Source organism: Vanessa atalanta, chromosome Z, assembly GCF_905147765.1.
Source record: "Vanessa atalanta chromosome Z, ilVanAtal1.2, whole genome shotgun sequence".
In the NCBI taxonomy this organism is placed as follows: Eukaryota; Metazoa; Arthropoda; class Insecta; order Lepidoptera; family Nymphalidae; genus Vanessa; species Vanessa atalanta.
Genome location: NC_061902.1, coordinates 14,989,188 through 15,238,334, shown reverse-complemented (window position 1 = coordinate 15,238,334; position 249,147 = coordinate 14,989,188). Strand labels below are relative to the sequence as shown.

General features: G+C 32.5%; 8 protein-coding genes across 14 annotated transcripts; 3 read left to right on the top strand and 5 right to left on the bottom strand.

Annotated features, from left to right (window-relative positions):
* Window positions 1-3,827: 3,827 nt before the first annotated feature.
* Window positions 3,828-54,393, top strand: LOC125076060 (LIM/homeobox protein Awh). Its single transcript, XM_047687998.1, has 6 exons — window positions 3,828-3,931; window positions 40,540-40,721; window positions 53,267-53,484; window positions 53,607-53,849; window positions 54,035-54,130; window positions 54,256-54,393. The coding sequence occupies exons 1-6, from the start codon at window positions 3,926-3,928 to the stop codon at window positions 54,333-54,335; spliced, it is 825 nt and encodes a 274-aa protein (XP_047543954.1). The 5' UTR covers window positions 3,828-3,925; the 3' UTR covers window positions 54,336-54,393.
* Window positions 54,394-57,267: 2,874 nt separating this feature from the next.
* LOC125075760 (protein henna) lies at window positions 57,268-63,645 on the bottom strand. The gene is made up of 6 exons (XM_047687483.1): window positions 63,469-63,645; window positions 59,885-60,188; window positions 59,106-59,465; window positions 58,250-58,512; window positions 57,713-57,942; window positions 57,268-57,506 (listed from the first exon to the last, which is right to left on the bottom strand). Exons 1-6 carry the CDS (start codon window positions 63,520-63,522, stop codon window positions 57,350-57,352), a joined length of 1,368 nt encoding a protein of 455 aa, XP_047543439.1. The 5' UTR covers window positions 63,523-63,645; the 3' UTR covers window positions 57,268-57,349.
* A 2,622-nt stretch (window positions 63,646-66,267) lies between these two features.
* LOC125076029 (ATP synthase subunit gamma, mitochondrial-like) lies at window positions 66,268-73,464 on the top strand. The gene is made up of 5 exons (XM_047687963.1): window positions 66,268-66,414; window positions 67,876-68,087; window positions 71,809-71,972; window positions 72,331-72,495; window positions 73,197-73,464. Exons 1-5 carry the CDS (start codon window positions 66,323-66,325, stop codon window positions 73,458-73,460), a joined length of 897 nt encoding a protein of 298 aa, XP_047543919.1. The 5' UTR covers window positions 66,268-66,322; the 3' UTR covers window positions 73,461-73,464.
* A 279-nt stretch (window positions 73,465-73,743) lies between these two features.
* LOC125075891 (glycine cleavage system H protein-like) lies at window positions 73,744-80,369 on the bottom strand. The gene is made up of 5 exons (XM_047687731.1): window positions 80,227-80,369; window positions 78,558-78,669; window positions 76,759-76,838; window positions 75,657-75,785; window positions 73,744-74,323 (listed from the first exon to the last, which is right to left on the bottom strand). The coding sequence occupies exons 2-5, from the start codon at window positions 78,652-78,654 to the stop codon at window positions 74,162-74,164; spliced, it is 468 nt and encodes a 155-aa protein (XP_047543687.1). The 5' UTR covers window positions 78,655-78,669; window positions 80,227-80,369; the 3' UTR covers window positions 73,744-74,161.
* Window positions 80,370-83,690: 3,321 nt separating this feature from the next.
* Window positions 83,691-96,475, bottom strand: LOC125075805 (amino acid transporter AVT1D-like). The gene is made up of 9 exons (XM_047687575.1): window positions 96,355-96,475; window positions 96,014-96,097; window positions 91,976-92,117; window positions 87,279-87,447; window positions 86,323-86,511; window positions 85,854-86,095; window positions 85,472-85,678; window positions 85,116-85,311; window positions 83,691-83,958 (listed from the first exon to the last, which is right to left on the bottom strand). The coding sequence occupies exons 2-9, from the start codon at window positions 96,089-96,091 to the stop codon at window positions 83,823-83,825; spliced, it is 1,359 nt and encodes a 452-aa protein (XP_047543531.1). The 5' UTR covers window positions 96,092-96,097; window positions 96,355-96,475; the 3' UTR covers window positions 83,691-83,822.
* A 3,795-nt stretch (window positions 96,476-100,270) lies between these two features.
* Window positions 100,271-212,838, top strand: LOC125075804 (protein furry). Of its 3 annotated transcripts, XM_047687572.1 has the most exons (58): window positions 100,271-100,457; window positions 102,582-102,626; window positions 103,007-103,137; window positions 103,388-103,612; window positions 104,040-104,191; window positions 104,344-104,543; window positions 104,800-105,015; window positions 105,303-105,426; window positions 105,926-106,147; window positions 106,336-106,570; window positions 107,053-107,674; window positions 107,844-108,027; window positions 108,289-108,488; window positions 108,916-109,115; window positions 109,746-109,819; window positions 109,986-110,107; window positions 110,430-110,609; window positions 112,226-112,348; window positions 114,932-115,099; window positions 115,889-116,038; window positions 116,287-116,450; window positions 116,558-116,715; window positions 117,043-117,153; window positions 117,631-117,785; window positions 127,865-128,025; window positions 169,244-169,366; window positions 174,455-174,588; window positions 175,729-175,830; window positions 180,089-180,223; window positions 182,625-182,816; window positions 183,002-183,093; window positions 188,275-188,389; window positions 190,814-190,986; window positions 191,429-191,545; window positions 192,661-192,830; window positions 194,498-194,593; window positions 194,825-195,013; window positions 195,168-195,334; window positions 195,576-195,834; window positions 196,267-196,389; window positions 196,745-196,848; window positions 197,135-197,347; window positions 197,539-197,736; window positions 197,898-198,077; window positions 198,498-198,626; window positions 199,299-199,430; window positions 200,112-200,256; window positions 200,893-201,050; window positions 201,625-201,699; window positions 203,298-203,471; window positions 203,607-203,753; window positions 204,167-204,314; window positions 205,430-205,623; window positions 208,558-208,812; window positions 209,889-210,020; window positions 211,746-211,876; window positions 212,022-212,152; window positions 212,258-212,838. In XM_047687572.1, exons 3-58 carry the CDS (start codon window positions 103,068-103,070, stop codon window positions 212,365-212,367), a joined length of 9,159 nt encoding a protein of 3,052 aa, XP_047543528.1. In that variant the 5' UTR covers window positions 100,271-100,457; window positions 102,582-102,626; window positions 103,007-103,067; the 3' UTR covers window positions 212,368-212,838. The 3 variants fall into 3 exon arrangements, with proteins under 3 accessions (XP_047543528.1, XP_047543529.1, XP_047543530.1); XM_047687573.1 differs by lacking the exon at window positions 103,007-103,137; XM_047687574.1 differs by lacking the exon at window positions 112,226-112,348.
* Window positions 147,116-167,499, bottom strand: LOC125075806 (neuromedin-U receptor 1-like). Of its 2 annotated transcripts, none has more exons than XM_047687576.1 (3): window positions 166,616-167,499; window positions 155,372-155,591; window positions 147,116-147,496 (listed from the first exon to the last, which is right to left on the bottom strand). In XM_047687576.1, exons 1-3 carry the CDS (start codon window positions 167,486-167,488, stop codon window positions 147,249-147,251), a joined length of 1,341 nt encoding a protein of 446 aa, XP_047543532.1. In that variant the 5' UTR covers window positions 167,489-167,499; the 3' UTR covers window positions 147,116-147,248. The 2 variants fall into 2 exon arrangements, with proteins under 2 accessions (XP_047543532.1, XP_047543533.1); XM_047687577.1 differs by having other exon boundaries at window positions 147,116-147,484.
* Window positions 212,839-217,719: 4,881 nt separating the features above from the next.
* Window positions 217,720-245,846, bottom strand: LOC125075767 (H(+)/Cl(-) exchange transporter 5). 4 transcript variants are annotated; one of them, XM_047687497.1, is made up of 18 exons: window positions 245,664-245,846; window positions 244,934-245,008; window positions 233,405-233,573; window positions 232,875-232,907; window positions 231,555-231,584; window positions 229,238-229,377; window positions 228,541-228,744; window positions 227,873-228,023; window positions 226,774-226,932; window positions 226,354-226,493; window positions 225,516-225,698; window positions 225,097-225,311; window positions 224,210-224,418; window positions 223,758-223,898; window positions 223,310-223,520; window positions 222,000-222,163; window positions 221,274-221,484; window positions 217,720-221,100 (listed from the first exon to the last, which is right to left on the bottom strand). In XM_047687497.1, exons 2-18 carry the CDS (start codon window positions 245,000-245,002, stop codon window positions 221,010-221,012), a joined length of 2,520 nt encoding a protein of 839 aa, XP_047543453.1. In that variant the 5' UTR covers window positions 245,003-245,008; window positions 245,664-245,846; the 3' UTR covers window positions 217,720-221,009. The 4 variants fall into 4 exon arrangements, with proteins under 4 accessions (XP_047543453.1, XP_047543454.1, XP_047543455.1 ...); XM_047687498.1 differs by lacking the exon at window positions 232,875-232,907; XM_047687499.1 differs by lacking the exons at window positions 244,934-245,008; window positions 245,664-245,846 and adding an exon at window positions 236,840-236,996.
* Window positions 245,847-249,147: the final 3,301 nt, after the last annotated feature.

Below are 249,147 nucleotides of genomic sequence, written 5' to 3'. Positions count from 1 at the left end.
TTAATTAAGAGTGGAAACCAAAATTCAGGGCGCATTAAATGACTTTCGAAGATTCAGATCCGGACTTTTTTTATTCGGACTTTGAGACAGGCAGATATGTCACCATCTCGATTTGCATTGCAATTATTAATGGTACTGCTGTAATTATGTTATTATATCCGAGATGGTAGTGACGTGAATTTCAACCATAGATAGCAATTTCAAACTTCAACAAGTAGGTACCATTTAATTTTTACGAGCCTAATATATCTTCAGCTTGACGGAGAAGAAAAACAGTGATGAAATTGTGTCTGATAAAAATGTGACCAAACTATTTTTTTAAATAAAAAAAACTCAAACTCAAACTATTAGAGCACTGTGGAATTGACTCCAAATTATCCTCAGAATGTCTGAGACGAGCATTAGAATATTCACAGGTTGTTTTTCCTACTGGTGAGCTTATGTACCACCCAAACAGTTGCTCTACCTCTAAACGTCAATATTTTGTATGAGGGCGTTTGTTTAGTCTTGAAGGGTAAGTTAGCCAGTGTTTATAAAGCCACAAGCGCAGCATCTTATACCGGTATATAGGGATTCCTATACGGTATAAAGCCGACGGTAACCTAATCGTTTTACAATAAAAGATTACACTTGAATATTTAACTCATTATTAAACTTTGTAGATTATATAAGATGAATATTTATTTATTTATTTATGTTATAAATTTTGCTCAGGAACCTTATGGTACGTTAGTGAGCACTGAAAATTCATCTTCGAATGGGGTTGTATGAGATATAGGAAAGTTAAAGGTTTTTCAAAAATTCATCAACCGATCGAGTGAAATTTTAGATAAAATTTTGATTTTTTTTATGGGTTATATTAAATTATATTTACGCTTCCGTTCACAAGTAAAATATAGCACTTAAGACGTTTCTAAAAATTCATCATCTAAGGAAGTGAATTTGTTGATGAAAATTTGTATGGATGTTCGTTAATTTTAAAATTAAAAAGATGGGAGTCGGTGTTTCGGCTTCTGTTTAAAAGTAAAAGACCAGTGGTGCAGTGTTTTCGGACAGGATACCCCATCGTGGGTGCGAGACTAGTGTTACAATTTATTTGAACGAATTATGTAACTATAAATTTCACAATGATTCACTTCGCGTGGATATTCAGTAAGATCCACTTCGAGTACTCATTTTTATTGTTTAATTCAATCAAGAGCGTTCAAGGATAATGTTTCTTCCACATACAAACGTGTGTTTAAATCATTATCAACATAATTTGTTTGCTCTTGTCCTGTTTAAGTGTGTTTTTTAATTTAACCTAAGTCTTATCCACTATTTACTTTAAATCCGTCCTATTTCTTCTATTCGAAAACGATATAATAAAATCGAATACGTTTTTATACAACTCATTAATCGATCTATCATGGAACATCCATAGTCGTAAACTCTTAAAAAATTGAAAGGTATCTTTTAATCTCAGATCTTTAAACAAAATTATTTAGTTTCGTTATTGAAAATTGGGACCATAATTTATTTATTATGAAAATGATTTCAATGAAGAAATTGAAGTGAGAGATATAATTTATGTATTTTTATATACTTACTTGGGAGTTATTATAAACACTACCCATGTCGATACATCGTTATTTACCTGACATTCTATTTTAAAAATGCATTTATAAAGAAATAGTGGTTTCACGCGGATTTGACCTTGTTAAACGGTACCTACTGCTCCGATCTCGTGGATCGAAGCTTGAGTCTGAGGGGACAGATACAGGGGGATATTATAAAAACCGACTAGGTAATTGCGAGTCGGACTAGCGCACTTTGCGTTCTGTACAAATCGACCTATCGTTAAAATTAGTGTATTGTTGTTTATGATTATAAAATGATATGATTTAAGTGTAACTATAGATAGCGTTCAGTGAAAAGAAGAAATTTGTAACAGTTGCCAGACATAATTAACTAACTAGCTGAACCTGTGCTTTACTCGGGTAAAATTTACCTAGTTACTTTCGCATTTATATTATTAGTAGATATAAGTAGTTATAATCTAAATTTGTGTCTCCCAAATTTTAATCCCTACTAAGATATTGGAATGTACGAAGTAGGTAAGTTATCAATCAAAAAAGAAGTCAATAATAAAATGTATCTATGTATGTTTTGCTGATTATAGAACGCTCGATAATGTGTCATACATATGTCACACACACACGTCCGGTATTATTACATGTGAAATAGATTCTAAGAGTTTTCAATCATTCTTAATAATTTAATTTTCATATAATAAACATATCAAATAAGTTTAAAATCGAGATAAAACTAAAGCTCAGCTTCACTAACTGAATAATCAGACCAGTTAATATTGTAAAAAAACATTTAATAGGCAATATAAATAACGTAATATAACATATTCTAAGGGAACTTGTACTAGGGATTATGTTCTATCAGAAGAAAGACTTGGCGGTCTATTGATAAAAAATAATTGCACATCTCGAACGTGGAGGACCGAAGCCATTGCCGTTATTATCGGTATGAAATAAAAATCAAAATCCGCTCTGTTTTATTTAGAAACTTCTATGATTTTTGGATGTCAGCAGGACCGGACCGTAAGTTTAGGGGGCTTTGGGCTAACACTACTTAGAGGCCCACCTAAGCCATATCTGACTTGAAACCATACGATCTGTTTAACTTAATAAAGTTATGGATTATTTCGCATTATAGTCTATTTTTGACTTTGACTTGACTTAGCTGGGCCCCCTTGAATCCACGGGGCTCTGGACTGAAGCCTATAAAGCCATATGATAGATCCGGCCCTGAATGTCAGGTACAATAATTCAATGAACAATTCTGACTAATATGTTATGTTAGACTAATTATATGGAGGGTTAGGTTAGGAGAACCGTCCTACATGGGGACTTTTAGAAGAGTGTCCAGCTCTCAGCAGGAGATAACAGTTCAAAAATATGATGATACGAATGTATGTTGAATTATTTTTTAAATATTTTCCGTGACTAGAGTACGTACCTAATTATGTAATTAACAGTGCGATATACAAAAAACTAAACTATTTACGTAGTTGTAAATAATTTAGTAAATATGACATAACATCATATAGGTAAAATAACAGCCGTGAAATTTACCCTGCTGCTAATGTAACGCCACCCTAAGCTGTTGCATTATGATGAACATTTTTCATATAAAGAGACGGTTCTCCTTACCTCTAGTGTCGTTCCATAAATAATAATAAGAAAAGGTTAATGATTTTAAAAAACAAAACACGGGTAGGTACCTACCTATAATGGTATATCTATATAAAATGCAATGCGAGATTATTATCTTCTTGGTATTTTTTTTAAACGGCTTCGGATTTAAATGTAGAACCCTATTAAAACTCACCATTTTATAAATAACTTTTTCGCTTTCTTGTGTTATATTATAAAGAAATAAATAGTAAATATGTGTTTTAATTTTTTCCCTATTAACTTTTATCTTAATTTACGTAGACACGTATCAATAAAATCAGTTATTCCGAATAAGTACATCTGCTCTGCATATGACCGGTCTTCATACAAACATTAAGTAATTCAGTGTCACGAATCGAAATCCGATATAGGAAACGGATCGCTTTAAACGTACAAGTAGTTATAATACAAGTTACTTTTAGTACAATTTCCATAGGCGAGGTCCACAAGACCACGCCTTGTATACTCGGACCAATGGGACGGTTGTAAATTGAGGGTTTCGTACTTGGCACCGCCTCGTCTACTGTTAAACTAAACTTAGTTGATTCGTACCAAGTGAGGTGAACGGTCGTTAATGTACCGTTGTGTCGTACGCGTTGTGTTTCCAATGGTCGGGTTTTGACAGTTGAATGACGGGATTACGTATATGTTTGGTAATAAGTTTTATTTTGTGAATACAGAGGATTCGCCACAACATGAAGGTAAGGTGTTCTCTTAATGCGCTTTTAGGGATTTAAGTTTATGTAAGTATTTATTGGATCAAAAATAATAATATATTTTTAATATGGTTGAGACCCAGTGGTTAAAGAAATACTACATTATATCATTTATAAGGTGACGAAGCGATGTCGAAATAATATAATGTCACAATTTGTTAATTAGTTCTTAAATAATTATCGTTCAGTATTGTTGTAGTATTATACAATAGTAGGTATATCTTAGAGTTAGAAACTAGATCTTAATCTTAATTTAAAAGTCTACTAATAAACATACTCTTTTATTAAAGATTAAAATCAATTAAGTACCCATGATTTTATTAGTCGTAAAAATATAAATTAAATAAAAGACCAGTAATTTCGTAAATAAATTACCATTTATTTTGAACGTGGAAGTCCTGGTTGGTACATTTGATACTTATAAAAAAATAAATCGCTATCATTAAATTAGAAATATTTAAATGATCTTTATGACATTGACTTACATAAACTTTAAGCGGCTTGTAATTTCTTAAAAATTCAATAAAACCTTTTTTGTATTTAAATTGTGTAATTACGACGAATAATCACGCCTGTTACGATAAAGTCTAGGCCTATTTAATTAAAAAAATAATAATGGATTTGAAGAAACAATAAAATCAATACATATATCAATTAAGGATATTGAAACTGTTTTTTCTGTGAAACGTTACGTTAAGATTATTCAGTTCGTCGTGTTAATCTATTTAAATGTTTTATATCACGTGTCTTATCTGTACCATAGAATGTTTAATGGAAACAACGTTATTAGTTATACTAGAAAGAAAGACCGACGGTAAAACGATTTAAGCTCACCTCAGATACATATTTAACTTCGAGTTAAGTCACAAATGTTTTTAAGAAGTAAATTGCTATTAAATTAATATACATATATAAGTATATATGAGCGTATAATAACAAATATATGTATTTAAAAGCAATCATGCAAATATGCAATCAATGAAACTGGTTGTGAATAAAATAGCAATTTTAAAATAATTTCGCATTGTTTTTTTTGTTTACCTACTGTCTACTTATTATAATAAATAAAAATATTTATTATATAGAAACTAACGTTATGTGATTTGAATTAATTTATTTTGTTTTAACTAATTTATTTCTGAAGTATTACCTTATTGAAGTGAATTTAATTTTGATCCGGATGGTACGTAGTCACTTTCGTCATTTATAAAGCAGAGTTTTGTAAACGTATGTTCTTCGTGACTGTAACTACAAGAGCTCTTCCTTGAAACCGAAATACAGATTGAGTAATTTTGAATAGCTGATGAATGGGCGGTACTACGTGACATGAAGAATCCTACCGCGGGTACAAAGTTGTGAAATGACTACTTAGCATAATACACTTTTATAAAACGTACTAGGTGTGTATGTTTTCCGCGGAAAACTATTTGAAAACATACGTTACAAATTTAACAGCAACAATCTAATAATAACAGAATTTTATCGATTCACTGATTCGCGTCGAAGATATTACGTAATAGATACCTTTAGAAAAAATCTAGTACCGACTATTATTGACCGCCGAAAATTGAAGTGGTTAGTTAATATTACTCATATTAAAGTAACGTAAATCCAACTCAATGTCATTTTTATTAAATATAACCGTCTAAATGAAATCGTACAGTGTTTCTATATATTTTAGTTAAAAAATGTGAGCCGTTAAACTGGTGCCAATAAACGAGGTATTACTTACTGTCTTGAGATATAACCCTCATGCATACCGAGAAGTTTTATATCGAGACATCGGTATATATAAGCTAAATATATACCTATATAACACTTATTTCATACGATCAAGGTTACGCTAAAATGAATTTAAACAAATTGATAATATTTTTATGGTGATGAAGACGAAGGTGTCCTAACCTTCATCGGATCATCAGCCATGGCGGCAATTTTGGTGATATTTTAATGAACGTGTACGCACACAAGTGAATTCTCTTTTGCCCTACTCTCCGATAGTATGGCGATTACTATAGTAGGTACTAAAATTGATTCAAGCAAACAAAGAGTTTTAGTTGATTTCCAAAGCTCACTGAGAAATTCGTGACTTGGGGCCGCTGAAGAGATTTTCTCGACTAAAAATCCCTTTCATGGAAAATTCCTATAAACGATTGAAATGCGCTTTAAACGCGATCAATATCGTCGACAATGGTCGTATTTTTATTAAACAAATACATATATATTTCATACACACGATAAGAACGTATCTCATGAACTGAACATTAGTGTAGCTGTACCTGTATAGCTGTATAGCATACCAGATTATTTCGAACTATTTATAAACTTAGGACATCAAAGCCTAGATGAAAATTTAAAGTGAATAATAGTTAGTTACGGCTACGTCACAGTATGTGTATGATAATATCATATTTGTACTTATATATTTAGTTTAATGCACATTTCATAAAAGCTGATGCATATAATAATAATACTAGAAATAAAAACAAATATGTAATCCCTGCTTTCCGCTAAATATATATAACTTAATTTAACTAACTTTTAGTTTTCTATGTTGTCTTGGGTCTGGGTGTTTGTGGTACCGTCGTTACTTCTGATCTTCCATAACACAAGTGTTTTAGCTACTTACGTTGGGATCGGAGTAATGTATGTGATGTTGTCCAATATTTATTTATTTAGCTAAATTAGTAAGACAATATTAATCAATAATATTAGTCATTAAAATAATAAATTTTGTATAAAATTGCAAGGCTAATAAAGAATAATTATTGTCTGAATCTCAATGTAAACCTAATCTGTTTAAATTAGCAACTGTGCATTTTTTTTTATATTCTCTTGAGTTAAAATATTGACCAAACAAGAATGTTCTATTGTAAAGTTTACTTGAATATACGTACGTTATATATACGTTTTATTTGATTAATTTACGTTTACGACTACTGATTTGGTCCTATGATCCATGACTTTTAATCTGTAATAAACACAATGAAAAATATTCTTTCAAATCGATCTGGTAACATCTAAGATTGTTTGCATTAGAATATTAGTATAAAACAAATATGGGAACACCAATGAACATACGGTTCTAATACACAGATTAACATAAATCATACAATAAATTTTTTGATACAAATATATATAAATCGTAATCTTTGTCTTAGGTACTTATGTTATAAAGTAGCTTATGCGCACGGCCTCCCTGTGTAGCTTATTATAGAGTCCTAATTTTATGTACCATATTCAAGTAGGCTCTTAAGACCCTTTTTTATTGTCGTTTTACAAGATAATTTAATTTCCAAACATTCTTTATACAGAGAAGAACCACTGAGGAACTCAGTAATTAAGTAATCTTTTTAATTAATCACACACTGAAATAATAATTATCTATATTGTGATACAATATATATCGATTCTTTACTCTACTCTTCAGCTTAACCACAAGTTTCATGAAAAACGGTTTAATTGTTTATGCGTGGGGTTGAACAAAAAAATTCATAGTAGTTGTTTTGATATCTACCTTGGAACTCAAGTCGTAACTTGTGTTAATATAGTCAACATCGCATATCAATCGCTTTCTGATTTTTCATAATCGTGTTCTACGATGAGTATCGAGTTTGTTCTTCTAGAACATTACCGTACTCTAATCTATAAGACCGTAGAACATATACTGCATTTTAATTTACCTTAAACATAATTAAAATTATTTTTTATAGTTCGAGTCACAACTATCAAAGCCGGCGGGTGTCACTCATCATCGAATCAGACATTGAACTGGACATGTTAAGAGCTTTATTCGGTGACCTTAGTTGAATGCACACACTGGGAATGAGATGATCGCCTCCAGGCTGTTTCAAATAACCGAAACATATTTATTGTTATTGTATGAAAACAATAATTGTAAAATACTTTCGTCTTTCGCCGGTTCTTCTCAGATTCGAGGTGTTTGTTTCCGAACCGGTGGTAGATTTTTGACTATCAATAAGCAACTGTAACATTTCTATATTGAATAAAGATTTTGGAGTTTAACTTTGATTTTAAGAAATTCATTTTATATATGTAAATTCGCAGGCAATCCAAATATTTTTCTTGCAACGTTTGTTGGTTGTTTTCAAATCTTAAATTAAAATAGACAATACTAGATCAGAAAAAAGTCATTGAATTTAGATTTAAGAATTTTTTTCATATTGTTACTTATAAAATGAAAATATATTGATATACTCTATGTACATATATATCTCTTAATATATCATAGCGATAATCAGATGTTGACAAATTAGTCATATTAAATTCTAATAAATTGTATTTAATAAATGCCGCCATATTTCAAAATAATTACATTAGGTATGTCAGATGTTTTAACAAAACGTATAAAAAACGATTGACTGATATAAAAAATATTTACCTTATATTTTTATAAAAAATCGTATAAACATACATACAATGATTCTTATCATTTCGATACTATATAAAATGATAAAAATCCCCCTTTAAATATAAAAACGATGTTTATACGTATTTCTATTAATACCACTTATATTTCTAAGAATCCACGTGACAGAACTATTTTATTACCTATAAAATATTAAATTTTTTAAGTAATTTTCGTAATTCAATTTGATTTATTTTCACCAGTCGAATTTGAAAAACAAATTTACGTTCATATTCTGTTCTCGTCAATCGTTCTCTCGTTCAATCATAATTTGAGAAATGATTCATTAAAATAATTGTACAAGTCATACAGGTGACATTACACTAAGTTTATATAGTGCATATTAGAACACATAAAAGGTTTGTTAAATAAAACCCTAAAATGTAATGTCAGTTAAGTAAGATTGTTAAGTCAAGGTGGCGATCGATCGCTATTATCCTCTAAATATTTCTTTATCAATGCATTTAATTCTAATAGGCATAAACGTTGGTTGTGTTTTTGTGGTTAAAATAATCAGAATAGTCGGTAAAAAATATTTTCTTAAAAATATCTCAACACAAGATTATAAAGATGATTAAAAGCGACTAGCGTACTTGTTGACTATCAGGCAGATAATATTATATACATTTAATTGTATTTAATTGATATAACTTTGTATTTTGAATTTTGGAAAGTACATACTACATACGATTGATCTCGGAAGAATCTACAATCCGAATCGGTGGTAGCTTTACATTATCACAATTCTGCTAAATTTCGATTCAAAAGTGTTTCCAAAAGCCTACTTGAATATAGTATGTTTTGATTATGATTTTTGAATAAGAATATATTCTTGTTTCGTACTTTTCTAAGTACGATTGTTCCGTAGTCGAATATAAGCTATTAAACTTATTTTTTATTTGTTACAGTTTCGCTAGTATGATTAAATGGATATTATAATATACTCTAGACAAGTTTATACTTATCCGCAGAGCTCATCTGTTTCTTAAATTAATTATTCATTAAGAGCGAAAAATTTATCATAATTTTTTCAGTTCTTTTATGTTCTATAGAAAATATAGAATAATTGTTAATATTGCCAATTTTGTATAAATGAAACTTAAATAAATCTGTCCTTTTATGAACGATTTAGATTTATACAACGTGTTTACTGTATCTTTACGAATGACCTTTTTTTCTGCCCTAATATCAAAATTATCTTTGAATATTACCTACGTGATTTATTCGAAAATAATCCAGTTCACTGACCTCTGTGTCAACTATGTATCCAATTTATAGGTATTATCTATAATTTAGGCATTTTGGGATGGGGTGGTATTATAGGTTCGACAGGATAATTTAACTCTATGGTAGGGCTTTATGCAAGCTCGTCTCTGTTGGTACCTCATATTCATCATTTATTCGTCTAGCAATACTTAGTATAACTTATTAGCGAACACCAGAGTCTTTGAGCGGTGGTGACCACTTACCGTCAAGTGGGGCGTTTGCTCGTACCTATATTATATAACAAATATAAATAATAAGTGGAATATTATTGAAGCTTCAATTACCAATAAGATTGAACTAAAAATTTTTTAAAGAACTTTTTATTCACATTCTGTAACTCAGTGATATTAGAGCTCTTTCCACCGACACAATTTATTAATTATTACTTATTAATCTTAAGTCTATTGTTTTTATTCGATGTCCATAAACAATTTATTTTAATAATAAATGGCTTATTATAAATTGTTAATAGCTCAGGTACGTGAAAGAAAAAATTGCTTAAGTCTTGTTTAAACAAATTTATTTTGTTTAAATACACAATACAAATTATTTTATCATTTTCTGTTTATAACAATTTTTTTTAATTCAGTTATTGCCCAGTTGTCAAAAAGAAAAACTCAGAACGTGCTTATAAACGTATTATCAATAGATACCTACATAAATTTTAGGTGTAATGCGCATCATATAATACTTATTATTTATATAAGTATATTCAAAACCAATGTCTCGATATAGAACCTTCTTCGTATCAACGAGGGTCAGATCGCAAGTCATTAATGAGCCGTTTATTGACACCAATTTAATGAATCACCTTTTTTACTAAAGTTTACTGAATTAACATACTTTTTTTTATTTCAACGGTTACTTTCAACAAAGATGATATCAAAAATTATACAACGATGTTTTTCTTTACTGCATACATGATAAGGACTATTTATAGGCGGACGAGCAAATAGTGGCCCATTTGGTAAGTGGTCACAACCGCCCATAGACAATGGCGCTATAAGAAATATTAACCATTCCTTACATCACCAATGCGCCACTAACTTTGGGAACTGAGATGCTATGTCCCTTGTACCTGTAGTCCTACTGGCTCACTCACCTTTCAAACCGGAACACAACTGCTGTTTGGCGGTAGAATTTCTGATGAGTGGGTGTTACCTATCCAGACGGGCTTGCACAAAGCCCTACTACCGAGTACTAAATCTGTATTAATTCATCGTGACAATTTTGTAAATAAGTATCAAACTAACTCTGTGTATCTTATTAGTTGGAGCTAGAAAGAGCGAGAAAAGAGGTAGAAAGAAGAAATATTTAAAAAATAATACTAAAATTATCTTCCATTATTAAAATGTCAAATGACAATTATTAAGAAAACACACACATATACCCAAAATATCATAATTTCAAAATTTTATTTCTTTATAATCGCAAAACTTGATAAATATTACGTAAAAAAAATTAATCTTTTTATTTCAGACATAGACTAAGAAATCACGCGACCAAGTCTCGAACGATGCTCAAACATTTGTGAGACAGACACTTTAATGTAATTCCAGAGGACCGATATGTAAATCACAACCAGTAAGGGACTGTGATTAAAATAAACTACTTAATATTCTTTTCAAACGATTATAGAACCTAAGCACTTTTGCAAGGAATATATGTAGGTGATAATGTTTAACGATTTTAATGTAGTATCTCACGCCTCGGTACGCCTCGGTCTACTACCTAGCTCCGCATAGCCTATCCGATTTCGGACACTTCAGCCTCAGGACACGAAGCCTATAATATATCGTAGTGTTTTAGTATCTGAGCTTCGTTGTAAGTAGTGCCATCTTCCAGCACCGTACTGCTACTAAGAATGCCTTGGCAAAACAGCCCAGTAACATATTCGCCCGATATAGGATGTGAACAATATGCCTATTACTCGTGCTAATTTGGATGGATAGCTACATTAATAGAATACCTAATATTTTATTGTAGTGCAGTTCATTTAGATAAATAGTATAGTCAATCCTATTTTGGTCGTATATATGATATCCTTGGCTGATATTGTATTGAAGTTTAAAAGTAGTATCACCAAATAAACAAATAAATAATAATAAATTATAATAGTATCTGAAAATACTAAGGCAGTCTATTTGTGTTGTTACATCTTCCGTACAATAAATAGTAGTCGATATGATCCGCGTTACATCAAATCCGATTAAATTTGAATCGGGTGCGTGCGATAAATCGTCGCCCGAGTCGGCTGTCGTCGGCGGCAATTCGTTACGTTCCGTTTTACCGAAAAACTTATTCGATGCATCGAGAAATATGGCGGCGGCCGCTTTATAGGCTAATATGTTATTTAAAGCGGGCGAGCGGAGCCCTGTGGCGCTGCCACCGGCTCAATGCGGATATTAATGGTAGGAATGTATCACGTATCTTCAAAGCCCGTGCGAATGTCTCGTTCGTTTGACGGGTCAGACGCTGTAAGTGCCAGGATGACCTCAGCCCACCCGGTTCTGTGAGGAATGTTTCATATAGACAAGGAATTTAAAACAAGCAGAAGGCATACCTTAATACCTATAACCTCACGTTATAGAGCCTACTAAACATACCCTTTGCACAAAATTAGATATTACGATGTTCTTTAATTAAATATCGTGCAAGAACATTGTCCAAAAAATAATTGATATATTAAAAACTTATAGGTATATTAATTCATGAAAAGGATATAAATTAAATCAAATCTCGTTAGTTGTGAGTCGTTGCAATAATCAATTTAATCACCGAGGAGCAAGGGCATTAACAGTAAAATTTGGTTATAGCCACAGTCGATAAATGAGATACAGCGTGTTGTCTTTGCAACTTAAAGAAATAAAAACAAAAACGATTAGATAACAAGCCCTCGAAATAACTTTAATGAAACAAACGTCTTAAGCAAATCACCGCCATTACTTCACTACTTATATATATCACCAAATTAGTTTTTGCACTTTATAAATGATATTATTTAATATACAAATTAACTGATTATCAAATCCATACGGCGTTGCGTCTCGAAAAAAGGAAACCCGTCAAGATTATAAAATCACATCTACTATGTTAGTAAAGATAATGCAGATTACATCTCTTTTACAAGCACTATTTAGATACTAAAGTACCTATGTGGTAAAAGGCGTGGACCAGCGTAAATATAACATATAGATGTCTTAAACTAAGCCTTTAAACATAGACCAATAATAATATCTTATAATTTCAGATCTAAATTCAAAAATAATTCCTTATTTTTATTCGTACACTAATTGAAATATTTACATTTTGACTTGAAAACAAATGAATTTTAAATAAACTTCATAATAAATATAACTTTTTATAATATTTGCATGTAAACACGAAACTCCTCGTAGAATATATATTTATGTGAACCAACAGCTTTTGCTCAAAATGTTTAATTGAAATATAAAAAACTCGAGACATATTCTGCTTAAAAACATATTCACACAAACGTTGTATGCTTTCTAGAACTGCGTCGTACTATATTAATAATAGAAACCCTAGCGGTAAAAACGTATATTGTAAATAACACATTAACATATAAAAGTAATTAACAACAAATTACGTGCGCAGGCGCTGGTTCGTGCCTTGTAGCGATTAATTTAAATTATTAAATGAGATCAACTTTTTAATATAAATTCGAGTAATACATAAATATGAGAAGCGAAGTAAGACAGCGATATTTCCGTTGTTTAAATATCGGCGCCGCGCTAGACTTATGTCAATTAGTTTTACTGTATTCATCGGCATAGTTCGCATCGGTGACGTCGATCGTTGTATATTTTAGGCAAAATTTCAAGAAGAAGCCCTGTTGACAAGTGATGACCGTCGCCCATGCGATGTCGTCCGGCCAATTTATGTCACGGCGTCCATTCTCAAAGGAGGCCAAGTAACTACGTAGGACATATTATAGGGTAAACTATACACGGAATGCCATGAAAAACACTTGGGCTGACAATTCCGATACGACCGGAAGGTTTCAGGCGCAGGACCTTACTTTACGTGCTTTCCAAGGCACGGAGTGTACACATTTCCAACTTCCAGTCTTCGGGCTGTCACTGAGAATTTTTCGTCAAAAAACCCAATAACTTTTCCCGGTTTCAAACCCATAACCTCGGGATCTGTGGCCTTATATCAAGTCACTAGATCGACGAAGTTGGAGGCTCATAGAATAGTAGTGTCAATTACAATTATTTCTAACCTCTTTAATGCGCCGCCAACCATGGTTAATGAGAAGACGTTCTGTCCCTTGTGTCTGTAATATATGTATACTGACTCACTCTAACTCATTCCAACGCAACAAGATTAAATATTGATGATTGGTGGTTGATGCGAGGGTGGTATACCGGGGTAAGCCTAACCACCAGTACCTTTGATAGCTTAGATAGCCAACTAACAACGGTTCGGTGTGAATTCTACTAATAAGGACCGCTTTATTTGTGACAATTTGGAAAATTACTATTCAAAAGCCGTGTAAAGAGGCTACTTGAATAGAGTACCTACTTGAGTAAGTAAATAAACCAATATTTAAATATCTGTGTACCCTTTTATAGGGGTTAAGGGTCTCAATACTTATACTCTGCCCTAGGCTTAAATTATATAAAAGTACTACGGTGTCGGATTTCTCCGCGAAAAATAAAATAATATTTTGTGCGTTTTTGAAGATAGAATTGCCTTAATTCCAGAAACCTGTAATACTACAAATGTATATTGGGCTGGGTTTGGATCAAACTTAAGATTAATGGACTGCAGCGCTCTTAAAATGAAAATATCTTTTTGCGGTGGCTTATCTAAAGCAAACGAAGTTATCCTAGTTTCAAGTATTTGTATGTTATAAGTTTAAGCTGTGCGTTGATAGTCATTTAGGTTTTTATGTATAAATAATATACGAGCTGATCCATGAGGTTTTACCCGTATCACACGATACTACCTACTTCGACCCCGTTGGTCGTACCATTTTAATAGTCTATAAGCATTCTGAATAAACATATCGAAATCTCACTAATATATGATGCATCAAATTTAAATAGGACTGGTAGATCCTGCAATTTGGTTTAACTAACAAACGTATCTTATTTGTATAGATTATAGATAAAAAATACAACTACAAATACAAATTTATTGTAAACACACGCACAGTTCCAAATGCGTTCAAATTGAATGCGTAACTGACTAAAGGTTTACCGACACGATGAAAATGTATTGTGTTTTTATTTTCAACTGACCATCGACATCTGACATCAACTGTCAGAATAAAGGCTAGCTTGATAATTTTAAAAGGTTAATGGTTTTTACAAAGATACCAGCCGTTTGTCATCTTTTTAACCGACTTAATACCGAAGTGTACTTGTTTTTAAGCGAATTTATTAGTGACTAAGTTACCGATTTTTAAGATTTACGCGATAAAAACTCATTTAATTCGATAGCGATAGGTCTAGTGCTAATTATAAGGCGGTCGATGATGATGGTAATGATTACTTGAACTGGTTGTAAATAAATATCTACGAATTTCCTTTATCCCGTATCAAGTATAGTGAATTAATTTACATATCGATCTAGATTTGTAAATTAAATGACCGATGTAAAAGTTTTACGCACACCTATCTAGATTAATCTTCCACGACATATTTACATAGACATATCGAATATTTTGTCTTTACGCGTGTAAATGATTGAATTATTCATATACTCAGCCAATATCAAATAATTTTATACTAATAAAACAAGAAAAACGAACAACAATTGTAATGCCAATTTAAACAATAAGGTATTAACCTAAGTAATAAATTTTCTTATATTGTTATTGGCCTCAATGCTGTTATAAGTGTAGAGTATCGTGTCTCATATGTAATCTATAATTCATTGAGATGAGATCAAACACCGTTACGATTAAATTGAAAATATAAATCGAATCGAATGATTTTAGAAAAACGAGTTCAATAGGAAAAGATTACTTAAAAAACGACATTTTATTGCGGTAATTTATTTCAATTGCAAAATATATTGAGTTGGTACTTAGAATAATTTATTAATTATGTTTATTTCCTCTCTCTCTCTATATATACATACATACATACATACATACATACATACATACATATATATACGACTTGTGAACGTTTCTAAACTAAATGCCGTGAGCCTTTTAATTATAAAATTAAAGCTGTTACTAGTCACAAGACGATATTGAAGTTCACTTTGAACATTCAGAGAGCGTTTATAGCTTAAACAAATAGAGATGTCATATCCAATATATATTTAATTTAAGGTTAAAATACCAACCTTTTTTATTCCGACCCAGAGCTACCGGAGTGCTTTGAAAATGTTATAGAAAGAGTTGACAAGGGACGTTCGGACGGACAGACGGGAGGATCGCTGTTTATTGAATAAACAAAGAAGGCTGAGCGGCATTGTGCAACGATGACGCGGATGTTCCGTGTTAGAGATCCTTAGGGAATTATCATTTTGTTGTCATTTTTTAATCGATTACGATGCAGTTACGAAAGCGTTTAACATTTAAGTATGCGATTGAGTAAGTTAAGTTCATATGACTTTATTATCTTGAAACATTTAGTTAGAATTCTACAGTTAAACTTGTACCAGATAGGTACTTTATGTTTTCGCCAGGTATTAGAGAGAGCAATAATAGCTAAAATGTTTAACCGCGGTAAGAGTTCGTTATCTGCTCAAAACACATTATCTCACAAATATTTCAAAGTGAGCTTGCTTCAAATGTTTATACAACATTTTAATGACCACGATATTACAAATATTATAATTTCAATCCGACGACGAGGGTGGTGTTCAACTAACATCAAAACACTCAAACGCATCAGTAGTGTTAGAAATATTGTAACAATTAAATTGTCGATATAAACATCGGCTGGGTCTGTAGTGTTTTTGGATCTTATTTACATGATGTTGTCTAATTATGGTCTATGTAGCTATTAACAAAGTCACTTATAGTAATCAATGCCTCGTTAGTGTACTGACTAGCTTACAAAGCTGTAGATCACGAGGTTATATGTTCAATTTCCGAATCGGGCTGATAAATAATTATTCATTTCGTCTGTCATTAAGTATCTCTATAATTGGTGGTGGGGCGTTTTTAAACACCAAGTGGTTAGCACCCATATATTGTACCGCAATCGGCAATACTTAGTATTATTGTGTTTCGGCTTAAAGGGCAAGTGAGCCAGTGTAAATACAGTCACAAGGGATATAACGTCTCAGTTCCCAAGATAGTTAAATTATTAACGGATTCAATGTCTAAGAGCAGTGGTGACTACTTACCATAATGTGTATGTATTTGTTTGCCTAACCGTGTTATAATAAAAGTTTATACACCCCATGAAAAACATCCCGTGCAGGTTAGTCTCGCTTGAGGCCGCCGTGACCCGAATTGGACATGCTAGAATATAGTTTATAGTTTGCATATAATTGCAACAAAAGAAAATATCTTTAATTAAAATTTCCAGGTCCTTAATTCCAACTAGTATGACAATCATTTTGTATTGCACGCAATGGTACTTTGTCGTTTTCATAAACGTAACTATCGGATACTTTTAAGTAAAATCGAAATGTCCGAATACGAAATGTGACATGGTTGTAATTATTACGAAACACTAACGAGACTAGCATTTCCATCTGAGTCGTTTATATTTCCGTATTCATTAGAACTTGTAGTTTTAGTTTTAGTTTAGTGTTTACTAAATTAACTTAGACTTAGTCATGACTACAATTATAAATGGTAGGAATTATTTTGAGTAAACATTTTATTGGTACAACCTAGTTATGTATAGGTCGAGCGCCTTGTTTATTTAAAAAGTTGCAATGTATTTGTGACAAACTCCAATAATTCAGTTGTTCGAGTAAGCGAACGATAAGTTTGAATCGTGAATTGAAAGGTTAATTTTACGTTTGGAAAGCATTGGTGAGAATCGAATTGAAGAGACGCGCATTGTTAGAAAAATAATAGTCAGATATATATATGTGTATAATTTTATTTAAGTACTATACGTAATTTTGTACCGTAGCGTGTTACACACACATACACACACACACTCACGCGTACGACACACTGCATGATTAAGTTTTTGGCAGACAATTTTGTGGTCACCACTGCATTTTATTATTAACCATTCCTTCTATCGCCAATGAGCTACCAACCTTGGTAACAAAGGTAGATTATTTGATGAGTGAGTAGTACCAGACGGGTTTGCCAATTGCCTACACCAAGTGTAACACTCTAACACAGACAGACAGAAGTGCCCAATATTTGAACCCAAGGTGTCAGAATTTACAGCCAAGATGCATAAGCTAATATTTTAATAAAGTTTAAAAGAACACAAGATGCTATCGGAGACATACGCAGTGTTCGTCAAATTACAACTTAAAAAATACTAAACTATACATGTGAAACCAGACATTGGAATTTATTTACCTAGTTTAGTTATAAGTATAGTGAAGTATTATATTATTTAAAAAAATAATATTAATTATTACGGCAAAATTAATCCTTCGATTTGACAACCGTTGACTGTACTCATTAATCAATAGTTTTATCATCGAATTAACAAAATTAATGGATATTAATTTATTACTTTAGACATATTACAAAATCTCTTACAATAAACGAGATGATATGTGATATTATTTTATTTGTACAGATCTCCATTTTGCCTATAGATAATATATAAGTCAAAGTGTAAATAAGTCATACTGGAACCAGCGCATAAATCTATACATAAAAATTAAACCCGATAATATAACTACTTATATAAATATACGAATTGTACTAATTTCCTATTTTAGATATGGTTCAACATATAAAGGTCAGAGCAAAAATAGTACCTAATAAACTATATTAATATCTATAATTAATTTTGTTTTAGGGCGCGTTTTGTCCAATATGTTTCAAAGATTGCTTTTAATACGGAACCACGCTCTCCTACGGCCTCTCGTTGCAATTTAAGATAAGAATAAGAGTTCTAATCAATTGTTGCTGAGCTCGATACAACAATGAAAACGCTTTTGATAGTAACACGTATTTATTTAGAACTACATATGTATTTATACGTTTTTTGTGTAATACATACAATAGCCTAAACAAATACTTGCTATATATTATTTGTAAAGAGTGATATTTGAATATCAAACTGCAAGTATTTTTTACCACCACAGCCTAACCACAGTCAACTAAATATAACGTACTTACACTGGTCAGTGTTCTATTTATTTATTCACGCAGTTTTCTTTCACTATTGTGCACAAGATATTTTGTAAAATAAACTTCTGTAAAATTTTATACTTGCCCGATTTTGAAACCGCGATGTTCAAGTAAGGACCACGTATATTATCCACGGTACCAATTCGACATATCGCTAAATAACTATTTATAAAATACTAGCCGCGTGGGTTCCGGGTCCGGCACCGTGGGCTGTGTCATCAATGCAAAAAGGTTTTTCAAATCTGACTGTATAGTTTAGTCGATTTCTCTTGATATTGTACAATATATAACAAACATAGAATACGAAACATTTTTATAAAATTATCTTATTAAATAATTTTATTAGTCTACAGACTTGGCTCCGTTACATTTTTATGATATGCCATATTATTGCTATCATTTGAATAATTACATAATATAACTAAGATATATTTTTATAACGCCATCATAGACGTAATTATTATTTTATAGGAACAAAAAATATATACACTTTATCACACAAATGATCTTTCTATGTCTTCATATACAATGTGTAGTTGAGTTACGAGCAATTCAGGCTCATTGCAGTATATTTTAACGAGCTTATATTTATCTTCGTCTGTTAATGTGTGTGGGTCAATTGTTTCATATTAATTGTAAGGCACAACCACGAAAAAGTATGATCTAAAGTTTAGCACACCCTGGGTATCGATGACGATACAATATAGTGTCTACTAAATATTGTTTATTAATTCAAAATGGCCGCCGAAAAAAGCTTATTTGAAAAATAGTTTTATTAATTTATTTAAACAGTGAACATTTAACGCCTCCGACGTTACGGATAAAATGATAAATCGCTTTGCGGTGCAACGAGCATTATACGCTAGTTCTGGAATCTTGCCCCATTAATATTTCATCAAACAGATGTCTAATATTAATAGTGCTCGATAGAGTGATGGAGAACGATACAAAGCGTTTGTTCGAGTTCACAAAAAAAACCCTCCGTCGATGGTAAAGGGCTGAAAATATCACATATTTCACTGCGCGTCAAGATACTTTGAATGACCGCGACCTCTGATGTTTCATTATTCCTCTCGGTTTTTTATTTGCTTCTAATAATAATATTTTTAATATAATGTTTTTATTACAATAGACACTTGTCATTCATCTTAGTCAACACGATGAGGTGATCCGGGGATATTTATATCGCTCGAGAATGTTTCCGATAGTCGATCGTATATCGTGAGGCTGAGCTAGTTTTGAAGAACCGATGGGAACGAAACTGGTCGTCGCTTCGATTGTAATTATTGAAATTGACTCTAATAAAATATAAACCTATGTCCATAAATATAATTATTACATCAAATAGTTTCTTTCGGACAAATTATTTAGCATATACGTACTTACGTATTACCAAGATGGCTGTGACTATTTCATGTATTCAAAAATAATTTTCATCTTTAATATTTGTTAATCTTTATATTGATTTGTTAACAAAAAAACTTTATGTTATATTCAGATGTTTTTATGCGCGTAAGGCTCATTTCATTATAAAAATTTATTTATCTTGTAATATTTGTTTAAGTTTATTTGAGTCAAATTTTGCGAGCTGTTGTGTGTGTTGTGTTATTTGAACTACTTCCTATTTTAAAAATTGATATTGTGCTAATTATTTATCTTTAGATTTGAGCATTGATACTGTTACAATATGATGCATTTTTTTTTAAATTATACTTTCGTGTGTATCAAAACAGCATCACTATTAGGCGTTATATTAATATTAGGCGTAGCTGGCCAGCTATACTTGTAAACTTCATATATGAACTAGCTCATTCTCCACTAGTGATCGCTTATCACAACATTGTAACACAAATCTTTGTAGTTTTGGTAATAAGCGGTGGTAGCAACAACAAACAAATTAAGCAAATGAAAAACAGAACGTCACTTGATTTGTTTTGAACCCGCGATATGTATGTTTAAAGCCACGTGTTCTTTCCACTGAGCCACCTCGGTTCAATGTACTATCAATTATTAAATTTTTAAGTGTGCATGTATTATTATAGTGATGGTATTCGTATTAAGTTGATCGTAAATCTGGAGGGATTCGATATGAAGCGACAAAAACGGAGCGCTTTGTGAAGGATGATTAAGTGTTGTATGAAGTATAATTTATACGCGGTAGCGGGATTTTATATAGAAAATAATGAACGCGGTTTTAGAATATCAAGCAAATAAAAAAATTCAACGATTGATCGAGTGGATCGTGTGACGGATAGGATTTTCCTTATTGTTTCATATCTCGTTTTAGCCGTTATTATTACCATACTTACTTCAATTTCAAACAGCAATAAAATTATATTTAATTTTAATATTTAACAATGTGCTTTCAATTTATAAAAAATAAAAAAATCTTTTCATATAAAACTTCAGTATTGTTTCCTCGATAACACGTTTTCAAAGTACATCTCTTAAATTATATACTGTATCTATTATTTATTTTGATACGCTTATTGTTGTTAATACATCAAATAATGCATAGTGCTCGGTTAAATATATAGTTGACAAAACTAATCACCATAATAACATCTTCAATAAAATTTAAAACAAGGTTTTCTATACATTTTAGTCTACGTCCGTTGAGGAGTAACATTGGTAACAAACCTTGGTGTAGAAGCGGATCATTGTTACCATAAATATACACTGTGTATTTGAATTAAACCAACATCTAAAATTACAACACCGTAGGATAAGAGCAAGTGATTACAGTTCTACTTGCAAGATTCGATCTGAACAAACAAATGTTGCAAGTTGAATAAATGCTTGGAAAATTATCGAATCTCGTTAGCGCTTGTAACAATATATTTTTATATATTTAAAGTTACTAAAACTTCAAAGTCACTTTATGTACTCTTTATTTGATTTTATTCTTTATCTCAGCGATGTTATTTATATTTATTTAGTATTTTAGTATAACTTTGTAAGTATGCCCTAAATAAGATATTACTCGCAAGCTTTGAAAAAAATAATATCGAAATACCTTCGTCAAAACACTTAAATTTCATAATAAAACATAATCATACATTACAAATTTCCGTCCGCGCGTATCGCGTACACACAAATTGAATAATTTTATTTAACAAATTAGTAAATATTAAGTGCATTATACCATCACGGCTGGATAAATCGCTCCAAAAACGATCAAATATTCGGCTATTTGGTTAGAGATTTTTCCAAATAATCGCTAATCGATTCTGTGTGAATATTGCAATTTTATACAGGCGACTAACTTTTAGTGGAGATTTGATCAAACTATACATGGTTCACATCCCAGATCAAATTTCTGTAGAGGTAAAACTATAAAACAATTGAATGGTAAAAAAAGATACGAACGGATCGAATAGTATATATATAATAATTGGCGGTAGATATTCTACCGCCAAATAACAGTACACTGTATTGTTGTGTTCCGGTTAGAAGGGTGAGTGAGCCAGTGTAATCAAAGGCACAAGGGACATAACATCTTAGTTCCCAAGGTTGGTGGCGCATAGGTGATGTAAGGAATGGTTAATATTTCTTACAGCGGCTTTGTCTATGGGCGGTGGTGACAACTTACCATCAGGTGGCCCATATGCTCGTCCGGCAACCAATGCCATAAAAAAAAAAGTATATTTTATTAAAAGCTTTTAACTTCAGTGTGCAATTTATCGTATTCATTTACAAACACACGATTATTTTTAACTTCAAAGATAATTTTTCGTGGTGTATAAATAATTTATTTTTAATTGATTAAATAATTTTAATAAATTAGAATTAATTAAATAAATAAATAATTTATCATAATAAATTGAATCGCGTCCAACTTCAGGTGATATCTCGACCAGGCCCGTTTATTAAGACTAATTTTAAACGAACGAAACACACATGAGATATTTAAAATTCAATAACATAAACACTTTTATATTTAAACAGTTATTTTTTTGTTCTTCTTTGCTTTCAAATACAATAATAGTAGATATAAATAATTGTAATCTATAAGTTTAAAGCTTTAAGAATCCAGGGAGAATACATATGAGAATGTCATCACCGATGCGCGGGACTTATGACCGGCGAGTTAACAAAATCGTAATGCATTTTCTCCCATTAACTATCGACGATTTAAAACATTTTTCATTATAAAATTACTATTAGACTCTCATACAAGCATACGAGTACAAATGCGTTCGGAAATGCTGACAATGAGCGAACATACGTCATAAACGGCCGCATCGGTTTCGGTGAAAGAAACCAATACTTTGGCTCAGTAATCCTTATGTAAGAACTTATTCCGTGGGGATTAAACGTGTCCTGGCTGTAATTTATCAATTTGGTACCTTCACAGGTATTTTTTAAGTTATAAATCCAATATTATTTTTAGTAACGCCGCGCGCCGTGGGACGTAACGGTGCTTTTGTTAAATGAGATTTCGTTCAGCTATAATGTCTTTAAAGAATACCGAAGGCACGACAAACATACATTTATAACTAATAGAATAAAAAACTATTTGTAAATAGTAATAAACAAAACCGAATGTAATTTTATTTCTATTAGTTTAAGTGAAAACTATTTTTGGGTGCAAGGAGAATAAAATTACAATGTTGTGCAGTGCAGCAATTCTGTGCGTAATGTTTAATGAATCAAAAGATGAAGAGTTTTCGTTTTTCATTCAAACGTGATATTTTCCTAAATTATGTAGGTGCTTATAGCTATATATCGTACGTGATTTATAATGATTTCAATAGATTAGCAATCTATTGATGGGTGAAAGTTATTCAAGACTTAGCTGAACGCATTTTATAACATCTGATTTTTTTAGTATATATTTAACACGTTTATAAAATTAACGTGCCGAATCACTTTGAAAGAAAGCACGCAATATTAAGCAAATGTTTAATTCATATATAATTAAATCGCCAGATGTAAACGAACACCGGACTTCGATGCGTGCAGCAGGTAAGCTAACCACTGCGCCAGACGGACGTTAGTTTATTAACTATAAATACAAAAACAATATTGGCTGTCCAATTTCGTTCGCGAGTTAATTTATTGAAGCAGCCATTAAACATTTGAAACGGGGTATAAATTTCGACGTCAGCCAATAAAAACTTGAACAATAATACATTGTATGCCGTAATAAGTGTAACATTTACTTGTATTAGTTTATCTTAAAATACATATGAATATTACGATGTAGTTTTGTGGAACGATAATAATTTAAAGGCAGTGATCGGCCTGCGGCTGGATAAGACATAGCTACTATGCTGCAGAATAAATTAACTCACTTCTAAGAATGATTTAAAACTCTTAAGCGTGTATTAAACACCTTTGGTCGTATTGAAAATAGTTGTAATTATTATGGACAAAATAGATAACACTGATTTATAGGAGCAATGATCGACAGTCGATCATTTTTTTATATAAATTAAATAGTTTTATTACTGTAAAAGAATGTAGGTCGGTCCAGTCGTAGAAAATACGCGTGTGAAAGACAAACTTACGGCACCGGCCTTCTGACATCTTTATTACAAACTTGACACTTTAATTTCAATAACGATATAATAACCAACACCTATCAATCAATTTGCTGCTTAAGTACTTAAGGAATAGATATTAAAATCACATGAGTTTGAAATTGTATACACAGTTTGCGCGAGAGTCACTTGTGTCAATTGTTTCAGAGCGTACGGGCCCAACATGATAACATTAGATATTCGTTACATTAATTTGAACCTTATTTCGTTTGAGTAAAAGTTAAAACGTAAATTGAAACAAGATTGAATGTTAGCATGAAAAGGTATTTGTGGAGAACAAACATGTTCAATAAAATTATTTAGAAAATTCGATTAAGCACGAATCAATAGCGGCTGTACTGAGCCGTCGGTTACTTGAAAGCATTTTTATGTCTTTTATTTCATGTATATTGGAGCAGTGGTTCCTTACAATTAAAGATCATAGAATACGCAAAGAATATTATGTGTCCACGGAACCCTGAACCGTAGGATAATAAATCATATTTCTGCATTTTTGAATAAAAGTAAACATGATTTTAAAGAATTCAAAAAATATTTTAGAATCCGTGAAGATATAATCCGACAATGTTTCGCGTTTCATTTGATAAACCAATTCGCGGAACCATTTGATTATCCCATGGAAACCACTACAAATACGTCGTATTAATACATACAGAACAATATAACATTGTATGCGGTAATAATTGTAACACTATAAACAAGATTTAAGCACCAAACATTTTAGGATTTTTAGGTGGTTCATTAGTTATTAAAACCAAATTGCACACAATTTAAGGATGTCATACTTGCTTTATCTGCTCACAAACCTTAATAGTTGAGTGTACCACGAAATTAGTAAGTAGGTGTTCAAAATACGTACATAGTTAATAATTCACACATATATACTTTAATACATATACATACTAACATATACGTATTTAATAATTATTTAACACACTTATGGAATTTAATTGGCGTTATCTACTGATTTTCTTGTCTGTTCTCTCTAGAATATGTGTATATTTTGAAAGTATGACTTTTCATATAATGTTGTATATGACTATTAAATAGCGCTTAAAATACTATATTACTTCAATTCAGTATTTTTTGGTTTCGATACTACAAACAAAATTAATGGATACAATTACTAGCAAAACTGTTTTTATAAAAAAGTTTAAGAAAGGAATTTTTAAGATATTTTTGATAGCAAAATAACTTTTTTTAACACTAAATATAATTAAAACATATATAATTAAGTTAAGTATACTTCGTGTAAGATCCTCATTATAATATTATGGAACAAATAAATACCGTCATTGTTAATAAAAAATAATTTACTGTAAATTTCAAATTGGAGTTCAATACTTTAGTTGATAGTCCGGCGTCCCATCCAAACATGTTGTATTATAAGGCACAGAGCGTGCTCGGACTCTACGAGGAAGCAAAATGTAATGATTATTGTATCATTTTAAAACAAAAGTTTTTTTTTTTTAAACAAGCCATTGTTTTAATAAGCCAGTCCAGTGGTTCAAACCCAGGCAAACACCACTGAAATAAGTTTTGCTTAATGAGGAAACCTGCATAGTGTATTGGATGAAAATCTGTCTCAATCTACATTGGCGTAGCGTGAGGGATTAAGCTCCAAGCGCTCTCCTTAAAATCAATATTTATGAAACGTATTAAATATAATTCTGAGTCTATATTTCAGCTCTTATTAATGTATATACTACATACATAACTTAAAATGTCGGACACAACTTGATACGCCTGACATTTCCATAAATATCTCATAATTAGAACCAAACATACTTCTATGTGAATGTAATCACATCGTAGTAGTGACGTAGCCATAGTAACATCGATAAAAATCTAAAATTTACACTTCATCTTAGTCATCATAATCAACAATAACGTTACTGATAGCTTGATGCGTATGATCATCAATGTTATAGCGTTGACCATCGACCACCGACCACCGGGCCGGGATTGCCTTGTTCTCAGAACCAGCAGGACGTTGTATCGTCGATTGTGTGTGTTTGTGTAGACAATGGGAGGTATTTACGCACAAATAGCCGTCCCGAGGCGCGAGCAGGTGGGGCGGGCACGAGCGGCACCCTGGGGCTTGACACCACGAGAGACGCCAGCTGACTGTCGATATGTCGATATTTGCCAGAAATGTTGTATTAGTTTTCCTTTACTAGTTCATTAGATGCGATTGGCTAAACGTGGACTTGGATTTTCTAATGTACGTTTGTGAATTTAATTTTATTTATACTAGTGGGCAAGTTGATATCTATATATCATGATAAGTATTTTTTTATTGAATTAATTAATTAAAAAGTAATGGAATATTATTTTTGAATATTCTAATAATAAAGATTTTTAAAAGACAAATCGTTCAACAAAATAAAATCATATAATAACTTATTTGTGCTATCGATAGCCTGCAACCTCATCCCTACTGATCTTTTTGGTACGAGCAATTCACACCTGCCGTCGACTTATGCGCATCTTTTTTGTAAAGTCAAATTTGGAATTAGCAATAATCTTAAATAAGAATAATATCATATGGTACGAACATGTTTATAAATACGTTGAGATCTTTCGAGCTTATTAATTACTATCTGATGACTTTATATTGTTTGGGAATTTTGTTTAAACAAATGGCTCTATTTAAGCTTCTCACCGGTTAATTGGGTTACCTACACTGTGCTCTAGTTAAGTACGTTTTATTTGAATCGATTCCGATCTTTGTAACAGTTTATTTGAGGAAATAAAAAGCGTCTTGTGATGATTGATATTATGGATTAACTTCGTATTCAAAATAAAATAATGAAATAATATTTTGTTTGAGTTACAATTGACATTACAATTGTTATTTTATAATATTACTTAACGCACTTATAAAAAAAAAAATCTTTTTAATAAAACAATCCACCACATGTTACAAGAAATTAGAACATTTAAAAACAGTCACGTACATATAAAAAAGGTGAAGGAGAGAGTTTTCTAAATAAATATGAATGTAGAGTCTAGTAGATCCGATCTCCGCTACGACAGAACCATCCGTGGCATCAACAAATGCAAATAATCAGGACGGCGAGCCTCTGCCCGCAGACTTGAACAAGTTTTAATTAGTTTAGAATTTTGTTTGAAAACGCTATGAATATTAAAAGGCCAGCCGACCGTTTAATTTACTACACTCGAGAACGAGACCGGCCGAGGCAATTAAAGCCGAAAAACAGAACTAGCATCGCATTATTAATACTGGCGCCTTCGGCTGTTAAGAAAAAAGAAATTTGGAATTTATACGTCAATAAGATTTTGTCGGGCATTATCGTAAAATGTGTATAGTATTTAATAGTTGGCACAAGGCCCGCCGCTCCTATTAGAATATAAGTTATATGACAGTTGTAACGATCGACCGCGCCCCGCGGACGCTCTGGCCTACTACTCCCGCTGAACCTCTGGAAGGATCCTATTTATTTAAAAAACATATTGGCGGCACTTAACTTGGCGGCGGCTAGTTACGAATGTTACCCGAGTACGCAGGGTTAATAATTCTTTTGTTGGCAATATACGCGCTTTTACGGCAGGGTCTCAGAAAACGTACGAAATTATTCATCTGTAAGATTAAAAAAAATCATTCAGAAACGTTTGTTTGTTGAAGGATATAAAACTAATGACTTCTTAAATAAAATTCGCCTTGGGAATGTACCTTATTGCAAGCAATCGTTACACTCATTAGCATTCAACTGTAAGGAAAAATACGTTTACTTAAATACCGCAAATAAGGCTATCCTTAATCTAAAGTCGAAAACTTAAAAGATCAATTATTATTATCTATTGGCTTGTGATGGAGGTTGGAAGGCATAAACAATTTTCTACATTAACCTGTCGAACTATTAGACTTCAACGATATCCGATGTCTATTTTATAAAAACATTTGCGTTATATAACCATATTGTGATATGCTAACTTTTATGAATACAATTTACAAGGTTTTTATTATCAGGTAATTGTAAACAAAAAAGTTTAAACAATCAATTATTGCCGGTAAAATGTTTTTGATTGACCGTACCGCGTCAGCAACTTCAAATATTTTTGCATTCGAAGATTATATAAAAAATTCTGGAACCATTAAAACATTCGTCGCGTCTTTCTTTTTGTTTCCAATATGCAATAAATAGGATAATAACGACGCGGCGCGCCGGGGGGCGGCATCTAGCGTCTAATTGTCAGTAATTAGTCGACCTCTTCACCGGCCGCTGCGTGTTTATTGACTGTTTATTACTTAATACCTTCTCTCGATGTTTTCGAATCTATTCCGAAGAAATATAATGATCGAAGTCGAAGCCGACAGAGAAATTTGGACGATTTAATGCATGCTTGTCATTTTATGTCGATAGCTCGATCTTGGCTTGGCGCCCTGACGCGCTATCATCGTAGTCATCTTGTAATCGTGTTATGGAAGAAATGTAATTGGTTTTGTTTATTGGTAACATATAAAAACACGGTTTTTATGTTAGGTTATGGTTTTAACGGAATTGAGTCGATTCATAGTTTATTTTCTAGGCAGGTACCTATACTAGGTAGGTTTAGTTAGATATATACTTAGGCGAAATAAACTTATTCCACGACGCTTGCTTTATTTTATTGACAAGTAAATTACTAAAGTAAGTAGTAAAGTACATGTGACAGAATTTCATCCGTTCCAAGCAGATTTTCTCACGATTTATTTCACCGCTGAGGATGAGACTATTTCTAACCTACATACCTACGTATACTTAAGGCATATGGATATTTGTTTGGTTTTTAATCGAGCTTTAGTTATGTACCCGGTTAATGGTACTCCTGACCACCTTCGCATTTGTAAACTATTTTTTGCATTGTAAGCAAATTCTTATATTGTTGTATGAACTACAACTACTCCTCGTGTGAATACTGCTTAAGTATTCTTCTGAAATGTATTTTGTAGGTAACATTTTTAATTATTATTGACAGTCATTTGACTTAAATTTATTTGACCTTAAAATTTTGTTACGGCAGATGAATTTAAAATCTTATAAATAATTTGTTAAGCTATCTTATAAAATTTTTATAGACTATTCATTTCATCGAAGTTCATCTAAGCAAATATTTTGTGCAAGTGTTTGATATTTTTTTAAGTAAGATTTTAGCTTTTTTTATACCTCATCGCTAAACGAAAGCCGATCGGTTGAAGTAAGAATTAATATTAATTTTATACATGTTCCTACTTACATTTTATATATAAACGTTAATATCCGTTCTCGAGCTGTATATTATCTTTTATTTAGTTCTACTCTATATAAATATAAGAGTACTTTTCAGTAGATACGCACATAGTTCACTTACAAAAAACGTCATTTCAAAAAAATAAGTAAAATATAACTAAGTACCTATAATAAAATTGTAGGTTTCTTATGAAATAAACTTATCTTTTTTCTATTCAAATATTGTTCAGATGCCTAATGTTGTAAATTGTAAGTTTCTCGAACTCCATACAAACTGTTTGATCGCCCAACGCTCTTACATGACGTGTGCAAACACTGACGTCAGCACGACACGCCCAGCCCCGCCCGCTGTACGCTCTAATACATATTACGCAAAAATGTACCTTATTATGATATAATAAAGCTTAGTTTTTAACGATAATCCTATTTTACTTACATTTGCTATTCCTGTCTTTTGCTCAAGACATAAAAAATGCACTTTATCGAAATGGAGTAAGGTTCTATTTTAATATTTCTATAATTAACAAGAAGACTATTATTATAGTTATTCGTATCTTGTAGATTTCAATTCTGCGCTCTGTTTAAATTGAATAAAGTTAAATTTAAAGCGTAGAAAAACGTACGTAGCGTACACAAGATATTATTATTATAATGATTATTTCTGAAAAAAAAAAAAAAATTATTTAAATGTAAAGCAAATGTATGTAAAACTATATATTTTTAATTCTCTTAAACTACTTAATACCAACTTCTAAAACGATGATTAAAGTCAGATTAACTACTTTTTCTTGAATTCGAATCGTCATTGGTCGATAGCAGCCAATCACGCAATAGCCGACCAATAAGCGTTCAGTATTTTGTTACTACTTTATTCATCGTTTCAGAAACCGGAAGACAGTTTTTTTTAAATTGTTCAATCTTTAGTCCTGAATTAAATGAAATTCAATTCACCCGCCATAAACAATACAGCCATTATTTCATTTGTTGTATGACTTAACTATCGTCTAGACATGTTATTAATTTACATAACTCGTCATTCAAACGCTGAGAACAATTATGAGCGGCGAGAAAAAAAGAATTTTTGTATAATTTGATAATAAAAACTTGAATGATTATGTATATTTATGTATTTATATTATGTATTTTATTTCATCTTGGCCTTAATATAAGCAAAACCAAAATATTATGTACCTACATATACATATATTGTTTGCAATTATTCATATAAAAGTAATGTACTTAGTTAGGTACTTTGTGGATTTATCTTACACAAAAATTTGGAAGCGATGCTAAGAAGAGATTTGTATTATGGGTCTCCCAGCCTACTTTACCGTATTAACAACTAAGAGTTCAATCACTTTGTTTTAGTTTACTTGGTGGTAGCCCGTCTGGGTAGGTACCACCCACTCACACAACAGTACTCATTATTTTTGTATTCCGGGTTGAAGTGTGATTGAGACAGTGTATTTACAGGAACAAGGGCCGTAACATCTTAGTTCTCAAGGTTGTTTATGCAAAATTTCATACGCCCTAATGTTTATGTAGTGTTGATCACTTACCATCAGGTGATACATTTGGGCGTCCGCCTACCGATGCCATAAAAAAAATCTCACTGAAATGATTTATCTCTTAAAAACTCCTTGTAGATATCTGTGGAACTGTTCATAAAAACTAAATTGTCAAAGGAATGTCAAAAGGTGATATGTGATATCTTCTTCTTTATATATAAAAATAACCGAGTTTTTTTAATGCAAACGCAATATAAAATAACCTATCTATTATATTAAGCGTATTCCAGAGAAGATTTTTGGCTAAACATTTTCATAGAAAATAATTCAACGTATAATGTTACCATATCAACTATTGGCTGGGTCTGCTAGTTAACTGTAATAATTATGACATGTGATCGATACACGTACCAAAAAAGTGTATCACAGTTAGTCGGCTATGAACAGTTCAGAAGTGAGATACGTAATGAGCTCTTACAGAATAACACTGCAGATACGAGACAAGTTACATATGTTGTTGAAATAATGTCGCAGATCAATTACTTCTCTTTATTTATTTGATGTTATTATACAAAATCATAATACGCAAAAGGTAGAAAGTGGCGCATGTTCAGATGCACAGGAATTTGGGTTCAGTTACGCCCACTCTCCGAATATTCACGTGCTTAATTGGTATATAGTATGATCAATTTCGTAAATGAATCCTGCTTGTGGCGGATGAAAAGCCGGTAAATCTGATCAATTGCATTGCAGCAGCCTTGTGGAATATATAAAAAGCGGACGCCCAGCACTAAAAAATAACAAGCAATTTAAATAAAAAAATATGCTCATGATGACTTCAAAACTAATGTTAGGTATAATTGCCGAAGCATAGACATGTGATCTGTGAATCTGCTTTATGATTCAACAAATGTTAAGATTAAAACATCATACCAAAGAACGGTTGTTATGAAAATTCAAATAATTTCACTTCTCAATTCAATCATTACAAAAATCACTTCTATGTATTACTCGACAGCAAGTAACGCGATTGAGAATCGGGACCATTTCCAGGTGACATGCATGCTTAGATACGTACTAAATATTTATCTTCTATTTTATATGCCTATCTCCAGTCGGCTTACATAATATAATTTTTTATGCTTTTTAGGATTGATAAATATCCTTTTAATTTTAATAACGTTAATTGTTAATCAAGAAAATAATAATGCACTTATCTTATAATCTAAGTTTTGTCGCGTGACTTCTTATATTGCAATACCGTGACAAAAAACTAGCTAGCTATGTCCTTTCCCAAGATTTAAATTATCTCCTAATCAAATCTCAACTAAATTAGTTCAGCAATTTAAGCGTAAACAGGACACAGACAGAGCTACTTTCGTATTTATAATATTAGTAAAGATAGAGCCTATGCCCTTTCTTAAAGTACAAAATAACAATAAAAACAACGTACCCCCTCAAACCCTCAAGCTACGAATCATAAAATATATCTTAGTAGATATATACAATTTTGTAATTTGATTCTGTATGCATAAATATAATAATAAAAATTAATGTGAGCAATGACTTTAGAGGTATAAATTAATTACATATTTAAGAATTTGTAACGTATAAAAATATAATGTTTTATAAGTGCCTTTGGCTGAGAACGCGAGATGGTAGCCCTACGGTGACGGATGGTCGCTATGACCCCCGTCACCGTGAAAAAACTCCAAAGCGATGCGTGAATGGTGTGAACCTCTCTCTATTATCCTGCGCGAACCCCGCTGCGCCACTTCGCAGCGCTTTGTGCCCGCCGTGCTCTCCTCGCTGACACACACATAATTCATTTCCGATCCTTTGTTGCCCACTTGGTTTTTACACTTTGATAAACGAAAAACACAAACCCAAATCGACTGCGAAAGCGCGAAAACAAACTTTCTTATTCGTAAATGTATTTCAATCATCTGTCCCGATCCCGGGCGCCTCTCTGAATACAAAACGGTCTGGAGCACGAATTTCCGAGATTGACTACTGTTATGGAAATTCTTGGAGAAAACCGTTTCTCGTTTGTGTTGTATTGTTTGCGTAATATATTCCGTGTTACGTGCGTTCTGATAAAAAAACGCCTTAAAAAATAGTTGTTCAATGTTCTTGAAATTAAAACTCACAATCGTTTATGTTAATAGTAAATCAGAATTTAAAACAGAATTCCTTGAACGCATTGAATGCGACCGCGCGCCCACTACGTTTAATCTTCGAAATACATTTATCATGTTGAACCGATAAAAATGCCATTGAGATCAGGCTCACACAATGAGATACAAGCTCTTCGTACCTGATATGAGACCGAAAGTCAATTATATTCAAATATAAATCGGATTTGCAAACGTAAGCCCGTGACAATGGCGTAGGGCTAGCGGCGCCGTGCCACCTTTGCGTCGATGCGTTGTAATGGCACGCTGACAATGCTCCTCGGCCGCAGCCTGCCGTCACGCCCGACAACGCCAGACAACCCCCGCGTTATGTGCCGATTTGCGGATTATAAAGTCACCTTTGTTGTCAACTATCATAATTTAGTGTCTGACGATCGCGAAACGATTGACCGATACTTCCAATTTAAACTAAATCACATCACAATAATTTATTATGGCAGCTGATGAAATCAAAAATGATCAGAACTAGTTTCCTCGATACTGTCAGCTTATGAATAGATTTAGAAACATAAATTTTAAATCTAGAATTAATTTGCATACTCAATATATTTTTTTCGGTTCGGTCTCATTTAGTTGTCACATTGTTATAAATAAAGATAGATTGCTGAATAATACTGATTTAAATAATTCATAAATATAAAATACGAGTTGTAGAGATTTGCCGTTATCTATAAATTAGGAAATATTTAATCAAAAATCATTTAACGTGACTTCAACAACTTGATCTTAAAAATCCATTTTAGATATCGAGTTAGGAGAGAAACGCTTTTTTGCAATGACTTTTGTTTTCAGCCGTATTGGGATTAATTTTCTTTACGTGTATGGAGTTGTAATAGTTCATAATTGAGCTCTGGATCGAGTGTTCACGTCACGCCCGCCAAATCATCCAACAAAGGGTCTTTCGTGACGCTACTCGTCCCGGGCACGACCGTTACCTTGCCCATTGTAAACCGTCATTAAATATCAATGACGGCACAGAAGTGACGCTGTGACTGAGCAATCATTTCATACACCATTGCAAACGGCAAACGATCGTGTGAGTTAACTTTTAGAAAAAAATGGCGGCTTCAAAAAATTTTACTACAGATATTTGTAATTATACCAAATAATGTGTTCATTGATATATATAAACATACATATATATATAGTTATTCAAATCATATATGTATTCATTACAAGCCCTCTTAGTTTCCTCAGAAGTCTAAACACACAATATAAGTATTTAAACAAAGATGGTAGATTCACAATCCTTCGACAAACACCTTTTTAGAGGCATAAAATCGTTTGCGTCGCACACTTGTGTGAAAAAAGATAACATTTGCATAATTTAAAATGAGAAAACAGAACAAATAAACCCTTCTAAATGACGCGTTAAATACATTCAAACAACATCATTATATGCGAGTAGCTGGCTCGCTTCGGGTGCGCCAGAAAAACTGTCATAAAAAGCATATCAGTCAGCTGTAGAGGACAATGCGGCCACCGGGGCGCCATTCCCAATGAATGGGCCCTCAAGAAATTTGTTACGAAGATTTTGATGGGTGACAAGTCGCTTTGTCCCATTCGCGTCACGATACATATGTGCGGTGTATATTGTGGTTCCACTGGCGTTTATTGCTATGAATTTGCTCTGGGGTGCTGGGGGAGACCGAGCGGTAGTACTCAGTTTATTGTTTGTCATTATTCGATAGGCCGGGTGCTCCGGTGTCGCTGTTATGCGTGTAAGTTAGAACTGAGTGGAAATTTATTGAGTCGAGGGCTGTTGACTCTTATGAAGTGATACCCCTGTCTTCTATTTAAAGTTATGTGCGTATTTTGGTAGTCACGCACCAACAATAAACACGTATTATGTAAAAAATTGAAACTGATTTTAACGTTTTACAGTTTTTTTTATGAATATCTTGCCGTAACATACATACAACATGTGTTGTTATTAAACGATTAGAGTTCCAACTGTGACGATTTTCTTTCCTATTTATAAATTGGAGTGAACGACCTCACAAGTGGCGCTGCAGGAGTTCTGAAATACTCATGATAAGGCTGTAAACATTATTATCTCGGGTTATGTCAACGGTTATAGGATTTAATTGAATAATATGGTTTATTTATCTCTTTGCCTTTGTTTACCGCGGAAGTAAACTTGCGTTTATTTCTATTTATGATATTATTAGTGTTCCTTTTGGAATAAGATATCATATTAAAAGACTTATTTTTTATGTTTATTATGTATCGCGGCTCGTTTAAACTCCGGCCTTAGGCAGTTTTTCAATTTTTTACTGGTATTCATTCAATTTTTATTAGAATAACAGCATAAATTAAACATTTCCAAACATTTATTTTAGTTCGCGAGCGATAAAGGCTTTGATGGGTGATTCATTTAAAATTTATATTCTTAGTAACCTAACCCGAATATGATGATGAATGATGAATATGTCAACCTGGTTGATTACGGCCACGGAGTCCATTCTCAAGGGGCTCGACATCTGCGCAAAACATATTGTAATGTACATGTATGTGTGCAAACATTAGTGCTCTCTCTTTTCCCACACTGACATGATCCGACGGGACGGTTAATTTGATACGGTCGGAAAAATATATTAGAATATATAAGGAAAATTTTAAAACCCGGCCCTTGAATTCAGTACCTCGGAACCAGCTTTAAAAGCCAGCAAGCCAGCTAGACCAAAAAGTTGTAACACAAATCTCATGTGCTGACAGAATAACCTAACATTTTTGTAATTATGTGTATCCCATCAAAAACATAAATGTAAAAATGAGAGCCAAGTTAAATATTATGATATATACCTTGGTTGTTGACTTCAACGACAAAAGAAGTGAGATCTAAATTTTTGCCAAGTTAAATAGCCCTTCTGAAATTTATTTATAACTACATAAAATAGCATTTCTTCTTATAACTTGGGATAATATATTGTTGCCTAAGGTCTGACTTGGCTAGTTCTCATATAAGAATTATATTATAGCCTTCGTAAGTTCTAAGCCTTTACAAATGAATTATAAACACAAATTAAGCACGCAAATATTCAATGGTACTTGTCTAGATATGAACTCGCAATATCTGGTTAAGATTCATGTTTTCTAGTGACTGGACCATCGCAGCTCTTAATGTACGTATATACTAACTAAGCAATACTGAGCTGTCCTCCATTCTTCTTAGATGTTCTGAGTTATAATTTGTTATTTTAAACACAAACTACAAGTTGTGTTTATAAACATATAAGAACTAGCCAAGTCAGACCTTAGGCAACAATATATTATCCCAAGTTATAAGAAGAAATGCTATTTTATGTAGTTATAAATAAATTTCAGAAGGGCTATTTAACTTGGCAAAAATTTAGATCTCACTTCTTTTGTCGTTGAAGTCAACAACCAAGGTATATATCATAATATTTAACTTGGCTCTCATTTTTACATTTATGTTTTTGATGGGATATCACTACTTTTTGTATATAAATTATTAATAGGTACTTATTAATAACAAAATTACTACCAAATGGTATTTGTTAAGCTATTCTATTTTCCTACGTTTACGGGGTATAATTGTCTTTTTTTTTATACGTTCTTATTTTTCTTGTAGGTACCTCTGAAATGTTCGAGTGAATTGTCCATTCAGTGTCCGGATTTTTTTTACGCGTTTTCTGTTTATACTTAATTTGGTCAAGTAGGAGTGGTATAACGTGCGCAGACGGTTGTACTCTACAATAGAGCTCTCTTGTGTCTTGATTTGAATTGGACCTAAATTGATAAGATGTACTCCATCTAAGGTTTTAACTCTAGAGAGGCCAACGTAAGCCTGCTCTTTACTTAATATAGAGGAGCCTATGTCGAAAAGAGCACCGTCAAGGCGAAGGCCTTCTGATTTGTGTATAATAGTAGAATACGCTAAGCAAATAGAGAATTATTTCCTTTGAACATATATGTACATTACTTAATATCTGTAACTTGGTTTTGACTTCTAGTTCGCAAATTAAATTATGTTTAAATTGAATTGTTATTTTACGTGCGCTATTGCTGTTATCGACGTCCCCAATGTACCTTCTCTATTTTTCCATTGGACCCATTCATCAGTCCTTTGCTGACATCAGCATGCTTGCTCGATACTGTTCTTCCAAGCAATAAGGATCCCCGTTTGTAGCGCTAGAGTACAAACTTAAATCATTCCAGTTACGATATACATACTCTACTACAATCTCACGAAACCTATTTTATTGTTGTATACTAGTATACTCAAACAAAAAATATGCAGTCGAATAGACTAGGCAGTTTCCATCGGAAGGTATTGAAATAATTCTTATGAGCGCGGTTGCCACTCGTTCAGACACGTCCGCGGTAAGGTTTAATCGCAACGCTCCTAACCCGCTGCTCCGGCGTCGCGTCGCGCGCCGTGTACCGAAATGCCTATTATTATTATTTTTTTAAGTATAATTATTTGGCACCATTGATGTGCGCTAAATGCTAGTAATAACGTAATAAATACGAAAGTCGGCTATACTCATAAGTACTAAAACGGAAATATTTGGATTTAAAAACTTAAGGGTGGTATTCAACTTGTTATATATTCACGTGAAGACCTTAAAATCCACATGAAGAAAGCCTGTCATAAGTTTTGATTGCTGGTTCTTACATAAGTTTTTTATTATTACAGTTATTACAGGAACTAAGTATATAAGTGTTCCTATAGACCCAATAAAATGAAAAATTATAATAAAATGATAAAAAATTACCAGTTTCAGATTTTTTCCTTTATATTGGCCTAATTATCTACCTGCATGCCAAATTTGAACTTTCTAGGTCACCTGGAAGTAGGATATAGTTTTGATCTATAGGTCAGTCAGTGATAAAAATGACGATTTTTAGACGTTAATATCTAAATAACCATTTGAGATGCGTTTATGAAATTTGGAAAACATATGTATCTCGCGAGTCTCAATATATGAGCCAAATTTGACACATCTATGTCAAATAGTTTTTGAGTTATGAGGAGGTCAAAAGTGGCTCCAAATGGTTCGTGTAATATTACACACGGTGCTACTAGCCAGTTCTGTTACTAGAACTTGGCTGACACGCTACCGCGTGTCTAGATAATATAATTGTTTAAAGCCAGCGCGGTTAATAAGGCGACAATATCTTGAAAGTATTCCAGAAACTACTCATTGGTAGCTAGGCTAGGCTAGGCTAGTCTGAACAGATAACATCCGCTAATTTCGGCTACTGGCTATAAGACACATATTTTTCTAACTAACGGTATATGACTTAGGAACAGTTAATATAGCTATGTTTGCTCGTTTAACTATTAATTAAAGTATTTAGCTACAAATTTGAAGTATGCTGTTTACTATTTTATACACACAAGTAACACGGAAAGTCATATTTACACATTACCAGGAGTAAATTACGATGTTATTCGTGGTAGCTGTAACGGAAATTTAATAAGACGTAACGCGTAATCAAGCCATGGTCTAAAATATAAAATAAAATTTATGAAAACAATCCAAATTCATTCAAGCAATAAATCGCATTGTCCCGCGAATGTTTTATTTGAGTCACGTCGCAAATATTTGACTAAATCAATTTGACCAACGTTTGATTATCCCCAAGCGGAGTAGGGTGTACTATTTATGCAACGCCTCTATTAGATTATGATCGCAACACCCCCTATAATCGAATAAACACCGCGCGCCTTCGTACACATGTCGTATTTATAATTATTGTATTATAAATGTTTTGCGTTGTTACTTCACTAACAACTCCCCTGACTCCAATCGTAGCATTTATGAAATGACATATTTTATATTTGACGTACATAAAAATTAGGATCTTGACTGCGTTTGCGCAGTTAAATGTTGACTGTAATTTAGTTAAAAACATCGCTGACGAATTATATAATTCTACTGAAATACCAAACAGACGGTGCCCTGTCTAGAGTTTATTCCTATAAAATGAGTAAAGCCAAATAAATAAATATGGCGTCGAATTAACTAGACTCTATGGTTTGAAATTTTGAATAATTTATGTAAATAAAAAAAATAAGATATTCGTACGTGGATACGCGAAAATTTGGCGTTTTGGGTATCGAAATAGATATTACAGGATGCCTTGAAGTAAAATCAAAAGCCTACTCGAAAGTAAATCTACATATCGATCCGAAGATAACTGTATTATTATCACTAATAATTCTTGTTTATTTATTTATTGACTATAAACGCAATTATTATAGCTGAGCTATTCAGCATATACTTATCTACCCTACTCTTACTGATCAAAGACAACGAGATTGAGACATACATAATTTAACTACTAATTAATAATTTCATATATTCCTAGCAAGAAAATTAAATTTGATTTTATCTTTTGATCTGAAATATTAGAAAAATTAAAAAAGCATTTTTCGATTTTTTTAGGCTAGCTAAATAATTTATCATCTACTAGGGCTTAAGATTCTTGTCTAATATATAAATTAGTAGAGTATTATTGTACTTGTATCTAATTAGTTACATATGAAGTCGATTTTAGTAACTTAATCTCCAGATTGAAAATCCGTTCACTTCACACACATGAGATCGCGCATTTGAAATTCGTTTTGTAGTCTCGTTTCTCCACAAAACGTCTTTATATTTTCAAACAGAGGTGCTAAGTAGGTACTACTTAGTGGACTTAGTCACTTCGAAGATTAACTTCTACACTTCGAAGAAAGTCGAAAAAAAGAAACAAAACTAAATTATTATTAGTGATTACATTTAAAAATATATATATACATATATATAATACTAGTAGTTCTATCAACGGACTGCGTTTTGCTGTTATATTTACAATTAAAACTATTATAGATAGGTAACTTAATAATATAATTATAATATCATATATGAAATATACGTCGCTAACAACCTTAGTTCTCTACCTCGCATAACTTACCTGACTAACTGAAGGTTCAACCTTATGGTCCGACATTTTTACAGCAGATATCTATATCGCCATTAAATCATAGATGTAAATTCAGGATTCCCAAACACATAAAACAAAAGACAGTTCTAAAACACTTTACTCGAAAAAAAATTAAATAATATAAGTTTTTTATGAATAGGACAATTCTTCGATTAGATATTCATTATCATCTAATTTTCAGACGGAGCACCGCACTTGCTGCGCGTGCGGCGAGCCTATAGCGGACCGCTTCCTTCTAGAAGTGGGCGGCGGTGCGTGGCACACGGGTTGTCTGCGCTGCTGCGTGTGCGCTGTGCAGCTCGACAGACATCCCTCCTGCTTTCTGCGGGACAGACAGGTCTACTGCAAACAGGACTATGCCAAGTGAGTATTAATACACACATAAAGACGTTGCTGAGCTTATTTGATTCCACAAAATGTACTTATCTGTATAAGATATCGAACATCGAACAAACAAAATTGTTAATTATGTTGTACGCATTCAATTATGATACAATCAACTATATAGAAATATTTTTAACGATTTAATTGAAACCGATGATCTACTAAATCAAATTTCTTCAAATTACAATTTCATATAAAAATATCAGAGTGCTTGAGAATTGATAGTATGTTATGTAAACGATTGTTTAACCGTAGATATTTATTTTACGATTAGACGATTGGTTATTTCGATTAAGCAACAACTTGTTTATATAAATATGTAGGTACCCAAACGAATTAATATTACATCGTAATAAACCTGTCTCAAATAAATATCAAATAGATTTACCCAAGAAGCTATTAACAAAAATTGCACTCAAGATAATGGCAAATAAAAATCGAATCGTCTTAATAACTCAATCGTGTTCGCGTGAAGGCCGGCACGACACGCGAAACCGATATGCGTGAACTCTCATAGCCAGAAATAGTTTCACCACATCGATTCCTTCACAATGCTCTGCCTGCGTCCAATTAACCTTCGCTGTATTAGAAGTATTCAGTCAGCAAATTCCCGAGTCATCCACGCTTACGGTGTCATGTCGAGATGGTCATTGTTGCGACGTGGTTTGTTTTGTGTCGGCCGGGTTGCTCATGGTATGTGGTGGACCGCGGGGTGGGATGACCCCTGACCCTCGCTGTGTGGCCGTGATGATGCACTATGAGCCATCAGCGATCGTGTATTATCGGTATTTATTGGTACAATCGGTATGCGAATACGAATATACCCATCCGATAAGGTAAGTTACACTATGGTGGGAAGATATACGATGTTATCTCTTAATGATGATCAACGTGATTGAATTAGGAGTCAAAATATTTAAACAAAATCGATTGATTTATAATGATTTTATTTAAAAGTTTTTGATTTAACGAATATAACTTCATTTCTCACATTTGTGACGAAGATCCCGTAGAAACGCTTGACTGAAATAAAAGTCACAATATGGACGAGAGGGAGATATTGTATAAAGCAACAGGTGCGTGAGAATTCACTATCATGTTAAAAAAAACAAGGCCGATGTCCTGAGAGTGGTTTTATTGAAAATCTCCGCTCGAGTGTGGCACAACAAAGCGACGACGGGGAATGTTGCCAGCGTAAAAAAATACCCTGAGTGCGTCGTGACTTGCAACACTGACGTTTTCATTTGTCATTTATTTTGATTGTGATAAGTTGATGCGACGTCGGACGATATATTTTAATCGGAACGGGGTCGAATATGCGAGGTTCCAGCATCGGTGCTTGGTAGGTGACTCGACCACCCCGCACGCTATATTTTAGGAAGAATTTCTTCGACTTATATTAAACAGGCTTATTGATTTCATATAAAGAAATGATTCTTTTTTTAAATCGGTAGTTTAATTGGTTGGTATTTCAATAAAATGCCTTTTGCTTGGATAGAAAAATCCAAAACAAGATTATTTTATAACGATAATGATAATAAAAATATTGTCCTTTCATCTCTTTAGGTATATTTTTTCTTTATGTAGGTATATTTTCCAAGAGTAGATTGGTTTATTAGATCAAACATTGTGTTTAACAATTATATTTTCTGACTATTCATTCTTTGTGCATATCAAATGTCATATTTAAAAATCTATTGAATTTCTCTCATAAGCGATAGCATGACTCGTTGTGGGTATCACAATCACAATGATAGGTCACCGCATGTCAAACTGTACTTCTTCATAACCCGGTACTCCGAGTATCACCGTGCAACCTTGACATTAAGTACGATGATGCCACGCTTGAGTAACTATTTATATTTTATTTACCACACTGTAATTATGGTCTTTGTTGATTCGAAGGCTTACTCGACCAATTCAAATGTTTCACGTCATTTTAATCGAACGTCTCAACTATCCTGAGATATTATATACTTTTTTCGCCGTCAAAATCACATTCTCGCCGTCGACGTACAAAGCGCTCTCTGTCAAAACAACAAAGAATTATTTATGACAAAGTTTATTAGCAGTATACAACTATTTTAACCGAATTAGTAAAACGGCAGAAGCCGGCCGCTCGTGTATAATGAATGTTTATTCATTAGTAACTAGAGAGTGTAAGGTTCTGTTAATTTTGACAAATGAGTTTCCCAATAATAAGCTTGGGAACATAAATATTTGAGCAAATAAGCCATAAATAAGAGGTCCACTTTATTGATGGTAATACGTACCCGTTGAAAGTTGGGTTGATTGGGCCAATATTTTATATTTTACTCGAGTGTAATTTGGATCGTTATATCTCCTATAGCAACGGAAATTGTTTCTAATCATTGCCATAGAATTTTGAAATCTTAACTAATAGGATATTCCAAATAGTCTTTTATTGATGGTTTTCTAAAAATGTATAATTCCTAAACAACAAATATTACTTTAGCAGCCTATTAATAACAATATGATTTTGAGTGCTATTTTGTCTCGGCATCATATTTCCTCATAAACATAACCTCAAACTAATTTATAACAACTTGTATCAATAGTTCAGTATACGTTTGTCTTCTGCTTGTAAACCGATTTTCCATTATTTGTTGCTTAGCTTTATTGTAATCGTTATTAAAACAAAATTGAAAAAAGAATATGTTCGAATTTCAAACATAAGTATTACAGAACGCTGACTTTGTTAACGAACTTCTAACGATCTGGTAGATACAACTCAGATAAGGGAACCTTGTATGTCCAAGATGGAAACGCGCCTCATGTCGTAGCATTCGTTTACTTGCTCCCACATAGAACATGTCCGTGTTTACACACGGCCAATCTGCCGCAAATCGAACGAGAAGAAATGAATATACGCAATCGAACAAACAACCTATGATTTTAAAACTTTATCACATAGAAGTCATCCTACTGACTCAAATGTGAATCTCATTTTTAAAATCGTTAAAAACACATCGACACGACGATCGTTAGTCGCTCAGAGCCGATGTATAAATAACACCACGTCCCGAGCGCGCATAACGAGTGGTGTTGGCAGTAAATCCGACGTCGCCGGCGGCTACTGCTGTAATTGCTTTCTGATATATCATATGTTTATTGTTTATTTAGCGCGCCTTTTTGTCAGGTAGCGCCCGCGCCTTTGTCTCGGCATCCTGTCCGCCCAAAATGTGTACAAGTGTGTAATTGTCTTTATAATGACACCGCTTCTCTATTTCGATAGTAAACACAGCTTTGTATTTTACTAAATCATTAGACTACACCTTTATAATTTCCAACAATACAAAAACAAAATACGGCTAGAACAATTTTTATTTACATTCGTTTCTTAATTGCAGTACATTCGCACGTTAGGGTCGATATTGAGAAAAACAGAGTATTCCAATAAGGATAAGGTTCTATTATAAAAGAGGCTATGAAGGCAAGAGACTCACGCGATGTTGCGCCCACACCGCACTCGGACCAAATGCAAGCACCATGTCTTATGTAAATGGGCCATGTCGCCCCTGAGTTTAATTAATCTCTAGTCGCATAAATAAACCCGCGTAATCGATTCCCCCTGAATATTAAACAATGCGCGGCGCCGGCGCAGTCATATTGGAAGTACGCGAATGTCCCTTGGAAGATTGGATCTTGTTCGAATTGTATTCTTATAGGTTTATTTGAATTGTGTTACATAAATATTAATTGTTTTTAGTAAACATTTTTTTAATAGATATTTAAATTAGCAATTTCAAGCAAGTAATTTTCGCGCACGTACACTATGTTACATAAGTATTAGTAAGTAATAGTAAGAATTATATTTGAAAAAGATACATTCAATATAGATAGAAGAACTTTTACGAAGTTAATAAAACTTAAATAACTAGTGGAACAAAGTGATACATAAAATGTATTGTTTGCGATTATTTAAATGCTAAAAACGTAGAGTCAAATGATTTTTTTTAGATTTAAAAAAAAAAAAAACTAATATTCAATCGTTCCAATTTTAAAACATTAATGCTAAAAACTCGAATAAAGCTACTCATAAATGCGATAACAATTATAGTAAGAATGTAGATTAAACCGAGTAATATGAAAGCTATTGTTATATATTTATAGTCGTTAATTAAAATTCTTGGACTATTACGCCCGAACTCGCCTGAACCGTTGACAAAATCCGGGGCAACGGAGCCTCGGGCACGTTGTAAATCCTCACTCGTTGATTGCTTAACCCTCCCCCCTCGTCATGCCATCCCCACCCTACGTTTAAATAGCCAGTGCGACCTTTACTGGACGACATGATTTAAGTTATTTGTTTTAGAAACACCAACAAAAGATTCATTGGAATATTATGCATGTTGTTTTAACAGTTCCGAAGGCACTTTATGGTGATCGTCCAGTGGTTTAATGCATACAGCGCGATAATATACCGACACCCCGTTCTTCGACCTTAACTCATATTGTAGATGGGAACGAGCGAGCCATGTTCGACTGTTAAATTGGTCAGCGATATTTATTATGTATCTATTGGTTTTGCTTCAAGGCGATATATATCAAGGAATCGAGTGGACAGTTGGACTTACCAAAGTCACTGTTATATGCCGCGGGCTACGAACAGACGCACAAAGCACGCTAACAACTCGCTATGTGACTGATAGCTTTATATACGTTGCTTAATTGCTTTTCTGTTATTGAGTTATTACAGGCGAGCTTGCGTTTTTATTAATTGTTTTCTTACCACATTACGTTATCTTTATTTATTTAAATGTCAGTTGATAAATTGCTCAAAGAAAGAGTACAAGGCTCTTGTCGTGATCTTCAGACAAATTTTTAATTATCTTTTTCAGATGCTACTAAAAGGGCTCTGTAATTTAAACACATATTTCTCCTAAATTGTACTTCTTTGTTGTTTGATCTGATTAAGAATTAAGGCATCTTGTTTAATTAGTAATAAGGTTTAAAGTAAGTTCCAACATGCACAGATGCTCAAAAAAACTTATTGGGCTGTATTTTTTGAATTTGGAACACCAATAATATTGAGTGAGGACAAATAAACAGCTCTGTTATATCTGCTATATAAAGAATAACACATGTCAGAATAATAAAATGTTTTCTAAATTATATATACAAATAATATAAATCATATAACTTACCTATTGTATACACATATAATATGTTGATACAGCGAATACGTAGCAAATCTAATGTTTGAACAATGGCACGACTCTTTTTAGGAATCCACAAATAAGAAACACTTGAATAATAACCGGTACAGATCTGTTCATACATAAAGGCGCGCCTCTATGTTAAATTTTATCGGTGTTCATTAACAAATCGCACAATTAAAAAAATCGTAAAACAAACTGGACTATGGTACATTGTTAGTTAGACCAGTTTAGAAATTTAGAAAAATGTAAAAGACATTAAATTCTATAATGGTATTTATTATGTTGGTTCGGTGCAAAATATAGTCCTTTTATTGTCTTAATTCTTACAATAGTTATCTCACGCACTCTATGACATCGTGTCAACACGAGCGTTACTCACTAATGCACATCGGTAACTTTCCGTGGAGGGGCGCACCTTCGTGTTTTCATAATCTTCTTTTCTTGTAAGAATAGTCGAATCCATAGAGTATGTGGGTAATGATTAACCCTAAAAGTCTTTAAAAAAATAACTAGACGAAATTTATGAAATGTTTATTCTTGATAATTTGTAAAATACAATTGATTTAGTTCTGTCTACAAATCAAGAGTTTAGAAATATACGTACGTGTAATGCATTTGAAATACAAAATACTCGATTAATCAATAGAAAACGTTTCATATCTTCTATAATTTAAACAAATATAACGTTCCTTCCAATGTGAACTTGCGCTTTCTTATTATTGTTTTTATGTAATTTATTATAAAGCTAAGCTAAGCCCTACACAGAGGGGCTTGCAAAAAGCAAATATATAACATTATATAATCTTACTCTCAATAAATAACGCCAAAGTTTTTTTTAAGCTCATAGTAAAATAAGTCCGTCCAAATAAACTCTTCACCATTATAATATTACACATACAATTAAAAACGCTCGGCAATGCAAAATATTTTTTATTCTTTAGAAATAACATCCTATATAATTGTAGTGCCACCTACACGACATGCCAGAGGTGCCAGAGGTGCCAGAAACTATCATCTCATTGGACAAACGATGCGAACGCATACCAACAAAAACAAATCATTCATTATTATATATATTATAAATAAATTGTCATTGGTAACATAGGCTAAAGCGTTTGGGATCATATTTGTTTCTCTAACACTATGGGTCAGTCGTGTATTAGCAAATGACGAAAATTGCTTAGATTCTTAATAAAGTCTCAACACGTTAGTTATTGCTAAAAAAGAATAATGATGAGATGCCGCTGTTATCTGTTAACCTATCTACATTGGATTTAAATCATTAATTCTGCTTCCTTAAAAATATTAATTAAAACATATTATTGATAAAAACCCTTAGATCTAATCTCATCACATTTTTATGAGCAAATTTGCGAAAAACGTTATAATGTAATTAGGTATGTAATATCGTCATGTTTTCGTTTTTAAAAAAGTAACAAAATTAATAAATTTTTGTACACTTTTTATCATGCACATTTATGGTATTTTAAATTTGATTAAATACAAACACTTAAATTGATTACGAACTACAAACTGACGCGCGTCTTAGTATTAAATTCATAATTGCTTTTTATCTTCCTCCGAGTGGCTGAAATGATGCAAACGTGCAACAACAAAATTTATTTATTGCGAGTTCGATAAGTATAAAATTTACACAGTCTTTAGGCCAGTACTTACTTCGCAATGCAGACGAACCGAGTTCCAGAGCACTCGCTCCCGAAGAGCATTCCCTATCTCTAGATTAAAAAGCGCCTGGACCACCCTAGGCATGCATGCATAGTCAACGTCCACTGTTTATCGGCTCGCTACGAGACATCTTCATTACCGGCGAGTGTTAAAACTTGTTAATCTGTCACTTCGTTAATTACTATGCGAGGGCCGCCTTTAATTGATTCAGCCGGCGACAAAATGTTAATAAGACGTGATAACGGTAGCGAGGAAATGCTCTCTGTCCGCCAACAGCGTTTTGAAATGCAAATCGCCTTTGAAACATTGCAGCGGATAAGTGATACGTATGGGAGCAATTAATATGTTACACGCGATTTTGCACTCTATAGAAACATTTGTGTCCCGTAATAAGATTGCACTGTTCGCTCGTTTGCGTTTCTGTTTTGGTAATGAATGGTGTCCTCCATTGTACGTTTACCCGATTTCTGCCTGCGAAGATATTTCACGATCACGTCCGATTCAAATTTCGAGTTCGAATGCCAAATATGATAACGTCTAAAGTGTAGTATTTTGTGTTATTCGTCATTTGAATTGTCGATTCACGTGCGATAGAAATAAAAATAATTACGTCGTAGATACCTAAGTATTATAATGTGTGTAAGATAATTTTGTACAATAAATTTTAATCAAACAAAATCATTCGATCTTATCAAAACGTGTGATGTGACTTTTAAATAAACATCTCTCAGATACTCCGCCATAAATCCTTCAATTGGAAAGCTGTAATAAAACTATAAAAAGATTGTTAAAGCCGGTCCGCGTCTTACATTCATTTAGAGATTGTGCAAAACGTAATTTATCAACATTAAGTGTTTTTATATTAAAATTTTATTTATGCTTTTGTTACAATTATTCTTTTCTCCTACACTACACGCGCTAATACATTTTTAAATTAGTATTGAACGAATGGTACTTATTTTTAATTTTTTTTTTTAACTTTTTCATTATTTTAAACTCGTTTCAAAAGTAGCATGAAACTATACTAATACAATAAATCTAACCTAACTATTTCTGTCTGTTTTAAACAATTAAATTGAGTTTGATATTGATATTATTGACGGATACAAACTCTTATTGTTATTAAATTGTACATTAAAGCTACAACTGGTTGAGAATGTAGATTCGAACGATAGGAACCGGTGGCAAATTCAGTAGTTACTCTATTTCACCAATCATAGTTATATCAATTCAATAATTACGTTTAATACCTACAATTGAATTGATACAATATCCCGTATGAAAAACTCAACAAATAATAATTACACGATTTTTATCTTTATATAAAAAACTTCTTTAATTGTCTGTGTAACTGAAATCCTCCTAAACGGCTTCAATATTTCAGTATAATATATTGGAGCCCGTGTCGTTGTGATCGGTGAGTCAATATATTTCTTAAATGAGCCGATAGAAGTCAGGCCGGGCAGCTCGTAATATTAAAATGTTTGCATTGTATATAAGTTTTAAAACATTTACATTACATTCAAAGATAGTAAGAAATATCGCTAAAATTTTATAGTCAAGTATTACAAGTATTATTTTTCGAAGCTTAAATAGCTTGTATTAAGCATTAATACGTACCACATCAATGAAGTCAAATCCGTCTCAACCCAGGGTGTAAGAACTCGGGTGAAGCCCATTGGACGGCGCTTCGACAACGATGGGTATGACTGGGTCCATCGGAATTGGACTATTGAGATCTTTTATCTGGAGGAAGGAAGATCGCCCAAACACTACTTACACCCGGGCACTTGTTGTGCTTAAGATGGAGCTGCAAATCATAATAAACTTTATTAACAAAAGCTCTTGCTAACCTTTGACTCGTCATACAGAATTAAATTAAATTTAAAACTACCATCGGTTCTGAATGTAGATTCTACCGAGAAGAACTAGCATAAAACTCAGTAGTTACTCTCTTCCGATAATCAGCTACATATATTAAATAAAACTGAATTGTCTTATAAACTAATCTTAATTAGTTAATTTTTTAGTATGATTTTGTTATTAACATTTAATTGCAATCCAAGTTCGCATCATGATGATATAGATAAGTAGGTGTAACTCAGTATGGTCAAATAAAAACATTCGACTATGTCGTTACATTAATAAAAACATTCAGGTGAAGCTGGAGTAGATCGCTAGTGACAATTCACGGATACAATATCGATATTTTCAGTGCAATTATGTATTTTGAACCTCAGGGTAATAATAATTCATTAATATATACTTACATGTGATTTTTGATACAAATATTTCCTCTACTATCCCAACGTAGTATACGTTATACGTAGATGCATATTTACTATCAATTCCTAAGCTACCTTCTCGATTCTTCGATGAAACATCAAACAGTAGCTCAACCTTGCCGAGTTTATAAAATAAAAAAAATAACCTTTAAGATATCGTACACCAAAAATGCATATTAAAAAGAAAAAAAAAATAGAACAAACTTTTTAATTCACTCCGCTGTTATTTATTAGAATCGGTAAAATTATCTTCGTTCCGAATACTAAGCATTGATCGAAAGCAGGCAGATAACACTGATTCATAACCAACGATCCCGCAAAGCGACTTCTGGATACGAGAACGAACCAAGTGGAAAAAAAAGTGACAAAAAGTAAAAAAAACAAAAGTGTTTTAATGTTCCGAATCGAGTGATATGATAGCGTGTTAATGGTGTTTCACGTATACTTAATTAATTAAATATTAAGGCTCTGCGAAATGGTAATCAGCTGCCGTCGATAAGCGGCCGGGGGACAATCACAGGGGCCGCAAGATATATGACACACCGAGCGGCGTTTGAGAGCCACAACTTTATCGTCATTTCGCTTTTGAGTCGATTTCATAATTAAAAATCTTAATAAACATACGGATTATGCTTTGATCATAACATTTTATCAGTTTCGACGTAACACGAGAACTGATTTATTGTCGTGAGATGGATCGGATACGGAACTACGCGAAGTTAACGATGCACGGAATTTGCGAAGCTATTGCTATAAGCTACACTTTTGTAGATAAATAACGATAATTTTAACAATTCCGCAGTTATTGTATTATAGAAGACAAATTAGATTTATTTTTTATTAGCACAGGTAAAAACATTACAAGAAAACGACATTGACAAAAAGTTCGTAAGTTAATTCTACCGGCATTAAGAATTAAGAAAAGACGAAGCTATTACATCGTATACGTATATCGAAATTGATTATAATTCAATTAAGTCACGCATTGAGACCCTTGATAACAAAGATACACGCATTCAATTCAAATTTTGAAACATTTAAATAATCCTCTGATAATTTTTACGATTAGTACGCCACTATTTTAGTTTTATCACAGAACGATTTACTACTACGATACTTGGAAATACGCATCTCATTTCGATATATCTATTTGAGAAGTTATAAATGGGTTTCAACCTGCATATTTATAGTGCCCGACAATTAAAAATTTTAACTAAACTAAGTATAAAGTACCGAGGTAGTTTTGTAATGTAATAAAATATTTAATTAAAACAAAAAGCCTCAAACATTATAGAAATCAAACTTAAAGTATCCCCTATACTTTTAGATATTAAAATTATATTAAGTGCTCTGTCCTTGAAGGAAAAAATTAACGTCTTATAGAAAACTTGATGTTGCCTACGGCTTTGCTCGCGTGGAAATTGATTATATTATCTACAGAATAATTTAAAATACTATGTTAATTTAAGACCCCTTTGTATAACATAATACCACATATGTGGTTCGACTTTCGTGGGCTAGATCCACCAGACTGCTCGTAGAGCTCAATCTCGAACAGGCTATTTAAAAGTGTCCATGCGAAAAAAGTTTACTCCGGCCATTTTACAGATTTGACATTTTGGTTTATTAATTGTCATGACGAACCAGAGTTTAAGCGCGAACTGCACTCTTGAACTTAAAGGGATATTCTGGTGGCATCAAAGATATTTTTCTAGGTCTTAAATTACTCAGCAACATTATTGGTACGCCAATCTTCTAACTTAAAAAGTGACAGACCTGAAGACTAACCTGCAAAGATTAATTCTTTTATTTCACCACCTTAGGGGTAGAATGTCCAAAATTCCTGTCTTAGTGGGCGTCTACTCAATAAACGAACACAACAAATTCTTTTTTGCTATTTAAACATTTTTGTTTGACTGTACTGAGTTACACCTACTTATCTATATCATGATGCGATGATGCGAACTTGGATTGCAATGAACTGTTAATAACAAAATTATACTAAAAAAAATAACATTATAATGAATTATTAGCTTACAAAATTGCAGAAAATCATTAAAACTTAATCAAAGATTGGTGCCATATTAGAACTAGCTGATAAATAAAATTTAAGAACAATTATTTTTCTTCTAAAATCTTTTTTTTTTGAATAATTGAATGATAACAATAGCAATTTTCAATTTAAAACCAAGTCATAATTATTTACGTAATAATTATACATAAATATATGTACATAAAAATATTTAACTTTGTTTTTAAATATCACTAACATATATAGAGACCTACAGCTTGTTATATTCGTATGAGTATAACGAGAAGAATTTAGAATCACTTTTACGTAGGCTTTTACGAGCAGTGAATCCTCATTTTACGGGATTAAATTATTTAAGATTAAATTATTTAATTTGTAAAGTATTCCGACTCGAAGGTAGTCGAGGTTAATGTTTATTTTCTAGGAGACGTAGTCTGTTTATAGTTTTAGTTATTTTACTTTACGTAAATATTTAGTTGATTGAATATTGTGATTCCACTAAATGCTGTAAGTACAATAAAGAGTCTTATCTTTTTATTAATAATTCAAACTAAACAATAAAATATGAAATTATGATATTAATGATGCAACTAAAGTTTTATGTATGTTATTCAATTCAAGTGCAAACGGCTGAGAGTGCTGCATTACTGTCAAATTCTCAATTGGAGTAAATTGTACCGTATTTTATTTATTAATATTTTTCGACTATCAGCTATTCGATTTTCTGCTAAATCGTATTAAAATCGTTTGTCTGTACAAATTGCTTAAGACCAACGTTTCAGTATCACAGTAATTGGATGTATTTCTTATAGTTTAATCACTATACGCCTAATTAACTCCTTCAGAGTCCTTGAAGGCTCTTAAGGAGCTAATCTAAACTTGACGTCATACGACTTCATTAATAAACATCAAAATACCCTTATTATTGACCTATTGTCAAAAGCTATAAAAACTCTTGGAGAAATTATCTAAACAATGTAGAACCGTCGTGAAATTTAGAAAAAAATTCTGATTAACAGACGACAAAGACGCGAAGTGCGACTTCGTTTTATACTAATTAAAGATAATTGCTGTTCATTTTTTATTTCCTTTTCTTGTCGAATGTTGTAAAATTTATAACTGCTTAGCGAAAGTTCTTAATGTATCGTTGCGAATAAATAATAGCCACTGCGAATGTAAAAATGTCTTATTATCTCAAGAGAACATCTACTATGTTGCGTAAATATGAACAATTTGTATTCGGCGCTCATCTTGTAAGCTGTGAATGTTTTCTGTTTTACTCTTTCAATTACATCTACTTTTTAATGTGTCCATCAAGAAAAAATTACGATTGTGCAGGAGTTTTGGCGCCAAGTGCTCCAAATGTTGCCGTGGAATATCCTCATCTGACTGGGTGCGCAAGGCCCGGGAACAAGTGTACCACTTGGCTTGCTTCGCCTGCGACGCTTGTGGCCGGCAGCTCTCTACTGGAGAACAGTTTGCCCTTCACGAAGACCGAGTGCTGTGCAAACCACATTATCTAGAGACACTAGACGGAGGATCTATTTCGTCTGATGGTAATCAAAATTTAATATTTTCATGTTATTAATATTTGCCAAAAGTAATAAGTTATTTTTCCCGCAAATTCGTCATTATATACGAATATGTAGACCTGATAAAGTTCTGATCTCTACTTCAGATGGTTGCGACTCAGAAGGTTATCACAAGAGTAAGGCGAAACGGGTTAGAACGACATTCACAGAAGAACAGCTGCAAGTATTACAAGCAAACTTCCAGCTGGATTCCAACCCAGACGGCCAAGACCTTGAAAGGATAGCACAAGTTACTGGGTTAAGTAAAAGAGTCACGCAAGTGTGGTTCCAGAATAGTCGTGCGCGTCAGAAGAAGCACCAACATACGGGAAAAGGCAAACAAAGTCAAGGTAAGGAATGTTCCGATTTTACATTCAAAACAACCTTTGGCTTAGAATAGAAACATCTTACGTTTTTTGCTAGCAAATGCGCAATGCGAATTTTTTCTGCGAATTTTATATGATCTTCTGTAATGTATAGGTATATATTGAAAGAGTATGTTTCACCTAACTTTATAAGTATCTGTTGTTCACAGCGATGTCAAGAGACACAGATCCGGTGGGGTTTGGCCGGCCTATCAACCTCCACCTTACTTATTCCTTTCAGAACAAGCCGCCTTTTGTTCCAATAGGTCAGTACATACATGGAGTCACACTCTTGATCCTAGGATCTTATTTTTAGTAAATAACATGACGCGATATTTAATATAATGATATGATTCAGAGATATTAAAATGTTCCTCTTTATCGATTTCAGATGGAACTTCTTTCACGGACTCTTCAATGGATGAACTCTCAGAAGATTCATCGATCCACTGTATGCAGAGTGAAGTCTAGGAAACATGTACTGCCCCTAAAACTTCTTGCCTAGTTTGAGCTGTATCTTGTATACCTCTTGTAGATATTATTTAAATTACTTTTAATTTATGTGTAGATTTTGTTCATATAAAAGATTATATTAACTATTTTTTATCAGTTTTTATAGATTTCATTTAAATATTGCATTTATAACTTATAGAACATAAACAATGTATATTTATTAAACCTGCAATAAGTGAAGTAAGTGTGAACGATTTTTATAAAAGGTTAAACAAAAAAATTCTGCTTACAAGTCTACACGTCACATGGTTTAATAAAACTAATGTCTATTCAAGCTTAGGGGGATAAAAAGTTCAATTTGTTTTGAATATAAATTTCTAGCATTAACAACAAATATCAATTGCCCTTTTCATACTTTGTGATTAGAAGAAGCTAATATATTTTATCACGACTATAAGACATATTTACGATTATACTTTTTAAACGATGTCGATTACGACATAATACCTACCTTGTTTATAACCTGCCTTTTTTATTTATTATAGATTAATAAACTCATTAATGGAATATACGACACACGAAACACACTCACTTAATATTGCAATCCAGTTTTTTTAATTGTAACATAATACTATCTAAAATATATTCCAATTTGTAAAATATATTTATAATCATAATTAATATAATAAATTTATTTAAGGCATAAATTAATATCTTATATTGTAAAAAGTTGTATTTATTTATTTATTTTAAAACTGTGATACGTTCGTTCAAATTAATATTTTGTCTATGGTCGAGCGGCATTGCTCCGAACTGGCAACACTGAACTCTGATGTCACTATAGAAATATATTGTAGTGCCAAAATATTATATTTCAATAAATAACATTTAATGTTTAATGTCAATACGTATAAATGAAAAAAAAAACTATAGATTTAAATCGATATAATCAATATAATATTATGTAGAGATTTCCGTATGTAAAAGTTTCGTTATTAGTCTAAGAATGTTTTCATATTAAGATAATATAAGTTCGTTTGTACATATTTTTCTTAATTTAATTACATCACAGTGAAAAAAGTGAATTTGAAGCACTGTTTTAAATGGTTACAATAAAGATTTATAAATAAGGAATAATTTGCAATTCAACAAACATTATTTTAAAATATGAATAAATTATTATTTTGATAAAAAAAATGAGTACCTAATACAATTGTAATTACTGATATTACGTATCTCTGATCAACATTAATGGCAAAATATCGTGCGGCTAGTAGAAAAAATATTGTCTTAAAATATAATTTATTACAATTATATTCGGCCGCCGAGAGAATTCGTACCTATTAGTCCCGTCGGCGTCCAAAAAATACAAATATAATGTAATTTGTAATTTTTTCGGTGTATTCATTTTAACATTAGTCATCTCACCGCACACTAAGACGTATTGTATGCACGGGCGTCACTATTACTAATGCACGCTGATAATTTAATAGTGAGTGTATAGATCTTTGTGCCACTTGTCATGACAACTTATCCATTTGATAGTAACAGTAACAGTCGTAAGAAATGCTTTATTTCAGCGCTGGGATTTAATAAAATCATGCGAATTTAATATTTTATGAATGTGTAAAATTTAGCTAGAGAAGAAACTTACGAATTGTATGTATTTAGATATTCGGTATTTTTAATGAGTCTTATATCATTCCTATAATAGTTAGTGCTATCCTACGGGTTTCAAAAATACATCGACTTACATTTTTTCCACTGTAAATAGCAAATGAATTGTTCTATAGCACATTATATTATTATTCCAGAAAAATCACAGATTTTTTTATTTCATTTGTATTGATGTATAATCCAATCTTTCTACGCATAATATTTTTTTATAAAGGTATTCCCAAAAATATTGTTTTTTGTAGAATATTACGTCTATTAATAAATTCGCCATTATCATCAATTGTTAGTAAAATTTTGTCAATTAATTACATACCTAACTCATTAGTTCTGTAATTGTAGTAAAATAAATTTGACTCGTTTTATGTAAATAAATCTCACTTTAGTATAAGGATTCGTACACACTTACGCGACGAAGCGAAGCGGGTACGATGCGGATTCATCTATAAAGACATGATACACAGGTGTGACTAAAGCTTTAAAGATGATTCCGTGATTGCTTTTGATTCGCTTGCACGTAAATGTTTTTTACGAAAGAATAATTACCTATATTAATAATGGAAATTTAAAATCTCGTATGTATATGGTCGTACATCCGACCGTTCTCTTCTCATCTTGTCATTTAATAGAAATAATAATTATGTTTAAGACGAGTACTAGGTACTTTATTATGTACAAACTATTATATTATGTTGGTTATAAAGTTGTTTTATTTAAACAAAAATAAATACTTGTGTATATACTTACAATTAATTTTATTAGGTACCTAATGATAAATCATACGCTCTTTCAATTTATATGTCTTAAAATATATTTATATTATAAATAGTTTACATTATTATTTACATTAATAAAGCTATTAAGATTCAACACATAAACCAAACAAGCCACTTTCTTAGTTCGTAAAAAATTACGATCTGTTTATTAATGACGATCGGATTATTTTTGTCAAAAATAATAGCAGAATAAATTCCTTATCATACTAAACGTCTAAATTAGCTTTACTTAGCGATACATAATCTGTTTCACTCAAAATACGTCTTTTAATATTTATATTGTACTCATGAAATAAATATACGTTAAAAAATATATCATGTCAAAATTACAATATAAAAACAAACTGAAATGTAAATTAATAAAAAAACAAGTCAATTATAAATGGTTCATAAATTTGATCGTCGCCAGCAAATATCAAAGCAATAAAAAAAGTCGCGAAAAGTAATATCGGGATATCCGCTGTTGTAAATATTACATTAATTTTTTGTATATTTGAAAAGTGAAGTTATAATAATTTCACAGTAGTTATTTTTACACACTAATTACTATTATACAATATTAATATAATATATATAAATGTTCTACAATTTGTCAATTGCACCAACTAGTAGCTCCATCTCCTGGTGTATATTCTTGAAGAGGTCTCTCATCTGCCTGGGCGAGTCGAGTATGTCAATACTTTGAGTATACGGGTTGTACCTGACGCCGAAATCACGGGGAATCGTCTGAGCGAATTTTCTAAAAAAGACAAATAAGTGAATCTGTTAGAAAACTTATAAATGAATGAAAAGAAAATATGGGCATATTTAAATCTTCATAATTATGTTAACTAATAGACTGTTAATTTTCTCGACGAAATAGCAATAATTGCAAGTAATATTGTCCTATCTTTAGAAAATAAAAAGATGTTAAATATTAGAAAAAGATAAATTAAATGTACTTACATCATTTTCTCTTTAGCGTTTTCGAAGCTGTTGGCCACAAAGTATACGGGTTGATACTCAGTGATTGGATATTTTTGGGTGCCGGTGATTTGTGGCTCAAAATCCTTCAGCTCCGGCTTGTCAGAAAGGCAGTACTGCAGCTCACCAAATGAAGACAATAGTCCAGCACCATAAGCTTTAAGTTGCCCTTCTTGGCGGCATAAACCGAATTCCACAGTAAACCAAAAGCACTGAGAACAAAGTATTACATAGAATTATAGAATAAGCTATTATAGTACACACTCTTGGTTATAGTGACAGTGATTTTTCTCATCAATTATCTCTTTCTGTCATCATTTATTTGTCATTGAAAAGACAAAGACAGAGTATTGTCTAATATCTAAGTAAAGTTAGGTACAGCCGACTCGTTTTAATAAATATTTTTTAAAAAGAATCACAAAGACATGGATTATGTTAAGAAGAATATAATTTTATTTGTATTTGAGTGTGAAAAATATTCGAATAACAATATATTTTATTAAAATGTTAGCTTCCTACCGTTGCAAGTTTTTCAATATAATCGTCTGGAGCTCCTAGAGAAGCGAGACCAATTTCCTGGGAAAACTGTGCAAATGCTGGATCGGCAAACAATGGAGCATGTCCCAGCAATTCGTGGCAAACGTCTGGCTCCGGAGTGTAGAGGGGACGTGAATGGTGCCTAATGTACTGAGTGCTGTGGAACACTCGGAACGCCAGACCGGCAAGAAAATCTCTCGACGACAGTAGGCCTGCTACTGGACGTAGTGTAAATCCTGTGCAATCTGTAATTAATTCAGTAAATTATTTATATGCTTTTGCAAGTGAGACTTCCGACCAATGCATACAGGCTTTTCAGTGCTGTTTTAATTTAAGCAATTAATTTACATTTAGCACTTAAAGTATTATCGGTGTAAATACGCATATCTACATTGCATTTATTAAAATGTCTTCTTCTGAGGAACAATTTTGGATATGGCATTTTTTAGAAATAAAATAGAGACAAAAGATGTAATTGGGTCCATTCTTAAGTGATAATAATATCAATGTATGTACATAAAGAAATCATTTATAGTGGAAAAAAGTTAAAATAGAATAAGAAAATATTATCAAATACTTTAAACAGTATTGTTAAATTTATTACAGACAGATGAAAGTTCAGTTTACTGGATATTAATATAAAAAATGTTTTAGATTTTTTAAAATAATAATCTTGTTAACCCTCGACAATACGCTATATGCTATATTTAGTGCATATGAGCGTAACATTCATTGGTTAAAAAAATATATCGCATGATTGCTTTAAGATGTTAGTGTGAGGCTACACTTAAATAGAAATATCTTATATATATCTAGTAACAAATCAAGTGACAAGAACCTTTAAGGAAATTTGAAACATCTTCAAGTTGCGGGATATTGTCTTCTCTGTATCCACAATTTTCGATCAATAAGGGAAACACGTGATTGTGTTCCTTGCAAGCGTGGGTTGGATACAATTCCGTGAGTTTTCTAAACACAACGCCCCAGGTTGCGGTTTCATCTTTAGTGTAGTTCACATGTGGTAGGGGCTGACCGTGCTTGTAGTTAAAGGCAATATCGGCGAAGTATTTTCTTCTAGCCCTGTATTCGGGGTCAGTAAAACCAGGATGATCTGAATCGAGCTCAGCGCCGTAGGACAGGATCTGATTCGCAAATCTGTCTAAATCACGGATACGTCTCGGGAACCACGGTACGGCAGCTGTAATACATAATGCATAATATTTATTAACAAAGTAAATAAATTTAAAATTCATGGAACCTCAGTAATTGTTGGTGTTAGATAAATTATCTATTTTTTATTATATAACTACCCAATCGTCACGATTTCGCAAAGGCAGAATAAGACATTCAGCCTCGGTACCTTGTTTAATATATTGTAATAATTATTTTGTAGCGTCAAATAAACAAAATTAACAATACATATATTACTTTACTTTTCTTTGTCTCTCGGTCTGTTGCTTCTACACGGCCAAAACACTGAACCGAAAATGATGAAATTTAGTATAAAGCAAGCTTGAACTCCAAGGAAGGACATAGACTACATTTTTATATCTAAACCTGACAACCGATCCCCGATACGCGGTCCACAAATAGGTAAATATATATCAGAGAACTCACATCTGTTGTCCTTGTAATTTCTGGAAATTATATTCAAATATCCAGTGTTTTCTCTAAGCTCCGCTAGAACAGCGCCGAAGTCACCCGAGCCGTGTTCACATTCCACCATGAACTCATATCCGGGCCTTCTTGCTGACGAGCGGGACTCGATGTGGCTAAGGTTCACACCATGGGTAGAAAAAATACTCAGAAATTTCGCCAAGGAACCGGCCGCGTCAGGTGTTTCAGGAGAGAAAAGGAGCCATGTCGATTTATTTGAGTCACGTCCTTCGGCAATGTAATTGCCTCCGTGCATGAGTTTTGGCTGCAATAAGAAAAAAAAAATCTGTTGACACAGTTTTAAGCAATAACATAAATTACAAAGGATTCAAGCCATTCCAAATTATAGGCTGGTTTAAATAATGAAATTATTACAAAACGAGGCGACAATATAGTTTTTTAGAATGAACCTTGTATTAATTTGTGTGTCTTTTGTTTTAATTTTATACTGTCATTGGAATTAATATTAGATTGTTAAATCACTGTGAAAAAAAGAATCTTCTTGAAAGCAAATTTATTATAATAAAAAACAGAATGAGGTTTTATAACATAAATTCTTATAATGAGCAATTAAACCGATTAAAAGTTTATAAAATAAAATGAATTCCGATTCCTTCGTGTCCTTATTGATATTTTCTTTATCTTACCTACGCATTTAACATCAATCGATCTATTGCGATTGAAAAATTAAGTAATATATTAAATTTAAATACTTATACATTAGATAAAACAGTTTGTTATGAATTTTAAGTGCCTATAATAAAGCAAAAACAGATTATACAGTGAGACGATAACCTTAGACCGGTCATGTCGTTGGCCGATGAATAAATGAACGAAAACAATGACGAAACATCATGAGAGGATAAATTCAATTACAGTTTGAACTGGTTACGAATTACTATTAATTAATTTAGGATATAATCGAAATTACAAGGTCATTTCCTTGCTTTTTCGATCTATCTGTATCCTAGGCTTACTCCTACTTTCGCTTTGGCTTAAGCGTTTTAATTTCATATAGTTTAATATTAATGATCATATTTATGCTCACGGCTTGGCTTTGAGTTGTGGTCGTGACCGTGAAGTTACACATATATACAGCTCATAATTTTCCTCGATAAAGCAAAGGAATTTTTCAAATCGCACTTTTTATTGTCGACATTTGTTTCGACAAAACAAATGATACAGTTTTATAATATAATTTGAATGGAAATTCATAACTTTATTTGTTGATAAATATTAATAATTATTTTTTGATCAATAATAAATCTCGCTTCGCTTCATTCGACGTTTCTTCTTAGGGCTGATAGTCTTAGCCGTTTCTTTGGTCCGGTGGTAGTTTTTGAAAACACCTATTACCTTGAAACATCTATAACGCATATAGATTTATCAACCGAGAATCTATATGAGAAATTGACTAATATGCGTTTAAAAATCATTTACAGCGACGAGCCTCTGTGGAGTTATTGCGCGACCGTGAATATTTATATTAGTATAATAAAATGAAGACTGTGTCAATACCTCGTATTAGTATACAATAAACAGAATTCACTTAGTATACGATAGTCAACATACAGCCCAAACCAATGCTGTCTAGATTAATGATATTGGATCGATGTATTGGACGTGGAATCACCACTTGCAATGTAATTAGTAAATTACATTCCAAGGTCTTAAATAAACCGTTAAAATGTAGTTCTTAAATAAACCGTTAAAGTGCAGGAAATGTTTTGTTTCTTTTTTGCACTTAGCATTTAATCTACTTTAACGATAAAAATAGATACATATTCTAAATTCCACTCTAAGTGTAATTTAGTATAGTAATGACTTTCGCTTACACGTCTGTGTAAGACATATATTTTTACATTCTATATAGTATGTAAAAATAAATATATATAAAATATATTATGAAATATACAATCAATACCTTAGCCTATTGATTTTCAAAAAAGTTCCTACAACTATTGTTGAGAATATTTTTATTTTTTATTTGAGGCTACATTTCTATTGTTTATTTCTCAAGATCATTTATAAATGGAGAATTGCGGAGAGTTACTTGTATTATATTAACTATATCACACTTACATTCCATAACATTTATAACATTACATAATTATATAGTTATCTCTGACAGGAATTAAATATGGAGCAATAACAAAAATTATTGAATTATACTGAATGCCGTGTTGATTTAAAGCAAAAGGCTGAAACACAAAAAGCGAGCAAACGCGTTTGTGTGATAATAATAAACGTACACATCAAGTCACACTGGGTAAAGTAACATATGATTATACGCACATGAAAAAGAGTCGAATATATTTTATGGCAAAACTATCTAAATAATATTAATCAAGAGTTATATTTAGTCGTCGTGTTTTAAATGAAAAGCTTAAACCTACGAAACATAAATTACTTTCCAATAATATAATATTATTTTGAATTATCAACATAGAATTGACATTTAGTTTTTTTTTTTAATTTAAAACGAATGTACGCCCAGTTGTCGAAGACGACCATTATAAGTTATATCCACTGCCCTAACTAAAACCTAACACGATCAATATTAAATAACGTTCTGTTTACATTTTTTTTTTAATCATCAATACTCTAAGTTTACCAAACAAAATAGTTGACAAACAGAGAAGAAAATGGTATTCAACGGTTTTTTTTTTTTGAGGTATCGGTAGGTGGACTAGCAAATGGGTTACCTGATGGTAAGTGTTGGACAGCCATAGACAATGGCACTGTAAGAAATATTAACCATTCCTTACATCACAAATGTAGAATATCTGATGAGTGGGTGGTACCTACCCAGACGGGATTTCACTAAGCACTACCAAGTAATACTATTTCGTCTTCGCCTCTTTATGAGTAATTAATTTAAATGAATTTATTACATTTACATTCTAAAAGTCAAAGAAAATTGACATAAACTTCCTCGTCTCGTATTTAAATGTTGCAAGTTTTATATATAATGTTATGCTAACGGAAATTCTAATCTCGTGACTGCATTTTTTTTTATTAAAGAAAATATCCTTAACCAAAGCCATAGAAAAAAAAACCGTGAATAATTATAATTGTAATGCGATCGTTTATATGCCTACAGATTATTCCGCATTCTTTTTATGTATGAACTAGCGACAAATACCATTGTTTTTATATATTTTTTTATAATCTACGCTATAAGATTGGATCTGGAAATAGATCCTATGATTTTTATTACAAAAAGTAGACTATTTTTACGGTCAGATCTAAAATCTAAAGTTAATCGTATAATTAAAATTATAATTAAGATTGATTGCTTCATTTAAACTATATTAAAAGAACGATATTTATATTTTTAAAATAACGAAACAATCTTAATGTTTTACAGCTTAAAAAGAAATATAAAATGACACAGCAGCATAAACATATAAATAAGAAATATATCTATCACGCAATAGTTCAAAAATAGTAAAAATCGCATAATCTACTCTATAAACATTCCTAATATAATCAATTAACAAAATACAAAACAATCGCAACGGACAACAAATATAAAAATATACCGTATCTGCCGGCGAAGTAGACAAGACTTCCTTGCTCTGAGACAGCACTTCCATAGTTTTTTCAGGCTATATTCCAGAAACAATGATATTCCAACTAAGCAGTGACCACGTCAAGAAGGAACCGTGTGACTGATCGGAGGCGTGCGTTGTATAGAAACAAAAGTCGGTGGTAGACACTACTTTTATAATCGCTATATGACGCAGCTGTTATCCGAGAGGGACCACGCGTCGGATGAGGTTTATACATATACAATTATTTTACATATATGCTTATACGTAAATATGTTTCTATTTTTTAAAATATTAAGCTGTTTTTTTATTTCATTACAATTTGTGAATTTGTAAAATTTATTATACTTACTTATATAAGCAATTATGACAAATTTCTTTTTTGTCCGTTTTCTTGATATTTAGGATACATACTTAAAGACGATTAATATGAATTGAAACAAAATCAAAATATACTTTATTCGAGTAGGCTTTTACGAGCACGTTTGAATCATCATTTAACAAGCATTGACTCGACGGTTATATAATATATTTTTTTATTTAAAATTAATTAAACACATGTTTTCACCAACGCGGCTTTGTGATTCTGGATGCATCTGGATAGCAGTCACGTTAACTAATTATTTTACTGCCAAATAAAAATACTGCCAGTGTAATTCAATGTTCAATTATTCAATATACTTACGTAACAACGATCGATCCCGTGGTCGACAGTTCTAGACAGGAAAGTACGAGTATAGTGAAAACATTAAGCTGATTCCAATGCCAGTATGTAGGAAACAATGTGAAAAATTTTCTATTTAACTTAATTAACAGACAAAGTTACCTTTAATTTCCCTATTACAAAATATTTAAAACACCGAATAACAAAAATATGTAAAATACCACATCCATACTATGTTATTTAATGTGTTAGATAAAAGTTGTCGATGCAATACAAGAATAAAGTTGCGTTTATATTTCTCGTATTTATTTCAAGGTCAAGACAGTATATGTATATACGCAATTACAAAACAGATATATATCTAAGCATTCGCAAAAAATCTAAACATTTTTATGTTATTTTAAAATAAAATAATATTTTGTTACATTTTTGTTGCCAATTTATTCTTTATAAATGTGTACACTAAGGCGGAAAGTCTCGTATTCGAATGTAATAATTATAACGTAATGTTATTATATACATTCCAATTTGCTCCACATTTAAAACATCTGAACATTCTCTAATAGCAACGTAAACAAGCAAACATTTATTTATTCATTACTTATAATAGCTTTATTCTATACAATATATATTAAGTTGTGATATACGCGACCAAATGTCCAAATCCCTGTCTTCTACACATCATGATAGGATTCCATATTTAAAGATTAGTTATAATTTTTCAAATCAAAGTATGCTTTATTCAAGTTAAAAGCATTTTGAATGGTCATGTTACAGTGTTGAATGTAAGTAATTAAATGTAAAGATGCTACCGGATCGGAAAGTAGATTCTAACGAGACCCGGCAGTAAGCTCAGTAGTTACTCTTTCCCAGCATTTGAATTACAGAATGTATCTCAATAGAGCACAATTAGATATGTACATACATATCCTGCCGTATTGAGTAATATGCCTTATTTATCAATGTATTACTTTATGAGCTTTAAATTTTTAAATCGGCTAAATGAAATATAACGGTGGTAAATCTTACAGAAACAAATACCGCGACCCAAGAAGAATGTATTAAGTTTACAAAGCCGTAAACTTGGTGTTATTAGTTTATCTTTCCTCCTTGTGTCAATGATTATCACTATTTATTTCAAGAAGATCTATGGTATTGTGAATATGCTTAATATTGTTGTAAACATATTGTGAGGCAACTATGAGTTTACCCACTTCAATAAAAACATCCCGAAGTGAGGTTCGAGCTATATTATTGTAAATAGATCGGATTACTTTTTTTGAGGATGAAAAGTTTTAACATCTATAGCGTTACGCAAAGTATTAAAATAAGAAATAATACAAAATAATTGAGTAGAATCAACATCAGTTATTTGTCTAACTTTTCAAACCGCGTATACTGCAGAGCTGAATCTCTCTGTAATAGGGAGATAAACGAGGATTCCACTAAAGCTTTCAGTCTAAAGTGATTCCTAGAAATACTTTAGTATAATAAACATTTAGATCAATATTATTTAAGGTTAGCTTTAAATTTTGCTTCCTACATAAGGCAAACAGTATGTATTTTGTCTTCTTGGCATTTAGAACTAAATTCTTCAGTGATAATGGATTGATTGCAACGTCATATTTACTTTATTTTCCAGTCAACTTTAAATGTAAAGAGGTATCATTACAAACAATACAATATCACAAATACCTTTAACATGATAAGGAAGATCATTTATGTATAACAAAACATATTTCTTTCCAACTATTGATAAAGTTATTTTATTAAAGTATATTATCTCTATTTTTTGTGAATATATAAAAACATTCGTCATACAATATGAATAAGTTACCACAACATCTATGTTATTATTTGATTACGCAAATTTATTACTTACGCAATTTTAAATCAAGATAAAGAGAAGCTGAATATATATATTTTTTTTATTTGTGAGAGCATCCTAAAAACCCAGGTGGAGAAATAAAAGTATAATGAACATTATTTTCAGGCATGGACTTTACAAAACCAAATTTATATAAACTAGACTTAAAAAGGCTAAACTAATTTCTGCTTACGTAACGTCAATATGTCAACGTACTATAAAAAAATAAAATGTCAAATCAATGATCATAAATGCAACATCGACAAAATTGTTACACAAATTGTATTTAGATAAAATACAAAAACTATTCTAGTATGGTACAGCTCAAACAAGTGTCGCTTCGGCTGAAATCGGTGAAGAATATCCAGAAGATTACGAAGACAATGAAGATGGTTTCAGCCAGCAAGTAAAAAGATTTTATTATCCTACTAATTTGCTCTTTTTCTATAATTGTATATTACCTCAAAGAATCACAGCCTTTGATCAAAATTGTTTCACAACCTAATTTCATCGTTTTAATAAATAAAAATAATTTATAATTAATAAAAAAATCATCCCATTGTGATGAAAAATGGTAAGTTTATCTGTATATATCCAAAGATGACTAGATTAAAAAATATATTAATTTAACAACTTAAATATAAAGTTATATGTCGACCCTGATTCTAATAATATATGCAAATACAATTATTTTCATATTCTTCACATCATAATATCAATGAGTTGTTATCTAAGTTTCGTGTCTATTTAGCATCGAGACGTCGTACGATAACATCGACCATAAATATTATTACTGGTTAAATTTTATTTATATTATAACGGTTATCTATTTTATCATAAAAAGACCATAATGCGTTGATGTTTTTTTTTTAAATTCGTCAAATGCTCAATTATTATTTAGCTTCAGACTACCTTATAGCAGTGAGCTTAAATTAGATTTACTTTATAATAAGGGCTTTTACGGTGACATATTTTTATTCTCCTCTCACTTTTGAGGATAAGGTTTGGAGTTTGTTCCGCCATGATGCTCCAATTCAGTGGGTGCACCTTTAGGAAGGTTGCAAATTATCCGACCGATAAATTATAAACGTTATCTAGTTCCAATGCTTATACTGGATCATTTTAGAAGATATCGTTCTTCTTTCGATCGTTTCGTCGATTCGTCGTTCTTTCGAACGATCGATCAAAGAGAGCGCTTTGAGATGAGGCTACCTGTTGTACATCTTCATTGTTTATATTATGTGCTTTATTTTTATAAGTGTGAATATTTTTGTGTAAATTGACTAAGTAGTCTGCGATACAGTTTATCCAATAGGCGGCATGTTTATAAATATGTCACTGCCTCATCCGATAAGCCAAAAATTGCATCACGCAATCTTAAGTATAAACAGTAATGGTCGTTGCCTTATTTCGTTCGTAATTTCAATCAATTGTAATGGGCTGCCTTGCGATGTAAAAGTCGTGAAAAATTTAGTCTATTGTAGTATCCAAGCCAAATTAAAACAAGATCATGAAATGAATAAATAAAATGCCTTACAGTAATCATATGATGTGTAACAATTGAAATCTGATCTTGGTAATAAGCAATATTATCTGACATTGTATGCCCTAAGAAAATTTTTGGTACCATCTATCTCTCATCTCTAGCACGCAACACCACGCATGATTATTAGTCAAATTCTCCGGCTCCATGTTACTCATTTCAGTCCCGTTTCAAGCGAGAGAAAAGACGATGCACATCAAAAACATTTAGAGAATAAATCGAATACTAAAACTTAGTCTATTCCAAATGGAGAGGATTGTAAATATTTCTTATGTTTGACACGCTCAATAATTTAATTTATTTGTTCTCCTAAAAATACATCAGGTTCACAAAAGCAGAACGAGAGCTTGCATCAGCACGACCATTTGGTTACGGACCCCAGAAGTTTTACGAGTCGAGTCATTTAGTTGCTAAAGTAGCCAAGAAAGATGACAAGACAAAGACAGATGCACCACCCGAGATACCTGCTGAAGGCGTCGAGGGCAAGGATGATAAGAAAGTCAAAAGGATATACGTAGCTGTTACATCGGATAGAGGTATTATCTTATTGTTTTTAAATTATAAATCACTCATTTATTTCGAAACAATATTTTCTCACTTATCTCTTAATAATGCAAATTAATTTACTTATATTTTGTTATTATAATTAGTAAGATGAATAAATAATTAAACGAACACGCTTGTGACGTCAATAGCATAACTTTGAGCGGGTGAAATTTATTTAGTAATATTTTTAATTAGAAATAACAAAACAAACATCATCATTTATTGGTAAATATGATAGAGGTAATTAAAAAATAATAATAATTCAAAAAACAAGTAAATTAAATTAATGCTTTTATGTATTCTATAAATCAATTACAATTTTATCTTAATTAAACAATATTGAAACATTAGCTTGTGCTCAGATATTCAGATATGTTCCACGTGGGACTATCAGTCGTGTTAAAGTAATAAAATATTGACGAATCGATAACTCTGGTATCTCGGTTCTTATTGACCCCAGGGTGAGGCGTGCGTCTACAGAAGCATACGCAGTTGGCGTGCAATTATTTATTATTAAGTCCGTACATTTTGACTACAGCCCTTACAACGAGGACAACGAGCCCTTAATATTGGAGACTCGACATAAATTAAATATTAAAACGGTATGCTCTGTAATATTCGTCGACTGAAACGATCGATATTAATGCTAATAACCATATTAATAATTTATTTATACCAGGAACCTAATTATTAAAAATATATAAAATATGAACGACAATTATCGATTTATTCGATAGATCAACTAATCGCACTGAGTGGCATATTAATTAACAAAAATACTATTCTCCATTCAATTGTATTAAAGTGTCCTGCAATATTATAAATGTGAAAGCAACACTATCGTCTGTATGTTTGCATGATGCTCTTTCATAGCCAAACCACTGAACCAAAATAGATGATATAAAGCAAGCAAGCTTGAACTCCAAGGAAGGATATAGTCTAATTTTATGCCTTTTATTTTACGGACAACCCCTAAATTGATAACTAGAACAACGGAGGACAACTGTTATTTACATATGCGAGCCATCCTCAGAGCAAAACATACACAAACCGACCATAAGTATGCATGTGTAGCGAGTCTGTACTTAGCTGACCTTCACTGTGGGCTTAATGTCATATCCCACAGTTCACATACAAAACCTTTATTTAAAAAACATACGGTTGAGATATCTACCACGCGCTCTTTAATAAATTTACCGTTGTTATATAAATGAATACTTTGTACTGTGGTTTTCTGGTTGAAAAGACGATTTTAAATCGACCGATCGAGTAACAAAGTCGAATTGAAATTTAATTGCAAAAATGTTGACAACAACGCAATGTATTTTCGATTAATTGAATAAAAATAACGTAATATGTAAACAAAGTGAGCTCTAAAGCAGATCATGGACACATAAGGCGCAAATATTCGCGCAATAATAAGTATTATCTTGTAAATATGTTACTTATTTCCGTCGAAGGCTTAAATAAAATTGATAACACGAACTTCGTTGTTTTTTAAGTGATTACACTGTCAGTACTTTTATATTGACACTGATACTAATATTTCATATTATTAATGTGGTTAATAAATTATATTAATTATTATTAATTCAATTTCAACAAATGGTAATAATATTTGATGTTGGAACAATATAATCAAGCACTGTAATAAATAATTATTTCTAATTAAACCATTTTATTTTTGGCGTTTATTCGAAGATTGTATAATAAATTAGGTAATAATTAATACTTATTGTATCTTTTAGGTGTCCTGTATATTTTAAATATATAGTAGATCAAATGTAGTGGTCACTAAGTGCATCTGTGCCATATCTATGGTAATTACATGTTCGGTGTCAATGGTCACGGTTATAGTTGTGAGAGCAATACCGTAATAGTGATACCATAAGGTATCGTATCGTACCACAAGGTGGTGCTCACATAACGTATTGATCCTGTGTGCGTGGGCCTTCAAAGGTGTGGAGATAATCTGTGATCCCCTATTTCTGTTCTGTTGGGTCTTTGGATACTTGTTGGATATATGGCTATTTCGTGACAATCTGCCCGGGTGCGCCACAGAAACGCCTGAGCGATTCCATGACATCCCACGGTGAAGAAGAGGGAGTCATTTGTTTTCAGTCCGGTACTCGGTAAAGACATCCATACTACGTAGATATATGAAAAGTGACAACACAAGCGATATATCAAATAACGTAAAAATTAGTAGGAATATTTGATTCCTACTATATTTATACAATTATACTAGTTTTAGGAGGTGCTCGTCGGGTATTAGGCACAAATGTGTAGATTGCTCATGAAACATAACAGACAGACAGAGTTACGTTCGGATTTTTAATATTAATATAGATATGGCATTTATAGATTCTATTAGAAATATTCAAACAATTAACAATTATACTGTGGAATATGGTCACATATTTTCCTTAATATTGGAGTTTCCTTTTAGTAATGCAATGTTATTATGAATTTTCATCATTATGATATATGTACGACAAATGTTTTACAAATAACAGTTCAAATAGGTGAAGAGGCCAAACCATCACGTAGTTGGAATTAATTAATGGATTACACGATGATGTTATAGATAGACTTTCTGAAGCATAATATTAATTTCAACTATTATGATAGGTTAATTTTACATTAAATTTAAATCAAAATATTGCTGATTGCAAATGACGTTCAGTTGAAGTGTTATCATTGGTCGAAATTTTAAATAATCTATGGCATCTAACATGCTTTCAGAAAAATTTACTTTTCGAATGTTGCAAAGTTGCTATTGGAACATTGAAAATTACCAAGGGTGTAATTACTCAAAAAGCGTTGTACTATCAAATACATCGAATATTACAACCACATGCTTACATAATAACTATATTATAACATAACTGTGAGTTAAAGAATTAAGCAATGTTATATTTAAATTACAAAACGAAAGGAATTATTGTATTGTATTAGTCCTAAGATTAACTCTCAACCCACAAATTCTCAAACTATATTTCCTTTTCCCATAGTATTTATAAAATAACAATACATTTTTCATCATGTATAGATAAAATAAAACCTTTAACGGAATCAAAAATGTATAAAAATATTAGTATGAATATATGCACTGACTTATAGTCCAATGAGAAGGCAAATCCAATAAGCGGATAGTAATAGGCGGAGAGTTAAGACGGAGGACCAAGGGCCAAGCGATTTTCGAGGCATGGGAGTGTACACTTTAAGCTTCCAGAGTCCGGGCTTGTACTGAGAAGTTTTCACCTGAAAACCCCAATATTTTTTATCAGCCCAATCTGGGTTTTGATCCACTAGACCAACGAGGTAGCTATACATATATGCAGGTACTTTATATGCCTATATAAAATACAGATGGAGCGTGTTCTTGTACGTTGCGTGTGATCACAGTATTATCATGTGCAGTGTCGTAACCTCGTGTTTTTGCTCACAGAGTGTAGAGGTGTCGTTCTGTCCATAAATGTACCGTATTAATATATTGTATATATAGCACTGTTATCGCACAGGCCATTGCAAACTCTGTCATGTTTATTAATCTTTAATCCGCCTCGTAATTCGCTTAAACTCGTTTTATCTTTTTCAGCTTAGATCAGCTTTGTTGTTATACAAATAACTATTAGATAAATGTTACGACGACTTTTTTTATTTGAGTTTGAGATAAATAATACTGAAAAGGTTGCTATTTCATAATAGGTTTATGTGGTGGTGTACACACGGGCGTGTCGCGTAGAATCCGACGCAGCATGACGACTCGCAGCGCGGATGCTGCGGCGAACAAGCTCGTTTGTGTCGGAGATAAGTCGCGGGCTATGCTCAGGAGACAATATAGCGAAAATATGCTCATTAATGTCAAAGACGTAATTATCATTTTTTTTAATGTTCACTCTAACAGTGGAGTCACAATTTGTTTAAAAGCGATGTTAAAAAATCTAAAATATTATAAAGAACACCATATTATCCGAATTACTCCCATATCGAGATTTTTTTTAACACAGGCTAGACTACGATGCCATTTTGAACTATAAGTATCAGAAATAAGTGCCTAATGACAATATATTACCAATTTACTCGAATCGAAATCGAATCTCGAATGCTCATTTAGCACTGACCTATACTAGTTGAAGTACAAGTATTGGCTTAAAAAAATGTTACTACCAAGTTGTTCCAATACATAGACAAATTATTAATGTAGTTTCCTTGTTGATATTTCAACAGATAGGTCGCATAGCTCCCGTGTTTAAAGACGCTTCGACTATAGCGGCCGCCATCGTGCAGTCAGGATACATGTATGACATTGGCGAGATATATTACAACAAATACTTCAGCCCTGTTAAATATGAGATGACCATCATACCCTTCTTCACGAAGAGTAAAATAGAGGCAAGTTTATTATTTGTTTCATCTCATATACTTCTATGTTTATTACTTCTCCATATACTATTTAAATTAATGAAAATGAATTTTAACTATTCAAAAATTGCTCTGATAAATTGACTTGTTGAGATATATAGTAAATTTCATAGCCCCCTATTAAATACACTATATAACTCTAAGCCGATGATTGCGATAACTCAAATCGTAACTACCTTATGATTATCCAATAGTAATCCTATATGTTATTCTGGGTTGGTCATTAACTATTGAGAATATCTATCGGGAAATCGCCAGAAACATCCATTCCACTCGAAGAAGAAATTATGATAAGCAACCCTTAAAAAAGATATATTTACATTTTCCATGCGACTTGTTCATGGCTGTGCATATTATACACAACAAAAAGTCGTTGATTAATGTTTTTTTTTTTAATTCAACACTAATTTCATTTTCATTTTACTTCCAAAATTCTGGTAAAAACTACGTCGACATTCCAAATTTAATTGTTTATAATATCATATAATTCAAGATCGACATACCTCTATCAAATTATTTTTCTCCACCGATGTACATTGCACCATGTATAGTTACTAACTGGTAACGTGGGATAGTGGATTAAGCTCCAAGCGCTTAATAAAAGTTTTGCAGAGCAGTGAAATATTTACATGACATTTAAATCGAATAACGCTTTTGTTTATTGATGACAGGCAGCACCAAATATGAACGCATTTGATGACGTAGAGGACGACCAGCTCGAGTCCTACTCTGAGTGGACCTTTGCCGCCTTACTTTTCTACGCATTGAAGGAATCCGCGGCCTCTGAGCAGTCTGCGCGAATGGCGGCTATGGACAATGCGACCAAAAATGCCGACGATATGATCAGAAAGCTCACTCTTCTATTCAATAGGACGCGCCAAGCCGTCATAACGAGGGAACTTATCGAAATAATATCTGGAGCAGCTGCTTTGTAGTTTTTTTTTTGCGTAATAAAATATCTATTAGTTTATGACAGCGCTTTTTCTTTCAACGTATATAACCTTGACCGAGACAATATACAATATATAATCATTTTAGTATCGAATATGCAACGTTTAAGCATATTTATCCGATTTCGATGTCAATGCAACAATTAGATACTGAGTTAGTTGTAGTAGTTAATAATAAAGTCTTACTCTATAAATACATATATTTACAAAAACGAATTCATTACCATACTACTGCTATATCTGTAAAAGTCTTGTAAATAAATTGCTGGACCGAATAAACAATAAAAAAAAACTTTTTTAAAACAATTTTTTGGTAATGCTTTATACTAAAAAGAAACAACTTAGTTAACAACAAAAATGTCTTCAACGACAGATTCGCATAATTATTCCAACAGGCAGGTAAAGTTAAATAAAAGTTGGTAACAAATAACTTTAATTTTAGAGTACAATTATTACGTTTTCCAAATCACATAAATTATATTTTGCAAAGTTTCAAGTTCTTAACTCTGCGAGTGATTTCACACTGGACATGTATGTTTATATTGTTATAGAGTATATTTGTAAGAGTTTTATATTTTTATCGGCATGTTTACAAATTAAGTGTTCGAAATATAATTTGATATGAGGTTCAGAGATTCACGTCGTTACTATCTAACTTATAAGAAAAGTTAAAGGCAAATGCAATGTCAGTGAGACTCTTCGAGGTATTTTTCATATTCCGTCTGATTCATGAGCTGCTGGATCTCATCCGGCGTAGACAGCTTCACCCTGAACAGCCAGCCTTCGTCATAGCAGGATTTGTTGATAAGAGACGGTGTTGATTCGACTGTGTCGTTCTTTTCTGTTATCTATAATTTATAAGAATAATTAATTATCGCTATGTCTTATTATTTTTTCGATGTTGCTTTTTTAGCATTAGCAATAGTAGCCTGTAAATTTCTCACTGCTGGGCTAAAGCCCTCCTTTCCTTTTGAGGAGAAGGTTTGGAGCATATTCCACCACGCTGCTCCAATACTGGTTGGTGGAATACACATGTGGCAGAATTTCGTTGAAATTAGACACATGCAGGTTTCCTCACGATGTTTTTCTTCACCGCCGAGCACGAGATGAATTATAAACACATGAAAATTCAGTGGTGCCTGCCTGGGTTTGAACCCGAAATCATCGGTTAAGATGCACGCGTTCTAACAACCACTGGGCCATCTCTCTCAATTCTCCACCATAGGAGCTCAAAGTATGAACTCTGTAAGCTTGTTTTTAAAGAATTAATGGACTGTTTAACGCAATTTTCCAATCCGTATATTTAGCCATTCTAACTAATAAACCAGCGTCGAATGTTAAGAGAGATTGAAATTAGTGTCAAAGCCTTTTTGTATTAGCTTGTGTAAGAACATCAATATACATGCAAATATTTACTCTGCTGGGTAGATAATACACAATCATCAGGTATTCTGGCCCAAAAGCAACAAAACTTAGTATTGTTGTGTTTCGGTTTGAGTGAGCCAGTGTAAGTACAGGCACAAGGGACATAACATCTTAGTTTCCAAGGTTGGTAGCGCATTGGCGATATAAGGAATAAGCTTAATATTTATTACAGCGCCAATGTCTATTCAACACCAGGGAGCCCATTTGCCCGTCTATCTACCTATTACTTATAGACAAAAAACTCTAAATCGGGAATTATATCTTGATATTAGCCATTTGGACTTTTCGGATTTTCAAATCATTTAACAGTTGTGTGTCAGTCATTCGTTGTTCATTACCATTGATGGAATCTAGAAGGACAACTTGGATTAAATACGTGGATCTTGATATCGTGAGGAAACCTGTGTGATTCTAATGAAATGCTATTTGTGTATGGAGGCATGCTCATAACTATTACAGCAGCGCGTTTAAGTCTTCTCCTTGACAGGGTGCCACTACTATTGTTCCTCAAACTTGTGTATGGTTTCGAAGTTAAATTTATAAGTTAGAAATATTATCATTATCATCTCAGCTAAAGGACTTCCTTTTTTAAGCTAAAACGTCCCCCAAGAATAACCACAATGGCATTTTACAGCGACTTCCAACCCTCACAAGATAATGGCTTGTATATTGTATTGAACTTGCAAACACTATCTTCCGGTTCGTGGATGAACCTATCTGCCCTGACAGCGATATGTTATAAATATATGTACTAACAGTTCCAGAGACAGGCGTATAGACCTCGCTGGCTGCTTTGACGCTCTCAAGGGCTCCACACTCATCGCCTGCGGCCACCGTTCGACCTACGTCAGGTAACTGCACGAACACAACTTCCCCTAAAGCTTCCTGGAAATAATATAATATCATAGATATTATATTTGATTGTAAGTCATCAGGACTTTTTACCTGACTTCGGCAAAATGTGAGTTCAGATATTTTCAGCGGGCTATGTATGTATGTTCATCTGTTTCCGCATATCTTCTGAACAACAGATTGTAATTTGACAAATGAGTTAGAGGCGTCTTTAAGTTCATTTAAATTCGTTTGATTAAATTAAAATAACGCTCATTACAATAAGTTGACAAATATTGAATGAATAATATATCTCAGCTATAAATATATAATCGACAACGTTTAATAACTAATCGGTGTTTGAATAATGGTGTCATGTGCAAAGATAATAACGAACTATAGCTATTCGAGATACATACAAAGCGTTAATAATGCTATTGACCTCAATAATCAGAAACTAAGACGACGCGCGCCGGGTCGGTCCCAGACCCCGATATTTGACTAGATAATTGCCCTTTATTTAGATAAAACATAAAGTTATCTCACGATCCTGAACCAATAAAAGTAAATTACGAGCCAATCAAAAGTAATTTATACAAATACTAATTGCGTTTTTTCGTATTTTTTGAATACGAAGGATTTAATTTGGATAAATTGTATATTTAAAAAATTAAATATTTACTTTTTATTTGTAACATAATTACGCTTTATGTTGCCAATACTATAAATTGCTTGATTACTGTAATTTTATTAAAAAAAAATGTGTAGATGAAACAAAGGAGATCCCTGTTCTTTGAAGTAAAATTGAAGACTTCTCGAAAATCAGACCTACATAAAATTTAATATATATTACATTTTAATGTCCCTAAATTGTAAAAAAATCAGCTTAACCTAAGATAAAACTAGTTTGAACTGGTTCCGAAATTCAGCCACACTTAATTAAAAGTTAAATAACGTCTTATAAAAATAATGTAAGATTTGAATAAGTACAATCTGCGATACAATTAAAATTATGTTCAGTCCGCACCTGGGCATAACTTGAAATGCCGATGGTCCCTATCCCAGAATCCAATGACACCCACTCGTGTTTCTTTGTGTAGTAGCGTCCTGGAATATAAATAAATCACATATATTTATTTTATAAATGTTAATAAAAGCAAAACTTCTTTTTCTATAGACCATTCGGCCTACAATGTATATTCATTTGAATAATTAAATAATAAAAGTGTTCGTGAAACGGACCATAAACCATTTAAACAATGTTTTTAATTATCGAACGTTCTAATTACAGCAATAGGTTCTGTTATAAAATAGTTTTGCTTTCATCTTTCGTACGTCAAATTACTGTTGACAGGAAGATCGTCGTATTGTATTACTTAGCATTTAATTAGTAAAAGGAATGTGTAAAAATTTCGCAATGCATTTCAAAATTAATTCTACAATATATTATAATTATGTATTTAATAAATCGCTTGCAAAATTACTTCGCTTTTAGTTTTGTTTTAAATTAAAACTGTTTTAGGTTAATTAAAAATAATTTGATACCTAATACAAATTTTTGAAAATTAATATCTTAGGCGCTAATTAATCATGAAGATAGACAATTAATGATCGTCGTTTTCGTATTATCAATAAAAAATATATGAAATTAACGAGATAACGTTAAGTTCAAACAATAAAAATTAAATACCTAATATGATAAAATATTCTATTGTAATTACATTCGGACATTATCAGTCACACTACCTATTAGTGGTACCATCCACTTGTCATATGTTCTACCGTTAAACAGGACTACTTTGTGTTTATTGATGTGCTTTGGTTTTAAGGGTGATGCAACCAGTGCAACTGGCACAAATCATTCAACATCTCAGATACCATTGAACCGGTTTACTTGGCGGTAGGGTTTTGTGCAAACTCATCTGAGTACGTACCACCCACTCATCAGATATTCTACCGCCAAACAGCAGTACTCAGTATTGTTGTGTTCCGGTTTGAAAGGTGAGTGAGCCAGTGTAACTGCAGGCAAAAGGGACAGTACATCTTAGTTGCCATGGTTGGTGGCGCATTGGTGATATAAGGAATGGGTAATATTTCTTAAAGCGCCATTGTTTATGGGCGGTGGTGACCACTTACCATTAGGTGGCACATTTGCTCGTCTGCCTACAGATAGGTATCATAAAAAAGAAAAAAGTATATTACGTTGTGATGGTGGTCATCATATTAATTTCTACATTAAAGACACAATTTTTAAAAGCTAAAAGAAAGGATGTCGCATTTGCATAAGGCCATGGTTATTAAAACCTCTCCGCAAAGAAAAAACATTCTATAAAATAAACCAAAATGCAAGCTATTAATGTACTTATACATTATTATTATAATTGTAATCTATCAAATATAAATAGTCAAGACTGTTAAACTGTTTATTAAAAATTATTATATTATCTTCTCTGTATTTAAGAAATTATACCCGCAACGATTGAGCTCATTCATATAATTTAACGGGATCCTTCTGCAGTTTATTACCTGTACAAAATAACATTAAAGTAATTAACTCGGTTTGTGTAACCCTTCCCACATATATCCTAACCCTTTAATCATATAACCAAAATAAACAGGAATTAAATGTCATACTGTCTTTGCACTTTGGACGTTCATTGCAAAGCAAATAAAGTCGTGACTCGTGTTCAACTTATTTTAAGTATTCTTAAAAAGAACAACTTAGTACAGAAGTCATACGTTGTTATTCTGATCGCACCCATTGTAAAGTTAGTTAGTAGTAGATAATGAATACTTATAATATCTCGAATTATTATTAAATTTTACCTTTGTTATCTGTGCTATAAAAGGCTCTTCGGCAGCAATGTGTGACGCCCGACCGGCTCAACCTCGTCGCCGAACGCATTATACTCCCTAGTACCATTTTTATATTGTTTTTCTGAAAAATTACACAAATAAAATAACATAATTTATCTTTCCTTTGCGTACTAGTTAATTTAGTTGAATCGATTTAATATTTCTCGTTTATAATAAATACTTATTTTTAATGTAGGTTGTCAAGAATTAAATAATATTAGTATCGCGTGCGGTCAAAATTATGAACTTTTTGTTCGCATAACCCTGGCACGGTATATTACGAATGATATTTAAGTTAATTTCGTTTATCATGTAATAAATATGAAAACTAAATATGTAAATATTTTAAATGTAGTGTATGTATTAAGGTATGGATGTTCTTCTGACCAATATCGGCGACGGCAGCCAATTCCAAGGCAATCTACGAAGGTGATATTATTATTTAAAAATGAATTTGAGAACGCATATCTCACTATTAGGTATATCTCACTATACACTCTCAAATTCCATAGGATAATCTAAGGCTTATGCACCCAGATATCTAAAAAAAGTGTTGGAATTTAGAATTCTTAAAAGAAATATACGATATTTTTTATTGACCTACCCTGGGATTCCAATCTTATCTTCTGCACCTTTATTACTTATAGGTTACCCATTAGACCGAAGACAAAATTGATGTAGAAGTAGAATAAAAATGGAATTAAATTGATTTGAAATTTCAATTAAAAACACTCGTTACTATTTTAAAATTAAAATAATTTATAATATAATAATAAATACAAGAAATCATTTAGTAACTAGATATGAATATTATACGCAGCGTGAACATCTCGAATTAAGATTAACGACCTTGAACCCTTAAATATGTCAACACAATACAGACCGATAATAAGTTATCTACACGATACATAAGAGAATAGTCCAAATTAAACAACAATCAGCGAAGCACAAACTAGATTTGAAATTTCGTTCTATAACTTGTGTATACCCCCCTATTTTATACGATATAATTATTTTTTACATGCAAACAAAAAAGGCTTAAATTGGAATTAAATTTCAAATTGAATATGATAAATGTCACAAAAACGAGTATGCAATTGTAACATCGTGTATCCTACTTATAGATAACTAGTTTACAGCCACGGCTTCGTTTGATGTTAAGGATAAAAAGTACCCTCTGTCCTTATTCTATAGTATGTAATCTATAATCTGTCTTTATATCAAATTTAATAAGGCCGTTTTTCTTTTGTTTTTGGCCGTGATTCATACAGCCTTTTTGGCACTTGAGTACCAAACATACATCCATGCAAAATTATGCATTTATAATATTAGTAAGAAGTAAGGTAAACGTGAAAACCGTGCGCGAATAACATACGACACTCAGATAAAAGAGGGCAAATTAATATTTCACATTTACTGAAAAATACATATTATACAGGCTACATTCCACACATACTAAAAAAAAAAAATCGAGACGCAAGCATAGCGTGAGAAAATATTATAATTATAAAATTAACATATAAAAAATGTCGCAACGTATTACATGTATATTAAAAAAAAATCAATCACTGTAAACGTAATTATTATTCGATATATAACTATTTAATAAAAATAATTTAAGGATAGAAACTTAACTTACTTATCTAAGAAAGCGTCCGGGTCGGCGCGGGTACGAGCGAACAGTGCCGATCTCGAGGCGGAGTCTGTCTCTTATCACTAATGCACTACCCAATGTCACTATTGGAATTTCGATATATCTTAGCTAAATATTCATTTTCTTCTCTTTAATTATTTGATAGATTTTAGGACATAATTGGATACAAAAAAAATGTTAATTTTACAAAGCAATTCGACTAATTCCACGCCCTCCTAAATTAATCTGTAGTTTATTTGATTGTTTCTTTTATAAATTCCGTTTGTCGTATGTCACGTATCTAAAGTATTTAGTATTGGTTCTTACGTACGTACTTTCGAATTTAAATAGTATTTTAATTCTGAAGGGCTATTCCTTAATAATTTATAAATGGCTGTTTAAACACCATATAATAATATTATCTCAACGGTTTAAGTAACTTAAATACGTCGATTATAAAGAGTCACTTAAAATTGGCAGTCTTTATTTTATTATCTACAATAAAAAAATCGTCATAGAGTGTCACAATAACCACTTACATATTTTTTTATAATTCTTTGACGTAATAGACAGCATTTAGTAATAAAAAATGCTGTTTCAACTGCAAACGGAACCAAATTACAATTGGATTTAAAGACAAATATTTGGGCCGAGAAATCGGTTCACCATTACCCGACTCGGCTCCGACCTTTAACATTGTTCCCTGATTTCGAGACCAAAGTTTACTTTAACCAGGGAAACCTAGGGAACCAGTGTCTTTTGTCATCGTCACAATTAATTCCAGAGAAATCAATAAGAGTAAGAACGTCGAGTAACATGAACTATTTCTTTACAGTATGCGTTTATTGTTCGCAATATAAACTACGATTTAAATAATAATCGATACGAATAAATAAATGTTTATCAAAGAGCTAGAATTGTTTAAACTTTATTATTGATTAATATTTGACTAGTATTGCGACAACTGCCCCTGAGAGACCCAGAGTGTCTTGCACTATCAGTCTTATCATAATAAAACTAAAACGGACCGTGTGTCTGTACGTACAATATTTCTTGAAGTTATTTAATTAAGCTATTATAACGTTCTAATTGGAATGCAACGTAATTGCAAAGCTTGGGTGAAATACTCACATTTAAAGTAAATGTTTAATCTCACACATGTACAGTGGGATGCATCCGTTTTAGGGTTTATTTGTTTTTAGATTAAGATAAATCAATTTGTATCTATTATAAAATATTGACTTTGTACTTTTCAGAAGCTATCAGTGTAATGTAATATACTTATATGTATTACAGTATTAGAATCTAATATATCTCACATTATACACACACACACACACACACATTAGCTAAGATAAAAGATCCGTCAGTCTGTTAGTAAATTATATTGTCTCTGACATCCGAGTGAATTATCTTTTCGGTAATTGGTATAGACACATACTACCACACATTGGCCTTCTTATTTAGCAGCACGACGACCTGACAGTCAGACCAGAAAGATGTCTCATAGGCTGTGACGTCAGTCGATATGTTATATGATATGATATGTTAATACCTTCGAATATTCATTTGCATATTAACATTGAATTATATTTAATAACCTACTTAACTAAATTTACGATTATAATATTTGAAATCAAAGCGAACAAACACCTGTGGGTGCTGCTTGTTAATATATAAGTGCGTCAACTGTAGTGTTGTATTATTTTAAATCAGATTATATCGATAGATCGATATCTATCTAGTTTTGGATGTGAACATGTACAAATCCAAGCATTGGATCGTTATGTATGCTTAGATTTACGTACATGTTGTAACTTGTAATTGTTTCCTGTTATAATTGATTTATTAGCAGATAAATGGTGCTTTCGCTAAGAAAACTTTAAGTTGGTAAGTGGTAAGAAATAAAATCTAGTCATTATCGATATCGATAAAAAAATTTAAAGCTCATTCGTAAACAGTATTATGATAACAATAATTATTAATAAATCTTATTTCTACAAGCCATGATAAGAACACCAGCATTATCGTAACAAATAAGTCCGTGGGGGGCGACTAATTGCTCGAATTAACAACTGAGGCATTCAATCTTGACCGTCATTAATGTAATTAGACATGACGTGACGTACCTACGAAATTATAATCTTAACAGAAGTAAAGAAAGAAAAGAACTATGTCTACTTAAAAAAAAATATATATAGTCTTTTAATTTTAATGTAAAAATATTTGTTCGTATTGAATTTCCGTATAGATTATTTTTCTAAGAAGTATATACCAATATTAATGGTCGACGTACTCGGTAAATATGGCGAGTAAGTACGTCGTACACGATCTGAACTACAGATTACAGGTTCAAATCAAATACCACTGTGCTTAATAATTGTGCCTCATTCATCTGTACTCGCCAATAACAAACATCATGAAGAAATATGTGTCCTACGTAATCCTATCACTTGAGAAACCACCAAACTACATTACAGAAACACTGTGGAAGTAACTCTAAACCTTTTGCATGAGTGAAGAGGTTTCCTCAACCGTATAACTAATTGTGTCACATTGAATTGTTTTTTGTTTGTTATTTTTTATTTGATATTTTTAGGATTTTTTTTTAATAAACAATTAGTGTAGTGTGTAACGGATGATGCTGATGGAAACATATTACGTTGAAAAGATCTATTCACTCAAGAAGGCTGCCTTCTGCGTTAAATTAAGATTTTGTAATAAACTAACTCAAAACTCTTTGTCGTCTCACGCACTAAGGCATTTGCAAACACGAGTGTAATTCAAACGAATCTTTGGAATACTGATTAAAAATTAGTAAATACGTATTTAAGAGCAACTGCTACTAAGCTTATAAATCCTTAATGACACTTAAAGGTATTTTCGTGCGTCTAACTTTTATCGAGTAATTCGACCGAGTATACTCTTATTTCTAATATTGTTTCAAAAGGTATTATGTGTGTGTGTTATTTAATAAATAAAACACCATATCCCATATTTTATTTAATTAAAAATAATTGTCTTATTACAAGAATATAATAGAACAACTCATTCGCACGATTAGTTGAAAAATGTAACCAACGCTACATTTTCAATATAGTTGTAATCGATTAATATCCTTATAACACGTATAAACCTTTGATTATATTATTTGTCAATAATCAATTATGTAAATCAACACAACATTGTCTCCCTGCAATGATTTAGAAAATAATAAAAATATACTTATAGAAGTAAATAAAAAAAAAAACTATAATTAGATTTTTAACTATAGAACATTATTCTATGGCTAATGAAGAATATTATATCTAATTCTTAGATATAATTTGAAAATAATTAATTGTAAATGATCATTACGGTAATATTTACCGTAATTATATAAAATATACGCTCACTATTATTAATAGTGAAAAAAAACTAGTTTTGTAATTGTTATTATTTTGTCTTGACTAATTTTAAAGTGATCTGTGAGTAATTATTTGATCACATTCACATTTTGATAAGAAACTTGAGAAAAAAAAGCGTTAGAAAAAGGTGTTCTCTGTAGTTGAATAAATGTAACGCCATAAGTCTTATCGAAAGTATTTCCGCTAGATGGCGCTCTACCGCAAGTAGCAAGGTATTGCTTGCGATGTGCTGAAGATGGCGCTAGTAGCGCTGTAAGTGGCAGCAAGACCGCCGACCACGCCTATTACGATCACCTCCCAGCAAACCAGCTTAACCCAGCCAGCAACCTCGCTGTAATAAAATATTTCTTGTAGATTTAACTAGGTAAATATTATAACAATAAAATATTTGATATAGGTCAAGTTTCAAAAAGTAGGTTAGGTCTGCAAACATATTTACAGGGCCGGATTTAGAGGACATCGGTACAACAGACTCGGGCCATTTACAAGATCGGGAACCAAACAAAAATATTTGTTAAAACATTACGATATCAACTAGTAAACCACATGAATAGAATAAGTAAAATAAAATACAAATAAAACTATTTTCAATCTATCTACACAATTATGTGTTGTGTCCAATTCATTTGGACAATTATTTCGAAGCCCCCACACCCACTTGTTAGTGGGTGTGGGGGCTTCGAAATGTCTTATTGTCTATGTCTATTCTATGTCTTAGGTGGACTCCTAGTAGTGTTCTACTAGGTGTCCACCTAAGACATATCTGAATAGACTATCTAGACTTGAATTAAATTAATTGAATGGGTTTGATTAATTGCAGGACTCGCTGGGCTGCAAACCATACGATCTGTTTAATTTAATAAAGTTACGCATTATCATCTATTTTTGACTTTGACTTGACTTAGCTGGGGCCCCCTTGAATCCACGGGGCCCTGGGCTGAAGCCCAAAAAGCCGTATGGTAGATCCGGCCCTGCCCAATCCTTTGTGTCCCGGGGCCAAAATCTCTAAATCCGACCGATGTTCTCCGCCTGGGTCTGAATAGATGCCATCCACTCATCATATATCACCAATTGCTTCTGTTTGACATAGCAATACCATTGCGCTATTAACGCTTCATGTTGTTGTGCGTGTGTGTGTGGGTGCAATTGTTATGTCTCCCTTTGAATCATGAGTGAGCCAGTGTAACTAAACACAACTACGCACAAGGAACATAACAACTTAGTTCCCAAGGTTGGTGACGCATTTTTAATATGAGGAATATTTCTTGCAGTACCGATGTCGATGGCTGTATCCAATCCGTAACCGAATAATCCGATCTGATATTATTTAAGTACATATTAGGTACTGTAATTTGTCATTCACAGCAGTACGGGTCATGATATGATTGTGTCATATTGTAACATACTCGTCATATAATGTACTTTTAAGCCAGTATGTTAATGTTACTTATATAGTAAAGTATATCAATTATTAAAACAATCACTTACACAGGAGCTTGTCCCTCTCTTGGAGTTTGGTTGACGAGGTTCAGATAGCAGTAAGACGGTAACACGAAAGTTAGTAAGGCGATTGTGGTTCCACCGACAAGAGCCAAGATTGTGTAGAAACGGGGAATACTCTCTCCAATGAAGAGTATACCCGCCATGATAGATAAACGAACCAAAGTACGGTATCCTACTGAATCTGTAACAATTAGATCAAAATAGGGATTTGTTTTGAGGGGACGATAACACAATGAATTAACCATTTTTGTTTTTTAAGCTATAATGCCATTACGTTCATTTAGCTAGTACTTCGCGGTAGTACATAGCCATCAATTAGTGCTACTAAGAAAATAAAATACCTCTAGGAATACTGTAAAGCTCCTCCATTTCCTGGCAGACTGGATTGATGAGGATGATGAAAGCGGATACAAGATGAACCGCCATGAGTACGTTGCCGACGAGAGTCAATGGGGTGGCTGACAGGGAAGTAATAAAGTTGGGGCCAACAGACTCGCCGTACACTGCGTATCCTGCTACTGCTATTGGGATATATAAAGCCAGGATCGCTGCAACAAAACAGATTATTAAATTGAAGATATTTTGGATGAAACGCCAACTTCCTTCCATAACTATTACTGTAATTATAAACTTTATGACATTAATAATATTTCTTCTTAGTAAAAAAAAGATGATTCAACTTCTTGATATGCAAAATAATGTCCACACTTAATGTTAACTTACCAAGAAAGCTGTACTGCAAGCTCTTATTAAACTTGGACTTATCAGCCATATCATTTTGAATAGTTGGGAAGGTAGAAGCGCCTCCGAAGGCGAACATGATTGTACCGAACGCGAGGAAGAAATCCATGAACCCGTGAATACCCCAACGGAACGTGCCAAACGGTCTAATGTCATTCATCATCTGAATGAAATAGAGAATGCAAGCCACGAAAGTTGAGAAGAAAGCAATGACACCCATGAAGCTGGAAGTAAAAAAAAAAATATTTAGGTTAGGATACTATTGGGCCAAAGTATTATCAAAACAATGTACATTATCCTCGTTGGAAAACAAAAGAAAAGCATAAATATAGAACGATATTTATTAATTATAAATATCCAGGGAGGGTGGAAACATATATTTATGATTCAAAACAAACATTTCCGACAATTTTGTATAATTTGTCACATTTTTATCCTAATTTTCACTTACGAGAAGTCTTTAGGGCTGCCAAAAAGCATAAGTGGTGTCATCGCACCGACAACGACCAGATACCAGATGCAAATGGTGACGGTCGGCATCAAGGTCAAGAATAGTTGCTCAACGATCTGCGCAGCCAGCAGTAAGTACACCACTGCCACACCAAATTGTGTAATTATTATCGCCAGAGATACAGCAACACTGAAAGAAATTACAGAGTATTTACAGAGTCTTTATTAGTTTCGAAGTGACATCATAGATGTTCGGTCACGGCTGCTAATCTTCCTAAATCATTTGCTCATAGATAGATTGTCTTTTCCTTGATTTTAAATATTTCCGAATCGATAAAACAACACGATTGAGGAGTGACAATATGTAGGACAACCCGTTTCAAATTTAACAAAGTAATGGAAAAATTCTCTTCGAGAAATTTCACTAGAATTAATTTAATTGCCTATTTAACAAAAAACATTTTGTGATCATTGATAGTAATGCCCAGCGATTAACCTTTTTACAAAATGATTTAAATATAAAACAGGTACACTAAGATCGATTATATTTTACACAGTTTATACCAGATAATTAAAGAGCAAAGTCGCTACTGCTGAACTAGTTCATCATTATTTATAAAAACATTTTGGTATTTTTTAAAATAAAGATAATGTATAAATCTCATAATTTGACCGATTCTGAAACATCTGAAGTTTACCTGTGACGTAAGCAAACAAGCGAGAAAAAGGTCTAACTTTCAGTTATTAATGAAACTATAATCGCTAACTTTGACCTTTTTAATATTCCGCCTCGTAATTTAATGTTTTTAAAACATTTAAATGCTAATAATCTACTTAAATGGCGCGAAAAGACGTGGGAGATTAAATAAATGCTTTAAGTTGGATTCTGAAACTATTTATAACTGAGAACGTGTTTTATATTTATATCTAACTCGTAAGATAAACGTGAGGAAATACCTCCACATTTTTCCCAGTGACTGTTCAGCGATAATGGCGTAGGGGTTTCTCTTTCTGGTCCTCATTTCAGGATCGCGACCTTCGATGATGGTCCAACAGTCACCAAGACGTTTCCCGCTGAATGCTGCGATAAGGCACATCAGCACTATGAGGGGCACGCCGAACCATCCTAGAATGAAGAAAAAGGTACTTGAACACATATCTACTTATGAGTAGAATTACTATTGTTTGAACTAAGTATGACTAGAACATAAGGAACAATTTCATAGTTTTTTCTTTTTTTATTCTATGGATATTAAACAAACTTTTAGTGTTAGAGTTTTCTCTAAGTTTCTACTGTGGAGAAATTCTGAGTAGCAGTCCGGGGTCTGAAAGTGGGTAGTGTTTCAACTTCAGAGTCCAGTCGTGTTGGATATCCGTCGCATCAGAATATTAGAGTGGGCGCACACTACACACTTGTATAGGTACTTTCATACGTATTACAGTTTGCTAGTATCTCATGAAAATGGCCACTATGGCTCAATCAGGAGGACATTATTATTTTAAGGTCAGTGGTTATTTTGAAAAATAACCTTTAAAGAGTGACAAAATACATTTATAAATTGATGTACTTCATTATAAACTTTAGAGCATAAACGATTTTTAACAAAGATCTAGATAAGTAAGAATCTCGACATTTGTGTACGACTGGAGTATTTGATAAATTTCAACTACAAGTTCAATAAAGTAAAATATTAATTTTTTCATGTTTTACAACAGTAGTTGCAAACAAACTTTAAATAAAGTTCTCCACAATCGAATACTTATAAGTTTTCATTAAAATTAACACAAAATATAATCTTTTTGCCAATCCACCTAGTTGCAGTGTTGCTTAGGTAATACAAAAACTTTTTGTACTTGGTCATATAAGCCAAGGAGATGTTGATAAATCAACTTACTAACTATGATCAAGGAGCCACCCGCGTACCACTTCCCAATGGAAATAACTACGAACCTGGTAAGTCTAAAATTTCAAGACTTCATCAGAAATCAGAATTATACAGTCAAATTATATCGATCAAATAAATTAATGTATTTCCATAAACAATTACTACATTTATTAAAAATGAAGACAAATTGCTACCAACGAACAAAAATAGTTAATCCGAGATAGATCGAATGACATGTTTAAACCTTGAAAAAATATATAAAAAGTCTGATACCTATCGCGTTGGTAATAATACGTTATTCAATCTTAATGGTAATTATGATATTTGGATTTACCTAATCTATCTAATAAAATAGCGAATTTATGCAAAAAAAATCAATATCAACCTGTGTGTATCTCGCATATATAAATAAGAAAATCGCATATAATCCTAGTCATTTCAATTTGAATGTTGTTTTTTTTTATAATGAATTATTAAATTAATATAATTCTACCTATATGAATACTTGTTTTTATTCTCGTTCTATACGTGCATTCAACACAATCGAGTGAACGATATTTTATCCAGTAAATTTTATAATTTTGTCGGTAATTGCGTCAAAAGGTTTAGTCATACTGCTATTGATTTACAAAAGGAGGCGAATGTGTCGTATTTGTAACATAAAAAATTGAGCGTGGCATTGACTAAAATTATATTTAAATAAAGAACATATTATCTATCATACAGGAAATATACGAGAACATTAAGTCCTTAAATATATACAAATATAAATTAAAATTGGTAACTACATAAATCATGACCGCGTGTATGTAGGAATGGCGACAAGAATGCTAGCAGCATTTCCCCGTGGCATCGCAATTCCGAACCTCTGGGCTAATAACCAGCCTACCTATCATCAGTGGAGGCAATAAGGCGAGGTGTTATACTTTTAATGAAGCTTGAAATTAACAATTAAATTAACATGAAAATCACGCTTGTCCGGTCAATCATCTAAATTTAAAGCGAGTGAAACTGCGAAGCGCAGCTACTATATAACAAAAACAATACTGTATTTTATGCTTTCTACGGAACGAGCTTCATCTAATATAGAGGATTTATGTATCTCGATGGAGTATTATCATTTATGCATAGTGCGCACAAATAATACATGTCATTTATTAGCATAGATAAATATATACCTACTATTTCTAAAATAGGGCCCAGTTTACGTTGGGTTTCCGTCAAAGTTTAGTGGTGACCAGCAATAGAAAGTTATAGAAGTTATAGAACACGTTAATTAAAAACCTAGTAGATTTTTTTAAATATGTTATAAGCCCAGTCGTCTTGTATTTTATTAATATAACTTCCACCTAGTACTATTAGAATATTTATAGAAAATTAAAACAATCCCAATATATTATAAAACCTTGTGAACGCTATGGTTTGTTGCATAATTATTACATCAAGTCGCATACTTTTTTTCATATAAATAGAAAATGATGTAACTAGCAATACTTGTATTTTTTTTTAAATATTGTTCTGGTTAAGAATGTAAACGTTAGAACAAGGTATAATAGAAAAGGGAAAATTAAAGTTACAGTGCTAGAATACACAGATAATTATTAAAATATCATAATCAAATAACTTTATTGTATCAACTACTACGAAATCTGAAAACTGTGAAGTTGATAGTCCGGCTCATTAACATAACCACATGTCAAACTGGTTCTGGCCTATTATCGTCTCATTCGAAACTCAGTGATAGGAAAGAGACAAAATTCGATTCGAAAACAAAAACAGTTTCGTGGTCAATGTTTTAAAGTTTCGAAATTTAGTTTTAAGTGAGCCAGTTAATGTTTAATCAAATTATGAAAATACAAATATATATAATCATTTAAAATCTTATGTAACATTAGTATGACGTGGCTTGTTTGTTTTTTTATATTTGTATCAGTTGGATATTTACGTATAAATTATTTGGTACTATTTTTTATTTATTGTAATTATTCGATTATATCTATATAAATAATATAGATATATTCGTACAGAACCACGATAGACCCGATCGAAACCTATCCATAATTATAGATCGTTAAAAATATTTAGTCGATAATGTGTATCCGTAAAATTCGTATAATCAAGATATTTCGATATTAAATCCATGAAATTCAATATCATGAAGTTCAACGGGCGGCCATGTTTGACGTTTACGGGTGCATTCAGAAAATGTGTTCCAAATAATAATTTCGTACAGGGGTACGGTAGTTGATATATTTATACTTTTATAGTTTATTTTACGCTAGCGAAGCCAGGTTTTCATCTAGTAGGTACCTAAATAGATTCGTACTATCTCCGTTGATACGGGTCTCCGAAAATCTATTGTGCGCTTTACAAGTATTAATTTCTGGGTACCCACTCATCGCATATTATACAGCAATATTTATATTTATATTTTCTGTAATTGATTCCGGGTTTAACGGGAGATGAAGCCAACATGCCTAAAGCATAAAGGATTCAACATTTATGCTACCGTTGGTGGTGGCGTTGATTACCGTCGGGTGCACGTGATCAGGAGAGCCTTTAATTTACATAAACAAAAGTAAAACAATGAAAATATAAGATTGTGGTCGCTAAATTAATTTCATGAAGTTATCGTAAAAACTATAAAAGTAAAAGATTAATTTCGTCTTTGTGGCTGCCAATTGAAAATTTCTAATGTAATTACATAAATTTTCGTATTAATACTGTAATCACTACATAGTTAACAATACATAGTCTATCCCTATGTATGCTTAGATCTTTTATAGCAATTTTATTGTAATATATGGTGATTCAAGAGGAAAGTTTATATGTATAACACATGCATAATATAGTAGAGAAATACTGACAATTTTAAAGGTTTTTAATGTGATGTCGTAAATAAACATATTTTTTGCGCTTGCATTGCATATGCTTGCTGGAGACTACAAGTTAGATAAAAATAATGTACACTACAGTATTGTACACTTTAAAAAGGTCTACAAAAAACTCCGCGATGGTATATGTCTATCTCTTAGGGATATCCCACAAAAACCATTTTTTATCCTTTACTTCTTACAAAAAATAATGGCTTATTACCCTTACTTTTAATTTATATCTTTATCATGAATCCATAGTCTTATAAGCTAGCGACGACACCCATGGGAGAATATAATAGAACAAAGCTCGAGGATAAGATGTTGCTTTTTATATTTATTATTGTAAATATAGAATGTTTAGCTATACTTCCCTTATTGTATGAAAAATAAGACATCGAATTAAAATTCGCCGGCAAAACTACACATCAATATTCGCATAATAAGCAAGCATGGTATAACAATCCGCTGGCCTTATAAATACATTTGAAATATATTTTGTCCACAAATAATATGTACTAATACTAGGATCATAAGTACATAAATTAAATATGAATATTAGAACTAATGTAAAATAATTAAAGTCTCATTTATTCATCTTATAGTTTCGCTGTTGTCAATGTATTTAAATTTATATAATATTATCGTCTCTCATCATCTGCTCAGTATAATGTGCTCACAGCGGTATATGTCATGGTCATATAGCATAACTTTGTTTACCTTTAACTTTATTTATTTATATAACTTTAAATAAATTACAAACATATAAGTACATATAAATATAAATCCATAATATAATGTAACATCCAAATAATTTTTAAATTAATTCGCATCGCTTAACTGTTATAATTTCAATGGCTACGTTAACTTGTATTGTAATGGACTTAAGACTTACCAGTTTTAACGAGAACTCGTGGAAGAGCTAGTACACCGCTGCCGGCCATTTCCCCGGCGATCAGGAAAGCTGTCTGTTTCATAGAGAGTCCTCCGCCGCTGGTTTCTTTAATCGGGTCGTCTCCATTACCGCCATTTTCAACCTAAAACACGTAACGCAGTTAGCTGCAGGTCGAGGTTTGTTTGATGTGAAAAAATATCATTTAGTTTCTGTACTTTTAATGTATAATAAAAATACCAAGACTTTATCAGTAAATAAATATATTTACTTATACATAATGCTCGTACCACACAGAGTTTTATAGGATAGGTAGTATATGATTTTACTTTTTATTTTTCATATTTAATTCTTTAATATTTTGGTAGATAACCATAACATAACATGCCATAACAGTATCTATCAAAAATCACGTAAACGACAATGTAGAAGATTATTAAAATACTTTTTATACTTAATATATGAAGATTTTCTTTACATACATTCGACAAACTTTTCCAAAGACCAAACAATACAATTATAAAAAAAATACGCTAACTATATAATATTAATGATCCAATCTAATTCAACCTTGAAATATAAATAATGTAAAAATATTCATAATGTGTCTTCTCCCCCTTTCCTTCTCTGATTTAAATGCGAGATAGTAAGCTTCTACACCTGTAGTACTTTTGTTTGTATCTATTTTATATTATATCATAAAGGTGAATAATTCATTTTTTAGAATGCGTTAATCTAAGAATCTACTTCGGATCTAGTCTCATTCGAAAATATGTTTTTAAGTTAGATAGACGTTAGATAGTACGTTAGATATTTATTGCGAACGATAATACGTTACATTTCATCTCGCTATCACCCACAGGGATAAAACGGTAATAACATAGAAGCACGCGGAGTATCTAGTTCTATTAAAAACGAGTTTACTGGCGTAAATATTTTGTAAAGATCTGGTGTCACTGGACTTATCATTTGCTTAAACAATGTTCCATTGTGAGTTTACTTTTCAGTGAAATACTTGTTTAATGATAAGAAATGACTATTTATATTTAAAGACAACCATAGTTTGAATGTGGTGAATAAAATACTTCATAATAATTGCTATCGATGTTTTATGATAAAAACTTTAAAAAATATTTTTGAAGTTTCCTTAATTACTAAGTCGACAGATAACCTGATATTTAATTAACCATCACTTTAAGATAAGAATAAGCAAAATCACTTATGTCAATTTATCTTTTTGAGTTAAAATTATATTTTTCGTCTGCCGCCTTTTTTGATTTTCTTCCATTTAATTTTTTAATAAATATGGGTTCGTTTAATTGAGTCTTAAAATCTTTTAAAAATACTTTATGTACCTACATAGATATTTATATAACCTATATAATAATAATCTATCGTAATACACAAACAGATATATTTAATTACTTACATAGTAACTGTTTCAAATATTGAATTTAGTTCAGTTTTATTTTGGTATATAACTATACATATACATTTTAAGAAATTTAACAAATTAATTTAATGACACTGACTTAAAATTGAGATATTTGAATAACATAAAGTGGTCACAAATTTATTTTTAATAAAAGACCATGTTTAAAATTAATAATTATTGTGAAATAAATATATGTGTGTGTGTACACTATTATTATTTTAATCTACTATAACTTGCGTACTTAAAATAACTCGTTTCCAACACGCTAGTGAGAAATGTTTAAGTTCAAGTAATTACCCTGTATAAGATTTTTAATAGACGTCACAACATCATTTAAATTTGGACCTTATTATTCATCCATTTGAAATAAAAAAGTTGGGTACAATACAATACACAGGCAGTTGGAATATAGACTTCCTTGCAAAGGACCTCTTATTATTTATTAATATTATACTTGCAGTGGCAATTGCTGAGAAAAATATACGTTGTCTGATTTGTATACGTTTCACATTATGTATATATCTATTACCTACCTAGTAGATATTTATATTATATTGAAGTATATCTCTTGTTATGTTTAGTAGGCGTCAGGAAAATTATCGGAAGCGCTTTCAAAACGAATGCTGACGCTCGTTATGAGTACAGACAAACGTTGTGGAAATAATTACAGATCTTCAGTATACCTTCTAAGTACAACACGCACAGCGTATCATTAACGCGCTCATAAGTCCCGGTATCCGTTTAATGTCTAAAAATTGAAAAACAAACGTGACAACTTTAATCGATGTCTTTGTCACACAATATCAATCCTTATCAAAATGAATAATATTTTTAACGTTTTTTTGTGAATAAATTTTGCCGTACACATTGTAATGGAGCGTTATTTACAAGACTTGATTTGAATGAACGCATTGAAATAAACGTGTTGCGACCAAGTAAGATTTATTATTAGCAGTGTACGGAATAAGATACCACTAGGCTCGACACTTATTATATGTGGGTATATAGATACTATGTATTATTTTACTATTATGTATACCTTTACAAAAAAAAAATTATGAGATATATATAAGTAACCTTACAAAGTCGAGGCGGGTAACAGGTAATTTAAAGTAGGTATACACTTAGACCTTTTAATTTTAAAAACGCTTTCACCACTTTAAGCCGCGTAACTGTTATATTATATTATAAGTTGTTTGTTTTTATGCAGATATTATTTATTTAAATATTAAACCAAAAGTATAAACCCTATAATTTAGCGCTCAATTTTCTTAAAGGTTATATAATTTTGATATTATTAACACGCAGCTCATTCAAGATATTATTCAAATCTCAAAAACATACAATTGATATCAAATATGTGAGTGAAAACACGTGAAATATATACCGATCTTAATAAAGAAACTGTATTCGTCGTACGAATATAAAAACGCAGGCATGCTCTGGAAATTGTAATAAATATTTCATACTGTAGATACTTCGTGATTTATAAACACAAGACGACTTAAATTTTTACCTGATAAATATTTACTTTACTTATATGGAAGTAACTTGAAAGTAAATGAGAACACATTCGAAATGAAAGTATTGAATTTTTAAAAACCTTGGCGAATGTTATTTGAAAATTAAGATCACTATCGTAAAGAGAAACAAATTCTACATACCTACATAAAATATGTAACCTATATTAATCTCGAGAGTTTTTTCTTTTACTTAAATTCAATTTCTTATAGGTTGAAATTGGTAAGTATAGTAAAATTATTGGGCATTTTAAATAAATATACTATATCTGGATATTACTATCTGGCTTAAACTTTGCAGGTACGTACCTACCTACCTAAATGGAATTTCAAGAAAGTATTCCAACAAATGTATTCTTAAATAGTTCTACAATTAGAAAAGTCATTTAATCTAACCGCAGAATATAGATACCGATATGATATGGTATACATTAAATTGATATACCTACTAATATTGCTAAAGAAAAATAGAATGAATTTAAAATAGATATAAATATCAGTATTTCCGTTTAATTGTACGTTCGTTGTTAAAAGTTCATTAGACACTTCCCTTCGACATCGTAGTAACCCAACACCAGAAGAACTTGTATGGTTTTTTGCCTTCATTATGTGGGTTGCGCAACAAAATAATATATTTAAGCCTGAGAACGATCATCCTATCATATATAAATTACGAAACCGGTTTCTAAGCTTTAATATGTCAGATATATATTATAATCCAAGATTCAGACAGAATCTCATGTCCTTGGTATATCAAATTAATTAGAATTATAAATAAGTGTAAAGTTATAAATAGCAACGAAAATATTATGATAATATTATTCCAATCCAGCGACGTGAGAATTACAAAATGACGGTTGTAAAACATTTTCATGTAGGTACGGACGATACAAACCGATCACAGCGATAGTAATATTTCACTATTATATCTATCGTAACTACTTTTAATCAAAATCGATTAATGTCATTTAAACACGATCAATTTGTCAAGACATCCGTTTTAACGATCTGACCTAACATGTGGATGTACCGACAACATAACAATTGCATCTATTACAAAGTTTGAACATAGCGAAGGACACTTACTTTGGCTACAAGTGGGGTCGTTTCTGTGGCTTCCGACTTGCCACTGCTCGACGCTTCCAAGCTGTTCTTCTTAACCATGTTTTACTAAAACAGAACAAACAGTTGTTTTCGAATTTGTCAAAGCTTTGAATGAAATTTTCATCAAAGTACAGTTAACTGCATGGGAATTAACGACGTATTTGAAATGACGATAACAAATTCGTGCACACCAGTCAGCCGCCCAAACAGGTTTGATAGGCCATGGGACGATTCTGTTATCAAAATTAGAAAAAGTTGCCGTGTCTCTGTCCGTGTCCGTTCCTACACTATCAATAAGGTAATTTATTTAAGACTTAACTCACCGAATATCAGGCGACTGACACACATCCACACTCAACAAGGCTTCTCTACAAACTGGATATATTCCTCAGGTCGCCGCGTGATCGTATGAAATAATTCGAAGTAGCTTTGAGATGTAGAATACTGTAGAACGATAATATCGTTGAGAACTTGTTATGAAAAATATTTGACTACCAACTTCGTAAAATTTAGTTGTAGTAAAGGTAAATCATTAAATAATAATTTCACGCTTATTGTTGAGACTTGTAAAAAAATTAAGTAAGGATTCTTAGTTTAAATACAGAAAGATGACTTAAAATGCGTTCTTTTTGAACATTCACAAACCAACACTTTTTAATTATTTTGTTAAATACCTTATAGCGATTAGCCAACGAATAAAATATATCCGATATTTTCAATAAATTTATGGTCTGAGAATTTTGCTGCAATACCTAATTACAGCAAATTAATTAATGAATTCAACAAAAATTACGTAATATTAATTACAATGCGTCTTGTTCTATAGTAGGCAAGTAATTTTAATTAATAAATTGTAAACTTACTTTAACTTTTTTTTGGAAATTTCAGAAACGAAAGCCAGGAAAAGTTGTAATGTAAACATAATATTACTATAACATTAAACTCAATAAAATAATATCTACATTTAAAACATATAAAGTAATGAATTATTTTTAGCTTGAACCTAAAGATCGAACAAATTCACGAGTACCATTTATAAACAAAAGTTTAACGTATGTATTGGCTTTTATGCGGTCGTCTTGCAGCTTTACGCGACTCTCCGTGCATTGTGGTGGCATTTATCTTCTCATTTTACCTGGCGTAACTTCAACAGACATCCAACACCAACTTTTACCACAAAATATCCACATTTTATATTTATTACATATAAATATTATATAGGTATCGATCAAGTGATACCTTGTACCTTGAAGATCTATATACTAATGTCGACTTAAAAATTTAATAAAATATTTTAAATAAAATGATTAATTCAATAATACTTATAATCATTATATATACAATTACTAGTGATATTAATAGTTGTTCTATAAAGCTATAAACTGCAAAGTATATATCTACTGTATAATCAGCTTCTGTAATGATGATTCCTAAAATACAGAATAGCTTTACCTACGTGTTAAACTGAAACAAATGTTTGAATTTCTAATTATTTTTGTAGTGCTAAAACTAACGGCAGGCCGTGCAGAATTGCAAAGTCAAGCCTTGGATGCATCACAGTTATATGCGTAAACGATACTATGACATTCTACTAGGATGGCAACTTACCGCTGGTTTATAATATTTACTATAGCACTCACAGCCGTGAATTAATGCCCGTTTATAGTGGGAATGATGCATACACGTATTTTCGAAAGCGAAAAAATAATCATGTCTAGAGATAATTAGATTGTGATCGACTTAAATTTTTTTATTTCGCTAAACATATTTCCGTAATCCAGTAAAAGCCAATCCAGTCTGGCTGCGCGTAGACTGCGATGGTTTGCACGGTTGAGCACGTCCAACTAGCTGCAGGTTCCGTGCTGCAGCAGATCCTATCCGCAGAGATCGTCATTATTGGCGATTTTATTGCCTAATACGTCGAATGACATACATCACGAACTAACATTCGTGGATACCAGACGTGGAGGGTCATATTCCCCTTCGGACCTTTTACTGACTTCTCGTCCGGACGGCCACAAGGTTATCGTCGATCCCCCTTTGTGATCGTAGAACCACTTTTTCGTCCGCAGTACAGTAAAGGTTGCGTGCTTCTCACGCCATCGCTTTGTAAGCTGCCGCTGAGTGTGGCACTACCGGTCAGCGGAATTGGGATGAGATGCGGTCCTTTTTTTGTATATTACCAATGAGGACAGATGTGTGTCTCTCTGGATGATCTGAACGTTGTTGGTGACTATGGCGCCGATGTTATACTTCAGGGTATGAAACTGATCATTCCGTATTGTACAGTGCTCATGGGGTGCAAATCCCACGCTTATTGTAGTTGCTTCTGCAAAACGGCGTCACGCCTATCATCTTCTCTCTTTCTTCTGCAAATCAATGACTTGTTTCAAATCAGCAACATTCACTGCTATGCAAACGAAAGTACCTTATACACCAGCCGTGTTAATATTTTTTGGGAAAACGTCGACGAAAATCGGACGAACTTGCGTCAGAAATTAAGCATTTGTTAAACAAAAACTCGGAGTGTAGTCGGAACCTAGTTCAATTCAACTAAAAAGGCAAGTTAAATGTTAAAAGCCACCATTCGTCGTATTTCCAGGATTCAAGAATATGTCCATTGGTGCTACAGCTATTATCGGAATACTTGGCGTTGATGTTTCGAACCTCATTTAGTTTCGCAGTCAATTGGAAGGTAAAGCCAAATTGGCATATAAACAGCTTGGTGAGCTCAGCAAGGCAAACGATATTTCAATATGGCGATCTTTATTTTACTAACACTGCAACGTAATTTTGGACATTTCTTATAATTTCAAAAACACTAACCAAAGGACTTGAAATATTATATTCGGTTTCATGTTGCGAAACTGCTGAGTGTTGACATATCGAGAAAAGCACACACCTACGTGAGCTCAAATTTTTTATACGTAAAGTAATTTATATTTTATGAAATTATCAAGTTTATACAGAAAAGCAACAGTCAATACTTCCTTAAATTTACTTCTTTGGGACTTTCGTCCTTCCGCGAAAAAACATCTTCTTTAGGAAAAAAACCTATTTATATCGGCTGCCGACAAAGTAAATTGTCATAAGATCTTATTATACTATGAAAGTAACTAAAGGTGCCAGGCATTTTTTTACATATATCTTACTTTTGACAAACCTATGCGTCTGGATTAGTAAACTTGATACATTTTGTTTTATAGTTAGTTGTTGACACTAAACCAATGTACTATATCAGAGTCAGAATTACTTATATAGTAATAATATCAGGATAACACCTTATTTGTACCATGCAATTCAACGCCTTCTGGGACATAATAGCAATAATATACCTACATGATACATGCAACATACATGTTAATGGTTTGCATTACTATACGAAACAAAATTTTCTGTCATTTATGCATTTCCCTAAAATTTTGCATCAGATTTATAGTTAAAAAATATTTGTATAAATCTCATTAAAAAAAAATCGAAGCATACAATAAGGAATTGTATGACAAAATGAAATGTTAAACGTCACGTTGACGTTTGACATCCCTCCATCCTAGGCCCGTTCTCATCGATGTCGATAGGATTGTGAATAGTGAAAATGTTTCCGTAGCTTTTTTTGATTCCCTGTCCGTTTTTGAAGAAATGATGGAATGCAATAAGAATGGAAATAATTATTATATCTAAGATTATGATAACCAACGTTATTCACTATTAGTCTTCACTATTCAAATTAGTATTGCTAGATTGTTTTTATATTTTTGTTGTCGGTCCCCATGTATGCCAGAGACATTTCAATCGTGGAATTATTAAAAAATAATTTTCGTTAACAAATCCAACTTAGAGAGTAAATAGATAACAAATGTACGATGGTTTTTTAGATCTACAATTAAATTAACATTCAATACAGACTAATCATTAATATTATACATTTGTTTTCAATATTTTTTAAAGGAAATATGTTTTCAAGTTAAAATTGCTTTTTAAAGGAAATATATTTTCAAGTTAAAATGCATTATATATTAATATATATGCATTATATATATGCACATATTAGGTTTTTACTATAGTGATTAATTACTTTAAATGTGATATGAATGAAAAGAGCTATTTCGATTTTTTTGAGACTGCTTGAACTGGAGCGTATTATTTTATCGTCATAGACAATATAAATCGATTTAATTCCATAGTATAGTGACCTTAAAAAGTTCTTAAAGTAATGCGTATACGTAACTTGGTCGTATAAACCTATGTGTCAAATAAATGCTAAAATCTCTATCAAAAACTTAATAAAACAGTTAATTTGCCAATGACGGGGTGATTGTGGAAAATTCGATAAAATTTAGTTTTATTGTACCTGATTGTTTTATTTGTTTGAACAAGATGTTAATATTTCGAGTTATAGCAGGACTAATGCCGAGCTAAAACCGAGGTATTTTAAACGCATTTTGTTTTTCAATTATTATAATGTGTATTGATTTTATTCTTCGTTAATCGTTAAGTTTGCTTATTATTGTTGTTTCTCATTACTTTTTATCTCTTGTATTTGTGACACTAACGTCACATCTGTTAGTGGTTTAATTAATTTATAAAATATATCAAACAAAATATAACAAAAGAATCATAGTATAATTTATCAAAACAATCTTCTGTTATCAACAATAACTTACTTTACGTTTTCCGTTATTGTGTGTCAAATATTAGTAAAATAATTTGTTTGATAATATTTGTATTGTAAATAACTCGATTTGAGTTTATTTCATGATATTTTATTGTAAATGACAAAGATATATACAATAAGTGTATGCGAACTAAAAATAGTATTGAAATAAACAAGCTTTATTGAGACACAATTGAGCTAGTATAAAGTCATACACATATTAACTAATAATATGGCCATAAGCTGTGTACTGTATGATCATTTCAAATGACAATAATTTATTTCAATGAATCATACTGATGAATTAATCTTAACAGTTTTGCAACTGTTTTGTTTCTATTTTACATATCTAAGACTTATTTATTTAAAATTATCATTTGATGCTTGTATGTTTGTGTAAATTGCAAAGCGATTTTTAATATTTTTTTGTTTAATTTTAAATTATATTAATTGCTAGTGGAATGTATCAATTCTAGATTTTGTGACAATATCCTTATTTAGCATGTACAACATAGTTGTGTAACCTTTTCGAATATTGCAATAATTACATAAATTGCATTTATATGGTAATTATAGTACCTATCATTCATAGATTAACATTGTGTCCAAAACCAATAATACCAATCATTTGAATACATAAGTCACATACACCATTAGGTTGTCACTATCTGCAAAACTTCTTTTCATTGAAAGTACATAGCCAAGTCTGAAGTCCTACTCTCCTATAATATTTGAATTTTATAGTTTTCATTATTTATCAATAAATCAATTCAACTTGTGTTTGAGACCCGATATTCTGCCAATGTCCCATAATGTGGTAGTTAGAATTAATTTATTTGTTTATGTAATAATATCAAACTTGTTTGTCTAAATTACATAAAACTATATTATATTTCTCTCCCTTCTTTGTGAATCGGATGAGACGAGTTAATGAGTGGATACATTATTCTTGGTTCAAATGATAAACTTGTAATTGTAAGACTTATGAAATGTATGTAAAGCTGTACAATGTTATATTTTAATTTATTTAATTTAGCAAGGCGAATTTTATTGTTATTTAAATAGTTTTTTACTTTGTTACTTTATTATTTTTCCTCTACATCAAATATATGTGTGCCTAAGTCATGCTAACTATAAATATGTATATTATAATCTGAATCCAAGAATATTATCAAGTATTTATTATGTAAATGAAGCAGAGAGACAAATTGAATCACATATTTCTTATTAATATCGACTACAAAAAAATATCATATTTAATGACATAGCATTGCATATAATATTTGATTGATTCTATAGTATGACTATACAAGCTTGCACGGTTCCATGACCAAGAACCATCCACTAAACATATATTTAACAACAAGAACACTTTTTGACCTTCATAAAAAAAAGTCTTTGTAATTTTGTTTGGGTTTGAAGGTTGACTAGCCCAATATCATCAGGGCACATGACATCTCTGAAACCGTTGTTTGCATTGTCATGTCCATTGACAGCAAAACATTCTTAATTTTAAGACGTTCAAACTAACAAACAAACTCAAACACTTTTGAGTCATAAAAAATCTTTGTTATAGCTTCCACTTACTCAGACTATAAGTAATACTGAGAAGAACCAGCGAGAGACTTAGTAGATCTAACATTCTTATCAAAAAGATTTATAAGATTATGCCTTTTAAAAAAATATGTATAATAATTCTGAGCTCTTTTATCAACTATATGGTAAACAATGTGTCACTCTGTCTTCCAAAAGTAAATATTAAAAAAACATGCCTTTTAAAATAATATCTTCTTTAATATAATATAAGCATATGTATATTTTTTGCTAACTGAAGTTTGTGTCTCATTTTTAATCATACTATTATTATTTAAGTTAAATTTCTTTAAATTCTTCTAGGAACAATGTTGCAGATGGGAGTCTTGTTTAATGATGTTATTAAAGGTAAAACGCGAAGCCGACCCAATGTTACTGTTATGCTTCCTAGAATATCATGAATCACTTAATAGACACTAGTTCATTCAACAAAGGCTTGTTTCCCAGGTTGATAACATCGTAAAGATATAAGTCAATATATACTAAGTTCTTATCAGATTTTTTAACAATACAGTCCATTTATATGCGATGCAAAAGACCTGGTTTCAATGCCTTAGTACCAGGACTACTATTTTGTCACATTATAATTCATAGTTAATTCATGTTAAAAGCTATTTTTAGCTGGCTTATTTTTTCTTTATCACAAACACTTCATTCAATCTCATATCCATTATTCACATTTTTAGTATTATTATTTCTGTGTTTTGTATTTTTTTTTTCTATTTTAGTGACATAATCACAAATCAACCATATTCCCATCTTAGCTGATTAATAATTTGCATATACAATATGATGACCTCGGAGGAATCCGACTCTTTGAGTACAATACCTTCAGACGGCCACCCCGAAGATGCATCAGGTTTGTATGTGTTAGGTATTTTATAATCATTTTAATTTATTTAAACACTAACCCATTTTTTTAATGTGATTTTCCATGAAAAAAATGAGCATCATTACAATATCCTTAACATACACATAAAAAATAAATGTTTTGATCTGCGCAAATTTAATCTTTCTAGTTATGTCTAATAGGTAGAAATTATAAAAGTGTATTAAGTAAACATTTATCTTTTCTTTATTATATATTTTTTTATTCCTTACTTTCTCAGCATCAGGCACTGAAGAAGCTCCTTCTTCTATGGTATCAAGCGAGGCGGAATCGGACGGCAGTGTGCTGTCCGAGCCCCCACGTCACGATACAATAGACAATATGTTGAACCACACTGAAACTGGCTCAATGGACCAGACGCAGAATTCACTTGACAAGACCCTCGGGCCCACTGCCGATGTACGAGCGGTTGGCAGTACTTTAGCATCTTTAGTTTCTACAAGAGGTAGGAGTTTACATGGTTTCATTAATTGGGTAAATCAAAGTGGCAAATTTAGTTTTAACCGAAAAATACATTTTTGATTTCATAAGTTCTTCAAATAAGTTTATGTATGTATAAAATTACCAATGAGTGACATGTAAACACAATATTATTCAATTATAACTAAAAATTAATAATACCTACTATTAATTCATCTTTATATATTTGAAAATACAAACAGGAAAAAGGATGAATACTTATATTGTGTACAAGTGTTTGATAAAAACATGCCTATAGAGTCTAATGTTTAATAGATTTTACACGCTGTAATTTAATAACATTAAGAAAACAAATTGTATTTATAATAATATAATTTTTTTATATGACTTACTTTTAAAGTACATAATGACATACAAATCGATAACTATTAGGAAAAAAATAATTTTTCTAGGCTCAATGCTCCCATGGGGTCCCAACAAGGGTGTCTTCGTTCCTACATCAGATACAGATCTAAGACCAGGGGAGTATGTAATGCGTCTCCTCTTCACGGAGTTCACTGTGCAGGCTGAGAGGAAGATGGAAGCGGTTATGGCTGAGCCTTTGGTATATTTACAGTAATTTATTTATTTTCATTATACTATTGAATTTTAAAGAATATAATTTTATAGTTATACAATAACAACTGCTTTTTTAGTATAACAAATTTTAAATAATAAAATAAAGAGTCGAATTATAATGTTTTATTTTTTTCTCAGGAAAAGCCACTCAACAAGACCCTGCAGAGAGGTGAAGACCCACAGCTAGATCAAATACTCTCTGCATTTGGTACAGTAGCAGAACACTGCCTTCCGTCTCTGCTGCGAGCCCTGTTCGGCTGGTTGGAGAGGCAGATGGCGGAGTCGCCACAACTGAATGAACAAGCCAAAAAACCTCATCAAGATTTGAGAAATAAAAGGTGAGTAAAATATTGCAGTCTTAATGATAACCATCAAAGAGACTCCAAATAACATATATTGAAATGTAAGAATTTAAAGTACTTACAAATAAAACAATGATTAAAAAAAATATTTTTGAGCTATCAATAACTAAATGTAAGAGTGGACAATAAAAATCGACGAGACATAATTTATGGGGTTATTTAAAGAGGTCGCATAAAAAAAAAAACAATACAATATAAACAGATTAAGTTGAGTATTTTTTTTTAATTTCAGCATAATCTACATAGTATCAGGCAGTGGAGCTGGAACCGAGCAAGTTGAACGGAGTTGTGAGGAGCTCCAGGCGGAGCGGCGAGATTTGGCCGTGGAGTTCCTCTTCTGTCTGGCCTTGATTGAGGTTTTGCGGCAGCTGCCCTTCCACCCGGGTCATGAAGATCTCGTGCAGTACATAGAGAATGTGGCCTTCAAGCGATTCAACTATAAAGAAGGGTACGAATTTGTTAAATACTATCTAACTAGCTGCTCCTGTGGTTTCATGTTATAATCTTCACTTTTCAACCTATAGAATCATCTTTCAAATAATATTGGTACCGCCTGAGCTATCATATTAAAACAAACAAACATCTAGCTTTATATTGTATGTTAGATAATGAAATATGACTAAATAAAGTTGGAAATCTATTGGTATCATCCATACTAATATTATCAAGTTATTATTAGCTAAAGTATACCGATTCCTCGATCAGATTGTCAGATGTTATTATTTATTGTTCCAGTTTGCAGTCAAACCCGAATGCAGCTAACGTGCACATCATAGCTGATTTATACGCAGAAGTTATTGGCGTGCTTGCTCAGTCACGTTTTGCCTCCGTGCGAAAACGATTCACAGCAGAATTAAAGGTGTGTGGATTGTTTGTGATAATAAATATTGTTTGAAAATACTTCATTCTGGGCTTTACATAATTTTAAATTTACATAATTAACTAATGTGATGCCATATCACTCCTTGTTAACGTTCATTTGAATCAAAAATTACTCTTCCAATCATATCATAAAAATAAGAAAATTTTAAGTATAATTATCATACGAAGGCTTCGCATATATCATTAGTGCATAAAAAATTGAAAATAGCACTGATTATTATTTTTTTGATAATTACAATTGGACAAAAAATAAACCTGCTGAGTTTCTCTTCTTTCGGTTCTTTGTAGATCAGGGTGCTTACTTTCCCGAACCGTTGGTTGTATTTGACATACAATAAATAAATGTAATGCTTCTATATTGAACAAAGGGATTAGATTTGATAATATTATAAATAAAATTCTACACCTCATTTGTAATTTATATAATTTGATAATTATAGCTTATATATTATTATTTTATATTTCCTCTCATATAGGAGCTAAAAAGCCGCGAGCCATCACCTCACACAACACAAAGTATAATATCCCTGTTAATGGGTATGAAGTTCTTTCGAGTCAAGATGGTGCCAATTGAGGAATTCGAGGCGTCCTTTCAATTTTTGCAAGAATGTGCTCAGTACTTCCTCGAAGTTAAGGACAAAGATATCCGGCATGCGCTGGCCGGACTATTCGTTGAGATACTTGTACCAGTTGCAGCGGTAAGTACTAACAATGCGAATTCATTATAATTGATTAGGATTAAAGTTTTAATGTATTTGACATGATTTTGAAACTTAGGTTAATTTACTAAATGTAATGAAAATATGGATTGTTGTCATTTATTAAAAACACAGAGAAGTTTCTGTGCTATTGTGATCTATTCTTTATATTGTTGTCTTATCACCAGACCGTGAAAAACGAAGTAAACGTACCATGTCTCAAGAATTTCGTCGAGATGCTCTACAGCCACACACTAGACACGAGCACCAAATCCAAACATCGCCTGGCGCTGTTCCCGCTGGTCACGTGTCTACTTTGCGTATCCCAGAAGCAGTTCTTCCTGGCGAACCTGCATTGCTTTCTCGCCATGTGCCTGTCACATCTAAAAAATAGGGACCCTAAAATGTGCAGAGTGGCACTTGGTAAGTATTGAAAACATTTTTTTTAATTTAATAGATATCCAAATGACAAAAAATTAGGAGCGCCCAATGACATCGGGCCTGTGAGAACAGTGAACCTTTTTTTATACGGTCAATGCAACGCAAACTGTGCGACCAATGTTCTCTTGGCCTGTGATTACACTGGCTTACTTAACTATTTTAAAAGGAAGACAGTTATAAACTAACAAATAACTTTTGAGTAGTTGATGCTGATGCATAGTTTTGCAAAGCTCTTAAGATATTTTATATTTTATGATGAAAATAATAAACTGCCAAAAGGATAATATCTTCTATAAAATAATAATTGTCAGACTTCTTTTTTTTATGAGTACTGAGATTATTCACTGAACGTAATTTAAAAATGATTAAGTAAGGAAAATGTAATATAAAAAACATATTTCCGTATGAGTGTTTTATTCGTTTAACAGTGGCGCTTTGAGTAAAATAAGTTATTTTCTATACAGAGTCGCTGTATCGTCTTCTTTGGGTGTACATGATCAGAATCAAGTGCGAGAGCAACTCAGCCACGCAGTCTAGGCTGCAGAGTATTGTGAATTCACTATTCCCGAAAGGATCCAAAGGGGTTGTACCACGTGACACACCATTGAACATCTTCGTCAAAATTATACAGTTCGTTGCGCAAGAGAGGCTCGATTTTGCGATGCGAGAAATAGTCTTTGATTTGCTAATGGTGGGACGACCCATTAAAATCATTTTAACACCGGAAAGAATGTCGATCGGACTCCGAGCGTTCCTGGTCGTAGCTGATAGCCTTCAGCAGAAAGAAGGGGAGCCGCCTATGCCTAGAACATCTGGCACTCTACCCTCAGGGAATACTTTACGCGTTAAGAAGACTTTCCTTAACAAAATGTTGACGGATGAGACAGCTCGGTCTATTGGTATGAGTGCCTATTTTCCATACGTAAGGCGGGTTCTGGTGGAAATCCTCAGGGCTCTAGATGCTCATTATGGACGGCCATTGATGCTAACGAATACCCAAAACGTGACCAAGGAACAGGAGATTAATACAGGCGAAAGGAAGCCGAGAATCGACTTGTTTAGGACATGTGTTGCTGCAATACCAAGGCAAGTATTATTTTTTATACTTAATACATTTGAAAAAATACTTAATTCTTTTAATTGGGTTTTATTATTGAATATAACAATTTCGTTATGATTATCAATATCATGGTATTATAATATAATACTACTTAATGTAGTAGCGGTCTTTTAATAAATTTAACTCTATTAACAGGTTGATACCGGAAGGCATGAGTCCGAACGAGCTGGTCGATCTTCTGTGTCGGCTAACAGTGCATATGGATGAAGAATTGCGAGGACTTTCGTTCCAAAGTCTACAAACGCTGATTGTGGACTTCCCAGAGTGGCGGCAAGACGTTCTCGCTGGGTTTACGCAGTTCCTAGCGAAGGAGGTTCAGGTACTCATAGAATAATGTTATACTGCTGTACTATATCATAGTTTAGAGTATTTGTGTTGAAGCATGTGTGCCAAATTCAATTGACAATTGGAACAAGAGAATATGCAACTCAGTTCTTTGTATGTGTTGTATTGTGATATGATTACACAAACCTGTTGCAATTCAAATTTAAAGGCTTTAAATTTAGAAGATTAAAAGAATAAAAGATTCACTCCAATAATTATAATTTTTGATGCTACTAAAGCAAATATTACTTAATAGGATACATCACCGCAACTGGTTGAAAACGGACTTCGAATGCTATTACAACTGGTAACGAGTTGGAAGAATGGTGAACCTAGTGCTTCGCCACCCAAGCCTGAACCTCTCGCTTCTATCATCAGAGGAGCCGAGGCTTTGGGACTGGTTATGCTGTGCCAGGGTAAAGCGTATCCTCGGCGCCTGGCTGTCCATATCCTTAGGTAACTGTAATTTTTTTTTGTATTTTCAACATTTGTATTGTTCTATTCCTATTAAAACTTGTTTACTTTCTGGTAGAGCTTTGTGCAAGCTCGTCTGAATAGGTACCACCTACTCAGATAACCTTTCACCAAACAGCAGTACTTAGTATTGTTGTGTTACGATTGGAAACGTAAGTGAGCCAGTGTAGTGAGCTGGACACAGCGGATAATATCTTAGCTCCCATGGTTGGTGCTGCACTGGTGCTATGTAGAAATGGTTTATAATTCTTACAGCGGCAATGTCTATGCGCGTTGGTGTCTACTTACAACTGGTGACCCATTTGACTGCTTACTTAAATATAACAATAAAAATAGATACTAATAATTATACCGTAGGTTTTTATTTATTTCATTTCAACAATTACTTAATTTGAATCTTTGCTTTCAGAGAAACTAAGTACTTGCTTGAGAGGCTACAACTGAATAGAGATGAACCTGCGCTCATAGACGCAGCAGACATACACGTACCGTACTTCACTGAGAAGTGCTTACCTATTCTGCCACCGACTGAGAAGCAAGCTTTACTGGCTGCAGCTCAACCTGACTTAGTGTGGGTGGCGGAACGAAGCCATGCTGTTTGGACAGCTGGTAAGTAGCCATTCGTTATTAGATTCCATATAGACAACCATATTTTCGACTATGGATGGATTTATTACTGATTTATTGCATAGGCATAACTCTGAAATCGTAGGGTTATGGGTTCCAGTCCTGAGTTTGATTTGTCTCCGGAAGTATCCCAGTAGTGAGGAATTATAAATTTGGCACAGACACCGTAGCGAATGCTATGGTGGACAACACGAGACATTATTATTTTTAATAAATAGGTAAATTAAAAATTGGTCTTGATACTGTTACTAAGGAGAACATAAAGAGAATAACGCTGTTTAAGTGATAACTACGTGTGGGGATACAATTAAATCATAATTTGTTTATTATACTAAAAAAGGTTTGGAAGACAATACAATCATGTGATCTCAATAAGTTAGATGAAAGAACAATAAGTATGTACTATCATTATAAATGCATAAAGTTGTTCGATTATTTTTACTCAACTACACTTGAATGACTGGATATGTCTGAATTGTCACCGAATCTGGTATCAAAGTTACATGATATTATAATTAAGTCTGGTGAAGCAGGAGGCTGACAACCATGTGTACATAAATGACAAAAATGTCATAAGTAAAAGCAATCTTGGTAATCACGATTTTGTAACAGGACTGCAACACGACGAAACATCTTCGAAGAATAGCTGGAGTGGGAGCTCTACTAATGGTGCCGACCCTTGGGAGGTAATTTTTTATAAACTCAAGTTATTGAATTGTCATTTTTCTGCCATCCCTACTAGCAGAAGTCTTTTTTGCAATTTATGAGATTTTATTTATTGGCATGGTTGTAATATTGTAAATCTATATTTTCAATTTCAACGTTCGTTAAACTATGTATCTTTATTTCTAGGTGGTTCTATTCGGTTTACTCGAGAAAAGTCGGGTGCCGGCTCAGTGTCCCGCGACTGTGTTACAAGCGTGGCCGATACTGCACGCACGAATACACGCTCTTTATACAATTATCGAACCAGCGTACGTAAAATCTATTTATTGTTTTATGGACTGCGTGAGGAAGTAAACATTGAAGCATTTGTGATTGTTGCGTCATTACTAAAATCACAAATTACTATCGAAAATAGACGAAAGACAAGAAAACTTCGACATTAAATTGATGCGTTTTTTAAATATTGAGTATATGAGTAATATACTCAATGCCATATAAACAAAGTTTTCTTCATAACATTTTTAATGAAAAGCAGTAAAATAACCCGAATTTATAATTGAAACTGTCATGATAACACACCGAGAGGCTTAGAAGTTCACATATCTATTTCCTTATAAAATATTATTTCAGACCGGTAAACGACAATCGTGCGTCTCTACTCTCTCGCGGTCCCGCTTTACCCCGTAAGCCCGAGAAGGAAAGAGACGGCTATATGCAAGTATGGAAGTACTACATGACAATGGCATACCTGGTGGTGCCGGCTGTACCGAGCCCAGTCATCAGATGCGCAAGTCCCGACCTAAGCCTGAGGTAAATTAACACATAGTGACATACATATAAACACATATACACTTTTTCGGACAATAGATATTTTTTATATTTATTATGTATTTTGTTAAGTGGATTGGAAGTTAATAAATTTTAATATTCGATTTTATCGCTGTCCACTTAACAATAGATTGGAACGTCAACAGTTATATTATTTTTATGATAAATACCGAATGATATTTTTAAAGCAATTGTGATAATATACACTTTTCCCTGTCTTATTACTCTTTTCTTAGCTTAGCGTAAACAGAAAAATATTTTTTAATAATAAAAACGGCAAATAAAAGTAGAACCAAATTATACTAATGTTCAATTGTTTTGACAAGGCGGGTAGTCTTGAGCTGCTTGTCTAAGTGAATATTATTGGCAACATTCACCGTTGATAAAATTTGTGACGAAACCTTTGGTAGTTTGCTAAAAATTCGATACAATCTTGTGTAGTTGTTGCTAACATTCTGACTTGTTTCAAAAAAAGAAAACACCTGAACTGCCAAATATTTCAATATTGTACTGAAAACAAAAATATTGTTATACGATAAAAAACATTTAAGTCCAACAAACGAATTAAAACTCCATTGTCGACAGAAATATTATAAATGTTGTATTGAATACATAAGTATTGCTTTAGAAAATCATCATTGGATTCAATTATAACTAATCACGTTGAACTTTTCGAAATGTCATTTGGTATTAAATATGAATGAGTATCATTTTTATAAAATCATTCGTACAATATGTATCACAGACAAAATTACACGTCACATAGACAGACTATTGAACAGTATATACTTATATATATATTTATATATGGGCTTTTTATCGAAATAATATAATGTGTATTTTTAAATATATTTAAATTACATTACAACATTAGGTAACGTGTAGTGATCCTTATTTTGCTGTGAAACTTACATTCGTGCTAATTCAGTGATTTGATAATTATTTTTAGTATTTATTATATCCAGAGATGTTAGGATCTTATTAATATTTAACGCATGACAGTCAGCTATACGATTTTAACATATTTAAATTACACGTAATATAATATTAGTGTGCACATATTTTATATAGAGGAATGGTTCTTTAGTATTATCGATATAATTTGAATGGATCCATCGTAACATCGAGTGTTTTATATTTTGTTATCGATAAAAATGTGCAAAATGATATTAATACGTAATATGCAACAGTTTATTCATATTATCAATGGGTATTATAATGATAGATGTGTTCAGTTGAGAAGTTGGTGGATACGGTACCTGCGGGCCTAGACAAAGCTACGTTCCGACTGATCAGTTCCTTTGCAGAAATACTCAAATGTGTGTAAAAGAAATGAGTAATCGATTCGTCACTTGATTATCGATTAACGAGACGATGTAAATAAAAGTTTATTTTTAAGTGAGCGAGATTTTTTTACTTAAGCGTTTTCAACAGTTATCCAAACAAATAACCAACCACAATACCCCTCTAAAATGTAGTATGATATAATTTATTGTTTTGTTCGTGTGTTTGTCGATATTACTAAGAATGGGGAGTTAGGTATTGTTTCGACGATCATCGTATTCCTTGTCTAAGCCCGCTGGCGCTCTGTCCCTCAGCGTGGAGGGCTGGGTCGCGCCGGCTCCGCTGAGCTCGTCCAGCGAGAGCCTCAACACGCCTGGTGGTTTCTTCACGCTGCCCTTGAGCTATGCGCGCTCTCACAAGCATCACAAGCGGACGAGGTGGCTCCATCTCGCTATGTGCACGACGCATTCGATACATCGTCTCTACCACTTGTCGCTTCCCTCTCGCTGGAACTTTCAGAATATCTTATCGATTATCGTTGCCATAATGAATCGGTTCCGTTTGTCTTCCGTTTTAGGGATATCGATTAACATTGAACATGGTCGATCTGAGAGTCGAAAGGAGATGGAATCGACAATGCATTTCATGTTTCGTGGATAACTTTCATAGCTTCATGGACCTTGTCCATACATCTGATGAAGGTCTAATCGTCCATTACATCACTCATAGGTTCTGTGCACAGCTATTGCATATCATTGGAACTTTAATAATAATAGAATCGATACGTTCACTCTGACTTGGCAATAATAATAAATAGGTTTATCAGCATTTTGTGTTGCGTCGTGATCATTCATACCTACTTTTCATACGAATACAGTACCTCTCGCTTTCTTCCAATCTTTCCCATTGTACATATATGTAGATGTTTATTAATATATATATGACTTTGAAAGATGTTTCGAATTGAAGTTGCTTGTCTTTCAAATTCAATCGTATCGCTCAGTGGTAAGAAATAGATAGACCTTTCTAGGTTACGTTAAAGTATCATGTAACTAGCCTACTTTGCCATGAGTAGAATCAGAAGTCTGCCTAGTATCTCCTCTGTAAGCATGAAGAAATTCTTTTATTTTTATATTTTACACAATAAATATACCTCTCCTGTAGATAATATAACATATATGCACTAAAACTATTACACCTACAGCTAATATAAAATAAACAAAAAATACATATCAAAATATTACAACACACTCAAGCACTCTTAACACTAAGTTTATCGAACCTAAAATATGTCGAATTAGTTGAATAAATCGAATTTATGCAAGTGCTTTAACTTTAATCTTTGATTTATTCAGCTATATTTCAGTTTAGGGTTTATCAACATTACAATTTGAACTTTATTGTTATACGTATACCGTTTTATTCTGCCTGGATAGCGCCCTCTTCCTATCTGCGTGTCCGGAGACGCTGTGGGGGTAAAAATATTATAAGAAAACATTCAACGTTGCGTCACTCTTAATCATTTACTGTTTATGTTTTCGCGTCAATTGACGTTTAAGTGCGAAGTGAAATAACGTTGGGTGCTTTCGAATATTGACGTTTAATTCGTCGTTCGTTCTGAATGTCCCCTTCACGTAGTCTTCCTATTGTAAGCCTTTCACGCGCAATTTCTATATATATAAAAAAAAAAAAAAAACATTCGTACTTATAAAAAATGAATAAGTTTTATTCACAAAAATCTATTGATTTATTCAAATTGGATTCAATAATAGAAATAATTAGTACTCGAAGGAGACAAGAGATATGCGTGTGAAAGCGATGATGTAGCTAGATGTCCTTAAATTACAACGTTGTCTATCCAACAGTAATTATACTTTGTTGAATATAAAGTTACCAGCATGTTTGGCATGTGACTATTGCATATCCCCAGTGATATATTTGTAGGAATTATACGTAGAGATATAATTCAACAGACAATTAACCGACGTACAGTTTTATTTTATTTGAATAAACGCAGTAGATCCCCCCCCCCCATTTATTGCTACGATCTTTTTTTATATAAAAAATAAATGAGTTATTAAATTTTTAATTAATGATTTAAATAAATGATTATGTTTTTTTATACATGATAATGTATCTATGTATCTCTGTCATATAATAATTATTTTTACCATTCACAAGTACACACTTACGTAGGACAAAAGTTAAGGTTCTGTTGTATCATTTATTTATAAATATTTCTCTCTATTATTCGTAATCGATCGTAATTTCTAACATTTGACAATAACACGGTCTGAAGTAAATTTCCAATTTGAAGATTGTTTCCATAGACTTTTATTTATTTATCGAATTTGACATTTACAACAATACATTGAAGACTCGACTGAATTCGCTTATCCATCTTGTGTGATATATGTTCCACATTCCATATGTTATTAGTGAATAAATTTGTTTTACCATTACGACTTCTGTTTCGCCTTTTGTTGATTGAATCACGCTTATATCTATACATTTAGTTTTGTGTTTATGTTGCCATCGCTGCTCTAATTTTACGCCTACTCGTAGTTTCATTCGAATCACACTGTTGATTGATCAATACATGTTTGTATGTGTAATATTATTATTTAAATTTGTGTAATTTGTTTCATAACAATATACCATTAATACAATCAACTTACTTTCAGAGACTACCGACATGATTTAATTTGAATAAATATATGTATGGTAAATAATACAGCGTTATACGATTGTAAATTTAATCTATATCGCAAAGTATCGAATTGATTGAAGAAATTAGTTATATATGAGTATATAAGTTGTATACGGCTACAAAAAGACTTGAAAACATATGGCTTTTTATATTTTCGTTTACTTGTCAAATGCTTGTTATAAAACAAATACACAAATAATATTTCTTTACAATTATGTTTCTGTCGAATTTCAATAACAATAAAAAAAGATAATTTTATATTGAAGCAGTAAACAAACGATACAATCCCTGAGTGTAACTTTTTATGTAGTTCGTCGCCCGACTCGCTGAGCGAGCGCAGTGGCGGCGAAGCCCGGGGCGCTCACGCGGCGCCCGCTTCGCTGCACAAGCTCGCGGTGCCGCTGGCGCGCTGCGAGGCGCCCGAAGTGAGGGACGCGGCTGTCGCGGCCTGTGGACATATTAATCCGGACGCGCTCAAGTACTTTCATCTCTATATTTGATAATTATATCCAATTTGAAAATTGTCACAGGTGCACTCTCTATCCTTAACACATAACCCGATGGGAAGCCAATCACACACAAAAGATACAGCAGGACTAATGGCCTTAAATACATTAAGAGTCGTCGAAGTGGAGACTTCTTCCTGTAAATGTTGTACATACCTATAAATGAGATATTCATCCAGTAACAGCCTGTAAATTTCCCACTGCTGGGCTAAGGTAGGCCCTTTGAAGAGAAGCTTTTGAGCATATTCCACCACGAAGCTCCAATGCGGGTTAGTAGATACGCATGTGGAAGAATTTTCCATTACTATTCTCACGATGTTTTCTTTTATCGTCGAGCACGAGATGAATTATTAAAACAAATTAAACACATGAAATTTCAGTGGTGCTTACCTGGGTTTGAATCCGATCCGACATTATGGGTTAAGATGCATGCGTTCTAACCACTGGGCCATCTCGGCTTGTCGAAAGAGAGTTGTTGAGATATTCATGCAAATTTATAGTTTACACACATAGCAATATAAATAAATAAAGTAAACTTTGAATAATTTCTTAACACAATAACTTTTTATTGGCCAGACCAGGGGTTTGCACCCTGATATGCGTAAAAACAGCCTGTTAATAACTCATCGCTGGGTAAAGGCCTCCTAAGATGTTGAGCTCATAGTTTAGAGCTTGTCTCCCACCACGCCGATCTGATCTGATACGCGTCGTTATGTGAGCGAAGTCAACACTACAATATTAATCATTATACAAAAATACAGGGATTTATTCGAAGAACTAATACCATTACTGCGAGAAGCCGTCGATCGCAAACAAGAAAATATGCGAAGGCGACGACGACGTGACGCCCTTCGGTTACATTTGAACAAAATGTTGCTCATCATTGCACAAAGGAAAACATTCGCTACAAGGTAAGATATTTAAAAAAAAACGAATTTATGAAAAATGACAAATAACTAACATTTTCACTATGGCAACCAATACCAATAATTATATTTAAAAGTCATTATTTAACAAAAACGTATAAATTCAACAGTTATAGGGTCTCGTGTCAAAATTCAGTAGTTAATGAAATATATACTCAATAAGATTGCATTTTTATCTATAATTAATTAGGTTTCAAGTTACACAATATTTTATAAAATATTTGTGTGTTTAGCTCATACGCGCTAGAGAGCGGTGGCCTCCACTCCAGCATCACGGAGTACCTGGAGGGAGTGCGGCAGTGTCTCGAGGTTGAAGCGGAGAAAGATGCTCCAGCTGCCAGAGAGCAGCGGCTCACATTTGCTGACTTCGTCACTGAACTCATTAAGAGTTTTCCACGTAAGGCTCTTACCTTATAGAACGTGATAAATTTACTATGGTATAACACAGTGACACTCTTAAACGCTAGTGGTACCAGTATTAACCAGGCTTGTTCTTGATGACAGTTGAAATGTACGGGTCGTTGCTAAAACGGGAGCTGTGCAAGAGCCTGTTCAGCCTGTTCGCCGGCTGGTGTGGGCCGTTAGCCAAACACCTCGGCACCCTCGAGCCGCAGCCGCAGGCACCGGAAATCGACGACAGGCTCAACCTCGCCGCGCTCAAAGTAAGACACAATACATTTTATCGTGTTAAAACTTACATAATGGTAATTAGATTATGTCTTTTTTTAATTAATTGTAGTGTTTCGATTCGGAAAATTAATGAGCCAGTGTTGATATTATCTATATATGAAAGAGCACAACTTCTTACTTTAGGAGAACGTATTGGTCATTTAACTGATGGTTAACATTTATTTTTAGAGCCAATGTTTAATGGCGGCTGTGAACACTTACCATTAGATGGAATCGAAAGTTCAACCACATAGTTTTGATGAAATGTCATGTAATAATTGATTATGTTTCTAAAAATGTATAATAATCTCGTTTAAAAGGCAATGAGTGCTTTGGTGTGCTGCGGGCCGTGCTTCGCCCCCGCCGCGCTTGCTGAAGATGGTTCTCTTTACCCGTGGCTCAGCGAGATGCTATCCTCCACCAACGACAAGGTACTTATCTAATGTTATTAATCATACATTTTAATAGATATTTATTTTTATTAATTATCTCTCAATATTATTTAAAAAAAAATACAAACACACATACATACGAGTTTGCTACCGAGCCAATGAGAGGTTTGGTATATTTTTATGTCTCGTCCATAGACGTATAATATAATAGAATAATAGTACAATATTGAATTATTTATTGCATATCCCCAGTGATATATTAAATTATTTATAATTTTTATTTATAATTATATTGAATATGAACTTCATCACAAAATAATATCTTATATATTTAAATGTCTGTGGGTAATTATTGATCGGGATAATACGTCAAAGTCGTATTTGAGTTGCAAAATGATGTAAATTCAATTGTAACGCAATACAGTATAACTTTTATCACGCGTGTACACGCCGAATAGGACTTTTAAAAAAAAAAAAATTATCGTAAACTTGTACCCATGTTTATTTTATTCGTAGATATACGAACTGGCCCGTGAGACGATAGTGTTGTTACTCGACTGCAACCCCGACATCGGGCCGCTGCTGGACTGGACCGTGGACAAGTGCTTTACCGGTCCTCCGAGAGTGGCCGATGGATGTTTCATGGCTCTTGCGACCATCTTCAGTGCTAGGTTAGTGTAGTATATTTCATAAGTTACGAGCGAATAATTTACATTAACAACGTTGTCCAAAAATGTAAATATATCATCACAATGTTCACATCGTAATTTTTCAAAGATGAATTAATGTTAGAGAGTGTTGTTCCATCCATATGGACCAGTTGAGATGTATATGTAGCTCAACATCGAAAACTCTTAGGATGTTTTAAAGATTGTCAGCTTATGTGTTTAGAAACACTTTATGGACGTAAACTTCGAATACAATAATATCCATGTGAAGCATTACTATTTATTAAAATTAAATTAATTGCTTATTAAAAATTCAGAATCTATATATCAGTATACATCAGTTATGTCGGTTTTATATTGGATTGTAGTCAATCTGTAATCACAATACTTAAAAATTTAGCAAAGGTGTAGATTTTAAATTTCTTGACATTTTCTATCAAGGTAGATATTTAATTATCGTTGAAATTTATTCCACTCATATATTAAAGTTTATTTGTTAAGATTTTCTATTGGGGTATGTGATAGTGAAGGTAAATTAATAATTAAGTTCCTTATAGTTTTTAATTGTAATATCATTGTGAAATACATTAAAAACTAAATTAATATAGATCCTCACTTCCCATATGGCTTTATCGTTTATTTAATCGTCCTTCCATCTAACTTTAACAGGAATTTAGGATTGAACCTACGCCGCGAAATAAACTAAATACAAAATATATTTTCTCGTTATAAAGCGGTTAGGGTATATTATTTGATGTCCTAGATAGAGAAATAACTTATTTCACAATGCTATAAGAATATTTATGGTCACTTTAAAAAAATAATTACCCATTTTAACATACATATATTTATACTATTCACGCGTGTTATTGTACTGTCCACTTTGATATCTGTCGCCGCTAGGTGGCGTTGCAGCGCACGCCATAGTGAAATTAAAATGTTATATATGATATAATCATAATTTTAGAATTAAAAATACGGACACGCATAGTCCTGCAGACAGAGTAAGTAAAGGTCGCCACGGGCCGCGCGGTAGATGTGAATCATCTAAATTCATAGCTATTGAAATAATTTATAAAACCAATAAACAAAAATAATAATAAATCTTTGTTCTTATTGAATGACACTAGATTTATTTATTGTTTTTTTTTTTTAATTTTAAATTCTAACACATCATGCACACATGGTGGTGTATTTATCGTCATGTGACTAAATTAGCTGAAATATGTATTTGTTAACCTCTTGAGAGGAATGTATCGTATTTCATATCACGCGTGTTGACAATTGTGAGAGTTTTTAGTTTTAATTTTTCGTTTATCGATGATTTGGCATTTCCGACCGCTCTTCAATGTCGGTACCACGTCTGATCGATTGGCTAAACATCCTACAATTTGCCTAAGGAAAGCGTGGGACGCCAATAAAATATTCGTCGTGGGTATATTCATGTGATACCCTATAAATAAATTATAGCCTAATTTATGCATCAAGGAAGTTAAAAAAGAAATTCGTATAGCTACTGGAACGAAAGGTGAGTCAGTAAAAGTGGCAGAAATCATCACGTAAGGAAATAGCGTCATGGTCCAGGCGACCTTTCCCTATCTTTCTCTCTTTCTGTTGTGTACGGCTTAAAAATATATTTTATTTATTATTTTAATTAGTCTCAAACCTTTTGTATTATTTTATTGTCCGTTATTTTATATATAATATAAAGTGAAAAAATACTTCATTCCACTCGGGTGTCCCACGACATCTTAATTTTTTATATATATATATCAATATATCTGATATATAAGTAATAATTTCGTTACGATTTGATAGTTTTTACGAAAATATATTTCGATGTTAAGTATTGTTGACAAAGACATGCGTTGAAGATTATTTGCCCAGCCAAGTGGAACAGTTCAATATAGCAGTGAACCGGATACAGGAAACGTAACCGGTTAGCTCGTTTGGCAAACAATCTATAATTTAGAGAATTGCTTAATTGTTTTATTACGTACTGCGGATACGTGTTGGCTAATAAAGGAGGTTGACGCTTCAATTAACTGAATCTCGTCTGAGCATGAAATGCAATATACGTCGTACTCGGTTGGGTTCAGCTTAGTATCATCTTTAATTAATAGGGGCACCGATTGCCATGGCAGCTTCGTTGATACAATATAGTGAAATCTGTTAAAGAACAACCTTTACTCACTTAACATTTATCTAACCAAGGAATCTTTTTTTTTTCATATGAATTCCTTTTCCGAACTGTAACTGCATATTACTACTACAGACGTAGTTAAAAGTTATGAACGCAAATGAAACATTATGAAAGTAAAAATCTTGGATACATTTAAATAAAAAAATAATAATAACAAAATCATCGACTTTTTTTTCTCGCTTCTTTATTATTGAAAATCAAATAAATTGTCCAGTTTAAGAGATTAATATTTGCGAGACATATGTACTTATTGTTAATTTAAATGACGGAAAAATCGACTACGGTACGGAAAGTGGGAAGTCACGTTGTATTCGACTCGAAACACGGTCTTCATAAACCTAAATTCAAATGTGTTAGAAATATTATTTATTATGTTGAGAAGTATATTATTAACAAAATTAAATGTAACTTACTTTAAATTACTTTAACAAGTACTCGTACATTCAGTAAAGGTGCACTGCGATATTAGCAAGTATAACTGATTAGTAATTGAAACATATATTTATGTCAAATACAAATATTGAAAAGTATAGATATTTACGATTCCTTACATCGCCAATGCACCACCAACATTGGAAACTAAAAAGTGGTCCCTTGTGCCTGTAATTACATTGGCACATTAACCGCTGAAACCGGAGCACAACAAAACTGTAATGCTGGTTAACGGTGGGATAAGTGATAAGTGGATGGTTATCGACCCAACAAGCTTGCACAAATTCCTTTTTATCCATACCAAGTGATTTTAATTTTAAAAATATATGCGCTACAGAGAATAAACGCGACAACATCACTCGAAAATGTTTTCTATTTATACGACTTATAGCAAATAATTATAAAATCATCTAATATATTTATTACGGTAGAAAGTCGTGTTATTTCTTACGATATAAATTGCGGTTATTCATACCTTATTAAACCGCTCCGTGCGAAGCGGGTCTTATTTCTAAGCCGGATCATTTAACGTTTTAATATGAATTTAAACCCTGTTGCAAGTTCAAGATTACATTATTTTATAATGTTGCTAAGAGTATATTTACCTCGAGCAGTGGTTGGGAGATGTAAACAAAAGAATACTGCTTCATACAGTTTTTATTCATACAAACTTATAATGTAACACTCGATGTGGTAACGTTGTTGATGGATGTAAGAAGTACATATTTACGATTCCTTTTCATTCTCGACGCACCGTAAACATGCGAATTAAAATATCATCTCTCTTGAATTATGTACTTCGGTGGAAATACAGCGACAGTACAATGTATTGCTGGTTGTTAGTAAAATAAGAGACGTGTGAGTACCTACTCAGACTGACTTGCACAAAACCTTACCCGTAGAATGAATTTATTGAACGTACATTGTACATACACGTAGGGACGTAGCGTCGTAGCTAAGTAGCGAAGTAGCGAGTGTCATGCATCGTTTATTTTGAGTCTGTCAATAAAAATAAATCTTAATTTATTTTTTACTTTCTATTGCCATTATTCGATTATTTAATCGAAGAAAATTTACCTCAGTTAAAATATTTTTTTTTACTTTTTGCGGTTTTAAGTTACAGAATTTGACGCTGGTATAGCGGTCCATCCTGATTTCTATGTTAACATTCTTGACTGTTTGTCTACTTTTTTACAAACTTTTATTTAAGTTGCAATGTATGTTTGTCTAGGTCAAATCTTGCAAATACTCTTAACTGCATTCCGATGACAAACCATTTTTATGTCAACTATGACACGATTCTATATCCTGACTCTTGGCTCCACACGAAGGAACTTCAACAATCAACAATCAGCACACAATTTTGCATACTATAAAATATGTTTTTCAAAATAGGTTTCCACATTTCCACACAACTTAGGTAAGTTGTTATTATCGGATAGTTTGTCTTCTATTACTCAACAAACTTACGCTGTTTTAAAAACACACATAACACACAAGATCGTATTATAGTAAAGAGTATCGGGTATAAAATGGTATAAATAATGGCGTTGTGTGAGCCCGTTTGGGTAGGCACCGCCGCCCATACAGCAATACTTAGTATTGTTATGTTCTGTTTTGAAGAGTATATGAGCCAATGCAAGTAAAGGCTCAAGGGGCATAACATCTTAGTTGGTGGCACATAGCGATGCAAAGAGTCGTTAACATTTCTTATAAGTCCAGTGTCTGCAGGTTGGTGCCCAATTACCATCAGGTACATTAGCCTGTCCGTCTGCGTGCACCACTAGTAAATAATTTAAAATCGTTTATCATCAATATTTTTAAAACACGTCTCGTACATTTCTGTAGCTTAAATCGTTTTATCAAAGACGTCTTTATCGAAACATCTGCTATATATTTTTCTGCTGCTGCATATTTTTCTGTATAAGTATTTTAATGAGGTCGTGTTTCATGCACTGACACAATTTTTTGATAAGTAATATAATGTATAATATAGTTTTTTTATGATTTATTTGTATACAAGACTAACTGTTCGTGCGAATCCTTATGTCAGAAAAATCACGCCGCTTGATAGCGTTGATGGCACATGGCAGGGTCTGTCCTGTGTTTCTAAAAAATAATAACACTTTTTCGTAACGGTCTATATATATAAATAAATACGTCTATATTTTATTGTTTATACACGTTTATATACTCAACGACGGTTCGCCAGTAATTACGTTGAGCTAAATCACGTCTGACTTAAAAATACATGTGTGCTTACAAAAAGATATAATATCAAAACATTTAACTATACTATATCTTTTGTATAGATGCCAGTTATAAAAAAAAAACAACTGAAGCGTAAAATGAGAATGGAGCTATTAGTTATATGGGTTTATTCGACAATGTTTTGAACAGATTATGTCAAATGAATGTATAGGAGATTATTAATAACATTAAAAGCACTTTACAGGCGATGTATTAAATAGACAAGTTAGAAATAAATTATAAAACGTTTTAAAATCGTAATCGTACAACTCTATTGATATTGCTTATTTTTAGAATTGTGCGTGGATATCGACCCCCACGTAGGTACAGGTACTTCATAAGTCGTAAAGGGAGAGATATACTCGACATAGTAACAAAGCTTAAATCCTACTACACATTGTGATCATTATCACAATCTAGTGGACATAGCTGTGTGTTCAATAATCACCTCTATATCTAAAATCTGAAAGTACAAATTTAGTTGTTACCGTCGGTTAACCCGAGACGGACACGGAGACAAAGCTTCGAGTGAATCTGATCTATTTGTTGGAGAAATGTTGATTTTTTAACGTTCTGTATTTGCGGCATTGATTTATACGAGTTATTGGGATGCGAATATATAAGCCGAAATCCATTTTATACGGTTTTAAAATGACGAGATGACTTTTACACGGACGCAGTTAGTAAATACATTGAATCGACCAACACTCGAAACATAAAAAAGTATGTTTAGAATACCATTGATCAATTGGATATAACTTCTCAGTTACCATGGCTGTTGTCGCATCGGCGATGTAAGCAACAACCACATGAAATTTGGCAACCCCTTACCATCAGATGGCCCATGCGTTAGATCGCCTACATATTGTAAATTAAAAATAAAGATTTCAATAAGTATGATCGTGCCGAACGTTACTCTTGTCAAGAACGAGTCGAGATAGCTGCTGTTAAAAAATATTGTAAGACATATTAACTCTCGTCCAATGAACTCCACCAGGTCTTAAGTTTATTATATTAATATTATATATGCCTATGTATCGAAGCAAACAAATTCGCAGGTACTCTAACCCTTACAGCATAGTATGTCCGTGACTCCGTCGGGGAACACAGAGGAAATTAATTAAAATAAGATAATTGAAAGTGCATCTTTCTTTCGTAAAATTTCCTTCGCTCGTGTTTATTTCCCCGGGGAGCGTGCTCGATAATTTTTTTTATTAATTATGTGTTATAATAGAATTATAAAATAATATAATATTTGTACATAGTTGACGCATATTTTGCGTAGCGATCCCAAATAATATATTATAATTAACTTATTTTATTTATTTGCATAACCTAATTGAACAACGTTAAAACAAGCACAGATTAATCGTAAAATACTTAATATAATGTAATTTATTCATTCAACATTAATTTGAGTATGTTTTCAATAAGAATATTAAAATATATATATAAAATCTTTCTGTCCATTCTCATATAAATACTTTCTCTCTGCCCGGTATATACATACATATAGGTTTAGGTTTATAGACATTTATTCTCAAAAAGGCTTAAGTCGCTTACATGAGAATACACATATATGTTAATATAACATTCGTGTTCGTCTTAAAAATAACTACCCATTCAACGCATTGTCTTATTATTCATTACGCATTCGTCTTTCGATTTGATTTATGATTACAACTCCTTTCCTTTGGTTCATAGTTTAAAGTTACATAACTTAGTTACGTAACATAAAGAATTAATTGGCCGTCAAACGTATCCGCAATCAGGATTATCGAATATCTGTTGAATCCATTCCTCCTTTCAAAATACAATTCACGGTTGAATGATGATAGTTTATTGTTGATATTATGACGGATCGTCCAATACTTATTCATAAATAATATTTATTTATTTTCAAATAAATATAGATTACAATAAATAAACGTATATAATTTGCTTTTGTGGTTGGTATAGCTTAAAAACTATATATGTTATCACAACCAACGGGACGTACGTATAAATATTTTATGTTGTGGCAGTCGTTGTATCACCTTGTAAAATTGATAATATTATACCGTCAAAATAGTACAGTTAATTCAATGTATTAAAATATTTTTTATAATGTTATAACATCAATATACATATATATTTATATAGCCACATTTTTATTAGTCACTAGCGATCCAAGCAGGCTTCGCATGAGTGCAGTTTATTAATGCAGAAAGTCATATGATATTATTCATTTATACCCTATAGCACTCAAAATGTAGCTTTCAAAGGTGATTTTTTTTTAGAATGAAAAAGTAAGTTCCGGAGAATACTCCCTACATACAAACAAACAAATTTTACCTCTATTTAATATTAGTACTGATAAAAAAATAGAAATAAAATAAAATGCCTTATGTTTTTATTCCGCAAAATATTTCTGAAGAAACAAATGTACCTTTGCATAGCAAACAACACAACATTGTATTAATCCCTTTAAAATTTCGAAGCAATGCCAATGGCAGGTCTAAACAGGCAGTAACAGCCGCCGACCAGTATTGAATTGAAAGCATTAATCCACCGTTTTATTCCGATTTGACGGGCGACTCGGAGTAAGTCGATACGGTTGAATTATCAGATAGTGTTTCTAATTGTGCATCATTAAAATCTACTATCCGAAGTTTTTCATGTAAAACTTGTACGTTATATATTACTTTAATTTAAAATTTTTGTTTAGATAATTTACAATCCATACAATATCCGGTTAATCTTGTTAGCTACAAATAGTTCAGGCTAGATACCTCAAGACCGAGTGTGACCGAAGTTTGTGCCATGCACGAACACAAACTAAAGCCATAGCGCAACTTGTCGCGCTACTGCTTTAGTTTATATTCGTGTAATTATGCCGTTACAAACTGTAAAAATTCTTCTAGGGTAACAAATCGAGTCAATAGAGGTATGTATCACTTACCAAGTAATTTTGATTATCAAAGAGCTATAATAAATATTAAAATATTTATGATGTTGTTCAAATATGATATGTCACCCCAGTGACGTCATCGTCTGTATAAAAAAATGACACGCTCGGTTTTTATATTATTTAATGAAAATGCGGTATCTAGCCTACCGTAAATCTGTGGTTGCTATTATTGCAATAACATTATTGAAAAATCGTCCGAAGAATTTAAATCAGTTTCCAGATATAGCTGGAGCTAATGAAATATTTAAACATTTACTTAACCTAACTATTGGAAGCCGAGATGGCCCAGTGGTTAGAACGCGTGCATCTTAACCGATGATTTCGGGTTCAAACCCAGGCAGGCACCACTGAAATTTCATGTGCTTAATTTGTGTTTATAATTCATCTCGTACTCGGCGGTGAAGGAAAACATCGTGAGGAAACCTGCATGTGTCTAATTTCAAAGAAATTCAGCCACATGTGTATTCCGCCAACCCGCATTGGAGCAGCGTGTTGGAATATGCTCCAAACCTTCTCCTCAAAGGGAGAGGAGGCCTTTATCCCAGCAGTGGGACATTTACGGGCTGCTAATGTAAAAAATGTAATGTAACTATTGGAAATTATAGGGTGCTATTCGTGATAAACCGATTAGTTCACATTTCTGCACGAATTTCTGAATTAACTTTCTTATCACAATATTAAAAGGTTTTTTTTTTTTTAATATAATAGGTCTTTACTTGCTAGTAGGGTATTGTGCAAGCCCGCCCATATAGGTACCACCAATTTATAAGATATTTTACCGCGAACAGAAATACTATCGTTGTGTAGCGGTTTGAAGAATGAATGATACAAGGGTCATAACATCTAATCATCAGGTTGGTGGCACATTGGAGATGGTGACCACTTACCAGCAGGTGGCTAATTTGCCAGTTTGTATACCTTGTAAAAACATTATTTTTTTTTATTTTATTTAATCGTCTCCAAAAATGGTAATACTTTTTCAAATATTTTGTATACGGATAGACAAGAAATAATCACAATAGAATTAGAATACATTCCTCACGAGAGAATAAACCTAAGTCGTAGTGTGTTTAGTGTTAGACCAGCATATCAGGTTATTCACTATTTGATTATTAACAAAATTAATTAAAAACTCTACCTATTAAGATAGTAGTTGTTATTCACGTGGTGTTTTTATTTGTCGAATCTTCCAAAACAAAAGTTAGATAGAAAACAACGCTAATTTTCAATGTTACAGAAAATATGATGTATTAAGACAATATATTCAGAGATTTTCCGAAAAAATGTATGGGAAATTTGCGTAAAAACTACTGAATTCACATTCATAATTTATTCGTACTAAATGTAGTGATGTGAATTCATTAAAACTTAGTTTTAATTTTTTAGTTTAGTCAGTTGACCGCACACGCACACTCACGAAGGCACACTTAGATTTATAAAAATATATACAGTGAAAACAAAATACAAATTCGATTCTATTTGTTAATGAACCTCGATAATGTAACGTGTCTTTGTGTGTGAATAGAACTATAGAATAGATACTATAATAGAACAATTTAATCGACTTTTTAACAGGTTTATTTCTGTATTCGGCCCAGTATATCTTGCAGGTCATACTCCAATTGAATGTAGGACATTGTTAAGCTTAGGCAAATTTTAGAAGTAGATTGTTGTTTTGTAAGATGTTTTTTTTTTCAAATTATTTATATAGTTTTAATGATACATAACTTAACACGTTGTATAATGGTCTGACAATAGGATTATTTTATTTTACGCTTCATTTGTGTAAATCAAGTTCATTTGTTCTGCTTTCAATGCGCGGCCTCTGTGGCACATACGAACGAATTGTTATATTATAAAATGCGATATTATTTTTTTAGTTTCCTATAATTCGAATATAATAAAAATATTAAGTTTCATATATTTTTTTTACCGAAGCTGCTTTGATTTATATTCCATTTGTTATATAATCACGTTATATCATGTGTTTAAATTTCATACACATTTAATAATTTTTTGTTTGAGTGTACGATCTTCGTGGAAATAATTTATTATTATTTGGCACTAGAGACTTATTCTAACATTTATATTTTGTTATGAAAAACGTCATTAAATAAATTATTATATTCAGTCTCAGTTCTCTGACCATAAAGTAAAAACTGACTCAAAAACGTATTTAATATTTAAATCCGTAATACTTGTGTTTAAAACTAAAAAGTTTCCATTAATTAGACGTTTTCTATTAAGGGAGTACCCGTGCGACCACTACACGGCGATCATCAATGTCACGCTGATGTGCACTGGCTGTCCAAGGGCTCCGGTTCACGAGAGCGCGTTACAGCTCTTGCAATTGCTGGATAAACGTTTCTTTGGCACCGTCGGACCGCTACCGGCTGATGACGAAAACGGTAAGATTTTTTTTTTACATTTGTAATAAATCTACTGGATCGAAGAAGTTTCGAAAGAGGCGATGACCTTTGCGAACAGTTTTATTTGTTATAAATAGGTATAAGGAATTTTGAGATGGCATTTCGTAATTTCTTCGATCTAAGAGATACGTGGTCTAAGATTTAATCAAATGAAACATTTAAAATGAACCCATACAAAAAGTAAATTTGTATAAATATAACATTAAGAGAAATCTTGATTTAATAATACAACTAACGACTAAAGAGCTACTTAATAAAAAATCGATTTGACAATATTAGAACTCCATACAACATATCGTAACATAAGGGAAAGTTATTTCAATTCTCTCTTAAACTCTGCGTCTGGCTGAGTATCGTTCCCCGTTTAAATTTCCTTTACTCTTTTTAAATGCATTTGTGGTATTTCATTACTCGAGGTGCCTTTCAATATTATACCTAATTACTCTTAAGTGTAGCTTATGAACTTTGTTAAGGTATATCCCTATAATATTTTGCTTAAGTATAAGTCGTGTGTATGTATTAATGTAACTATTCGATTAAATCTTAAAACCACATCAATTATATGTAGCGTGTATCTGATTGTCTGCACGTTTGTGAGGTTTGATACACTCTGTATTATCCGCCATCATTGTTATCCCCAGTAGTTCTAGATGTCTCTTCTGTCTTCTACGTTAACAAATGATTACTTGTTTATTACATTCAAACTACGAATTCGGACTAATATAGTATTACCAAAGAATGGTTGATATGTGATAATATAATTAAACTGTAAAGATGCCGTCTCTTTCTGTATAATTGCGTAAAAAAATATTTGAGTGTTTTATACGTAAATATATCAGATAATAGTACGTTTTACAGTATTTATTGTAATTTTATTTATTTTATTTTTATTTTCGGAAAACAGCATACTTACTACAAGCATAGCATTTGACACCAAAGTAAGTCTTACATAAGCCAACAAAGTTTTCACTGTTACATTAAAACATGGAGTAAATCTAATAAGATAATTCTAATAATAATTAATAGATAATCAATGTATATAAAATTAGGTTTAAAAAAAAAAGAAGTATTTTAAAGGGTAATAAAAATAAAAGAATATTCATGCCAAATACAGATTTTTGAGGCTCTTAAGATCTTAAACAGATTTACGTAAGGTTACTGTAATGTTTGTTATAATAGGATGGGGAGAAAACTCTATCGATAGGTGACAAAGTGCTGCATAAAATTTGGTCGTTTTTCGTTTCGATTTAATTTTTTTTGGGGATTTCGAACACGTTACATTATACCCTTAACAGACGTTTCATCTCAATATGTTAAAATTATTTCTCAAAATTTTTTATAAATTTAGAAGGTCAATTTGAATCCATATCGTCATTCTTAGTTTGATTCAAATTCATCCATCGAATGTTACGAGTAGCGATAAAACTGACAGACGATCTTATAATGTACAAGCACGGCACCGTTGCAGTTTTATTATATGTATAAATTTGAATAAACAAATGAAACAAATATTTATTTTATTTAAATCAAGTAAAGTTTTACAGAACGTTTTTTCTGTCGCGAACGTGACGCGGACGGTTGCTTTTCGAACGTAAAACGTCAGTAAATATCCTGCATGTTGCATCTATATGTAACCACTGACCTTGACTGTTACCAAAATACAATGGCATTAAACCCAGTAGTTTGTGTGTGAAGATCCGTATATATTCTATACCCGAATGTCTGTGTATACCTACACCGTGAATGTCCCATGTCCGGCAAATACTTCCTCTCGTAATAGTAAACCGCAGTAACGTGATTCACTAAATAATGGTGGACAAACTTAGATTTATTCTCGTGATATAATATAACTACGCTACAATGTTACCCTTCTTCCTCCCGCAGAGCATGAAATGAATTGCAAACTAGGTCCATTCGATGACTTAATTTACAATATATGTTTCGGCTTTACCTATAATGCCTGTTTATTTATTACGTATAAGTAAATATATAAAACACTTACATTGCGAGCGTATGCGACAAGCCAGACGAGTCGACAGCATGTGGGCGTCATCACGCTGTGTAGTCGCTACAAAAATAAGGTAGCGAAAAACAACGACAAACAACGTTGACGCTTGTAGACGTCGGTCTTGTCACCTTGCACTTTACAAGGTGTATTCAACGTTCTATGCTTTGTATGAGTAAACAATGTCCGATACGTTCAAATGAAAGCTTTATACATAATATCATATTCTTATAATAAACATTGGACTAAGTGTTTAAAACGATTCCATGTTTTGTCTCTTTCTTGTTTAACGAATTTCCGTGCAACGAAAGCGAGACAAATCAATGGTACGACTTAGAATATGTTGCGGCGTATTTATTAAAAGTGCAGTTGATGTTTTCCTAACGCGGGAAGCGTTAGCTTGTGGGCTGATCGATGGATGTACCTAAATATTGCGTTTGCTTTTTTTTCCCGCTGCTTAATATGTCTTTGATGAGTACCTGCTGCGTGTGTTTATGCGTATTATACGTTTAATTTGCTACTCGCAGATTTATTTCAAACCATCATTGTTCAATTTTATTATTTTATTAAAAAATATGAACTATGATGCTATTTATTTATATATTTATTTATCAGTGATCGCCTCACTTTATATTTCAGTTTTATTCACCGTTACCGAGAATCCATATTTGTGGTTCGTTATACATTATTATAAAAAAAAAAAATATTAAAAAAAATTGAAATATCTGTCCGTCATTTTATTTCATGCGAACAATCCTGAATGAAATTACGACTGGTTTTAAAGATGAAAAAAACACTGTATTCATTGTATATAGGTAAACAATACACAGGTTTTTTATGTACCAATAATATAATGAAGGATGTCAAATCAGTATAAATAAGTACGGAATGAAACGAATATACATTTGTCCTTCCGTCTAGCAATTAATTAAGTCGCTCACGACCGCACTGATATCCGCTGCACAGCACACTGCACGTCTGCATCTTCGTATTGGTTGTTCTTGTAAATGAAAATATATTCGAAACATGCTCTGTATTAAACATTGTATGTTATTTCTAATGTACATATCTGTATACATATTATTGTGTTAACATTTAAAAAGACGACGTCGCGACTCCGTCATGAGTTGCCGTTTTATAAGTTTTAATAAAATTATAAACTTACTGTTGTACTGTTATTGAAATAACCCTTAATTAATATTTAAGTATATTGTTTATGAAAAATATTGTTCACAATGTTATGTTAGATAAGAACATGACAAATGTAAACCTCTGCGAACTCTGAGCAATTGTATTTAGACATTATTTGAGTGTCGACTTAACTAAGTCAAAACCTAATCAAGCCAAAAATTAGTGTATTCATTCAAAACATAATCGACGCTTATTAATTTAAGCGTCGATCGAGAAGGTGTAAAATGAAAAGAACGGCATGTGTTAACACTTTGTTTACATTCGGATTGATTTGGGAAATCAACTGCCTTTTGTACATTTTTTTGTATATATTTCTCATGTGTTATAAATTTTTAAATAATATCATATACGTATACTAGCGACCCGCTCCGACTTCGCACGGGTGCAATGCTGATACTAAATATACTACTGAATATCTTTATATCCAACCTTCATAGCTTTTTTGGTCCTTAAGCAATACAAACCGCAATGTAGGGGCCGTATTGATCTATTTTAAATGCACAATGTATATAAGGTACATAATTGGATAAGAATTGATGCTCTATGAAAATCGCTTTGTAAATAAGCCATTATTCTCATAAGTAAAAAATTACAAATGGTTATCCTGGTTATCCCTAAGAGATAGACATATACCATGGACTTTTTTGTAGAACTTTTTAAGGTATACAATACTGTAGTACATTATTTTGATCTATCTCGTAGGGTTCAGCCACTCTTTGCAATGTATGCGCAAAAAAAGAATGTGTTTTGTTGTGTAAATTATGCCGTAAACATCACATTAGAAATCTCTAAAATGATCAGTGTTTCTCTATTATATTATGCATGTTTTATACATATAAACCTTCCTCTTGAATCACTCTATCTATTAAAAAACTGCAACAAAATCGTTGCGTAGTTTTAAAGATCTAAGCATACATAGGGACAGACAGACAACGGGAAGCGACTTAGTTTTATACCATATAGTGATTGTAATGGTACTCAACTCCATATTGTTTTATATTACGCGTGTAAAACAAAGACATTAGGTATACGAGCCAGTGATTCTATTTCTTCTATAAAGTGTTTTGGTTGATATCAAAAAGTGTGAATGATGCCTGCCCACGCCCACATAAATATCTAACAGTAATTATTGTTTATTCAACATCAACAATAAGGCAAAAATATATTATGTATTTTGAGGTTGACTTTTTTACGAAGACTCTATCCAGAGAACGCCGTAAGAAATTTGTTTGATGTTTTCTCAATTAAATATCGCAATAATAATATCGATTTATAAAATAAATTGGCACTTGAAACTCTCAAGTCACTAAATCAATGTCTCATTTGCGTTCAGTCTGCGGATGATAATGCCGTGATAGCCGGCACTCGCATATGTTTTTTACATACTCGGTTAGTTTTAGGATATACTTCTTGATAAAAAAACACTTGTTTATAATGTTTATTTATTGATTTTCGAATTCAATAAAATAATCAATCACAAAATTTTAAATAATTCTAAAACAATTGTCGTGCACTCGCTTTCGACGCAGGAAATACTTTGACAGCTGATTATATATAATTTATCATAAAATATTTTGAATGTGCCACGGTTGGGCAATTTTGTTTAATTTATAAATAAATAGATAAATTGAAATGAAAATATCCGGCTTTAATTTTTTTCAAGACATATATAGGTAGCCGGCAATGCTGTCGAATGGCAAACCTGTTAGTTGTCGGCGCTCGTAGATATAAGCGCTATAAGAACACGTTACACTCACCTTACAAACTGGAACACAAAAAATAAAGCATTACGGTTTGCCGGTATCCCATCGGATTCAAATGGTCTTGTGCAAAGCCCTGCCTGATGTTAGAGTGGGTATCAAAATGTATATCCTTCTTAATAAAAACGACATAACTGGGACGTACTATTCTTTTCATATCATGATTTCATTAAAAACATTAAGACTCTTGTAACGACGCCATTGTTGAACACACATGATAAGGTTCAACAAAGAAATAAATTGGGTCACATTCATTATTTGAAAGTAGATACGATACGCGGTTACAAGTCTTGATTTATAATATTTTAAGCTACATTGCTTTGCACAAGCTATTAAGCTACAGAGATTAGTTTATGTAGAACATTATCGTAACATAATATTCAAGCTCAAATTCGCCTTTCCCAGTGAGTAGCAACGTGTAGCTGCTACGCTACGCGTTATTGCTACAAGCAGTATCAGGCTACGGACATGCAGAGTAATTAGAAGTTAATCGTAACTGGCTGGAACTCAACACTCGTACTTAATTTTTGTTTATAACTATTGCTTATCTAATTAATATATTTTATCAGTTCAATCGACATAAAAAACCTCACTATTTCGTCGCTAGTATTTGCTTTTTGGAAACTATTGTTAATTTTTGGGACAAAATACTAAAGAATCTAATAAATAGGCAAGGTGGAACAGTATATAAAAGTCTACTATCGTAACAGGAAAAAGGAGCTAGTGAATTTATGACTGGTATTTTTCTTAATATGTTGCATCTTTTTTTGTGTTTTTTGTGAAAATTCTATTGACGAGCTTTGGGGGGTAGAATCGACTCGTAGACCGTGAGGGCGGGCAAACAGCATGACGCACTCTCATGCCGCAATCACGAGGGGCGGCGAGTGACAGCCACTTTTTTGTCGGAAAGCGATGTATATATAATATATTATTCAAGACTAGATTGCCTGTAAACAGATCATTTCAGTTCGATACTAATTACCTTACTTTGTGTGACGTTAACTTACCAATTACTCCAGCGTTGCAGAACCGACAGGCTTAGAACTTATTTTCATAGATTACTAATCAAGGGGTAACAAGAGCCTCTCTAATGTCGTCATCCCGTAAACTCTCTAGTCAAACCTCTTATATGGCCTCATTGACTTTAACATTATCAAAACAAAGATTTGAAACTTATTTTCTAAAGGTTTCCAGCGAAAGGAAAACAAGCACAGCCTTTATCTCTAATTTCGCCAAACCGGTCTATTTACGTACTTTCCTTTTACGCGGCTTCAGTGGATTTAACCTCTTTTAAAACAACAAAGCTATTGTATAATTCAATTTTTACATACACACATTGTGGCAATTCGAAATTACATTTGAACACAATCATTATTAAGCTTTTTAATATTAGTTTTCGGGTTTTTTAAAACATTGACTTTAAAATTAGCGTAATTACACCTCCCGCGACGCTCCCTAAGGTAATAACGATCTGCAAATTTGCCAAAATAAATGCTTATTAACAGCGCAATGAACGAGAGAACGCTGCAATGCCACGTAGCGGGCCAACTGTGTACGCTTAACACAAATATGTGTCTTATTTTAGTCCTATGATGTGTAATTAAAAACCGGCAAGCGTATGGAGAAATGGTAAAAGATGCCCTCACTTCGGAAAACAAATGCAAATATTTTACGCCAAATTACGTTTAAATTACGTTACTTAATATTAAGCTCATTGCCGTTATTAACGACACGATATACAAGAATTAATAGGTGGAGCCTATGATATGAATCATTTAATGTAATAAAAAAAATACTATTACATTACCAAAAGAGTATTTAAAATTAAGTGTAGGTTTGATCTAAATAAAAAAAACCATTTACAGTCTAATGTACTTTATTTCTAAAAATCTAATATAGGATTATAAATTCTGAGAAGCTTAATATATGATTACATGTCATAATACGTTATATTTTGATAATAAACGTTAAATACCTTCTTAATCTAAAAGACTTAATATTAACTATTGTGTAAAGCGCTCTGGATTACTTATGTCATTGGTGACGTGTTACAAAATGAAATAAAAATGCCACTAGGCTATAAAATTACGTATTTTACTTAGTATAACATTGTTGTCCAATATTCATATTAAAATTAATAGTTACGCTAAAATACAATACGCGCGATATACGTTGGCCGGTTAAACATTTTAGTAACGAAAGGAAGTAAGCGGGAAATGTTACAAGTTTATAAATAGATATAGTTTTTCTTTTTTGAGCTAATATCTCGGAAATCATTAGTAGAGGCCGGCCAATTAAGATTGCGCGATTCATAAATAGCTACAATACAAACCTCTTGAAAAATTGATTCTCAGTCATACCTTAGACTTATATTTAAACTATTAAAGACTACACAATAATTTCCTAATAAAACAACACACACGAATGTATAATAAGTATATAAGTTAATAAATATTACAATATTGATTTTGTATCTGAAAGAGACTAAAAAAAAATGTCTACACCGGAAGCCGATGTATTTTTATGTGTTAAAACGGCTTTATCAATATAATATGAGCTCAGATTATAGAACAAACTAGTGCGTTCAGATTTCCTGTTGTTAATATGACAAAAGGTTAATTTCGCTCTACCGGCAATTTGTGTTTGCTTTCGACTTTGTACTCGATTTTATTGCTTCACAATAATGTTCCGCACGCTCCATCTGCCTTTTGTTTTATAATCTGAGAATATAAATATTAGTCTGGTTTGAATATAGACCCATAATACATACAACCATTTGAGACAATCAAAAATAGTATTCTGTTTTACACTTACTGCAGTTTGTCGTAGAAGATATTCTAATTAGTACAAAATTATTTCAATCACGTAATGAAAGTAATAAATACTCATAGGTTAGGTTATAAATGAGAAATGAAATTTCGAGGGTACATAATTAACAGCTGCATTATTTGGACAGGACAATTCCTATGTCATTGTATATATGAATATACTTGTTTGAACAAGTCCGTTTCGTAATTTGTCTTCCATTATTTTTATCTAACAAAGCTCGGTCGCAGTTCCTGCGTCTTATAAAATTAATGCTTTATAAAAATAGATAAATATTATATTGTATAAAGTACCGTTTGTCTGACACGTCGAATCATTGAATCGACGCTTATTAAGATAGGTGTGAAGATAATATTACAATAGTATACATTTTTAGTCCACGTGTTTGTATGAGTGAAATAAAAATGTTAGATATAAGTAGATCTGATGATTGTTTCAATTTTGTTACAAATAAGTTTCTTATTATCTAATATATAGTAAACGAGGACTAGATTTGCCCCCCACGCCCAATATTCTAGCTTAGTATAAAAATTTCATGAATATATTGATGTATGTCTATGGGTTAAAATGTACACTAGATATCTACTAGATAATGTAGTTATTTGGTGATTGTCGCTAGATGATATTTGACTCGATGTGACTACAAAAACCTCATCCTTCAATACAAATAAATACTTATTACTTACTACTTATAAATTCTTTAGTCTCGAAGAAAGAATCGTAATCTTTTGATTTCATAAAACTTAGTTAAATTATACATCAATACTTCGTTACATGAACCAGATGGAAACGATTTTTCGAGGTTTTCAAGGTATTTCTAATATTTCTTTTTATCACTCCTCCAAGCGAGTTTAATCTTAAGTTTAAGAGCGGGTACTACAATAGCCTAAGCGGTTTAGCCTTGTACCCCCGACTTACGCGTCTCATGGCGGCACGTTTGTCGTCAAGCTATTGGCGCTACGATTTACATTATATCAACGCGCGAGGTGATAAATGCCTACCTTAATGTACGACTACAGAATGAAAATATAACCTCACGACAATATATCTACAACAGCACGTGTAACATTCCTAACATAAAGATTTTACCGTAAAATTACGTTACGTTGTGAGCCAAAATTGATTTCTTATATTTATTATCCAGTGTGACCAAATATCTAATATGAAATAAAAATGTAGACTAGTGTATATGGATTCCAGTACTCTATAAATATTGTATCGATAACTTCGAAATTTGACTTCTCTGAAATCCATTTTTTTGGCATTTATATGTAGGTATTTATTTTATATGACATGTGGCAAAAATTTAGTTTTTTTAGTTTTTTACTTTTAATGATTTTACTTGTTTATATATGTATACGCAAGTATACTTTAAAATTACTTATGAACTAACTAAAACAATGAAATCGTTTTTGAAATTAGTTTTTCTATAGTAACGAATAAAAATACTCGCACGTCGTAAATTGCCCAAGCGGTTATTTGTAGTTTTTTTTGTTATTTTTAGTTTCGTTAGCGGGGTGAAAATTACGCCAATAGCCGACAATCGTTATTTTTTACAGCCACCATCAGCCACTATCTGCGTCAACTTAATGCGTATCATATATATAAATGAGCTATTCCTAAATATCAACTATTCATTTTATACAAAGAGATCATTGGTCTGATTTATCAATGAATATATTCTACAAATTACTCTCTTACTCTATTTATTCCTGTGTTTCACGGGGCGTTAGTCTAAGCTACTAAATCGACGAGTCCTTTATTTCAGAATGAACTATTTCATAATCATTGACTACCATGAATAGCTAACTAATCCCAACCGTCACAAACAGCAGCTTAAAACTATTGAAATAAACTACAACTATTGAAATAAAATAACCATATGTATTAATCATATTAATATTATTAACGAATCCGGATCCAAATAAGTCATTTCTTTATTTATCACTCAACGTGTTTTGGAAAGACGAGAATATCTAACATTGTTATTGGAGCGGTCGTGGCTTAATCCGTCGGCTTCTCGATGAAACAAATCGAGCTTTCTCCTACGAAAAACTCAAAAGAATCCAGATTAGTTAATAAAAATATATTAAACCTAAGAGTAGAATATATTTTACAGATTTTTATTACTCTATACAATAGGTGAAGCGTTCACGAGCCGGCGATTGTTATTGCCAAAAAATAAAAGCGTATTTCATTATTGTATCGTGGTTTTTTATTTGCGCGGCAACGTTGAGCGTTTTAAGTTTAATTTCGTAATGTTTATTGTATCACACGATATAATTAATAATATGGTATAATTGCGAACAGAATCACCAATAGCTGATTATATTTTAGCTAATGACTGCAATTCTCATACGTTGAATTTATAGAAGTTCGAGCGACTCGTAAACGTTTTTCACGCAAACTTACATGCTACCTTATAAATACAATATACATTTCTAGGATACAAGCGTCGCGTGAATTTAATTGAATTCAATGCTATTATAAATGTACAAGCGAAATTATTAAAACGAATTAGTATTAATAATAAATCGTTAATAAATCATCGAACTTGTTGTATATTAACGTCCGTTTTTACAAAAAAAAAAGTATATTATATATTGGTACAAACCAAATATTCATTGCATCGAAAGAATATTTGATAATATCAAGTTGTATTTTATATATTTTTTCTAACTGCAAAACTTTTTTTGAATAATCTGTTTAATAAATATCACATTTGAAAAAGTATATTAGAACAAAAACATACCAAATATGTAAAATGAATTGTGAATATGGAATTGTTTTTGAATAAAAATGTTACTACGAATTATATTCGTAGAAACGTCTAGGTTTTAGACCGAAAGTACCCATACACCTGTTCAATGCATCGCCATCCACGGGATCTAAGATGTTGTAATCACTAGGGCTTACACTCACCGCTTAAACCAGAATACATCAATACCTAAATATCGCTGTTGGTAGTCACCAAGACGGGCTGCACAGAGCCATATCCATAAACCACCGGTCTAAACGTTGATTAATAAATCTGACTGAAGAGTCATAAAAATAAAATAAATATACGTTAGATTAATTAGCCAACTTAGATTATGAAAACGGACTGAAATTCATTACAAGCCGCAATAATGCTATTTACACAGATGCCATGCTATTTAATCTAAGTATGCCCATAAGCCTATACAAATTCCGGCGAAGCCTAAACGATACACTGAAAGCTTTAGCATTGGGTCAGGGATCTACTGTTTGGAAGCCCTATCGATTTTGTTTAATGTCTGCAGACATATTTAGTCTAGATATATTGACTATATATTACCTACTTTTATTTATAATATAAATGTAACATTTACAATATAACTAGGGCGTGAGAGGCCTTCTGCTCCTCAGAAGTAATCGACGACCTCGATTTGAGATAAATTGACAAATATAACATTCATAAAACTCTTGAATAATTGTAATCCAATAATTAATATATAATCAAGTGAATACATACAATTCATATAATAGTCTATCACAGTTTTATGATGTCAAACATTTTCCTTTAAACGACGATGAAAAGTCGCATCGCTGTTAATTACTGAAGTGATATCGGAGCAGCTACTGTACATAAGATAGATATATAGAGGACTTTATTTTTATATGTTGTAGTTCTATAACTATTTTACGTAACTTCCTGTGACTATTTATTTTTAGTTTATTTATTGATTCGTAAATAATGACCAGTTATACATTTTATACTATATTAAATTAGTTATACTTATAACTTTCTTATTATAATCATATTCGTGACGCGGCTCTTTTTCTAAAAAAGAAACGATGTTACTTACTACTTGTCTCCTTATTTTTATTCTTTATTTCTTAAATACATTAGGTAACTAATTATGTATATACAAATCTATAGGATCATTTATCAACTGCCTTGCGCTATTTCTGATTTTGAATACAAATAAAATAAATATTTTTTAAATATTTGTATACGAATTATGGAATATAAATAAAATCGGAATGTCGAAAGATTATATCGCAGAATTTTCAGAGGTCATTCTGACTTATAGATAAGAACCTAAAAGGTTTTTGAAAACATTAATCACAAGTGAAATCCAGGCACAATTACCTACAACATTTTTCACTAGACTATCTACCATTGAAGTATTCTTTACATTTTACACATTTGTATTCTTTTAATTTACTGGTTTTAGATTGTTATCGCTATAATCACTATAGTGGTTACTTGAGAGTATCGACGGGACACATTTGAAAAATAAGTGTTTTCTGTTACTATTATAAGAGCTTACTCTATTCATTTAATATTTTGGTTGATTTTACACGACAGATTAGAAAAAATAACACCTAACAACTAACAACTAAGTTCTATTTGGTAGAAACAAATTAATATGTAACAAACTTTCGACGATTCGAAATTAGTTTATACGTAATATTTATAAATTGAGATACATAGTATTATTTATGTGAAACATCTTTTAATGGCCGTCGACTCGAATGCTGTGACTTGAGACTGCTTGACGCTCTCAGCGCGCCATTGGCGCGTATACAACTCACTTAATTGCTATATACTTACTACAAAAATAATAAGAAAAATACATTTATTTTATTAACTACACAATGTTTTTTTTATTATATTATTTTGTTTTAATAATAATCATTAATTTTCATATTTCACATCTGCCGAGCACCCGTAACAGCCAAATTTTTATTTAAATGAAACTATAAAAAGATTCGTGAAAGGTTGATCTCGCTTATCAAATTTCATTACTCTTAAGATAAATGTGAAACATATAGTTCCTTATATACGTTTATATGTAGGTGAGTAACTTCTCTATCGATCTAAAACCTGAAATCCTGAAGACGAACGACGTCTTTATCAAGTTCTTTACACGACTACTTATAAAATGTTCCTTAAAAGGAAGTGCCAAGTGAATAATATTAAGCTTTAACGAGTGGAGCGTTCGACCTGTTTTCAATATCGACGCTAAAAAAACTATAGAGCATATTTTTTAAATTATTATTCGTTATATAAGATTGCGTTTAATCGACCAATAAAACTCATAAGTATCGAAATATATGTTTTCCACTGTATGTAATTTTTAAAATAACGGAATAGACAATAATCAAATTAGTTAATTGCTTTTTCGAAAGGATAATCCCTCACAGAGTCTATCGTGGAACACGAGCCGTCTTTTCCAGGAAGTAGTCGCGAACGAGCAACACAACGTCAGTTTCCTTCCCTTTTTCTTTATTTTCCTTAAATTACGTAAATTAAAACGTTTATATTATATTTCTCAAAGAGAGATTCAACATCACTGCAGCCTTTTTTCTGTTAGACAGCGACTTTCAATATCTTTGAAGAAGATAACATTATGTTTTATGTGATGTTTTACTTGATTGATTTTACTTTCGTAATATTCTGTAATTTATTTATTTAACTTTGTTATTCCCAAACAGTTGTATGTTACAAAATTCAGACTTAACGTCATCGAGGCATTCTGTGCCTTCAACACTATAAATCTTCACAGACCTTTAATAGCCTCTTCAGCGGGCGTCTCGCTCTCGCTTATGAAGAACACACCGTGTACATTTATGGCAAAAATGTTACATTAATTTTTCAAATGTCAAGAAAAGCGTATATTATGTTACGTATCGACTTACATTGATAGAGTGATGTAACTTTTTAAATCTACAATTGGTCGCAAATATAAAAATAAACGGAGAAACATTTTAACTGCAAATTCACATCGGGAATCCTAATAAAACTCGCAGGCATGTCGGAACTAAGGTCAGTCATAATAATAGAATAATTCAACGAAATGGAGATACGGATAGCACTTGAAGATTATCTTATTTGAATTTCTCAAATTCAACTAACATTTTTATCCGGTAGACGCTATCACTGCTTCTTTTAAATTAACTCGAATGCTTCGACACCGTAGATAACGAAGGCGGGGTCTTATTACCTCTGGATGAATGTTATTTTTCCTTGCCTTGTGGACGACATCGTCGTAATCACTATCATGATCGACGTTGAGTAGTATTTTTAACTATTCAGTTGATGTGATTCTATGAAATTTAACATGAACCTTCTGATAACGAAAACCAATGATTTTTGGAAATAATTATATAACTTGCATTGCTTTGAATAGTAATACTCATACATTGTAATCAGTAATATATTATTTGGATTTCATTGGATTTTATAATACAAGCCAATTTTTTCCAAGAAAAATGTCAGTGTTGACTTTGTGGAGTAGAAATTTTTTTTATTTTTAATTAAAATATTAGGGATTGTGTCAATCATTGTAACTTGCTCTATCCGTTATGCTTGTAATTACACTGGCTCTCTCATCCTTCTAACTGCAACGTTTGGCATTCGAATGACATTTAACTACCTTTATTTGGTATGACATGCAGTGTTATAAATCACACATTTATTAATATTTCCTTAGTTTAAGTTTTAATACAGTATTTAGGTAGGTAGTATATGATATCGAAAAGCCGTTTATTAATATTATTTGTTTTTAAATTACGATAAGAACATAAAAGACAACTTAGTATGAAAAGAGCGTAAGTCGTACAAGGCGGACAATGTTGAATATAGAGTAAGTAGGAACTCGTCTGAAGGAGTTACTAAGTAGCCGCTTCGACGCTCCATTAGTCGTCTTACTGGGCTAGGTGACGTACGTACGTGCGACTATGTACTACCTGTATTTACCTTCACCTAGTGCGAGACAAATTACAAACAATAATTAAGCATGTGAAACTTAATAGTATCTCTACGTAGCTATTATATAAAAGGTTATAAATACGAAGGGCAAGCAGTTAGTACAAATATTTTATTATTTTAATTATCTTTGGCTGTGACGCAATGTTTATGCACAATTTAACTAATGTTGTTGGTAGTCAATTATTTACATGATCTTGATGGGTGAGGCGCTTTAGTGCTTATTTGTGGGATGCGCCTAATATACCCTTAGTCGTCTCTTACGACACCCACGGGTTGAGATGGGGTGGTTCTATTCTACTCTGCCGGAACCACACGGCGACTCAGATATACTTACGTATTTGCAACTGTATGTATAGGAAGTCAAATATAAGCCAAATCGTTGCTTATTGATTCAAAAATCTACAACAGGTTAAGAGAATTGCAACATGTCTGAAAAAAGACTCAACGAGATTATGGTTTTTACATAAAACTTTCGTCAACAACAATGAATCAAATTAAATGCATTTAGCATAACCGCCTATCATTTACCGTGATAAATATTTGTAACTAGTTAGAAGAACTACGCTACATTGTAACCATAAACCGCTGTAGCGCTATCTAGGCAGGGACCCGTATAGTATGGGTAAACCCGTATAAAAAATTAATTCACAAGATTCTTGAGAAAATTATGAAATTTATTTAATTAGACCAATGATATTTTTGTTTGAAACACACTACGTATTATGGTCGTCTGTTGTCGTTATGATATTATAATGGAAATTAATGAGACATTAGGCCTTGCGTCCTATCAATATGATTAATGTACGCATTGGGCAAGTTCACGAAGTATACGCGTCCATTCAGAATAAGCGTTTAAATTAGTTAAACATTGCGTCACATAAATCTGTCATTAACTATTGCTAATTTTTTTAATCCATGACTATTGCGTATATTGGATTTGATAAGATCGCGAACAGAAAAATAATCATACATCTTCTTATAGGCGTTTTGTATTGTAACTGCGTTACTATTAGCGCGAGTTAGGCGCAACTAAGGCTAGTTGCGCTTACAAAAAGAGCTAGGCAAACTAAAAATAATGAGTCCAGATATATGACCTTCTTTAAAGCAGTTAAAAAGTACGTCTGACAAGAAATATCAAATCAATCGAATCCTTTTTCATTTTGGTCTTGGCAGCCCTAATGGCATACCCGTAACATCGGCAATTACGAAAAGAAAATTAAAAGCGAAACCCCGTCGGAGACGGAGTATAAAATCGTCCGTCTTTGCCAGACAAATCCTGCATTTTATGACTAAATTATCAATCACATAATGAGTTCTTCGCGTTAATCAATATAGAAATGTGAGCCACTGAAATAGTGAATAATATAAATAACATTTGAATTATACTCATTGTAGAGTTGGGTAATTTGTTAAAATTAAAATATTATTATTTTAAAATACAAATGACTACTTAGGGAAGTATTTTCAAAAAAATATATATTGCAGAGGGCAAAGTTAACTTGCATTTTCAATATCATTTCAACAAGTCAAGTGGAATCATACAACCGTAGTTATATAATAAATCTGAGCTTTTTTTTATGTTGTTCAGATGGTTGTATTCAATCGAGTGGAAAATAAGTATTGAATCAATTTTATTTTTTCCTATTTGTCCTGCCCTACCTCCAACCCCTTAGCCAATAGTTGTACAGTAAATTAAAATTGTTCCAATCACGGTCGAATGTCAAAATAAGGAAAACAGTATTGTTTTTATTTACGCTAACAAAATATAGCCTAATATAGGTCGTATACAAAATAAGGTAAAGAAACCTAAAAAATAAATTGTTTATTACCATAAACTTATCCGTCACTTTAATTGAAATATTTTATATATATTTTTTTTCTTTTTGAATACTTTTTTTTACTAATTACTAAATTGCAATATTTTCGTATCAATTTAAAGTGTTTAGCAAATTTGAATGCTTTATTTTTATTTACGTAACATTAATGGAATGCAGTTGTTTATTTTATTACGCGTACAGAAACATAAAGTATACGAAATAATATCGATTTCGGTAGAGGTCAAGTGCAGACATATGGAAAATTAAATTAATACGACCTGAGCCGATTAACTACAGTTCATGTATAATCAGATCATTTAAAATTATTAAAATAATAGGGCTAAAATAAATATGTTTTTTTTTTCGTTTTCAATTTATCTCAAACAAGCTTTCGTGATGATATGATGATGAATCAGTAAATGAAAGGTTCATTGTTCATTAATTAATTATTCTTTCATTTTACTCGGTGGTAGGACTTAGCTCAAGCCCACTCATCATCTATTCTACCGCGAAGCTGCAATACTTAGTATGTAGCAATACTTAGCTGTGTTCCGGTTTGAAGTGTGAATGAGCCAGTGTAACTTCGGCCCATTTGACCGTCCCACCGATGGCATAAAAACAAATTATAAATATTTAACATAAAATCCTGAAATTATATCCACAACCGAAGTCCGCGCAAACAATTACCGGATTTATTTTATTTATTTATTTTAATTGAATATACATTTACGTATTAAGACCAATGATGATGAGTATAATACGTACTTTTTTATATTTACTTTATTTTTTACATTGTATACGTTTTATCTAGGCAATATTAAAATACAATACGCCCTTGCTAACGTACCTTGCTACGTACGCGAAATTTTAAAGGTTTTCAATTAATATGCCAATTAGATGTTTTAGAATATATTTCTGAAATTTAGTTGCACACAAATAAATGCATTTTGAGCCAATTGTTCCCTAAGATATGGCGTATTCGAACACTCAAATCGATAAAATCAACGAATCGAAAATTTCTTAAAAGTAATTGTCTAGTCCAATTTCCAGGTGATTTATTTAAATAGTGTTCTACTCGTATGATAGACTAATTAAGATGACCCTGAAACAAAGTAATATTATCAACACTGAAGGTTTTTACATATAACTATTTAGTTATATAGTTCTTTAACCTAATAATGTATATAAATATATAAAAAAATCTTTTGAAAATTTCTTATTTATAATTTTTGGTTGAACTTACTTGACTAGATTAATGGAAACATATATCCGTAAATATTACTCAATACAGTACATTCTATTGTATAGAAATATTTTGTATAAATATTGTGACTTTCAGCAGCTACTAGATAAAGTATGAATTATACTTGTAAAATTGTAAACAGCCGAAAAAAGTATATGATAGACATTAACTTTTAGTTTATATATATAAATATAATCTCCAAATACAAGTTTTTACTTATATATATTTTTTTTAATTTTAAGGTATAATAACCTTATTTTTTTATCAAAACGTAAAATTCAAAGCTTTCGTATTCCTTTGTTGATAACGTAACTACTATTACCATCTTGGGTGTGTTTTTTTCGAAAATTTTGGATTTACAACAGTTTTTTTATGGTCACATGTATTTCCTGTATCCGTCGCATCATTATAAACCCACATCGTTTAAGGCTAAATACATTGCAGACTCTTAGATTTAACTTCCTTCTAACATATAGTATATTATAATCTTCATCTACACAGTAATAATAGCACTTATTATTTGATACACACGTACTTAGCGTTCGATAAAAAAAGTAGCCTCAAGACTTTAAATTCGTATACGATCAAATATTTATCGAAAGCAAGATTGATAAAGATCGAGTTTAGCGGAATGCCACCGACCGCTCTGTCGTCTAGCCTTAGAATTCCTCCGAGGAGATTGACGCGGAGAGAAAACTTATCAGGCTATCAAAAGAAATATTTAAAAAAAATACCGTTGATGTTCATATTTATTCATTCGCTTGTAAGGTTCTGCAACGAGGGGAAACCGTAAAAGTCAGAAGTCGCAAGTAAATATGAACAGATGTCTGTATTACTGTTGAACTTCTTTTCTACTTCACTATTTTGTTCGAGACGAGTTTTAAAATAACAGGTTTCAGTTCCGACTCTCGCATACAAATCCATCGGATGTACAATGGGATTGATATTTTTAAATCCATCTTAAAAATTAAAAAAAAAACTTGTAATCGTATTTTAACTGTATATAAAATTATTTTTCGTACGCATTGCCAGTGCAAATTTTTCACGATGGCGATGATAATGTACATCGATTAGCATTTATTTCGTGCATTGATTATAATTAAGAAAAAAAATACAATTCAGTATTGTAATGTAGATGAATATAATTCGTGAAGTATTGTCTATAGGGCTTGAAATATTTTGTACGTACGATATGCTTTCTTTAGTATTCGAATATGCGACAAAATGTTAAATATTATCTTTAATATATATATATTTTTTAACACGAGTCTGCACTGACAATACGCACTTCTCATCGGACGAATGTGATTTGAGGAGTGCGCCAGCTTCGATTAACAACGACCTATTACATGTGTTATTTTATGTATATGTAAATGCTATGAATGATTGTAATTGAAATAGCCCTATCTTCATTGTGTAGGTAAAAAATAGTATGGAAATGTTTTATACATTTTTTAAATATCTAAATGTTTTTTTTTTTTTATCTAAGTAAACTACATTCGTACACGAAGCTGAATTGTTTGTATATAATTTAACAATATAAACACTCCTCCATCACACACCCGTTTCAAAATTCCGTTGTGCGATATAAAGGACCAATGGTAGTCCTGTATCTCCGGGGTCATATACCGCCCATCGTTCTCATTTCGATCGCCTCATTTTCCATCGGCATATCGATTGTTGTGTTCTGGTGGTTGAGTCCGCGACGTTGCCTGGTGTTGTCGAACGTCCAGCGTGTGATGAAGTGATCGATACGGTTGCAGTTGCTCCGGTTGTTGTTGACGTTATTGATGCTAGTCGCCACCGATGAAACGACAAAGTTGCTCGTCGCCTCGGTGTTATTACTCGCGTAGGATACTGCGGACAAACCTGATAGTCAGTCGTTGTTAAATGCCGTCCTTCGATTACAACTTTCGACCTTGATAAGGACTGCAATAATAATTTGTACGCGTATTACAATTATACATTTCACTGAGTGTGGATGCGCATCCGATAAAAGTAATTCACAAATCAGATCTCTTGTAAGGATATAACGAGCGTTTCTTTTTTAATTCAATAATGTCATTAGTATCCGCTGTGTCATGTCAGTAGATTAAACCTAAATCTTAACTTATAGTTGGTTCGAAATTATAATATGTGATTAATTTGTATTTATCTTGTCGTCGGCGGTATACATTGTTCAGATCTTCTTCGATCGATCGAAATAAATAAACTAAAAATCTGATCCTTAAACTCCTTTGGCCAACCATGGCACATTAACGGACTATTTTTCTATCGCTATCGACAGTTTGAATTCTTTTAAAATGTGATATCGATCCATTATATATAAAAAAAAAATTGTTAATGTTTAATTCAAATGTTCATGTGCCAACATTCTTATTATTCGTTTATTGTTTAACTATCTATCATGTATGTATATAAAGACTTATGTCATAAATAGAGCATTAGCGATTAAAAACCAAATTTAATGACGATTGGTAAGCAAGCCTGGAATAGTGTGTCATTGTAATAATGAATTTAATGTATCCATATGTGGCGTTAATATGAAAATTTTCCACTTGATCCGGCAAATAATAGTGTCATGTATCCTGTTCGCGTGTTGACACTGTCACACAAGCAGAGGTCTCGTTGCAAGCCATTTTAATAAATTGACCGCGCCTCTTATATAATGGCTCGTTGAGAGTCGTCGCAGTACTTTTTAGATATGTTTCATTTATATAGTTGACACGTTTAAGCCGATACCACTTTACTGAATGGACGCATCTACACCGTCGACAGTCAGGGAATTATTGTATGGTCATACGAATTAATATTCGACTGTAATTGATATATTTTCCTTTATAGTTTATCCGTGATTAACGGTTGAAATTTATTCCATTATGAACTTTACTCGTAAACCTCTAACTCGGCTAACTGTTATGAAAAGCTTTATATCACGTTGCCTATGGTATCAATTATCAGTGTTATCAGATGTCCTGAACCTCAAGACTCGGTTACGATTTAACTTAAGACGTCTTCGTAAACGTTATCATTTTTATTTTCATTTTAACGAAGTGATAATTAAAACTTTTGATCGTAAAGCGATGGAAATTTAATGATAAATCATAAGTTGTGTTAAGTATACAAAGGTATCAACAAATTATGATAATTAATATTCATCTTTCAAAATGGTATGCAGATAATCCAGAGTGCTTATAAACTCCCAATAGTCAGTCTGTTCTATATACCATAGTAGTTAAAATCCGTATTCACAGGGATTTATACTTTTAACGTTTGTAAATATTCTACCGACTCACTATGGCGATAGAATCTTTGACGAGTGGGTGGTAATCGCGCGAGTTGGTCCGAACTAAGCCCACCGAGTAAAAATACAGAATACAAATAACAGATGACGGCTTATACTTATATCTTATACGTACCACGTACTAATAGAATAATATTTGAAGGAAAACAACGTTTTCTAATTCAAATGCAAACTAAGGAAGGATTTTTCGGTTTATTTAATTTGAAAGCATACAAAGGAACATTTTCTAAATTTTCCCATCCACGTAAATGCTTTGACCTGACACTGATACTGATTGAGACACATCGTTTGATGTCAGATATTAAATCGTACGAATTCCTTGATGGTTTATTGTTTTGTCATAGTCGTCGTCATTTGCGTCGACAGTGATGTGAGGTGCGTCGTAGTGGAAATCTGGTACACCATATCGCATGTCGCCTTCCTCGACAATTCACTGTGTGAGCATTTAACAATGAATACGCATATAAATACGCTACGGTACGTCAAACCGCTGTGGTAAAATACACGTCGTTGACTACTATTAAAAAAAATATATTTTATCGATTCGTATAGATAAAAGCAAGCAATTGCAAAATTCAATATTAAAACTAAGGATAATCTTTGAAAGTGAATAAATTATGGAAAAAAAGTTTACAGATCGTTTAAACATTTTCTCTAGCTACAGTTTTGTTTAGAAAAACAGTCTGTTCATTTCGCAGAGTTGAGTTCGAGACGTTCTATAAGCAAATGACAGTTTTGTCAGTGTCAGTGTAAAGCTGCTCTTTCGAATCGACAACCCCAACTCAGATCCACATCTTGGTTTTGGTTTCATCAACTCGTCGCTCCTTGCACATTTCAAACATTTATTTAACTACGTAGGGTGTCATTAAAAAACATTAAACAGCTTTATTCACTAACCTGTATTGCTTTTTATTGTTTAAAACTAGAATTTTAGCGTAGAAGCTCACCGCTCGTGAGATCGATTAAATTGTGTATAATTTCGACGTTGACAACCAAAACCCAAAGTATTCTCAAATATATTTTATTCTTATTTCCCTTAAGAACTTGATAAGGTAAACACTGTTTTTATTTGTTATTAATACAGATTTTCACATACGTATTGCCTTGTCGGGCCGTCTCTTCTCATGAATGCATGTATGACACATTTAACAAGCAATATTAACGAACGTCAGTCTGACATTTGCTTCTCAAAAAGGGATGACCGTATGAAGGTAAAAGTTGACGGAACCAAGGACTTCAGATTTCATGTAAATTTCGATTTCGTTGTAAACAAACTGAAGTGCCATCGAAATAATAAATGAATATATAAGGAAACGTCTCGACGGACTCGGCGATATTCGATAATACATTTGTTAAAAGGATTATTTAATATTTTGAGGAGACAGTGGTTTTTTTAAATTAAAATGTGTACTAAAAAGGATTGTAGTAAAGGCTTCTTTAATAGTCCTTCAATCATCATCGTCGTCTAATCGACCCGTTCAGTGTAAAAGTAACGGACCATGGAGGAGACATTTGGGACACTTATTTCATTCGTGCGTGTGTGCTCGCAGTTCACATTAAGCTGATTATTTTATTCGGAACTAAGTACATGATGAATGAGACTTTGTTAGATGTCAAATAAAGTCATTTCTTAATAAAACAGTATGTAGAGGATAAGATTTGAAAATATGACGTCTCTTTAAAATGTTTTAAGTTACTAGACGATAAACAAGTCGATAGATGACATTGAGGCGAAACGATCACGGACCGAAAGTTTATTTAATATGCGATACGTACACAAACTTGAAACTAAAAAAATGTAAATCCGCTGAGTTTACTTTTTGTAATTCTTCTCAGATTTGAAAGTTTTCTCTTCTGAACTGTTGGCAGTTTGACTTTTCCTATCAACAAGTAAGCGTTTGCTTCCACATAAAGAAATTTGTTTTTGTTTAAAAATAGAACCAAATTTATTGTACCACAACATAATCGACTCTTCTCTTGAATTGTGTTCGAACCAATTATTGTAAAATATTTTGAGTGTCTCAGATTTTTAAAATCCGCGAGACGATGATGAAGAGCAACCTTACCGATTTATTGATATAAGAGGATTGGCTTGAATATTTTATAAGAATACAAAATAGTCCCTTGCTTTTTTGAATAAATGAATTGTATTTTGAATAATTACTTGATAAGTAACGCTCACTTCTGTCTGGGTCATATTTTCAGTTCAGTGCTGTTTGCTAGAAAGTAGCCGGCGGGTTTGTTTGTATATGAGGTGGCGATTTTCTCTTTTTGCTTAAGCGCCCCATCCCATGCGATGAAAGTAATCATGTTCAATTGTCATTCATGTACTACGTGCGGCCGCTGTTTTAGTTTCAAACGGAATGTGATCGTGCAATTGTTCTAAATTATCTATAAAATACTTTTTAAGGAAACACAATACACCCAGCTATGTAGCTAAACTGACAGACAAAACATAGTGATTGTAAGTAGGTTAATTAAAAATTGAAAATGTAAGAAAACTTTAGCTGAAACGAATCAAATCCAATCAAATATATTTTATTCCAGTAGATCTTTCAATCGACATTATAATTTTAATATCAAACTACCGCCGGTTTAAATTGTCGATACGACCGAAATCAATAATATCTTGAGGGTCAAGATACGGTTACTCTTTTTAAAAAAAAAAGTCCTTGTAATAATTATATTTATGTATCCTGTACTGTACTGTCCCACCCAACCCAACAGTCCAACTGTCGCGTACAAATATACAGAACGTAAACATTTATATCATAAAATGATTCAAATGAAGTCACATGTAAATAAAACTAACCCAGACTCAGCTTCAGGTCGGTGTGGGTAAACATAACTTGAGGCTAAATACCGGAATATCTCACAGCGAAAACATCCTCTGACGGAACTTAATTACTGGAAATTCTTCATTTGCAGAAGTACGAAAGGTTAACGGCGTTACGCGCCTTACTCTTTAAGAGTTTCTTAATTGAGTTGCGACGTTTGTAAGACCACAACTTATAAGTTTTCAAAGGTTTATCGTTTGTAATTATGATTATACCACACTTGTATCTGCAATTCACTATATAATTAAATATTACATCGTGATTCGAGCAGACCCGGAAGGCAAGCACAACCTTACCGACCGGGATAAGTGTTACGCTCTCAAAACCTACAGCAAAACAGCATTACATTGTAATGTTGTGTTACAATTTGTAGCGAGAGTGAGCCGGTGTAATTACAGGCACCAATGATTTAACATTTTAGATTTGATAGTAGGAGGCGCATACGCTCTATAGCAATTTGCTTACGCTTCTGACACTTGCAGTCTATGGGTGATTACCACTTACCATTTGGAAAGTAAAAATGTAGAGTGGCCTATTTATTGGTTACCTTCTTGTTTTGATAAAATAAAATGATTGATTCAATGTAAATATTTGTCTTATTTTATGACAACGCGTATATAATTCTTATTTATTATAATTTTTATGTTATTCTACAAAATCTACGAGCCGTCCCTTCCGTCAGATAAAATAGAAAATTTTATCCCGAGTTTCTTTTTATTCACCAAAAAAGCTTTTCAGGCGAATATCCGTTCTGTGATAATTTGATCTAGTATTTTTACACGCCCCTAGTACTTTCTCACTTTTTTAAAAATAAGTAATACCGGTTCGGATTGCAAAGTATAAAGAGCATTCTTTATCTACGCAAAAATGACATGTTATTTATCTTGACAAGGATTAATACTTTGTCGCAGTTGTCTTCCTCTCTTTTTAGAACGTGTATGGAATGTTTACTGTGAGCTGAGTGTAATTAAAAAGCCATATGAATCAGTTTATTAGTTTTTCGTGAAGGCAGACTAAAGAATAAATAAAAATAAACTTAATTATTTATGATATTAAAAGATATTTAAATAAAATATAGAATAGTAAGCGTAATGTTTGTAATTTTAAATGAAATTTGATCAATAGAACCTCATTGCTGCAAGTTATGTTTCGGGGTTGCCGCTTTAATCTGTCCTCCGTAGCTCAGGCATCGTTAATTGATTTCAAAGTTGCATTAGCATAGCATTGCGAAGAAGCCAATGTTTACTCATAACTCAACGTATTGCAATCGTGCAACTAAATAGGTATATAATAAGCTAATTACCACTAAGACCAATATAAGATCAAAGACATTTGATACTGCGTATTCAAAAGACACTGAGATCCCAGTTCGTGGTCCCACAAATAATTATGAAAAAAAATTGATTATGTCTGAAAATTATTTATTAGTATGAATAAAATCGACTAATCGAAGTTACAATTATACACACAACTATAAATAAATCATAATAAATGCAAGACCTATGCTATTTATTTTGTAAAAAAAACCGAAACTACGGAGTTATTCCATTGTATAATACTTCAATATCATAATAAAAGGCGACTGACTGATTTGTAACTACATTTGCGTGTGGTCGATATGAGTTTGTTTCTCGGTGCTCCCTATTGACCGGATCTTGGCACTCGCTCGGTCAGCCTTTTCCTCTACAGTAACACCTATTTAACATCTTTCACATCTTCTTTGGTCTTGTCTTCCTCTGTCTTTTCATCCATCAACACTCTCTCAGTCACATGCAATCGTAAATCCCAAACCACGTTAAACGATTTCCCCTCAACTAGTCCATAATTGACGCCACTTCCTATTTTGTACTTATTCCTTATCCTGTCAAGCCACTCATTTCAGCTGAAAACGACCCAGCTGTTAAAAAATGCTAAAATTCACTTACCCCTTTTTAAAATAATATAATTGTATATCTCCTGTACTAACTAATTACAAAATGACCACAAACTAATAATTGTAGCACTATTTACATAAAGACAGAATTGTATAAATCATAACATTTTTTTCTAGACGTAAAGACTATTGGTATATTCCACCACATACTACATTCAAACGATTCTGCACTATTTCCGGAATTCATGTGAGACAAAAATTCGTGGAATTCTTTGTATTACGTATTTTTAACTAGAAATAAATATAATTTACGCTCGAGATCTTTAATCCTTTGTTCCAATTAAAAAAAACTATATATAGTGGCTATAATTCTTAGTCTTTAGTAATACATGCAAAATCAGGCAAAAATTAATAGATAAAGCTGTTCAAAATAAAGTTTCTGTATTTGGAATCAAATGTTGACCAACGTTCTTTGTTCGTGTCGTGTTCAAAGTTCGTTATTTGGTAAACTTTTCGGATATTGGCCGTTGTTATTAAATAAAGAGTGGCATCATGTAAAGGCAAGTCAACGTATTCCTCAATAACATACCATCGTGCTAGAATCCTATTCGATTATTATTATTAGTATTCTATTACGTCATACCATATCGGTCTATTTTAAACATACTACGCACAGTATGATTTATTTGTTCACCAAATTCGAAAGTAGTTGATATTACTTGCAAAATATTTAATATTAAAATTAGATTTTTTCATAATTTTATTATAATACTCATATGTTTAATGCAATACCAGAAGAAGAGCGAGTATTCGTAGGGATTACTCGTTGATAGGCGCTTATGGCCTACTTGAAGTATCATAAAGTCGAAGTAGCCCATATCATCAATAATAACTAATATTTGTACTCGTGTGATTGAGTGTCTTGTGTAGCGAAAAGGTTGGTAAATATGGGTGGTGCCCTATCAAACTTTAGCGGGATTATTTTTAATTTTAAACTAAACGTAAAAGCTTACCAACGTAAATGTGTAGAATTAACATATTTATATTGAATAGTTCTTGCGGTTCTTCTTTCGTTTCGTTTTTAGTCAGACGGTGCTTATTGAACAATTGCTTATACTTTGACTAAAGTAGAGCACATAAAATCAACCCAGGATGGGCAGATTTATTTAGTAAAGTAACAAAACTTATAATAATAACCAAAAATAGACTTCGAGACATTTAAAAGTGTCCGAATAAAATAAAATTGAAATAATAAGAAGTAACAGCTAGCTGACCTATTTTATCGACTTACAAAAGGCAAGCATAAAATAAGCGATATTATACCGTGAGACATTGGTTTATAATATGTATAACAGTGCAACGGTCCATGGTTTTTTGATAAAAGCTGCGTAAGGAAGAAAATTATTGGTCTGTCTCTCGATGCTGCGTAAAGTAGCGACTATCTAAGACATATTAAAATGTTTTTGTTGGTCGATGTGTATTCGTTAGAAGGACAGTGATGTATATTTTAAAAATGTCAAGTGTCAATTAATATGTAGTTCTTTTGAATTACAAGTATGGTCGTTAAATTAAAAAAATACCGCTTGGAGTGGCGTTGAAGTTTGTTTTGACGAATTATACGACTCCATCCTAATCTGAATTCTTATTTACCACTACTTACTAACATTAGCATATTGTAATACATAACACAACTGCTTGACAAAATAATTAAATATTCTAAAATCACTTACTTGAAAGACTGCCAGTTCTCGGTGGCAAAACAGCATCATCTCTCAACGCGTTTGCCAAACAAGGTCGCCTCCTCAGCCAGGGTACGGACTGTACCAGAGCTCGTCGAAAATTCTGCCCGGTGAGACAGTACAGCATGAAGTTGATAGCGAAATTTGTATGGAAGAACATCACAGACAACTGTTGCAGAGCAGTCCAACGCCCTCCTATCTCGTCCGTGTTCTGTTGACAATTAACAATTATCTCCATTAATACATAATAATAATAATCTTTCGTATTTGTTTCGGACGTAAATATAAGCATGTGTTACAGTGCGGCATACAAAATTAGTACTCTAGATTTATCTGTCATAGTAGAGCCAGGGAAACAATTGATGACTGAAGATAGCCCCGATCCATCATCGTTGTGATGTCATCGGGCGGTGACAACACCGTATGTCGTCTATCAAAACTGCTTAGAACCTAATTCGTGGTATCATTATACACATGCAGTACTTTTTTTTCTATTTTTGAAATATCTACTAATTACACTTTTGTCTACTGATGTGTATGTTAAACTAATATATAATGGAAACAAATAAATAGGGTGACTTTTTTATATTTCGTAACTGACAACGTACTAAACGAATACACGCAACACAGTAATACAGCGCTTAACAGCGAGTTTGCATGAAAATCACTAAATAAAAGCAAAGGATTTGAATAAAACGAAGGTCTAAGTCTCGACGATAAACAGAAAATAATAAACATTCAAGTACGCAAAGATGTATATTTATTCAATTATTCTTTATTACACACCAATACTTAAAACTAAATTTGAAACTTGGATTAACACAAGTTGCACGATGAGCAACAGGTAGCTTTATCGCGATCTCTTCCATTCATTCATTCATTTCCAGAGGACTACCCACTTGTATATTATATTCATATAACTGCTTAATACTAAATCAGTTATTTATATAACCAGTCTAGTTGGCGAATACAAACGCAATGTACTTGTAAAAAATATCAAATACTAATTTTAAACGTTTGAGAATGTATAATAGTCAAAGTTTAGAGTGGAGACAAATTATTTGTGAAGAGAACGCAAGTTATTTATCGAATACTTTTAACGAAGTAACAACATTGAAAAGTTCAGCAACACAATTTTAATAGTCAAAGTCAAACATCTTCATAGAAACTTCATAGAAACATTACACTTACTTATTGATTGCCAGGAAAATAATCTACTACCGGTTCGGAAAGAAACACCGACCCAATTCAGACCCGATAAGAACTCGTTTATAAAAATTGAATGGGCATGTATACTAATAATAATATCTTAAAGTTAGAGTTTTAACTTTATAATATAAATGGAATACACTCCAAATACAAATTGCATTCGAAAAGCAGGCCGGGCTTAGTCCATTGATTCAGGTTTCATTAGTGTCACGAGAAATTAGATTTGTCTAACCGAATACTCTTGTATCTTCTCGTGAAATAGATTTCACGTGAAGATTCAAGAGTATTATTTCTATAAGATTTCTAGTCTGTGAATCAATAATAAGCTAATGAAAATGTAGCAACCTCCTTTCATCAACAGTCATCATCAATCAATGCGTGCGTTAGTGCCTCGTTGGCCTAGGCTAGATATAGAGCTTGAGATCCGATGGTCCTGGGTTCAATTAAGTTTTTCTGGCGAAACTTTTGCACTAACAGCCTGGAGTCTGAAACACCTAAAAGCCGTAGGTCCTGCGCTAAATCACGTTCCGTCCGTGACGGATTTGCGGAATCAAATCAAATCAATTTTATTCAAGTAAACTTCACAACGAAGCGTTTTTGAATCGTCGATATTAAAATACTACCACCGTTTCGGAAAGCAGCCTCCAGCGAGAGGAAACGGCAAGAAACTCGCATAGTTACTCTTTTCAAATAAACAGATTAACAATGCAGTTTTTTTTTTCGAAACAGTACTCTTTTAATGAATAATAAGCTTTATTTATTAATTTAGTCTTAATAAACTTTATAAATTTTGTAAATGGTAAATTAGTTACATTTCCACCATCAGATTAAGAGGGCGAGGGTGTAGAAAGTGTTTGCGCACTCGCCTGTGTGGAATCGCATATCGCATAATATCATCCTGCATAATTGGCTAGAGTTGAGATTAGTCGCCGCAATCGAAAGCGGTCAGGACGACGTCATCATCAAGTCAACGTCATAAAAACTCAACTGATGATAATCATCATCTTTTATAATGAAAAGTCATAAAAAAAAAACAAACAATATTAATTTGGTTTTAGAATACGTATTAGTGGATAGTGATTAGTGAGTGGGGGTGGCGTTGTCAAGGGTCATGGTTAAAAACTACTATTATCATGTAAATGTTATTCAAAATAGAAGACTATTCTTTAATTTCTTTGTTTTTACAAGTTCTTAAAACTCTATTATCCTTGCGCTATCTGACCAATGTTTTCATTTATCTATTCAAAAGGAATGGAAGACGTTATGACTTGTACCTTTATTTTTCAGCAGACAGTAATAACTCAACCTAACAAGATCAAAAATGGGGTTTAATTTAAGGGAGAATATTTGTTTCTTGAATTACTTGTTTAAATAGTTAAGTTTGATCGTTTAGACTGATCTACGTACGAATAATATAACTATAATATAATTATATTAATAATAAATAAATTTAATGTTAATATAAATTAATATAAAGGTAACAGAAAATAAAACTACGACGACTCATTGAAAACTAAATAAATTATAATAATCATTTTTATAAAACTTTTTATTAATTAGTAAGCAGGATACATCAAAGAAATTAAGCATTAAGAGGATAAATAATATGAGGAAGAAATGACTAAATAGAATTCCCCTAGACTAATAAATAACATTCCATTGACTCGATCACTAAGAGATTATTATTTAAAAAAAAATGCTTGCCTGAACCAATTTAATCAAATAAATTGTAATGCTAGAATACGCCCTGTATATATATATATATATAAACTACTCGACATACGTAAATCAAAAGTAAAAAATAAACTTTTACTAACTGTTATTTATTTTCCGAACTAGAAAATTAGCAGAGCATTCACCGTAATACGTACGAGTACGTCTAACTCTTTATTGTAATTTAATACTCATTGACATGTAATAAGATTTATTATAGTAACTATTTGTGATAAATAATATCAATCATAATGATATAAAACAAAACGTTAGTTACGGGAATCCCCGCACGCGTACGTGCCGAACGATTTTACAATTATTCTCTTTGTTTATCATTTTCGCCTACTAAATAAGCAGAGTCATGTCAAGTCTTGCACTACCTGTATCGTATCGGTTTTTGTATACCTGATAAAGATCAAATATCGGATATTTACGAACCCGTGTGTTCACCATAATTTAAATTAGTTTAGACTTGTCGTGTTTTGGTGTATATAACTAATTTATTATTATTATGTTTTGTCTAAAGGTACCTATGTCTGGTTTAAGGAGACTGGTACTGAAAAATATTTTTACAATATTGTAAACTTGTATTGTTGAATAAATAAAGTGAATGAAGTGAGATCGAACGCAGCTATTTCCATTGTGTTTACTTTTTCTTTTCTGTGAGATTGGATTTGTCACGGTTGTACCAGTAACCTAAAAATTTTTGAACACTGATTTTCCAATTTAAAATCCTTTATTTGACTATTTCGTATCGGATTTGATGAGACATCACAGTTCTGATAGTTTTTATATATATAAACGTATATTCTAGATTAGCTATAGATACAATCAATACAATACAATTTATTGACATTTTCATTAATATAAAGAAAAAAATAAAGAACAATCTTCATTTATAAATGTGATATATATTTCTGAATAAATTGTTTTCTGTTGCCAGCTGTGAGCTCTTTAATTCTATATATAGTTTATTATTATACTTTGTGGTAGGGCTTCGTGCCCATCTGGGTTGGTACCACCCACTCATCAGATAATCTACCGCCAAACAGATTGCTGCTGTATTGACTTAGTGCTAAAAAACCCTTCAAATGGGAACACACAATGTGTTCCGGAGGAGTTATTCAGTGTAACTACAGTAATAAGATATAATATCTTAGCTCCCAAAGATGCTGTTGCTTTGCCGATGTAATTAAAATTAAATATTTTTTACGGGGTTGCCTATAAAGCCTGCCTTACTAGAAATATATATATATATTACAGCACAATGTCCATAGGCTATGGTGACCACATTCCATCAGGTGACTCATTGGCCTGTCCTATCTATTTGTTAAAAAAATCACTTTGATTAAAATTAATTAATGGTTAATGGTTTTTATACCCAAAAGCCTGTTGCTTCTTTTACTCGCATGCGTCGTAAGTAAAGTTTGAGTTATGGTTTTATTCACACACGAAGGTGCGCCCCTCCACATTCCATTTTTACAACTAAAGCTAAGAAAGATTTTTACAACTATATAATGTGAAAAAAGTTTATTTTCATTGAATAAATAACAAATTTTATTGACACTAGTACACAAACAGACAAGTCTCGAGTTATCGTAGTAGTATTCGTTTCGTGATTTATAAGCCTTAAATTCGATTATGTAAAAATAAAATGTAGAAGCATTTATTTTTAGCACAGGTTTACGACACACTCACAGTTTTTTTTTTACTACAAAACGTCTGGGCAAAGAGCTCCTCGCTGACGAGCCGATCCTCACGGTATTTGATAAGCGCTGCCATTGGGTATCTGACATTTTACTGATGTCATTTGACTATCAGATAGTTCTTCTGCAGTTCACTGGCCTCCTTGGTTCTCTAGGCCACCATGCGTATTGAGTTTGAGCAACTTTCTGTCTTCCCGATTGAACAAATATACGATCGCTTTCGACCGTGATAAGGTTATATACCCTAATAATATATAATACCCTACGATTTCAAACTTTATCTAATTTTTACTTTCGGATGACTATTAACAAGACATACGCATATGCTCTATTGCTCTTTTGCCGCATGGACGAATCATGGACATCATGTTTTGGTACCATGAATGAGAATAGACATAACACACTTGGTTGAATAGCTTATAAAGGAACTGTAGAAGTTTGGATTTAAATATGTCGTCCAACTTTCCAAAACAAGATTACCCCAAGCAAATCGATCTCCTGCGCGTAAGATTATTAGTCTGAAGATAAACGATGTCCGTGATAGATCGTGACCACGTTTACGATGTCCTGATGATCCTATTTTTGCGTTGAAGTCGTTCGTCGCTATAAAGTATAACTCATGTTGTTAACTTCTGGATATCCGAGTAAGTCTACTGCTACTCAGGAAATATACCGCCTTAAGAAAGACTTCATGGTCATTGCAGTAAAATAGATGACCGTATACCAACCTCAAGTTTCTTCAACTAAATCCAATCCTATCAGGTCCCATTTTATAAACTGAACTTACTGCATTTTTTTTTTTACTATTTCAAGCCGACTAACACATTTGACGACCTCCGTGGTCGAGTAGTGTGTACACCGGTTTTCATGGGCCACTCCGAGGTCCCGGGTTCGATTCCCGGCCGAGTCGATGTAGAAAAAGTTCATTATTTTTCTTTTTTGTCTTGGGTCTGGGTGTTTGTGGTACCGTCGTTACTTCTGATTTTCCATAACACAAGTGCTTTAGCTACTTACATTGAGATCAGAGTAATGTATGTGAGAGTGTCCAATAAAATATTTGTATAAGTAAAAATTAAATTAACAATTCTTATTAAACATAGACACACGATTACTTTTTGCAATATTTTATAAATGTATTTGTGATAGCACGGGCATCTGACTAAGCCTGTAAAAAATAAAAACGTCCAAAAAGCTCTGCGTCAGCTAACATCACACCATATGTGCAATTAATTTGCTACAAGCTTAGGTGAAGGCTTTATTAAAACTGCACTCAATTCAAATTAGAGAGACCATATCGGGCCATGGACAAATACGATAATAATAATCAATTACTCAATTTAATGGTACGATTAGATACATAGAAATACTTTATAAAAAAACGCGCTTATAAAATTACTTTGCACTGAAATAGTTGTTCATTTTGTACTTGTAATATTTTTTTACAGGTGATTTTGTTACCACAACAGTTTTGTTTGCTTTTGTTTACTTGGTGGAAGGGCTTTGTGCAAGCCCATCTGGGTAGGTACCACCCACTCATCAGATATTCTACCGCCAAATAACAGTACTCTGTATTGTTGTGTTCTGGTTAGAAGGGTGAGTGAGCCAGGGTAATCACAGGCACAAGGGACATAACATCTTAGTTCCCGAGGTTGGTGGCGCATAGGTGATGTAAGAAATGGTTAATATTTCTTACAGCGCCTTTGTTTATGGTCGATGGTGACCACTTACCATCAAGTGGCCCATATGCTCGGCCGCCAATCAATGACATAAAAAAAACACGAACGTTGTAAATAGTTTCTACGTTTTTTATTCCTTAGAAGTCTTGTCGATTATCTTAGATCAATTTTATTACAAATAATGTAGGTATAATTTACTTAAGATTTTATTTAATTTTAAGTGGAATTAGAGCGAACTCAGAAAGGTTCATAAATCAGATCTGATGAGTATTTCACTAATTCTCATTAAATTTTAATGACCATTACATCTCCGAGATATCATTTTAGTAGACATATGTACACATGAGTGAAGAGATAAGGAGAATTGTCACTTATATGAAAAAGTGTCCGTTAAAATACGTTAAATTAGGGTATATTCAGTAGCAACAGAGTAAACTTCAAAGAAAGCGTTTAAAGGATATTATGTTTAAAAAAAAACCATTTAGACTAATTGGTGTAACATGCTCTAAGTATCAAAAATAATAAATGTTCTATCTCGACGCACTCTAATCCATCAAGAACTGCTAAATACCATACCATTGCCTTTGCTAGCGACGTTTTGAAGGGTTTTTGAACTGCTATTTATTGCTTACAAGTGAACACTTGCGACTATAATGACCCCCGGTTCCTACCTCTAATCTCCATAAGTATACATTAACCAGTGCCAATTAAAAATGTCAGTAGGGCAGAGTATCGTAAAATTTAATAACTTTGTTTCTCTTTTTTTATAATAATTTTAATGCTAATCAGTTTTTTATTTAGAAATTTTACGTAAAGATAAAAACTAAACGGCTGTTTTCATTTTTATAATTTATAGCAATTGTGACCTCTTTTCTATGATACGTACATGCCATCAAACGTAACTGTCAAATTAATCCTTAAAAAGTTAGTGACGGCTTTGATATACTTAACGTTAATAGTCATTAATTTATTAGCACCCTGCTAATAAACCTTTAACTTAAGAGGGGCAGGGACTTGAAGCACCATAAATAACCTTTAAATGACTGTGTACTTTATTGAGCAAGATATTAAATTATTTTAGAATATAATAATTGTAAAAGCAATTTAATTTAACCTCTGTTACCTTCATTTTCGAATATTCTAAGAGCTTCTAGTTCTTAGAATCTTAGATCTTTTTAGTCCTTTATAGTTAGTGCTCAAATTATTTATTTTCATAAAAATAAATATAATTGTTTTTAAAAGCAAATATAGCAATATAGCTTTACTTATAAATACGCAGATCTGTATAAAGCTACTCACTTGAAAGATGACTCGCATGCATTTACAATAGTGCCCTAATTTTATACGATCGTGGTTGCCAGAATAGCGAGATAATCGAATTAATTACGATACATTATATTTTGACACCGAACATCGTTTTCAACTAGCAGATGGTATGTTTAAAATACGAGTATAAGAATAAATGAAAAGATTTTTCTTTGTAATGAACTATTTTTCTTATAAGTGGCCTCAACGGTTCTTTGCACTTGGCTATTACATGAACTTTCATACTGACGGCAAATCGTGTGCGGCAAAATGTTCTTTCAAATGTTATAATAATAATAATTACGCACGCAGTTAAAAAAAAATACAATAAAAATATACTCCATAAATAAAAAGACAAAACGATTTATAGTTATGTCATAAAAATAGTATATGCCGAACTTAATAAACGTTAGCTGTTTTTAAAAGTTGATTAACTATCGATTTTTCCATCCTGATATTATAAAAACAAAAGCAATTCAGTCTCTGCTTGCTTCTCACAGGTGTAGAATATCGAAATTGATGGTTATTTCAGTTATAAATAAATACATAAAAAGAGAGTTTATTTTATAAAATCAATATATCTTTATTATTATTATTATAATTAATAACGAAGTAACAAAGGAGTCGACTTCGGAGGCGAAGAGGGAGCAATGTCGGCAAAAGAGAGCGTCATGTCGTTTGCCGTCGCGACGTACGAGCCTTGCCCCCTAGGGCGTGCTGATAGACGTATCTCGTCAAAAATTTGTAAATTATTTTAGTAACCTATCTTTATCACCTTGTATCAATATCACCAGGAACCACTGAGTTTGTTATTGTCGGTTATCATAATTCTACTACAATCTAGTAGAATGTGTGAATGGATAGAATTTAGTTGACGAATGAAAGGAAAATGGCGTGGGTATATAGAAGATTGGGTATGGATGAATAAATTAATTGACAATTAATATATACAAACAAACAAAATATATCCAGTAATGTGTCAAAAGCCTCCGATGAAAAAATGTCCCTAAATTACCAGATCATAGATCTATCTCGCTTACAAACCAACGTACAAAGCCGCGCTCCGGTGTAATATTAATAGCCTTTTAGTTAGCTTGAAACGTATCGTATTACTACATTCGACAGTGAGGTTTCCGAGGAAGCCTGTCATAAAGCACTCAATCAGCTCTTTATATCGGACAGTTAATGGTTCTTGATCTATAAATGTAATATTCAAACAATTTAAACCGTTCGTCATATGTTTAAGAAATAGTAACATGTATTTTGGTGTTTTGTAGACGAAATACAAATTGAAAGTCATATTGCGGTTCCGTCAGGCTTGGGTTTTTGGCAAAAGAATTTCAAAAGCAATCAAACGAAAATAAGTATCAAAATTAATTCGAGTTCGAGCGACTGCTAAAAATTGAAGTTATTTGTGCAATTCATTAAAAAATCAGATTAAATTAAATTTTAATTCATTTAAAAATAAGATTAATGATCTAATCCATACTAATATTATAACTAAGAAACCTCAACATGCATTGTAAAATGTCTTCAAAGAAAGTTTTTACCAATTATCGAATACTTACGCCTCGCGCGTCACGGTGCTACTTCTTTGAAACAAACTTTGACGCAAGTGATGACAACAACTGTACAAAATTTCAACTCAGTCAGAGGTAAAAATAAACATTTATCACTTTTATAAATGACGGAGACAATTTTTAATTTATACAATACATCTATGCATTACATATGTGCATGAAACTTTACTTTGATATCGGAATACCGGTATCTCAATTACTTAAAGTTGTTAATTGAACGGTAGGGTGAGTACATGATAAAATAATTTTACAACGCCATCAATTGAGCATTAAAACACATTGAGCGCTACATTAATGATCTGTCTCGACTTTGTTTTATTTGCAACAAACTACGCGTTCCGACTTCGCATGTACAAACACAAGCCGCGTAAACGATATGTTCAACCAAATTATAATTAACTAGATAAATGTATTTAAAATTAATTAAAGACTGAAAATATAAATGAGATTTTTTCCGTCCTGCCCTTGCATTTATAGTTCAGCGTTCAAGTGAGTATATATATGAAGAGAGATATTAATAAATTTTATAATACGCTCTAAGCATATTTAGTGCTAAACAAGTCTATATTGTTACAGTAATTTATTTACAACAGAGAATATATGCCGTCACGGCCTTTTCTCTAACCTTTTTTCAAATGTGCAAATCACTAAGCAGCTATCGGCGGGTAGGTGTTATAGTAAGCAAATATGTACGCAAACACAGATATATATTCTTATTCAATCTAACACGACCGGAAATGGTTCATGAGCTGGACAAAAGGCTCCACGTGCCTCGCGAGACTAGGGGCTGCCAACTTTCACTTGTTACTTATTCTGTTGATTTTTTTATCTTAAGTTATCATTGGCCCAACTTGATACTTAGCCCCCTAGAACAACGCAGCACATAAAAATGTATTAAATATAACCGTAAGATATATAGAGTAAGTCTAGCGTTAGACTATCCGACTTGAAATCGTACCCTATCTTAGAAGCGAGTTTCATATTAATCAAATAGTTCTTCAGCTCTTACTCACGGTAAAAAACAAAAATTCTCTCGCAAAACCTTTGTCAAATACTTTTGTTTTATTTGGTCGGGCTCTGTGCTTAAAGTAATTCGTTTTGGAGAAGTCCTCCTGCGTCTCTAAAATTACTAACGTAATTGTTGTATAGTGATTGAGTAACTACAATTTTCTTTTAACATGTCATATTAAGTCTAGCAATTTGATATCTCAATTGATGAAATTCGAAGCAGCACAGCTTAAAGGCGATTTATTATAAATAAATGACGCACTAAAGCGCCAGCACCAAAATAAAATATTCGCATTACAAAATTATGAGATATTAGAGTTAGCGTGAGAGTATCATTAAGTATACTATTTTAAGAAATATTGCAATTGAAACTATAATTAATTTAAAAATGCATTACGTTCTATATTTAATATGGTTTTTACGCCAGCAAAACTAAGTAACAATAAGTTTTCTAATGAATAATAACTCGCAGAGATATATAATTACATAATAAAACGAATAAATAAAACACTTAATATAATTAATAATAAAACGCTTTTTAAGCTTATTTCGCGTATATACTTTAAGTCTGCCATATCTCGTATCAGTCCGGATCTGTGATTTGGCAAACTTAAAGTTTATACAGAGGAGTGCAGAAAGCTAACATTTATACAAATAATGTGCTACAAATAAATTATATTGTGTAAAATAAACATTCATAGTTTAAGTGTATGCTGTAATGACAACGCGAGTCATGTCCAACTTAAAAATGGGTTTGTTATTATAATAATGACGAGGTATCGTCTGAGTCGAATCTATCTTAGGATATTGGACTTAGATTTGAGTGATAAACAATAATAATCAATAATATAATGATATTTCAATAGCAAGTAACATCATCCGTGGTTGTTATGAGAATTATACGTGTAATAACAAAGCTCAGCAATAGCGCAACTAAACATTTGTAAACAATAATAGTCTACAGATGTTTGGAAAACACAATTCTAACGTAACAAATTAAAAACACGAAACATACAGTTTTTCGCAAAGCATACTCACCAAATCGTAGGCGTACGCCAGCACCCGAAACGTATAAGCAGGGAGGTTGAGAATTACGAATACGGAAGAGACTATCAGAAGCATCCGCGTGACCCTCTGTTGCGCGCGTTGGCATGCTAGCAGCCGCGTGCATCTAGCGCGCCGTCGGCCTCGCGGCCGCTCTGCTTTCATCAGCCGCCGGCGCGTCCTCTCCAGTCGCCACACGCCGAACATGATCCATGAGTTCAGAATTACTATGCCAGCGAGAGGTATCGTAAACGATACTATCGTGTCCACTAAATTGAATCGTGCTGCGTGATCCAAATACTCTCTGTCTATGTTGCAATCGTTATGGCTGGGTACTGCGAATCGCAACACCGGTATATTCAAAATTAAGGACGCCAGTACAATCGAGATGATAACATATCGAGCCCTTGCCACCGTGCACACTGCGTTGCGTCTGAGCGGATATATGACGGCAACAAAACGCTCGAGTGTAAAAGACACGACCAGCCATGCACTTAGACAACAAGAGACGTATGATATATACACGAAAACCTGACAGAAGCCTCCTCGATGGAATATACCAGTGATCTGTGTTGCGCTAAGCCATGGCGGGGTCAATTGCAGAAGAAATACGGTGTCCGATAAGGCCAAAGCCGAGAGGTACTGACTTGTCGATTGTAGTCTTAACTTACTGATGTAAAAAACGTAAATTGATACTAAATTACCAATTACACCAAGGAACACTAGCATTGGAGTATAATATAGATAAAACGAGCTGACCATTTGAACTGCCCAAAGATCGAATTCGGTTTGGTTGGCGCCAATAATTGGACTCTCCGTAATAGTTGTAAAGTTAGCTATCGTCCCGAGGGACATATTAGAATCCATGGCGCGGCGTGCGCCCGCCGCGCCTGTCCGTTAACAACTGCCGCTACGCGGGCTCGGAGCTGCTTTTAAAGAGAGCAGATTAAGTGCGCGTCGGTCACCGGCAAAGGACCCTTTGCAGCGCAGGCTCGATGCATCCTAATACTTGGACACGGCCGACCACGCATTTTTACTAATACAGTGCATTCGTATTTTACTGTTTAACGAAATAGTAATTTTGATTTGTGAATAGTATGTGTGTCGGAGCATTTAATTGCGCTATGTACACGGGGGTAAATTAACTAAACCAACCATTAAAAAGCATATTATTCATTAGATAAAACACTAGCCAAAAAAATTAACGGATAATATACTCTTTGATTGTACTTTATAACTTATTTAAACTAAGTAATTGTTACGAGAGTTGTATGACATATATTAATTGCAATATAATAAGTATTACATTTTTCGTCTCAATAAGAATTTGGATTATTATCGGACCTCCTCGTGTTAATTAGAATCAAAATGGGTTTTTTCTCGCTTCGAACCATTACATTGAAATTTAATGAAAGCTGTTAACGGACACAGAACTAGAACTGTAGTTACAGTGATTCTCTACTGAACGTTTCATTTTTGGGTTTGAAAATAAAAAGTATATATGTATTTTTGTTTAAAGCTATAAAAAACAAGAAGCTACTATGACTTAAAGGAGTACATCATTTTAATTATGTACCTTTAAAGTTATTAATAATAATGGCGTATTTCTGTCTGTTCTATTCATTTAAATAAAACTAGTCTGTGTCTACGGATTTATCCGCAATAATTACAGTTTGTAACTGGTGTTGTTATTGCTGGATAATCGGTTCAACAGATTCAAATTTCATCTATTACAAACAAACAAATCTTTATTCATATTATTATGTATGTACAACTCGGTCCACACGGTCCATGCTAAAATACTTTTTATTGTTATAATAAGACATTCCTCCTTATAGTAAGTAGTTGTTTTCAATAATTCTTATAATTAAATATCATTTATACAAACTATATAGACTTTCATACAAACGACCTTCCCCTGTTTTAACCCCAAAACGGGGTTGATTTTAATACTACATTATTAGTACTCCTCCACATCATCTATAGAGCATACATTTTAAATTTCAAGTCTCTTACTTTAAAAAAAAATAGGAGTTTCATACAAACTTCCATAACACGTTTTACCCCCTTAGGGGTGAAGGATTTCTACTCTTTCTTTCTACTTTTACTCTATAAGGTGCCGTTGATGTATCAAGTTTGCTAAATATAATAACAATAACTAATTCATAAAAGATTCAATGTGATCTCGTAGAGTTTTCTGAGCAACATCAGAGCTTAAAAAATCTATTATTACAATAAACTCACCAAAACTCCTACCTTTCACTCCTATTGTTTCGTTTGAAATAAAGTAGGTTTAAAAATAAAGTATTATGTTTAAGTTTTATATAAGAACTTAAAATAAAACTTTAACTTTAAATAAGAATAATACTTACATTTCTTTTATTATATAATATTTGTATTATTTGTAAAGAAATAATTTTATAGTTTTTTCGTTTGAATATTTTTATTATGTTAGAGCAGCTTCATATAAATCTATCTATCCACATTTGCATGAAATGTTTTCGTGATTTATTTTTTTAGTTTGTGTTTTCGATATTGTATTGTGTAATAACGTCCTTGTTGTTCTCTGTTAATGTGCGTAAATACTGTCGAATGTTACTAATTATCTATTCGATCCCCTAGCGTCGGAGAAAGGGCGAGGCACGCTGGACGTACTGTTATGCACGACCTACTGTCGCTCGCAGCTGTATCTGTCACGACAGCTCTCTCAGCTACACCCGGAGTTAACCATGCCAATGTTTTCAGGTAATACATTATCTATTTACATATAACATTATTCTATTGTGTAACATAATCAAAATGAAAATGTATATAAATATATTATATGTTTATAAAAAATAATTGTTTATGAGCTTGTATGTTATTTCAGCTTATAATTTATTTTGTATGATGTATGAGCTAACTGCCTCGTTTGTCTAGTGGCTAGATATAAAGCCGCAGATCCCTAGGTTCTGGGTTCAACCTCAAGGTCGGGTCGATTATTAGATGTTTCAGTCGAAAATTTTTCAGTAACCACCAGAGTCGGTATGTTAAATGTACGTGCTTCTAGTGTTTTCGATCGTCTGGAACTTACCGTCCCATCGGATTATGAGAGTGAGGGAAAAGAAAATGCACCCGTGTTTACACACACATTTGTCCGCTATAATATGTCCTGCATATGTGGCATTCTTCACCTTCGAGATTTGCCGCCGTAGCCTCAACGGTTAGAGAATAGTTCGTGATGCATATCTCGTAATTCACTCTTCGTGACTCTTCGTGATGATATTTTACCGCATATATTCACCAACCCAAACCAACGTAGCGTGGTGGTATTACATTTCCCAGTCATTGACAACTATGTATTGCTCTGAAGAGGTAGTAGCAGAAGTAGTCCAACTAAATATCTTACTAAGATATAGGCCACTGTTTATGTGAAATATTAAACACATCACATATTTTTTTTAACAATAAATTATTTCGGTCAGTACGAGTTCAGTAATCATTGAGCTTAAATTACTAATTTTATATCGATCGGTCGTCTCTTTGTAATGAATATTTAAATAACAATTTTTGTAATATTGCAAAAACCTTCTCACTTACTTAATATTCTAGGAGTGATTCGAGGGATCTAAAAATATCTGTATAATTGAAACCGATGCGGAGTACCATGCGAAGTTTATAGACAAATTAGCATACCGAAATGGATGACATTTTCATTTTAGGTCACACTGGATGTGTTTCTAGGATAGAACCCGCCAAAATAACTAGTTTAATTATTGTATCTTCGATGTGCAATCTCTAAGTCAAATGTGTCTATTAATATTTGCATAACAAATTAGCATTGGGACAAAAAAAAATCTATCTCCTTGTATCGAATCATTTTCAACATTACTTTTTTGAAATATAAATACCAATAAAACCCTTCCATTGTTGAATACATTTCAATTTCGGTAAAGTACATATATTTTTTAAATTCTGTTCATAATTATGTAAATAGTTTCCCTATCTTAACGAACAGTAAGTGTATTAATGAAAAGAGCAACTATGCGAGTTTCTTGCCGTTTCTTCTCGCTGAAGGCTGCTCTCCGAAACGGTGGTAGTGTTGAAATATCGACGATTCAAAAACGTTTCATTGTGAAGTTTACTTGAATGAAATTGATTTGATTTGAATGTAACACTGGTTCCGTTAAAAAGATGTGCTAATAAAACTGACCAACTCCTGCCAATAGAGCCGCGGTGAGTGGGTATTATTGTATTTTTATAGAACTCCATATATATTTCTACTGGATAGCATTTTTATCCAGGAGACGGAAACACAAAACCGGATTCAAACGATACTATTTTGTTTGAATATATATATATTCCCGATTCAATTAGAGACGATTATTTACTTTTATTTTATTTTTTTTTGCCTATTGTATTCGCGAAAATACGATTTTTCATTCGTAGCTTGGCAAAGAAATGCCAAGTTACGAATGAAAGGCGAGAAAACAAAAAGATCGAAACATTGTTTATTAATTTTTTTACTTTAATAACAGTGAAAGATATTAAAAAAATCTAATTTCAAGCAAATAATCATATTCTATTCTGAACTATATAATGAGTTGTTTATACGTTATTACTAAAACTTAATGTCTTGACAGAGATCATAGTACGGAACGAGCTCGTATCCCGCAACTACTAGACAAAGATCTCACACGTTAAGAAGCTTATCCCATCATGGTGGTCCTCTTTAGACTGGTGGCTATTATAGTGGAATTAGAACATAGACTTTAACCTTACAGCCGTGCGCTACATGAGCTGTAAAAAGAAGTCCAGAATTAATAAACTCCGCCTAGCTCACGACCATATTGGTATTTGCTATTTGAATATGTTGAATCGTTTTTAAAATAGACAGTAGTTAATAATACATGCAGACCAATTTTGCCTGCCTATTAAATACCTACGAAGTCCTCCATTAAATTCATAATCAAATGCCCTGTTATCAGAACTGAATCGAATATTAATTTCGGATACTTTTACATTGTTTAAAATCTATCCGGTATGAATTGCCTCTAGAGACACGACTTTATTAATACTCATATGATCACTCTATTATACACATAGAAATAAAAAAATAAATCAAATATATTTATTTACCTTGAGAATAACTGTTTTTCTTTAAAATCTTAAGATTCGATTAAAAAACATGTATCTAATCTCGCAATGTAACGGTGACGGCTTATAAAATCAATAGCACTGACACTAGACATACTAGACATAAGAAATAACACAAGATAAATACGAAATGACAACTCCCTAATAAACTAATTATTCCTGTAAAAAAAGTCGATAAGTAAGTATATAGTTAAAGCATAGTCATATTTAATTATATATTTCTGTATAACAAGGGAGGGCGAGCATTGTTTTCACCGCATAAAGCAGTTAAGTAGTATTCCTTGTAATTTACTAGATCCTCTTGCATCGTTGATAGCAAGTTTATATTAAAATGTTACTTTTTCTCAGGATGTGCATTATTTTCGATCTATTTTATATTTCCTATAAATACATAATGCAGACAAATATCTATCTATTTACGAAATTCTTGTATACATGTGTAGTGATATTACTATTGCTACATAAGAGTTATATACGTTAAAGCCTTAGTTATATACAAATAAAAAAATAAAATAATTACTGTACAAATCTCTAAAATGAACTACCACTTTTTACCAGTGGAGGCAATAAGTCGAGGTGTTAGTACATGTTTCTGCACTATTACTCCAAGTTCCAACTACTAACCAACTGCCGTGGATTGAAGTCGAATGAAAGATATTATTTTATTTTATATCGATTTTGTTTTATTATATAATTAATTTGCGTATAAGCAATACAAATCAAAATGATAAATTTAGGCAGAATGCGAATAGTAAAAAAAACGTTACGGATGGTTACTGAAAGTGTAAAATAAATAATAATTTGTTCGTTAATATATACTGTGTATATATATAATATACACAAGAACGGTGCGGAAAGGGGGCATGGCAGCATACTAGATTAAGAGAGTATCAGGCCGTATTCCGTCACAGCATACTCCGAAAACGAGCCGATAGATATTTTACATGAAAATTTAAACTGTATATTTTTAATTAATTTGTACATATACATAATTGTCACGAAATAAAACGATATTTCTTAAATACGTCAATAGGACGTGATATATTGAGACATTCGTTCGAATGTACAAATAGGTACTCTCTATTTGTGAACATAAAATTTTGTGCATAAAAATCAAAATAAAAGCTTTCTATAGTATTATTTTAGTTCGTTACCAAAAAACATTTTTTTTTTATGGTATTGATAGGCGGACGAGCAAATAGCTCTGCGAAACTGTGAGAAATATTAACCATTACTTACATAACCAATGCGCCACCAACCTTGGGAACTAAGATGTTATATCCCTTAAGTATGTAGTTACACTCGCTCACTCACCCTTCAAAGCGGAACACAACAATACCGAGTATTGCTGTTTCATGGTAGAATATCTGATGAGTGGGTGGTACCTACCCAGACGAGTTTGCACAAAGCCCAAAGAAATGGCAAGACAAAATATATTTATGCGTAAACAATTATTGTTACGATAAATATGATGGTTCGAATGGCTACTTATAGTATTTATAGTATGAATTGTATTAGAGATGTCATTTGCCACGGAGTACCTGAGGGCTCTATAGTAAGAGATAGAGTATCATTTATTGCATAGAAATTATATAAACTAAAGTAAACTATGTTATTCCATCACGCTACTCTAATGTGGGTTAGTAGGCGAATATATATCTGTCAGTTTTTCATCTGACACATGCAAGTTTTCCGTAGATTTTTTCCTACATCATCGAGCAAATACATACATGGCACGTGATAATAAACCATAAGATTTGTTTGTCAATATAGGTAATTTAAATTTATTCTGATTAGTTCATATGTTGAAGCGTGCTCGTGTAAATTAGCTTAAACTTACCCATAGGTTTGATGAATGAAGGGATTAGGCACTCGTCGATATTATAGGCAACATAACCTAAGGCGGGCGACTGTTGACAACAAAATTATACATATATAATTGTATTTAACTAACATGACTGTATTTTTAGATGTTGAGAAAGATTAACGACTGTGTTTCTTGATGATGATTCAAAAGTGCTTGAATACTATTTTGATTTTGTAGTCTCTTGTGGCAATGTATAATATTAAATAGAAAATATCAAATATATTTTCACAATATCATTCAATCATAGAAATTTAAATACAAGAAGCCATTTAATAATTTTATATTAATGAAATAACGAATATCTGAAACATTAGACGTCTTATATATTAAACAATCTATTTATTTAGTTTTCAATTATAACATGAGAACATTTCTAAAGTCGATAAAGCTCTATTGATATTACGCTGTCAGATGTATGAGAATATCACGTTACTAAAAAAATAATAAAGTTTTGTGTTGGTGATTTCGTTAACATTGTTCGCGACCACTCTTGGGCTCTCCCGTACGGCTCCTCTATTAAAATGGTTTTTAGAAATCCTTAATCCGTCCATCAATAGTTCCCAGAATATTCCATCAATCGATGTATGGCTGTTGGTCAGCTATTCTATTTTCAAAAAGAGCAAAACTGTCTCGTCTCAACGCTCCAACTTTTCGAAATGTTTATGTCGATTAGATGTATGTGATCAATTCTTAAATAAAAGAATAAAATAAAAGCCGATAATTGATATAGATTTTTTTTTGTATTGTTTATTATACTAACGATGACAAAAGTGTATTCTGTCTTGAAATATAACGATTTCCAGCTAACGAATTATTTTTTACAACCGCAGAGATAACAGCGCGTTTCCAAACCGCTCGTACAGAAGTACGACAATTGTTGCTTCAGTACTTGTTACCGTGGCTCGTGAACATCGAGCTCGTTGACCCCAACGTGCCACCCGCCAACCCGCTGTCCTACATACAGGTAAACCTATTGAAGACCTTTACTATACAAACTAAACATGCACCCCAGACGTTCGAAGTTATCACCGCAGCGATAATTCCTCTAATATGTATTACCATTGAACTTACATGTATTTTATCATTATCTTATTTTATAAATTTTAGTCTAACAAATCAGGCGAAACACTCAGAATATATATATATTATTTTAATAATACATGTATAATATTCCTTTAAAGGTAAATTTTCAATGAAGACTGCAATTCCTAAACAGATAAAAGATACATATAAAAGATGAAATTATTGAACTCGATTTCACGGAGGTGCATTTGTATCGCCTGATCTTTTGTTACGATCGGCGACACCTTCCATATTATTCCGTATTTTGTTTTTACCAACAACTTGTTATTATAGAATCGAATGACATTCGAAGCAAGAAAACTGTAGATCTAATGATTGCTTCGAAAGGTATATTACATTACATACAACAAAAATGATATAGCAAGAAAGTATTTCAAAATATTTAAAATATACGATTTTCTAGTCTGATAACAAACGTTGTAAACTAAATGATCACCTTAATTCAGTTTATTACAAAGAAATCTTTTTAAAATATACTTACAGTTATAACTAGTTTCGATAAGTTTCTTTCACGAATTCTTCAAAGGCTTAGTTTTTTTGTTTCCGAACTATCAATAGATTTATGTTATTGTATATATTATGTTTGTACAACCCCGGTTACTTAATCTGTCCCACTCAACGAAGTTATGTGTGACGTTCCCCAATAAACGAACTGAAGCTAAAGCAAATAGAACTTTTTAAAATCAGGTTCGTAGTTTGTGAAAGGAGTTTCAGTCACGTTTAACCACAGAAACTCTTCAGCGTTAGAATTTAAATTTAGATGATTTTAAATATTCATATGTCTAATATGTAGCACTATTTAAAACTATCAGAGGCAAATAACCTGGGAATTGCGTTTATTTAAAGTCTACTAAAAACCATCAATGCTAAAAAAAAAAACAAAACATTTAAAGTGCTTCAAACCAACGAACTACTCTGAACATAGCAGTAAAATAGTATATATTTTTAATGTTCCATAAATTTAGGTTTAATCTGCCTTTTGTTTTCCACTAGAAATGTATTAAATAAATATTTTGTTCAGTACTATGTGTCGGAGGCGGGACGCACAGGACGTCGCGAGGGGCTCGGCTCCGTAGAAGCTACGGAGATGGTTCTCAACAACCTATTCTACATCACAGTAAAGGTAAGTCTATAACGACATCTTACGCCTAGCAACGTAGTCAGTATCCTCAGTTGTGATACAGCCCCGCGGCCAGACTTTCAGAAATGTATGTTGTTATTTAGAAAACGTTATTCCACCTAGGTGGCAATATAAGCATCATCATCATAATAATTCAATTAACCATTTATAAGATGTCGATGACGTTACATTCTACAACAATAAAAATGCTTGCGAATTTATTAATTGAATGCGAGATGTTAATTCGCATGAACTCAAATAATGCGTTAGTTGGCGTTTATGACGATTTCAAGCTTAACTACTGAAAAAAATTATAATTCAATTATAGATCAACACGACAATAAAAATACAGCTAAACCTGAATCATAGAGCTAATTAACAAAATCAGTTAACTGTGACATGAACAGTTAATGCGTTTGGTCTCTTGAGAGTTCTGTAAAAAAATAATTTTCCCCTTGACTCGTGCCCTAAACGTGACTTATCCAAAGTTCAATCAACTACTGAAATTACGTTGAAATTAAATACTAAAGCGGGACAAACGAACAAATTATAATTAATACATTAAATTTATTTAATCACATATTTTTAGGCAAGTAAAAGATGTAACGCATTTCTTAATTATTAATTTTACTCGACGTATGTATTAAATATTTAAATACAATATTTTGATGATGAAATCTTATCTCGTGTACGAAATAATGATGTACGCAGAAAAGTAATATATTATATTAATAAACTACGCGAATACTCTGAAATAGCGGTGAAAATAACTGCACAGCGATTGTAGTAGTAACGAAATACTCTTTGATCAATTAAGAATATATTTTGAAAAAATTAAAATGCTTTTATTTTCCTTGCTTTAAATTTGTTGTTCAATTTTGCGCCCAATTGGAAAGAGTCGGTATGCTCAAAAAGTACGTCGTGCTTCACATCGGCTCAATAGGCGTGACACGCGGCCCCACGTGAGGTGCTGTCTCGTATAAGCTTATTTGACCGAGTCGATCCATTGGCGTATATATCACTCTGCATCTTTGAAGGCAATTTTCACCGAGAATATTCCCAGGAATTGCTCGGATTAATCCCCATCACTGAATGTCACCATCGGACCTCACTTCAGAATTCTAAATTCAATCCAGTCCACCTCGATAACCGGAATCCCACAATAGCGCAATATATAACTCCATGCGCTTCAAATTTAAAGAACTTCCTTCTAAACTTTCGTCCAATTATGATTTTAGTCTGTTATGTGATTGATTTTTAATTTTAACGCTGTAACAATTGTAACAGCGTTTAGTTAATATAAAAACTGACAAACTTCTATACAAATATTCATCCCCAATTTTACCTAAATGCTTGTTGCTTAACTGTCGTTAGCTCATTAACAGATGCCTAAATACCGGTGCCCATAATTCTAACATCAGAAATAACGAATTTCCATACAATCTATCTCCTGTTTAATCCCTTTAGAAGATACATTTTGATTATTACTTTCTGAGTTTACCTATGTACAATAATTAATTTATGTGCAAAACTTCATTCCGTTTTAAAGCAGCATCCTATCAGCCTTCAAAGAACATACTAATAACTGGCCTTCAACCGACGCTTCTTTCAAACGAACGGAAAAGGAATACGATTAGTTTACTTAAACCGGTAAATATCAACCGATGTATACTGTTATTCTGTCGCCAATTATTCGGAATACGCTTTCAGACGTGCCCTCTACATGAGAATGTACAGTGTACACACATTCATGATAGCTTATTTCAAACGATTGCGCTCCCATACCATCGTGTACACAGAGCAAGAAATGCCGTTCACGAAATTGTACATATTTCCGCCTACTTTCTGTACACGCCTTTCTATTGACGCTCGTTACAGAGACTCGAGCTATTCGACATACGTATATTTGATTTATCATACTTTATTTAATGATCAATCAACCTTTTCATAGAATCGAAAAATTATATAACAGTCCACGTGACGCGTAATGTATGGCGTGGGCCGCTACTATGACAGACAAGTGATGTACTACGGTGTAAGTTTTCTATAAGAGCAAAACAATTGCAATACTCACGAGCAAGTATGACTTTTAACAACCCGAAATTTCAAAATGCTTTATATCGTTAGCTATATGTTATGGTTCACAATCTTGTGGCAGCTAATATTCTAGTTACATAGATTTTAATATATTGGTGTTTATAATTTCAAGGTGACACATATGAAGCCGTTCGTTATCTTGATTAAAAATACCTGTCAGATGAATCTTACGTTCTATACGACTTTTAATATGTCATTTGAAAGAAAATATTCTTCTAAATTGATGAAAAATAATTATTTACTTAAATACTATTCAATTCCGAAGCTTACACATTTTCAACACTTACAAAATCGTCGATGTAACATTTGTTTTTTTAAAAGACTAACGTGGTCAATATTTAAACAAATTTAAAGTGTTTGTATTCAATAATTTAAAAGCGATCACGCTATTTACCATGTACCAATTATTCGAGTATATATTAATATGTACATACATATATTCAGATCATTATACTCGCCTCATAATTATAAGTACTTCAGTATTAGTGTCCAGTCATATTTGATATGACGTATTTTGTAACAGTCCATAGATCAATTAAGTTCATTAGTCGTTGAAACATGTAATACTGTATTCAGTACCGAAATATTTGTAGGCATAATGGGGTTGGGTGGACGTACTCGTATCGTTATGGCTTCATCGCACGCCCATGTTTGTGCAATCGCTCACCCAAGACTTACGCAAACTGGCTCGCACTCGTCTTAATAGTGTCCGGATTTATATAATCGGATACAATATCGAAGTTCCATATCATTCAAAATTATTGAGTACAATTCATTTTTAGAACAATTTTTTGGGTATTGTTTTATTTTAGTCACTTAATATTTATCCCGGGGAATCCGTTAGTCAGTAGACTGTTTTATGTTTTTACCCCAACTTTCAGAGACCTAATGTAAGTAGTTAATTTTACTTCTGACGTATAATTTAATTATATCTTCGTTTAGTAAAATAGAAAAAGAATAAATGTTACTTTAAACTGAATTACAGATGAATTTACGATGAAAGTAAATGACATTAAATAATGTACGTTAAATGTAATTTGATACATAACATATTAGCTTGGTCAATAATAAATATTTCATATATCGAACTGGTTGGAAATCTCGTCACTCGCAACAAGCGGAACATAGAGCAGCCGTCTGATGTTTGCCAGTTACCGACCTGGGTCAACACTGTATTTGACAGCATCATTACGTAGCAACTACGTCACGGTTTGCCTTTGTACGTTCGCTAAAACAGGAAATTTTATTACAACCCTTCCGACGAACAAACCCTTTAAATAAACATATCATGCACTCGATGGTTAGGTACGAGATATTTTTAATCAATATGAGCGTGTCTACAGTTTCTTTGGTACATTATTATTCATGGAATGTCAGCGTTTCGTTTGCTAGTTTTTTTTTTTTTATGTACGCTGTTATTTTGTTTAGAGTATTTATTACCGAGTTTTTACAATTAATGGAAGCTAATATTAAGAAAAGATCAGTACGCAAACAGTTGCTGTTACTACGTAAGTCATTAATCAATATGCATATAAAACAAAAATTCATTCATTCAAAGTATATTTAATAAAGAGCTGCGTTTTTATCCAAGGATCTTTCATTAACCTTCGTAACAGATTTCTTACAAGTATCAAAACATAACATCCCAACCAATTCAGTGGAACCGTATCTACACAATAAAGTACCCGAGGTCATAGGCATTAGGTATAAAAAAGTAGCCTATGTCCTTCCTTGGGGTTCAATCTTACTTCGTAAAAAAAATCATCAAATTGAATGAGCCACAAAAGCGTAATAGACAGGCAGACAAGAGTTACTTTCTTATTTATAATATTAGTACAGATTTACACTCGCCTTAAATAGGAAACCTCATTACTACAAACAACATATTATACAGTGCGCAAACAAATATTGCTTGATTACTTTTTGTTTATTATGAAATTTAAATAAAGGTAAAGTTATTGGTCGGGCGGGTTATGAGATTTAACCAACAAATATTATTTCAATTCACTAAAAAATCTATATAATTAAATCCGAATATACCTAAAGAACTCGAGTATCTCCAAATTAAACGAACCTGTGTGAAAGAACACGTCATACATTATTTATTTTATTTTATGATCTGCTTTTAAATAAATTTATATTTAATACATATGTCCTTCAACAGTTCTCGGATAATCACCCGAAGGAAATCGAAGAGTTGTGGTCGACGCTATGCGCTTGCTGGTCCAACAATCTCAAGGTCATCATTAGATATCTCATCATCGTCTCGGGGATGGCACCGAACGAGCTGTTACCATACGTAAGTACACGAGTATTTAATAACAGTAGTCTGAACGATTCGTCGATAAATATTTAGGTAAATTGGTATTATGAATATGATTTCAATTTTCATCAGTAGATTCGCAACGTACATCGTATTTATTAAGCGTTTGTCTGGTCTCTGTACAGGTTAATTATGATACAATTTACTATCAGGCTAACTAAAGTTCGAACTTCGGCGGCTGATGTATGCATAGTTCAGCGTAGCGTGAATTAATTATATAAATCAGCTACCCCTATATTGTCCGGACGTTATCGAAAATTGAATAATACTTCTTTTGTTAGATAGACTTTCATTTATTTATAAAGATTATTATATATATGACTCCATACTACTGGGCCAATCCAATCAACATAGGCCGTTACTACCTTCAAATTTATTGTTAAGATATTAGATTTATTTATAACTGAAAGTAATATATATTATGACGATTCACAGGAAAGGGTCCCAATTACAATTCGTACAATTAAAATCGTTTCGTACACTGAAAATACCGCCGTCTTACGACCAACGGACGGGAGATGTTTCGATAAAAAAATTGAAACGTCAAAGAGCTATCAAAGTTACTTTGTGTTTATGATCTAATTACCTTTCGAAATCGATCGGCTTTCCCAGACGTCTCAGTGTCTCAGACGAGGGCTTTTATAATATAATCAGTACCAAAATGTTAATTTTGAACATCTTATTCAATAAAATATCTGTCTTTATCAATGTTTTCGTTAGAATTTTGTAATATCTACATTAAATATATTTTATTCGCATGTACGCGTATACAAAATTTACTCGAATTCCTATTGATGTAATGATTTTATGCGTTTGCGTTAATGTCATTGTCAGAACTGATTTTGTTAAGTTTCGAAAGCATCGGTTTGCCGTATTATGGATGGTGTCAGTTTTGCACAGCGTTACAGTTTAGCACGTTCACGGTGATGATAATGCGCTGATCGAGACCGAGACCATATATTTTGTGATAGTATTACATAATATATTCCAACAATAACGTTATTTAAAAATAAAACGAAACGTTTTTATATAAAATTATATTTTAAGCTACGTCCCTATTTTAGTTGTCTAGCTAATAACTAGTAAAGAAATTGAGATTTAAGCAACCGTATTGATGTACGATTATATTTTAACATGCGCCTGTTGTAAAATAATTAAGTACTCGCTGAATATGTCACTGCAAGAGACTTGGGCGTACTCTGGATTGGTTAGGTAGCCAGCATAGTTTAGACGCGATTGTTCGTCAATAGAGATATTTCCCATATCAACATTGTTTAGATTATATTTTTGATGGCAATAGTATATTTTCTACTACCCTAAAAACTATCGAAGACGTGATAGGATTAAGGTGATATGTAACTTTTTTTTATCCGAGAAGGCTCAGTAGTTTGATCGCGTGCATCTTAACCGATGATCGATGTTCAAACCCAGGCAGGCACCACTGAATTTGCATGTGCTTAATTTGTGCTTATAATTCATCTCGTGCTCGGCGGTGAAGGAAAACATCGTAAAGAAACCTGCATGTGTCTAATTTCATCGAAATTCTGCTATATGTGTATCCACCAACCCGCATTTGCAACGAGGTGGAATACGCTCCAAAATCCTCCTCCTCGAAGGGACAGGAGGCCTTAGCCATAGCCATGTTAATGTTGTATGTTGTAATATTTTTTAATTTGATGTCATAAATTAAGACATAAAATATATTTTTATACGATGTTACTTCTCACCTTCATCTACTCATGTCATCAATGGGCTTGTGATATACCGTAACAATTCGTTAAGTATAGGATTTTTAGTAACTAGTTTCTTCAGCTGCAGTTCATGAGTTTCTTTGAGGGTTGAATCCAGGATCGTATTAGTCGAAACAGTACACATTGTACCGATGCTCATAAAGCCTTAATTCTACAGCTGATCTTTAGTCACGTCGGATTATCATCCCATCGGTCTATGAGAGTGAGGTTGTAGAGAATGCAAGTCGGAGTTTTCGTACAGAAGAAAATATTTGACGAATGTTTCGTGACTGAAATCGGTTAAGAAGCCGACATTCGTGGCCTCTGGACAATGTATCGCTAGTGCGTGTAAATTGTAATGACTTTCTCACCCTTCGGACCGGAATACATATACAAGTATTGACGATTGGTTGAATAACTTGTGAAGTGGCTTGTACCCTCCAGACGGGTAAGCACAAAGCCCTACCATTTAAATTGGTTAATATTGAGTTGGTTTGTTTTGATTGGTTCTCACAATACTTCTCGTTTCATCTTAAATAACCGCTATATTTTGTGTCATGTATTTACGTTAGTATCATGTATAAGGAGTTCTTACTTAACTACAGTTAATTGTAAGAGAGATAGTTCAATAATTTTTTTTATATCAGGCAAAACGCGTTGTGCTATACTTGGCGCGATCGAGGCCCGAGCGTCTCCTGGACGAGATGATGACTGAATTGCAAACCGTGGAAACTCTCAACTGCCTCATCGAGAGAACGGAGACGCCACCTTTCTACCGACTCACTTCGATGCGGAAAGCGACATCTGGTCACAGCGATGGACCGGGGACCGGCTCACAGGTATGTTATTAGATAATGTTTACAGTGTTATACTTTTGCAGATAATATACGAATAGTAGTAAAATATATTTTGTATTGTAGTTGCATAATATGTTCGTAACAATAACAAACATAACTTTTATTAAATATCAACTGCACGCTGCTTTGAAATGGTGCAATTTTCATATTAAGCAATTGATACATAGGATGCAACGGGTCGCACGGGAGAGCTGGCTCCGGTTGAAAAAGGCACCATTCACACTAAGCGCCACAGCGGCGAGGACCCGGCAAAGACATCGTAAGTATACTATCATCTAATCCATTGATTAAATAAAGCAGTTTAAAAAAAAACGCTACTCATAATGTCCTCGCGATAAATTACAGACACTAGATTATTCTATATGACAAATGCACAAGTGTGTGAGCAAACACAGGTGTACTCTCTACTCCTACATTACAAATTATAAAATTGTAATCACCAGTTGCTGCGCCGATGCCTTTGAATTAAACTTTACTCCGGTTATGCTTGAACTGCCTTTCCAATAAACATTGGTTAATTAAATACAGACATTTGAAAAAAGAAGACACAGTATTTATCAAGCCACATTTATATATTTTTTAATTTCCGTTGCACAATTTTAAAGAAACATCTTGTCTTAAGACGTAAAGCTTCGACTGCGGAAGCTGTAAAAATAAAATGACCTTCTCCGACTTTTGTGAGGAAAGAAATAAGTCAGAAATTAAGAAATCGTTAGAAGCACATTTCATTCGCCGTAACTTCTCAGCTCTGAGATGTTTTCATTTCCGACCCGGTATTAATTAGCCTTTGATGATCAATTAGATAGTGTATAACTTGAATAGATGTGTAACACGCTTTGCGTCTTGTAGACTACAAATTCGACTTCACGATGAGTTTGTACGTGGAAAATCTAAACTATATTTCATCGCTCTAATATAACTTATAAAGTGATAAGTTTTGTTCGCTGTTTTTCGAGTTTCACTCAAAAACTGCTTATACGGTCGATATGGAACTTTCATATTATTTTAGTGTATAGTTTCGGTAAGATCGGTAGTAGCCTACACCGTATGTCAGTGGTGCATATTTTTTTAGATGTTTATAAATTTATTCGGTGGTAAGTCTCACCACTCACCATATAGTCTACCACCAAGCGGCATTACTTAGTATTGTTATATTCCAGTTTGAAGTTCGAGTTAGCCAGTTTAAAAACTAGGTATAACATCTCAGTGCCCAAGGAAGGTGTGGTTTAAATTTCTAACGGCGTAATTGTCTATGGACAATCGTGACATTAGGTGGCCCATTTGGTAGTCCGCCCAATTATGCTTTAAAAAAAATGTCTTAAGATGTTGGCGTAGACGAAGAGAAAAATGACATGAATATGATATGGTAACAGTGTATCTTGATAAATATTGTTTTTATATTAATGTAAAAATAAAATTTGATCATAAAGTCTAAACAATATCGAGTATAGATGTGGCGCGATCCTTCATAGCCTAGCTGCTCGTTCTCGCGGGCCACGTGCAGATGTACTAATGGGTCATTTTTATGCACGTGAGCTCACACCGCCGACAGTCATCACCGCGCTCTTATTGATAATAACCGGGACCCACAGGAAGCTGGCAAGGAACTCACACTTACACCTGACAGGCATCATTGTTGCCAATAAAGCTGTTTATCAAAGACGGCTTGCCACAATCTCTGACACTGATAGGTGTTTTCGTAAAGTAGTATTTTAGTATTTTTTACAAACTTTTCTACGCGTTTAGTGGCTCTATTTGTGAATCCTCTTGTTTTTTTTTCTCAATCGGGTCTCATACCTATTCAATGTTTCGATAGATTACATATTTTTAACAGAATTTAAAAAGGGGAAGATTATGAAAACAAAATAGAATTAATAATTAATTGATAATATAACATAATTTATCTAAACATAAAATACGTTTAAATAAAAAAATATTCAAGTTATGAAAGTAAACCATAAGCCGCGTTTTTAAAAACCAATAATTATTATCGGCGTACAAAATTTTGAAGCTGCACACTGTGTAATGTTTTAATTCACGCTCTCGATAACTGAATATGTTAAGTCAATTTATTATAGAAAGTTATTGATCATGTAAAAAATATATCGTCGAATTTAAAATCCTTTTTGTGAATATACTAGTGTGTTATTAAAGAACTTAATTAAAATTACACATAACGATAAATAGTATCGCTTAGATAAATGACTTACTAAAAGTTTACTTCAATAGTTAACATTTACATGAACGATGATGATGACAGAGACGACGGCCACTCTCAACGGTGAGTAGCCAGTTGCTCTCGATATATTACATTGCACAGACACAACACATACACACACTCTGTTTACTGTTATAATCCGATGAGGCAACAAATGCAATACGACCGGAAAGAGTTCACTGATAGGACTAACGGCTTTACATGGATTTCGTGGTACGGCAACGTGTCGTACTCAGCATTAACTTTTTCTCGACGGAAAAACCCATTAGCTTTTTTTGAACCAAACTATATAAGCCAAACGAGTAAGTTCATTTTATTTTATCTTAATACGAACTAGCAACCCGCCCCGGCTACGCACGGGTGCGATGCTGGTACTAAATATACTACAGAATGTCTTTATATACAACGTTTACAGCTTTTTGTGTCAAGACAATACAGACCGCTATGTCACTGCAATTTTAAATCTGTAATATCTGTGAAAATATTCATTTAAATTACTTGCTGTATAAGGTCATATTGATCTATATTAAATGCAAACAGTATTTAAGGTACTTAATTGGTTAAGGATTAATGCCGTGTTGCAATAATCATTTTATGAAAAGAAGCTAGTCCCTCTTAAGATATAAGTCAACCTGGTAGCCTGGTAGTCAGGCGCCGGCTGTGCTTAAACTATATACTTAATAGAATTAGTGTGCTCTTCATTCGTACACAATAATAAAAAAATATATATTTAACCATTTTCGTTAATTGTATAAAAAATACTCAATTGTTTTTTACTGTAAAATTCAATTGACATTTATAATAGCATAATAATTTTCATAAAAATAGTATGAGGAGTAATCTAATATTCAAAGCTCGATCAGCCTTGTTCTCTGCAATTGCAATAAGCCTTATTTCTAAATCCTTTCCTCGGTCGTTTCATTTAATTGACAGAGCACTTAGGTCGCCATTAGTTTAGGGGTGCATATTTGTTACCGTTATATTATTTGTTAACCTAAAAGAACAGTCTGCAAATCTCCCAATATTATCGCCCAACTATAGGACGGAAGAAGCATATTTCGCCTCTTAACTGGTGCATACACACGTGGCAGAAGTTCTTTCATAACTTTGTGTCGTATACGTTCCTCAACCACCGAGTTGAAACTTTATACAGTTGTTGTTATATACATACGGTGTGTTGTATAAGTAATGTAACATTACGATACATTTAAGTTGTAATGTATTATACATATTATACGTATTATTAATATATTATACGTTATGTTCTAAGACACTATCGCCATTTGAGGTAAATATTACTAACTAAAATAAATATTTAACTATGCAATCATGACGTTTAGTGATTATAGTATAGTGGCAAGAACGCTGTCAGCATTTCGCCATTTTAAAATCACAGTTTTTTTTTTACTCTGCGCATAAAATGTACCAACCCTGAAACCATTGGAGGCAATAAGAAGGATAAAATGTTGTTGTTGTTTTTTTTTTAAATATCACTCAAAGGTCCTAGTGTTTCAGCTTCAATGCGGCTCGAAGATATCATTTGGGAATTAATGTATCCACTATGATAGATGTCAAAAGTTCTAGAAGGCACTAAACACCCTAACGAACTCGTTGACCGATGAGACGAAGACAAATTACACCAAAGAAAAATGAAAACGATTTAATGATACTTCGTTATGTAATTTCTTTGGGTGCGATAAGATCACATTAAAAGATCGCATTTTAGTGCAGAATTTATATGAGTAACGTTTTAGTGAAACGTTTCTGACGCAATATGATTTCCCTGCTTAGATTCAAAATCGTTCATTCAGTGTAGAATCATACTATTTATATTAATTCGTTCGGAATGGAAAATATATAATAAACTCATATAAATAAACTCAGCCTATTATATATTTTTCCTGTTTTTTGTTTACAATTTATTTTAAATGCACTTAATTGATCACACATCTGTTTTGAAATGTAACCATATACTATATGTGAAATAAATTTGTTAAATTATATTTTGGACCAGGAACCATTCCGGGCTTTCTCAGTACAACTCACCATAGTTTCATCACAATCGGATCAATGACTTAAAAACGCAATAGGAACGCATCCAGACATTAATTATATAAATAAATGTGATAAATACCAAAGTAGCTAACGAGGAGCCTGTCTATCTGTCTGTTATTCTTTACGGCCAAACGTATTTTATGAAATTTGGTAAAACGCAGCAACCTAAGGAATACTTCTTTAACCTAACACATGACACTCAAGCTAGACTAAGAAAACGCAAACGAAACTGCAGCGTCTACTAGTTATTATATATATTATATATATTTTTAAATATAAAATTATTGCAAAATTGTAGACAAAGTTCATATAATAACTTTCACGAGGCGTGCAAAAACAAAGCTTAAAAGTGCACGGATGCAACAAGCTTTTCGATAAATGTCTGCTGGTAATGCGTAACAAGCGAATAGAATATTAAAACACAATATACATCATTTTATTTTCATTTTGTTCTGATAAAATGTTATTCTTTGGATAAATGTAAGAGTATAGTAATTCTTATCTATTCATTATAATAAACTAGTCGTCGTGCACGCCTTCGCTCGTGTTTTGAACTTCTTTCCGGTTCTTGGTACGGTGCCGTAATTCAACACGGTAACATGCCGTAGGGTCATAAAAGTGCTTCGTGATCCTACTTGAATAAAAAATATTAAATTTTGATTTTGATTATGTGTGATGATAATTTACCATCAACAAAATTGTTAATATATACATATATTATATGTAATGAATAAAGTAGATGATGATTACCACTTCGTAAGTTAAAATAAAGTTCATATATAAATATACATAACGGTTTCTCCATGTAGCCACTATATTGATAACACGGTCAGTGATAAACCATTCGAAGGTGTGCCCTAAGTGAGTGAAGGAGTGCCCTCAAGTCAGCCGCGAAACTTGCGACGTCAAATTACTTTATTTTATTATGTTAGTTTTGGTGGAAATATTGCCGAATCCTATAATCGTATATGTCCGCAAACTGTCCACCTCGAACCTCGAACTGTACAAGAAAATACTTATTATGTAATGTGCTACTCATTTAAGACCAAACTGACGTCATACATAAGTGCTTACTGTATTTGATATCACATTAATGGCGATAGTTGTAAAACTTATTACATACAGTAATAATAATTTACAAATCAATAATTAGTTTATATCTTGCAGCAGTGCTAAAACGGAATTGCCCCGTATACAAGACAAGCGCACGTCTGCACCGCCGTGCCCCACGCCGCCCGCCGACGACGACCCGTCACCGCCCTCCGACGGAGACGCTACGCCTGTGAGTACCTCACTTCTTACAGCACCACTAGAGCAACATCTCACTTGAGCAAGACGGCTGCTCAGCTTACAAACGACTTTACTTATGGCGTATCGAAAGTACGTCATAAATGTGTATGACAAAATTCTACTCCTATTTATATATAATCTCTATAATATATTTCTTTTGTAAGAGCAATAACTAAATTGCACACAAGAAAGTAGAAACTGAACTTTTTCCGTTTGCTAATTTATCTACAGACTTATATAAAGGTAAAAAATATACTACTACAAAAACAGTTTATAATATTGGTACTGAATAGGTTATTAAATATGTTAACAATGCATCTGTATATGAAACAAAACAATAAAACCGGCTTACAATATATTCGTTAAATTGTGAGGCTTTGTGTACATAGATATTCTCGACACCCTCCATGCGGGGCGCTTTGTTGTGGCGCTACATCGATGCTGCACGCGAAAAGTTTTGACGCGTAGTGCATTTTAATAAGCGTTGTTTGACATTCTACACTTTCCAGTTTCAAATTCTGTCACGATGTAAAATACAGAGATATTCTTGCTTGTTTTCGTATGTTTATGGGTGTGGTGTATCCCGCATTGATATTGAATTTAACTATATGATTATATTCAATGTATATAACCCTAATCATACACAGATGAGCGATACGATGTAATACAGACAAATAAAACTTGAGTATAATCCTTGTTGATTGTACGTGATCCTGTATTAAGATAATTGGATCAATTGGAATAGTTGAAAAGGTAAAAATAAAAATAGAAAGAAAGACGTCAAATAGTGACTCGTAAGTGTAAAATCTTGTATCCAGTAAACCGATACAAGCAGGCAATTTGTGGACAGAACACGGTAAAACTAAGAAAAGTCTTGCAGATAACGTTGGTGGTTATAAAAATAAAATATCGACGAGCGAGACTGTTCTTACAACTTAATTAGCAACTCGTACCCGCCTTCTTCGCTTTTAAATAGAAAAAGCGGAAAGGTTAAACGGAATTTAAAAAAAAATAGCCTATAAACATCAACACAGTCTCATACCGATACGTTCAATAGTATTCACGTGATTGACGCACGAAGAAAAACAAACCATTTGTACATGTTTTCAAAACGTTAAAATATTTTCAATTTTTGTTTTTGAAATCAATCGCATCTGTTGTGAAAATATTCTGTAAATTCAATTTAAATGTACCCTTACAAAACGGTCTCGCGTTTCAATCCTGCCCTATTGTCTTGTGACCTACGATCGACCTAAATACTGATTCATTTTACGTAGGAAAATAGATAATGAGAGAAAAAATATCGTGTAAAACATGAGTAGTGCGTGGGAGTACGTGACCTAAAATGAAAGACATGTTCGATCTTGCTGAAAGTTGTAAGTTTATTATTACGGTTTTACGCAAAATGATCCAATTATTATTATCAAATTCATTAGTTTTAGTTTAAAGTTTCAGATCAGACGTAGGCTATATATCAATTTTTTAAGGTACAGATTTATATACTGAAGAAATCAGATATTTCTATCTGCCTTTTCAACTAAAACGAAGGACAAACTCTTTGAGAGATTTTCATCACTACAATGTGTACACAAAGTTAGCAACGGCATATATCTAGCTTTATAGGAAATAAGTTCTTTAAAGAATTTCGTTCCAAAAATAGTTGATAATTCTAAGAGCACAAGAGAAAACCAAAAAAAACCTACCTAAAGATATTTTTATTTAATGCCTTATCATGTAATCGTCATCATTTGGTTCGGAATGTTTGTTATAATAATAGTATTATTAGAATTAGTAGATCCGTCCGTGTGTTATTTTATAGAACAATTGGAACTTCTGGAAATATATAATCAATACCATTTAAAAAATAGTTAAATAATGGTTAAAATAACTAAAGCTTTGTAGATGATTACACCTTGAGAATGAAACGATCACTGAAACGGACAGTTTCATATATTTACAGTTCAATATTTACAAAGTTTTTGATTTTAAATCAACTGTCATTCAAACGCTGCACGGTTAAATACAATGTTTGACGTGACGTGGTTAATGACTTTGAATTATGAAAGGATCTCGAATCCAAAGGCTTTTGCGCATTTCAATATTTTTCGAATTGCCGGAATCGCCGGTTATGTTATGACCCGGAACTAAGCCTCCATGTAAATTCATAGACATGCGCGCGCTTTTGTATGTATGTGTGAGTGTTTTTGTGTCAGTAAAAACATATTGATACTATATGCAGCCATGCAATAAAATTATTTTCAAAATCGAATATCTCGAAAAATACTTAAATGCGCTGAAATCCTTTGCTAGGTTTTTTTAGAGAATCAAAACGAGGCTCTCTAAGCCTTAGCTCTTAATTCAGTTAACAGCTTTCGCAGGTTCACTGTTTTTCATTAATGCATTTAATTGATCACAGACGGGTATGTGCGGTGATTCTGGAGGCGCGGTGAGTGCTCCCAGTACCCCGCAGGAAGCGCGCGTTGACTCGCTGCAGCCTCGGCCCCTACCCATGCCGGAGTACGGGGGCTTTTTCGCTCTTCTCACTGAATACCTCCCCGACACAAACCAGCCAGTATCCGGTTTCCACAGGTATATATCATAAAATTTGAATATCGTCAATATGTCATTAGTATCTATAGTCTATTCCAACCACAAGAGGAGTAAAGCTAAATAAACGACTTTGACTTTAATTGACGCAATGTAATTTTAAATAATCTATTTTATAAATTGTAGCCAAAAAATAGCATTTCGAAAGTCGTCGAAGTTGATATCAGAACTTTGAAACTAAAATTAAAGTATAGTATAAAGGATATAAGTAGTGAAGTGAAATAGTGTTGTTTTATATCTAAAGATATATTAACTGACAACTGTGTGTTTTTAGGCCAGAGCCATAAGCAAATCGCACGGAATATGTAAATATAAGGTTTGTTTATCGTTACTTCTTCTTTGATTGGAATACGGCTAAGGTCGAGCTGAGATGACGTTGCGTCACAAAATAACAACGGTTAATGCAGTGAGATTTATTATAAAGGTGCAACGTAGCGGTTATGCTGCTCTGCGATGTGGTGTTGGACGGAGTGGAACTCGATTGGTCCATACACGTGCCGCTTATGCTGCACATAGTATTCCTCGGCATGGACCATACCAGGCGAGTTGAACTTTTTGCGAAGTTAACTAATTTAACTCAAATACTTACACAATATGTTGTTTTTTTGTGTAATAAGTTAAATGGCAAATGGGTCCCCTGATGGTGAGTGGTTACCATTTACATTGGTGCTGAATAGATAATTACATTCAAAACTAATATTTTTTGTCTCCTGTGAATATAATTACACTGGTTCACTCGACGTTTAAAACGGAACGCTCCAATACTAAATAGTGCTGTTTAGCGGAATAAATAATAAGTGATGGGAGCTGGGTATACACAGATACACAAAGTCCTACCGCCAAGTATAAATTAAGACATATGTCAAATCACGATTTTGTGATTAAATTACACGAGTTTTTAAATATTAATAAATAAATTCCGAATATACTGACCGTGATACGTCGAAGCGAGAGCCTGTTATGTTGAATCACGTAAATGTAAATCAACCAGAAATTGTATTATGTTTATTGAAATGTATATACGTACATAACGCGCACATGTACAACGAAACTGTGAATGACGGGCATGTACATTGGAAATAATGAAAATGTGCGAGAATGTTAATGATATTAATATAACATTTTAATACAATATGAATCCACGATGGAAATTGAATTTCTCTCATAATCATATATGTATATTATTATTTTATATACAAACGTTTTTTTGACTCTATATGTAAACCATTCATATTTTTCTATACAAATTGAAGTGCAACTTTTAAAATGAAATATTGGTTTTCTGTTCAATCATTTTTAATAAAAGTAAACTGTAAAAGTCGATATAGTAAAGTTCAGTGTAAAATTTATTAGCAGTACAAATTCTAAGGTCGGAGCCGCTTCCTGAATTTACGGACGTAGTTCTTCTAGAGTTGTGGTAGTCTTTTTGTACAATTTGCCTTTGCCTTTAATACAGGCCCAATAAAAATAAACTACATAAAGCAGGCATGTTTTCAAAATAGTTGGTCACCCAGGTTCCTCTACAATTTTGTGTTGTTCAAACTTAGGTAGTGAAGTATGAGACTATAAAGTGTTATCATCGTATGTCTGTGTGTGTGTGTTCCAATATTTTTTGTCCTTGTCATGCACTAAGATTAAAGATTAAGCTTATGGCAGGTGGATAGTCCATCAACACTGCCGGCAGCTGCTACTCAATCTATTGGTAGCCGTGGCAGCTCACCACGATCACCTGACGATCGCGCGAGTGCTGCTGGCGGCTCGATCAGCCCAGCTTGGTCTCGGTCTACCGCCGCCGCCCTTGCCACTAGTACCGCATAATTTTTCTGGTAAGTTATTAAGTACTTAAATCTTTATTGAGCGTTAATTAGACATATTAAAGAATTATTATTTAATTTATTTTTAATGTCAAGTAGTATTCATTAGTTCAGTTAAAAATTTGGGTTTATCGATAACAATTTACTTTAATTTTGTTTGCGTTTTTCATTTTTTTTTCTTATACAACCGTAGTACCGCTCTCTAATCGGCCAGTAAAATTAATTAATTGTTAAATCGTAACAATTAGTAAATTGCAAGAATCCTCTTTATTGTTCTGCACATCTACGGCTTCAAAAATCGGCTTGAGACCATAACCGACAAAAATCGGCTAACGCTGTTAACATATAAGATTCACAAGTAATTAAAGAAAACGAGTCGGTTATTTTTATATTTCACAACAAGTATTACTTGAAACAACATCATATGTTAAGTCATATTTATTAAATAGGTAGTCCATCTGCTTGTATGAATACCTGGTTGCCTTGATGATTATTTCACTCTCAATGTGTCACACATTAATCCAACTATGCGAGGCAGCTTTGATATTACTAAGTAAAACTTAACGCTGTTGTTAGTCCCGACGTAAATACAGTATATTCACACAGAGCGCAGGTTCAAATTGATGTTCAAAAAGAGTAATTACTGAGTTTCTTGCCGGTTCTTCTCGGTAGAATCTACATTCCGAACCGGTGGTAGCTTAACTTTAAATATGTTGTTAAATGACGATTCAAAAGTACTCGTAAAGGCCTACTTGAATAAAGTATATTTTGATTTGATTGATAACTTTTGTCACGGCTGACTACGTGATCATGTGCTGATTTACGTATATTCCTTTGAATTAAGTAAGCAATAACATCGCACGATACCATTTTGTTGGTGCTTTTACAAAGGATTTAGTTTTGTAATTGTAAGAGAAAATGTATATTATAATATGTTAATTGTCTGATTCTCATTTGTTTTTATAAATTATATTTTTCCTTAGTACCAATTATTTTGTCCAATAAAAAGTTTTTGCGCGAGTTACTCCTTAAAATACATATAACAGGCGGGCTAGTCGTTTAAGTCAATTACTTCCAAAAATTAAAGAGAATATAATTCGCAACGCATACAGAGAAATTGAATAGAAATTGATGTTGATATATCTGTTTGCGACGACTATCTTCGAAACTGTTTGACCGATGAAGTTGAAACTTAGTTTAGTTGTTGTTGACACTCGCATAAAGTTTTCCGGCATAGTACCGTCCAAGTACAACAGGCGGCGCTGTCTTATCGAACACGTTATTACAATAAGATACTGCAAAAACGTATCAGCTATATGATAATAATTATAACATTTCCATAAAAAAATCCAAAAAAACTTATTATTTTTTGCTGCTTGAGTAAAAAATACGAGGTGCGGTCGAAACGTCAGCGGAATGGGATTCTTGGCGTAAACTCTTTTTGGAATTTGGAAACATATAAGTCGTTGACGACTAATTGTGTGCTATGGGATCGGCGAACCAACGATTCTAACCCGTATCTCTATGTATATATGTAGAAACTTCATTCTTTTGTTGTATTTTAAACCAACACACAATTAGGAACTATTAAATTTTAAAGATCTACCGTTAAACTTTGAAGTATTATAACATGCATTGTTACTATTATCATTTCTGTAAGAGGAACATATGTATGACAGAACCAGACGCAGTGTTCGACAACTTCCCTCAGTGCGCCCACTCGCCGCGCTCGCACGTGCGCTCACTGTCCTCCGACCCGCAGGTCACCCCCGAAGGTAAACTACTATAAGCCTCTACTTATTTTGTTGACATCGGTGAAATTGCACCAATTATATATTTTAGGTAAAGTTGATAATGTTGGAAGCGATCCATTAATCTTACAATATTTAACATATTAAGCAAAGAGAACTCTTCACTTCATCTTGTTTTGTTTTTTTTTGCATTGATATTCGTATTTTAATATATAAAAGGCATAATTGTATAACCAATACTTTTAACTAATACAGGTGAAACAGACAATTATCCCTCGCTGCCAGTTATAGTAACTGGCGAAGCGGAACAAGAACCCGAAGCGGAGCCAGAAGCGCCGCCAGCGGAGCTCCCTGTAGCTGACGTCATCAAGTCCATGGTTCATTACTTAGCGAGTAGACCGACGCACATGCCACTGTGGCAATATGAAGACATCACTGCTAAAGGTACATAAGAAAGCGTTCATCGAGCGTTTTAGTTGATTTACAAAAGAACCATTATTGACCGTCATTACTGATTTATAATGCATCGTTACCGTTTCAGAGCACTACTGATTGATCAACGCTACGTCTGTGTATAATCTGTATGTTTGTCGTTCAGTGTGGAGTCTCCGCAGTTGTCAGCAGATGGCGACGCTTCTTCGTCACGCACTTCGGATTTTTCGTGAGTCTCTGCCTCACGCACTAATATCGGAGCGCTGGGCGCAGACCGCTTTACAGCTGGGCCTGTCGTGCCCTTCCAGACACTACGCGGGGAGATCTTTACAGGTAACTTCATTATTCATTGTAATTTTATATCATGAAATAAAACTATAAAAAACCATATCGATCATTGGGTTTTTGTATTGAGTAATTGTCAGTAACAGCGCTAAGAAGCTTATCTTGTGCCTTAATTCAAATAATGTCTCCTAAGTCATTACATTGAGCCTGCCTTTTGCAATAGTTAATTATCAGCTACCATATGAATATTGCTTAACTAGAAACGAAATTACAAATAAAATTTTTACAGGTATTTCGTTTCATCGGCGTGGCCATGACAGGTCGGATGGTCTCCGACATTCTTTCCCGCTTAGTGGAAACTGTCGCTGAACAGGGCGAGGACATGCAGGGCTATGTGACTGAACTTCTCCTGACATTGGAAGCGGCCGTTGATTCGCTGGAGTCGAACTTCAGACCGCTAGACTACATGCGTGACATATTCAAGAGCACACCAAATTTGAACAACAAAGATGGCGGACCACAGCCAAACGGAAACGTATATGCTGCGGGTGAGCAAACAGAGAATACTTTAGTAGCAGTTATAACATATAAATGAGTAGCATTTTCTCATATAATAAAAATGAAACTTCTAAATGAGTATTACGAACTTAATTTTTAATTTGACATAGAAGTTTTACTTATAGATAATGATAAAAAAGCAAATATATAAATAATAATAAAAAAATATGGTCAGCTTGGACACAAAAAATTGCTGAACAAGTGTCTACTTTTAGTTTGAAACTGATTCCCGAAACAAACAGATTTCCTACTCTTTCTATCATCACGTAGCTTCAATGTCATTATCGTCAACTAGTAACTACTAGAAACATACATCAACGTAATTTCAGTGTCATTTCAACCTTCGATATTTGATTCAAAACCACGTATTTCATCTACGTGGTCAGAGTAATCGTATTTCTAACAAGACTGTCGCGTTTTAGGTAAGAGATCGCCGGGAGTGTGTGTCGGATGCGTCAGCAACCACACGCGCAGTACAAGCTACTCAGTGTCGTACTGCGTTCGCAAGAGCAACGCCCCGCCCTCCGCGGAGAAGCAACCGCACGGTAAAAGCGTTATATCATTAAATATATGTTAAATGTATATATTTAACTACCGCGTTCTTGTCATAGAACATGTAAATGTAAAGTCGAGTTTTAAGACCATCTTGAAATATAAGGAAGGTAATTTTTCCTTGCGCACACCCAAATTCATACGTGCGCGTACATAAAAAATATTTTCCGCAATATTTGCTCGACTTTTCGTTTTGACAATTTAATTTTAATATGATTTTGATATTCGCAACGTACGTAATTGGTGTACGATATAATTACAACGTGTTAGTAAATATAAATAAACTTAAGGCTTTGGAAATCAAGAGATTAATTATATTGTTACAATATGACCAATCTTAAATCGCAGAACCACGAACCCGACCCTGCGAATCGACAAAGGGCGTTTGCTCGAATTTATGTCGCTCGCGTTCTGCACAATCACTCAAACTGTTGGGCGACACCGCGACACAGGTTTGTTGATTGATCTTACTAATATTATTATTACGTTTAAAGGAACGCATTTCAATTTTACACAGTTTGAGTAGCTGTGATTCTCAATATATGAAAGAAAATAATAAGAGTAAAAATAATTATGTTTTTATGCAGGCTTCATTTTATTTTTCACAGTGTGTAACCGACAGAGCCTTTAAAAACTTCTGTCATTATGCTTAATTAAACCTGCCGTCGTCTAAAATTTGTTATTATATATAACTCACTATTTATTTTATACAATTAAGAATAAAAATACTTTCGTTAGGACGATAAGCTGACGATCCTCGCTACACTGTTCTGGGTCGGCGCTTCACTCCTGGAATCTGACTACGAGCATGAATTTCTACTTGGTGTGAGACTCCTCTCGAGGGTCATGGCTCGTCTACCGCTAGACCGGCCGGATGCTAGGGAGCGCCTGGATCGAACACAGGCCCACGGAACGCATGGACCATCATCGCTACACTCGCTGCTGCTAAAGGTTAGTTTTTGTTTTTAGGTAAATCAATCTTAGTTCAGATTCTAAAAGAAGCTGTTTAGTGTCGGTTTTAATGTTTTTTTTTTATCGAAATGCTTCATGTACTGTTCAATTTATTTACAAAATTAAATCATAAACATTTCGTTTTGTTAGATCAACTGTTTTTAATAATAGCTTATGTCTAATATCGCCAGGGTTGCACCCATCCGAACACGTACGAGCCGGTTGTTGGTGTCTTGGTGGATATGATCCCGCTCCTCGAGCTGCCGGTCATCGACCCCACGCAGTCTCTCGCCTTCCCCATGACCGTAGTGGCATTGTTGCCCTATATGTTATTGCACTATGAGGAAGCCAATGAACTCTGCGTACGCGCAGCTTGTCACATCGCACAGGTATGTCAATTGGAGAAATTATTTGTTCTAATACAAAAAAATATTCGAAAGTTGCTTTGTCGTTCAGTATAAATAATATGAAGTAAAATTACAAATATATAAATATGTATTCTTTCAAGTTACCGACAATATTAATTTTAGTATATTATCCATTTCATTAGTTTACAGCTGAAAAGAGTAAAAAGCTAGAGAACCTCGGCACGGTGATGACGCTGTACTCCCGGAGGACCTTCAGCAAAGAGAGCTTCCAGTGGACTAAGTGCGTCGTGAAATACCTGTGGGATACGTACTCGCACCTCTCGCTGCAGATGCTGGCCTTCCTTGTTGAAGTCCTGGAAAAAGTGAGCAATGATATTTATTATAATGTGACTTTATGCGGTATTTATATATATCTCGTAACATATATTGAGATACTTGTCCAAATTTTAAATTATAAACGGAAATAGCATTTACAGATAAATCCTTAAAATTATTTGTTTGAACATAATAATTTAAGTTTTAAAAGAAAACAAAAAAAATGTTATATATTATTTAATGGTTATTAAAATATGCCATCGAAGATTATTCTATAGATATTTTTGAATATTATATCTCAAAAATATGCAACGTATATATATATATATATAACTAAATAGCATATTCCGTCTATCATAATCATAAACAAAAATAATGATTAATATCTGTAGTCGTAGAAAATGTTTTCTTATTTTATATCAGTGTTAATTCCTAATAAGAACCAATGAAAATCGTGAATTTCCCAGGGTTCAGTGACTCTGCAGCTGCACGTGCTGTCGATCCTGCACTGCATGCTGTACTACGTGGAGCTGAACGCGCCGGCCGCTCAGCCGGTCAATGCGGACCTGTTGCGCGCTGTTGCGAAGTTTATCGACGTAAGTACATAACTACAAAGACACAGGAGTTTTTTTTTTGTATTCGAGAATGTCGATTTTGCCAAAAAATTGAAATTTATCTTAATCATTAAAAGTGCCCTCATTTATTGATCTTTTTTAATGAGAATACTGTCATTGAAATAAAACTAGTTTTTTAACTGTCCGTGTCAGTCTGCCCGTGACCACGAACACTGCAAAGTGCTCGAAACGTCGGGATGTTAAAATAAAATAATTAATATACGCGATTAAATCCGTTAAAAAACTAGTTTTATTTCAATGTGTAATAATCGCGAAAATCTAAGACAACATTATGAGAATACTGTCACATATTTGTATTTTATTATAATAAATAAATATTATGCGGTTGTCGAATTCCGTACAAAATACAAGTATGTAGAAGAAATTTGTTCTATTTGTTTTTTACTTGATAATTTAAGTCGACTCATTCTGGGAGTATATATGAATAACGACAAATTATTTATTTAATATTGTCATGATATCATTAAGTTTTATATTTTTTTTTTCAATATGTTTACGATTTTTATTTCTGTCTGTGTATAATATTCCATATGGCGATCTTGTCAGTAATTAAAACTATTGTTTCCGAAATAAAATAAAACAAATGTAATGAATAATCTTATTTCTTTTTCGTTACATAATCCTGACGCGCAGCAAGACGGTAATAACTATAAAGAAGCTATGAAGATCTTGAAACTGGTGGTGACCCGATGTTCCACGCTCGTTGTACCACCACACTGGGACCACGCCTCCTCTGTACTGGATACCGACTTACACGGCAAAAAGGTAGCTGGAGGTTTTTTTTATTATTTGTCGTATCAAATTTACCATACGTAACAACATAATATTTAAAAAAGGAGGAGATATACGTTTTTATGCATAATTTTAAAATTCGTTATTGCATGCGGTTTTCTATTAGCGCTGCGCTGGTACATTGTGCCGGATATGACCAAATCTTAAGTATATATATTTTACTTACTCTCCTTAAATTCCGTATCTGGCAACGTAAATGTATCCATACATAGTGTTGTTGAATAAAAAAATTTAAGTCATGTTTTTTAAAATTATCGAGAAATATGTAATATTAGCGTTTCAAATTAGTCAGTATATTCTTTTGAATATTTATTGTATTAACAACTATGTGCTGTATTCGTTAACATTAAAACAGATATTCGCTTATAGATATGCCTTTGTTATTTCCCGGAATTAATTGTCATGTACAAATGGATCGTCAGATTGTACTGAATACAATCACTGTACACTTTTATCTTGCATTAAAATAATATTATTCGATATTATATGATGTACGATTTTGAATAAAATTTTAATATTCGCCATTAATTAAAAAGTAATAAGTTCAAGTAATACGAGCCGTTTTGTCCAATTTGCCTTACTTGTGCGCTGGCAACATTATTGTATTTCATTTTGTTTCATATTTGTATAAAACAAATATTCGTTCGTTCACAGGAACTTCCGGGCCGTACAATGGATTTCACCTTCGACCTCTCCCAAACGCCAGTGATTGGTCGCAAATACTTACCGAAGAGTGGCAGTCATCCTGCCACTGGACCCAGCTCGCTCTCTAACGCCTCTAGCGTCACACCCGATAAAGGTATTATACATTTACTAAAACCAATTTCCATCGACATAGTCCATGAAATTTTACCTTAAAATAATTAGACACGTGCAGGTTTCCTCACGATGTTTTCCTTCACCGCCGAGCACGAGATTAATTATAAACACAAATTAAGCACATGAAAATTCAGTGGTGCCTGCCTGGGCATGAACCCGAAATCATCGGTTAAGATGCACGCGTTCTAACCACTGGGCCATCTCGGCTCAAGAGATGAGAGAGAGATTTGTAGGGTTAAGAATAATTAATTATCAATAAATCATCGGTATAATAGTATTTATACACTTCGTTAACATATTCTGTAAAACGAGTAACATTGAAAACAATGAAGATCCTAACAAATCACGTGACGAAATACTCATTAAAGTTATCAAGTATTATTATAATGGCAACGGGTTGTGATGTTAATAAACAGGTGCATTTTAATATTGTACATTATAAATATTTCAATTCCTACCGTTTAGTGGCCTTAATATTCTATCTCATTGAATTTTAACTTAAAATTATTTTATGAGTAGTAGTAGAACTTACAATTTTTGAAGTTAATTAAGTCTCTTATATAGAGGTCTATACTATCTTGTTTTAGGATTGTATTTATAATATATTTTGTGCTAGGTTCGTCAATGACAGGCTCCGCGTCCACCGTTGTGGGAGCTGAGACGAGCGGGGCGAATGCTACTCAACCTCATAGCGCGGCCTCGCCGCGTCGCTCTCTCTCGCTCTCTCCTGCAGACGCTCTCGCTTCCGGGTGGAAACGACCTTGGATGTCGCAGGTGAACTCCTCTTTCATATCTGAAACTTATCATCTGCAAACGTAAAGTATAAAAATATTTAGTTTGGGATCGGGGCAGTCGATTCTATTCTTGTACAAAATAAAATTTGGCAAACTCGTTTTCGTTCGCAAAGTTCTCCCTGGTGGGCTTATATTTTAATTATATAAATTAAATATTAATATTTGATCATAATATCATAAAGCTTTCAGAAGAATTTAAACATTTTAATACACAATAATTGAAATTTATATAAATGTAGTTTTACAAACGTAATAACTTAATTTACTTGGATACTTTCCCAATGCCATCTCACGTCCAAGCATAGCACGTACTCCAGGGCAGCTCTAAAAAACGCCATCTAGTCATAAGAACATTATGATCAAGTTTTCCCAGTTTACAGTGATTAACTAAATAACTACAAAACGCCCTGATTGTAGTTAAATGCTTTTTGGTGTAAGAAATAATAATTGTTGATATCAACGTGTTCAACTTTTCTACAGTTAGTGATAATAATTGACTTATACGTGTTCAAATTTTTTACTGTTCCTGATAATGTTTAATATTCGTCCCACAGAGTCGCGTCCGTGAATGTCTCGTGAATCTCCTGACCACGTGCGGCCAGAGGGTGGGCCTGCCGAAGAGTCCATCTGTAAGCAAACACCGCACTATGTATTTAATGTATAATATAAATTAATTTCCAATACATATGTTAGAAAAGAAACTTGTACAAAGCATGATGTGTGTACTTAGTTCTCGTGCGCCCGGCGATTATGTACTCAAGATGACGATGTTCAGAATATAATAAAATTAATATTTCTATCCTTGGCTGCGTATAGGACGATTTAATTACCACTTTATGTTCAAAGGTAACGCTGATACATACTGTTTTAAACATACGCTTACGCACGACACCACGCTATACTTGAGGTTCAGATATATAACAGAGATCTCATTCTTATATCACCCCGAACGGCCCAAAACCTGAACTCTGGGAGACGGCGTGCCATAGCTTTACACTTCTCATTATAACGTGCTGTCTTTCGTCATAGCATACTACGTACTGGGTGTTCACTGACTGCCTCTTAACTACGACATATTAAATTACACTGTTGTGCTATTTTTCTATTTAAAAGTAAATTTAGGTAATTTTTTTGAGCTGGTTACTTCGTTGCTATCTAAATTGTTAAGCTTAGAAAAGTTCTTAAGAGTTAAGAGTTCTTAATATCAACATAGCCATAATACTGTTTATAGACCTCAAATGCTTCAAAATTATTTGGTATGTTTTAGATATATTCTCTCATATTAGGCATTATTAGTAATGCAGATATTTTCATCGTTAATTATCGACATTGGTTATAAAATATAATTTGGATAGCCTCGGTCACACACCCAGTACGCGAGCCGCTACATGTACATGTACAAATGTGTGTTTTTGAAATGTTTGTCATGAAATATTCTTTGCTATAGTTGCTTTAGTATTATCCAACCACGGCATTGCTATACCCTTTAGGTATTCAAAGACTTTGTAAGTATAGTGTTGTTATCCAAATTTCAGGTACAATCCTTCTCCCGACATATACGAGCTAATTATTTTTACTATTATCGAATACTTCGTTCGTTATTTAAGCAATAAATAATATCGACAGTAAAAATGCACTGTGCACTAAAATATACACGTCTTTAAAATGCTTCAAGATGCACAGATAATAAGAAAGCTTCGATTTAAACACATATTAAAAAACTCGATTAAATATTGCAGAATAAACAATAGTTTTTCAAAAAGATTAATTCGTTGATACCCACTGTAATTTTTTTATTTTTTTTTATATCAATCGTCATATTATCTCTCTTGTACAATTTTAATCTCCGATATATATTTTTAGATATATTTTTTTGTATTTTTCCGTATCCCAATGTAGTTTTCATTGAAAAAAAACAGTTCGTAGTGTTGCTTACCGGGTTTGTTTCGCACAAAAATACGGTGTCACATCACTACTTAGGCTTAACAACATGTTTATCGACGGATTAGTTCAAATGAATCATTGTGTGTTTGTGTTTTTAACATATAATTTTAGATTTTCTGTAAAAACATAATGTAAAATAATAATTCAGTTATGAATAAGGTGGGTTCGACTTTCGTAATCTCGCCATTCCAATTTTTGATACACAGCGTCATGTAACATATAAGCGATCTCGCCCAATTTTCGTCGGTTTTTTATAAAAGTTTTTATTTATAAATGTTGCCAGGTGATCTTCAGTCAAAGTTCGGAGTTGTTAGAGCGAGAGTCCTCTATGGCATCTTCCCTGGAGGAGGTGTCAGGTACGCCAGGAAACGAGCCGTCTGGCGGCGCTCCGCCGACGGATCATTTCGGAGTCTTCAAAGACTTCGACTTTTTAGAGTACGAGAGTGAGAGTATCGAGGTCAGTATTTATAGTTATTAAAACAATTCCTAAGCTTTCATTATAAATTTAAGTTAGTTTGACTTGATACTAAATACGGTTTTTTTTATACATTTTGTGCCTACGTGTATATCATAATGTTATATTTTCAATCAGGGTGAGAGCTCCGATAACTTCAACTGGGGCGTCCGTCGTCGTCTCTTAAGCGAGGAACGCGAAGAGGGCGGAGCTCCCGAGCGCAGTCCTCCGCCCCACCGCAGCAAGCCCCACGAGCACAATGATCACCAGCATCACACGAAAACTGTAAGTAATCCCTAAGATCACTTAAATAACTTGTATATTATTCTTCCAGGAAGTTCACTCAAAGAATACAATATCAATAATGTCCTAACGTATTTGCTCACAAACCATTTAAACAGTCTGTCTTATCTAAACAATATATTTCATAAACCTAATAAATTTTACAAACTAAAACAATACTGTTTTATAATATAAAAAAATGCATATACGTTAAAGTTTTAAACAAAATGAGCATAAAACGAAAGCCCCTTCCCATCTTCGAAGTCCCTGAATTCCAAAAATAATTTCTTAGTGAGCGTCTACGTCGAGAAAGTAGTACTATGCTAATTTCAAGTCGATCGGATCTGTAGTTTCGGAGATCTCGTAATGAGTCAGTCACTGATATATTACATAGATATTTTATTATTTGAATGCAGGGTCAAGAGGACTCCTCGGATGAGGAAGGTGGATGGGAAGAAGGAGGACGAGGAGAAGGTGGGGATGGCGACGCTGGATCTGCGCATGAGCTTGCGTTACGTGCGCGCGCACACTCGCTCTCCAGCGCCTCCAGCGGCGAACCTGATGGTGAGATATGTGATGAAAATCATAGCTTCTAATAACACATGTATATTAAATAAATACATACATGTACAGATGTAGTGAATAATCCTTTCCTATCGGCAAAACTCGGAACAACGATAACACCCGAATGGCGCTGATGTGTCTATGAATTACTGTATTATTAAATTACGTGTAGGTATCAAATAAATCGCATACTTTATTTATCAATGTCAAATGTCAAACTGCCCGTTTGACGTATATTACAATGAGATGTTAAAACCACCACGATTCTATAATATAAAGAATTCGTTAGGTAAACAAAAATATAACTAGTTACCGAGGACGTTTTATTTCAATAAAACGCACTGATAAAAACCAAATTCCGGTTGAGATGATCTAATGATTCTATAAGGATTGGAACCCCAAAAGTCTAACTATAAGTCAAAACTACAGTAGGATTTTGCAGATCTTTTTATAACAATAATTTTTTGTAATTAATTAAAAATACTATGACATAACAAAAAAGACACCTCAACATAAAACAAAAAATACCAGCAGAGAAATTAATATAAATAAATATGATTTGTTAATGTGGATGGAATAAAATCAATGTTTATTATTTACAAAAATGACAGACAAGAGTAAAATGTAAAAAGTATATCAAAATATAGGTGGCCTGCATTAGTACACGAATCCATGAAGTTTATCACAAAATCTAACATAAATATCAACAAAATATTTCTGTGGTATTAACTACTCTATATAGATACTTCCTCTTGCAATGCGACCGTTCCCTACGTTGTCTCGATGGGTACTGAGTGCGAGTGAAGTAGTAAGACAAAAACGAACATTTCCGAGAAAATACGAAAGGAAAGGATTATTCACTACATCTATATATACATGTGACTTGTGAAAATAAAATTTTAGTTGAGTAAGGAATTGCTAATATTCCGAACAGTCTTCGTAGTGTCTATAGATGATGGCTGACTTTCCATCAGTTATTTTAGCTCCTCTGTACATTTTTTATTATTAATGTGTAGTATTTTATTTGGTGTTAGTGCCACGAGATATTCGACGAATATACGATACATTTATATGTATAATCGAATTCATAAATTATCTGGTATCTCGTAAACCAGGTGAACGTGGTGACGTGACTCCGGTGCCGAGTGCGGTAGGTGGCGCAGTGGTAGCGACACCTGGTGGTCTGGTGGCGACGGGTGGCAGTACGGTGGTACGCGACGCATGGCGCAGCTCGGTGGCGGCGCTGCTACGGCACGCAGCACACTTGCCCCCCATGGCCCTCGTGCACAGACTGCATACAGTACTCAAGGTACTTTGACTTTAATTTTATTTTTTATGAAACATATCGTAAATTTCAACCTAACAAATTTATATTTTATTGTTTCTTCTATACAGGTGATGATGCTATTTGATATAAATCTTAAAAGATGACCTTAAAATTAAATTATATTATAAATTTAGTAAGGAATACTCGATTTCTTAAATCAACGATAAGCCAACTTGTGATATGGTGAAATGGTACCACTGGTATATCCCGGGCTCACGCTCGGGCAAGCATCATGATTTTTCAGTTGCTCAATTCTTATGGATAATATTGGTCTCGTGTGTCGACTTGCATGTATTAAAGAAAAATATTCTACATTTGTATTGTTGTGTTTATGCTCGAAACAGCTTAGTAGAATAAGTTTTAAGCCATCTCAAAAAAAAAACAGAAAGCCCATCATCGATGATTTTTTCCCAACGTTTTTATGGTATCCGCTATATCAATGTGCTTGGAAATTATAAGCTATAATTTTCTTTTTACAATATTTACGTTTAAGTAGCAACATAACTTCCCAAAACTGCAATATACAAAAACTTTTAAGTAATTTATATTTTTTAAATGTTTATATAATGTATATGAGAATATATTTACCGCGAGAAAATTAAAGTTTTAAATACATACTAGAAGTATTCTATAAACATTATACTAATACGTATTAAGTCCGGTCGTACGGTACACGTAGTTACAATAAATCCGGCATCATGTTGTCTGCCATCTAAACCGATTATTAGATATTAACAACACAAAAGGTTTTATTAACATTTATTTAATGTGTGGAAGCGAACAGCTCGACCTTTGTACACGAAACTTAGAATTAAGTACATATTTCAGATAGAGCTTTTATTACAATTATTTAAGGATATTTTTTTTGCATATAAGGCGGAACAATATTATATAAAGGAAGTGTTATATATTCAATATACAGGCTAGGAAGTCAAACTTCTCCGCAATCGATCGAGTCGAAAAGTAAAATTTCGAGATCGGATTTTCTGTAAATGTAACGTTCACAACGTTAATATATAATTTACAAAACGAAACTTTGTGGCGACATTAAAGTTTTATATTTAATTTTTTATCATTGAAAAGTGTATCTCATTTTATTCTTTATAAGTTATCGATATCAAAGCCGTATCGTTCGCACAAAATAGAATAGTGCCATCCCACCTCAACCCGTGGGTGTCGTATGAGCCCGACAAAGGGAAATTTTGTTCTGCTTATCAATCAATACTACAGCGCATTTACAGCGACCAATCCAAAGCTGCGCGCAAGAGTCGGGGGATCCCTATTCTATGAATTGCATCACGGCAACTATATGAATAAAAGCAAGCGAATAATAATACCGATAAGAATTCAATCATAAACGTTTTGATAAAACATTTGAAATCCAGAAATTGTAGGAATTTGAAGATTGCACATTCTCAGAACGTAATTTCTATTTAGTAACTTGACATTTTCTTTTAATTGACTATATTTGACATAACCTTTTGCGACTTAAGTCTTAAAAACTATTTATCAGGAGATAAAAACCCGGCTTCGCTCGAGTAAAATAAATAAAACTATACAATTACGGTTTTTCCTTTAATTTGCATATAACATTTAAATTTTTCATAAATGTAGATCTATTGAAAAGAAAAAAAAAATATTGTGGATAAGTTACCATGGAGTTTACCGTACCGCTGTACGAAATTATTAATTGGGTACTCACTTTCTGAACGCACCCGTAAACTTCAAACATGGCCGCCCGTTGAACAGATGTCATCGAATTATATAGATTTATAATGAAAATATACGATTATTTCGAATTTGGCGGATATATGTTGTCGAAATATATAATGTTAAAAAACATTATTTTTTAACGATCTATAATTGTACATAGGTGTCGATCGTAGACCTGCTCGAATTAATTAATATAGATAATTAGATAAGTCTGAATATAAAGGTAAATCTATACTTGAAGGTATACTTATCTAAAGACTTGAATTTGTTTGCTTGTATGTTTGTTTGCATTATTCCTGCGTGCTATAGGTATTAATTAAATTGTCATATCGTTTTCTTTATTAATGAATAGTACCCGTCGGAAGGTCCTGTACTTCTTATTACATTTTAGTCTTAGTTTATTTACGTAGTTGTAAAACTGTTTAAAACTAGTAGTATAAATTATTGTTTTCGCATATGTAAAGTTCAAATAAATTATTTACACAACACTGAAATAAAATACCAATATCCTTAGTCAATTATGTCAATGTGTTAAACAGAAATATTAATCATGAAATTGATTAATTTTCATGACATATCCGGCATTATGTAAAAAATAAACAATAGCTTCTACGTACGTACTTACATTCTGTTATTTTCTCAGCAACCGCAGTACTTTCTATTCACATGTTAAATAATATTTGGTATTGGAATAAAAAAATATAGAATTAATCACGCGGCTCGCCACCCTCCTCCCGCACGGCCCCCTTATTCCTTTACCAAATATGGTTACAATTGTGATGAAATATTACATAATACTGTTTTAATAATAATATTGCTATCATAACACGGTCCCTGCAATTTCAAACGGTGGAGGATCTTAATTAATCAGAGTTTGGACTTGAGAGTAAATATAATAAAAATAAATGTCGATTATTAATGGCATTTTTTTCATTAATGGCATCTTGGTATAGTTGAATGTTTTAAGGATAGTCGAAGGATCCTCAACACTGCCGCTATAAATAAATGTTATTAGTCTTACGAGCGTATAGCTAATACGAACATGGCATTAATTACTACGCTATACTAGATATAAATAAGACATTATGTAAGCGAGGAATGTTTGCGAGCACTCAAATATTCTTCACAATTATAAGTGCGCCTATGTATGAAATGTATGCCTTGGATTTGTATTTTGTTTGCTAAAAAGTTTTATTTTCTTAGGAAGTAACATCGAAGACCATCTCGGTTTGCGGCGAGGGTGCTCTACTGTCTGGTTCTGGTGGGTCCGGCGGCTCAGGAGGCTCAGGTGACCTCGCCGCAGTTCTGGAACGACTCAGCTCAGAAGAGCCCCCCTTACTCTGGGTGGGGCCTCTGGCTGCAGACTGCGCCCGAGTACGCGACGCGGTGCGATACGCGGCTCTTGAGATTAATGAACATCTTGAAACGTACTTCGACAGGCGAGAACACGCTTTGGAGGTGCGTCTAATGAACACGGTTGTTATCATTTGCTATCTTCATAGCACAACGTATGATCATTTGTATTTTTAATTATTGATAGATTAATGTTTTCTTATGAACGCCTATAGAAGTCAAGCAAAAGCTTTTGTGTCCAATGTACTATCCCTGAAAGTAAAGTAATATATTTATTTAAAGTGTAAAAAAAAATTGATTTAATATGTTCCACAATATTTGCTTCCATTTTGTATAATACGTCGACGCACAGGAGCGAGTAGCGACGGGACGTGGGCGGCCTTTAGGTTATGAATAATACTTTGCTAGAACCCTTTACCAAGCAGCTTTGCTAAAAAAACATTCACGAACGTTAATTTAAAAAATAAAAACGACGTACCCATTGAAATCTTAGAGATATCAGACGCATGGATGTCTGTCTCGTTTGTGTTCTTCGTATTTATAATGTAATCGATATAACATATAAGCCACACCCTTCTGATATATGATAGAAAAACTAGCCATCTTGTTGTTAAGTTTTAATTTTTTATGGATAAAAAATTTATATTTCTGTAAAACTGCCAGAGCTATTTTGTTTTTAAGATATTTCTCAGAAATATAATTGTCGTCTTGTTGAGGGATAACAGGATTTAAAACAAGAACTATTACCAATTTAACATAAATTATTTATATCTTCAAATTTGATAAATAATGGCGCTGTTAGTATTCACTAATATGTATAGTTAGTATGCTCATATGTAAATCTGTTCTTGACGTGTCCTTATTCCTAATTTATGTTTTAACGATATCGTCCCTAAACTGTTTTATGCTCCTCGCAACGATGTAATCACTTGAAGTACTCATTCAAGTAAATTCGTCTGTTTCTTTAATAATAAAAAATTGCAGTTAGAATATGTATCACAACGGCGTCGAGTGGTTAGTTGTTAAAAAGTAATTATCAGTCTTCAGGTTTTAAATGATTTTTTAAGGCACATGTCTCATTTAAAAATGCCGCTAACGATATGTGTTAGACCACATTTAAAATATCTAAAACACTCTCTATTTTGTGTGTAGTTACATAAATATATAATCTTTTCCAACAGACTCTTGAGCTGTCTCGGAATGCCGAAGAAACAGGAAGATGCTTGTATAAATTGATCTTCCAACTGCTGCTGCTGCTGGAAACCAATAACAAGATGGTGGTAGCGGTCTACCACGCAGCCCTCGACAACCGGGTAAGATCGACTGGCTAATCTTCTAATTTATAATCTACGAATTGTCATCTAAATTAAACTATACTTGATGGCTTTGAGCAAGCATTTTACGTCAGCGAAGGTACCACCAACTCACAGTTGTTCTACCGCAAAACAGAAGTACTCGTTTAGTTCAGTTGTTGTTCAGAATAAGGGGTGCGGAGCCAGTGCAATTACATACACTAAGATCGGAAAATCTTAGTTACCTTGGTTGATGTTGCGCTGGCAAGATAAGTAAGGAATGGTTTATTTCTTCCAAGTCCAATGGATAGTATGACCTTGACCAGACCTAAGAAATTCAATAAAAAAAGCGAATGAAAAATGTATGTGTAACGTTTAGAAATAACAGGATATCTGTATTTTAATAATTCAAAATTTTCACTTTAAAAAATTTCTTAGTCCCGAATCCCCATTTTTTTTACACAATTAAATATTAATATCTATAAATACTGTATATTACAAATGAAAAATTACGTAAGAAACCAATTTTCCTAGTTGAGTGTTTGCTTAGGAAGTTCGTTATTAGTACAGGTAATTTACTAAAACAAAGGACTCGTATTACGCAACATCAATTTCGACGACTAGGGAGGCTAGCGGAACTGGTACGAGTCGGGCCCGACCTTGTGAATGTCACAAGTTCACGTATTAAAAGCCCTTGTATGATGCAACATTCGCCCTCCTCGTGCATCTCCACCGGGCGGAGTATCGATTACAAGCTTGCACAGGCGTGTTGCAGTCGTGTTGCAGGCGGGAGAGTATTACAGGGTGCACGTGTAACCCCCTCCCGCCACCCCGCGCCCACGGCTCGGCCCGGGTCGCCTCCGTACCCTGTAATATAATATCGCAACGACGAGTTTAATTATTCAACATACGTAACATGCCTGATTCCGGGTATTGTTAGCGACTGGTATTCATCCTTTATGTAATGTTGCGTAAGCTGTTTTGTACATATTTATAAATGTTATAAAAATTTAATCAAACTTTATGTATGCTAAAGTATTATTATGCAATTAAAATATCCCGATTTTGTATGGATTGTGTAAAATGTTAAGAAAAAATATTACAATAGTAATGAGCCGGTTTGACACCAAAATATTAAACATAATTATTATTATCCATAAATTGACCAAAATGGTCACTTTTTTTTAAATGATGTTTGATCCGATGTTAGTTTTTATACGAATATTTGTAAATAATATATTGCGCAATTCCACTTCGTTTCCACGGAATTCATATCACATATCGTTTGAAATTATTTCCATTGTTGTGTGATTTATTTAAAAAATGTAACAATTAAAAAAAACCTAAACTTAATACGGCTGGTCTGGAATACTTTTATATGGTAGGCAAGTAAACATTATCGAAAGGGTCGTCACTACTCTAGTGGATGGTAAACAGTATCGTCAGGGTTGCTGTAACTATTTTAGTAAATAACTAGTGTTTGGTAAATAGTATTACAAACAGTAATAATACATAAGGATGCTAATGCTTCTCCTCAAAGGGAGAGGAGGCCTTTATCCCAGCAGTGGGACATTTACGGGCTGCTAATGCTAAAATGCTAATGCTATTCTAGAGGTGGCCAACAGCTTCGTAAGGGTGGCGAAACTAATTGAGATGGTAATAAACATCTTTACAAAGGCGTTACCACATTAATGTTTGTTTCGTGTTTCTATCAAGGAAAGGTCGTTCATTAAAAAAAAATTACAGGGTGTAGAAATGAGCGCGGCGGTAATGTCGGTGCGAGTGGCGCTGACTGCACACGCGGGCGACTCTTGGGGTGAACATTCGCCCGCGCCGCACGACGATGCGCGTCTGCTCCACCTCATACAACGACAGAGGTAATCACTTACTAAAGATGACTACGCAAAGTACGACTACGAAATATAAAGCTAAATTTTTGATCTAAATAATCCGCTTTAATTAGCAAAGTGATAAAGAAATCATAATTTTTTTTGTCTAATATATCTTATGTGATATGTGAAGATGGGGAGCTGCACTAGCATTGGTTCGCGAACGCAACGCTGAACGGATTCTGGAACGCGGAGAGCTTCCCGAAGATGACGTAACGAGCTTGCTACATGTTTACTGTAAAGGACTTTCGCAAGCACATCCCGGTACGTACAACATAAACCTTAATTCACCGCAGGGCCAGTGTAAATATAAAGAGCTCACACACGTTGTATTACTTTATTGTAATTTTTATGTATATTTTTATTTAGATATGGTGGCAATCACTCGGCCGGTGAACGAACTATCCCAGAACCTGTCCTTCATGATGGAGAGCCTGTACAAGGTGTCAGTATCCCTACAGCGACAAGAGTTCGGCTGATGCCGCGCCCCCCGCTCGCGCCACCCAGCTCTCTTTAGCTGCTTTAACATCGACATATAAACGATGGCGCACATGTGCGCAACCAACGCATACACTAGACTGCATCTACGATAATAGTACTTCATACATACTCATCCAAATATACTCAGATCAAATAACGCGCACTAAATGACCCCTACTCTTAGCGACCTAGAATTGATATAAATTATTAACTATCATTCCCGGTATTACATTTTAAAACTATTTTATGCATTAAGTTATTAACAAACAAACATCACACTACGTTCGACGAATTCGGTAAATGATATGTTGCCGTGTGTACTAGTTGCATCTACTTCACCAGCTGAAACATCAAAACAGAATTATCGGACGATATACCTACGTCGCGTATCACAGCTTTGTGCTCAGGCACACACAGACACCCAGCTTTGTTATAATCAATACGTAACATCATTTCGAAGTTATCCTTCCGTTAATATTAATCCGTATACTTTGTGTACACATTCTTGAATCGAGTTTTCATTGTTCAGAACCAAAGTACATTTACAAAAGTACCAAAACCAGAACGTTCCAGAAAGCCGTAGAAATTTTCAACAAAAAGATATATTATAATTGATACACGCTGAAGCCGAGCACCTAATGTTACATCACTGTATAAATTATATTGTTGGTTCCCAAATAAGAGCCGTGCTTCTGACGAAACGAAGTGAGATCGGAGCTTCAAATTTAATAAACCAAAAATATCAATCTCAAGTATTATGTAATTTATCTTATGTCGTTAGTATATACTATATATCAAGAAAAAAAAATATTTTGCCTTAAATGTGTTTTCAATATATTTCGTCTTTAAGGTACATGAAGTTATATTTTTGTGGAGTTCGTTTTACGCTTATATAAGTGTATGAAAATTATATTCTAAGATAAATATCGGTGTCTATATACAAGTTATAAAAATCTGTGTTTTAATTGTATATTCAAAGAGAAATATCAATACGCCGGTCGCCTTCCGCTTCCTGCGCTCCGTCAGTGAACGTTGTAAGTTAAGATATGTAGCAATCAAATACATGACAAAGCCACGAGGAACTCTCCCTCGAGTTTGAATATTATGTTTCAAGTAGTTTATATTTAATTATACAAGTCAATTCAGCTCTCAAACACGATCTTATATTGAAATAAGAGTTTATGGATCGAATTAATATTGTTTCCTCATTCGTATGAAGTGAATACCGCGCTCTTATTATAGTGACCGACGCTCTGTCGACAGAATTACATACTTAAGAGCTCTCGACATTGACGTAACTCGCTGAACGTGATTTGTAAAGTTCAATTAGACCGAAATTCTTATCTTCTTTGAATGGATTAAATATGTTTTGTTTTAATCGTTTTATCGTCAGTATTGTTTCTTTTTACTCGTTACCATTTTGTCTTTTTTACTAATCCTTTACGAATGTGTATCTATTATTTTATTTTTAGTTTTCTAAAGAAGTTAAATATTCTTCATATCATATGAATTTAACGTTTTTTGAGAGCCGTGACCGCTGCGGCGCACGGCGCACGGTGTAGCGAATTTAGTAAATAAATAATTATTGTTAGGTGAATTATTGTACTAACGGTACATATTATTGTAATTAACACTCATTTAGTTTTCATATTACTGATCTCAGCTAGGATATTGTAATAACACGCGATGTCGCACAATACACATTTCGGCAAACGAAACCAACAAAATAAATAAAACTAGCGAAATCTATGAGTACCTATATTACTTCCCCTGGCGTGTAATGAAAGCATCGGTCTGCGTGCTGACTACTGCCCGCTAGTTGTCCTACCGAAAGGCAGAAGAACAGCGAGTGTTCGCTGTCGACGTTGTGGCGAATGCCTTCGATCACATTACATGCGTTATTTAGTAATCTTAAAGGTAATAGACTAATTTGTTATGTTAAAAAATCGAGATATCGCGTGTACGCAACCAAATACTTGATTTTTTTTTCTAGTGCTTATTTTGTTGTCTACATTCGCACATATCAGTATCAGCCAATTTTTATCTCTTCGAAACTCGTACGAACGAACACACGAAACAACAAATTACCATTGCAGTAATAAACGCCTCCAGGAATGTAATGTTACATTGTCACTTACGAGTTACCTTGTGTTCTTTTCATATGACCTGTGTCTACTAACGAAGCAATCAGCTATCGACATTTTAATTAGACTGCCATTGTTACTGTAACTGAGATGTAGGTTCGATTTTCCGGTAGTTCATTTTAAAATTCCATGTCTATTGTCGTTTCAATTCGGTCGACAATTTTGTTAGGTACCTATTGTATTGTTCGCTTGAAAATCGAATCTATCTCGGCCTTGTTCCGCGCTAGAGATGTCGATGTACGAGAGGACGCTGCGCTGCGATTTCGCCATCATTTTACTTTAACAAAACTCGTCCCTCATGTCACTCGGCTATCCTTAGTGCGTTCCTTTGTCTTTGAGCAAAATGTACCAAATGATGCATAATTTCTTTTTTAATTGCTATATTTACTCAACGCTTTTCTTGTGATAAACTTTTTCATTTTAGTTTTTTTTTTTTGTAACTAATTAGGGTATTTATTATTAGCTTAATTTTATCGTCTCTTCCCGTTCGCGCCACACGCGTGTTAGTAACGATGTCAAATAATAAAGTTTATAACCAGTTGTACATGTATTTTGAATTAATAAATGAATTAATATCTCATCTGACTTTTATTGTCCACTATGTGAGCATTCGCCATCGTCATTATTAAGTACTTCACATAAGCTTAACGCCAAATAAAGACTGAGACGTAATCGTTTAACAAACTTATAAATATTTGTATCGACTCAAATATAAAATGCTTTTATTGATATTTGAAATTATCTTCGAACTATATAAATCAATTCCTACCAAAAGTCCATTACAATATATTTCGATTTTATTATTGAACATTATTGTGGGAATTGTAAATGGTTAATAATAATTTATTTAAATGTATAACGAAGTAAAACCTCTCAATCTTAATGTGTAGTTGCAAAGACTCATCGATACAATGCGATTCATCCAAGTGTTTAACTAAAGCAGTGCGTATTAGAAAGCATTTCATAAATCACCATTTTGTTGACGCATCGCTATATATCGCCTGTAATGTCAATAGGGTTGCCTTTAACGAAACCTTAAAGTTGCTAGATTATAATTTAAATTTTACCATTTAATGTATAAAACGACTAAAATGCATTATTAAAACAAATATTCAGTAGATAGATCGAATATATAAGAGGTTTGTTTATCTGAAGTGAAATTTTATATTTGACATGATTCTAGATAACTTTGTCTTAATGTTGCCGAATAATAAACTGGTAATCATAAGATTTATACGGAATATCGTTTAGTTTTTCTGTGGTGTAAGCCTACGATTTAATTTTATTGGAGGCTATTTGAATCCATACAATAAATAAATCAGTACACGATGTTTGAAGACAAAAGATATCATTATCTTTTGTCTTCAAACATCGTGTACTGACATGTACATTACAGATAAGTAACTTATTTCCGTTTTCTAAATTTTTTTTGTTAAATTGTAACAATTTAGCAAATTGCAATCAAGAATCATTTTTAATTTTCTGCACATCTACGGCTGGAGCTCTTCAATATGAGACCGCAACCGATTTTTTTATGCCTGCCATAATTACTGGGACTAATATCGAAGTGAATCGAATCGAAAGTCGATATAAGTAGTTAAGTGTAATCGTATCGTTTATTTATATAAAGATATATTTATCATAAACTCCTAGTATTGCACAATAAAGCCGAGCTAGTAGCAAATCGCATAAAATACGTAAATCTAAGGTTTGTTTATCTTTATTCCTACTTCATTAGTAATAGGATATATGTACAATTCATGAACATCTATAATTGTGTAGTACTTCTGAATAAGTAAGCAGTCCCTAAAAATACTAAATTTGTATAGAAATATAGTCAATAATAGGGTTAGCATTTTAAAAGACCCCACAATTCGTGAGAAAAATCAAAGTTTTTTTTTTATAGAAAAATTGCAGTTGTAAATGTAGATAAAGATTTATATATTAAAAAGAAAATTCACGATTAACTTTTCTAACTTCGTGACGGCAAGTGTAGCTTCATTTGTCTTTGAGAAATGCTATATTTCAATTGGTAACCATTTTTGTTAATTTATATTCTAATAAAGTACATTTTGTCTTATTCAGGTTAGTTAATTTGTTTTTTTTTTTTAGTAAACATAAATTTCCGCTTCAAAAGCTTTGTCACGTGATAAATTTAATTAGTTTAGAGTTGCCACTTCAAATATTCAGCAAAAAATATCTAAGCGAGACTAACTTTGAAAGCTAAGCTAAGCTCAAAATATATCACAAATTTAATAAGCAAAATTGACAAAACTATCATGGATTATATTTCTTTGTGTCGTATTTTTTTCTTATTATTTATATTGCTTTGTAATTTAATTCACATGTGTTTAAATATAATAATGAAATTAACACAGTGTTTCAGTGTTTAATGTTGTCTTATATAATGCTTCTGATCTGCGTATTACGAAACTTGAAAAACGCACGTGACAAGCCATTTTTGACATTTAGTATATTAATTATTTTTTAATAAAAGTAATTTATATTTTATAGTAATTTACTATTTATTTTATCGCAATGCAATGCTAGCATATATATTATTTTTGCATATTCACAATAATACAAATAAAATTCTTGAAGAATAATCGCAATGCATGAGCGGTTATTCGATTATGTTAATTTCGCACACCTGATTATAACATTTGATTTTTTGATAATGAAATACAATGGGGAATACGGGATATAGGATATAGGGAATGTTAACTCTTCCAATATGTAAACAAAACTATTTGGCAAGCGCCTTGTAGATCTTAGGGTTGGAACTTTAGGTTTCATTTTGCTCTTGTTAGTTACGAAAAATGGTATTTATTCACTCGCATTGCTAAAATCTTATTCAAGCACTTCAAATATTGCAACTTTAAACATTTAATTCGCAAAGCCAACTGAAAAAACTAAACCCAGCAAAAAGACAAAATAAGATTTGATAAAGTAAACTAAAACTTCTTATATATTTATTAGGGAATTCTGGGAAGAAATCTTGAGTCTCAGCTCGGAGCTCAAATTACAAATATTTAAAGCAGTCAAATCCTGGTTTCTTTATATTGCTAAATCATCGGAATATAAGAAGGAAGGAATAGCTAGCATCATGTTCAAATTAAAATAAAAAAAATATTTAAGCCAACTCATGTAAATTTTTGAGCAGGCTGTACACCATAGTTTATAACTGTTCAAATGAAATAATAGCAGAACACTTTATTTGCCTTTATTCTGTACGAATAGTAAGATCTTAACATATAACACACACTCGAGAGGAAAGTGGATCTTAAGTCCAAGATATCGCAATACAATTTTGGTCATAAGAGCTGTTACATCAGTCATCATATACATATATATTCTCTACAAAAGTGCGCGTAAGGTAGAACGCGTTACGTGTATACGATAATAGTGTATATTTACAAACATCTAAATTGTTTCATCAGTCCTTTTATACAGCGGTGAATATCATTCTACTTCCGGTACAGATCGGTCTCAAGCGATCGGATGGATGCTGTAGAGATATACGACTGTTTTACCGTTACACTGGAATTATATACATAAATTCATATCACGATTTACAATGGATAGGGTAGGAATAACCGCAGCCATCGTTACTTTTTCTTATAAAGAGCAATTTAAGGTTGTTTTTTGTTCAGAGATTGCACGTCCATAACACTTGAAGTCTGGTTGGTGTATGCTGAATATATATTTTATTTTAATGTTTCGCTTGATACTCACCAACGGTATCCATCTTACAAAAAATATGTTTCTCTTATGAATGAAAGATATTGATTACATGACAATCTATAGCACATAGCGTGAGACATTTATCCGCTACACTAAGTTTACATTATATTAGTGTATAATAATATTTTATATATTTACAAGTAGAATTAGTATATTAATACGTTAAATATTGTGAATTTAAATAGTAAGCTGCAAGATAAATCACATATTAATTGCACTGTGTCGTGTAATCACAAACGTTTACATATAAAGCTGTATTAGTAAATTATAAAAAAGCTTATTATGCAATTACAAATACAGTGAAACTAAGATGTCTAATACTATCTGACAATTTCTTTTATACATTGCCGATAGTACATTTACAAAAAATATTTTACCATTTCGATATAAATAAGAAATATTACGACTAAATTATACAAATAAAAAACAACAAAAACGTAATCGTAAAATATCAAAGACATGTGCAAAGCTCTATACACAACTATATCTACGAAATTACACTAACTTTACTCCGACTGATATAATTATGTACACTTTTTTGTTTAATACATATTTTTAAAAAACTTGAAATGTATAACATCTAATATAATCAACTAAAATGTTCATGGATAAATATTTTTATTTCGAAAACTATTTATTTTAACGATATCTAAATTATTTTCAACTACAAGCAAAATTGCGCCGTTGTATATTCGATTCTACGTCACAAACAGATATGATCTCAGGCCGACTAAAGAATTACTTGGCCGCTCTACGCCATTTACATTTATATTTACTACACAGATTCCTTTATTCAATTCGTCTTATTAACGAGCTGAGGGTTTCAGTAATATCTTTATATTTTTTAGTATTTATTACAAGAGGAGTCATAAATTGTACGCAATAAGCGATCGTTTTTATATTTTGACCACGAGCGATGGTACTGAGTAAACACGTTTATTAATAAGACGACGATTGAATAATGAATACGTCAATAGTCTAAGACCTGAAGCGATGTAAGGCACCTCGTCGAATGCTCTTACGCTGTTATTTAACAATTATACATATTATTATTCATCATCAGATAACGTATATTTGATTACAATAAACGCCACTTATATAAAATGTAAACATTCAGATAAAAAAGTACATACAAGATTAAAAAGAATCGATTGTCTAAAATATTTGTATTGTATAACACTGATTACATCTGGTTACTCTGCAGTTGCTTCAAGAGTCCATCCGATATATTATATAATTACACCATATTACAAACAGCTTTATAGATCCGAATTTATCGTGTAAAAAAAATCAATTCATTGCTAATATATACGAGAGCATCTATTCGATTGTTATTTAACAATAAAGCTGCCAATAGTAACTGTACACTGCACCTCGAACTTCAGACAAAATATGGTCTTTGTATGACAGTAAATGTCAACAAAATAACTACCAGCGTTATAAAAATAATATAAGATAAGCAGGAGGTAGCCCTAATGAATACTGTTTACTAATAAATAACAAAAGTAAATTTATATTGCAATGACATTTCTTATATGTTTACACCTCAGTAATAAATGTTTTAAAGCAGCTGAGTTAAACGACCCTGTCTCCCTCTGACGAATAACGAATTACCGATGACAGACAGAGAGGGTATTTATCCATTCACTCGCTGTACAAAGTTTATAAGCAAAGGTTTTAATTATTATGTCTATGTATTGCTTTAAATTATTCTAATAGATTTTGCAGTTAGTACTAATTTCCAAGAAATAAATATTGCTATCAAAGATATAATATTATGACAAATATTGCTTCTTCTGATACGTAATAAGGAAGACGACTCATGGGATTACAATAGTTGCAACAAAAAATACTACAATGGAAGTCAGAAATCAGCTAAATTTAACTAATTTAAAATTAACGTTAATAATAGGCCTCTATACATCTCATAAAAATACTTCGTTACGATACTATATGAAAAGCTGAGGTACCAGATTTTTAAAAGGTACCTGCATTTATTGTAAATAATAAAGCCAGTAACCGATAGTGTTATAAGCGATAATCTCATTAGGAATGTATACGTTACATCATGTATCCACGCTATATCGTTTTCCAGGCTCATAATTGACTTGTGTTTATTCCGAGACTATTTTACGAAGACATACCTTGACGTTATTTCATTGATTACAAGGGGGCAAAGTTAAAGATATTGGTATAACTATTGATACCTCTATGATATTTTTTTACTATGGAGTACTTTCCATTGCGATTAAATTACTTAAATTATTCATTAGTAATTCGATTATAAAAAAAGCTAAACCTTAAAAATACGTAAAGTAGATTTGATTACATCCTTATTACGTGATAGTAATGACTATACAAGGTATAATAATAAATGAATCGCTACACTTATCCATATCCGGCTAAAACACCCCTCATAAATACACATACAAAGTAAAATAAACTGTTTAAAATATAAATAGCGGAAATTTAAAAGACTAACGCACCACTTGTAATATTAACTAATCACGTTTGGCATATAATTATTATAAAAAACGATGACATCGAGCAACATTAATAGCGATTACTTTTATATTTCTCTATCACGTACAACATGTCGATTAAAACATCTGATAAAATCTTTTTAGTTACTCTATGGTGGCTAGTCTTTCTCAATCGCCACTAAATACCTTTATATATAGATTAAATTAAAAATATATAGATCATATCATCTACGTGGTTGTATACTTTTTTTTATATAAGACCGGCATCCTTTAGTTGAACAAGACGGAGTTCGGGTCCTCGTTGTCCATCTGTTTCACGTGCCTCAGGACATCCTTCTTCGTAATGACACCCAGTAGACGACTATGAGAAAAAATGAAACATGAGAACATTATCATAAATCCTTTGTACACAGACACACAAACACACATCGATAATTTATGCAGTGATCAGCAATGAATATTTATTAAAACTACAAGACTATTTAATTCTAAGTGAATTGAAAATATATTATTTAAATTATTTTATATTCTTACCCATTATGAGTGACCAAGGTCTGCCTCAATCCCAGCTTGCGGAACATATCCACGACAGTCTCCATGGGAGTCTGGTCGGTGACAGTGATGGGAGCCATGTCCAGTATGCGATTGAGTGGTAGGCTGGGAGGTCCAGGCAGAGGCTGGACTGGGCCAGCAAATATCACCACCGATTGACCAATTATTCCTTCCATTGTGCGCCGAGCATTAGCTGCAATAGTATACATTGTAAATACCAACTATAAAAAGTTCAAAAAATTAATAGCAGATGTTTATATTTAAGGTGATGCTGGATATTACTAAATAATAAAAAAAAACATTTACCATATAACATAGAAACGAAACGTGTTCCTAGTGTTATTATTACTAAGGTCGTGTATAATCATAATATGTCCTTTTGTCTTAATAAATTCAACCAATCTCATACTTGTATTCATGGTCATATGAACCATTAAGCAAGGTGCACCTGCTTAACTAATTAGCTTAACTACTTGAATTAAATACTCGTTGAAGCCAAATATTTGTTCTATTTGATTACCAGTTTTATACCATACCTTAGTAAAAAATATCGTAGTCATGAATAAAATTTTATTGTCGTAGAAAAATAATATTTTAGGAAGTTAATAAAGGCGCTCAAAAAGGGCTTTTTTCATTGTTTACGTATTACTCCACTTGCATTATATAAGGATAAATTATTTGCGGTATTTAGGTTAATTCGATATTTACCAATAGCGAGGTTGAGGTCCCTGCGCAGAACGAATCCGACGAGGTATTGCGACTCCTTAGAGACAACCACTGGGTAACCGTTATGCTCGGTCTCCTTCAGCAAAGTTTCGACATCGTCCACGGTCATCGAGTCTTGGGTGATCACGGCCAGAGTTTCGTTGCGTCTGGGTAAATTACCACGATTTTAAGTTATGTGAAGTATAATTTAAGCATTTCTATATATTTGTAATAGAGACGTGACATACATATACATACATATTAAAACTTTATATTTGTGTGTATTTATGCATCTAAAATATAATAAAGCGTATAGAACAAAACAGAACCTTTAAAATAAACATAATTATATTAAAATTCGCTATTTAATATTTCAATCGAATACTCATCAACCGAAAGTATAAATGCCTTAAGACGTCCTAAACGTAAATCATATGTAATACCTAATCATATAAATGACTTAAAATAAGAAAATATTCGTAACTACTAGTGTAATTATAAATATTAGTCGCTCGCACTGAGCTTGTAGGCTGGACAGATTCTAATTTAATCCAGAAATCTATTACGTCATAGAAAGTATAAAAAGTTACTTATTTGTATTGTTTACTAGCTTATGCTCGCAATCCTCTCCTCTAGAGTCCTCAATCCCATCGGATCGAATAATTTAGATTGGATTCATAGTTTTACCTTCAGTTTCATATTCTTAGAAGAATACCAATGTTTAAAATTTGAAAAAAATTATAAACACAGCTTCATAAAAATCGGCACTGTAGTATTGAATAATCATTTTAGGCAAAGGCAAGGCAAGGTTTATAGTGTAGCGTATACAATAACATTTGTAAAATCTTTCGCAAAGCGATGCAATGTCAAATGGGGTACATATAAAATAACGCATGGGATATATTTAGTTGGCTTTATCAATTCGCATGTATACTTTATATGTGTTCGAAATACAAAAATATACTACAGCTTGTTCCAATAGATGAATCGAATTAACACGACATTCGACGATTCGAAAAATAATGTTTGCAGTGCATATGATTGTATAGATGAGAGTTTTACATTTCCTATTAAAATAAAGTGCACGGACACCCGTAGCTCGACACATTAATTACATGAAACACAGTCGCAAACGCGCAGTCATTAATATTATCACAACGATTATTTTGTATATTTAATATGTACACAAGCAACAAAACTTTCATTCTCACATCACATTAAGAGGTATTTCGTTTTGGTACAGAAAACGGAACATAAATAGGAAACTATAGTTAATATAACATGGAATTTAATTATTTGCACGATGTACTCACTTCGGTTGCATGACATCCGCAGCTAGAGATGTGTGCTGGAACTCGTCCTTGCTGTCCAGGAAGGGGTATCCGTTGAGAGCGATGTGTGCGTCGTAGATGCCCTGCCGTCCCAATGCGTCGCCAACCCACTTGGAAGCCATAGCGGCAGCCATCAGCGGTACAATGTATCGGACGCCACCAGTCAGTTCGAACATTATTACCACGAGCGATACTGAAAGAAATTATAACAGAATTTCGTTTATACACCAAATTGATGTTGAAATCTATTCAATAAAAATATTTCCGTTAATTGGAAGAGTGAGTCCACTTAGAGTTATGTTTATGTCAAAGCAAAATTTATTCCATGAACTTAGACGGTTTGCTTATCTCTTCAAAGTCTTTCTCTTTTAAACTTAAACTTAGAATAACAAAAATATTTTAATTTTAACTATAAGGCTTAGGCACTCACCAGTCATCCTTGTGACCCCGCCCAGTACAGCTGCCGCGCCCACCATAGCATAGAGACCCGGAGTGATACAATCGTCACCGGTCGAACACTCTCCGGAAAACAGCCATATCTTCGGATAGTTGTAAGCAAGCTGCTCCACTCCTGAGTATAATAATGGTAAAATATAATCTAAAGATTAAGATAACTTTATAAACTTATGTTAGCTATAAGCAATTCTAATACATAAGGTTTTAATACAACTTCATAAGATTGAAAAAATGACATTTTAAAAGCTTTTAGGAAGTATTAAAAATTATCTTGATTTTATATTCAAGACTCAACAACAACGATCACATTGGTAGTGTATACAATCAAAGTAATGATTATTTAAATGCATTTATTAATAGAACTTACGTAGAAAACAAAACAATATCTGTAAAACCAAATACTTATATAATATGTTTACTACTCACCGATACCCACGATCCTTCCAGCGATGGCGCCCAAAGCAAGACTGGGAATAAATAGTCCGCAAGGGACCTTTATACCAAAAGTGAAGACCGTCATCACTAGCTTGAGGATAAGAGCGAGGAGTAGCAGCCAGATGGCTTGGTAAACACCCGGTCCTGCAGCTGCCTTCTCTATTGCAGAATTTACATCAGTGAAGTTGCGGTTGTAATCGCTGCAACAAATTAACTTTTTACAATGTTGTATCATGTTGTCCACACGGGGCGCGGACATTGTTCCTGTGGAGATTGTTCGTATATACCAATAAATAAAAAATAGAAAAAAAATAACGCCCAATGCCAATATTCCACATGTTTTTTACTTTTAAACACTTCACTGCATTTAACGAATTCGTTTCGTATAATAGGATCCAATAATAATCTTCCGGTCTTTTGAAATGCATTCAATGACACAGCCTCCGTGTTTTGTGAAAGCGGGTGCTTTCGATTTCATAAAACACTTAGGCCGTAACATTGCCAGCGGGAGCAGCAACTCGAAACTATCGACTGGTGAGAACAATTAATTCCAAAACATGTTTTTACTTTTAATTTCGGAATCTAAACCCTCATTTGAAAAACAAATACCTTATCACCGCACGTATTTCGCTTTAAATTCCATTACAAATACATACAACATTAAAAATAAAAACATTCCCAAAAATATTATAAAATTATATATATAATAAAAACTTTTTGATTCAACCTCATATCTTATGTGCAGTTGGCATAACCGAAATCGAAAATATCTTAAATTTGTTAGAAATGATCATAAATACTTGTGTCGTTACTGCTGGTCACTGGAATCTTTAACAGACTGATATATTTTTTATAGAAAAATAAATGCAAATATTTACCATAGCGGGTCCGAGTTTGAAATTCCGCACTGATTGAACAGCAAATAAATCAGTTGACTGGTGTTCATCCGTGTGTATGGATTGGGATAAGCGATGATAGCAGTAACCAATGTTACTACTAGTACTTCGGTGACCGGGTACTGGCCGAGTTTCGAGTACTTGCGGTAGCGGCACCAATAAATGTTCGCCTTTATGAATATGGTAGCGATGCAACCCTGGAAACAACGTGTCAGTTTCATTTTGGAATTCTAGCGACTTCAGATTACGTTCAGTGACAAATATTATACTGGTAAAATAATTTTATCTCAACTAGTATCATAAATAAAAGTTAGTGTTAGAAATTCATGTATATTATTTAATTTATTGTCTCATTTTTGATTAAACCAAAACCTTTGAAAATATTAAAGAATTTTACTCACGCCTATGATACCGAGGCCAACAAACGGTATGAGCTCAAAGAATATCCAGGGTTTGTTGTACTCCACGAAGAACAACACTGAGTGCTCGTTGCCGAAGGGATTGATGGAGCGCAGGATGAAGGCCGCGATCAGGGCGCAGAAGAACGAACGCCATAACGTTTTCAGAGGAAAGTAGTACGAGACCTAGACATGCAATTGTTTCCATCAATATGACTTGAAGTTGATATAAATTGGTGGGTTATACTATCAATCAATTTTCAGTAGCGGAGGCATTCTCTCAACTCTCTGTCCGAGTCGATTGTGGAAACAGAGGATGCATTGAGAATGGTCGAAATGGTTCAGGCGGACTTTATCACATAAATACTCATTACCTTCATACAATTCACCGTATTACTCCATCGGGCTGACAGTTTCAGAGATGGTGCCTTCAGTTATTATATGCCTTGTCATATTCGTGCTAAATATTATATTATATCGTTTATACATTGCTAATGACTTGCTATATCATCCCAGTTGTATGAAAGTTGTACTGCATGCAATTAGCAAGACTCTATGTTAAATGTTTAGCGATATGATAGACGATATGGACTTGCGAGGGAAAATATGATTGTATGTTTTTTTTTATATTTTACAATGGAATTATTGTGAGTATAGGATAAGCTCTAAAATTTCTAAGAATAATCAATAATAAAGTAAAGTAATACAATCATCATCATCATTTTCTTGCCCTCGTCACATTTACTTTCCACAATCGCCAAGAACTGATAGATTTGATGGTAGAGCTTACCATCAAAATTCCCTTGGTCGGGTTGGGAATTTTATTCTACTTTGTACGAACCTCTTCAAGGCTGAAGAGCACCCCTCCAATAGGAGCTCCAAAGGCAACAGAGACTCCCGCAGCCGCAGCAGCGGACAGTATCTCGCGTTTCTTCGCTTCATTCCGACCGTACTTCGGGAACAAGTACGATAGGATGTTACCTGGATAATGAACATCATTATTATTTCAAAGGATGGATCGAACGATGCTATTTTATCGTTTCCAATTATTTCAAGCTACATGTGTAATATATTAAATAAATTTCATAAAAATGCCAATACATTTCCACAAACAAAAAAATATATTTTTATTAATCTAAAGCTTAGAGACTTTATTATTTTAACGTTGGGTGAGTTATAGGCCAAAGACGTCTCCATCTTAATTTAATCGTTACTTTACATGGATAAATTAGTTGTATATGTATATATATTCTAAACTTACCTAAGCAACTCGCTATATGGACCATGGGCCCCTCCTTTCCAAGTGACAAGCCGGATGACACTGACAGAATCAGGCCGACTACCTTGATGATGAGCGTCCACTTGCCGAGGTATCCCCTGATGATGAAACCACTCAGAATGGTCTTTATCTCGGGTATACCTGAAAATATATAAAACGTCACATGAGCAGACAAGACCAAAAACAATTACTTCGTTTCTTAACTCAAATAACACTAAAGGTATCTTGCATTCTAATAATTTTTCAAGCAAATGTTCGCAGGGACACGTACGTACGTCGTAATTGTTATCCTGAATCACCTCTAAAAATTACTTTAAGTACCGACATAGAACCATCAAAACACAATTTGGAAGGTGGCATTGCAATAAATGAGGCATTGCTACTAATTAACAAGTATTACCTAAAGGGTATCCAAATTCTAAATTTTGTTTTATCGTAACGCAACATTCTCAACGAGCGTGACGCGTTACAGCGTCTCGGAATGACGTAACGTTCGCATCGCCCAGCCGAGCTCCAATTTAATTCGTACTAAAGATGTAAGACGATATGACAGATGAAATATAAATTCAAAACGATAAGCGCGACTATCATAATGGCGTAATAACTGTTCTGTGTCATTACTGTTAAATTACACGCAACGTATCACTCACAAGTGATTAAAAGATAAACTGACAATGGGAGAGGCTTGCAGCGCCATTATAAGGATGCTCACATCGTAGCAATACGTAATTAAAATCTTTGATTATTTATCTACTTAGTTTAGATACTGTGAGAACGCGTCGAAAAACATATTGCTCAACGGTTGGCCACTAAGTAAAAGCACACTAGTAAAGTTTTATGACGTTTGGCGAGTGTTAAACGTATCTGTCGCACGCACACCTACATAAAGTTTGCTTGTTTGTTTTAGTTATTTAGTAGTGTGATACTCTATCAGATATATATAATCTAAACATATATAGATCAACTTAAACGTTTTACCATTATGTTATAGTTATGTATATAGAAAAATTAGTGCCATAATTATTTGTTGTAATGTAATTAAACTTATTTAAAATAAATACTATAATAATATAAACAGTACCAGATCCACAGGCGTAGGGCGCGAACATCCGTACGAGGGAGGCTGAGAGAGCAGCGAAGAGCAGCGCCCAAACGATGTAGAACAAGTAGCTGATGATGTAAGCTCCGGGACCGTCGCGAGACTCGCCGAACAGCTGAGGCCAGGTCATCCACTGTCCAGAGAATCGAGTGTGTAAAATTTTAAACAAGAATATTTTGAAATTTCCAATTGAATAGCATTTCAATTGGAGCAACAAGATAAAGAGACTTATTTATTTTCTTTGCATAACAGAGCGAAGCGAATATTCTAGATTTACCTGAACAACACGTACCTATATTATTTTAATTAAATCTTATATAAATTATTGTTTCAGAATAATTCGCGAATAATTCACAATTAAAGTGATAGTACTTATGAGGTATTTATAAAAAAAAAACGCGTCGTTTCGAACTACTGGAAAATTGTATTTGTTGCTTCTCCTTAATGTATTCCTTCATCTGCTTTTTGTTTTATAATCTGAGATTATTACAAAAAATCTTTTTCAGATTATTATATATCAGATATACAAAATAACAAACTATATATCGCAAACACGCCCTAGACACACACAAACCTGTACAGTGGGTTAAAAATACCCATTTAAGTTAATAAATATAATAAGAGGCACGGAAGATATTTGATCATCTCACCTCAGAACAATTCCCATGATCGAAGGTAATTTCATCGTTGGACCAGCAGCACTGCTCCCTGTTGAACCAGAACGCCTGCGGGCAGATGCCGAACTTGAGGTCCGTCATCCATGACGCCCCAATATCTATAACACCAGCCACGACGCCCGTGCAGACACCAACCAGGAGCACGCACACCCATCCTGACCACGCGTCGTGAGCGCCCTGGATTAATTACAACTTATTCAGCTCACTCCATACTTTTTTTGTCTATATTTAATATTTCATAGAATAAAATGCCATATTTATGATTTTACAACATTTAACTAAAAGTTTAGAAACATTAATGCAAAATCAATATATTTTATAACGATACGCTTCGACCTATTATATATATTATAAAATTTAAATTCACATTCCACTTACTCAATGAGAAGAGACGCGTCGTGATGTACAAGTTTTATCGAATACATTTCATAAATACAACTGAGGTTACATATAATAAATAATAATACAAAAGCGAATCAACGAAATAAATTTCATAACATGAAACGATATATATAAAATACCATAATATTAAATAAAAGGAAAAATCAATATTTAAACACAAACAAACATGCCGCAGAATATTCACGATTTCTTTCGATTAACTTACGAATTTTATAATAATTTGCAACAAGAACATCGCTAAATCTTCTAAACACTCAATATTAATTACTTTAATGAGATCCCATATAGAGTCCTGACGTTTCTTCACAATGTACCGGTGTCGCATCCGGTCACGCGCGATGTCCCGCTGCCAATCGATAGTGTGGAAATCATCGTACTGGCCGATTCCCGGGATTTCGTCCGTGTCGCCTGCAACATCCGATGCAATGCATTGCAATGCAAATATTCGAAAACGTATCGAAAATTTGTATTTTAATTACATTAAAAACGTAACAGAATTAATTCTATATTAAGTTACAAATTTAATAAATGAAAATTAATCGGTTTTATTACCGATTGCGACTTTTCAGGGCAAACAGTTCTTGTGTCGTCATAGCGATCTCGACGACAATAAAAAGACCTAGACTTGTCTCCGGGTCGTATAGTTAGCTTTTTTATTCAATATTGCCATAACAATTTTCGATCATGCGCGATGAGTTCTTGACTTGCTGTCTCTTTTATCTCCAATAAGTCATATACAAGTAAGATTAATAGTGAGAAAATAAACATTTCTTTACTCAAGGACTTTATCCTCTGTCTAGTGTGTTATATCTAAGTGAACATTACTTTGGAATTCGAATGGCTAGACTATCGATTATTGCCATTGACAAAAAAACTAATTTAGCAATAATAAAAAACAAAATAGATCTACTCTTATAATTTCTGAAAATATCTAAAAATTTTTTTATAAAAATTAGTATCTGAGTCAAAAGCGCAAATGACGTGACGCCGACGCGATGTGTATGTGTATCAATTTTAATAATTACATCAATAATATTTAAATAGTGAATGAGAAATTGGTCCCATGGAAATTTTTTAAGCCATCGAGAGTATTCTGCAAGTTGTCCTGAAGGTTAGATATATTTATGTTGTTCTTGTATTATCTCTTTTGGATGGGATTTTTTTTTATTTCACAACAATAAACCGTAACATTTTAAATGTATTCGTAAGGATTGCATTTGTTTTATAAGAATGAATCAATAGTGTTTTATGGATGATATTGTACATTTTATGCAAAAGCATCCTGTAGAAAGAGGAAACATAGTTGTTTAATACAAAATGTAGAAACTTTGACTTTTAATTGAACAAGAAATTTTTGTATTTACGTCATTTGACATCCTCTTCAATTTAATAATTGTTTGAGTTAGTTTAATATCAAACATATAAATATATGTTATTAACAATGAATTCAAGCTCAAAGTATGCAAAACCCCAGAAATTTGTAAAAAATACTCAGAAAAAAAATATTATATTATTTATATATTCCATTTGAAAATATTTGACACCAATTTTTTGTATCCTTTTTGTATTAATTATATAATCATATATATTTTACAATAATTGCAAATATTATGAATGACATTGCATATCGAGCGTAATTATGAATATCTATAGTAGCAGAAAAAACAGCATATGCAGCATGTTTCAGAGTAGGGTTTTAGTATATTATACACAGCAGACAACATCTGCCAATGGTTTTGCTTGTTATATATAATTTCTAATGGTAATGATTCTTTTATAGTTAGTTTATAATTTGTACATATCAACAAAAGCAGATGTATCCCTAACCTAACCCTTCCATAAATGTTTCTTTAAAGTCTTCATAATGTCATTATACATTTAAATAGGTATCTAAAGATATTTCTTTTGTTACGTGTAGCTGAAATTATATAGTTTCTTTAAACACAAACTTGTATTACTACAAGTATTTGAAATGGGATATTTACCATGTTTTTAATTTTTATTTGTCTCATGAACATTCATAGATAATGTCGAAATATTTAACTCCACCAAATAAAAATAAAAAACATTGTAAATATCCCGTTTTAAATACTTGTAGTAATAAAAATAACCATGTTTATTAAAAATCTTAAACAAACTTGTATGTTTTTGTACCAGAACTTGTTGCATTAATTTTAAATAGATGAATAGATCTTGTACATATAACTAAGGTATTTTTTTTTGTATTTACCTTTCTTTAAAAAATCCTAGAACAAAAAAAAATGTATATATATATTTTCGTTCATATCGTTTCGTCGCTGTCCGAAAGAGAAAGAATACTTTTGAATGTCGGGTCACGTGATTGGCATTAAACTTCTTAATAAATTTTAAACATATTTTTAGGTCCATAAAGTAGATTTATTTTTCAATTACTCAAAATTTTTCATTAATATTATTCAAACTATCAATGTTCTTTCTAGTTTACGATGTAACTTTGTTAAAAAGTTTATGAATTTTATTTAAAGACTCGTCGGATGTTTGAAAATTAAATCTCCGTTTTTTAACATAAATTACCAATAAATTTGTATAAAAATTACAATACATACCTTGCATTCCGGAGAATATAACGGCGTCCCCTGTAAATGTTTTTTAACAATTTAATTTAAGTTTCACCGTAAGGCACTAAATTTCTTATTTAATGTGGAAGACATATTATTGCTTTCAGTTTGTATATTTTTACGTATTTCTCATAGTTTTAAACATAACATAAAACGTTTATTTAAATAGATAAGGCAATAGATAAGGCTTTGTTAGAGGAAGTATAAATTAAATGAACTAGTGGACTGTCGTATTCGATGAATGACGAGAGTACAAGCAATCAGCGAGATGTCAAACTGTCAAAATCATTCCGGGGTTACCATGCTTAAAAAAATAAAATCTACCATTCTGATAGTTAAGATCTTTGATATACGTGCAAATATAATAAGTGAAGTGTGTTTGAGGTGAACAAATTAACGAGTTAACTAATATATTTTACGATTATTGAAGTTATTTTCAGTAGTGTAAGGTTTTCAATTTCTATATTAAATATTGTTTAGAAAAACATTTGTCCCTTATTTCTATTATAATCGATATTATGTTTTCAATAATTAATAGCCACTATTAACTATATATTTAAAGGGTAAAGCATTAAATTTTACTACTATATAATATTCACTTTACCTACATCACCGACAAGTGGTTCAATATCATCAGTGTCAGTGTTTATTACTGAGGAATCCATTTCTTTAATGAACACACAAGAACTTAGAACTAATTTCCGCACGCGATTAAATTAAATTACGTATCAAATATCTTATCTGGTTGATATGAAAATTTAAACTCTTATCAATATGATTTCAATATTTGTCATTCATATAGAAATAATCAATATTTTAATTATATTTCTTAACCATATTTTCAAAGCATTTCACAATATATATAGATTGTATAACCGCAACAAAATATACATGTAAAGCAGTAGACTTTCAACATTCTTATTTGCAATAGCATCTTCTAAGGATATCATCAGGTTCAGGACCATATTATAATTTAAACTCCATTTTTTATCAATCTAAGGAATATGATTCAGAACAAGCGTCCTTTTTTCATGTTTTAGTTAAGTTAGAATTATTACTAATCAGGTGGTATAAATAAACATAATGTGGATTGTACTCTTTTCTGTGAATGGTATGATGCATTAACAGACCATAAAACAATACATAATTTTAAATTTGCTTTAGAGAATATTTCGATAAAAAATAGTTTAATTGCTACAAATCACGTAATTTACAAAAGCGAACAGGACTAATAAGCTAGATATGAGAATGGCTACATTGACTCATAGTGAGTTTGTTAAACTAACAGTTATCCGGCTGGTCTCTTACCGGCTGACGAACTGAAGTACTGAGCGATGAATGCTTAAAAATAAGAAACAAAACATTTAATTTGCTTCTATTTCAGATTTACATAGTCGACTAGTTAATATACTAATATGAGAATACTTATGAATCTTTATTCAATAAAGGTATTTTTTTTTATAAATATTATTAAAATACCTTAATATGAATCGCAATATATTTTTTTTACTTAGCATTTTTAATGTAGCAGCTATTTATGAAGATAAATGTATGTATAGGCATCATTTCTTTTATTTAGCTAAATGTGCTAATTCAATTGTACATAATCATTAAACTTAACAGTGACTAAACTACACTAATACTTATATTTATTCCCAAGCCAAACATGAAAAAGGGATAACAATAATTTTAGTACAGTTAAATTAGTTTAATTTAATGATTCTGTACAATAGAGTCAGTACCAGTTTCTTAAATTTGAATATTTAAAGAAAGAAAATTATTTGAGTGCTTGTCTGAGTCTTGAGTGATAATTAATAGTAACATCTGCTAATACTTACAGTTTGCACTTGCGTTGCTGTTCCTACCGCTGTGTTCGTATAGTTGGAAAGTCCCGTGGTTGGTAGGAGTAGAACTTGAATCCGCCGCCCGATGCGGCCCAGGTGTTATATCTACCATGTCATCATCTGTTGACGTATGAGCTCCACGCCCGTTGCTTGTATTTGCACCCTGAACAGACATATTTTTTGTCTACAGTAAACTAGAAACCAAATTTATCTTAACTATCGTTTATTTCATCGCAAACTATTAAACACAAGAGTATATAGTGTTAAGACTTCATAGTCGTTATAATCTACTAAAATAGTAGTTTTTAAAAATAATGTATCACTTAATTGTATTTATTAAATGAATACCCGAATGATAACATAAACCTACTTGCCATACAACAAACAAATGTTTTACCCATATATATTGATGTTATGGAAATAATTTTGGGCCAAGAAGAACTTAAAAAAATGTAGAATATAACAATTCTCAAAAGTATAACTAGCACGAAAAAAGAAATCAGTATTATTTTCATGAAAATCAAGTTATGTTAAATTATGTTGAGCAGTCTATTTTCATTGAAATGTAAAAGAAGATAGGTAAAAACTTCTCCTCTATAGTTACTCACTCAAATGAAAAAAAATCTATTCTACATTCGGTTTGCTTGGAATGCTTTACTTTCACTTTAAAAGAGTTTTGCTCTTATTTTAAGTTATTATTATATTAAACAGTCTTGTTGGTGAATATTTGTTTTGAATAATTAAAATAAAATTCAGTAACTTGAATATTTAGTTTCAATTGAAATCGACTTTTTTTTGTACAACTACGGCCTAAAGCATGGGTAACGTTGGCCACCGCCCGTAGCATCGTGACGAAAGGGGCCTCGCGCCCCCTTCCCTAAAGGGGCCTTCAAAGTTAAGAGTAAAACTACCGGTTTAAATAATATATTTTGAAAAATAAGAAAATAATATCACATCTGTTTCATCTCGATTTACGTGTACTAATTTATAATATACATATATTTGCATTGCATTAAACTAATGTGGTCCAATGCATAAAAAAAAGATCATCCACGTCTGGGTTACTGGAATGGACTAATACAACCCTAATATTGCTCACTGATATTTTTCACATCAAAGTTTATAAATGTTTGATTTAATTTTTCCTTATAATGTTTGTAATATAATGTTAAACTTTGAAAAAATTTAAAATATGATGAATGAAATTTATAAAAGAAATGAATAAATATCGGAAATACGTTTTTGCTGTGGACAAAATACTTACTAATAGCTTATTGAATCAAACAAGACTGAGATATTTATTTCCTTTTGGAACCATTCAATGCTGTGCATTCAATAAGTGCAAAATGAGAATAAATCAATTAGATTTAAGCCTCGACTAACAGCATTTAAAATTATTGCAGAATTCCCTATAATTTTCTCGTCAATTCACTGTGATTCCATTAATCTATTTGTTTGAGAGTCACTTTCAAAAGAATTCCAATAAAGCCAAATTCTCTTTGAACTTGTTAATTACCGCCGTTATATCGTACTGCCATTTTAATAGCTTACCATGTCACACAAATAAATATTCTATACATTTTCAAAGACATTGTTTTAATAGGTTGGAATGTTTTTTTTTAACATATATGTTATATCAAATTTAATACGACGTGCGCCCAAACATATAAGCCGCTGTAGATACGTTTATTTAGTACTACGTCTATGCTCATCAAATACAGTTTATTCATTCGTCACCATAAACGTCAACGTTCCAATTTCCAAAAAGATAACGTTAGCTCACAAATCGATTTCAAATTAAAATTATTCGGTATAAAATATTTTCAAGTCATCAAAAATATTCATAGATAAAATCTGGTCACAATCTCGGTGCTAAGTGTTTGCCCAAGGATTTAAAACATTTTAATGTGGTCGTGATATTATAAACAGGTGGCGCACCGAACTTAATAAGAAAAAAATCAAAATAAGAATGCCTCAGATACAAATATTGTTCACCTGGACAATCCTAATGACAAGCCCAACGACAAATGATTACTTACTAGCCGTGTACCCGATGGTGTATCCCATCGGAGGCATAATACAATCCACCCACCAACCTCACAATCACTCATTGATTTTCATATTTCTAACATCAGAAATGACGAATTTAAATACAGAATTACATCCTCTATTGAACCTCCTTAGTAGATTAATTTTGAAAAATCCTACCACCTACGTTTTATATTTTCCAGACCGCGATATTTCGATTTACCAATTAAAATATAAGCGAATTATGACAGAAATCCACAATTGGTGGATTTTCTCCATTACGGCTCATTTTGACAAAGGAATTTTCATCGAGAATGGTGTGGACACCGATTGTAAAATAAATCATTTGTAATCTCTTTGTGTACAGGCGTATTAATTAAATAATTGACGAGGACCCAGGTAGATTCTCGTCAATTATACGAAAGTAGTTTTAAAATGAATATTTATTTACAGATACGTAGTTTAAGCTACTTACAATTAAAATGCAAATAATTTATTCTTGTTTAATATGTTCAAAAGAGTTTATTATATATTCAGTTTATTATCGATGTTTTTCGGAAGCGTTTTCTTTGGAGTTTTATTTTTAATCTTTTAAAATGACGATACAAAAGCATTATAAAGCAAAATATATTAAAATTTTACGGAAAAAAGAGAAAATTGACAGAAAGACTTTGATTGAAAGAAAGAAGAAAAACAAATTTAATTAAATTTGTGCATCTTTACATGTTATTACGTAATACGTAATAATTTTAAATGTTTTATTGATATATGATTTCATTTTTCGTTTTTCATTAATAGAATATTGAGGAATTTGAATTTACTTTAGAATTGACGCATTTAAAAAAGATTTTCTTTTATTATATAACTATTTAAGTGATTGTATTTGATTCTACCAGGAGATGGCCCCGAGGGCTTTTTCTTCACGAATAGAAGTTAAGTCGATTTAATCAAGTTATGTTGAAATTTGCACAATAAAGTTTAAAAATAAATATCAAGCAATATTTAACTTTTCTATATATATATATATATATATATATATATTTAATTAAAGTTAAATTAAAAATATTAACTTTCATACAAATAATTTTGTTTCGTCTAATTAATTTTCACTATCAGAAAAAAAATATAACTATGAGGGATTATGCACGTTAACTACGTCATTCATCGTTCATCTTTCAATTCGAATTATTTAATATTCTAATTAATATATTTTTATTTTTCTCTGATAATGTTTAAATTTTATCATTTAATTATTATTTAAATAATGACATTTTATTTCTTTTTATAAATTAAATTATTACAAAGCAGTAAGCCGACATTAATCCTTACGCCGAATTACGTAAATGCTTTATACACTTCTATAATATCAAGGGAAGCACCCTACGGGCTCACAATACTCACATCTCAATGCGCATTTCCAGAATTTTCTCGACCTTTATTCACTAAAATCACATAACTGCATCCTTTCATAAATAACTCAAGTATCGTTCATAGGAGTCAGGAAATAATTTATTTTTTGGAACCGCTTAGCACTGGTATGTTCGTTAACTGGGCACAATGTTCACCCGACTGAATGTTATACCGAAAGCGAAAAATCGATAAAACAAGGTTTCATCTTTCGCCACACCGACTAGTGATGTTGAGTGTACAACATAAGATATCGAGTACAAATATCGATGAACGGGGATTGTAAAAAAAAACGGTTATATATGATTACTTTTAAACTATTATTATACATCATTTTTTAGTTTATATATAATAATAATAATCTAAACATGTCTCACGAAATCGGATGATGTGGATGAGTCATATACACAAGAAATCAATTTGCTAAAGGGATTTAACGATTGATTAATAGTTCGAAATGGAATAAAATATGTTATACAAGCCTAGAAAGCCATGTCTACGTTTTATAATGTTTTTAAAAATATCTGATCAAACAAAAATCGATTACATTCGACGGTTTTTTTAAATTAATAACATTGTTTTTATATGCTAAAAAAATCGAAATAATCGTATCAAGTATTAGATAAAAAAATATTTTTTTTATATATATAAATTTGTATTAAGTATAGAATTAATATCGAATAAAAACATAATATATATAAACACTGAAAAATATATGACGCAGGTAAAGATCCTGTCTATAAAAGTGGGGCGTGCCTGAGTGCGTTTCATAAGGCCGTAAGTCTTACGGGTCGAGGTAGCTGCCATACATCAAACATGACTTGTCAGTTTGATGTATGGCCTTCGAGTTACACGTAACGATAAGTGTTAGGCGTTATGCGTCCGGCAAAAGCTGTGATATATCTATGACGCACCCGACATATTCGGTTCGGGCAACAGTCAACTTCAGTGTCATTAAGTACAATAATTATATGGCTTCCCACGATTGTTATAAAAATATACTTAGTTCTTGAAATGTTCCTACTACTTTTAATAAATTGATGATTAGTAGCTAGATTTTTCTTTAAGGGATACAAAATATATTTTTTGTATATTACAATAACAAAATTATCTTGTGAATTATTTTATAATATATTGTGATGAAAAATATAATTTAATTACTATAATGGATTTGTGCTTTATTATTTACAAAAATAACCAAACATTAAAGGTTATAAGAGTGCAAATATACTTAAAGTAAAAAATATTCATACGCCACTTGTTTTCGAAAATAGATCAGCGTCAATCACATTTCAGATAAAGCTCTAAACAATCCGATAGCATTTCTGGAATCTCACTGTATTAATGAACAGTTACTTATAAAGCAAAATCAAAATAGCATTTCAATGCAACTTTCAACCCAATGAGGAAATTACTAAGCAAGTTTCATTCACAAATATATAGAGTTCGATGTATCAAATGGTGAGTGTAAAATCAGAGAAACATAACTCTCAGAGTAATAAATAAAATAAATAAAGGCTCGTATTAGACACGTATTAAGTTTACAGGAAGACAAAATTAAAAATGGTTTTCGTTATGAATAAACAGAAAAAAACAGTATGGATGACGTTAATTTTTAGAAGGAACAATCCCTAAGTTTAATTATATCACACGATGTAAATCACATTGTCCCCATAAAAGACAATGACCTATGATGTGAACCGAATAATAATATCAATCAAAAATTCGAACATCAAGTGGCTTACTAGCTAGATTGCTTTTCTTCTATCGATAATAGAAAAAATCTTAGGTTCGTAATTCGTGAAATTGTTAAATCCATTATACATTGGATTTAACAACTATGATTGTTAATAAACCAGATTTGTTCGAAAGGGTTTATTATTCAGTAGATTATGGAGATACAAATACGAATATATTTGTATTACTACGTTTTTTAATTAAATATTTTCTCTGAATATATTTAAATTGTTCGAAATACCGTTACGAATTGTCTTGTTTCGAATATCCGACTGTTACATTATTACGGATAAATATGTTTCGATACTTAAAGTATAGACTAAGCGCTGTTATAAATTTGTAATTCTAAATTGTGTGTCGATCAGATGGACAATTTAAGATTTAGATAGTGTAGAGGATTTGCCAATGTGTGCTCCATGCGAACAGTTACCAGGAGCTAAATAATTGCAGAATTGTTAGCAACTCAACGAAACCAGGCCACAATATCCGTCTCGTATCAACACTTGAAATCGAATCAGTGCAGTAGCTTTGTGTAGAATTTGCAATCATCGTCATCATTTTAAGCCCAAATCTATACACTGTTGGTCACAGCGTATTCTGTCTTGCAAACCTTACTTCTTTAATTAATAATTAAATCTAATCTTCCCCACTTCGCACGGGTAGAATATGGATTTACTTAAAACATTCATGACGTAAAACAATTGTTTTGGTAAAAGTTTCTAATCCATTCAATTCAATATCTTCAACAAACATCGTCAAATTTCAGCAAACATACGCCAAACCGAAACGAATTACAAACAAACCCACATCTAAACCTTCCTAATGCATCACTCCGTATGAAATCTTTTCGATCAAACTGAGTTCAGATAGACCGACAAACAGACACGGCGGGGGCGAATTTGTTTTATAACATGTAGTTCGCAGAAGGTCGCAGATTTAAATTCGGACTAGAAACAATGCGGCTTTTCAAGTGCTAACTTTGTATTGAAATGAACACTTCGTACAAACTTCGACAATAAATTATGTAACCCGCAGCTGTGATTACCTCTTTGAACTTCGAAAAGTTCACACAAAAAGCCGGACAATACTAAAATACGTTTTGCACCGGCAAGGGAGTGCTGAGTATAGGGAGAAAATAATGTTTAAAGTACCCTTAGTTTAGAAAAGAATACTCGAGTTAAAAATAAAAAATATGCTCAAACAACATTCGTACTAAATTTAATTGACGACAAATATCTGATTAACAGCATACGTCCATAATAATCCTAGATAATTTTATATTGAAATTGTATCAATCAAATATCCAAATAAACAATATTTAATCAATGGATTTTGGAAACTGTCATCATATTGACAAATAGATTGCATGCGAATGAATTTGATATCCCATAAGCCGGCCGCAGGGTTTTGGTGGACATACCTACAAACAACAAGGAATATGATTTATGTTTTACTAAAAGTGCCCGTGAGAGCATGCATGTTTGAATTTAACAAAAAAGTTATTGTTGTAGTCTAAATTACTCCTTATCACATCAGCATTCTGCCAGTGAAAGTCTTATCAAACTCGGTCCAGCCGTTCCAGATATTAGACGGAACAAACAGAGGGACAGACAAAAATTTTAAAAAAAACATTTTAGTAATATATGTACCGTGTATGCGTTTAGTAAAAAGCGCTTTTTTTTTTTAATATTACAAATAGACATTCCAATTTTATTAAATGTATACATTTGATTTATTTGTATCTTAGTCTGAATCTGAATGTATTACTTTTATGTCGCTTATTTTAAAGGAATTTCTTTAAATTATATTTTTAAGTACTCTTTATCAATTTTCTACTTAAAAGTATGAGTTAATGACCGAAAGTAATATATCTAGAATCTCAGTATTTATTAAAAAAATAGTTTCCTAACCTTAAAGTACATGGTGTAACGATCCTGTTCTATAAATGATTACATACACATTTGCCAGCTGAGTGTTTGTGGTTTTTTTTAAGATTGATGCAATTATAGTTAACAAAAATAATTTTAATATTTTTTAAGTTCAGTATATTATCGTTTGATAAAACTTGTCAAATAGTTATTAATTTTTTCGTGCTTTTATAATAATAGTTCCCCTAGTATAGTGTTACTTATTATTTAAATGTAAATAACAACGTCTTGGGATAGACAGCTCAATGAAAAAGCTGATAATAACTAATTCAGAGCCCAACTTTGCCTATATATTTCTATGACTCCAAATTGTTCTTTACTTTTCGGAGAAGAAGAGGAAACGCTATATAAATTATGGTTAACATATATTTTACTGTCATGCTTTCTTTCGTGTGTCAAATCAACGGTGACAGAAAGAAATGAACGCTGTTTAAAGTGAGAAATTCTCGTTCATAGGTTTGTAAGCAAACTTTTTAAATTATATTTTAAAATTAGAATTAACTTTATTGACATCACTAAACGTCGTTTACAACAGGAATTAAGTGTATTTTACGCGTTTAATAACATTACGAGGTGCAGCTATATCGACGACGAGAGTCAACGTCTATTCACCGCAAATATGAACTTAATCGCTTTAATCTGTAACACGAACGCTCACAGCCAACACAAATCTGTCAATACAAAATTAATTCTTCATAATATAGCATAAAGTCTATTTTGCTGTGTTAGAAAAAATATTAAGTTTAATAATATTTTTTTTAGAAAAAGATAAGACAACAATACATTTTGTAGCGCAAATGATTTACAACCACATGAAGTAATTATTGACTATCGTTTAATATTTAAAAACATGCATTGTTTCGATTAAGATAGATTTCATAATTTACATAGATAAACTCGTTAAAACTTCATTGAGGAAAACATTTTGAAATGTCTAATATTAAAAGTTGAGGTAAAAGTTGTAGTATTGGATTTATTTGGAACATTTATTTAGACATATCTTAGATTTAATTACGTTTATCAGGAAAACAAATGATAATCTGTAGTTTTACCCACTGGATTGAGTCAGTCAGCTAAAATAGAGTATTATACTCTCTGGTCCATAAACGATCTCTAATCAAAAAATTAGTTTTATCAATTGCTACATTGACGCCAAATAAACATATCCTCCCATATATACATATATAAACATTCTATTTTTAATTATGTATAACATAAAAATAAACTATAATGATAGAAAAAGTGTTGCACAACGATAGTGGCACCTGCATTCAAGCACATAGTTGTGCACAGTAACACCTACTGCGCAGATAGCTACTCTCATTAAAGAACGGCCATATGTAGTCATTATTTAAATACTGACTACAGATGGCCTGATACTACACATGTCACCCTGTAATTAAACAAATAGTGTTTATAATTAACAGTTACAAATACCTTATATATTTTTATCCAGAGCTAATCAGCAATATTCCATTAACGATGTCCAACCCAAACGATATGCAGTTTATAGGACCAACAATTTTAAGGGTCCCTAAATACTTTAAATAAGGTTTAAATCCTCCTCATTGTATTATTTCGCACTTGGCTATGCAATTGCACATTGATGCAATAATCGACTTGACAGCGGATGGAGTTGAATACGGCCAATTGACTGTTATTCACTTGAATCTTTCATCGACATTATTTGACAATAGGATTTATAAAGCGCATTGCCAATATTACACATAGCTGTTAACTGCAGCCCTGCATCTAGCAGTAACAACAAGTCATAAAAATAAATACATTCCGTAATTAGTTATTTTCGCCCTGCCCGCCATTGTGACGTCACGATGTTTTCAAAGTTATTCCTATTAAGTAATTAAAACTTTTTTTGTTTTAACCACGCAACAGCAGTTGGTCACGAGAGTTTGAATATGGTATGAGCTTGGACTAGAGATGCCATTTTGACTCTTTACTTACAGTGAACACAAATACGGCCATATTTGTAATCTTTATTACGTTTAATTATAATTAAAAAAATATTATGAAAATAAAGGTATTATAATAATAATTAGATATATATTAAATAAATAATTTTAAATGCAACAAGGTCACGCAAAGATATTATGAAAATTAAAAACTTTACTAATACAACCGCTAATAAAATTGTTCTTTTGTTATACGACAATTAGAGTTCTATTACTTATGTAGAAAAGTTGAATATATACTGACTGACCGACTATAAATAATAATTTAAGCGGGAATGCAATTGTTACAAAAATTTGCTACATCAAAACTGAAGAGCTCCCAAGTATAACAATTAAGCCATGTATGAGTAATAATTTTTTGCATAAAAAAAAAAGCAAATCAGAAATCAAAATCTTGTATTATACATAAATTCACGTTGCTCGGCTCGAATGCCTTTGGATTATAAATCGGATTCGTTACTGTAATAAGAAATATATTTATAAAAATATCGAGAACCGACAATATAAAAGAACACGCAGAAAAATATCTCCGAGATGCTCAAACTCGATATTCTCAATAGAAGTTTTACTCGTATGGCTTTGCAAATAATATACGAATAGTATAAAACTCAATAAACTTTCGGTTTCGATTTCCATTCACGCAACTTTTCTTTCATACTAGTATTTTATTTTTATTGCTAACTTTTCCTAAAGGCATTTAGGTATTTCTCTCTTTAAAAGTATGAAATGCCATTTATTCATAAGCCGTACAATTTGTAAACCTTCACGTTCTTTTTGATACTTTACGTTTTATTGAATGTATGTATAAGGTATTTTTTTTAATTATAGATTAGAAATAATATTAATATAAAACTTATTAGCTATAATATAAAGACACAATGATTCATAGTAATTACCTAAATAGTACTTTAAAAAAGGGATAATATTATCGCTTACTCTATATTTTATACATAATAATTTTGAATATTAATATATGATTAACTTGTTATCTCTTAGACCTGTCTGCATATTAATAACTGTACAGATTATAAGTCCAATCATTTGGTAGTTTTCCTGGTTTTTATCGGGAGTTTTGGCAGTTGGGAATTTACATATTACGACGTGCTCTTTTCGATTTGCCACCTCGTATCGTTGCCGTTTGCGACGTCATATTGGAAAGTGACGCCCAAAAATAGTTTTTTGACAATATTTAGTTCCTATGCTTCTCATTTTAGAAGGATTTTTTTGAAAATATATTCCATTTGTTATCGTCAATTATGGTCTTATGGTCGATGTGTACAGATGTTAATAAGGACAAGGTTTATTATCGGATTTGTTCATAGCAATTAATGCAAAAAACAGTTTCAGTCCATCACAATTCCCAATTTAATTTTTAATTTAATATTATATATATCAGACTGATAACTATGAAAATCTAAATAGGTAGTTAGGTTTTCGATATATATAAGTATTATAATATTATAAGTATAATTCACATGTTATTTGTTTTGTTCCAAAGATATATAATTATATTTTACTTCTTCAGGTTTATACAAAATTTGGAAAATAGGCAACTATTTTTAATTTATCCCTAGAGGGGGTAAAAGTGTGACTGTTTGTGTTATATTGGTAAAGTTTTATAAATATTGCATAGTTTCAGCTAGTATTGTTATAACATTGACTATATGTTCTTTTTTTGTAATTTTGTTATTTTTTCTTAGGTTATTCTAATTTTTGGTAATTATTTCATTTAATTTGATGAATTATTCGAAATTATTGTGTACCAATGGCTCATCTCATCAAGCACAGACACAGAAACATTGGTCTTTTACTTATAAAAAGTCTAAAGACCAACTTCCATATTTATAACTTAAACATCCATAAAAATTTTGATCCTAAGTTTCACCCTCTTAGGTGTTGAATTTAAAAATAATAATTAACATCAATCTTTAACCTTTCAATACAAGCCAAAATACAGTATTTTATTTTCTACCATCAGAAAACTCCTTAAGAGTTGAATTTTACAAAATCATTCCTGAGTGCTACACCTCCATTCCATAAGGAAATCATGTACAAAACTTCATCCTGTTAAACACACCAGCTTGGGCTGTACATATTGAATCAGTCAATCAATTTCATTTCTTAAATATCACTTTTAATAAATATATTATACAAGGTCTTCCTCAATTTAAAATTAATTTTGATTCTTTGGTTCATAAATGTCGATCAAATTATTGTTTTAATTTAAGACTCAATAACAACTTCAATTAAAGTCAATATTACAAATATATAAATAATTAAATGTTATGTAATATTATTTAATTGATTAATATTATATTTAATGACTGATCTTTGAAGTATTTTACTGCTTGATTAGATATTTCATTAATACAAATTATATTATAATTACATATATTTGCTTTTCGATTGATTTATACGTTGAAAAAAAATCTTATTTCAGTTTTTGTTTTTACCTTTTTGTAGACAGATTGATATGTAGTACCCATTTTTGATACGGAGGACTTGAGAGGGAATCGCTCCATATTTTTCTGAAAGAATATTACATAACAATGATTACATATTTATGAAACATAATTACATTACATGAATATTTAATGAAAATGAAATAAAAATAAACATTATAAAAAGTGACTTTTATTACATAGAATAATAATATTGCAGATATAATATCAGTATAATACTCTATCTAGAGATAATCTAGAGATCATCTTATATTTCTGTACTATAATAAAAATTGGCTATATATTATTTAGACAACAAAATAAAGCTAAACAATATTTGAAATATATTTAACAATATTTAATATTTTAACTACCCACCAATTTTCAAACGATATTACAAAAATAATATTATAGATTTATATAAATAATAAATTCTTTGATTTTTTTCGAAGAAAATAACTTTGTGTGAATATCTTTTAGCGGAAATGTATTTTAAAATTAGGTAATTAATCATTTTGTAATTTAGGTTGTAGTTCATCTCACAATCGATTAGTTGTAATTCGCAACGCCCCCATTTAATAATTTTGTAAGTATGATAAAGTTTCTGTTTTTCTTAATTAATTTACATATTCACACTTCATTTTTGTTGATTCTATGCACGAAATACCAATAGACAAAAAATATTAATATACATGTCTAAAAATAACCCACTTCGTCAAGTTAACTTTTATAAGACACTAACCTAGTTAGTCGTGAACATTTTGAAAGATTAATTAATTTGTAGGACTTTTAACCGGTACAACAATCAATTAGGAAACTTTTGAACGGCACAGCAGGAATATTGCGACGCAGATTACTATTTACGGCAGAAATCAAACAAGTTTTGATTCGTGGTAGAAAGCAACGAATCAACGATGAATGCACTTGTCAGTTTGTACTATGCAGTATGTCATAACATCGTCATGACACCTCAACTTTTCGCTTTTGACACTTGAGATGATTTTTTAGTTAAGCTTAGCTTACACAAACACGATAAACAATTGTCAATTTATTTCGACAAAATAAAACAATAAAAGCAGCAATGTAAGAGAAATATTTTATAAAAAGTATATTTTTGGCTTACTTTAAAATATATTCATAACTCAAATCACAAAATAACTTGTAAATGAAAGATCGGTTATTGTTTACGGCGTCCAAATTTTATAATAATAGGGTATTTTACTATATTTTGAAAAGTACTTCAAAATGTTGATTTTCCTAAAAGACACAAAATAATATACTTCGGCAAAATTAACACGCTTTTTTGTCATAAAATTAAAATAAAATTTAAACCTTTTTTATCATTGCATAACCGGTGTCAGTCATTCTGATGACGTAAGATTGTTAAAAACAACAGCCGTGTATGTACGACCAGTACTCATTCAACGTTAACAGTTACGAATATTTGGTGTTCTTTGCGAAAATAATGTATTATCTAGTTGTACAAGCATTAAAAATCTCTAAAAAAATTGTTTGTCAACGTGCCAGATGATATTGGAATGAGGAATGTTTGGTTGGAACACTCAAAACGAGATCCTTTTCAAATAAAAGTCGATTCTATTTATGTGATTATAATTTCTTATTAAATTCTAATAATACTTTAACCTTTTTCCTGTTTATGTATAAATTAAGATGATAGTAACATAACCTACAATTACTATGAATGTTGATAGATATGTACCTACTACCTAGCTGCTTACAGTCCGTTCACAGTTATTTTACCTCTGACATCTATTAAATAGGCTGCACGTTAGGTTTGCATTACTGACTGTCTAATTGTTCAGACTATTATTTTGACAAGATTCGCTGACGGCATGGTCATTTTCACCGAAACCAGCGACAAACTAGACGAAATGATAAGCAGACTGAGAGAAGAAAGCAAAATAAATTGGTCTCATAATGAACCAAGATAAAACCAAGCTTATGACAAACAGCAAAACTAGCAACATCGACTTGTATGGCAAGCCATTAGAATACTTAAACAACTATATACACCTCGGCAAACAAATATCATTCAGTATCAATAATGAGGAAGAAGAAATAGAACGGCGAATGAACATTGGGTGGAAAAGATATTGGAGCTTAAAGGAAATTTTAAAAGGAACTTTTCCCCTTCGCCTGAAGAAGACTGTATTGGATACACTGTAATGGGACATGTATTCTACCGACTCTCACCTACGGCTGCCAAACATGAAAGTATAATACAAAAATAAAAACAAAACTAACAAACTGTCAGAAAGAGATTGTTATAAGTATATTGAAAATAAGAAAAATCCAAAAAATAAAAAGCAAAGACATAAGAACAACAACAACAAAAACCAACTTAATAGACTTACTTCACCATGCTTGCACACAAAAATGGCGATGGGCTGTGCATATAGCGAAATACACAGACATTAGATGGACATTAAAAACCACAACATGGAAAGGACCTGCGGGAAAAAGAAAAAGAGGTCATCCAAGGAATAGATGGCTCGACGAAATAATTCTAGTAGCAGGAAAAAATTGGAGAGTAAAAGCAAGGATAGAAAATTATGGAGTAAGCTGGAGGAGGCTTTTACCCAGCGTGGGAGTAGTAATAGTTATTAAGTTATAAGAGAAAATGTTATTTAAGGTTGGAAATCAATGATCTTTATTATTATTATTATTAATTGTTCAGAGTTCCTCGATTTATATGATAAATTCAGTGATTAATTACTTTTAATAATGCCAAAAAAATCCAGAGTAGTGGACGAATGATCGTGCTAGCTGTGCGTGAATTTTGTGAAAAGGAAGAAGCTAGTAAATTTTCTGTAATTCTGTTTGAAACGGGTAACTGTCATGACAGTTATGTAAAATAATGTTACCTGCTATTAAACTATTCCCGTATGTTGAAAAATAATTATCTTCTTTTGTGAAATGTTATAATTTCAGATTAATGACACAAAATTAAAATTTTTACAAATAAATCGATTTGTATCAATATGGTCCTGGTATTATTCACCTTCCATCCACGGCACACACTATAACTAGTAAAAGTATTTTCTAAGTGCGTACACATGGATCGTTAATTTAATAGTGAACGTTACCATTATGTGTGAGTGTGAATGAAATGTTGTAAGTTTATTAATTAGGTAAATATTTTTAAATTTCAGGTTTGTTTGAGAAAACCATCAGCACGATTACTATAGAAGGTGAAATTGCTGCGTCCACGTCTCGAAAAATCTGTACACCGAGGAAAAACCACATTTAATAAAAAGTAATACAGATAGACGATTTTGATCTTTGTGGAGTTAGAAATAAAATACACGAAATGTACGCAGTTAGGAAAGAGGTTCCAACTTTAATTAAACTTTTAGCAGAGCTAATGCTCGATATTGCCTTAAAACGTAGAAAAAAAACGATGAAATTGAAAAAAATATTACACTTTACACTTCTGATTATTCGTTCTATTCTGATTATTCAAATAAAGTCGATTCAAATCATTCTTATTCTAAATAAAAGCTTTGACCGATCCATACTTGTTTTTATTTATTACCAAAAAACAATTACATTGAAGATTATATAGAATATATGAGCATTGGTACAGATATAATTATACATATGTATATAACACACCACGCCACGCCACGCCTAGATCCATCTACGGGCATGTCTCCTCTAGCTACTACCATTGCTTGCACAGAATTATGTAGGTATATGACCACTGTATACGGGTAAAAAATATAATTCTCCATTTGGCTCAGGTAGAAGTAAATAGGTATTTTATATGAAGGGCAGCTTCATATTATTCTGCCAAAACCACCAAATATTCCCTCATCTATCACGATTTCCTAATTTTATACAAAGGTTTTTTTAGAAACTAGCTTTAGCAACACATTGCACAAGCTAGCCAACTTAATAGCCAGAGGTAAATTCACTAACTCGAATTTTCGTGAAAATCGTTTTTTGTGCCAAGTTGCTTAAAATATTTTATTTTATATTTATTAATAAAATCGTGAAGAAATATACAAAATTAACGAAGTTACAAATTTATACAACGCTAACTAAAGGCATTTTTTCAAATCAATTGATTTATATTACGCTAACAATTATTAGCGGAATGTGCGCACACTTTCGAGTTAGCGTAGTATAAATTGTTGGTGTCGAAATAACTATGAACGGTCAGTTTTTGCCTACATGACGTCATACCGTGGCGGCTCGTGTTT

What these genes read in the sequence shown, in the direction of transcription:
- LOC125076060 (XM_047687998.1), top strand. An exon ending in AGGATCTATTTCGTCTGATG is followed by an intron (nt 53,485 to 53,606) that starts GTAATCAAAATT and finishes TCTCTACTTCAG; the next exon opens with ATGGTTGCGACTCAGAAGGT. An exon ending in GCCGCCTTTTGTTCCAATAG is followed by an intron (nt 54,131 to 54,255) that starts GTCAGTACATAC and finishes TATCGATTTCAG; the next exon opens with ATGGAACTTCTTTCACGGAC.
- LOC125075760 (XM_047687483.1), bottom strand. Translation starts at nt 63,522, where the DNA reads ATGGAAGTGCTGTCTCAGAGCAAGGAAGTCTTGTCTACTTCGCCGGCA. An exon ending in TGTTTCAAATTTCCTTAAAG is followed by an intron (nt 58,513 to 59,105) that starts GTTCTTGTCACT and finishes AATTAATTACAG; the next exon opens with ATTGCACAGGATTTACACTA. An exon ending in ATATTGAAAAACTTGCAACG is followed by an intron (nt 57,943 to 58,249) that starts GTAGGAAGCTAA and finishes CTTTGTTCTCAG; the next exon opens with TGCTTTTGGTTTACTGTGGA.
- LOC125076029 (XM_047687963.1), top strand. Translation starts at nt 66,323, where the DNA reads ATGGTACAGCTCAAACAAGTGTCGCTTCGGCTGAAATCGGTGAAGAAT. An exon ending in TGCTCATTAATGTCAAAGAC is followed by an intron (nt 71,973 to 72,330) that starts GTAATTATCATT and finishes ATATTTCAACAG; the next exon opens with ATAGGTCGCATAGCTCCCGT. An exon ending in TCACGAAGAGTAAAATAGAG is followed by an intron (nt 72,496 to 73,196) that starts GCAAGTTTATTA and finishes TATTGATGACAG; the next exon opens with GCAGCACCAAATATGAACGC.
- LOC125075891 (XM_047687731.1), bottom strand. Translation starts at nt 78,654, where the DNA reads ATGGTACTAGGGAGTATAATGCGTTCGGCGACGAGGTTGAGCCGGTCG. An exon ending in TTATAGCACAGATAACAAAG is followed by an intron (nt 76,839 to 78,557) that starts GTAAAATTTAAT and finishes TTTATATTCCAG; the next exon opens with GACGCTACTACACAAAGAAA. An exon ending in ATACGCCTGTCTCTGGAACT is followed by an intron (nt 74,324 to 75,656) that starts GTTAGTACATAT and finishes TATAAATTATAG; the next exon opens with ATAACAGAAAAGAACGACAC.
- LOC125075805 (XM_047687575.1), bottom strand. Translation starts at nt 96,091, where the DNA reads ATGGTTAAGAAGAACAGCTTGGAAGCGTCGAGCAGTGGCAAGTCGGAA. An exon ending in CTTGCAGTACAGCTTTCTTG is followed by an intron (nt 85,679 to 85,853) that starts GTAAGTTAACAT and finishes GTTTTGTTGCAG; the next exon opens with CGATCCTGGCTTTATATATC. An exon ending in GCTTTACAGTATTCCTAGAG is followed by an intron (nt 85,312 to 85,471) that starts GTATTTTATTTT and finishes TAATTGTTACAG; the next exon opens with ATTCAGTAGGATACCGTACT.
- LOC125075804 (XM_047687572.1), top strand. Translation starts at nt 103,068, where the DNA reads ATGATGACCTCGGAGGAATCCGACTCTTTGAGTACAATACCTTCAGAC. An exon ending in AGTACCGCATAATTTTTCTG is followed by an intron (nt 192,831 to 194,497) that starts GTAAGTTATTAA and finishes TATGTATGACAG; the next exon opens with AACCAGACGCAGTGTTCGAC. An exon ending in TACACTCGCTGCTGCTAAAG is followed by an intron (nt 197,348 to 197,538) that starts GTTAGTTTTTGT and finishes TAATATCGCCAG; the next exon opens with GGTTGCACCCATCCGAACAC.
- LOC125075806 (XM_047687576.1), bottom strand. Translation starts at nt 167,488, where the DNA reads ATGGATTCTAATATGTCCCTCGGGACGATAGCTAACTTTACAACTATT. An exon ending in TGGCGTACGCCTACGATTTG is followed by an intron (nt 155,592 to 166,615) that starts GTGAGTATGCTT and finishes AATTGTCAACAG; the next exon opens with AACACGGACGAGATAGGAGG. An exon ending in GAGAACTGGCAGTCTTTCAA is followed by an intron (nt 147,497 to 155,371) that starts GTAAGTGATTTT and finishes ACTGACTATCAG; the next exon opens with GTTTGTCCGCAGTATCCTAC.
- LOC125075767 (XM_047687497.1), bottom strand. Translation starts at nt 245,002, where the DNA reads ATGGAGCGATTCCCTCTCAAGTCCTCCGTATCAAAAATGGGTACTACA. An exon ending in TATATTCTCCGGAATGCAAG is followed by an intron (nt 229,378 to 231,554) that starts GTATGTATTGTA and finishes CGGATGTTGCAG; the next exon opens with GCGACACGGACGAAATCCCG. An exon ending in GGACCTCAACCTCGCTATTG is followed by an intron (nt 221,485 to 221,999) that starts GTAAATATCGAA and finishes ATACTATTGCAG; the next exon opens with CTAATGCTCGGCGCACAATG.